At 38.0% G+C, this 236,218-nt stretch overlaps 10 protein-coding genes, 1 long non-coding RNA gene and 2 other non-coding genes across 22 annotated transcripts; 9 read left to right on the top strand and 4 right to left on the bottom strand.

Moving 5' to 3' along the window:
• The first annotated feature begins 18,929 nt into the window (after positions 1–18,929).
• LOC137043505 (uncharacterized) lies at positions 18,930–20,048 on the top strand. The gene is made up of 3 exons (XR_010898501.1): positions 18,930–19,064; positions 19,323–19,435; positions 19,592–20,048. It is a non-coding gene; the product is annotated as an uncharacterized lncRNA (long non-coding RNA).
• Positions 20,049–24,356: 4,308 nt separating this feature from the next.
• c16h15orf39 (chromosome 16 C15orf39 homolog) lies at positions 24,357–36,014 on the top strand. The gene is made up of 4 exons (XM_067420471.1): positions 24,357–24,777; positions 26,443–29,388; positions 31,314–31,350; positions 35,877–36,014. Exons 2-4 carry the CDS (start codon positions 26,481–26,483, stop codon positions 35,926–35,928), a joined length of 2,997 nt encoding a protein of 998 aa, XP_067276572.1. The 5' UTR covers positions 24,357–24,777; positions 26,443–26,480; the 3' UTR covers positions 35,929–36,014.
• Positions 36,015–38,518: 2,504 nt separating this feature from the next.
• On the bottom strand, positions 38,519–58,932 carry arih1 (ariadne ubiquitin-conjugating enzyme E2 binding protein homolog 1 (Drosophila)). Of its 2 annotated transcripts, none has more exons than XM_067420463.1 (14): positions 58,465–58,932; positions 55,546–55,613; positions 55,293–55,437; positions 49,584–49,676; positions 48,141–48,196; positions 47,549–47,615; positions 47,158–47,264; positions 46,809–46,851; positions 43,709–43,780; positions 43,487–43,617; positions 42,650–42,716; positions 42,298–42,558; positions 42,080–42,192; positions 38,519–40,976 (listed from the first exon to the last, which is right to left on the bottom strand). In XM_067420463.1, exons 1-14 carry the CDS (start codon positions 58,747–58,749, stop codon positions 40,892–40,894), a joined length of 1,593 nt encoding a protein of 530 aa, XP_067276564.1. In that variant the 5' UTR covers positions 58,750–58,932; the 3' UTR covers positions 38,519–40,891. The 2 variants fall into 2 exon arrangements, with proteins under 2 accessions (XP_067276564.1, XP_067276565.1); XM_067420464.1 differs by having other exon boundaries at positions 42,659–42,716; positions 58,465–58,931.
• On the top strand, positions 58,864–63,674 carry arl2bp (ADP-ribosylation factor-like 2 binding protein). 2 transcript variants are annotated; one of them, XM_067420465.1, is made up of 8 exons: positions 58,864–58,963; positions 59,715–59,854; positions 60,136–60,205; positions 60,282–60,343; positions 61,062–61,168; positions 61,276–61,361; positions 62,560–62,656; positions 62,907–63,673. In XM_067420465.1, the coding sequence occupies exons 2-8, from the start codon at positions 59,734–59,736 to the stop codon at positions 63,012–63,014; spliced, it is 651 nt and encodes a 216-aa protein (XP_067276566.1). In that variant the 5' UTR covers positions 58,864–58,963; positions 59,715–59,733; the 3' UTR covers positions 63,015–63,673. The 2 variants fall into 2 exon arrangements, with proteins under 2 accessions (XP_067276566.1, XP_067276567.1); XM_067420466.1 differs by lacking the exon at positions 58,864–58,963 and having other exon boundaries at positions 59,818–59,854; positions 62,907–63,674.
• A 271-nt stretch (positions 63,675–63,945) lies between these two features.
• pllp (plasmolipin) lies at positions 63,946–70,263 on the bottom strand. Of its 3 annotated transcripts, none has more exons than XM_067420470.1 (7): positions 70,148–70,263; positions 70,012–70,061; positions 68,375–68,536; positions 67,432–67,619; positions 65,892–66,068; positions 65,688–65,795; positions 63,946–64,530 (listed from the first exon to the last, which is right to left on the bottom strand). In XM_067420470.1, the coding sequence occupies exons 4-7, from the start codon at positions 67,561–67,563 to the stop codon at positions 64,423–64,425; spliced, it is 525 nt and encodes a 174-aa protein (XP_067276571.1). In that variant the 5' UTR covers positions 67,564–67,619; positions 68,375–68,536; positions 70,012–70,061; positions 70,148–70,263; the 3' UTR covers positions 63,946–64,422. The 3 variants fall into 3 exon arrangements, with proteins under 3 accessions (XP_067276571.1, XP_067276569.1, XP_067276570.1); XM_067420468.1 differs by having other exon boundaries at positions 67,432–67,565; XM_067420469.1 differs by having other exon boundaries at positions 67,432–67,592; positions 70,148–70,258.
• Positions 68,564–68,646, bottom strand: trnal-cag (transfer RNA leucine (anticodon CAG)). Its single transcript has one exon. It is a non-coding gene; the product is annotated as a tRNA-Leu (tRNA).
• Positions 70,264–72,604: 2,341 nt separating the features above from the next.
• tgm2l (transglutaminase 2, like) lies at positions 72,605–80,960 on the top strand. The gene is made up of 13 exons (XM_067419788.1): positions 72,605–72,709; positions 73,649–73,825; positions 74,071–74,301; positions 75,064–75,182; positions 75,874–76,002; positions 76,110–76,287; positions 76,873–77,011; positions 78,160–78,263; positions 78,406–78,648; positions 79,357–79,623; positions 79,737–79,897; positions 80,426–80,562; positions 80,676–80,960. Exons 1-13 carry the CDS (start codon positions 72,694–72,696, stop codon positions 80,851–80,853), a joined length of 2,079 nt encoding a protein of 692 aa, XP_067275889.1. The 5' UTR covers positions 72,605–72,693; the 3' UTR covers positions 80,854–80,960.
• A 4,005-nt stretch (positions 80,961–84,965) lies between these two features.
• Positions 84,966–103,883, top strand: LOC137043919 (alanine--tRNA ligase, cytoplasmic-like). 2 transcript variants are annotated; one of them, XM_067420455.1, is made up of 21 exons: positions 84,966–85,060; positions 90,980–91,147; positions 91,230–91,418; positions 94,407–94,552; positions 94,644–94,835; positions 95,170–95,314; positions 95,399–95,544; positions 95,627–95,735; positions 95,877–96,027; positions 98,161–98,285; positions 98,552–98,696; positions 98,787–98,965; positions 99,052–99,165; positions 99,308–99,514; positions 99,735–99,919; positions 100,900–101,008; positions 101,546–101,659; positions 101,758–101,877; positions 101,965–102,051; positions 102,141–102,254; positions 103,018–103,883. In XM_067420455.1, exons 2-21 carry the CDS (start codon positions 91,004–91,006, stop codon positions 103,195–103,197), a joined length of 2,901 nt encoding a protein of 966 aa, XP_067276556.1. In that variant the 5' UTR covers positions 84,966–85,060; positions 90,980–91,003; the 3' UTR covers positions 103,198–103,883. The 2 variants fall into 2 exon arrangements, with proteins under 2 accessions (XP_067276556.1, XP_067276557.1); XM_067420456.1 differs by lacking the exon at positions 84,966–85,060 and adding an exon at positions 85,196–85,358.
• A 4,151-nt stretch (positions 103,884–108,034) lies between these two features.
• st3gal2 (ST3 beta-galactoside alpha-2,3-sialyltransferase 2) lies at positions 108,035–154,497 on the bottom strand. 5 transcript variants are annotated; one of them, XM_067420459.1, is made up of 9 exons: positions 154,161–154,497; positions 138,292–138,423; positions 127,087–127,282; positions 125,371–126,666; positions 123,522–123,715; positions 119,118–119,297; positions 112,403–112,448; positions 112,150–112,269; positions 108,035–111,769 (listed from the first exon to the last, which is right to left on the bottom strand). In XM_067420459.1, exons 4-9 carry the CDS (start codon positions 125,854–125,856, stop codon positions 111,596–111,598), a joined length of 1,200 nt encoding a protein of 399 aa, XP_067276560.1. In that variant the 5' UTR covers positions 125,857–126,666; positions 127,087–127,282; positions 138,292–138,423; positions 154,161–154,497; the 3' UTR covers positions 108,035–111,595. The 5 variants fall into 5 exon arrangements, with proteins under 5 accessions (XP_067276560.1, XP_067276558.1, XP_067276561.1 ...); XM_067420457.1 differs by having other exon boundaries at positions 138,302–138,423; XM_067420460.1 differs by having other exon boundaries at positions 127,142–127,282; positions 138,302–138,423.
• A 2,332-nt stretch (positions 154,498–156,829) lies between these two features.
• Positions 156,830–186,456, top strand: sf3b3 (splicing factor 3b, subunit 3). The gene is made up of 27 exons (XM_067420453.1): positions 156,830–156,961; positions 157,742–157,860; positions 158,181–158,336; positions 158,421–158,591; positions 158,763–158,935; positions 164,252–164,393; positions 165,093–165,205; positions 165,462–165,599; positions 165,989–166,092; positions 166,376–166,541; positions 167,044–167,139; positions 167,332–167,404; positions 168,419–168,570; positions 168,746–168,901; positions 168,992–169,147; positions 170,508–170,651; positions 172,322–172,444; positions 172,538–172,692; positions 173,288–173,462; positions 175,679–175,884; positions 176,110–176,266; positions 176,598–176,723; positions 179,966–180,178; positions 180,450–180,548; positions 181,528–181,671; positions 182,126–182,230; positions 185,653–186,456. The coding sequence occupies exons 2-27, from the start codon at positions 157,791–157,793 to the stop codon at positions 185,791–185,793; spliced, it is 3,654 nt and encodes a 1,217-aa protein (XP_067276554.1). The 5' UTR covers positions 156,830–156,961; positions 157,742–157,790; the 3' UTR covers positions 185,794–186,456.
• On the top strand, positions 164,931–165,008 carry LOC137043996 (small nucleolar RNA SNORD111). Its single transcript, XR_010898604.1, has one exon. It is a non-coding gene; the product is annotated as a small nucleolar RNA SNORD111 (small nucleolar RNA).
• A 2,315-nt stretch (positions 186,457–188,771) lies between the features above and the next one.
• Positions 188,772–198,214, top strand: il34 (interleukin 34). The gene is made up of 7 exons (XM_067420454.1): positions 188,772–189,084; positions 190,529–190,638; positions 193,215–193,321; positions 194,306–194,383; positions 195,375–195,569; positions 195,867–196,029; positions 197,391–198,214. The coding sequence occupies exons 2-7, from the start codon at positions 190,599–190,601 to the stop codon at positions 197,432–197,434; spliced, it is 627 nt and encodes a 208-aa protein (XP_067276555.1). The 5' UTR covers positions 188,772–189,084; positions 190,529–190,598; the 3' UTR covers positions 197,435–198,214.
• Positions 198,215–198,959: 745 nt separating this feature from the next.
• lonp2 (lon peptidase 2, peroxisomal) lies at positions 198,960–234,275 on the top strand. Its single transcript, XM_067420447.1, has 15 exons — positions 198,960–199,308; positions 206,943–207,177; positions 207,462–207,593; positions 207,993–208,115; positions 208,198–208,361; positions 208,616–208,710; positions 211,715–211,973; positions 215,646–215,787; positions 221,458–221,608; positions 221,801–221,927; positions 222,741–222,868; positions 228,527–228,645; positions 231,948–232,155; positions 233,164–233,348; positions 233,440–234,275. Exons 1-15 carry the CDS (start codon positions 199,076–199,078, stop codon positions 233,659–233,661), a joined length of 2,523 nt encoding a protein of 840 aa, XP_067276548.1. The 5' UTR covers positions 198,960–199,075; the 3' UTR covers positions 233,662–234,275.
• The last annotated feature ends 1,943 nt before the right edge of the window (positions 234,276–236,218 follow it).

Raw genomic sequence — 236,218 nt, 5'->3', positions numbered from 1 at the left:
TTATAGACACATTTTGAACATTAGCCTTATACGCGTTTTATCCATGCACAAATCTCTATGTAATTCGAGAAGTACATTTACGAAAGTATCATTTTATAATCAATTTAGGAAAAAAACATTCACAAGCAATTGTGAAAGTTTGTTATTTTGGATTTGTAAATAATGACTTTTACTACTCCACCAGATAGGCATGAGGTTTAGATGATTTTAAATGTGTGACCAAACTCTTCTTTTGACAAACCAACATTTCAAATTATGTAACGAATCGTTTCTTTCAACATCCCACTTGACATTAAAGATTGTGACGTGTCGTCAACTATCATCGACATCTGACCCTGACGTCCGACACATCGGTTGTAATAAACAAGATGTGCTAAAAATTGCATCTGATTTGTTAGCGGGATAATACCGCATCAACATAACCTGTTCCTGTTTTAGGTTATAGGTAAATTCAAGCATAATCTTTATGCAACAATTAGTACGCGTGCACAATTTACCACAAATGTTTACCGCGGATAAGATAAGAGACATTCAGCTACAATGAAATCATAATACAGAAATCCTTTCTTCTGATCTATTGTAAAAGTTTGTAAAGTAGATTTTTCCCTGCCAGTAGAGGACAGTTTTACATTTTGTTTCGAAGACTACACTTTGAGCAGAGTCAAACAGGCATAATACAGCATTAAAAAAATTAAACTATGTTATTTTAGGGGGTCTGTCTGCATAATGCGTCAACATGAATAGCGAGTCTTGATCTTTTTGAAATATTACGCTTACCATCCACAGAACAGGGGTTAGAAGCCGTGACATGATTAATCTCACTGAGTGTGTTAAAGCGGGTGGTGTTTTATGGCTATCGAAAGCACCACATTCTTGTTAGTCACATCAAAGCTACAGCCCCTACCTACATAATTTAGTAGGCCTATTTAAAGAAGTTAGGAAACGGTCTGCAACTCTAGCGTTACAATGACTACTGAAACATCTTTGGTGGGTGTAACACCGACAAGAAGTTCTGTTGAAACGGTAGAAAACCTTCCTTACGCACTACAGAAAAAACAGAGGATCCGCTTGACCAAGTTTCTTCATGAAGATGAAGATTTTGTCAAACAGGAATTTCTGCTAGGTGACGTTTATATCGGGGGGTTTGTTTTTGACAAGACATCACACACGGTCAAACTCTACGCCATGGAATTTTTTGAAGAAGAACTTAGATCGGAGACACCTTGTGTGCTTTTCTCCGCTAAAGACTGGTCATTTTTCTACAACCGTGTTTGGAGCGATCTTAATGGGGTTGCTAGTAAAACCTATTACATAAACGAATGGGATGGAGCGACGCCCAATGTGAGGTACAAGGTGACAAAGGACAGTAAGGAACCAAAGCCTGATGATTACGTACTCGTATCAACCTGCAGGAACAAGACGCTACATGAACAAAACCGCCTTAAGTTGCGTAAATGTTATGAGGAGGCCGAAATTCGAAATTCAAAGTATTGGCTTCAAAGCAGCAGTGATTCCGACTCTGATAATGACTTCCCAATTGCAGAGGACTACCCTTTCGAAAGCTGTACAAAGAGTCTTGTCCTCTTGTGGAGTGACATGCCTATGCTGCACAGCACCTTTTCACTAATAGAAATGTTCTTTAAGCTGAGTTATATGTTGAGCGATACTGAATGATCAATCAATCAATCAATCAATCAATCAATCAGTATTGGCGTATTACATGGTTAAGTCCTTTGTATTGAAAATATTAATACGTTTCAGTAAAACCATGCAGTATTTTAGCAATTACATTGTAATTGTAATGTTCCTTGTTTTGTGTTACTTGACATTATCTTAGTTTTTTTGTTTATTGGAACCAATTTCAATCCCCTCTATGTTACAAACTTAATAATGATTCACTCAAATTGTAGAATATTGTTTAAAATTGTTTGTATTTTTTGAAAAACATTAAAATTATTATTGATGTGTTACATAAAATATGCGCATTGTGTTTTAATTTTTCTTGAGACAAATTAATATGACTATGTCAGTAAAAGTCTTTAACTAAAAATATCATCTTAGCATTATCTTAAAAGTCTGCACAAAAAGAAATTTCAAGACTATCTAATTTCTGTTTTGTTTTGTAAATCATAACTGGACACTTCTCTCTGGTGACATGTAGGACTTTTAACATGCGGGTACTTGTAGGACACAATCTGTAAATCTGTCATTTTCCAAAACTCGAATCACAATTCGCACGACGACCTTCTGTTTTTACCACACATTAACACAATCCATGTTGGTTTCACACAATATCCAGTCATTTAAAATAATTCTAAAATGCATACATTTTCTGTTCACACATGCTTAGCCACTACCAAAAAATCATGGTTTCTTCCGGTCTTATTTACAAATGCTTAAACAGTACGTCACAAATGAAGAGCTAATGGTCCAATCTTTAAATATAGTATAAAGCCTCTACTTCTGCAACAACAGCAGCATCTTGAACGTATTGGAATACCATATAAAAGAAAGACCGAAACAACTGATAAGCATAGTAGATCTCTGAAATATTTTCTTAATTGTATTAAATATTTTAACAGCTTCTATGTTTGAAATCATTTAAGATGATTATTATTTACCTCCTAAAGAATCAGCGTTGCGAGCTGTCTAATACTGTTCGTAACAAGCTCAGACATTGTTCATAAAATAATCACAAATGATTGAACCTTTTATTTTTTAATAAACCGTTTCTGGACCTTGATACACTTAGGCTCTCTCCTAAAGTTGAAGAACAAGCTGCTCAAGCAAGCTCTTTGAAGTTGCTAGACGACACTCGCGGGGAGATTAGATTTGCTGCCGCTAGGGTACGTCTAGATTTTAAGGCTAAAGAAATTCAACAATGATGTATAATTCTTTAGCTTACATTTTTTACAAGATAAAAATATTTCAGAAATATGCTACTTAAAATGTTTAAAAGTCGTTTCAGTCTTTGGTTTATACATTTTTTGTCAATACATTGAGAACACAATAAGTCAAATTTATTCAATTTTTATTTGGCAAGTTTTTGCTCTAATATTTTTTTATGTAAATTTACAGATATGGAAATCTACTGAACTATGCGGAGTAAAATTGACAAAGTAATAATTAAATGTAACTTGTCCTGTTAAGTTATATAAAGTATTTTTTACTTACAAGTCTGATGTAATTAATGTAATTCCTTAAAATAATTTGCTCTTTTAAATACATTTTACTTGTTTTATGATATGCCGGTAATTGTTTTAAATATAATTAAATGTTACTGTTATAATAATGCTTGAAATCAGTTGAAAGGTTTAAACAGCTTGAGTGATGATAAACATCAGCGTTCAATGACATATTAAACAGATATTGGAACTAGCAGTTATATGCATAGATAGTGTAATCTCAGTATCAGAACACTTGGAAAGCCTTTTAAACTAACAAAAACCTGAAATAAAATTCTGAAATGTTTACAATGTAAAAATATTTTTTCAAAAACAGTTATCAAATGATGGCAACCCTCGTTATTAAATAATGTGCAGTACATGCAACTAATAGAAATGTAAGTGTAAAGGTTGCACACAATGAACATTTTAGATGTCACAGGGTAAATAATAATAAAAAAAGCAAGTCAATAAGGCATATAAATGCCTATGAACATTCACAGTACAAAAAAAAAGAAACAAGTCAACCAAGCAGCTTGTTTTTCAAAGAGCTTGCTTGAGCAGCTTGTTCTTCAACTTTAGGAGAGAGCTTAAGTGTATCAAGGTCCAGAAACGGTTTATTAAAAAATAAAAGGTTCAATCATTTGTGATTATTTTATGAACAATGTCTGAGCTTGTTACGAACAGTATTAGACAGCTCGCAACGCTGATTCTTTAGGAGGTAAATAATAATCATCTTAAATGATTTCAAACATAGAAGCTGTTAAAATATTTAATACAATTAAGAAAATATTTCAGAGATCTACTATGCTTATCAGTTGTTTCGGTCTTTCTTTTATATGGTATTCCAATACGTTCAAGATGCTGCTGTTGTTGCAGAAGTAGAGGCTTTATACTATATTTAAAGATTGGACCATTAGCTCTTCATTTGTGACGTACTGTTTAAGCATTTGTAAATAAGACCGGAAGAAACCATGATTTTTTGGTAGTGGCTAAGCATGTGTGAACAGAAAATGTATGCATTTTAGAATTATTTTAAATGACTGGATATTGTGTGAAACCAACATGGATTGTGTTAATGTGTGGTAAAAACAGAAGGTCGTCGTGCGAATTGTGATTCGAGTTTTGGAAAATGACAGATTTACAGATTGTGTCCTACAAGTACCCGCATGTTAAAAGTCCTACATGTCACCAGAGAGAAGTGTCCAGTTATGATTTACAAAACAAAACAGAAATTAGATAGTCTTGAAATTTCTTTTTGTGCAGACTTTTAAGATAATGCTAAGATGATATTTTTAGTTAAAGACTTTTACTGACATAGTCATATTAATTTGTCTCAAGAAAAATTAAAACACAATGCGCATATTTTATGTAACACATCAATAATAATTTTAATGTTTTTCAAAAAATACAAACAATTTTAAACAATATTCTACAATTTGAGTGAATCATTATTAAGTTTGTAACATAGAGGGGATTGAAATTGGTTCCAATAAACAAAAAAACTAAGATAATGTCAAGTAACACAAAACAAGGAACATTACAATTACAATGTAATTGCTAAAATACTGCATGGTTTTACTGAAACGTATTAATATTTTCAATACAAAGGACTTAACCATGTAATACGCCAATACTGATTGATTGATTGATTGATTGATTGATTGATTGATCATTCAGTATCGCTCAACATATAACTCAGCTTAAAGAACATTTCTATTAGTGAAAAGGTGCTGTGCAGCATAGGCATGTCACTCCACAAGAGGACAAGACTCTTTGTACAGCTTTCGAAAGGGTAGTCCTCTGCAATTGGGAAGTCATTATCAGAGTCGGAATCACTGCTGCTTTGAAGCCAATACTTTGAATTTCGAATTTCGGCCTCCTCATAACATTTACGCAACTTAAGGCGGTTTTGTTCATGTAGCGTCTTGTTCCTGCAGGTTGATACGAGTACGTAATCATCAGGCTTTGGTTCCTTACTGTCCTTTGTCACCTTGTACCTCACATTGGGCGTCGCTCCATCCCATTCGTTTATGTAATAGGTTTTACTAGCAACCCCATTAAGATCGCTCCAAACACGGTTGTAGAAAAATGACCAGTCTTTAGCGGAGAAAAGCACACAAGGTGTCTCCGATCTAAGTTCTTCTTCAAAAAATTCCATGGCGTAGAGTTTGACCGTGTGTGATGTCTTGTCAAAAACAAACCCCCCGATATAAACGTCACCTAGCAGAAATTCCTGTTTGACAAAATCTTCATCTTCATGAAGAAACTTGGTCAAGCGGATCCTCTGTTTTTTCTGTAGTGCGTAAGGAAGGTTTTCTACCGTTTCAACAGAACTTCTTGTCGGTGTTACACCCACCAAAGATGTTTCAGTAGTCATTGTAACGCTAGAGTTGCAGACCGTTTCCTAACTTCTTTAAATAGGCCTACTAAATTATGTAGGTAGGGGCTGTAGCTTTGATGTGACTAACAAGAATGTGGTGCTTTCGATAGCCATAAAACACCACCCGCTTTAACACACTCAGTGAGATTAATCATGTCACGGCTTCTAACCCCTGTTCTGTGGATGGTAAGCGTAATATTTCAAAAAGATCAAGACTCGCTATTCATGTTGACGCATTATGCAGACAGACCCCCTAAAATAACATAGTTTAATTTTTTTAATGCTGTATTATGCCTGTTTGACTCTGCTCAAAGTGTAGTCTTCGAAACAAAATGTAAAACTGTCCTCTACTGGCAGGGAAAAATCTACTTTACAAACTTTTACAATAGATCAGAAGAAAGGATTTCTGTATTATGATTTCATTGTAGCTGAATGTCTCTTATCTTATCCGCGGTAAACATTTGTGGTAAATTGTGCACGCGTACTAATTGTTGCATAAAGATTATGCTTGAATTTACCTATAACCTAAAACAGGAACAGGTTATGTTGATGCGGTATTATCCCGCTAACAAATCAGATGCAATTTTTAGCACATCTTGTTTATTACAACCGATGTGTCGGACGTCAGGGTCAGATGTCGATGATAGTTGACGACACGTCACAATCTTTAATGTCAAGTGGGATGTTGAAAGAAACGATTCGTTACATAATTTGAAATGTTGGTTTGTCAAAAGAAGAGTTTGGTCACACATTTAAAATCATCTAAACCTCATGCCTATCTGGTGGAGTAGTAAAAGTCATTATTTACAAATCCAAAATAACAAACTTTCACAATTGCTTGTGAATGTTTTTTTCCTAAATTGATTATAAAATGATACTTTCGTAAATGTACTTCTCGAATTACATAGAGATTTGTGCATGGATAAAACGCGTATAAGGCTAATGTTCAAAATGTGTCTATAACCTTTATAAGAGGAGTCTAACTTTGTTTAACAAGCGCAAACTTTAATGAATGCAACAGGCGTATATGTTTCAGCTGTAGAACAGCAGACTTACTTTTCACGGTGACGGTTCATGTGATTCCTCATCGTAGATGAGACTGAGACTGTAGTGACAGGAAAAGAAATATCACTTTAGTCAAACACTGTCAAATAGAAAGACTGTCGTGTCATTTCTTAATTTTCATTTATTCCTATAATGTTGATGGTGCTCAAAGAAGAGCCTATGCCAAAAAATTTCAACAAACAAAACGGTCATCTGAAATGTAACTAAATATGACAATCACATCATCAACAAACATTGTGATTCTTGGTGTTTTAATATTTTTGTAATTCCTCTAAAATGTCATGATACCTACAAAAAATAGTTAAATAGTCAACATGTGTAAAACGTACTTGTTTGGTATGAACAAAGTTTTGTGTTCTAGGTGAGAAAAATTCACTAAGATTAGGTTTCAGGATTGTTGCAAAACAAAATGTTTTCCCTGTGGTTGTGGAACATTGGAGGTGAATCGTTTGAAATGTAGGTTTGTCAAAAGAAAACAAATAAGTTTAGTCAGACGTTTAGTAAAAATGCTTAAAATGATTTGCACAAACTTGCACTGACAACGACCAGATAGGAATCTTTACCTAAAAACAAATACCGCCGGGCAAATAAAATGTGAACAGTAATCTTGATCATATGACTAAGAATAGGCAATGGGGGGAAAAAATGCGTATCGCAATAAAGCGGACACTTTTTCTTATACAATGTCACTGCTTTCTTACTCTAGGCCTCTTGAATTTACGCAGAGTTTTGTGTCCCACATAATTCCTACAAAGAACATGTTTGGATTGTATCCGTATAGGGAAGAAGCAATGACGATAAGCTTTAATCGATATCGATTCAATTGTGCCAAAAATAATAAAGGAAAAAGACATAAACAGTTGAAATAACGCATAACTTAGCTGGATTGGGATGCGTAAGGCAATAGTAAAGACTATTAAAAATGGTAAGTGTGATAGTAGCGTACAAATATTCACAAGTGAAAGATAAATATAATTGTCTTTGTTTGATAAGAAGCTTCATCTGGATCATTGTACCGCATGATTGTTACATGCCTGATGTTATACTTAAAAAAGACCTAGGCCTATTCCAATATCACAGAGAAAGTATTTTTTTCTAATAGTTTGTCAAAAGAGAAAATAATCTTGTTTAGTTGTATTTTAAAACATTGCTTTTTCTTAAAATCAAATGTATTTGGTAGCGTGATTGTCTTGTTTCACAATGTATTAACTACATTTTTATCAGGCTAGTAAAAGTAGCATGAAACTTTGCAGAAATAGGAAAAGTACATTTTATAAAACAAAACGTACCAATTAACGGCTTTGAGTCAGAACACAACGGATATGTAGATGCATTTGGTAAACTTTTTCTTCAAATTTTAAACTAGTGTCATACAGTGTTTTATTTTGCTATCTTACATATGTAGTGTATCTTACAGTTGTGTGCATTGCAGCAAACATTATCCTCAACTAGGAGTTTAATTGATATTGAAACTTTGTAGAACTAAGAAAAGTAAAATATAGATCCATGGGACATGTACCATCTTTAAATGTAAGTTTAATTGTAAGGTTTTTATGCACAATTTTAAATGTTAAAGATTCACTCTGTGCTGTTTTGGTGAATAACAACTGAAATGAATGACTACCTTGCAGGGCCTGCAAAATCGTTGGGGTCAAAGGGCAATCTCCCTGCTAGCGTCATCCGCTCTCCCAAAGTCTGTTCATGTTGACCAACAGACAAACTGTCTCAACAACATGGTTATATTTTCAAAATTCTACGCATTTTGAGTAGATAACTGATAGTATATTTTATGTAAAGTGTATGTTTCCACACTGATGAAGACCAGTTTGGAAGACGCAAGAAAAGTAAAATCATATGCGACTTACAATCCTAGATCACGGCCACCATAAAATGTTTGACTATTGTAGTAGTAGTATAAGATATGACCGGTTAAGATGCACAGAGTCTCAGCTCTAACCCCTCCCGTTCAGAGAGGGTCTGAAGCATTCGCTTCATAGTGGAGTACTCTGGGAGGATCGGAGGGTGTTTTGGCTTAAACTATTTGCTTTTTATCTTCTTCAACTCTCTAAAAATGAAAGGTATTTTTATATTTATTTATTTTTTATATTTATTATTATACTTAGCTAAAACTATAACTAAAAGTGTTCAAATAATTTTAGTAACATTTGTTTTTATTCATTTAAAATAGAGAAAAGTTAATTTTATAGAACAAAACAGCTTATAAATTATATTAATTAATAAATTTTTTAATTATTTTTTAAAAGATGTGGAAAGTTAGATGCAGACTCTCTAAATATTATGATTATGATATTACTAAATAATATCTCTAGATGATTTTTTTTTAACCCGTTTCATACATTGCGTTGCTTCATAAGCAGTATGTTTTTTCTTCAACTCTATAAACATTTAACGCGTGTCATGACCTGTGAGGCCCTATAGCCCAACTCCCACGGATGAGGTACGTTTCAAAAGTGACGAATAGTGCCATATATTAGGCGAGATCTGTAGCGGATGGCAACAAGGTGTCAGGAATACACACCCACAAACCCCAGCCCATGGTAAGAGAGGATGTCGGGAGACATTCAGGAAATAGGATGCCTGGATGGTATGGGAACTTTGTTTAAAAAAAAGATGTGGAATGTTAGATGCAGACTCTCTAAATATTATGATATTACTAAATAATATCTCTAAATGATTTTTGTTTGAACCGTTTCATACATTGTATTGCTTTATAAGTAGTGTGTTTTTACTTCGACTCTATAAACATTGCTCTATAAATGAGTGCTTTTTTTGTGACTCCATTTTATTTAAAACTGAAATGGTTGGTTCATTATTGTTTTTTATTAAACTATTTTATAAACATTCAACTTTTGCGGGGTAGATTTTCGTTTATATTATTTGAAAAGAAGAGAATGCTTGTGTGAGATACACTTGACAGTTTTTTCACAGTACAGCATGATAAAGAGGAGGAGGAGGGTCCTGATAGCCCGAACTTCAAAGGATAAAACTTTCTGTCACAAATATATATCATACCCTCTTCAAAGGATAAAACCATCTGTCAAAACATCATAAATTACACCGGTAATCCCCATCAACCCCGGAAGGTCAAAGGGCAAGTCATAAATTATACCCCTAATCCCCATGAACCCCCGGAAGGTCAAAAGGTCACGTCATAAATCATACCGGAAACCCCTCCATGACCGTGACCCCGGAAGTTCAATCGGGCAAAAGGTCAAAAGGTCAAAGCCATAAATCTTTTTGTCATAAGCCGCATTATATTACTACTATCACTGTCCCCAATATTGCTGTCATTAACATCTTGCCATTGTTACCACATTATTAGTTTTAGCACATTTTAATGGTCAAATCAGAAACAAATCAATTTTAATGATTTGATGTAGTGCTTTTAATTTTAGGAATAAAAAAATTAAGTGCTCAAAAATGCCTCGATTTGGAGTATTTGTTTAGTCCCCCATAGCATGTACTTTTTTTGGCTCTTGTTCCCTTTACCCACTTTCTCTCCTTCATCCCGATCATTCTTCCTTTGTTCCTCTTTCTGGTCTGGTCTGGTCAATGTCTGGTAAACGTCCCTGTCTGGGGTTTGGAACAAATGGTGTATATGTGTCACTATGGTTTAAAAGGATAGATAACATCCTGCTAATGTGTGTATAGGGATAAACAGCTTATATGCATGTTTATACAATTCTTGAAACGGTTTTTGAGAGACACAAAGTTCAAAAACAACTTTCTCCAGACCAGATTCATGTTGGGTGTTATAATCAGTCCAGAACAGCAGTGTAACCTTTATAAACACTCACCGGCCACTTTATTAGATATAATTGCTAGTACCGGGTTGGACAATATTTTGCCTTCAGAACTGCCTTACTTATTTGTTGTATAACTTCAACAAGGTGCTGGAAACATTCCTCAGAGATTTTGGTCCATTGACATGATAGCATCACATATTTGCTGTAGATTTGTCGGATGCACATTCATGATGTGAATCTCCTGTTCCACAACATCCCAAATGTGCTCTATTAGATTGAAATCTGGTGACTGTGGAGGCTATTTGAGTATAGAGAACTCATTGTCATGTTCAAGAAACCAGTTTGAGATTATCTGAGCTTTGTGACATGGTGTGTTTTCCTGCTGGCGGAAGTAGTCGTCAGAAAATGGGCACACTGTGGTCATTAAGGGATGGACATGGTGGTCAACAACAATAGGTTTCTGTGGCATTTAAATGATGCTCAATTGGTGTTAAGGGTGTGCCAAGAAAATATCCTCCACACTATTACACCACCACCAGCAGCCTGAACCGTTGATACAAGGCAGGCTAGATCCATAATTTTTATGTTTTTATGCCATATTTTGACCCTACCATCTGAATGTTGCAACAGAAATTGAGACTCATCAGACCAGGCAACATTTTCCAATCTTCTGTTGAGCCTGTGCAAATTGTGTCCTCAGTTTCCTGTTCTTATCTAACAGGAGAGGCATCGGGGTGTTCTTCTGCTGCTGTAGCTCATCTGCTTAAGGTTCGACATGTGTGTCCAGAGATGCTCTTTTGCAGACCTCAGTTGTAACGAGTGGTTATTTCAGCTCTCTATCAAGCTCAAACCAGTCTGGCCTTTGTCCTCTGACCTCTGGCATCATCAAAGCATTCTGACCTACAGAACTGCCACTCACTGGATATTTTCCTCTTTTTCTGCCTATTATTTTTAAACCCTAGACATAATTGTGTGAGAAAATTCCAGTAGATCAGCAGTTTCTGAAATAGTCATAGTCACTTAAATCACCTTTCTTCCATATTTTGATGCTCATGTTGAACTTCAGCAGATCGTCATCACCATGACTGAATCTGAAATTGCCCCCTATGCACTCAGATAGAGCATTATTTTAGAGAACAGCCTTTTTTAGTGGTGTTCAAAACCATAGTGGACGTTGTAACAACAATGAGTCTCGGGGAATAATTCATTCAAAAGGAGGGTGTATTTATGAGTCTATGAATATGACTTGCTGGTTGTACATTACAATATTAACTTTATAACGGGACTTTTAATCATGTAAAAGGAACCTTTATCCAAATCGATTTCAGTCATCCAAATTTTCCTCTCGTCTTGTGAGTGGAAAATGAGATTTCTTCATTGAATATCAATCTTACAAACTTGAATAAACATTAATCTTTTTGATCAGGACAAATAATATTCCATAGGTTTGTACAATTTGTATTACTGAAATAGTAACAAGAAAATGAAGCTTGATTTGTAGCTAAGATCTTACGTCATCATTGACTTCGAATCTATGAGCAAAATAATATGGATTCACTTCAAGGAAATTATTGGGTTTAAATAGAACAACTAGGGAAAAATCACACTTAACGAATAATATAAAGTAAAATAGAATGAGAGAGAGGCAGCCTTTGATGTGCAGTCCTTTGAAGAGACCTCAAGTAGGCCTAATCTAATTAATTCCCGTAAACAGGAATGATCGAGACAACCTCAAACGCAGTTTGACTGCGAAATAAAAGACTTGCTTTGAGTTGGCTTTGGGTGTGTGTGTCTGTCTTTTCAGGGCAGTGAAGCTCGAATCGCGTTCTTGGAGGAGTTTTTCGGGCGCAATCGTTGGTCCTCTTCTCTTCTCTCTGGCTGGGTTCCAGGGGGCCCTCTCGCAGTGTACGTGTGGGTCAGAAGTCGAAAGGAAGGGAGTTTGTGGGTGACGTGTTGGGCTGCCTGAGGCCTCAACAACTCCAATGCGCACAATCCCCTCTCACAAAGTATTTCAGATGACAATGTTGGGCCTCATCTGTTAATTGATCATATAGTTGCAATACACAAGGGACCTTGTGTTTAGTATGATCTGATTTAGGGAATCACAGGATGCGTGAGAGGTTCGAGCTCAGGCCATTCGGCCAGATGGTCACACTGCTTATTAAGCCATTGTTGCTACAACGTTATAGAGTGTACTATTCTCCCACATTGCACTGCAATAACTAGTGTACAAGCGATGCCCAAATTCACACACTCTTTTTCATTTACTCCTTCAAGTGAACTGTCTAACATGGGGAAGAGTAATTGAGGGTTTAGGGTCGATTTCAGATTCAGCCCATGTCCATGTTGCTATGACTGATTAGATATTTGCGTTAAGAAGCTGTTTTACAGGCGTACCTAATAAAATGGCTGGTTATGGTATATAACTTTTATAATAGAATTGCCAATGCAATATCTTCATATTTTCTTACATTTTCCATTTTTTACCATTATATTAATCATTTGATGTTTCAATTGTGCAGAAAATGGCTGACTTCCATTTACCTCATGTCCCACCATTTGGGCATATTGTAATTGTTCAATAGTTTTTGTAAAATATAGAAGTTAACATTATTGTCCAACATTGCGTGATGGAAAAGTGCATTTTATCAAAGAATCATTAGTTTTCCTGTTAGTTCAGTCAGGCTGGGAAATGATGCATACACTGGCACATTACATTTTAACATTTAATCAAAACACTTGTTCATCCCTATTTGTTAAGCAAAGCAGCCGAGGTGTTGTAACCAGATGAAGTCAGTGCTGCTTTACACACACAGTCCCCTGTCTGATGCGGTGTCCTCCTGTCATTGGCTGCCAGGTCAGACTTTAAAAACAGGCACCTAGCAGGAGGGGAAACGTTTATCAAGCAGGTATAATGGAAGGGAGTGAAATCAACTGCGCATAATGTGGAGGAGGCTCCAATCTCTTGGCAGGCTGAATGAGATTAAAATATTTTTAGTCACATGTGGATGGCACTGATATGTGTTACTCAAGGTCAGTTCACTAAATGCTTTTTTGTGAAGGGGGTAACAGGAAACGACATTGGAAATCTATTGCGAAACATCAAGAACCAACCCATTGCTCAATTCTTGTGCTCTTATGTTCATACCCCTTTGCTCTTTTGAGGACATAGTAACAATCAACATTTACTGCAGTTTTTGTCGATGTATGAACCTTATGTTTTATCATCAAAAATCTAAAATGCACACACAAAGGACTTGCATGCACACCCGGGGCTCAGGTGTACCCCAGCTGATTGCTTGATGTTGGAGGTGTCACTAAGGTTGAGTAAACACTTGTCACATTTCCTGTGTAGTCCATTGGGGATGTTGACAGGCCCTTGGTGCTGCTTCCCCAGGTAGCTGAAATGTAATACAGACATGGCTGATGTAACTCTACAGCTGAGTGAACTCATAGCTTCTGACTCTAGCGCATGACCTGGCAATGTTTCATCACTTATAAACACATCACGCGTTCAAAGTAAACACATTCGAACAAGCACAATTGTGATGATCCTGCTACTACTGCTAAATAGGTACTGTTGACTATTGCAAATGAACACAGCAGGAAATATTTAAGGAATAAACCCTAACCCAGCGTTGTAGTTAATAAATATACTTTCATAATACATTTAATGATGTCAATGATATGTTAAAATGTAGAAATTAACATAAAACTTATTTAATAAAAGTATTGTTCATTAGTTCAACCAATCAAAAAAAATGTTGGGTTCGTAGATCAGTGGAAATTGCAATACTTTCAAATACAGAATGAAAGATTTACACTCGCTTGTGTCTTACTCTTTTTTTTTATTATGCAACAAAGCACACAGATCAAGATCAAAATGTTTCGGCAGTCATCCTTCTTCAGGGAATCGCCATTACTAGTTCATGACTTAACAAATGTTAAATTGAACCATATTGTAAAGTGCTTGCAATACACAGTACTATTTTTTATATCACATATCAAGCATTGATTTTATTAGAGCTTCTATAATCACAACAGTTGTTAAGATGTGCCTGATAAGCATGGCAATCATTGACTTATCATATTTTCGGTTGTTTTTCTTTCTTATCCACAGATAGTTGTTTGCTAATTTCCAAGACATTTCAATGCGTTCCCTTACTTTATACTGTGGCAGCATGCTTGTTTTATGAGCACATAAAAGTCTCACATTTTAATGTGTTATTTCTGCAAAATAAAAATAGGATTGTGGTGTCAAATGTGACTTCCTAACCAAAGGTCACATGTAGAACTTAAGGGTTTTGTGCATAAGAATTAAAAAACCTCATCTCTCCCCACTCCCTCCCCAGAACTGGTTTAATCTGTCACATCCGTCATGCTAACTAGAAGCATTCGTGCTTCTGCTCCCTTTTTCTTTTATCTATAGCCTAGTTTTTTAATGACCTTTGTTCTCCCTCTCACTAATAATCTCTGATTTCTTGGAATGTTTGAATAAAATGCCAAATGATTATGCTTTCTTTATAGTGAACTCATGAAGCTTCACATATGCAAAAAAAAGTGCTTTCTGTACAATGGTGGACAATAAGAAAGAGCAAAATGCCAGAGTATAGGTGTGAGACAACTGACCTAAATCACATAACAGCTTTGTTTTCATCTTCACTCTTATGGTTTTATATAAAGAACACCTGTTGACATGAAAACTGGAAGTGCACGGTGTTGTTGGAAACTCTGTAGAGACCCTGTTCCTGAGGAAAGGTCACTCTAGGGAACATGCAGTCTTATGGAGGGCATTGACTTGTCGCGACTATAGTCGCAATCTCAACATGTAAACAACTAGACACAGTTGACAGATGTACTGTGTTTAGCAACAAAAATGTAAAATGAAAGCTCAAATTTTTGTTGATTGTCTGTTAACTGCCATGTTCCATTTCTCTTTACAGAAAAACATGTATACTTACAAAAGGACCTTTACTGTAGTGATGAAAGGATGTGTGAGTGTATCTGATTCATTCCCCATATCAGTTATTTTGCAACCGAATTAAACACATGATATATTCTGCCAATAAATGACCTAAATCTGACCTCATGGTCAAACATTAACTCCAGCAAGCTGACAGGGTTCAATAAACCACAGGCATCTCTGCTATCTGTGTTGTGTCAAACTTCAAAGAATCCTCTAGATTAACCCTTCATCACATACCAGTTTTTATTATAGTGGGAAACTAGAGCTGGTATTTCTTGAAGAGATAGTTCACCTAAAAAGTAATTGTTAGTTATCTAAAGTTAACATGAACTAACAATGAGCAACACTACTACAGCACTTATTCATCTCAGTTAGCGTCAGTGTGTACTAATACATTTTTGCGATCAAAAGTATCGTCTGTTTACATTAGTAATTTAACTTTAAACTAATATTAATAGCTTTATTTAACATAAACAAAGGTTTACAAGCTTTAAGAATATATTGCTCATTATAGTTACCTAATATTAACAAATGAAATGTATTGTAAAGTGTTACCAAGTTTTCTTTAATCCATACAATTAAAGTCAGTGGGGTCCAGTTTAGTTCATGGGAAGAATAAGATGCGCAAAATGGTATTCTTCACATTTTCATGTTTATTGAATGCACATGGAATGTACAGTGCCCAGTCAAAAAAAAAAAAAAAAAATTCGCTGTTTGGATTTAATTATAGGCTTAAGAATCAATAAATTGGATCACTATTGTAGTGATTGTTTTATTTATAGCATCTAATATGTTTGGCAACAGTTCTTCCAACCCTAATTGATGGATTGTGTTGCTTTTCATTTCTTAAACAACCATTTCTTAAACAATGGCCATATTCCAGGATGAAAATGTCAAGATTCATCAGCTCATATTGTGAAAGAATATTTAGGAGGGAGCATGAAGAATCATTTTCACATATGAATTGGCACCTCATCTGAGTCCAGCCCTTAAATTCATTGAAAGTCTTTGCAATGGGCTGGGATAGATTTTAGTGTGCTCGACTCGTTGCATTGTCAATACAAGATCTTGATCAAATATTGATGCACCTCCTGATAGAAATAAATGTAATTATTGCAGATGCGCATCCTGCAAAACAAGTGTCTCTCACAGATTCTCTATATATTGAGACATTTGTACCTCTCTTCATAAGAAGAAAGTGACCAATATAAAAGAAGTCAAATAAAGAATATATGTAAAGCGTGATTGTGGTTTTTTAATTATTTTTTAAGCCCTTCTTATTCTTACAATATCCTCCAAAATTGTGAAATTTGTATTTGCTTATTTCAGAAGTTTGTTTTTAAGTGCTCTAGTGAAATGATCATGTGTTGATAATGTGCCTTTTTTATGTGTGTGAGCTAAATTAATTAAAGCAACTTTGTCCTTCCAAGCAATGTTTACTTTTGCTTATCTGGGTCAAATGCTTTTAAGACATCATTCTATGATAACAGAGAGCAATTTTCATAAGGGTATTTATAATTTGAGGAATTACTGACCATTCGTATTTGCACTCAATCATTTTATTATACAGGATGATACAATATATTTGATACTAGCACGCATATTGACAGCAAAGCTCTTGACCTTTGCAAGGACAAGGAGGTAATGGAACATGCTGAGTGAAGGCTAGGAATTTCCCTTCCATGGAAATCACTGCAAATGTAAAAAAATATATATATATTTTTAATAAGTTCTGTACATTAATACATTTTTTAAATAACTGGTATCTTTATGAATAGTGGTGTGTATCGAGTATTTTCAGCAGGTTGGAAATGCACAAACATGTAAAACTCATGCTCCAAAAACCATCAAGAAACCATATCGGTACATTATAAACAAAAACAGTGAACACATTTTTCCAATCTTACTGTGTTCCGTAGAATAAAGAAAGTCACATCAGTTTGAAATGACATGATGAGGGTAAGTATTACATTTTAGTGTAACCCATTGAGAGTTGATTTGTTATATAAATAAGGCTACAAAATATATTTGAATATGTTCCGATATCTCAAAGAAAAATATTTAGGTAAAATATAATTGTGTATTTGAATAATAATATAAGTAGAAATATGAATAACATATATACGTCCTGCCACGGGGGAAAAAGTGGTCGAGGGCTCTCTTGCAGTAAGACACAGTGCTAAAAGAAAAGGTTTAAGTCAAGACAGTGACTGACTTGACAAGGAGATATGTCATCCTTTATACTTATTCAAATCAGATAAACAAGGCCATGTTCCTCTATAACTCAAACAATGTGACCTCATGCAGGAGCCAAATGCAAAATTAGATATAGCAATAGTGGTTTCGAAATGGGGTAAAAGTACAGTTTGTCATATGCCACTAGACCATTCGTGAAGGACAATTGTTGGACTTAGAAAGAGACACGTACCTATGCAAAACAGTATCTAAAAGAAGAGGTTCTTGGCTCTTTGCTCTACAGTGTATATGTTTCCTCTGTAGTCAAGGTGCTTAAAATTATAGCGTAACAACTCTTGCTCACGTCTACAGAAAGAACAGAAGTTCAACAATATACATCAAGAAAACAAAACCACAAAAACAGCCTAAATCCAGTCACCACAAGTAAAAGGCTAAAGGTAGGCTATAAACGAACTCCACCAAGGCCCCACAAATTCAATGTCACCATCACTAAGCTTCCTTATCTCTTTCAGTTTTTCTCAAAACATTTTCCCAGAAAGTTTGAGTTGGAAAGTTTATAAGAGCACAATTATAAGCACAACAAAACTGTAAAAGCAGACTGAGTTTACTTGTTCGGCGTGATGACGTTTAATCTCCTTGACAGCCGCTTGTTAGCAACTGCGTTTTTCAACACACGTATACCAGCTTCAACCAATCACGAGTGGGGTAATACTGATGTATTTTATTTTGGAAAATGAAACGTGAAAGTGCCTTGAGCTTGTATTCACCAGAGACCTTATTTCAGCCATTTAAACTAAATGAAAAACCTTTGACTTCGGGACGATGGAACCAGAAGTTCTAAAATGCTAACTTGCTTACAAGTGGCCTACAAAGTGATTGACATGTTTTTATGTACATCTCAGCATTGACCTTTAAGTAATCACCTTTATTAGCTTTATCATTTCATTCCAGATGACACAAATATAAGTGTGGCCTGCCTTTTCCCCTTTGTCCGTTTCTCTCTCTTTCTTTAAGTGAAACATATTCCTTCCCCATATATGTTTATAGGTTTGTCTGGTGAGAGGGTCTCATGGTCCCTAATCTTAACATTGAAGGGGGGACAGCAGGATGTTCTCCTGGTTGATATAATGATTATCAGATGTGTTATAATGCAAGTACCACCTGCAGCATGTCCCCATGCATGAGATGTATATGTGATGTAATCTTTCTCTCATTGGTTGAATCCATAATACGCCTCTTCTCTTTTTCCTATATTGCATCCTAAAAATAAAACTGGGAGAAGACCTTTTTACCTTTTCCTCAGATCTGAGTCATATGTTTGTTTGCATACCACATGGAGGGCAGGGAGATCACGGCACGTGAACGGGACACTTTGACTAACTCTGTCAGTAATGTCATACCTGCACCAACCTACAGCAAACCACAACAATCCTGTGATCCAATCAATACCCGATGGACACTATCAAGTCCAGCCCTACATTGTTTCTTGTCCGAGAAGCTGAATTCTTCTACCCACATTTTAGGTGAGGATGTCTACTTGATGGATACTTGGATAGCATGGATACTTGAAACCATATAGGGGAAGATTACATGATCAACACTTGGTACTGCTTTTCTTCAGTAAACATTGGTTTGTTTAATGCATGCACACGGCATACCCTTTTGCACAGGCACTTTTTCTTGAGTAAGAATGCTTATTCAATGTCATACTCTAATCAGTCTGGCTCTAGATGAATGTAAACCTTCCCTTTTTTCTCTGGGTGCAACTTCCCGCTCTTCAGTGTAAACACTGAATGGTATTATCATTCCCAAAGGCAATGTTTGGACTACCTATCAACGCTGTTATGAGTCCTAACAGGGGGTGATGGTAACTTTGTGGAGGAGAACATGCGCAGTAAGTCTTAGTAATAAGTTACAACTTCTCTAATTTATGGTGGCCGACACTTAAACCTTTTGGTTGTGTCGGTTTGAAGAACATTCTCTAAGGCATCTTTGTGTCACGGGAGAATCGTGACGCCTGATTTCCTGTTTCATTTTCGTATCTTTTTAGGTCAACGTGATCTATTGTCCTGAAATTGTGTTAGGGTTAGCATGATGACTGGAAACATCTGCGTCTCAGGACAGATAAAGGGAAGTATTTCATTCCTCTAGACAGACACATCAGATGCCAGTGCTCAGAGTAGTATACAGAATGTGTTATCAAAAATTGTTGCATCATTTCCTTTGTTCTGCAACTGATATATTCTTCTGTATTTTCCCTTCTGAATATTGACTTTTGCATCAGCATTAGTTTATTGAGCAAACACAAATCCAGTAGAGCAGATACATTATTAGGTAAATAATGTTAGTCCATTCTATACTAGAGTAAATAAACTGCAACTGTGAATGTAACGAGTGAATGTAACTAATGAGGCGTAGCACACTTTATCAAATAACAGCCTTAAAGGGTTAGTTCACCTAATAACAAAAACTACGACTTTATTCAGCATTGTCTTCTCTTCGTGTTTGTTTTCAGTTCACAAACCAAGATTCGAACGGTTATGAATCAGTGTATTGATTCATGATTCGGATCGTGGGTCAAACTGCTGAAATCACATGACTTTGGCGATCCGAATCATGAATCAATATGCTGATTCATAACCGTTCGAATCTTTGTTTGTGGATAACAAACTCGGAAGAGAATACAATGCTGAATAAGTTAATCGTTTTTGTTATTTTTAGACCAAAATGTATTTTCAATGCTGACACAGAAACAGCCCTGTTAAAAGTTTTGCCACTGGTGATTATGCTGCTCTCATTCTCCTGGATCTCACGGCTGCATTTGACACTGAAGACCATAACTTCCTGATTTCCCATTTGAAGCATTGTATAGGCGTTATAGGTATTGCGTTAGGGTGGTTTAAATCTTATCTGACCGAAAGAAGTTCTACGGTTCAACTTGTGGATTTTGTGTTATCGTCTGCATCTCTCTCGTGTGGAGTCCCTCAGGGTTCCATTCTTGGGTCTGTTCTATTTTCATAAACATATATTACCTAGGGTCTAGCTTAAGGAAATATGGCATCTTGTTTCATTGTTATGCAGATGTTGCAAAACTTCATCTGCCTTTAATACGGAAAGATGCAAACTCCTTAGCACCACTGTTGGACTGCCCTGAGGATGTGGATGGCCTTACATTTTCGAAGTTAAAAAAAAATTACAAAAGGGAAAACAGAAATCATGTTATTTGGACCTATAGCAATGCCTGTGAGCCACCTTTATCTGCATCTGGGAGCTTTAAAATCATATGTGAAGCCCAGTGTTAAAGGTCCCATTCTTCGCGTGTTTTCGAAGCTTTGATTATGTTTACAGTGTGCAATATAACATGAGTTCATGTTTCGCGTGTAAAAAAAACAGTATTTTTCACACAATTTAATTATCTGTAAAGCGCTGTGTCCTAAAAACGGCCTGATGATTTCCTTGTTCTATGAACACGTAACACGTAACGAGTTCTGATTGGGCCAAAGCTTGCCATGTTGTGATTGGACAGCAGCTTAGCACACTTTGCCCGGAACGGTCCCGCCTCTTACCATAACGGGGAGATGAAAGCTGAATGCGCGCTCTTCTCCCATAGACAGTAAAAGAAATGGACTGAGCGATCCCATTGACCTCAACGGCAAAATAATGAAGTCAACCTAGGGGCACTCACTTCCTGATGGCTGAGCGAACTGCGCAGGCTCAGACTAAGCTTGACGACGTAGATGTGACGTGAGCCTCCTGTCTGACAGCTGTAGGTCTTCTAGTAGTTGTGGAAAGTGAAAGCTGAATCACGTTGTTTAAATATTTTCTCCCGTTGCTTTTGGCTCACTATGGGCTTCTCCCCATTCTTCCCCCTTGACTTTATCAGACTTTATGTCTCCACGTCCCCCCGACTGTCTCATAGACAGTAAAAGATTGCCTGCGAGCGTCTCCTCAGGTCTATACGGTAATTTCTCAACTGTGCGACAGAGTCGTGTTGGTTATGACGCAATCGTTAGCCTATTTTTACAAAAACAGCTTCTGCGGGGCGATAGTGTAAGATACAAGGTAACGGAGCCTTTTATGCATTGTCGTGTTTCTTTAGAAATAAACAATGGACAAATGGAGTCTTTAAATGTCTCAGATGTAAAGTTATTCACTGTCAAAGTGACTCAAAAATGAATGGGAGTCAATGGGATGCTAACAGCAGGTGATGGCTTGGTTAGCAATGGCCGCCCCTAGGGGTGGAACGCTTTCCGAGCGCTAGATTACCCCCTTGTCTTCTCCACATGGGAGAGCAAGAAGACCACGCCCCCTATTTTGCGTGTACTTTTGGGCGGAGGGTTAGTCAACAAACGGTTCTAGTGACGTCATTCATGCAGGAAGTGCAGGGGTGTAGTCCAAACCGGCCGTTCGCTGTAGACTTCAAAAGGGAACTTCTGTTAAATAAAATATCTCGCTTGGCATTGAACTTTGAGCTTTATAATTTTACAGGTATTATTTATGCTCTAACAGCAACATTTCACACTAACTAAAGTTTGAAAGATGGAATTGCGAAGAACGGGACCTTTAAAAACCTGGCTGTTATAATGGACAGTGACTTTAAAACCGGATAAACAAATTAATGCAGTAATTAAATACAGATTTTTCTAGTTGAGACGGTTATCCAAAGTCAAGTCTTTTCTGTCATTTAATGATTTTAAAAGGGTCAGAAATACCTTTATCTCAACCTGCCTTAACGTTAATGGACTTTAGGTGTCAATCAGATTCAGAACTCCTCAAACGTTTGCAGATGGTACAGAAAGCTGCTCCTCTATTAACAGGGATGCGCAAGCGAGAACATATTACACTCATACTGGCCTCTCTTCACTGGCTTGTTTAAGAATCAATTTTAAGGTTCTAGTTTTAGTATTTAAGTCATTTGATGGACTAGCATCAAGCTATCTGTCAGATTTAATACAGCCGAATGCTCCATCAAGAGCACTTAGGTCTGCTGACCATTTACTCTTAATTTTCCCTCTAACAAGTCTGAAAAGCAGACTTGCTTTTGCAGACTGTGCTTTTGCAATCGCAGCCACATAACATTGGAATAATTTGCCTCTACATGTTAGGCAGGCCCCAACACTTATAAACGTATTTTACACGCTGCTCTTTAACTCAGTATGAGAGCTGTTTTAAGATTTGGTTATTGCTGTTGTGTTTAAATTGTTTTACACTGATTATGCTTGTACAGCACTTTGGTAAACATTTACCAAAAAGTGCTCTATAAATAAACTTTGAATTGATAACCACTAAGTTCTCAGCTTCACCGCCCGTTGAAGAACTGTGATGGTCAGAGGTGTTTGTCACTTTCTATGTTCATCCGTACAGACTGATCCTTTGACATTTTCTGTGAATGACTTAATGGCATGACGAAACTTGACAAAGAAGCCCAGTCTGTCTAAGCATGCCTACATTTCCATTTTCATTCCTTCTAAGAAAAGCCACTCAGTTAGCTGAGCCAAACAAAAACAGGGTTTTTCTGTTGAGTTTATCTTCCTCATGCCATCTTAAACTGACAGTTAGTGATATTTCCACGCAGAGATGCGTGAATAGACATGTCAAACATCACAAACCACATATAGGCCTGCAGGATATGCGTGTTCTTGCTCATGAGGCACATAACGTCCTATTTTTAATCAGTCTTCTGTTAACACGAATAAGGTGGCAAAACACAACAACTTTGAGGTAATCCGTTAAGAAAATTTAAGAAATTTAAGCAAGCAGAACTAGACTTAGGCTACATTTTTGTACTCGTTGCTCTTAACTTAAAAAATTTGAGTAAGCTAATTAAAATGTAATCTCAACTTAAATATTTTTAGTAATCTCGGCTAGCTTTAAAGGGTTAGTTCGCCAAAAAATGAAATTGATGTCATTAATGACTCACCCTAACGTCGTTCCTCACCCGTAAGACCTCCGTTCATCTTCAGAACACAGTTTAATATATTTTATATTTATATTTTATATCTATGCACACTTTCCTGTCCATGTCCAGAAAGGGAATAAAAACATCATCAAATAGTCCATATGTGACATCAGTTGGTGGATTAGAATCTCTTGAAGCATCGAAAATACATTTTGGTCCAAAAATAACAAAAATGCTGATTTTATTCAGCATCAGTCTTGTCTTCCGCGTTTGTTTTTTTAAACCTCAAATAAAGATTCAAACGGCCATGAATCAGTGATTCGGATCACCAATGTCACGTGATTTCAGCAGTTTGGCTTCAAAAGATTCTAATCAACCAACTGATGTCAAATATGAACTACTTTGATGATGTTTTTATTCCCTTTCTGGACATGGACAGATCCGGTGGATCCTTGTGGATTTTGTTCTTCTTTTCCTGAAACATTTGATCAAATAGTCTTTTACTGTGAAGTTATAAATGTTGGTTTGATACACCTAGCTGGTTGTCAGTAAAAAAAAAAAAAAAAAAAATTTGTTTTTAATTATTTATATCAATAATAGGCATAGGTCTACTTCTATGTGAGGTTAAAATATTTTAGAGCTTAAAAAGCCTCAAAAAAGTTAATAGAAAGTATGAAACTATGTTTTTCTTTGTCAAAACATCTATTATTTATCAAATAAATATTTGTAAACCGCTTTTTTCTTTTCATTTTTTTTGTTGTTGTTGTTGTTTGTTTATTCCTTCTCAATTTCAAACTCTGTGTTTTGTTCCAATGGAAGTGGATTACATTGTTGTTTTTTCCCTGTCTTATGTAAATCAATAAAAAAGAAAGGGGAAAAAATCAGTTTCAGTGCTGCTGTCATTAAAACTAACGAATACCAGACATTCTGCAGTGTGTTGCAGTTAAACTTAGTTTGCACTCAATTGGTTTGGCTGATCATTTACTAAATAAAAAATGGGCAGTAACGGGTTAAGACGTTGCTGTTTTAAGGTGAAATGTTCCATGTTCTTGTAACCATCTAGCCTACCACCACTCGCGCATGATTTAACGGCTGCCTGTGCTTTGAAGTCCCGCCCTCTTTTTTATTGTCGTCGTTCGATTGGCTATACGTGCTGCCACCGACATACTTCGACTGCTTGTGCCAAATAACCTCTCGGAAAATAAGCAGCGACGTTAAAGCATGCGTCTGCTCTCCTGTACAATACTTCATCTGCTCCCAAAACGTTTGGGTTATATTTTGGGGTGTATCGGTTGTCATGGATTTGTTGCAGACGGATAGGAATTTCAGTGCACGAGGTAAGTCTCGCTGTATAAACAAAAGTTGTTTTAGGGGTTATCACAACGTAAACTTGTTGGCGAAGTGTTACGAACATGATCAATATACAGATTAATGTTGATAACTGTGTTTGACACGGGTTTAAAGTTTGTCATTGGACTATGAGACCGCTTTTCAGCTTATTGTGTTGATGACACCAACACTATCAAAATTATCCGACGTAAAAACGGTAACGTTACAGTATGTTAAAAACATAGTATTTACAGTTTCTTTTAAGGAACGTTGAATTACAAATAATCGTCCATATATGGAAGGTTCGGGAGGTTTTGTAGCCTTCGTTTGACCAGTTTATAGAAGTGTCTAATACAACTATTTAGATCATGTAAATGTTGACGGAAGTTTACCAAAACACCCAAACGTGCCCCAAATGGTGTCTCTCTAAATGTGGATTTGCATGAATGAATTTGCATGTTCGCCTCGCGCCCACAATAGAGTATTGTCCTCAATTTGTCAGGGTGCAATACGGTTGTGTACGTTACACAGTATAATTTTGAATGCATACTTCCATATTAACATTTTGTAACTGTTTCGAAGTTGCAGTTCTTCACATAGGTTACACATCTGTTATGTACATGCAGCATATTTGGACATTATGGCCGCGTTCAAAATTCTGCACGCGCTTATGATGCTCACAAGTGCTGACTACGAAGGCAACTCACTAGGTTTTTACACACAGCCACAGCATGCTGAAAGATGTTGGGGTTTATTTCATCACTTTAAAACCTCTGGGTGGCCTCACCTTGGGACTCACTGTCTCCACCACTGATAAACCACTTAAATCCCCCTTCACTGCCACTGTCAAGCCTAGTGTTACCCTCCTGTGAGCATCATTATGCTCTCTTTGCTCATTAGGGAACATCACTGAAAGGAATGAGTGCACCTCCCCTCTATGTGAACACACTTCAAATGGTAGCTATTTGAGTTGTAAAAATATTATAAAAGATTCATTCAAACTTTTTACATTATAAAAATACAAAGGTATATAAAGAAAATATTAATGTATATGAAATCTGTATGAGTATGAAATGTCAAAATGCATAATTCAATTTTCTTTTAAATCATTCATTAGGTACACAACCAAATTATTAATAGTAAAAGTTAAGTAAGAAAAAGTAAGTAAAAATGATTTAAATATGTGTACTGTGTATACATGCATATTTAAATCTTAAATTGTTATTTCCTCTGTCCTAACTGAACTCAAAATGCATGTGACAGTTGGAACATTTGTGCATATTCGCACATAATTAACTTTGATATATTTTCCAAAACTGCAAGATAGTCTTGCATGCAAAGGAAGTAAGGTGCACCCCCTGTGGTGAAGCATAAAAGTGCCTGCTTTTTTTTCTTGTTGTGGTTACCGCTCAAACATTTCTTCCTAATGTTTGGAGGAACCTGTCATGTGACATTTGCCAAAATAGAATTAAGAACTGTACAGCCAGGCAACTATGTTTTTATCAAACCACAGAAAGGAAGTTATTGCTAAATAACTAAATAAGCCAGAGGTGATGCTGCGTGACTGTTTGTATAAATATCTCACTCATGTCAGGGTACTTATTCCAATGATTGTACAACATTGATAATGCTAATTTAACATATTAACTCAAAATGTATTTTTTCTTGTATAGATATGATTTAGCTGGGTGCCAGGATCTGAGAATCTAAGATGAGCAGTAAGCAGGGACGAAGCTGCATCAACCCTCTTGTTCAAAGCAATATGGAAGGTGCTGTGGGCACCATAGCCCCCGTGGGGCCCCCTAAAGCTGACAACCTACCACACTATTCCCATCACAAAGCTCTACCAATCAGCAGGGCTTACTTCCCTTACCCTCTCAGTGGACAAGACACTCTTGACTTTCCTTCTCCATGGGGCAATTCAAAAACCTGTGTGAGAAATGGGCAGAGCCCAGGGATTAATTCATCTGCCACCGAGGGGTCAGTTACGATTCCAGCTGTTTACAGGCCTGATAAAGTGTCTTTCCCTGTGGATGCTGGTGGTGGCCGGTGTGCTCTACCGCAAGAGTTGGCAGCAAAGCAAAGATTGGCCTATTATGCCAGCAGTCCCAGACAGCACAGTCCCAGACCAGCTGGGGTCATCTCACCAGTGGCAGTTCCTAAGGGTCACATTGGAGGGTCAGATGCAGAAAGCTGTGTTGGGCTGGCTATTCCAAAACCGGTATACGGTCATAGCCCCTGCTGCACTGAGCGCGGATGCACCGCAGGGCATAACTACAGCATGGAACATGGGCCTCATAGGATGTCCCCTCACATATATGATGACGAGTGGGCTGCTCATTTCAGCCGTCTTGCATACCTACATAAAAAGGGCCAGGAAGCATTGGCGCAACAGAGGGTTTTGCAGTTAGAGCATGGTGTGGAGGCTATAAAGGATGGGAAGACAGAGGGCTACCATGGTATCAGACCAAACGGACCCGGGAGATCTCTTCCTTTAATTGAGCCGAGCTATACGTACAACACTGCACGTCCATTTATTGGTGCCACACCAGAGTACTGCCAGCGTGCCTCAATTCGTGCACCGATGCACACAGGTCTTCACTATACTTATGACCCAAGGACTATGGCACACCGTGGAGTTTCTTCGAAAGTATATCAGAATCATCCTCACATGTCTAAATACACGCAGATGCCTCCATGTCCCAATGTCTATTACCCTCAGAGTCACCCTGAGGCTTACAGAACTGATCCCAATGTTATTACAGATGAGCATGGTCAACATCATCATATGAATCAGTTTCATTCCCCTCGAGCTGACTTGATGTCGCCGTCCTGCTCTGTTGCCCCCCCACACCGTCCTCTGATCTCTAAATATCAAACTTATCATCCTTATGGAGTACATTTAAATAATAACCAAGCACCCATGCATGCACAGACACATCCCCCTTTCCCAGTGCATCAATCAGAGCGACCACTTGATTTTTCAATACGAAGGGTGCAGACACCTGACTCCCCTCGGGAGCTTTGTAGACAGTCTGGAACTTCTGGGGCTTTCCATCCTTCTCCAGCCCACTACAGACGTCACAGTAACACCACTACCATTGAACACTCAGAGAAGTCTGAAACTGGGATTCTTGTTGGCGGCTCCAAAGAATTTCCCATTAAGTCCTCTGAAGAGGTATTTAAGAACAGGCATCATGTTACAGGTCCACCTGACAAAGATGTATTAGATAAAAGACCCAGAAAGGAATTTGAAACCGACAATTCCAGTAAAAAGCAAAAGATTGACTTAACCCATGAGTTGTCAGATGATGAGCTTCAGTCACCGTCCTCCCCACCAATGCCAGTTATTAATAAAGTTTTTAGCTTGGCTCCTTATAAAGTCTATTTTGAAGCTACAGGCATGTTGTCTTCAGTAGGAGATTCAAAAAGTCCAAAGCCACAGCCTGAGGCGACGCGGCTTAAACAAGAGCCGGAAATTGAAAACTGTGAACCAGAACCAAATTCAGGTGAACGTGACCTCAGGTTAAAACAAGAAACCCTCTTGTCACCAGCTAACAGTGAAGGTCCAGTTGAAATGCCACATACTGTAAAGATAAAAAAAGAAAAATTGGATCCATATGACGTAGCTTATCAGTCGGAAATGAAAGTGAGCATTACTGAGGAGATGAATCATCGGGCTCATGATTCTGTGGTCAAAGAAGAGCAAAGGGAGTCAGACAGAAGTATGCCTGGCTCTCTTCCTTGTCAAGTTGTAGTAAAAAATGACTTTGAAGAAGAAAGCAATCCACCCTTAGTAGAAAAGTCTGAATCTTCTGCCACATCCAAGTTTAAGAATGCTGTGAAAGATGACACATCCCATTTCATTTCAGATGAGTCCATTTCATTTCCTACATTGTCCACAACACCTCCAGAGCCGCCTCCAGTGACTAAATTCTCTCTCACTAAAATCCCACCTCATTGCCTTAAATTGTCAAATTTTAAGATAATCATCCCTCCAGTCCTAAAAGCTCCAACAACACCACCTGTTGAGGTTCCACAGGCTCCGGTGGAGGACAAGCCAATTATGAGCAGCAGCAAACATGCCCGTCATCAGTTTATGGAGCTTCACCAGTCCCTCTGTAGACTCATATACTGCTGTGTTACTCAAAGCCCTTGTGAGGAGCTCAGGGACTGGATATGCAAACTGGACCTTCGAGAGTCGGGCAAAGCTCAGAAAGTGTCTTGTCTCTTAGGGTTGAAAATTAGGGAATTATGGCTGAAAGGAGAGGAAATGGAGCTGTCTCTTCAAAAGGTGGTCTGCCAGCTTCAAAAATACGTCGAAAGCCACGAATGTCCCTTTCCTCATGTCATGAGGGCTGGAGCGGTGTTCATTCCCATGTTGGTGGTCAAAGAGGTGCTGTTTCCTCAGGTTCAAGGCACATTCATAGACCAGGTCCTGCAAGAGCATCGTGTGGAGCTCAGGCCCACCACCCTCTCAGAGGAGAGGCAGCTGACTCAACTCCACAGAAAGGCTTTCTCATCGAAACTCCGGAGACTTCTGTCCCTTAAACATCTGCCAGATATATACCCTGATGTCCTCAACCTTCTCTACCATGCCAATGTCTGCAAGTTCCTTGGTGAGTGCTGGATGGTTGACCACTATTAATAGCATAATACCTCGTAATAAGTGTTGAACTGCAGTGGGAATATGTAGCAATGCACAAAATGTTGGTACTACTATGTCAGTAATTAACAGCCGCTATTAAAGTTTTTTTTCGTTTGTTTTTTCATATCAGTTGATATTGGAAATTTAATTTGCAATTTTTTTTCTATTTTTACATTTGTTATATATTTGTCGTCAAGTAACGCTCTCCTAAAGTTAATTATACAAATATATACAAATATAAATGTACATTTTAAATATAATAAAATGATAAAATTTGATAAAATATCAAAATTATCATAAATGTTTCATACAGCGCATTATACTGTTGTGGTGCTAAATATTTCTGTAGCATTTAAAATGATTGATTATAGCTTTATTATAATATATAGTGCCTTGTGAAAGTAGTTTATTTTTATTAATTTATGTGATGTTTTATTAACAAATTTTGGGAGGAGCATGTTTAGATAATTAAACATGAGTGGAGCACATTAAGTTAATCAGTTTAATCAATGGTAAGAGGTGTATATATAGCAGATTACCTCCTTTTTGTTGAGTTTTTAAGCATCCCTCCACCACCCCATCTCCTCGCTTTGATTTAATAAACTCTTATTAGACGTCAACACAATCCATAATTCAATGCAGTCTAGTTCTAGACTATCTCTATCACTCTGGTTTTGGGCCAAAATTTCAAGCCCGGAGCCCTTCACCAGACAGCATGAAAAATAATTTTTACTCTTTTTTTAAGTTGATGTAAGTGTGAACTTGTGAATATTTTTACATTTAATGTTGCTGCCTTATGTTTTTTTTTCACATCAATCTACATGCACCATATTTAGACAGCCAAAAAAATTATTTGTAATTTGCTAAATCATAAGTATCCGTATCCTTTACTGGACCACTTGAAATTTAGCCCAGGAGCATTCTAATTTCACTTTTAGATGTTACTACACTTCAAGTGGACTTAACCTGTGGCAAATTCAAATTGAATTGGTATGATTTGAAAAGGCAAACAACTCTCAATAAAAGCTGAAAATGCATATCAGAGCAAAAACCAAGCCATGAGGTCAAAAGAGCTGCATGTAGAGCTCAGAGACAGGATTGTGTTGAGACAGATCTGGGTAAGACTACAAAACAATCTGCTGCATTGAAGCTTTACCGAAGCAAAGCTGTAAACAACCCTGGCTGTGTTTGTCTAGAGCATTGTGAGCTAAGTTTATTATAGAGACCAATTGTTCTTTGAGCACTTTGAGATTCTTCAGAATGAAAAGTGCGTTATAAATAAAATCTATTATTATTCTTAAGGATACAAAATACTTATGCAATGTACTTCTTTCAGTTATTCCTTTTTAATAAATTTGATGAATTGTCAAATCTTTTATATATTTTTTTGCTTTTTTAAAAAGGTGTATAAAGTGTAGATTGATGTTAAAAAAAGGTTTAAAGTAGTTTAACATAAGGCAGCCACATAAAATGTGAAAAAATTAAGGGATACAAATGCAAGGTTCTCTGGTGTGGCACTTTTGCAAGGCACTATGTATATAATATATAATTTATTATTATATAATTTTTGTATTTTAATATCAACCATGAAACATTGTAGTGGTCAGAAGTTTAATATTGATGTAACCCTAATAAAACTTGGCATTCTTAATAAAATTTTATTCTGTAAATCATTGTTAATTTTTGGATATGGCGCCATGGTGATGATAGTGCTGTTATCTTCATTGCCTAAAACATACTGCAATCTTATTTTTTAAATGACTTTTTATATTAAGATCATCCTTACATGGCGCATACCTGTGGTGACCTCTATTTTATTGTTCATGCTTTATGATTTATTTTTAATTGTACGTTTTGTTCATACTTTTTTGATTTGATACACATTTGTTCTTGCAGATTCCACTGCTACAGATGGTGTCCAAAAAATGGCCAGGTACCTTCTTATTACTTTGCCCCCCAAAACTTCCTCTCCAGTCACAAACAGATCTTGTTGACAGTTGTAGAGCACACTTTGTAAATCTTTGAACTGCTCATGTTTTTTACTGGTGCAGTTTTGTTGCAGGTGTTTTCTTATCAGATATAGTCTGGAACGGAACAGAGATACAGGATATCTTTCAGTTTCAGATGCATGCACTTCAGGGAAGGAAGTTGGTAGGCTTTTTGAGGAATGCTATGGCGGGTGGGGGATGGAAGGGCGTTTGCCATGTGCACTGGTGTAACATTTCTCACCTGCACTGCCATTACAGACCATTAGGGGTTGACAGCTGTCTGTTATTAGTTACAGCATTCAGATGTTATCTTATAAAGGACAGGATAGCAATCAGATGGTATCTTTATTTCTCTTTAGTTACTGCAGTGTCCTGTTGATTGGTGGATGATTTCCAGGGGGTGTGAGCACAAGCCTTCCACATTGTGGAGGATTTATAGTTTTAACTTCTTTCTTTTTTTGTCACACTAACATACAACCAAGGGAATATTCCAAAAAGCAAGGTTAACTTACCATCACATATACCCCGAACTCCTGGTTGATTAACTCTAACCTTGCATACTCAAGGTATGCTGCTTCCAAAAACGCATCCAGGTGTAAGTTCAGACAACCCAGAGTATGTTCCTGGTAAACACTCAAGACATTCACAACAGAGCGGTGAATTAATGGTTCATCATGGAAACAGACGCTAAGAAAGCTGTCGCCATTCTACTTCCTCTTTTTCTTTTGTTTTAATGGCGATTTACATAACCTACTTAGTGCACATCGCCACCTATTTGGTTGTACAATCATTATGTTTAGTACTCTTTTAGTTTAATAGGTAATCATTATTTACTGAGAATATGGATTATATTGTTTGTTTGATGCTAATTAATTGAATGCAGTTCCATGTGTGAAATGACAACTAAATAAATAATAAATATATTTCAATCAAACTGTTATTTACATATGAATTTAATGATCATTACCTTGTTATAATAGTGCTTTATAATTAATATATAGCACGCGTCTGAATACCTCTTAAAGCTACACTGTGTAACTTTTTTAGTTTATTCTTAGCTAAAAACACTTAGCTACAAAAATGTGCTCATTTATGTATATTTACTTCTTTCAAGTAATAAAGTATTCTCGTCAGTTTATAATATGCCATTGAAAATATGGGTGAGGGGTTCGAATGCTGGTCGCTATGTTGCCCCTTCATCTTGAAATAAATTAGCCAAAGAGGGACATACCCGTAAATTCAAGCTTTGCCTTTTGCATTTTAACACTTGATGGCACCGTGTCGAATGTGAAGAGGGGTATTGCCATGTTAATCTTGGGCTAAATTGGCCACCGTAGGAGTTCAAACAAAATCAAAATTGAGAGGAACAGAAACTATTATTCGCTGGATGGTCATATACCTTTTCACCTCTAGATGGGGGAAAATATCACACAATCTAGCTTTAAGCAAACTAACCCTGGAACATGAGCTGCTTCGGAGCTGGTTATATTCAGAGAGTGAATTTCTATGGCTACTTGTATACCCTGAAAGTTACCACCGTTTTTGGTACCAAAAGTTGAGGATCCCCTTACTTACCCTTAAACATACCCTGATATGTCACATACCCTGCTTTCTGGAATACCCCTCTGATATCATTCCCTTTTCTTTTTTTTGTAGAGCTAGCAACAAAGTGCCATTTTGATGAAGAGACATTTTTTTATTTCTAAGTTATTTATATGTTTATTTTAGGTTCCCCCTTTTTCTGCAGTGTTCTGTCACTTTTAGCCTTTTTTTAATCATTGCTCTGTCAAAATTGCACCTATTGTGTTTAATTAAATGGCTTCTTGTTCTTATTGGCACACTTCCACAAGGCTGGAAAGGGCTACGGGGAAATTGCCAAACAGTTTGGTGAAAAAAAGATCCATTGTTGGAGCAATCATTAGAAAATTGAAGAAGCTAAACTTGACTCTGTCTCTTTATGTGCTTAAACCAGCACATGTCCAGGCCCGTCTCAAGTTTGCCAATGACAATTTGGATGATCCAGAGGAGTCATGGGAGAAAGTCATGTGGTCAGATATGACCAAAATAAAAATTTTTGATCATAATTCCACTAAACGTGTTTGGAGGAAGAAGAATGATGAGTACCATCCCAAGAACACCATCCCTACTGTGAAGTGTGGGGGTGGTAGCATCATGCTTTGGGGGTGTTTTTCTGCACATGGGACAGGGTGACTGCACCGTATTAAGGAGAGGATGACCGGGGCCATGTATTGCGAGATTTTGGAAAACAACCTCCTTCCCTCAGTTAGAGCATTGAAGATGGGTCGAGGCTGGGTCTTCCAACATGAGAATGACCCGAAGCACACACCCAGGATAACCAAGGAGTGGCTCTGTAAGAAGCATGTCAAGGTTCTGGCGTGGCCTAGCCAGTCTCCAGACCTAAATCCAATAGAGAATCTTTGGAGGGAGCTCAAACTCTGTGTTTCTCAGCGACAGGCCAGAAACCTGACTGATCTAGAGAAGATCTATTTGGAGGAGTGGGCCAAAATCCCTCCTGCAGTCTGTGCAAACCTGGTGAAAAACTACAGGAAACGTTTGACCTCTGTAATTGCAAACAAAGGCTACTGCAAAAAATATTTACATTGATTTTCTCAGGTGTTCAAATACTTATTTGCAGCTGTATCGTACAAATAAATTGTTAAAAAAATCCTACATTTAGATTTCTGGATTTTGTTTTTAGATTGTCTCACAGTGGACATGCACCTACAACGACAATTTCATACCCCTCCATGATTTCTAAGAGGGAGAACTTGCAAAATAGCAGGGTGTTCAAATACTTATTTTCCTCACTGTATCTCAGGTGTGTTCACACTGGAGCACCACAGAATGGATCAAAACAGAGTTTTGAGGCGCTTTTTAATTTTTTTATTTTTTACCCAGATTATATATATATTTTTAAATTCCGGTGCAAGGTTTTGTGGCTAATTAAACTTGATCACCGAATAAGAGACAAACCTCTCCTTTTACAAAATAATAAATCATTTATAAAGACGAGTCAACAGTCATACAGTAATTCCAAGAGTGTCCGCAGAGTGTGTTCCTGCAACCAAAACATTTTCTCTCTCTAACCTTCTAACCTCTGCTCTTCGGTTATTTTCCACACATGGTAAAAACATCTCCATATTTCATACTCTTTTACACCTGGACCTTCAGATACAGGTGCATGGTGACCTCTCATGAGGTCATGGGTAAACACCTCTAGGTCTCCCAGTTTACCCCGATTCTCTTTGGCCACATCTGCATCACTTTTCCTGAGGCCCCACCATATCTGACTTTTTTCCTCTCCTAACTTCAAAGCAGTTCCTAGCATATGCTTGCATGCATTCAAATAGGCTCTGTCAAGTTGCATAGACTTTTTTTATTTAGAGAACTAATATATATGTTATCTGCACCTTATGTTTGAGTTTTTGTTTATTTTTCCAATTTTTATCTTTACTAAGATTAATAAATTTACATTTATCATGCAATCTTTGAAAATGCTTATGTTTGGATATTTTTATTACAACTCTTTTATTGTTTACTCCGCTTTGTCATTCTAAATCTGTATTACTTTTATTATATGGAACATAAAAATATATTTGAAAGAATATTGGAACATTCACACATAATTTTTTTATTTACTGAATTTATATTCACATACACTATATTGCCAACATTTTGGGATGCCTGCTTTTGCATGCAAATGAACTTTAATGACATCCCATTAATCCGTAGGGTTTGATATGAATTTGGTCCACCCTTTGCAGCTATAACAGCTTCAACTCTTCTGGGAAGGCTTTCCACAAGGTTTAGGGGTGTTTTTATGGGGATTTTTGACCATTCCTCTAAAAGTGTATATGTGAGGTCAGGCACTGATGTTGGACAAGAAGGCCTGGCCTGTAGTCTCAGCTCAAATTCATCCCAAAGGTGTTCCATCGGTTAAAGTCAGGACTCTGTGCAGGCCAGTTAAGTTTCTCTCTACACCAAACTCTCATCCATGTCTTTATGGAGGTCTGTAGCTATTGACTGCACAAAAATTGTAACTTCTGCGCACTGTGCGCCTCAGCATGCACTGACCCTGCTCTGTGATTTTATGTGGCCCACCACTTCGTGGCTGAGTTGCTGCTGGTCCCAATTGCTTCCAGTTTATAATACCAGTTGAATATTTAGTAGGAAATTTCACGAATTGACTTATTGAACAGGTGGCAACCTATTGCTGTGGGGGGGTGGGGTGGGAGTTGTGTTCTACAGAAGATGGAAAGACATACTATTTTCGAATGACGTGGCTAAGTAGAGGAAAATTTTAATTTTTTTTTGGGGGGGGGGGGTGAACTGTCCCTTTTTTAGTTCAACATATGAGCCAGTATTAACCCATGCTAAGCCTGGTTATTCACATATAATAATATAAAATTATACTGCTGATACTAAATTCCTGTTTGTTTTCTTTCTACAGGAGTAGAAACCAGCTTAACCTTCAAGAGCGAGAGCACGGACAGCTCCGATGAATCGTCCGGCTGTGTGAACGGCACTGAAGGATTTTACCAAGAGTCCTCCAGACCATTTACACTGGAAACCACATGTGTGGATAAATATTGCCTGAAGACACAGAAAAAGAAAGGGAGAGTAAAGAATTCCTCCAAGAGGACGTTTTTAGATGAGATCAGTTCATCACAAGAGGATGAGTTTACTGAGGAACCAGTGAGGTGGAGCGTCGTCAGTTCCTTAGAGAGAGATGAATGGGAAGTGTCTCTTGTGACTTGCAATGACAGACCACATGTGGAAGTAAAGGTTGAAGATGAAACCCAGGAAGATCCTGAGAACTCCACCTGGGCACGACCTTTAACCTCTGATGAGCTCTCCTCCGATAGCACTGATGAAGAGACCAAAAGCACATCATCAATGTCCTTTCAGAGCCGCAGATCCAGCTCAGCAGGATCTGCTCAAGGCTGTTCCAAAGGGCCCTCCAGCATGGTCCTCAAGCTGAGGAAGGTCTTCTACAATGAACGTCAGAGGGGCAAAGTCCCCCACTACCAGAAGGTCACAGATTCTTCTGAGGCTCCAAAAGGGTTCAGACACACAGACAGGGACCATTACAAGAAAAAGAAACACAAATCATCCCAGCAGCACAAAAGGCATCACACAGACAGGGAGTTTTCTTTCAGTTCATACTCTCAAAGCCATCCCTACCTCTCCAAAAAACATGGTTCCAAGCACCGGCGCAGATGGGTCCTGCGCTCCGCTGTGCAGTCTGCCCGCCTGGCCATGGGGAACAAATATCCTGAACTGGTGGGGAAAAGGATATGGCACTTGTATGAGGAAAATGACAAAACAGAAGTGTGGTACAGGGGACTGGTGCTGCGCATCCATGAGCCACATAGCAACCCACTGAAAACTGTGTTTGAGGTCAAATATGATAGTGAGCCTGAGTGGCAGTACTATCTTGAGCTGCTCTTAGACTATAAAAAAGGATGGTTGAAAGTTGAGGACTGAGTCTTGACGGTATTATTGTTTTAATTTCAAACTTGAGAACTGAATTGATTCAAAACTGTGAATATAAGTTAAATTTCATGACCGATGAAGCAGTCAATGATTATTGACTTAAGTTGTGAATGAATTTTGCGTGGTCAGTCATGTGGTATGTAAGCAGTGTGTGTGTGTTCAGTTTCAACTCTTCTTTTGTGTTTCTGGTGTCAGTAATGTTTCAGTACTTGCAGTGAAGTTGTTGGCAAACATTCCCAGCTGCTGACATGTTGGTAATTACGTGTAAGCATTCGGGATGAAAAGGAATGCTTTAAAGGTAGATGTGTAACTGTTTACAGAGTAATTTTTTATATTGTTCGTTTTTATGTTTTTGTACCTGACTTTTTTAAAAAATAAATCTATTTGACTTCCAATTCAATTCCAATTATTTGTATTATTATTAAACATCCTTAAAGCTACACTGTGTAATTTTTTTAGTTTAGTCTTAGCTAAAAACACGTACTTCTTTCAAAAATATGTGCTCATGAATTTATATTTACTTCTTTCAAGTAATAAAGTATTCTCATAAGTTTATAATATGCCATTGAAAATACATACGGGTGAGGGGTTCGAATGCCGGTCGCCATGTTGCTCCTCCTCCATCTTGAAAGTACATTAGCCAAAGAGGGACATACCCATAAATTCAAGCTTCGCCTTACGCGTTTTAACACTCAGTGTAATACTGAAATGTGTAATATTGTTACCATCATTTTTAAAAGTAGATACTGTCTTTTTAAAGTGTAGATGCGTGTAATGAAATTGTGTTATTAAATTACAAAATGAATGTAATTGTTGTATTACCGACTTAAAATATTTAATTAGTTACTAATCATATTAAAAGTAAATTGCTTTGCATTGATAAAGTAATCCAAACCACATTTATAATGGGTCATTTATAACAGTAAGCAATTACATTTCCAAAGTAACCTTCCTAACACTGAATGTATGTGTGATTCAACACATTCTTTCTGTTGTGTGTGTGGAATGTCTTTTAATAGTTATGAATTTAATTCTACTTCGTCATGCCAATTCAAATACATATTTTAAGGATTTTTGATGTTTCGGAAGAACAGTATTTATTTGAAATAAAAATAGTCATTATGCTAGTTTGGATTGGATCTGTTTAAAGCAAAAGAATAAATTCTTTAAAAATAGGTGTCTTGTAGGTTAATTTAAAAAACAAATCGCTCAACATTCTACAAACCTGGTGGTAAATGTTGCTAGCTCATAATGTTTCTCATGGACCATGGCACACAAAGTAGAGGAGAAGGTAGAACCGATTAATCGACTCATACCTGAACAATGAGCAATATCTTCCAGTTCCGGAAGCCATGTTTTACTATCGTCCCATCAGTTAAGCTTTGTCTCCCTCTAGTGGATATTTTCATTGTGTGAACATTGAAATTAAACTCGCAAAAGTATTCCACCTGTGTGAAGTGACGACATCCGTGAGCTTTATTTGTGGACTGCATAATCCGTCGAATGGGATTGTTATGCTTGTGTTAATGGCAAACAGTCAAAGCCAGCAGATACACCAAACAAACTAGCTTGAAATAAAGACAAAAGCACACAAACTAAAGCAATGTCTGCAATATTTTGCACTTTAATATTTGTTTTCTTCAAAACGAACAACTAATTTCTTACACATTTGTACACTATGTATACAAGAAATCAAAACAAAAAAAATTAATCGCATAAAGAAAGGATACATGTAGAAAAGTATTAAAAGTTTTTGGATGTCTCAACAAAATGAGAGTAGCTGCTTTTTGTTACCTTGAATGTTAATTTTGGATGCTCATGAACTACCAGACATGATCGAATAGGCGTAACTGAGAAGCAAACAGGCCGGAAGGAGACACACACACACACACACAAAACTGCATACAGGGTCAGTAAAACCATTCCAAGTTTTTGCAGATCACACCGTGCTTCCCAATGTAATGGAAACTACAGGGACCTACAAAATAAGTAGCCAAACTTGCAAGATTATCCATTTATTATTCTGCAATATGCTTGCATGAAATGTCTAATTCTCAATTAAAAAAGAAATGATATATGTTAATACCTGGAAGACCATCTCAGCACTCAAAACTTAACATGAAAACAAACTGCAATCATTCCCAGCACACAAAGCAAAATGATTAATAGGCAAACACAAGAGAATGATATTACTTTAAATGAAGAATGCATTTTAGGACATTTATTTTTATGGCGCACATTTGAAATATATAAAAAGAAAAGAAAAGCCAATATATGATTCTCACTTCCATCAGAAACAGAGGGAGGGGGAAAAAAAAATCACCAGTTTGAGACTGACACTTTGGTGTTGTCTGAATATGCCAACTTGATCTACAATGACACCGTCCCACCTGTGTCTATCCCGGAACCCCTGTACCCCTGAATAGTGGGTCTCAGTGCTTCAATGATGGTCACGGTGTGTCCCCACACAATTTGTACATTTTTGCATGAAAAAAGTGTACACAAATGCAACATCACAGTACGAAGGTTACATCACATATTCCCTGCAAACTATATCATGACTCAAACGGCCCTTTGGAAAACCATCCCGGGTGCAAACGTGATTATTTTACACTAAATTAAGTAAAGCAGTGTGGAGATAACAGTGGCTTCTGACTAGTTCTGCAGTGTGCAAAAAAATGGAACATGTGGAAAATGCCTAACCCTGTTTGTCAATGGCTCAGTCAGAACACTTGACAACAGAAATGTCAAGAAAGCAGCGCAACAGGCCCATGGGTCCAATTTAATCTACGTGCATGTTGGCCGGACAAAGAACCTCGAGCCGGGGTCAGGGACGAAGAATGAACTTCAGAGAGACAAAAAGAAAAAATATAAAAGGTTATATGAGTGAATGTCACTCAGTTTGGCTCTCAGAAATTATTCATATAACTCTTAAAATCATACGATCCTTAATCTACCTAGGAGGAGAATAACAGCAAAGAAGGCAGAGCAGAGGAAACCACTGTTCTGTTTGAAAAAAATTGAAATCTTGGATAAAGCAGCAAACATTAAACTATCCCCATTTCCTCCAAATGTAAAGCCAGAGGCTCCCACAAGACTTCTAGTCGGCAGAAACGCGCCACCTTGGCATGATCTGCTCGATTTGGCAGAATATAGCCTTGCTCCGTCCCTGTAGAGCAAAGGGGAGGAGCGAAGGGAGACACAAAGACTCCCCATTTACGTCAAGCATGTCAAGTCCAAACCTCTTTAGAGGGGCGATCCAAGATAGGAAAGACACTCAAATCTACACAGCAAATATACAGTTTTTTTTAATATTTGTAAAGATAAATATCTTTTAAAAATGATGCAAACACATGCCACTCTTACTCTTTAACTTCCATGCATATGCATTATTTACAAATTGAAAAATACCGATTTTGTCTTTTTTTTTGGTGTTTTTTTGTGTCCTATTCCACTAACATCTGTATGCCCAAAAGTCAACTCCTTACAATCAACCACTCAACATTCAGCAACCCAAACACAGCTCTCGCCAGACATGGTCAGAATTAAAGCCATTTTGAAAACAAAGTCCATTTTCCACACACAAAAAGATTATATAAAATAAAGTCAAACAGAACACGTCCACAAACATAACTGATAAGAAGGGAAAAGATTTCCGATGGTAAGATCTTACAATGCGAGCAAAAGGAAGATGCCTTTTTGTTGGATTTCTCAGTCTTGCGCTTCACGCTGCTAACAATACTGATGAACATGTAATATTTTTATTTTTAATATTATCTAACTTTCTCATTTAAATATAATTTACTCTTATGCTTTTCATGGAACAAAAATCTGGAAAAAAAAATTATGCAATGCAGGGCGGTTTGCCAGGAAGGAGGCAGCAGAGGTCTGTGCTGCTCTCTTGTCATTGCATCAGCGCTCTAGTGGGTGGAGTTTCTCTCAGAGAGTCTGTGGTGTGGAGGTGTAATCTCAATCCTCAATGTACTCCCACAGGTCCTTGTCATAGCCTTCATGAACGTGTTGCAGCAGCACTCTCCGTCTGCTCTCACAGTATCTGCACACAGGAGCATCAAAACGTGTATCGTTATAAAGGAAGAGTGTGGTAGAGCAGGGCAAAACAACAAGGCCAGAGAACGTGATGAACGCGAGAACCTTGAATGAAAAAGGAAAAAGAAACTGCCTTAGATCAGTGGTTTTTAAACTGGGGTCTAGGGAGTTAGAGGGACTGTGAAAAAAAATATTTTAGGGGTGTCAAAGTTATTACATTTATTAGTGCTATCAGATTGATTGTTTTGTTTTTATATGTGTGTGTGCGTGTGTCTGTGTATACATATACACACATACACCAATCATGCATAGCATTATGGCTATGCTGGTCCCCTTTTTGCTGCCAAAACACCCTGACCCGTCGAATCCACTTGACCCCTGAAGGTGTGCTGAGGTATCTGGTGTTTGTTCAGCACATCCCACAGATGCTCCATTGGATTGAGATCTGGGGAATTTGAAGGCCAAGTCAACACCTCAAACTTGTAGTGCTCGCCAAACCATTTCTGAACCATGTTTGCTTTGTGGCAGAGCGCATTATCCTGCTGAGAGAGGTCACAGCCACCAGGGAATACCATTTCCATGAAAGGGTGTACATGGTCTGCAACAGTGCTTAGGTAGGTGGTACGTGTCAAAGTAACATCCACATGGATGGCAGGACCCAAGGTTTCCCAGCAGAACATTGCCAAAAGCATCACACTGCCTCTGCCGGCATGCCTTCTTCCCATAATGCATCCTGGTGCTATAGTGTTCCCCAGGTAAGCAACCCACGCACGCACCCGGCCATCAGCTTGATGTAAAAGAAAATGTGAATCAGACCAGGTCATCTTCCATTGCTCTGTGGTCCAGCTCTGATGGCTTGCTCTTGTCGGTGGACAGAGGTCAGCGTGAGCCCCTTGACTAGTCTGCGTGCACTGTGTATTCTAACACTATTCTATCAGAACCAGCATTAACTTCTTGAGCAATTTGAGCTACAGTAGCTTGTCTGTTCGATCGGACCACACGGGCCAGGTGACCCAGATCACAATTTGGCTCTTGTCAAACCGGATCTAATCCTTACACTTGCCAATCGTTCCTGGTATATTATATTTATATTTATATTTGTACACTTGCCTGTATTTATCTTGTACTTTCTGCTTAATGTCCTGCAGAGAATCTTGGGAGATGTCTCGTTCCAGATATCCAGACAAAACCTCGGTGGCATTCTCCAGATCTGCCTGGTTATTCTGTGTGCAGGCACATAAACCATCAAACATTTCAAATGACAGATTTTCCACGTTTTTACAACACAATCCAATAAATGATATTACAAATGACTATCTCCAGTTTACCTCGAAGATGATAGACTGGTTGTTCTTCTTGAGGTAGAACGCAAAGACGTAGGTGAACATGAGCGTGGAGCGGCACTGGCACAGCACGTCCACGGCCTTCTTCAGGAACTGCACCTCGATCCATGACATGTTGTGCTGCTGCATCTCCTCCATCTTCTGTTTGACCTGGGCGTACAGCTTGTGCTCGAAGCGCAGGCTCTGCATGTGGTTCATGTAGCGGTTGCAGTAGAACAGGTACCTCTGCAGGGCTGCTCTGGAACGCTGCGCAACACATATAAACATGGGATTGGAAAATCTTTAAAGATTTAAGACCAAAATTTGCATGTTCGAACACTAGCACAAATGGACTGACATTATTTACCTCTTGAGCATCCCGGGCAGCCTTGGCATCGTCCTCGTTATAGCGATTACAGTTGTACCTATGGGTGAGAACACATTCCAAGAATTAGTTCTATCAGCCACTTATGTTTTGCACATCAATAAACAAAAGTAAGATTCAACAAAAACAGTTTACGAACATGTGAAACATTAAATTTCAGAATTTCAGTAGTCGTCAGCTGAATGAGTCACTTGAGCTTTTCCTAAGATGTTTGCAAGTGATTTGTAAACATATGACTGCATGGAACAAGGAGGAGGGGAAAGCTAGTCTTTGAGCTCTCGGGTTTAAGAGGGACCTACTGATCCCAGACGTGCATGTGTAAACGTTGCCTTGGGAAAAGGTAGAAAAGTAGCACTACGGTAAATCTGAGAAAGTGTTCAGGGAGTTGTCACTTTCTTATTATTGGGGTGAAAAAAAGAAATTGAAATTTGTACTATTTAGTGTTTATTTTTTGTCTAAATAATGTGACAAGAATTTCATAACATTAAAAAGCAAACATAATGAAAGACCTTTGCAGTGGATCACCAACACAGAACACATTTTTGGGGGGATCCGGTTACTTTCACCAGTGCAGAGTGAAACATGGAAAACATGGAGTGGAGTGTTCACAGAATCCTTTGAATGCTCATATTTGACCTTAAAGCATACAAGTCCAGTTTGGGAACCATTGCGATCCTTGCTGATATGTTCTTCATACTAACAGCTTAAAGGGTATGAAGTACTATTTTGAAGTCTTTGCAATCTTAAACAACTAAACAAATCTTAAAATTCTAAATTTATTACAAAGAAAAGAAAAATATCTGAACCTACCAAGCAGAGCCATGCGGCTCCCAGGGTCCCAGACAAACCCAGCAGAATTCTGCTTTGCAGTTCTGGTTCCGGCAGACCATGTGGTTGCAGCCACCATCTTTCTCTATGGTGACATGGCATTTCGGACATTCCTGCAACACGACAGCAAAACGGCTGTTACTCATCTGGGTCATCAGATGGCACAGAGAAAAATTCACCACAACACAGTGAGAATCCACTGACCTTTGTATTTGCGGCAATCCAGTTTGATGTCTCACTGTCATCATCACATTTTTTAATCCATTTCCTTAACCACTGGGATCAAGACATAAAATAACATCAGTGGACAATACAAGAATCAATTCACTGCAACAACTAAAATGTGAGGTATTCATGACACAGAATATTGCATACAAACATGTACAAGAGCAGGAAGTTATGAGCTTGAAGGGTTAAATGTTCTCTCTCAATGGAAGATGATTGTAATACCCATATGAGAAGCACAAGGGACTAGAAGATTCCTTTGTTTTTGCCAAGACTACCCCCACGATAACAAGACAAGTCTCTGAAGAGCCTCTTAATGCTGAGAGTAGGAGAGGTGGCAGACTGCTAGCTTTCTTTGTTCAGATAGAAATAACGTGCCATACAAAATTAACATTTTCCCTGATTTCTACACTGTAAATGTCAATGCTGTCCTTTCAGAAAGGATGTCTATTAAAGGTAGGGAAGGCAATGTTTTTCATAAACAACTTACTAGAAACGCAAGCTTTTGCTGCTTTCACACCATAACTACCGTAATTAAGAGATCTCTACTCTGATTCACATCCTTAGATCGGTATTTATTCATTTCTCAAACGCCACAAATATTTTTTGCAAACATTGAACGCAAGATTATTGTAAATGTAATTACTGGTATTCTCCACTAGATGTCACAATCTTATTTGCCTTGACGAGGCGTGCCTGTCTTTCTTATTATTTATTCAGTGATTAAATGGCGGCTTCCGGTGCGTTGCCGATGTTTGTAATGAGGTGAAATGCTGTAGTAATGCTGCCTTCACGTGCTATCGGAAGTTTCATACTTCCCACTTCAGAAGTCATGATTACGAGCTTGTTATGTTCAGGTGCTTTGTTGTCGGAAAGAATGGAGGACGTCAGGTTCATACTTTTGTGCGTCTTGGGAAAATGCTATTTTAACACTATAACCATTTCAGCCATTTCCCCAGAAAATCATAGAATCACTGGCAAACATAGCAGCACAACACGAAATCATGTTATAATCACTTTCACAATAAAGGCATAATGTAGACAAGATAAGGCTGCGTAAAGACTTTAATGGGAATAGTTTTCAGGCATACATCCTATTGTATAGCTACTTTTACCACACTATCTAGATAGTCAGCTTGGTCACTATTCTTGAATGATGGTCAACAACATGCAAAATACACAATATGCTTCAAATGATTATTTATTTATGTAAATATGTACTTTAACAACAAGACAAGACAATGAAACTGTTGCGGAAAAAAACGAATAAAACACCTGCCACTGCAGAAATTTGTCTCCCATCCACCATTTTTAACGGTTATGCCACGTCCATCTCGGGAACTTGGGTATCAAAATTATTTCCGAACTTCCCAGTGGCGTTCATGTGCTATTTTTAGCTCAGAAACTCTTTACGATTATTATTTACGATAATTTCGATAGCACGTGAAGGCGGCATAATACTACAAATCTGCCATCTAGCAAATGGAACCATTTGACGAGACATCACCCAGACATTGCAACACCCCCACAGCCGAGCACACAAATGCTAAAAATAGATCACATACACGTGAATGCTTGCCTCGAATTATGATCAGTATATTAAACTTAGGAGTTCACTTAAGCACATATATTAGCACATATATCAGTGCAGGACCAATAATTAAAACCTAATAGTTTACATTATAAAAAGATTTCCTCAAATAAAATAAAAAAATTATTATAAACATCATAAAAACCACAAAACAAATAAAAGTTAGTCCACATAAGTCAGCACATTAAGGTATTGTTATTTGTCACCATGGCAAATACTTGTGTCCAGATATGAACACACTTCTCGTATATGAAAAGTAACTGCACACAACCAGTGTTGCCAACTATTTTCCAAGGAAAGTAGCTAAAGTCTGCACAAAATGTAGCCGGTGACGACAGGGAGAAAGCAAGACCTCACACTCGCAGGACAGTACTGTGTGGTGACATTTGTAAAGTAGCTGACGTTTGTCCAAAAAGTCGCTAGATTTGTCGCTAGTTGCTTTTTTGAAAAAAAGTCGCTAAATTTAACGACAAGGTCGCTAAGTTGGCAACACTGCACACAACGGGGGGCAAAATGCAAGAAAAGCTTGTTGTGAACTAAAAATTGCTGGAAATCATCCAATATCCTTTCTGTTTTAGAATAAATATATCAAAATATCCATAAAAACTAACTTTTATACAATTGAATACATTTTAACAACAAAACATAAAATATATATATTTTAAATTAAGTTGCATTTTAAGCTAGTCGTGCATTAAAAATGTAACAATTGTATGCATTTGAAATACAGAGATGGGTTCTGTTTTAATGAAACCAAGTGTATAATAATGTAATATACAGGTTTGTGGCTCTTAATTTCTCTCTATTACCCACTTGTAAACGTATGTTCACTGTTCTTTTTTTATAAATATAGTATTTTTAATTAAATGTATGTTCATTGAGTTGAATCGAATCAAATCAAATTGATTTGAGAGCTTGTGAAATGAAATTGGATCGAACTGGAACATCTGAATCGATACCCAGCATTATCATTTACGTTAATTAACATTGTAATGTTATGCATTTTGTGGCATGAGGTCATTGAACGCTGTCTCGTGACGTTTTGCAGACTCCACTCTGATCATGTTTTGGAGGAATTGTGGCTTTGGAGAGCACTCTGAAAGGAAGGGGTGGGTTCTTAGGATTTCAAAGCTAGCTTGCTATTGCTAGCCTCTCCGAAATTGCCTACCCCACCTTCAATGGCAATGCAATTGTGCATTCTACTTATAAAACAATTTTCAGACAGAGTGGGTGTTTTGCACATACAGGCTTTTGGTATTCACATGTAAAAATAAATAAACAATATTTATAGCAATGTACAATCCAGGTTTTTCAGCCAGAAAAAGTAAATGTACTAAACTATGAAAAGAAGCCATTGTCGAATATAAAAAAGCTTGACTCTACATAAAACCATGACTCGATATATTTATATATAAACACTGATAGCATTGCTGTGCAATTCTAGTTGATCTTAAGGTTTAAAAAAAATACAATGTAGCCTCAACATACCTTACACTTCACTGGATCGTGCCAATTTTCTCCACAGTTGAAGCTGCAAATGAATTGAGAGCACATGAGCACTCTCTCATCTAGCACAAACATAAACATAAAAACACAATCTCTTTTAGAAGTGCGTGCGTGTGTGTGTATATATACCACATTTTCCTCTAATGTCTCTAATGAGTCTTTGCTTTGATGGCTGGATAAGATTACCAGTGCCATCTAGGGAACATGTCTCCTGAGTTCTAGTGTCACTGGCTTGATCAGGTCTTCCCTGAGCTGTTGGAAGCCCTAAACCTGATCTGAGGTCAAGTACCAAAAGTATTTGATCTCATTAGCACTTCAGTCAGTGTCTTACCAAAACTGCCGACCACACTTGCACCGAACAGGTTTGGCGTCTGGGTACTGTACTTTGACAACGTGATGACAGTCAGGTGCTGGACACCATTTTAACAGTCTGTTACACTACAGAGAAAGAGACCAAAATAAACAGAATTTACAAATCACAAGTGAAGCAACTTCCATATATGATTTGAGAAATGTCTGGTTTCAATAAAAGCAAGGAAACTTGACCTTTAGTACAAATAGTACACAGTCAATATCACAAGTTTGCTTACATTCAATGGCCAATAATAATTTCTTCAATGTATTTCACATCTTATTTTAAATTAGCCAACATCTTAAAGCTTTTATTTAGGTTTTTTAAAAATTCCACATTACACTATAAATAGAATTGAATGAAATCCCACCTCTACAAAACTATTGGTTATTAAATGCTGGTACTTCAACTTCACTTTCGAATCTGTAATCAGTCGCCTGTTAAAAGAATTGAGATGTATTTAGTTCATACAAAAAAAGACATGCATGCTTCTACATGATATACTTATTATCCACCAAGGGCCACAAGGTGCATATAAAAAGGATCAGACCATTTACCTGCATCACAAAGGCAGCAGGGAGATCATATGTAGGTTAAGACAGCTGTGGGAATCCAAATTAATCTAACCGAATTGACAGGAGGTGCCGTGTTGTGACTCACACCTCCAGCAAAACAGTGTGTCCTACTTCTGACTAGGAATAAACTCTCATATATAAATCAGCTCATCTAGGATAGCCATAATATACTTTAGAACATACAATTAAGAATGAATCCAATGAGGCCTTTATAAATCATGAGCAATGGGGATGTAAGACAAAGGGAGAGGACGTTGTCTATCCTTTGAAAATATTTGTATATTGAGATTAACATATTACTTTTATTTAATGCCTACATAAAGATGATGTTACCAGAGAGAGAAAGGGAAGAGAGAAAAAATACTGCTTTATTTCTCAAACACTTACATGACTGTGTTGTCATCCACCAGAATATCACAGCTATGAGCAGGACAAGAAATGGTCTAGAAAAGAAACAAACAAGCTTGTGTTACAATAGGTCAAAGAAACAGAAAAAAATGTCAGTTGACACAGAAAAAAAAGCTGCTACAGCCATTGTGAATAGCCAAGTAGCTAAAAACAAAACCACTGCAGTATTTACATCAGCCTGTCAAAGTGATGGGCTGCTTTCTCGTGTGTATTTGTGTAAGCGCGAGTGCTCTCTAAAGTCTGCACCTAATGGGAATTTGGCTGCATGCATGAACTGTCTAATGCAGTTCATGGTCAAAATGTCATAAATAAAGTCGGTTATATTCATGAGACACAAACGGTCAAGACAAAAAAACAGTGTGTCAAAACCTTTGATTTGTGCATTAGACAATGTTATATGTTTATAATATTAAGGAAGCAACATTCACATATGGAATATTAATTTTGACTTAATTAAGAAGTACTTGAAGGCTACACTACCATTCAAAAGTCTGGGATCGGTAAGATTTTTCTTTTTAAAGAAATACATTTTTATTCAGCAAGGATTCATTAAATTGATCAAAAGTGCCGGTAAAGACATGTATAATGTTACAAAAAAGAAAATCAAACAAATTCTGTTCTTTTAAAGTTTCTATTCATCAAAGAATCCTGCAAAGAAAAAAAAGTGTGGCTTTTAAAGATATTAAGCAACACAACTGTTTTCAACATTGATATTAATAATAAATGTTTTATGAGCAACAAATCAGGATATTGGAGTGATTTCCGAAATATTATGAAATATATATTTATATACCATTTGAATATAAAACATAAAACATTTAATTAAAATGGAAATTATATTTCACAAAATTACAGTTTTAACTGTATTTTGATCAAATAAATGCATCCTCGATGCAGAAACAAAATACAACAAATCTTACCAACATGAGACTTGTATATATACACAACTGTAATGTATATTATTCATCATCTTCAACTTTTTATGGTTAATTTGCTTTTGCTGCTCCTAAACTTTGAAACACTTTACCTGTAGACCTGGCCATGTTCAAGTCCAGGTTAAAAACGCATTTATTTAGACTGGCCTTTAACACACTGTAGCCCTGTGTTGCTTTGAATTTTTTTGTATTTTGTGTAACTGTCCCTTTGGTTATTGCTTAATGTATTAATATATTATTTATTGAAGATGTTCTTCTGTTTTAAATGTAAAGCACCTTGGTCCTCCTTTTGGTTGTTGGAAGGTGCTATACAAATAAAGTTAAATTGATTGATTGATTGATTGATTATAAATAAAGGTGCTCCTATTAGTTTTGCTGTGGCATTAAGATTCATGAAACTTCACTAGTATTGGTATGAACTACTGACATTTTGGTATCATAACAACCCAATCTAAAGGCAATGTGTACTAAGAGCTGGAATATGTACCTGTCCCATTCCTTCCTCTATGATTTTGGTGGTTAAGTAATCGCCCCAGCACTGCATGCAGAACTTGTGCCCACATTCCAGACCGGTGAAGTACTGCAAAAGAACAGCCGACACCAAATCCACATTTAAAATCCAAAGTTACAAATAACGACAAGTTCTGAGAACAGTGCAATTTTTTAATACAATTTCATTAGGGCTGGGTTAAAAATATAGATTTATCGACATTCTATGTGGTTTTCAGTTGATGAAACAACAAAACATTGTAGCATGCCTCCCATCCAATACATAACAATAAGCATGGTTACTTTTGAAATGAAACAGTCTCAGCTTTTGAATTCTATCAATTTTATTACAAAATTCAAACAATAAATGCCATTTTGGAGCTATTAATGAGGTGTGACAGATTGCATCAGTTCAAATTGCACATGAACTCATGAGTCACAAACATCAGAAGGTATGCTAAAAGATATAGAATGACTTACTGAAATGTATATCATGTCTGATGTAGTCACTCAAACCGTGTTTCAACAGCAGAGACATCAATAACACAGCTGGTATACAATGTCAAGTTACATTACATTTACCTCTGAAAAACCATTCAGTGACCATAAACTCATTAGTCACCTAGAAAAAGGAACTCTAGAGAAGAGCATTTTGATAAATATATGCACTATATTTCATATTCATTGCATTTTTACTTAACCTGTTTGTCAATATATAAAGTAGTCATGTTTTTATGACAGCCACCATTTAAATTATATAAAAAAATGAATAGAAACATAATTATGTCATGAAAAAATATTATAAAAACTTCCCTTTGTAAATAAACTATGTTGCCTATACAAATCAATTATAGCCACATTATGTAATTTTTGCAGCTGGAGGTAACTTATACAAAACAAAGGCATAGCTTGATGACGCCTTGATTTCGCTGAGCTTTTATTATGCACAAGACGACTGTTTCTGCTTCTCCCAGTCATGCATATGTGGGGTAACGCAGTGCTGTTTTAACATATTAGAAACATTTGTGTGTGGTGAGAATTATGTTAAAATGCTACTCTGTGTGTTCGCTCAGCGACTACTAGGAGAAACTTGTTGCACACTGCAGTGCGCAAGATCGATATTAGTCATGGTAAAACATGGTACTCACAGTAAATCAAGAAAACTAGATTTAAACAATAAGACTAACTGTGTTGAGCTATATAACAATGATTAGATTTCTGTTGATGAATGCATCCAAACAGTTTGTAGAGCCCTGCATTTCTGCCCTAGCCAGACGGGCCCTGACTTTTTCTTATGCTCCTAGGGCCGGGCTTCGGGCCTTTTTTAGGCTTCTCCTTCGTTTTATATTTAAGACATTCATTAATTTAAAGAAACTATGAGATGTGCTGCGCTGGTGGAAACAACATGAGACCATGATACTGAGACTGTCAAGACTATCATGTTTAGAGTCTGCGGCCACGGCAGCAGTATCAGCGAGCATTCCTTCAGGTCGCCAATGTCACGTGATTTCAGCAGTTCGGATCGCGTCAAACTGCTGAAATCACGTGACATTGGCGACCCGAATCACACCGTTTGAATCTTTTTGAAGGAACAAGGAAGAGAAGACAATGCTGAATAAAGTCATAGTTTTTTATATTTTTGGACCAAAATGTATTTTCGATGCTTCAAGAGTTCAAGTATTGCATCCTTCATATCTCCGAAAAATCTTTAGTTTTATTATATTTATAAAAGAAAGATAGGCTGTACCGAGTCTTTCCGGAAAAAAACGAGCGCCTAGAGGCGTATCGTGTGGGCGGAGCTAAAGAATGACGAACGCGCAGCTACTGCACGAGAGATTGCTGAAAGCTGTCATCCTCAAGCGTGGAAAAGAAAACGTTACTCTAATAAACTATGGCTAGCAATCAGATTCTACTAATACAGATATGATCCAGAATCAGATCCGGAGGATGAAATAAATTGAACAGGAGAAACAGCAGCAGCAGGACGTCCGTCTCTGTGGTATGTACTGTATTTAGTGGCCTGTCAACATTTGTGTGCGTTTACTCGCAGTTTATGAGGACATGATTTGGTTTATGGACTATTGTATGCGACTAAACCTTAGCAGTAGCAAGCAAAAACGGTTTTGCCTGTCAGATAGTGTATAAAAAACAATGGAGTAACGTTAGCGCATTTGAATAAGGAAGCTTTGTGAGAATGTCCCCTAGCCTAGCTTTATGTTTGGGTGGTTTTACAATAAACAAACTGACAAATTAGTCAGCTAAACAAATGTATTTAAACACACACCATACACCAAACATTTACTGATGTTTACTCACACGACGATAGCCAACAGCATAGACATTTGAAGCAGTTTTACTCAACGCCTGCTTCCAAAGCAGGCCGAACTTTTATCGCTGGGGCCGCTCCGTCAAAAACACACTTCTTGTTGATTTGTTGAAGTCCTGTGACAGCAGTGACCGGTGGAGATCCACTATTGCGACACGACCAAAGCGTGTTGTGATGCTTCTCGTCATTTCTGCGTTCAAATCGGTTCAAATGCAGCGCCGCCTTCCCGGAATGCTGTGCGGGCGCATTAAAGTCGTTTGATGTCACCCATAGGAATAAAGTGGAGTGCGGCGCGCCATAAGTGTTGCACGGACGAGTGAATCTGCACCTTGAGAGCAGTGTTTATGGGCGTGCATTTGCTCTTTCGCCTCAGTCACATGCGCACGCACCCTACCGGGAGAAGAGCCCGTACGACCCATACAAGGACCTTCTGCTCTGTTGACGTCAAGTGGACCCATACCCGAAAAAAACTCTCCGAAACTTGTGAGAAACCGGAAGGAGTATTTTTGACACAGAAATACTCCATCAAACGTCCAACTTAGTGTTTGAAACTTTGTGTATATTTAGGATAGGAATCCAAATCTTTAACAGTGTAAAAAGCTCAGTATGCATGAAACAGCATTTTACCCCCCTTTAACTTAATAAAGAAACTAAACAAAATATAACTACTTTGACAATTAAAATGAAACTGAACTATTTGGGGAGGATAAAAAATAAAAACATGGGCTCCAGTCGGACTTGGGCCGAGAATTTTGATAAGCTGTCGGACACGGGCAGGCTTCAGCGTCTTGGGCCAGGGCTGGGCAAGGACCTAGATTTGAGGCCCGTGCAGGGCTCTATTCCCTTGTGTAATTAAACACACAATATATTAAAGGGATACTCCACCGCTTTTATGATGTCATTTATAGGTGACACACAGATACAGTCCGTGTCCTGGTTAAAATTGCTTATTTCTCTGGATTTAAACATTCTTGGAAACATTTGGGAAGTATATCACAAGTCAACAAAATATATAACATTGTTCTAAAGGTTTTTTTAAAGGATATTTTATTTTTAAAAATCTTACGTACTGTGCCTTTAATTTTAACCTTTAATATTATATTAATGAACCAAATGGGGTTCCCTGCATAGTTTACAAGTTGAGAGATTTATTTTTTCTCTTGAGAAAATTTGCCATACTGTACGATACAAACATATTAAATCGGAATTGGTACTAAATATAAATGGGAGCTTGTGAATCAAATCGAAATTTGTCAATACCTACCCAGCCCTAAATATCATGACATGAATAGCCTAAGAACTGAATGTCATTCTTTATTTTAGGGTGGATCTTGCAACAGAGACTCAATAAGGAACTATAATATACAAGAATACAAATGACAAACACTGCAATACATTAAAGCTAAAAAAACAACAATTAAACAAATCTAACGGCTAGCTATCCAGTGTTGTGTGCACATGAAATACAATGAGCCTTGTTCTCTTCAACAGATCAATACAACAAACAACACTGTTGTTTTGGCTCAGATAAGGATCTTACGGAGCAGTTCTGACTGAACAGGTGACAGAAGAGTCAGCCATAGTGATTATCTACTACTCCTACAAAGTATCCCGTTGTCATGCATTTTATAGTCTCAGGCCCCCTGGTAGTAAATGCCTGGTTCTCTCTCTTGGGACAACAGACAACACAGGCAAGAACAAATCAGCTTAATATTTGTGGTAGGACTGACGCAAGCAGAGTATTGCTTACAACAACATCACAAGTAGTTTAACAGCACTGTGCAGACGGCACTAATGGTATTTAGGGAACATCTCATGGGAGCAGAGTGGTGGCCAGCTTTATGAAGCAACACATAAACATTGAAATCTCAATTTGACTTTGGGTCAAATTAATCATCCCAATAAACTGCTAAACTGCAGAGACCCGCAATCTGATTAAGCTCTTAGTTAAACAGAACTCTCAATATAAAACTGATGATAGTTACATTTCCTAAAGAAGCTAGCTGTATCATGTGACCCCCAACTAATTCTTTACTTCGAGCAGAAAAGCAGTGAGAAGGGAAATGTCAGTGGTTGCTATTCCAGTTAAATAGTCACAATTCAAAGCAATAAACATAACAGTTTCCAAAACCCTACTGTTTAATCCAGAGTTCCTTTCAGACAGCCACTGTCTCTCATGACAAAGCTGATCAAAACAATACATGCATTGCATACATGACACACTTAATCTATCCTTTCTCTGACACACAAGATTTCTCAAGGTTCCCTGTAAATACAAAGACTAGTCCATTCCTCTCCTCGGCTGCTTGCTTTGTATACAATTTGAGTAATCCAGTGAAGAGATTACAGGCAAAAAGAGCTCATTAGAAATCCTTCCTGATGGCTGAGACACTGTAGTGTGTAGCACAGAGTGGCAAACACAAGATGTGTCAAAATAATACTGCATACCACCTTCACACACCCCACAATGCATCCCATCCATGTGGTAAAAACAATCTGTTCACACTGCTAAGCGATTCAACAGATCTACTGAAATAAACAGCCACAGATGGAATCTGCAGACGTTGCATTTTATGCAATGATTTTGGGAGGAAATCTATGGATATAAATCTATTCTTTAGAATGGATTTAAATACAGTAAATACACAACTGTGCAAAAGTTTGAGGTCCAATTTGTTTTTAAATGAAAGTAATTAATACTTTTATTTTAACAAAGACAGTAAACAAAATCTATTTTAAATAAATGCTGTTCTTTTGGACTTTCTATTAAGTTCAAGAGTACCAAATATAAAGAAGCACATTTTTCAACTAATATTAACGAGGATAATGATATCAGTTAAAATTTTATAAGATAAATATATTTTTATTATATTAATTATCATATAATTATCAATAAGAAATGTTTCTAAAGTACCAAATCAGCATATTAGAATGATTTCTGAAGGATCATGTGACACCGAAGACTTGAGTTACGGCTGATGAAAAATCAGCTTTGCCATCAAATTAATAAATTACATTTTAAAATGTATTAAAACAAAGTTTTACATTTTACAAATGTTTTTTAAAAAATTCTGATTTATTTTTAATCAAATAAATGCAGTCTTGATGAGTTTAAGAGACTTCCAAAAAATTCTTTACAGTAGTACATGTTAAATAGAGCTGAGAGTAACACACTTTTTTGACTTAAAGTATAATCAAATTAGCCAAACTGTCCATCAAAAAACATTCCAGGGATAGAGGATGTGCACAACTATGTGAACGATGGCCGATCTATTTGCAGGCACAGATTCTGTGCAAGTCTGCTAATAACTATCAGCACAGCAGCAATGAAAATAGATTAATCAGAGGCAAAGAAAAGGGAACTACGCTGGGCTCACTAACCGAGTTAGGATAGTTGAGATAGCAGATCTGACATGGCATGTCCTGTGCCGACGATCTTGTGTTCATGAGGCGTGTCCGAGACTTCTTACTGGGGTTTATAACATGACACTCTGAAAACAGCTTGTCCAGGTTACCATCAAAGTACCTGCAAAGAGATAAACGTTAGATTTGTTCAGTATTGAATAGAAACAGGTGTTAGCTGACTAATAATCTGGTGGGATAGAATTGAGAGTAGACCATAGAGAACAATTACCTTTCCATCAGCTTTTCTTTGTCCCAGTTGAAATGACTAAGTAATATTCTAGTGATTGTAGCAGGATTCTGTAATGAGACAAAAGCATAAATCATTTTACATACAGCAAGTATGTGTAGACAGATATAGTTATACTATAGTTTATATAAAGTATACAGTTAGTTAAACTTTATTCTTACAGATCAGTTATAATTTTGATGCAAGTCAAAAAATTTAATAAACTACACATTGATTTAATACATTTTAAATCATTAAATCATTGCTAAATTAATCATTTTTCAGGAAAACAACTAATATTGACTATTGACATAGTTATTACTTATAATACTAATTATAACCCAAATAACCGCTAGTAATTTGAATATCCTCTATCTATTATAATGTGTACTATATGTGTATATTGTCTAATATATGTATATATACGCATATAATATTTTAAATATAAATATAAATTTAAAATTTAAATCCCCCACACCATTACACCACCACCACCAGCCTGCACAGTGGTAACAAGGCATGATGGATCCATGTTCGCATTCTGTTTACACCAAATTCTGACTCTACCATTTGAATGTCTCAAAAGAAATTGAGACTCATCTGACCAGGCAACATTTTTCCAGTCTTCAACTGTCCAATTTTGGTGAGCTAGAACACATTGTAGCCTCTTTTTCCTATTTGTAGTGGAGATGAGTGGTGCCCGGTGGAGACTTCTGCTGTTGTAGCCCATCCGCCTTAAGGTAGTGCTTGCTGTAGCTTCACAAATGCTTTACCGCATATCTTGGTAGTAACGAGTGGTTATTTCAGTCAAAGTTGCTCTTCTATCAGCTTTAATCATTCAGCCCATTCTCCTCTGACCTCTGACATCAGCAAGGCATTTTAGCCCACAGGACTGCCTCATACTGGATGTTTTTCCCTTTTCACATCATTCTTTGTAAACCCTAGAAATGGTTGTGCATGAAAATCCCAGTAACTGAGCAGATTGTGAAATACTCAAACTGGCCCATCTGGCACCAACAACCATGCAACGCTCAAAATTGCTTAACTGACCTTTCTTTCTCATTCTGACATTCAGTTTGGAGTTCAGAAGATTGTCTTGACTAGGACCACACCCCTAAATGCATTGAAACAACGGCCATGTGATTGGTTGATTAGATAATTGCATTGATAAGAAACTGAACAGGTGTTCCTAATAATCCTTATATATATGCTTTTTACAAGTCCAAATGGTTTCAAAGCAGCTTCAGTGTTAACAGGAAAATAATGCAACAGTTTGATTCGGCTGTACAGCCGCTCTGGAGAAAGCGGTGGTTATCCAGCTAATTTCAATTATCATGTAGTGCCAATGCGGGCACATATCAGTAACTCTGTAATATAGTTGAAATTTAAGTGTCCCCAACTGAGCAAGCCAAAAGTCAAAGGCAACAGTGGCAAGGAAATAAAACTCCTTCAGGGCCAGAATGGAGAACAAAACTTTGGGAGAACCTTTGCTGTTATATATGTGTACTTAATTACTAATGTCAATCACAGGGCTGAATGCCTACAAAACGCTACAACAAATACTAACCCCTAAACCTACCATTGACCCTAAACTTAACCTGGTTTGGGGGAAAAAACTATATGTATTGGATTTAATCTATTAAGTCATAACGACACAAACTGCGAGGCCATCTTGGAGTTTGTGGCATGAAGGACAATGCTTCAAAGAGCAGCAATGATATGATTTTTAAGACAATAGAGTTCAATACAATACACAAAAAAGTTGATCAAAGTGTATACTGACAGTTCAGAGGGATACGAGGAGACAAAAGCTTAATCTTCAGAATTTCGCAACCACCCCAATTTGACGTTCCTGAACTAAACCAGAATTTTCATTGGATTCAGTTGAGTAGGCTAGCACTGTACTGGGACAAATAAACAGAATAGACTATAATGAGCCACAGCATCAACCACTTCAACCTATCACAATAACAGCATAAAAAGGCGTTTGCTGACTGCATAGGAGGAGCAAATCTGATAAATTAGCGCAAAATCTGTAAATTAACCAGCAAACAAAACAATCAAAACTGCGGTTAGCAGAGTAAAATGTCGAGCTTCACGAGACTCCAAACAGCCTGTGGCTATGATTCTGCAGAAGAAAGAAAACATCAACCATGACTCAAATTCACTTTGATGATCTATTTTTGTGCTGTTTAATCAAACATAACCAGCCATGATGAAGCATCGGCTCCGCCATGTTGTTGTCGGGAGCAACTAAGACTAGGTAACTCACACGCTAACGCCACCTAACCCATATCCCAGCTAAACAGATAATAAAGAGGACACGTCCTTCTTCGGAATATCAATAACCAGCCCTGAATACATATGACACATAAGAAGAAATCGCAATACAGTTTTTGATGTACTTAAACTGGGGCTATTTGCTCGTGGTTAGCTTCCTAAGCTAGTGAGACCAGGAACAAGGGGGGTCTAATAAAATGGAGAGATTTACAACATTATTATTTCCTTGATGTGACTTGGTTTATCATATGCTCAGATGCAAACCTTCTGGCAATACAAATGTTCTTTTGTTTAAACGAAGTACATTAAAGGGAGACATGTCAGCAGGATTTTATATGCAGGTGAATTAGAAGCTAGTTAAGCATCTTATGTCATTACTGGATATGTTAAGGACAGGGAAATGACTGGATTGACGCAAACCTGCTCCCTCATAACGATTATTATGAGCATATATCTATCCTGTTGACGTAACGACACTGTCTTTTCATTCACTTTGGTTTTAAGGACAACTGGTGGCTTTTCATGTCTGTTGTGTTGTCAACGGGGGGCAAAGTTTGCCAGAATGATGTAAAAATCTCCCCTTTTGTTATGACGGGTATTCCAGGACAATTTGAGCCCAGGGGGTGCCCTGAAAACACTTACCTGGATGACCTCGTTGACCTCCCTGATACACTCCACCATATGCTGCAGGATCTGCTCGGCGGTAAGAACTTCAAAGCGGTAGTCTTCCTCATCCTGCCCGGGCCCGAGGCCGCTGCCTCCCGTCTCCCCGCAGTCGTCTCGCTCTCCCCCGGCCACAACGGGATCAACCAACTCCACCTCGCCGAGCTCCAGGGTGTCGTCCGCGGTCTCATCTTCGCCGCTGTCTTCGCTGCATTCCTCTTCCTCGTCGTCGAATTCATAATTGTAACCCTCGTCTGAGTCCATGACTGGGTTGCGGGTTTAACGTAGCGACACGCCAAGTGGGATAAGTTCGATGTGTGTTATTTGGCAGATAAAGCAAACCAAAACGAGAGTACTTATTTAGCTTGCTAGCATTCCAGTTTTTCCAGCAGCAGAGAAAACAACAACAGAGGAGCGACGCTGGCTGCTGGGCCAACAAAGAGACGCAGCGTCACGGGCCGACGCTGAGTGACGTCATGTACGTGACACAAAACAAGGAAAGTCGTTAGGCAGCTGCATTAAAATGTGTATTTGCGATCATACACTGGTTTAAACTACACCAACAAATAAAACTTATTTTGAAGAACAAAATAAGTATCTTTATATATTTTGTCTTACACTGGATATGTCACACATTCACAGTGTGACCATTGTTTCTATTTTATTTTAAATATGACATTTTGTATTGAAAATAAAGATATAGTACAGCCTATAATTATATTCAGTACACAACATGTACATACGAAATGTACCAAATGTCGTACATTTTATAAATTTGGTTGTTGTAGTATTGTATTAATAAAAATAAAAAATAATCTATTGTACATTTTTACATATTTTAAAATAATATTTATATTTATTTATTATAGTATATAAATAATATGCATTGAAAAGTTATGAATGTATTTTTTTTCCACAGTGTGTCGAAATAAGACAAAATGGCTATATCTAATAATTTCGATTATATTTCATGATAGCACAGATAAATAAACATGACTTCATACCTCTCCGCTATAAAGCAGGTCATTATTAAAATTATGACAGATTTGACCTAGTTTCTGAGTGGTGCCTCTTGGTGTGATCCGGTATGATCTTATCAAATTCGTTCAACTTGAAACACTTATCGCCTAACTTACTAAAAGATAATTAACCAGAAAAGGCTGAATTAACCGCAACATCTAAAAGCCTCTGTCATGGTCCGGTAATAGCAGCATCTTTTTTTGTTTTAGGTCAAAGTGGCGGAACTAAATGAAAAGAAAGTTGTTTCTACCGGACACATTTCGAGCAAGTACGCGTTCTCCCGTTGCCGTGGCAGCAGCGACTTCAGGAAGAACGTTCGGGCGATTTATGATGGATTCTCATGAGACAGGTAATTCATTGTTTTAAAATATCCATAAACGTGCCAGTTAAAAAATAGTCGACTGTAGCTCCTATGTCACGAAACCAACCGTTTGACTGGACTACTGTCCTTGCTTCTTTAAAGCTTCAGTGCGTCAGCCATGCACCTGCTGCACTACTACCAGCTAGCTTACTGAAATCTGGCAGAATAATTTCATGATTACGATCATATCTGTCGCGGATATTTAAAATTATTTCTGTACATTTTGTAACGTTATTTACACCTTCTTCTTTTTTATCTCTACCCAAAAGATCTGCTGAGTGGCGACGAGAACATAGTGGAAATGCAGAATTTGGAAGAGGAGGACTTTGCTGTTTCAAAGTGAGTTATAAAGATATAAAAATGCATGAAACTTTATGAAATTTTCACTTTTATCCATAATATTTTGTCTCTCCAGGTCATCAGATGCTGATGCAGAATTTGACATGGTAATTGGGAACATCGAGGATATTATAATGGGTATTCATCTATCTATTATTATTTTAAATCACTTAACTCACTTATGGCCACAACTGTAAATTATGAATATAATCTAGTAGAATTTGTCTTTAACAAGGGTGAATCTACAAAATCTGTCAATGTTTGTGCAAACAATTTACTTAAAGGGATAGTTCACCCAAAAAAGAAAATTACTCCTTTATTTACTCTCCTTCAAGCCATCTTAGATTAACAATCTCAATCAGAGTTATATATATAAAAAAAATGTCCTGGCTCTTTCAAGCTTTATAATGGCAGTGAATGATAGTTTCTGTTTTGAAGTCCATATAAATGCATCTGTCCATCATAAAAGTGCTATTTTTCTTATCCAAATACATCGCTTTGCTTCAGAAGGTCTTTATTAACCTCCTGGAGCCGTGTGGAGCAGTTTTATGATGGATAGATGTTCAAAACAGAAACAGCCATTCATTGCCATTCGAATGCTTGAAAGCATATATATATATTTAAAATATAACTCTGATTGTATTCATCTGAAAAAAGAATGTCATATACACCTAGGATGACATGAGGGTGAGTAAATCATGGGCTAGTTTTCAACACATTTTTAGGTGAACTATTCCTTTAATTAGTTTTAATTTGTTTGTAAAAATGTAATTTTTTTATTTCTTTTTCTTATGGTTTTAGGTGAAATTATGGTTAGGGTGAAATAGTTATTTCTAACACGTCATTTTCTCCACAGAGGATGAATTCCAATATCTTCAGCAGTCTTTCATGGAGAAATATTACCTTGAGTTTGATGACTCTGAGGAGAATAAACTCAGCTATACACCTATATTTAACGAATATGTATGTGATACTTTGAGCTTTTTTGAATCATTTATGATTAAATCATTTATGACCCTTGTTGAGATGGAAATATTTAACTGTCATTTATGATTCTTTTGCAATTTCAGATTGAAATCCTAGAAAAGCATCTGGAGCAACAGTTGGTAGAGCGTATTCCTGGATTCAACATGGATTCCTTCACCCATTTACTTAAGTATGCCAAATTCATCAGCTTTTCTAAACTTGAGTATAGTGGCTGTGACAGTGACTGTCAATACAAGGTATCTCAAAATAGACAATACAGACAATAGCAACCAAGTCTCAGTCAGTCTTAGGCGTTTTCAGTCTTAGGTGCCATGGGCCCCTAAATATGATCATGTAATGTGAGGGATCCTTTGTATAAAGACTTACAGTATACATATATATTTATAGAATTTTTTTTCTCTAAACTAGTACTCCCTTGGGGCCTGGTGTGGGACAAAATATTGATTGGGCAATATATCGATTTCCTTCTATATGCGATATGAGAATTGATACACTGGCGCCGATATTTTAACTAATAGAATAAGGTGCTCTAAATAGATTTCATTGCTCTATCAGCATCGCTACTTCATGGCCCCTCAAAGTGGCACTCAACACATGAATGAGGGAAACGTGAACATTAGTTAACCGGCCTGAAGAAAAACTTTTTTCAATGGGATGGCGGACAGCAGAGTGAGTAAAATTATAGATGCCCAAGCCAGTTTATGCTTTGTCTGGCTATTACAAGACTAAGCTCAATTTAAAATTGAACATTGGTCTGGGGAGTATGCTCTGTATTTTCTACTACACAAGAGACATGATAAACAAGCATTATTTGAATGACTGTACGCAATTGAATAGTCCTTCAACACATCAGACCACAAGAGGCGTGATCAACAGGCAATGACCCATCATCGTGTTAAACCCGCCAATAGCACACCAGGTAGATAAGCCAGTCTGTCATTGGTTCCTGCAAAAGTATAACAGAAGCAGTAGAAATGAATGTACAGGTTTCCAGACTGAGCTGCAGGGCGAAATTAAATCGCCACCAGATCAGGCTGGGTTTACCCAGACTATTTTAAGCCCAAAGTTTGGGGAAATGTAATCGTTTCACAGGTATTTTGTTTTCATAGTTTGAAATATATCGTGATCATTATAGGACCGTCTAGTAATATATTGATTATCGCAGAATTGCTGTATCATGAGCCATGTATCGTATCGTGAGGAACCCTGTGATTCTCACCCCATTGCGATTCCCTGGAACCCGGTTTAAAAAGTCTTCTTACTGTAATACACATATTTTACCACTAGATGGAGGTATTTACATATGTTGACATTTGCATAGAAAATTATTCCATAATGATGACCTTTACTTTTTCCCCCCCAATTAGACAGCACAAAGATGAAGTCTCAGGTGACATACTTGACATGCTGCTCACTTTCACGGACTTTATGGCTTTCAAAGAGATGTTCATTGATTATAGAACAGTAAGTAAAAATCTGTTTATTTCTTTAACCTTAGGATATGATTTATAATGTAAAATAATGTGAATTCAGATTCTTCTAGTTTAGAGAAAAGCTGTTTTGCCTAGTTCAAATGTAATTCTTGGCTATAATAAAATGATCTGAAAAGTAATGACCTACTACAATGAAACATTGGCTACTACCATGAACAAAAGCCATAAATGTGCTAGTAGGCTGTGGCAGAAACTCGTTTTTTCAATCTTCTTTTTTATAGGAAAAGGAGGGTAGAGGATTGGACCTTAGTACCGGACTGGTGGTGAAGTCATTAAATTCTGCTTCAGCTTCACCTCTGACCTCCAGCACAGCCTCAGAATTGAGCTGAATCAAGGAAAATGGGGATTTCATGTAAATGAACTTGAGCGACACAGAGATGACTCCCATTTAAAAAGATGAATATTCATTGAAAATTCCTTTCTGACACTTCCCAAAACAATCATTGTTTATACTAAACTGACAGAAGGGAATCTTTGTTTAGTTTAGGTTAATGTTTAAACGTAAAATTCAGGTTAACAGTCAGCTCATTCTGTATGACTCTTCTAACAGTATTCTCATGATCTGTTATTTAATCCAGACTCAGTCTGGATCAGTTCTTCATATCTTGTTTTGGCCTACAGTGCAGCAGACCTCTATTGCTGTTTCTGACAAGTTGATGTAGAAAGTTGTAATGAGCCTCACCATCTCAAAGCTGCCACTTTATTGCATATTTTCATGCAAGAGCCCTTCCATTTTATATCATTAGATACCAAAATAATTTCACTTGACAATCAAAAAGGGCTTTTTATTAAAAAAGTATTATACAATGTGCCTGATATGACAACAGTTCTGGAAGACCCTTTTTAACAATTCACAAGCCCAGGTAAAATATTACATCATTAAAAAAATATGTTTATACATTTACCAGAAACAATGCAAATAATCTTAAAAGTTTTCAAAATAACTTTTGTTGGTGTATACAGTGCAAATTCCTTTTCTTTCTTTCTTTTTTTTTAACATAGAAATTGTTCTTAATAGATGAATGTTGTGTAATTGTGTATATTTGTTTATTTGTATATATAGACATATTTGAGCCTGCGTATGGAATAAATAAATACAATTGTTCTTTATTAATTTTATCAAAACTAATATTTTATGCTCAAAACACTGAATCAATTATGTTCTTAAGTATAACTTTACAATAATGCAAGACCCTCACCACTTAAATACATATACACAAACTGACTTATAGTCAAAAATAGTACACAATTATTCAAAAGTTTGGGGTTGGTAAGATTTTAATGTTTTTGAAAGAGTCTCTAATGCTTACCAAAAATGCATTTCTTTGATCAAAAATACAATAAAAACAGTAATATATTGAAAAAAAAATAATTTTAAAATGGGATGTATTCTTGTGATGGCAAAGCTATTCTTTGATGAACCGAAAATTCAAAAGAACAGTATTTATTTGGAAAAAATCATAATAAATGTTATCACATTTAATCAATACCTCCGTGATGAAAAAGTATTAACTTCTTTCAGACTCCAAAAAGCTGCACATGCAGGGTGGTGACTCTCAGTACACACAATGTCCATGTTACAAACCACATAGCAATTATGTTGGCACCATTATACAGAAGTGTTGACGGACGCTCCTGAAGAGGATTTTCAGAAATCCCAAATAATCAGAGTAATATCCTCTTGGAAGTGTCTTCACATGAAGTATGACAGGAGTATGGAGTAAATGAGAGGATGGTCTACACAGGCACTGTACTCCCCGCTGCGTTTTGCCCTTCACCTCTCCAGCCAAAATAGGCAAAGTAGGAGCTAGCTGCATATAACAGGGTCACCACTATGGCAAAGAACTGCAAGAAAACACAAAAATTATGATCTTGTACGACATATGCAGTTCACAAAAGAAGATGGTTTTAAAAATTCTCCATACAATGAAAGTTAATGGGGTCCAATGTTGTTTTGAGCCAAAACAGTTCTTCAAAATATCTTATTTTGTGTTCCACAGTAGAAAGAAACATGCAGATTGGAAACACCATTGGTATAAGTAAATGATAACAGAATTTTTAACAGAACAGATTTTTTGTGTGAACTATCCCTTTAAGATCTTTGACTGAACCATAATACAAGCTAACCCCCAGAAAATTATTTCAGGGCACATAACTGTTATATACAAGTATATACGCAGTCATTGTGCAGATATGTATTTTTAAAGATGATGTGATAATTTAAAAACTTAAGCTGTTGACCTTTACACATGCAGGAGGTATACGTTGTGATTACACTCATCCACTGCAGAGCATTATAGGTTTGTCATGCGCTTGCTGTACAATTTAATCTGGACTCTGGCCGATGAGGTTTTTAAAGCCCTATAAATCACACATACATACAACTCTAAAGAGTTTCACATTGTAACTATCTCCTAAAAGCCTTTTATTTGATCTGTGACACTGTATTGCGTATTCCAGTGAGTGATGAAACATGCTTTAATGAAGGCTCTGCTTCAGATTAGATGCTTTGGCATAGCGATTTATATTTTGAAACAAGTCTCTCAGGCTAACCAAGGCTGCATTTATTTGATCAAAGTTAAATCGTAATATTATAAAATATTGTTGCAATATTTTTTTTTAATTAATGTTTTCCATTTTAATATATTTTAAAATGTATTTTATTCCTGTGATGGCAAAGCTGAATTTTCAGCATCATTACTCCTGTCTTCAGTGTCAAATGCTTCAGAAATCATTCTAATATGCTGATTTGGTGCGTAAGAAACATTTCTTGTTATCATGTTATTTTCTGGAAACCAGGAATAAAAAAAATCAGGATTCTTTAATTATTAATTTCTTTAACCAAACTTTTGAACGGTAGTAATTTGTTAGGTGTTGAGAGTGCTGCTGACATCTGAATCACCTGACCTGTTATCAGATCAGCTTTACTTTAGTCAGACACACCTCTTTCAGCTCATAGTATGTGAATGGTTGGAGTGTGTTCAAGAGATGTTTTCACTCACTGCAGAAGTTCCCAGATGACCACGGTAATACATGAATGGAACGGATGCAGCATTAGTAAAAAAGGCAGTTAGGTATAGAACAGCTGCAACTACGTAAAACACCATGAACTACAAGGAAGAAAGGGAGACAGGATTACAAACTTGATTTGACCGGAAAAAAAATTAAATATGTTATCTACTCCATGAGACAAGTGACAGTCTCACCACCAAAGGCCAGGGTATTGAGGGTAGACTTTGATGAATCCTCAGCAATAGCACAACCAACAGGGCGATGCTCAAAAGCCACAGTGTCACACTGACGAAAAGGACCCACCCATAAGCAGCATATAAAGAGGCGTATGGAGTACTGGCTATCAGCGCCCAGACCAGTAATCCAACAACCTAAACAGAGGATGGAGAAGATCATATGTTAAACATCAATGAAAAATACAGTCACTTAAAGGGATAGTCACCCCAAAGATTCATCATTTAAACTTTTAGACAGTTTTTGTCTATACAATCAAAGTCAGTGAAGTCAGAATTGGACCCTAATTGACTTTCCTCGTATGGGCAAAGTTTTTTTTTTTTAAATTAAAATTCTTTTCAAATGATCTTCTTTTGTGCTTTACAGAAAAGAGAAAGCCATAGAGATTTCGAAAGGACATAAGGGGGAGTAAATGATTACAGAATGTTATTTTTGGGGAAATTAATCCTTTAAAGTTGAATTAGTTTAGATGACATATTCTGAAACGCGTGAGCTTTAACATGAAAGTGTAAATCCTCCTGGTGATGTTCAATGGATATCTAATCATATTTTGTATCGGAAATACTGATTTATGTCCTCAGGAATGTTTTCAGTTACACATTTTAGAAGAAATAAAAGTAGAGAAAATAAAGAAATTTTATATGAACAGATTATGTCAGTGGCATCCATTTGTTTTTTTTGTACAATGAATATCAAAAGTTCATAATGTATTATTCATCTGATAAAGGTCTCAGCTTTCAGGCTATGTGTCTGACACAAGATACCTTCAAACAACAACTATGACTTGCTCCACAGAATAAAGACTAAAAACAGACACATCTCCATTCCAATATTCAGTAAAGCTCAATAATATTACATTTACGTATATTTACTGATTCAGCACTGGTTATAAAAGTTATGTACTTGTATTGAGGGGAGAATTTTTAATTAGGGGCACTGACCCAATAACCAATAAGGAGACAGATAAGAGGATCATCTTCAGAAATACTGATATTCAGAAATGTTTATTGTATGATTAGTTTTATTTGTGCTCATTTATGTTTGCTCATATAGTCAGATACAGATTTTTTTCTGCATGTTGTATTGATAGCTGCATGTTCATACATATGGCTAAACAATGTTTCTAAATAACACAGATATAGACTTATACTTGTATGTTGGTATAAGTGTGGAAATACAAGCACCACAATACAAATATTACATCAACATCTAAGCAAACTGTGTAAACATTTAGTCTATGGAAATAAATCTAACAATGGCATAATATCCTAGTTCTATGAAACATTATGACCATAATCCATAATACATGGGCATGGTCAGTTTGTTTTATCAACCAACACCCACACAGTCTCAGTATTTCTCATACCGGCATTCTTTTTGAATAAAGAAACAGCATAGAAAAGTGGCTGTGAGTTTATGATGAAGGAAGAAAGTACGTTTTCAAAAGCAAAAAACACTTCAACATATGATAAAGCATGTGACATTAGTTTTCCAACTTACAATCTCAGCCAAAAGTAGAATACCAGGAATGCTCTTGATAAAGTCCATGTCAACTCTTGATGGGATTCCATAACTTCTTTGAGGTTCTTGTGAGCTGGTCTGAGTGTTGACCTTACCAGGAAAATCTGCCATTTCTTCTCAGTATAAATAGGAAAATGTCACTTTAGAAAAAAATAGAAATCATGAACCTGAGTGGAGACACACCAGAACAGGTAATGCAGGTGTTGTCGCTACCTAGAAACTCAGCCTGAACAAATAGCACGCCTCCAGAGGTTCTCTCTCTCTTTCACGCACACCCTCTCTCTCTCTCTCTCTCTCTCTCTCTCTCTCTCTCTCTCTCTCTCTCTCTCTTTCACGCACCCCCCCCCCTCTCTCTCTCTCTCTCTCTCTCTCTCTCTCTCTCTACATACACCTTTGCACACCTACAATGTATTTAGTTTGATTATGTAGGTTAGGTGGATACATCTGTTTGTCAAAGTAATAAATAACTTCACTAAGCATAATGAAGTGTGAACCCTCTCCCTTCCGCTTAAAAAGGGAAATAGCAGACAATAGAAGTTAAAATTAAGGGTTAAAAACTTTATTGTCAGAATCATTGACAGAAAAGGATGTTACATGTACACAAGTATTACAAGTATAGTTACAGTGTATATGCATAATTATACTGTATATGCCTATGATCTTGTTGGTGGACTTTGAATGTTAAAGCAATGCACACAAAATAGTCCTGTAGCTATTAAACCTTGAAAAACAAGGTTTGTGAAAACACTATTGCTGTAAGTAACGTCTACTTGTAACATTCATAACATTTAAAGTAATTAAATTATAATAAGACTTGATTATATGCTGAATACTCTTCCTGTATGCCATATGTACTGCACTACTTGCTTTGCAACACTGACAATACATAAAAAGTTAAAAAATAAATATATTTCTTACTAACCTGCAGTCATTTTTGTATTGTGCTCGTTGACTCAGTTTATCTTTAGTCCCTTTTCTGCAGCGGAGAGATGTAAAACTTTGCTGTTGCCATTTATTTCTACTGGTATCTACTCTCTGTGAGGTATAAAATGGACTTTGGCCGGTGGAGAACCATCCAGATCACCTTTTGAACAAACAAAAAAAACATTGTTGTCAGAAGTGGGATTCGAACCCACGCCTCCAGAGGAGACTGCGACCTGAACGCAGCGCCTTAGACCGCTCGGCCATCCTGACTCACTGAATAGTGGGTAATTTTTGGCCCTCTAGTGGTCGTGACTTTATTTATTTTTTTGTTATAGCTCTAATTTCCTTAATCTAAGTCAAAATCAACAGTACATACAATTTATATTATACCCAGCGAGGTATATTTTTTAGAATGTATATTATATTATAGAGTTTTAGAAGGATTTTTTTTGTCCTTTGATGTCTAGGGTGGCCATTTCTAAAAAAAACAAAATAGGACATTTTGCAGAATTCTGTGAAGCTAGGATTAAAAACTGAAAAACAATCCCATAACTCTGTGCAGTGACAAAAATAACCTTTTCCTTTTACATTTTTTCTTGTGTGCCTATATTAGATTAACTGCCCCTTAAAATTATTTCCAGGGATATATTTACCTATATAAGGGTAAACATTTCTAACCTTATTAGTAGGCCTATGCTTTTTAAGCTCTTTCGTGCAAATTTTGAAGTTTATTGCAATTAGAATAATAAGGTACTATAGGGCTGATACCAATCACATACATTTCAGTATCAACAAAATTCATCTTTGCACTGCAGAAACGGCACAGCATCTGAAGTGGCATTTAGAAGTGCTTACACAGACTGTTTAATGCTGCAGAGATTAAATAAATGTATTCACACTACATAATAATGTTATGAGATTATTGTTTTAAATGTATCAGTAGCACTTTTGAAGGTGATTATTTGATAATACGTCTCAGTATTTTTAAAATCTTAGTTCATGTTAATTTCAGCATTTACTAATTCATTACTCAAATCAAAAGTTGTATTTGTTAACATTAGTTAATGCACTGTGAACTACTAACATGGACAAACAATGAATAGTTGTATTTTTATTAACTTATTAAACCTGGTGGTAAAGGAGGTGCGGTAGTTGTTGTTGACAACTAAACTGAAGGAAGAAAAAAATACAATTAAATGTAATGTCTTTATTAGAAAATTACAAATTGATACCCATTATTTTGTTGTATTTTTAAGGCAGATGATGGTATATACACTGCATCCTATTTTAGAGAAAGCACAATTTCAATCACCACAAGATGAAGTGTTGTTAGAGGAGTAGAAACAGTAGAAATAATATAGTTCCTTACGTTGGATGTTTTGTTTTTGAACATTCATGCAGTTATCATTGTTTTTGGTTTATTTCACGTAATGGAGTTGTCGGGCCCACATACTAATGCACCTCCACCCTGAGACGAACACAACAGCCCTCAATGTCAACCAATTGAAACAGGTTTAAAATAAAATTTGAGGGGAAAAATGTATGTGAACTTTGTGTTTTTGACAAAACCGTGTGTATTTGACAGTTAAACCGCAATCATACGTGAAAGAGAACAGAGAAGTGTAAAATACTCACAGGACACGTCTTACATCCAGCTTTCTGTGCGCATGCTTCGGGAGTGTGCGCTAAGAAATTATATATCAGAAGTTTAAACCAAAATGGCTATACAACGCATGCAGATAATACACTTTCATGATGGTGCAGAGCTCACCTGAGCATGGCTTGATCATCAAAAACCAAACAGACATTTTGCTAGTTTTTAGTAGAACGTCTGAGGTCAAAGCTCCGCCCTCTTCTGGAAAGCGGGATGGGGAGCCGAGCAGCAGCTCCTTTGCATAAAGATACATGCACAAAAAAAACAATGTTTTTTCTTTCACTCAAACATTTACATGTTTACAGCTATAATAATAAAATATATGTGGGATATTTTGAGCTGAAACTTCACATACACATTCTGGGGACACCTCAGACTTTTGACACATTTTAGCAATTTAAAAAAGTTGTAGGCTATGCCGTTTTTTACACGGCACCCCTGCTTTCGTCAGATGCAGCGGCACATTTGGGAAACACTGCTCTACATTATTGTTGGTCGATATCATAACGCTTTTTAATTAATTTATGCATTTGAAAATATCTCAGTTTTACATAAAATAATGACAGAAATAATAGCCTACTAACCTTTTTGATGAGTCTTTCCTCAGTTGTCCCCACCACCAACCGAAAAAAACAAAGTTGAAAGGAAGTCTCCATTGTCATTGGTCAGTTTTTCGCGGGCATTCCCATCTGCCTACTGTAAATCGATTTACTGTAGAGAATAATTACAATAGTAAACATATATTTTCAGTTATTTATATTACAGTAAATTATTTTAGATTATTTTACATATTACAGTAAAATACTGTTCAAATTACAAAAATCCGTGGGGCATGCAGGCCTATACAGGACTTTTTAGTACTTATGAGTTTGTACATAATACATCACGGGCAACCCTATGCTTTAAAAATATCACCCATTTAGAATTGTAAACTTCAATCCAAATAGGAAAAATAGAAAATTCTGTGCCAATGGCAAAATATAGTAGGCTAATGACATTTACTGTAAAAAAAAAGTGTGACACAGGAAGTAAATCATATTATTTAAAACAAGGTTTTAGCAATAATTTTTATATATATCATTCAATTTATATTTATCACAGTGTCTCACCGTCTTTTCAAAATCGTTCGGATAGGCTTCCTCTTCTCGTCTGACTAATTACACTCGCTAGACTATGCGAGTTGAACCTATGAACTTTCCTCTCACACATTCATTCATTTAGCAGACACTTTTATCCAAAGAGTTTCTAGTATGTTCCTCTCTTGTATGATTGTAACTCTTTGATGAAAAATCAGAGAGTAATGTGAAAGTCAACAAAAATCGGTGTTTATAATCTTTGTGTTGGAAGAGGTGGTGTGGGTCTATTTCCCTTTCCAGCATTCCTCATCTCAGTGTCACATGCACAAATAATGTTTTTCTCCATGTGTAGGTGTGGTATGGTGTTGCTGCATCATCATATAAGCAAGACAGAGACCCCTCTGTGTGCCTGTGCAATCCAAAAGCACTGTAGTAATGTCACAGCAAGGTGAGAAGCCACTGCCGGATAGGTCATTGTTCTTCCAGACAATACAGCAGACATATGATTTTATTTTGGGAAAGAGAATTCTAATGATCTATGTGACTCCCAGATGTTAAAAGTTTAATGCTGTCATAACATCAGTGAGGGAGCTTAATGGAATTTAATTAACTCCACAAATAGTAGGGAAATTTCTTACAAAATTATGTCAGAAGTTTTAGTTGCTTCCACGATGACTCGTTGACCTCCATCTGACATGTCAGACATTTCATGCCATTGCATTAAACTTTAAACATTATATATAATATATGTTAAACTGCTAAATTGTGTTACTCAATGTGTGTTTTATATTCAGTTGTACAGAGAAGGTTTGTGGAGGAAAGACTTTGTTTTGAGTACATTTAGTCTCTGAACATGCTGTTGAACTTGGAAAAAGAACTGAGCAAAAGTCAAATGGCTGGTTTTCATTTTTTTTTTATGCCAGGAAAAAGTGTTGCCTTATTAAATACACAGTTTGAGCCTGAATTCACATTCTTAAATAGCTTATAAGAGAATTTTAAGTCTAATAAAACATTTTTTAAATATAAAATAACTGACTATGAGTCAGGAAAATAGAGGTGGAGTAGATCTATGGAATACTATGGAGGTGTTACCCAACCATCAGAATTTGTCTTTTCAACAAAGGCCCCTGTGTGTGACCCTGGCCCTTATGCGAAAGAGAGTGTTTCCAGCAATGACGTGATTCTAAAAATGACGCGAGTTGTAGTAAATTCCCTAACCTTGATCCTTTTTCCACAGAGGCAGAGGTAGAGCTATACACACAGATCACTCTCTGTACACACTTAGCACTTCTGGCTGCTTGAGGATCTTGGATGTGTGTGTGTAATGTCAGAGGTCATGAAGGCCTCGGAGAGGATGTGTGAGTCAGGGTGTGTCTTATGCAGAAAGAAGGACAGTCAACGATAGAGATGGGGGGTGTCAAGGGGCGTGGGCGGTCTTCGCTATAAAACGGATCCCAAAAAAGCAAAGGTGTTACAGGGAAGACAGTTGCCTTGGACTGGACTCCGGAAATTTACAGAAAACGTCAAGAGCAGGATTTTACAAAGTCTATCTGATCATTTACAAGAAGTGTCAGGCTAAATTCATCAATGGATAGGCATAATGGTAAGAAAGTCACTTTATTGTTCTGTCTCTTAATATTTTATATTATTAAGATCAAAGTCAGAATGAAGTATGATTGAGAGCTATAATAGTGTCCTATTTGTTATAAACACCTGTTACATTTGCATTATTAATATGTTTTGTTTAATTTCTGTAAAGATTGTTTTGTAATGTAATGTGAAGTTTATAAAAAACGCCAAGAGGGCTGGCATGATACTTTTCCATTAGTGGAGGAAACTGCAGGGTTGCACTCCAAAACCACTTTTTAATTTATGTTCCACTAATGTGTTGTTTTACCCTGGTTCAAATTAAAAATATATTACACCTTTTCAATTAAATATTTTATTTCTCAAAAAGCAAAATTATAAGATCCAAGTGAATATTCCAAGTAAAATATTTCTGGAGGCAATACTTCAGCTGGCTGTGTTTCCTGTTATGCAGGTGCGTTAGAAATGCACTGCATTATTAAAATAAAGAAGGAAACGGACCACTGACTTGTTGGCAGACTGTGATATTTTATTTGGTCGAGTATCGAATCTCTTTGTGAGGTCTGAGCTTTAGCCTCATCTTGGAAAGCAAAAAAGAATGTGACATGCTTGTAACATTAAAAGAAAATAGCTTCAAGAAGCAATAAGGAGGATGAACTAACATGAACTAATGATGAACTGCACTTATAAAGCATTTATTCATCTTTGTTAATGTTCATTTCAACATTTACTTATACATTATTAAAATCTTGTTAACATTAGTTAATGCACCGCGAGCTAACATGAACAAACCATGAACAGCTGTATTTTTATTATAGGTTAACAAAGATTAACAATTACAGTAACATACTGTAAGTTCATGTTAGTTAATAAATTAAATTTGTTAACTAATGACCATTATTCTAAAGTGTTACCCATTCTTATTTAAAATATTGGATATTTCTTTTGTGTCCAGCCATGCGGAGTGATATAGATCTGCAGAGTTATGAGAATAACCATGCTCACCGCACAGAGGAGATGGACGTGGAGCGTCTGCTGGTGCGCAGAGGTCAGCCCTTCTCTGTAGTCCTGCAGTGTACTGAGCACATCCCACAGATCCCAGACCACCAGCTCAACCTCATACTTCACCTGGGTAAGTAATTTGATGGCAAGGAAAACAGATTAAGCACAGTGAGAAAGACAAATAGATGGCTTAAAGGTTTTGAACTGTAAACTCTAACCTGTAATAACCTTAGATTGATAGTTGGAGTTGGTCTTTACTGTGTTTTTTTTTTAACCACAGGTCTTTTTATGCTAAAGAAACATGTTTTAAATAATGTATTTTAAGCCATATTTATAATTTATACCAATTTATCTGCATATGTTTGTGTATTACAGGTAAGAATAATGAGGTGGTCTTGAAGGTGTCAGACTCAGAGCAGGATCATGGGAAATGGTGGTTCAGTCAGCGTAATGCTCAGGGTGAGGTGATGCTAACTGTCCACAGCCCAGCTGATGCTCCTGTGGGTCTGTACAGCATGACTGTGGTTTTGCTATCAGCTGATGGGCAGATCCTGGAGCAAACCAAGCATCAGACCTTCTACCTGCTTTTCAATCCCTGGTGCAAAGGTGAGCATTTAAATGGGTCACTCAGGTGACTTTGTTTCTTTTTCCATACAAAGGTCTTGGTTTATTTATCACACAACGCTATTATATAACCCGAAAGAGTTGGAATATGGTGCTAAAATTGCATTGACCCCATTTAATGAAGCTTTACACTGCTTTTTGTTATTTTGGAGTTTGACGGTATATTTTTGGGTACACCCAAGACAGATGACAATTATAATATATATATTGACAGGCAATCAGATGCCACCCGAGCTTGAGCATTTAAAGAGGAAGATGATATTAAACGCTGTTTTGGACTTCCCTATATTCATACAATTAGATTACATTATTAAAATGTACATTATTTATAAGTATATTTCTCATTATAATTATCGACCTTGATGTGTACTGGCCTTAAAATGCACCAGTTCTTTTAAGCCAGGTTGATTCTGATTCTGATAAGGTTTTACTTACAGCAGTTAATATTCTGTGTCAGTCTCCGACACTGTTCACATTGTAAACACAATGCAGTGTTTCCGGGCTCCACGGCGGAACATTAAATCTGTATTTTGCTTAGATTCTTTATGCACTAGCAACACAAATTGGGATTAAAACGGTAATCTGAATGTCATAATGTTTTGTCAAGACTAGAATATTCAAGTGATATTTAAAAAAAAAAGAAAAAGATCACAGCAGTGAGAGTGCTGTTATACCAAATTCAAAAGAATGATACATGGTCATTGTGGCCTAACACACATAGCTCAATTATATTTCTTCCTGTAGATGACTCTGTGTACCTTCCCAGTGAGGAACTGCTGCAGGAGTACATTTTAAATGAAAACGGGATCTTGTACCAGGGCTCATGGGATGATATCACCACCGTGCCCTGGAACTTCGGGCAGGTAACCTATAAATTATTTCACATGTGCTCACCAAAGAAATAAACCCCAAATTTATACAGCCCCTGTATCTGTTTAGACATTCTTATGGTCAGTGCCTTCTCTGAGAAAGTGTCATGGCCTGAGATGACTGACACACAGTCAAGATTTATGGGTGATGTTGCATGGTGGTGGAATTCAGATGAGGCAGGGTGTGAATTGTGGCAGATCGGTGGCAGGAGAACCGCAGAGGGCTTGTCTGCTGAGTTATCACTCGCTGTAGATGTCAAACATTTCGGCAACAATGTCTGTCTCACAAACAAGAGACTGTCAAGAAAGAAAAACTTTATTCACCAGATGTAACTATATATGGGGTAACTAGTTACTTTCTCTGTAAAATAGAGTCAGGCGTATGGACAGCATTTACCACAGTAATCTCAATCATACAAACAAAATGATTTGCTGTTATGTGTAACTGGTCCTACTGGACCCTCTCTGAGCGGGATTCGAAATGGGATCTCCAATATGGGAGGGACGCGTGCTAACAAGGACACTAAAGACCACAGCTGCTAGTGTACCTCTTGTGGCCAGGAGAGTGAGGTTTACATGCACAGCTCTTACTGACCGTTACATCCACCCCCCAAACCTTACTTACTTTTTAGTTTTGCAAGCAAAACAAGATATTCATATCCGTTGCATTCTCTTTTTCAAACAGTTTGAGAAAGATGTGGTGGATATTTGCTTTGAAGTGCTGGACAATTCGCCTGCCGCCCTGAAAAACTCAGAGATGGACATTGTAAACAGAGCGAACCCTGTTTATGTTAGCAGGACTATTACTGCCATGGTAAGGCATTTATTAACATGGTCATTCACTGTCTCCACCTCTTGTTATAATGCTAGACGATCATATTTGCTTAGGCACATGTAAATACACATAATCTGCATTAACAGGTGAATGCTAATGATGACCGGGGGGTGGTATCTGGGCGCTGGGATGGAGAGTACAGTGATGGGGTGGCACCCACACATTGGACTGGCAGTGTGCCCATCCTGAGGCGCTGGAGTGAGGGTGGAGGACAGAAAGTACGTTATGGGCAGTGCTGGGTGTTCACAGGAGTGGCATGCACAGGTGAGGATAAATAAGCTGTTTTATTCCTGCACCAATTTTCATTTTTCAGCCCACATGCAGATACAGAGCAAGGATGATTCATGAACATATGACTCACCAGTTCTTCTTTGTGAATTAAAAATATACAATGCGATATAAGCCTGATTCACGAACAATTGACAATCCGGTTATTCATGAACCAAAAGTGTATAATGCAATCAGGACAGGCCAATTCATGAATAGACTATAAGCTGGTTCTTTATAATAAATCAAATTATACACTACCAGTTCGATTCATTACTGTTATGAGACGGTTATTTTAGGTGAATCAAAACACACACACACACAGCAGTCCAGCAGAACGCAGCAGATTCATGAACAATTGACCTATAAGTCCTTTTAATTAATCAAAAACAGTGCAACACACTGTAGTCTGATTTCTGAATGAATGATTTAGTCCTTTTAATAGATAGTTCAAAAAAATCTTCTCTGAACAGAACTATCAGAGTGGTTACTGAATAATTAGCTAAATTCAGAATAGCGTACTATAATACTTTCATTTCTGTCTATGCCTCACACGTGATCTGTAACGTTGCCTTTTCACAGTTCTCCGCTGTCTTGGCATTCCAACCAGATGCATCACTAATTACTCATCTGCTCATGACACGAATGCAAACATTTCTGTGGATTACCTTTTCAATGATCAACTTGAAAGTGTGTCTGAAGGCAGGAAAGACTCCATCTGGTAAGTTATGATAGCCACATAAAATAACCCTTTCTTTATGACAAGAGTGTTTCATTTCAATCTATTTTTATTTTAGGAGAAGGATATGAGACAAAGTTGATAACTGAGGCAATGAGGCATAAGTTAGAACTCCATTAAAGGTGCACTACCCTAACAAAACAAAAATATACTGCAGTATATTGGAAAATATCATGTAATACATTAGGCAATATATTCACATATATGGGATTTAATATTTATATTCTCCAATATATTGCAATATATGAAAGCGGCAATCATTTGTATATTTTGCAATATATTACAGGAATATATAATATATTGTATAATACCATCAATATATTATTCCATGTATTTACAATATATTATAATATATTTCAAGTAATATATTGGTAAATACATTTTCCTTTTGTAAGGGTAGGCAGTAAAATTTCCAAAAACCACCAGGCCAGTCTTATATATTTTGTTCAGTTGAGTTCTTACAATACCCCAAATGTTTCCAACTATTTATAAATTGTGAGAAAATTGCTATTTTAACCAAGGAGCTGGGACGTCTGAGGATTGCCTGTCAATGAGGGTTGCATCATGTGCGTTACCCTCGGTTTCTGGTTTTACTTGGCAGAAGCACTTTACTCTTAGCAGTGTGAACAAGTGTCATAGCAGCCGCTGAGCAATCGCACAGAGTAACGTCATACCATAATTTTAAACACACTTAAATGTATCTATGACAAATGGAGCTGCATTACCTCATACTCATGACCGCGACTGTGTCCCGTCGTCATAATAAAAGTTCCATTGCTCGCGTGGTGTGTGTTTGCGTAACAGCTCCACAAACTGCCACGCTGCGTAGTGGCATGTCTTGCTCTGCTTCATACTACAGCAGAGGTGGACAAAGTACACAACTCTATTACTTGCACTGCTTCACACTACACTAACGTTAATAACCGCATCTATGAACATGATTTCTGCCTAGACCACATGTCCCAAGATTCTGAGCTCAAACTTGACGTCATCAAACTACGACTTTGTTTTAAATAGAATTCCTCTAGCAGATGAAAAAATTACATAGTGCATATTTAAGTTATAAAAGAATAACTCTGGAGCAAAAACATTCTCTACTGGCTATGATAGGCATCATCCTTTCTTTTTAGGAATTACCACTGTTGGGTTGAGTCCTGGATGAAACGAGATGACCTCCCAGAAGGCTACAATGGATGGCAGGTGCTAGATCCAACACCTCAAGAAAGGAGTGATGGTAATCATTCTTATAAGTAAGCTGTAGAAAAAACAACAAAATCAAGAGAACATTTTATTTCTCCCATCTCCAACTGATCTCCAACAGCATCAAACTGGAATTTTAGCTAGTTTGCCTATCCTCTTCTTCCATGTTCTCACAGGAGTTTTCTGCTGTGGGCCTTGTCCAGTCCGCGCAGTCAAGGAAGGAGATGTGGGGTTGAAGTATGACACCACTTTTGTGTTTTCTGAGGTGAACGCAGATCTGAATTTCTGGATTGTTCATCCAGATGGGGAACGATCTCAAGTGTCCAAAAACAGTAAAATTATTGGACGGAGCATTAGCACTAAGAGTGTGTATGGAGACTTCAGAGAGGACATTACTACTAATTACAAATATCCTGAAGGTAATGTCCAACAAGTCGAATCTACACTTTATTTAAATAGTTTATTATAACCTAAACTCATTTTTGATCTGTGTCATTTTGTTCTGATACTGAATTCTGCATGAAAAGAAAATTGCAATAATTGTTTATTCCCAATTGTGGCATATTTTTCGGCTTCTCGAATAAGAAAAAACGTAGGCCGGGACTTGATTTTTGTCCATCTGGAATTGATTGGAACTTTGAAACCGTGTGGTTGGCTATTACTGTGATGTCATGTGATTGACAGGTTGTCCCACTCTTGCAGCCGTACACATGTCAGAGAAGAGATGTCGCTGCAGAATTTAATTTATTTATGGGGAATTTATTTTGATTTAAGATAACAAGGCACATTATTTAAAAAAACAATCATGTGCATGGATAAATCATAATAAATACTGCAATATTCAATACAAAAACAAGAATTGTCCTTTTTGTTTTCATGATGACTTGTCTCATATTCTATTGTACCTGAAACATTTATTACCTTTTCATTTATATTATACAATGATCGAATTTAAATTATTCCTTAAATAAGATTTCTTGATGATGCTGGCATAAAAAGGAAAGACATTTCACTCTTCACAATAAGACTTATTGTTAAGAAAATAATTGTATTTATTTCTGGGGCAACCGATAATGACATTTTGGCACGTGATATTATTTACATTCAAATGCGTTTCCCCACCACAGGTTCAATGAAGGAGCGAGAGGTTTTTAAAAAGGCAGGAAGACAAGTGGGCCAAAAGAACGAAGGCCCAGGACAGCTTGAGCTTTTCATCAAGCATGCTCCAGCTATCCACGGGACAGACTTTGACGTGATTATAGAGGTGTATAATGCCGGTGGGGAGGACACAGATGCACAACTCACAGTCATGTCGAACGCAATAACCTACAATAGTATCCACCGCGGAGAGTGCCAGAGAAAGACAACCTCTCTCAAAGTACCAGCTCACAAAGGTAAGACTAGCCAACTTAGGTACCCTGAATTATGTTGCACATAGTGGCATCTGCAAACAAGTTTTACCTCACTTTGACAAAAATGACAAAAATATCTTTGCATTATTTTTTAGCTCATAAAGAAGTATTGCGACTTCAGTATGACCATTACGGGGCGTGTGTGTCTGAACATCACATGATAAGGGTCACAGCCCTTCTCCAACCCACTGATCAAGACAACATCATCCTGCAGGAAATCAACATCCCCTTGAAAATGCCAGCACTTCTTATCAAGGTAATTAAAGGTATAGCTTCGTCGTCAGATAAACACAATCAAACATTTTTAGGAAAATAATCCATCTCTGTAAATATAATCCCAGTAAATGGTTTACATTTGATAAACCACACACAAAGATCATGATGGTAATTCATAAGATCTGTTCATAATATAAACATAAGTGCGTTATGAAGGTTGCATGATAGGGAAGCACAGAAGACAGCACTTACATCACGTCCCTTTCATGAACATATGACAGTAGAGCAGAGCAATGATTTATAAATAATATTTCTTACACACACCTATCATTTTGCTTCAGAAGACATTGATTCATCAACTGGGGTCGTAGGTGTGTATGGTTTTTCAAGCGTCAACTGAGACGCAATCATATGGACTCAAACAGATGGATTCTTTTCCTCAAATCGGTTATTTGTGTTTTTCTGAAGAAAGAAAGTTATATACGTTGGGGATGGCATGAGGATAAGTCAATAAGAGAGGCTCTACTGGCCACGTTTACTAATAACCAACATTTGTTCTATATTTCAGATTATTGGAAATGCGATTGTATCACGTAAACTGACAGCACACATCTCCTTCACCAATCCTTTGCCGGTTAGTCTTCAACGAGGCGTGTTTACCGTGGAGGGAGCAGGACTAACAGAGGCCAGAGAAATAAAAACACAGTATGTACTAGTTTTATAAAATACTCAAGAATTCAAGTGCATCAGATATGATCTAGGACATACGAGTTATGCTTGACTGTTAATGTCTATACTGTGTGTCTCTCTATCTCTAGCGGTAAGATTGAACCTGGTCAGGCTGTGACAGTTAAATTCTCCTTTAAACCCACCCGTGCTGGCATGAGGAAACTGCTTGTCGACTTTGACTCAGACAGACTGAGAGATGTCAAGGGAGAAGCCTCTATCATTGTTCGGACAAAAATGCGTAATATGAATGCTGTCCCAGAAATCTAAACAAGCATGTACAATTCAGAGAACCAAAAATCATAGTGTGCTGTAATCATATCGTTAATGGACTACACTTGGCTTGCTGAGAGCAGTTTTGCTAGTTACATTTGACTTGTTATTTGTTTATATAAAGAGCATGAAACATTTCCTTTATAACTACTTTGTGATTATACTATCTTTGTATGCTTTCATACATTGAATATATTTTCTACACTTAAAATGCCCAGAAACATTTGTTTATTGTACATTCTGTATAATGCTGTTATTGTGTCTGAAATAAAATATACCTGCATGTCAAAATGACTCCCAGATATATATTTTATATTTTTCCATCTTGTTGTTTAGCACTGTTTATCACTGTTTATTATTTTAGGTTTGGCTGTATTATAATGTATGCTTAAGAAGTAAATTTGACTTACAAATTTAATTTGTAAATTTGATACGATAATGGCTAAAGAGTAACCTTACCAGCAAGCAGGTGACATTTATTACAGGTACGTTTCTGAGTAAATAATAATGCCATTATTATCATGTAATGATCCACTCTCTCATATGGGATATGACTTAACTCATATCTAAACTATATTGCCAAACGTTTTGGGAAAAGCAACTGGTCTAAACCCTGAAAGGGCAATTCTGAAATCCACTGCCGCTTCAATATACCTGCATATAGTACATATATCCTAATTAACTTCATAATCGAAACCTTAATCAATATTTATCTTCCTATATTATTATAATGATTCTTTCCAGTTATGTTTTTGCTTTATGTTTCTTGTTTTCTAAAGTGTCTTTCATTTAATTGATTATATTTTATTAATTCCTTTTATATTTCCTTTTACTAAAACACTAAGAGTCAAAGACAAATATTGCCTGTACTATTGTGTGTCCCTCTCACTGAAAGAAAGCACGTTATCAGTATGTTTTGGTTAGAACTGGTCAGAACTGGAGCTTAATCAGCTCCAACCGTAAAGAGACTGTGTATCTGTGTGTGTGCAATATTCTAATATTACAGATCAGTGTTGAGAATGGTGTACAATGGGCACCCTAAGATATGGGTGGACTTGTTGTTCTGGGCAAGCTGGCGCCTGCTCCAAATCTGGAAGGTCACTACGGGCCTAATTCCGGGGTGAAAGCGTCAACAAGTGACACGCCTATGGAAACGTGCATCAGATTAAAGGTGCCCTAGAATGAGTTGACACAATATGTTAAAGGTCCCGTTCTTCGCGTGTTTTCGAAGCTTGGATTATGTTTACAGTGTGCAATATAACATGAGTTCATGTTTCGCGTGTAAAAAAACAGTATTTTTCACACAATTTACTGTACAGCGCTGTTTTCTCCGTCCTAAAAACGGCCTGATAATTTCCTTGTTCTATGAAGTCCCTCCTTCAGAAACACGTAATGAGTTCTGATTGGGCCAGTGCTTCCCGTGTTGTGATTGGACAGCAGCTTAGCACACTTTGCCTGGAAAGGTCACGCCTCTTACCATAACGAGGAGATGCAAGCGCTGAATGCGCGCTCTTCTCCACGTGGGAAAGCAACAAGACCACGCCCCCTATTTTGCGTGTACTTGTGGGCGGAGGGTTAGTCAACAAACGGTTCTAGTGACGTCATTCAAGCAAGGAAGTGCAGAGGTGTAGTCCAAACCAGCCGTTCGCTGTAGGCTTTGAAAGGGAACTTCTGTTAAATAAAATATCTCACTTGGCATTGAACTTTGAGCTTTATAATTTTACAGGTATTATTTATGCTCTAACAGCAACATTTCACACTAACTAAAGTTTGAAAGATGGAATCGCGAAGAACAGGACCTTTAAATTGAAAGAGCTTGCGTGCTTGCGGTTGCCAGATTTTAGTAATTTAAACCCCCCAAACAGAGATTTTCTGTGAAAAGAAAACAAATACTCTCTGGTGTTTTACCTAAATATGTCCACTCTGGCAACCATATGCACACAAGCTCTCTCTTGTGCCAACAAAAAAGTAAGCTGCATTTCAGCAGCTGCATTTCATCTCAAGCTGCATTTCATCTCTATTTGAGATGTTCTGCTTAAAGTGTCATTCAGTCTACATTTTAGACTTTTTTCAATTTAACCTTTGTCATTAGACACACTATTTAGTTTTGTATGTTACTTGGAGTTTCCTATTGTTACTGTACTAGCATCTTGCATCATCTAGACAATGCGGTCTCTCTCAGAAACTTTCAATTTTATCAGAAATTGTTCATACAGCTAGTTAATAAGTGGATAAATCACTACTTACTGCTTGCAAGAATACAGTTGCCTCTTTCTTCAGTTTAAGACGCTGAGCGAAGCTAGCTTGAATTGGGCCGAACAAACGAACGATTTTGAAATAAATTGTTGTGGTACCTGATTATAATAAACCTCAACCATGACTGTTGACATATGAAAATTCCTCACGTCTCCTCCACAGCCTGGAACATGACGTGTGTCATGAGAGTTGCCGTTTTTGCTATCCTCAAGTGTAATTTTTACCTGCAGTCCCGATGATTCGGCTCCATCAGTTCCGCCTGACAATGAACATGTTTGGACAGATGCAAAGTTTGGGGGCGTGCATATAAATGATCCCCAACGCTTGCGTCACGGTTGGCCTTATGTTGAGAAGCACTTATTTTTCTGTGGTGTTTTACATGCACGAGATTTATTATAGGGCACCTTTAACTGACACTAGTGGAAATTTACCATGACTGTGCATTGTCTCTGAGCCAATCAGAACCATCCACATTGTACGATAGGGCGAGGCAACGAGACGGTGAGAGAGGGAGTGTTGCCTACGAACTCCTTGTGAGACTTGAAGCTGGCTTCTGCTTTTGAAACTGCAAACTATTATTAAGTAATTATTTATTTATTTATTTATTGCAATCCTGTCTCTTTGTCTTCTTTTCTTCTCTACTGGTCTGAGTCATAAGCTGTTAACCCCTAACAACCCATTTCATGAAGCTCTCTACACAGAGTTTGGAGGTCTGTAGCTATTGACCCTGCAGAAAGATGGCGACTTCTGCTAACTGTGCGCCTCAGCATGCGCTGACCCCGCTCTGTGATTTTACGTGGCCTACCACTTTGTGGCTGAGTTGCTGTTGTTCACAATTGCTTCCACTTAGTTATAATACTACTAACATTTGATGTGGAATATTTAGTAGTGTGAAAATTTGGACTTATTGCACAGGTGGCAACCTATCACGGTACCATTCTTAAAAATCATTGATCTCTTGGGAGCGATCAATTCTTTCACAAATGTTTGAAGTTTGTAGAAGTAGCCTGTATGCCTATAGGTGCTTGATTTTATACACATTTGGCCATGGAAGTGATTGGAACATCTGAATTCAATGATTTGGAGGGGTCCCCAAATTGTTTTACAATATAGTGTATTTCTTCCTACTAATCCTTCCTGGCCCTTTATGAAGGAAGAATATGGAGTTGTGTGTCCAAACAAGATCTTGATCGCCACCTGCTGTGAGGAAATACTTACTGTTCCTCCCAAATACACAATATAAAATACTTTTGGTTTTAACTTAATTATTATTATTATTATTTTATTGCATTATTTACAGCAAACGTTTACCTTGTGAAGGATTGAAGTATGATAGTTTTTTGGCAATTTTTGATCATAGATGATCATAGTTTGAATATTCTACAGCTGCATCTGTTAAAATGCTTGCATAATAATAATAATAATAATAATAATAATAATAATAATAATAATAATAAGAAGAAGAAGAAGAAGAAGAAGAAGAAGAAGAAGAAGAAGAAGAAGAAGAAGAAAAAGAAGAAGAAGAAGAAGTTCCAATTAGATTATCATGATAGATTTAAACATTTAAACATATAAAATGTTGGATTATTTGAGCAATGTTATTGTTTTGAAGAACCTAGCAGAAATTCCTATTAACCAGGAGAAAAAAGCAAATTGTAAATCACGATTGTATGCCAAAATAAATATAATCCGAATGTAAATATCACTGCACTGTTACTTTATCATTGCATCATCCAGTTCCGTCCTTTGCACAGTTGACATATCCAGTCCCGTCTTTGTCTTGATCGAAAGCATCCTAAACCAATAGAAACTACGTACATTGAAACATCACTCTTCCTGAACCAATCATCTATGTTGTGGGGCGGTACTTAGCAGATTCTCCTTTTGGTTTCAACCGGCGTGGGCAGTAGTGTGACTGGCTTCAGAAGCGGTTAAAAGATTATTATTTGTAAGTTTCATTAGCTTTATATTTGTTTCATCACATCATATGTAATTTGTTTTTACTATATGCCTTTATGGACTGTATCATGAGACTATCAATCCAGTTACATGGTGTTTTAGTGGATGACTGGATTGTCAGCAGCTTTGTCTCGTGCTTAGAGGAAGCATGCTATTGTATATGCTAAATAGTTCCGACAGACTTTATTATTCACCGCTTTCTGTATGTTACCTTGACATAATTACTGGGTTACTTGACTCATACAGCATCCCGGTAATGCAAATCATGATGGAGATGTAGATGGTGGGTAAGTCACACTAGCTTGCATCATACTGTGTCTGTAGGGGTTTGGCCTATGTCACCGGACAGGTTAATGCAGTGCAGCAGGAAAAAAAAAAAAACCCTGATTAGTTTTTATTTATAAATGTGTGAAACCTATAATGACATTTGCGTTTATATGGTTCTGTATTCATGGGAATAAGGTTTTGCAGATATTTGCATTGTAGTAAATTGGGTTATACGTTACTTCCTCTAGGATCATAGAGCATCATTATCTATGGCTCTTCATCTCACATTTTTATGTGCCAAAGCTTTCTTCTGTTGTCAGGTGAACCTCACTGTGTGCAAGTCATGGTCTGTTGTTGACTTGTTTTGCTCACTAATGTTTGTCACATCATGTTATGTGCCTGTTTTAATGTCCTTCACAAAGCATTGTCAGATGCATTTTACACTGTATTGTTTAATTTGTTTAAATCCAGGACTCAACAATAAGGATGTCCCACAGGGACAGTAATTTCTTCTGAAATTAAAGTTGTTGTTGTTTTGCTGCACCCTTTGCTAGGTCTTTCCTTTAAAATACATTTAATCGCTGTAAGGTTTTTATTAGTTTATTAATAAAAGGCTACTTAATATGTTCCACTTCACAGCCCTGTGCTTTGTGCTGTGTCACTACAACATTTACATCAATTAGTTCAGCTGACATGGACACTCCTATTCAAAAGTATTGTTGTTGTTATAGTTATTATAGTTTACATTCATTCATTTTGCAGAATAAGCTTTTATTCAAATTGGTATATAGATTGGAAAATATAACAAAAGTGATTCATAATAGGGCTGGGCGATATGGCCAAAATTTCATATCCCGATATAGCTCATTTGATATCCCGATAACGATATACATAACGATATAGCAATTTTTCTGTTAATTCAGTTTATGAATAGTCTATACAAAATTGCAATGTGGAAATGCAGTTTGAAATGATATACAAAACAAATAAAGGTAGTATGGACTACATTTTTAATTTATGTGGAACCTTTTTTTAAAGCAAGACTGTTGGTAAAGTTAACACCTGCCTAGGGATGTTAACCGATGACCGTTTGACCGATGGCTGACCGTATCAACGTTAACCGATCAAAGTTGTCGGTTAAAATAAATAAAAAAGTGATCTCTAAATTAGGCTATTATAGACAGTGGACTAAACGCTACTACAGGTGGCCGTCTCATTCCAAAATCTTTTTGTGTGATTGAACATATCCCTCGCACTCAATTTTTCATAACTCGCCTGTTTGTACTTAATAAACCAATAAAAACATTTGGCGCGAGGTCACAGCGTTTGGGTTTGCGCGCTCACAAGGTTTGCAAAAAGTAAACACTGGAGGTTAGAGCCAGGGCAGACGACCGTATGAAGCGTCATTCCGCATAAGATGGGCTTACATTTGGAAATATATTACATCTTCATTTCAGTAGTAACACATAAGGTGTTGATCGTCTTTCTTTATTATTGTTAGCACTACCTCGAACTAAAGCAGCCTCTTCGGAGCTGTCATTTTCTTAAATGAGCCGCGGCAATGTTTCATATGAGCTTCTAACGCTGGACAAACGCATTTATTTACAACGCGATCACCTTGTACCCAAACCATTTCGAAACTAAGGAGCCATTTGTCCTCTGATTACAAGCTCCTCTGCGGCGCGTTTGCGGGACTCGTGTTTCGCGCTGTGGGGGATTTTAAAAAAGTGACGTGAGTGGAAGGGAGGCGGCAGCGTGTGTGTGTGTGTGTGTGAGTGAGAGAGAGCGAGAGAGAGACAGAGGGAGCGCGGCTCGCGGCTGTTATTTCAAATAGCGCAGCATATTTTAAACTAATCGGTTAACCGGTTTCAACCGGCTAATGAGGCTCGGTGGTCGGTCAAGAAAATGTTTAGTTTTCGCCATCCCTACACCTGCCATTAAAATATTTCAATATATGGTGTGCCACGCGTAAAAGCCCGTTGCAGCGTCTGTGTCAGAAGTTTGTTTTGAGCGCTTATACCACTATTCTGGCATAATTACTCTGAGAATTACCCTGGTCTGAACCGCGTCTACTACCGTCTTCCTCCATGTTTGTTTATGTATTGCAGCGTGCACGGGCATGCCGTGGCGTGAGGTGCATCTTGACGTAAAATTCTGCCATAAACGCCTTATCGTGGCGTAAGCGATAGAGCCTTATATAAAACGATAGACATTTTCTATCGTCCAGACGATATATTTCGTCATATCGCCCAGCCCTAATTCATAAAGTAACAAGCTTTACTACATCTTACATTTGTTGATTGTCCATGCATGGCTTTATTTTTGTTGATGAATTATGGTATTCAAGGAAATTTTATACATTGTTATAGTCTTGGAAGCATAATTTAGAGAGAAGTTTATTTAAAAAATATAAATATCCCTATCCCCAATAAGTGTTTATCAGAATCTACAGCTTAAGTTTTATTTATTATTATTTTGTGAAGAAAACTTAATTAAAATATATATTCTGACAAAATATATATTCTGAATTTTTGCATTGTGTCCATTACAAACATTGACAGGACAAGTGAAAATATGTTCCTTATTGTTGAGCACTTGTATTGATTGTAAATCAAGTTCAGCTATATTTTAAAATAACTTTTTAAGTACACCTTATTATAGCTAGGAAATTCTGCTTCTCAGCGTACAGATGTTGAAGCAGTTTATTGTTCACAATGTACGTGGTTTCTGGCAGCATGGCTGGAGGGATTATGTAATTGTCATTTGGAAAAAGAAGTCTTTTATGTTTTGGATGAGTTGTTATGGTAGTGGTTCTGTCATTATTTCAGGGATTTCTGTTGTTTGCTGCATACTGGCTCCACCTGCTGAGGAGCTTCCTTTAATATTCCTGTGGGGAAGATTCAAGTCCACTATCTTGACATTCACATGCAGTTGTCACATTTGGTAGTTGCACAGAATTTTAAAATTGGTTATGAAACAGCCGTTACCATCCATGGTACAATACCATCACCATTGTTAAAATAAATTATTTTGAATTAAAATAATGAATGTGATGTATACACTATATTGCCAAAATTATTGGGACACCCCTACAAATCATTGAATCATTTAGGTGTTCCAATCACTTCCATGGTCACAATGTGTATAAAATCAAGCACCTAGACATGCAGACTGCTTCTAAAAAAGTATGAAAGGATTGGTCGCTCTCAGGAGCTCAGTGAATTCAAGCTTGGTACTGTGATAGGTTGCACCTGTGCAAATGTCCAACTGTAAAATTTCCTCACTACTAAATTTTCCACATCTACTGTTAGTAGTATTGTAACAAAGTAGAAGAAATTGGGAACTACAGCAACTCAGCCACGAAGTGGTGGGCCACATAAAATCACACTGCAGGGTAGGCATGTGCCGATATCAATTTTTCATGTTGCAATTAATTGCTGAAGTTTTTTCACGATATACGATATTATCACGATATTGAAATAAGTTGCAAAAATAAGTGTTGCCATAGCATAACAGCTTTAAGAACTATTTTTGTAATAACAAAAATAACTGAATGTTTAAATACAATAATGCACCAAAAATGTATACAGCTCTGGAAAAAAAAATTAAGAGACCACTTAACATTGAGAAATCATGTTGTAAAAGTACAATTTTCAAACAGATTAATTATTTTGATTTTGATTTTAATGTTATTAAACATTAACTAAGAAATTAACATTACTTAGAATGATTCATTCTTTATAAGTATTTTTTATTGTCAGTTTGGTAATAATGAATTAACATGTTAACTAATGAAGTCGTATGTGTCAAAGTTTTACTGAACAATAACAAATAATTAGAACAGTTCTAATCATTAGGGCATGTTGTAGTCCAGATTAAAGCATAAAAATGTTTAAGTTTGAAAATAAATAGCCTATTAGTAAATAATAAAATAATTAATAATATAAAATAAAATAATAATAATAAATAGCCTAGTCTTTAAGTATTAAGTATTTGGTGCTGTGATGAACAACATATAGATTACAAAAAACGAATGGCTGTTTTAAAACTACAGGCGGTTTCTTTTGTTTGCAGGGTTTCCGGGGTAATCGCTGCATTCTGCAGTTAATCAGCGCCCTTTGCTGTCACTGAAAGCGCGCTTCATTCAGTCTCCTTCTCTCATTTACACCTGAGCGTGTGTCCCTTTGAAGCAGAATACAGCGGTGTTGAGCATTTATACGGTTGATGGGCAAAGTATTCTTGAGTGCATTATAAAAAAATTACTAATTGTTAATAAATTATTATTTACGATATTTTAAAGTGCCCAGGATAACAATATCGTGCATATTCATTATCATGATAAATCTCATTGTCGAAAATCTGCACATGTCTACTGTGGGGTCAGCGCATGCTGAGGCACACAGTGCGCACGCAGAAGTTGCCAAAGTTCTGCAGAGTCAATAGCTACAGACCTCCAAACATTGTGTGGCCTTCAGATTAGCTCAAGAACAGTGTGTAGAGACTGAGAGCATAATGGAATGGGTTTTCATGGCCGAGCAGCCACTTCACCAAGTGCAATGCAAAGTGTCAGATGCAGTGGTGTAAAGAATGCCACCACTGGAGTCTAGAGAAGTGGAGACATGTTCTCTGAAGTGACCAATCATGCTTCTTTGTCTGGCAATCTGATGGACGATTCTGGGTTTGGAGGTTGCCAGGAAAACGCTACTTGCCTGACTGCATTGTGCCAAATGTAAAATATGGTGGAGGGGGGATTATGGTGTGGGGTGGTTTTTCAGAGGTTAGGCTTGTCGCCTTAGTTCCAGTGAAAGGAATTTTTAATGCTTTAGCATACTTAGACATTTCAGACAATTTCATGCTCCCAACTTTGTGGGAACAGTTTAGGGATGGCCCCTTCCTGTTCCAATATGACTGCGCACCACACCAGTGCACAAAGCAAGGTCCATAAAGACATTTTTATAGACTTGACTTGCCTGCACCTGACTTGAGTCCTGACCTTAACCCTATTCTTTTGAGATAAATTAGAGCAGAGACTGCAGGCCAGACCTTTTCGTCCTCTCATCGTATATCAGTGCCTGATATCACAAATGCGCTTCTAGAAGAATGGTCAAAATTCCCATAAACGCACTCCTAAACCTTGTGGAAAGCCTTCCAAAAAAAGAGCTGAAGCGATTATAGCTGCAAAGGGTGGGCCAACTCCATATTAAACCCTACAGCTAAAGAATGGGATGTCATTACAGTTCATGTGCATGTAAAGGCAGGCACCCCAAAACTTTTGGAAATATAGAGTATATTCACAGATTACCACAATACATCTGAAAGAAAACATTTCTAGGGTTTATCAACATAATAATTATGAAATATTATTTAAAGGCAACTTCAGGTATGTGTTTTCTACTGGCATAATATCTCTGCATGTCTTTGCCTAGCAGAGAGGATTTTGGTTTGCAAGCTTTGCATCCTCATGAACTGGGTTTATCTTTTGAATGTCCCGGTATGAATGCGGTGACTGTGAGGTGTGCAGATGTCCATAACAGAATCTTGATTGTTAACGGTTAACAGCACTACAGAGGAGCTGCATGTTTACTCCACCCACTGTTTTGTAAAACTGGTTTCTGATATAATATATATATATACTCCCTAGTCCCCTGAGAAAAACACAACCAGCATGGACTCTTCACTGACTGCTGCTCAGATCCGTGAGAAGTTCATTGACTTCTTCCGCCGCCATGAGCACCAGTATGTCCACTCATCAGCCACCATTCCGCTAGATGACCCCACTTTGCTCTTTGCCAATGCCGGGATGAACCAGGTAAGGAGATTTTAACCTGGCTACATAAATGTGTGTCTAATTTGTTATAGAAAATGAATTGTTACTTACATCTTCTTAATAGTTCAAGCCCATCTTCCTGAACACCATTGACCCGTCCCACCCTATGGCCAGACTTCGGCGTGCTGCAAACACACAGAAGTGCATTCGTGCTGGTGGCAAACACAATGATCTTGATGATGTTGGCAAAGATGTGTACCATCACACTTTCTTTGAGATGTTGGGCTCTTGGTCCTTTGGAGATTATTTCAAAGTAAGAGATTGAGAGAAAGGTGTTATGTATTGACAGGGCCGGCGCGTGCCTATAGGCGAACTAGGCAGCCGCCTAGGGCGGCGGCTCAGCCAGGGCGGCAAGAGAGAGAGTGTAGTTGTGTAAGCGAGAGAGAGAATTAAAAAAAATATGTATTTGTTAGTTTTACATTAGGTAGGTTACAATTATGGCACTTATATCAACAACATTTTTCCCACTCCATTAGTATAAATTTAAAAATAAAAATTTCCGCCCGGCCGCGCCCCCACCTCACTTAGAGCGGCATCGATTAGTAGGCTATATGCGTGCAAAATACGCTCGACTGTGCCATCCGTTCCGTGGAAGAGCGCTTTTCGCTGCATCGAGACCATGGGCGCGTATTTGGGTTTTTATATGACATCACATCTCTCAAAGAAAAGGAGAATAGCCTACAATATTTCTTCAGGATTGCTTAAGACTGGAAAAGGCCCTGACTCATGGAGACTCACGGGATGTTGATAGGCATAAATAGTTTGAAGAGCTGACTGCTTTGGGTAGACGCCTGGTTGCTGGATCTAAACCACTGGATGCGATTAAATTCATCTATGAAAAAGGGATGGAATAAATTTTTCTGAGCCCGATCTCACGAAAATGCATAGCCTATAAATAGTTTGCAATCTCGTGGAATGTATACGCCAAAATGAGTTTTGGCATGCATATGGTAGGCTACGTGGTTTTTCGCGTGCATATGATACGCACTTTATGGCGTATTATAGGCTACATATGAACCGTATTATTAGGGTTATGGCGTATTATACATACGCATAAAGTGCGTATCATATGCACGCAAAAAAGATTTTACACTCTTAGTATTTATACGCATGACCATGAGATTGTGTTGATTTTTCCCAATGTTTTTATAGCATTGAGAGTGCTTCTCACTCTCCCCGTCACTGTGAGCTCAGTTTCACAAAGCTTAAACTGATTAAAAATTATCTCCGACGTACAATGACACAAGACAGACTCAATGGACTAGCAACAATTGCAATTGAGCACGAACTAGCTGAAAAAGTTAAACTCGAGGACGCAATCAAAGCCCTTTGCCGCTGCGAAAGCCCGACGAGCACGCTTCTGAAATGTAGGCTATTATGTGAATGTGTGTTTGTGTGTATCAGTCAAGAAAAAAATCGAAACCTCCAATGAGCTAAATATTTGTTTGCATATTGCATATGTTTAGAGATGTTCTGCTGGTGGAAACAACAGGAGACCATAATAGCTAACGCGACTGTCAAGATATGGCTCGCACAGTGTTCAGAGCATAAGTTCAGAGTCCGCAACAGCAGCAGCAGCGCGCGTTTCTTGTAAGCGTGGCGTTTATGTTGCGTGTCGTCCATGGGGCGTCTGCTGCTATTAATGTACAGGGAAGCCCTATACTTCATGTTAAATATAGCCTAAATATATTGCCGATTGATACAGCAAAGACAACGCCGGCAGTAGCCGGCCCATACCATATCCATGGTATTGACGGCAAAAGGCTACAGAATATTTCGTTCTGTATTGACTGGTTTAATATTTCAAAATCGATAATTATATTGTTTATTATTATTACAATTCGGCCTATATCTGCATTTATGTACAGACTTTCAAACATGAAAATGTCATTTTTATTAATATGTATTCGTGTCAAAATGGCATATACACATCTTTTCCTATTATATTTCGCCTGGAAACGCTTCCAACACGCTCGCGTGTCGCGTGAAAATAGGCGTAGGCTTATCTTCTATTTGAAGCATGCACGTATTTTCCGCGCGGCTCGGACCGACGTAGGCAGTATGCAAGCTCTAACCGGTTAACATGGGAGCCGAAATAAAAACGGACACGCCACGCAGCCGAGATGCTCACGACACGCTTGCAGTGTGCCCGGCGTTATGGCCTTTTCACAACTGGTTCCTTCATTCGTTATTTATAACAGGTATTTATCTGATTGCGAAATGACTAAATTATCGTGCGCTTAGGTCGCTCTCTCTTATGTGGTCTTTGAATTTGAAATGCTGCTGAATAAAATGCATCTAATCTTATGCGTAGGTGTAAGGTAGGCTATAAGACAACCTGCATGTTCTTTTTTTATTTTTATTTGTTTAGCTCCGTTTGCGAGAGCCGCGAGCAGAATCAGCCTGCCTCAGCTCGTCAAAAATGCCCTTTACTGTGGTGGTAATAGTAGGCGAAATTAACTAACATTGTGATGCTTGAAGTGTTTTATATCTATGGATTTTATTATAGGCAAGACAAGCCAAGAGTTGATTTGAGAGACTAAATCGATTAAATATGCGGTTAACTCACTGTCGGCCGCTGGCCGCTTGGTCGTCACTTAAAAAAAATAAAACTTTAATTTAACAAACAAAAAAATGCTCTAAACATTTTTCTAAATTAACTTAATAAATAAACGAAACGAAATATATCTACTTTGACATTAAAAACAAAACAGAACTATTTTAATGGCTGCAACAATGTAAAAAAAACAAACAAACAAAAAAAAAACCCCGGCCTCCAGTCGGACTCGGGCCGAGAATTTTGATAAGCCTAGATTTGAGGCCCGTGCAGGGCTCTAGTTTTATTCTGTACACTGTCTATTATAAAACAGAAATGATATGCAGCTTTAGCACTGTGTACTTTTTTCACGTTGCAGAATGAAAAATAAAATCTGAAAACATGCCTGCACGTTTTTATTTTAGTGTCATTTTATAGATAAAGAACATATTAATTTGTATGTACATGCATCTTAAGGATACCTAATTGTGAGTGTGAGGTGGGGGCGGCACGATTGTGCTCTGCCTAGAGCGGCATTTGAGCTAGCGCCGGCCCTGTGTATTGTAAAACCATGGTATATTTTGTCATAGTACCGATGCTCTTTTTTATTATTTATTATGTGCTGCATAAATGATATATGAAAAACAAATTTTGTCCTTTTCTCTTTGCATCCCTTTATTTCTTTTTGACTCATTCTATGTCTAGCACCTGGCCTGCAAGATGGCACTGGAGCTGCTGACGCAGGAGTTTGGCATACCTATTGAGCGCCTCTATGTGACTTATTTTGGTGGTCATGCTGATGCTGGCCTGGAGCCTGACCTGGAGTGCAAGCAGATCTGGTTGGACTTGGGGTGAGTAAAAAATAGTACAAGGTGCAAAAACTATCAAGGTTTTTAATGTGAAATGGTAAGATATTTATCATTTGTCTCCACTCTGTCCCAGAATGGAGGAGAGCCGTATTTTGCCTGGCAGTATGAAAGATAATTTCTGGGAGATGGGGGACACTGGTCCATGTGGACCGTGCAGTGAGATCCACTATGATCGCATTGGAGGCAGAGATGCCGCCCACTTGGTCAACATGGATGACCCAAATGTGCTTGAAATCTGGAACCTGGTGTTCATACAATTTAACAGGTAAACTACTGCTCCTTTTACCAACTAACAATGGTAAACAATTTCTTAAAAGATTCATACATACTAGATATTATTTTTAGAGACACTTCTTATGTAATGAACTATTGCACCATTTACACATTTTATTTATCAGTATCAGCCTATATTGGATATTTAATTTTAAGTATATTAATTAATAAAAAAATCTAAAAAAAATGTTTTATTCTTTGAATGAATGGATGTTAAATGATTGTTTTTGTTTGAATTGTATCCATTTTATTGGTTCTCTTATACACAAAGATACTGTAAGGAATCACATATTGTTTTGAACACATGGCTTGGCCTTTCCATGAAGGGAATCGGAGACAGTGCTAAAGCCTCTGCCCAAGAAGAGTATTGACACAGGGATGGGACTGGAGCGCTTGGTGTCTGTACTGCAAAACAAGATGTCCAACTACGACACTGACCTGTTCATCCCTTACTTTGAAGCCATTCAGAAGGTACAATCATAGGAATGCATATTAAGCATTACCAAACTCTCTCTTTGCATGTAATTGAAAGAAGAAAAAAAAATTGGTTCTCAGGGCACAGGTGCCAGGGCATACACAGGAAAGGTTGGCGCAGAAGACATAGATGGTATTGACATGGCATACCGTGTCCTGGCTGATCATGCCCGAACCATCACTATTGCCTTGTCTGATGGTGGCAGACCTGACAACACAGGCAGAGGGTAAGATGCTGGTGTTATTGTTTGCCATGTACTTGATGTATACTCAATGCGTGTATATGTGACCCTGTTTTTGTGTTTGCAGCTATGTGCTGAGGAGAATTCTACGTCGTGCAGTGCGATACTCTCACGAGAAGCTGGGTGCACAGAGGGGCTTCTTCGCCTCCTTAGTAGATGTAGTGGTTGAGTCCCTGGTAAGGCCTCTACCCTCATAACCCGTTTGCTACTTAGACAGTTATTATTAGTGGCAGCTGATGCACTACTGAAATGCACTTTCATTAAATACAGTTTCAGTTCTATTTTAATGGCATTTAATGGTTCATGGCTCTCTACAGGGTGATGCTTTCCCAGAGTTGAGGAAAGATCCTGAAATGGTAAAGGACATTATCAATGAGGAAGAGGCACAGTTCCTCAAAACCCTTAGCAGAGGACGCCGTATCCTGGACCGCAAGATCCAGAGTCTTGGAGACAGCAAGACTATACCAGGTAAAGCACATACTACCATAAAGATTTTTTCTTAGAGTATTTTCAGACTTGTAGATCATTTGCTTTGTTCCGAGTAGAGATGTTCTGATACCCTTTTTCCCTTCCCGATACCGATTCTGATACCTGGGCTCAGGGTATCAGCCAATACCGAGTACTGATCTGATACCTGTGTGTATATCTGTATTTACAGCTGTATATACTACTAGCCCTGTATGAATAGCTAGAATTATTTTATGGTGTGCTTCATACTTATCCCTTAATAAAACATGAACAAATACAGACTAACTACTGTATTTTTACAGTATTTTATTATCTGACATGCATTTGAAAGTAATATTATTTATTTTTCTTAAGCAAAAAAGAACTTCAAATGCAGCCACAAATCTAACACCGCAAACTGAAAAGGGTATTTTAGTTTTACATTACTGTATATAAAAAAACTGCAACAAATAAATCTAGGAATATAAAAAAATATATTAATCAGAAAATAATTTCTAAACAAAACAAGTAAAAAAAAAAAAGCAACCATATAGGCATAATTATAATTTTTATTACATAGAGACGCTATATCTACTGTAGGCTACAGCAGTAACCTAAAATATTCGGTCAATTTCTTCACGTTAAACCAAACTTTTATTTTGACGGGTTGCCGTGAAAACGTTTGAGTGTCTGAGCGTCACGAGTGCCCGTGCATCCACACAGAGATGCAGAACATGCAGGAGTAATATTTAAAATAATATTTTAATCCAGACTCTAGTGTGTGTGTATATATATATATATATATATATATATATATATATATATATATATATCATATATTTGGCTACAGTCTGGAGCCCTAGGCTTAGATAAACATGGAAGTGACTGAACGCAGCTGTTGGTAACTTACTACAAAATTACTGTTATCATAACATTAAAAAAAATGTAGTACTGAATTTCCAGTCTGAAATACTGCTAAACCGCGGACATACTGCTAACGAGTTTTAATTTCTTCTTTGCTGCTCTAACAGTGGTTGCTTGTGTCAACACAGCACAACTTTGTGATTCTGAGCAGGAAAGAAGAACCGTGCAGTGGTTAGGCAAAGCTAGCAGTCATCATAACTAACGTTAGGTCTTGTTTAAGAATTATGGCATTGGATCGGGTATTTTTCGATACTGATGCCAGAATTTGTTGTTATACGAGTATCGGAACTGGAACAACTCTAGTTCTGAGACAGGGACTCAATTTTTTACAATATAACTTTATTCTTCTTGGTTCAGTTCGCTTTTCAAAGCATACCAAAATACGTTCATGTCAGTGTGAGTAAAATGGTCAGATGACTTTTGTTGGTCGGATATTCTTATTGGCCCTCTTAAAGTTTCCTCTGTGCTATCTTTCAAGATGGATTGACAAGTTTGCTCCACAAGCTTATTGTGGTTTTATACTGCTTTAATAAAACACATTTTGGGTTATGATGTTATGATACCACTTGATTCATTGGTCCTTTGGGTCAACTTGCTTTCTCACCTCAACCCGAACAGCCCCAGGGTTTGTTTTCAATCAGGAGGAGACCTCATTCAAGTGATATTGGAGCAATCGTTTTTATGCGGATCCGAGTGTGATTGCCGTGTTAGTACATGTCTAAACAGACCAAAGTGAGGAAATGCACCACATTCCGAAACACATACTTCAGATGAGTCAAGTGCAGAGCCAAACACCTTTAGATGAGGTGCAGGGATGTCACTTTTTGGTAAAAGTCAGTTTTAAATCAAGAATAGGTAATTTAAGGGCAAGACTTTGGGTTAAAAAGTGCATTTATAAAGCGCCACACTCACTGACCATAATTCTCATAACAGTGTTGGGAATAGTTATACATTTTTTGTCAACAGAAAAGAGACTTTAGGGTTTGTTTGTTTTTTCTGCATGTGGCCTGAGACTGAATTAGAGGGTTTTTCTTTTACACTTAAACTATATGGAGTCTAGGATATTGTGTGTTTGTGTGTGTTTGTGTGTGTTTGTGTGTGTTTGTGTGTGTTTGTGTGTGTGTGTGTGTGTGTGTGTGTGTGTCCCATGTCCTCATGCTAAATCAACTTAATCCACATTCTTTAGCTGATATTTTAATTTCTTCATATTAATGTCATTGTTTTGTGTAGGTGACACAGCCTGGCTGCTGTACGACACGTATGGGTTTCCTCTGGACCTCACGGCCCTGATTGCTGAGGAAAGGGGAATGGGGGTGGACAGGCAGGCCTTTGAGGAGGAGAAGAAAGCTGCTCAGGTGAAAATGAGTTTATGCAGTGCAATTTCCATTAAGCACAGAAATATTTCATAGTCATAAAACAAAGAGGACTGAAAATACATGTTTTATACTTTCAATTGTAATTTTTTTGTGTGTGGAAATTCGCTTTAGTATTTGATTGGTTTTTATTTTCACTGTATTTTATTCATAATGACAGCAATTCTAATCTAAATGTAAAATAAGCAAAAATGAGCATTCAGAATAAAAAATCCTGTATCAGCCCAAAAAAATCTATGTGTACACAGTTGAAGTCTCAGGGCAAAGGCTCTGGGGACGAGGACCACATAATGCTGGACATCTACGCCATCGAAGAGCTCAGAAACAAAGGTGTCGCTGCCACTGACGACAGCCCCAAGTACAAGTACACTTCAAATGAGAATGGCCACTATGGTATGAATTACACCATAGCTATTTCTGTTAGGTTTTAAGGTTTGGTTATGCGTTGGTTTTCATGCCTGTGACATTGTGTGTCTCTCTCAGAGTTTGAACAGGCAGTGGGCACAGTGTTGGCTCTCAGGAGGGAGCGTGCGTTTTTCGATGAAGTGACCACAGGTCAAGAGTGCGGTGTGCTGCTCGACAAGACCTCTTTCTACGCTGAGCAGGGTGGGCAGAGCTTTGATGAAGGTTACATGCTCCGAGAAAACGACTCTGCTGAGGATGTAAGAAACTAAGCACTGTTGTAGAAAGAAGCTGAACTGTTTATTTATGCTTAATTTTACTGTCATTATTTATTTTGCTGCTTCAGAGGATGGAGTTCACTGTGAAGAACACTCAGGTGCGTGGAGGATATGTGCTGCATATCGGTACAGTATACGGCACACTGAAGGTTGGAGACCGCCTAACTCTCCATGTGGATGAGGTATGTAAAAATGTTTTTACTGCATTTGGTTCAGACAAAAAAAGAGATGGATAGAATGTTTTATTAACATTAATTGGCAAAGATGGAACGTAATTAGAATTGAGTGAGCACAGAATGCAACTGTTCTTTTTTTCTTTCTCAGGCTCGTCGTAGGCCCATCATGAGTAACCATACCGCCACACACATCCTTAACTTTGCTTTGCGTACAGTTTTGGGAGAGGCAGATCAGCGAGGCTCTTTGGTTGCTCCAGACAGACTGCGCTTTGACTTCACAGCTAAAGGTGCAATGAGCACAGATGAAGTGCGCCGCACAGAAGAGATCGCCTCCAACATGATTCGCGACGCTAAGGTCAGGGTCATTCAACAGACATTCAAAGACACTTTTCATTTAAACATTCATATTCATACGGCTTGAAACTTTCTCCACATGTATTCACTGTCTGGAAACAAAACGATTACCTATTGTAAATTATCCTGTTGAAAGCAGAAATATAGTTTATGTGTTCCTGAGAACACTTGTATTCTTTCATATTTTCTCTCACAATTTGAAATACTCTCTCTTTCCTCAGGTGGTCTACGCTCTGGATGCTCCCCTTGCAGCAGCTAAAGCCATCCAGGGTCTGCGGGCAGTATTTGATGAGACGTACCCTGATCCTGTTAGAGTGGTGTCTATTGGTGTCCCAGTGGAGGAGCTGCTGGCTGATCCTAACAGCCCTGCAGGCTCACTAAGCTCCATCGAGTTCTGCGGTGGAACGTATGAACATCAGAATTTAATATTATAATCTTCAAATATTGCAGAAGTGGTCCCACTCAGCTCCTCGCTTTCATTTATGTGCAGCACATCTAAGCTGTGTTTCCACTGCAAGTCTTAATTCACACATCAGATATTGACCATATCCGGAAAAAAAAGAATTAATATAATTCATGTTGCGTGGCCATGATTATTTGCCAGCACAGACAAGATAACAGCTGTCATTGATGTTTGGCAAATTTTGCTTGTTTTTAGATCTACAATTCGGAAGTGAAAAAAGTTGTGCTGTAAAATTATACATTTTTTGTTGTTGAATAAACTAGAGAGAGATAGAGAGTTTGAGTAGCCTAATAGTGAAGCTTATTGGTTTAATTGTTGGTTTAAAAGTTATCATCTCATTGGTGAGAAATATGATATATAGCAAAGCTGTTTTATTTATAAAACTCACGTGGCAGAGGTTAAAAACCAGCTCAAATGTTTCTGTGTGTGTGCAATTTCTTTCATAAAGTTACCACCTCAATAAAAAAGCTGCGAGTAAGCGCATACAGGCACATCTGCTTCATAATACAACTTTAAAAAGCTGTCATTGTGGGCAAACTTGTCGCCCTCGCTTTTTGGTGGCTTGGAATTCCACGGGAAATCAGATATTCATGTTTAGACATAAGTCGGATGTCCGGAAATCGTGTGTATATGAAAACCACATTTGGAAGTGGCTCAGATCAGATTTTTGTGTTTACATGTGTGAAACCTATTCTGATCTGTGTCAGATGTGAGTTAAAAATCAGATTTTTAGTGTAAACTTCCTTAGATTTGTGAATATGAACAAAAAGGATCACTTTTATATGCAATATTCTGTATTTTATCCTGGCTGTCATGAAAATGACTGACTAGTAATAAAAAATGTCGTAATGTTTTTATTAATGCAATCAAAATGTGTTAGAATGGCTACTCATAGTTTTCTTATTGATCATTTTTACCCATAGGCACCTGCAGAACTCTAGTCATGCTGCTCCATTTGTGATTGTGTCAGAGGAGGCCATCGCTAAAGGAATCAGGAGGATTGTGGCAGTGACTGGAGCAGAGGCTCAGAAGGTATAAGAAGATGTGGCCAACATGATTATGCATACACACTTTTTGACTGATACTTTGTGTTATGTGATATAGGGTAGGGGAAATCTAGAACTGGTTCTTGCTTGTTTGATTTGAATGTGATATCAAAGGAAATCCTGAAATAATTATAGGGTTAAATGTTCCTATTTTCCTGTTCTAGCGGTTTGTACGCACAGTATGATCTGATAGTGTAGTCTGATTAAAAAAAGAAGCTTTTGAGCCAGTTGTTAAATCGACAAGACTTAGTCAATATAATTACTGATTAATAATTCATATCGCAATGTATAAATACACATTCAGATCAGTAATTTGTAAAAACATTACCAAAAATGTATATCTTTTTCTTTCTTTTTTTTAAACATTTTAATACTTTAAGTACAGTAGATTTCAGTAAATGCTTTATATGCAATATACATGATCAATTATTGGTGGGTGGATCATTTAGAAAGCAGAATAATTAATTTCCTTATGATTCCCATTCCTAATAGTTCCTGACTGGTGGATGTTTGTGTTTGTCAGGCCCAGAGGAAAGCCGATGCCCTGAAGCTGGGTTTAGATGCCTTGGCAGAGAAAGTGAAAGCTCAGACTTCCCCTAATAAAGACGTTCAGAAGGAGATTGCTGATATGACAGAGGTGAGTTCAACTCAAACATGTTCTGCTCTTGCTTGTCTGGTATAAACTTTTCTTATTTTTAAAGTGTACTGAATCTGTGTATGAATATATATATTCAGTCCCTGGGCACTGCAGTGATCTCTCAGTGGCAGAAGGATGAGATGAGGGATTCCCTGAAGGGTCTCAAAAAGATCATGGATGACCTGGACCGTGCCAGCAAGGCTGATGTACAGAAGAGGGTAAGGAGATATGATTCAGATGTTTGATAGTCACAGAGATGATTGGAAAGTCAAAGGCGAGCTGTAAACACATGGTTTTAATTTTAGGTCCTGGAAAAGACAAAGGAGATCATCGATAGCAACCCTAACCAACCTCTAATTGTGATGGAGATGGAGAGTGGAGCATCTGCAAAGGTAAATGCCTCAAATTAGGACTATAGTTGAAATGCAGTTTTTAAATGGTCTTCAGTGAAAGTCTAAATGATTCCTCTGTGCTTCCACAGGCTTTGAATGAGTCTTTGAAGTTACTGAAGACAAATTCACCACAGACTGCTGCTATGCTTTTTGCTGTGGACAATGATGCAGGAAAAATTATCTGCTTGTGCCAAGTGCCTCAGGTAAACGGGTCAGAGATGGCTTCTGTAAGATGGCTGAGGTCTCTTTAAATATTTAACACAATCTACTTTAAAGCTTAGGATTTCTATTTGTTTTGAAAGAAATTTATATTTTTATTCAGCATTGACACATGAAATTGAACAGAAGTTACAATTCTGTTGTAACTTCTGTTCAAAAAGACTTTTACATACTTACTAATGTTTTTAATTTGAAATAAAGGCTGTTCTTTTGAACTTTTCATCAGTCTTGAAAGAGTCGAGCAACACAAGAGCTATCAACATTATTAATATTGATAATAATAGGAAAATAATTTTTGAGCACTAAATCAGCATAATAGAATGATTTCTGAAGGATCATGTGACACTCAATAATTTATATTTTACTATATATATATATATATATATATATATATATATATATATATATATATATATAAGTTATTTGAAATTGTAATATTTCACAATATTACTGATTTTATGTTTTTTTTTTTTTTTATTAAATAACTACCTCCTTGGTTAGACTTTTCAAAAGCATGAAAAAACTTGAATGGTAGTATATTTTTTTTAATACACATTTCTAATTGTGAATGATTCATCAGTGCACATCAGGTTCAGTGAAAGGTAACCGCTTACTTTTCTGCCGACCTCAGAAGTAAAATGGGTTTAAAATTATATTTTGTGTTCACTTTGACGTTTAATGCTGGTTAAATATTACTTTGACTAGCATGGTAATAGAGTATGTAATTTGCTCTTGTCGTGTTTGCAGGATGTTGCAAACCAGGGCCTGAAGGCCAACGAGTGGGTTCAGGAAGTGTGCCCTCTGCTGGATGGAAAAGGAGGCGGTAAAGACATGTCTGCCCAGGCCACGGGTAGAAACACACACTGCATACAGGAGGCTCTGCAGCTGGCCAATGAGTTTGCCCGCCTCAAATTGGGTGAAAATTAAGGACAAAGAGAGAGAGATTGTTTTGTAGGTGGGGTTTAATCTGGAAAAAGGTCCTAATTTTGGTCTTAACTCTTCCTGTCCTGTTCCATCTATGCCTGCTGAATTAACAAACTGGACATTCCAGGCTGGTAAATGTAAAAACTGTACAGAAATGTGTCATTTGTCAATTATGGATAGGAAGGGAAATAATTAGCGCCCTCTCTGAGTTAACTAGGTCAATGCAGGACCACATGAGTATATTAACTGATCCATCAAACTGTCCTGACTCTGATGGAAAGCACATGGGGCTGTGCATGTTTTCTGATTGGATGATTACATTTAGATTTACAAATTAATGTTGCTAGCTAAAATCATCAAAAAATCGCTAAAAATGTGTCATTATTATTCTATTAGCAGGTATCTTTTTATCATAAGATTTTCATTACATTTGTAGAATTGTTGGTCTGTCTCTTGATCAAGGTGGATGTCATAATATTTAAGTTCATGTCAACACTCTTAACCTTTCACTAGCTTGTATAGCATCTGTTTTGGGGAACTGAGCCATTTATCACCTTTCACATGAAATGTATCATTTGTTAACGGTAATAAAAAAAACAATGATTTCAAAATGCATAAATTACTTTTCGTTGTCCTTTAGAGTGTGTATATTTTAATGTGATTGTGATTAAAGCTACTGAATATAATTATTTCAGAACACTTACTCCCCTTTGTCCCTAGTGGGAAATAAAGCATCAACTATTTGCCCATGTTGTTTTAGGTCACCCTTGTTTTCTTTTGCAAGGTGGTGTCCATCTCAGAGCAGTCTTTGGGATTTGAGCCTAGTCCATTCTGAGAATTTGTCAAAGCCATCGGATGCGATTATACTAGATCTCCATTTGTTCCCTGTACAGTTCTTCATTGGTGATTTTCATAGGTCAGGCTGATTTTCTTGCTGATGAGGCTTCTTGGGTAAAACTGTTGACACATTCCAATGGTTCATTGTTGACATTGATTGGTGAGTTATGGATGGAATTAGTGCACATAACTGGGCTTGGAAGGACTGATGCATGATTGAGCAATATAGTCTCGTTCTTCTTTTTTGTGTGGAGATTTTGTACCACAGCAAGGTCGTTGGCAAAGTCGGCATCTTTAAGCTGTGTAAAGGGGGTTGATTCAGCTCTGCCACACATCAGATTTTACTGGGAACTATTCTGACACTGTATTCCTGTATAAAAGAACGCTACAGATGACTTTTAATGGGACTGAGAGCAATTTTATACCACAGAGAAACAAGAACAATACAAAAATTCTTGAGAATCAATTATGGAGTCACCATTATGGAGATCAGTATTTGCTTTATTTGGGCTCTTGACCCTTTATTTTTATTTTTATGTTTTTACAAAAACAAAAGAAAAACAGACAGACAGACCAAGGGACATCAGACACACTTATCATAGATTAACAGAAGTGTTCAACATCATATAAAACAGAAGAGGGGAAAAAAGAAAAAAGGGGGGGAAATTTTAAATAAATGAAAATAAATTAACAAAGGCATATCCATCTCAATTTGTACTCAGATAAAATATCTATTTTTCACAGTTTGCTTCACATTTCTTTCGGGCATGTCTTAGAGAAAGTCAAATGTTCCATAACATAAATTTCCTGAACCATTTCTATCCATTCATCAATTGTCGGGGAATCTTTGCTTAGCCATTTCCTAGTTATTGCTTTCTTGCTACCTGCAGTATTTGTAACAGATATCTATCTGTCTTTCTCAGTCCTGTTGGTAGATTTCCTAAATACACTCCTGAACAAAATCTTAAGACCAGGGGATTCATTGCAAGTTTTTACACATTTCGCACTTGTGGATCATAACCGGGTTGTAAGTGCTGATTCAAAATGCCAAAAGAAGAAACAGGAACAAAAAATAGAGAGTAGGCAATTTATTGAAAACTGCATTTAAACTGAAACAGGCCGTTCATCAGCTGATCAAAAGTTTAAGACCATAGCCCAAAAATAAACGCACAACAGTACTAAAAGTGTCAAAAAAGGACTCAGTAGTGAGTAGCCCCACCGTTCTTGTTGATCACTTCAAAAACTTGTTTCAGCATGCTTGATGTGACTGTTTCCAGGAGGCTGGTGGGAATGTTGCTCCATGTGGTGAAGATGGCTTCACGAAGGGCATCCACGGTCTGGAACTGACGTCCATTTTTGTAAACTTCCCTTGCCATCCATCCCCAAATGTTCTCATTGGGATTTAGATCAGGGGAACACGCAGGATGGTCCAAAAGAGCAACGTTCTTCTCCTGGAAGAAGTCCTTCGTCAGGCGGGCTTTGTGAATTGCAGCGTTGTCCTGTTGAAAGACCCAGTCATTACCGCACAGACGGGGGCCCTCGGTCAAGAGAGATGCCCGCTGCAACAGATCCACATAGCCAGTCGCCGTTTGACGCCCCTGCACAACCCGGAAAACATCTCAGGTAGGATCTCCTTGTCATGCCAGTAAAGTTGGCAGCCATCGGGACCGTCCAGGTTAAATTTTTTCTCGTCAGAGAATAAAACTTTCTTCCACTTTTCAATGTCCCATGTTTGGTGCTCCCTTGAAAATTCTAAACGGGCAAGTTTTTGTCGTGTGAGGAGACGCGGCCTTTGAAGACGTTTTTCGTTCTTGAAGCCCTTTTCTAGCAGATGACGTCTTATGGTTATTGGGCTGCAGTCAGCATCAGTAAGAGCCTTAATTTGGGTTGAGGATCGACCTGTGTCGATTCGTGTTGTGAATGTATGCCGCGAGTGTAGTCGCGATTACCTCAGCTCTCAACACGAGAGCTCATCAGCTCATTTATCTGACTCCTGCAGTTAGTGCTCAGTGCTGTGATACTCACGCGGTGACTCACTCATTATATTGAACAGACACGTTCAGTTTTTAATTGTAGTGTCTTCTTCAACTCAAAGTAATCAAGTTGATGGCTTTGGGAATGGCCTCACAGGGCAGCGAAGCATTCTGGGAATTGTAGTCTTTCATCCCCATGAGACAAAAATACATTTTCTGTCTTTTCTCAGTCTTGAAAGCACCAAATTCAAAAATAATTTCACATTTCTACTACATTGATGACCTAGTTTAAATACAGATTCATCTTCCCAGTGCTGAAGTACCCCTTTAACAAGCAGAATCACTGAAAGAAAGATTCACCATTTTATTCCCCATTATGGTGGTTAGTGTTTGCTGTAGTTGGGCTCTTGATCCTTGACTTTTTTTTAAAATATATTATTTTTTGGCTCGTGTGACTGTGTTTTGTATGGCATGTTTATGGTAAAGAAACCAGGGAAAATGTGATCAGGTGTTGATTATATTTGATGGCAACAATCAACTGTGTAGTGGCCTGAATCAATGATTTCATTCACAGTCTGTTTATATTGGTAATGTGTCAAATTTACATTATTGATTAAAGCAGCCTTGTGACTTTACAGCATGAGTCTTTGCACAAAAAGGTACTGAACTATTTCAATCATCATTCAGAACACATCAAGAATCAGCATATGAATCTCAACAATGTTGGTCAATCATCCCTCAATCACTTAATTATCTCATTTCAGTGGGCCTTTAAAACTGCTTCTTGAGTGTGTGCTCAAATAAACTCAATAAACTAATTTAACACTTGGGTATTTTGCTGTGTAGTGAATCTGAAGGTGTGTTTATTTAGGGTTGGAGCTAAACTCTGTAGGACAGTGGGCCTCCAGAAGCAGGTTTGGCTTTACAAGATTTCAAACATGGTCTGTTTTGTTGTGTTACGAGATCTTGATGGTCAGTTTTGCTACGTTTGGTCACCATTGTGGAGATCAGTGTTTGCTTTAGTTGGGCTCTTAATTTTGCCTTGACTTGTTAACTTTCTGGTTGCTGTTCTTGTTATGGCAAAAATAAAATAAAGTGCAACAAAAGTTTGATTATCAGGGGGGAATATTTAGACTGGTCCCACAAAACATTACAGAATTCAATAAATCCATTGTTCAATACTGATGTTTGTGCTGTTTTTAATCGAGGCACATCCTTGTAGGCTGCAAACTGAGTCTTTCTAAAGGCCGCTACACCTAGAGGCACAATAAGGTCCTGAGACAACTGCCGATTATCCTGAAAGGAAGGAAAACCATCACCAATGCCCTCCCTTCTCCAAAACATGTATGCTCAAAATCCACTGCCTTCATATGAGCAGGACGACTACTACCAATGAAGCCTTTAGCCAACCACAAAAGTGGTATCAACCCTGCTGGACGCTGCCCGGGACACAAAAATGCATGTTGATCTAGACCGAAAGCTCAGCTTTCCTCCTAAGATAATTACAACTAATCTCAGACTGGACCTGATCATGTGGTCAACCTCGCAAAAGTCCCTGTTCATAGTGGAACTGTCTGTGCCATGGGAGGCTACAGTTGGTGGAGTGAATGAATGCAAAAGCCTGAAGTACTCAGACCAAGCAGCCGAAGTAGTACAATCCCAGTAGAGGTTGGTTGCAGAGGTTTTGTAGCCACAACAATTAGGTTATTGAAGGGGTTGGGTTTCAGAGGACAAGCCTTCCAACAAGATGTTAGGTTGCTGTCAGAGGCTGTTGAGCAAATCAGCAACTGGTTGTGGTTGAAAAGGAATGACTCCAAATGGAGGTGTCGTGGGCCTATCAATGAAACACAAAGAAAGGAGGGTGCCCACCTCATAACCATGAAATGATTACCCCTACCCACTCAAAATGTTAAGAAAGAGCTGATTATTCAAAGAGTACTATCAAGTCCTATATGCTCAAAAGTATTACAAAGGAATAACAGGATGACGAATAGTTGACTTGTAAAATGCCCAAGCACACAAGAGACAAATCATTTTTAAATGTGTTTATTTCTTACAGTAGCATAAAGATTAAAAACAGTCCATAATTACACAAAGACTGTGGCTGTGAAAGGAAAGAAAAAGCACCGACCAATAGTCACTATATCAACACTAATGAGAAGTTAATGAAAACAAACACAGTGAGGATATGTACAGTCTGTGTTGAAAGATTCAGAACGTTTCCTTCAAATGAAGAACAGGATTCAACATTATTTAAGTAGCTTTATTATTCGATAAATGTCCATTATTCAAATGGACATATCTAAATACTGTAGCCTCATTTTCAAAATTATCTCAGCTGCTGCCATTTTTAAAAAGTATTATTTCAAATCGAAAGGGCAATCTACCATAAAGACTTTTTTTTAAAAAAGATAAAGAAAACAAAATTGCATTTACTCAACACTATCCTGGAGGCACAATCATGGGTTTGACTGTGGAAGGCTCAGCAAAAACAACAACAAAAAAAGATGAAAAGTGAAGGAGTCAAGTCTTTACAGGCTATGTAATGTTCATCGCATTCAGTACTTTACAGTCTTACAACTTTGCATCCTTGCAAACAATTAAGCAAAAGACAACAGAGTCCTATGAAGCTCTCTCAATTTGACAAGGATCCACAAAGACCAATAATTTAGTGCTAAGAACATTGGCAACAGCATAAAGACAACAAGCCAATTTGGAATTGATCTCGTCATGCAATTTGGCCACAGAACATTTCAAATGGAGAGAACAGAGAAGAAGGACATAATGTAGTCTTTCATAAATAGTTTGAGTAGGTTTGTCTAAATATCATATATCATTCAGCAGGCTACGATCCTCCTGTGGCACAAAAACATGAGGAGAAACATCCTTCATAGCCAACTAATACAATCTAGGATAATAGAATACTGTTAAGAACAATACAAGAACTTCAAGAGCCAAATTTTCTGAACAATACATAAACATAAAAAAAAAAATAGGATTAGTAATTGGATGAAAGTCTTTGGTGACCAACTGCACGTCTCAATATGCTACCTATGAGATGGCAGCCATCCTACATGTCCTTGATATTAGAATTTCACTGTGAAACGCCTAATAATAATCCCTCAGAATAGGTCAAATATAATAAAGCCACTGCAGCACTGTGCATTTAATATTCCCCGGTATATAACCGTCAAAAGACAATTACGCTTTGACAATGTATAAAAGCACTTGTGTGCCACAAGTCTAGATTTTCGGGAGACTTTTCTGAAGTGACAGCGAATGCAGGTAGGTAGCTCTTAAAAATCAAGGGGGAGAACGTTTTCAGGTGAGAGAGCTTTTCCCACCCTGATCCCGAAGGCACGGCACTCAGGTTAAAAGTAAAAGTAGAACAGACAAGAGGATGAGATGGTGGCGCACAGGAGAAGCCGTGAATCGTGTGGGTGGAGGACAGCTGGTGGGTAGATCCGTGCCCTATTTTAGAGCCCAGATTTGTGCACGCGCGCAAATGTGTGTCAATAAATACTCTGTAAGAAGACTAAAGGAACAATAACATGTGTTTATGCGTCTTATAATGAGGTTAGCGGTGCTCTGGAGAGAGGATGTGTCCAGAAGCGAGGACAAGGCACCCAAGCATGTAGCATATGTGCATTTGCACACAGAAATCGCTGATATGTCTACATTTTGAAAAAGAACTACAGCACCAAAAAGTCAAAAATTGGACTAGGCCAGAACAGAAAGCTACGGACTCCCAAAAGGGAAATGGTGCTGAAAAAAATGTGAGAGGGGAAGCAAAATATATCATATTTCGGTGCTTTTGCGTTCTCTTGGAAATGTTTTGAGTTCCTCTGAGAAGCATGCTTGCAAAGTATCACTCGCAAAACCTCTGCAACCCAGAGAAGCTTTGTGTTTGCTCACAAAGAGCTAAAACGTTTCTTAGGAGAACCAAACATTTCGCAAACTAACGAACATTTCTCGGAACGCAAACATTTCGCAAGCTACCGCAAAATTTCTTGGAGACAGTCAAACATTTCCAAGCCAATTTTTTGAGGCGGACGCAATACATTTGTGAGAGATGATAAAAGCATCAAAACAATTATCCTCCCACCTCACCTCCGCTGAAAACACTTGGCGTTCACACGGATCTTTCTTGTTATCCTTTGTGCGGTCTTAAAACTTTATAGTGCAATAAATTATACAAGAAAAACTATACAAATAAAAAAATCACCTATTTTTGACGGTAACTGAACAGCAGCAAAGAAGTGTCTACATGCTTTCAAGAAAACATTTATCAATGATTCTTTATCAATCTTAATTGTATCGTAATACATCAGGCTTCATAAATGAAAACTTATATTCTGTACCTCTCAATCTAACGCTTTTTGCATTTGCTCTCCATCATATAACACTATTACAGTAGGTGCGATTTAAGAGAGAAGGGTGCTGTAGATCAACAACAAAGCTCTGTTCACAGTGCATCTCTAGAACAATCACCACAGCTGTATTAGTGTTTGGTTCTAAATGTACTCCACATATGTTTAATATATTGTTTATATGAATTCATATTGGACTGCGTCAGTGGTTTCAGCTCCTGTTAGAGTATCTGTCCATCCTCCTCAGAATGGAGGAACGAACCGTACTCAAACGCAATTAGCAATAACAAACAAAGCAAAAAGACAAAGTTGTTCAGATTGATGCAAGCACACAGTGATAACAAACTGTTAGCAGGAACATTTCAGCCACAAACTATGAAATAAAATATCTTAAGACGTAGTAAAGCTTGGTTTACGCCTGGTGACGCGCGGAGTAGTGAAACGACCTGCCACTATGTCCAAGCTTTTAGTTAAAAGGATAGAAATTAAAATTCCGTAATATACTCGCCCTTGTGTCATTCCGAACCTGCAACTTTTTCTACTGTGAAACACAAAATATAATGTCTCGGTGCTATTTTTTCAATTAAATGATATTCAAAGGTGCAAAACAACTTTGTTTTCATCAGCATTTTTCAAAACATCTTTTGTGTTTTGCAGAAGAAAGTAAATCATACCGGTTTGGAATGACATGAAGGTGAGTAAATGAGGACACATTTTTTAGTGGTGAACTGTCCCTTCACTGAATCACAGAGAACTACTAGAGTACGATACACTATGGTGATACTATGGTGTTGTCCTAACTCATCTATCTGGCCTCGGCGCGACCACGCATAAGAGATAGGCGGGAAAGAGTTCTCGTATCATCACTATTTAACAAAAGTCATAAATATGAGTTAATTCCATTCCCAGCACATATACCTAACATGCTGTTTAGTTGTGAGATATTAGTGTTCCTTGCCAAGTCAAGTTCCTTGTCCTAGTTGAGGTAGGCTTGCAAGGAAAAGCACATTTACTAGCATCTCCTCTCAAAACCACCACATCACGGGGGATACTGCCCAGAATCCTGACCACTCAGGACAGCACAGAATGGTAATAAGATCATGAAACATTACTTCTTGATCATGTTTAACAGGCACACTAAGTGTGTCAAGTGGATAATGGGTGGTTCTGTTAAATGGTAGTCCATCAGTTAGTCCATTTCTTTGCACCTGGTGCCCAGATTCACTTTCCAGGAAACACTGAGATCTTGCCAGCCTTGGCCAGCTTGTCGATGATCTGGGCCTCGTAGTCTGCATCATGGACACCTGTTTTACGAAACTCTCCAGAATAGCGGTTCTGCTCCCAATAGTGGTGCCAGTTTCCCCGACTGTCCGCCCCAAAACCAAATACATTCACCTATGGAGTCAGAGGCAGATTTTTAAAATGTATTTACATATAAAATACTTCAAATGCATTCCTTAAAAACATACACTGTTCAAAAAAATGAAGGGAACACTTAATCATCATAGCATAACACCAAGTCAATAAACCTTCAGGGATATCAATCTGTCCAATTAGGAAGCATAAGTGATTGTCAATCAGTTTCAACTGCTTGGTTCAAATGAAAGTGACGACATGTGCACTGGACAGCCAACGGCAAGACAACTACCAAAAAGGAATGATTGTGCAGGATGAAAGATTAACGCAGTTCTGAAGGCAAAAGGCGGCCCAACCCAGTACTAGCAAGGTGTTCTTAATAAAGTATGTGTGTATATCATGCCACCTTAAGGTCTTACCTCATCACATACATGTAGAGCGAAGAACAGGACGAGCATGCCAGTGGAGGGATAGCGCCCATGATGATGTGTCCAGCGGTCATGGATGTATTTAAAGAAAGCTGGGTTGAAGATCTGAACCTAGAGGACATTATTTGATACATATGCAGATTTATAGCAGCACAGATAATACAGATAAAGACAGGGTCAGGGTCTAAAGTGTGTCTTAATTCAGAGAATATATATCTTTTGGAGACAGGATGGCATACATTACCTTGTCTTTATCCACACGCAGAAACTGCTTCACTGGAGCGTAAGTACTGAGAGAGAGAGAGAGAGAGAGAGAGAGAGAGAGAGAGAGAGAGAGAGAGAGAGAGAGAGAGAGAGAGAGAGAGAGAGAGAGAGAGAGAGAGGAGAGAGAGAGAGAGAGAGGAGAGAGAGAGAGAGAGAGAGAGAGAGAGGGGAGAGAGGGAGAGAGGGAGAGAGAGGGAAGAGGGAGAGAGGGAGAGAGAGAGAGAGGAGAGAAGAGAGAGAGAAGAGGGAGAGAGAGAGAGAGAGAGAGAGAGAGAGAGAGAGAGAAGAGAGAGAGAGAGAGAGAGAGAGAGAGAGAGAGAGGAGGAGAGAGAGAGAGTTTGGAAAGATAAAGTTATAAGTCTTCCCACTTCTGACATCTCTTCATCTTTTCATAAAAACCCGAGTTGAACTGCTGCTAACTTTCTAGTGTTTTTCAGTGAAGCAGAGAATATTGTTGATAAAGTGCTATGATGTGTGGCTGCGTGTGTGCTTTGAATGACACATTTCTGGGTACCGAACACTGCAGTGTGTTCATAGACAGAATATAATCACGGTCGTAGCTTTTACAGCAGGAACTCTACAACTAATTTTAAATGCAACTCAAAATGCAGGAACTGACAACCAATTTTTCTTGTGTCTGTAAACTGAAATACTAATTTATTGATGATGTCACACTCTTATGACTTTTTTTTTTTTTAAAGACCACATTATAGGGTTAGTTTCAGTATGGGAAAATCCTGTCATTAACCCTCATGTCGTTCGACACCCGTAAAACCTTTGTTCTTCTTCGGAACACAAATGAAGATATTTTTATTGAAATCCGATGGCTCAGAAATGCCTCCATTGGCAGCAATGACATTTCCTCTCTCAGGACCCATACAAGATAAAAAAGACGTTGTTAAAAAGTTAATCTCACTACAGTGGCTCTAAAATAATTTTATGAAGCGACGAGAATAGTTTTTGTGTGCAATTCTTTTTTCTAAATAACGATTATTTAACAAGTTCTTATCTTCCGCCTGGGCCTCTGGCGTGAACTCGTGAAGCACCACGACATGCGCGAGAATACGACCCGAAAGCGAATAACTTTGTTTACAAGCAGAGGAAGACTGAGAGTACTTCTGAGAGTACTTCGACTTGGCGGAGTAAAAAGGACATTTTACTGCGCCGAGCCGGAGTACTCTCAGAAGTGCTCTTCCGCCATACATTATAGTTCCATTTTAACCCGCTTAGAAAAGCGCCACGTTTTATTTTATGCCACCATACTAGGTCGTTCAACTATTAGTGTAACTGTATTTAAATAGGGAAAACGTGGAGGTGTTTGGTTGCTTCTAACTTAATCTCTGTTTGGTACCATAGTGAATGAACTGGGCTTAGTGGGCTAAGCTAAATGCTATCAGATCATCACCGCACATCAGAGCGATTAAGTGCAAGCACTGAGACGAGAGAGGTATGTATCCACTCGTTTTAGTTAAGGGAATAACTGTCAGGGTTCTGCCCTGGCAGCTCTGTCTGTTTTGTCTTTGTTTAATGTTTCTATGTTTGTTTTGTGTCTTAGTACTTGGATCTGTCTCTCTCTGTGTTTGTCATGTGTTCCTCTTGTCCTACCTCCTTGTTTGCCGTTACCACGCCCCCTTGTTTAGTCTGGTCTAGTCCTCGTTTCACTAATTGTGCTCACCTGTTCCTCATGTGCTCTGGTCCCTTTATATTGTGCTACCTTCCCTCATGTCTTTGCTGGTTCGTTGTGTATGTTTGTGAGCGTTTGCTTGTGCGTACCTGTCTCTAGCTCCTTGTCTAGCTTAGTCTAGCCTTTTCTAGTTTTAGTGTCTCCTGTTTTTCTAGCTTTGCATTTATTTTCAGTTTTTTCTTTGTTCCTGAGTTTTTGAGTCTAGTGTAGTTTCTGTCTTTATTTTGCTCATTTTCTCCAGGTTTTATTTTGGCATTTCTCTTTAGCCTTATTGTTTAGTTTTCTTGGTTTACATTTTTATTTTTCCTGTATTCCACTTTTATTTCTCAGTCCAGTCTCTTTATAGAGATTGGTTTTGTTTTAATTTGCTTTGTTTTCTAGCTCCAGTTATTATTTTAGTTTTTGTTTAATTTAGTCATAGTTCTTAGTTTGTCTGTTGTTTCTTGTTGTCTTGTGTGTGTGTGTGTCCTGTGTTTTCTGTCCTAAGTTTTTCCCTGGCCGCTGTCTCCACTGCCTCTCAGCCAAGAAGGGAGCTGATTCTGGGAGACCATCAAGCCCCTGGTTCCTGCCTGGATTGGTCCACCATCGGCCCTGCCTGGTGTTGCCTCACGAGCTGTCGTCAAGTTCATTGGCTGCCTGGACTGGTCTCAGTGGTCATCCTCCCCTGCCTGTCGTCGTGGTGTCTTTCCCCTGCCCTGGTGTTTGGACTGTCACTCATCCACTACCCCATTGTGTCTGTTGATCTGTCTTGTTAATAAATCGTCATTGTTGTTCACTCTGCATCTGGGTCCTCCACTTCCTGATCCCTGACAGAACGAACCAGCCAAGACAGGACCCAGCAGAATGAGCTTCCGTATTGTTCCTCCTGCGACTGCTCAAGAGAGGTTGGCACTCCAGCAGGGTGTGGCATCCCTTCGCCAACAGGGCCGGGAAGTGCGGTCCTTCGCCCAGTTCTTCTGGACAATGGCTAAGGGCCTTGAGTATGATGATGCAGCCCTCAAGGATGCGTTCAACATCTGTCTGGATGACCCCCTACCACAGTGGGAAATGGAACAACTTAGGATCCTGGATTTCTGGAACTTCTCCAATTACTTGCATCACCGCAGGGATTGGCAGATCCTGACACCACCCGAGCCAGTTGAGCCCACACCTGTCAGTCCAGAGCCAGTCGAGCCCGCACCTGTCAGTCCAGAGCCCGCAGCGGCCAGTCCAGAGCCAGTCGAGCCCGCAGCGGCCAGTCCAGAGCCAGTCGAGCCCGCAGCGGCCAGTCCAGAGCCAGTCGAGCCCGCAGCGGCCAGTCCAGAGCCAGTCGAGCCCGCAGCGGCCAGTCCAGAGCCAGTCGAGCCCGCAGCGGCCAGTCCAGAGCCAGTCGAGCCCGCAGCGGCCAGTCCAGAGCCAGTCGAGCCCGCAGCGGCCAGTCCAGAGCCAGTCGAGCCCGCAGCGGCCAGTCCAGAGCCAGTCGAGCCCGCAGCGGCCAGTCCAGAGCCAGTCGAGCCCGCAGCGGCCAGTCCAGAGCCAGTCGAGCCCGCAGCGGCCAGTCCAGAGCCAGTCGACTACAAACTGTCATGCCCTCGAAAGCGGAAGAAGAGGAGAGCCCATGCCTGCAAGTCAGCTGCCATTCTAGATGCCCCTCATCTGTTGGTCCAGGAGGGCCGGAATCAAGCGGCTCCAGCCCCTGAGCGCAGTCCAGTGTCGGCTCCAGCCCCTGAGCGCAGTCCAGTGTCGGCTCCAGCCCCTGAGCGCAGTCCAGTGTCGGCTCCAGCCCCTGAGCGCAGTCCAGTGTCGGCTCCAGCCCCTGAGCGCAGTCCAGTGTCGGCTCCAGCCCCTGAGCGCAGTCCAGTGTCGGCTCCAGCCCCTGAGCGCAGTCCAGTGTCGGCTCCAGCCCCTGAGCGCAGTCCAGTGTCGGCTCCAGCCCCTGAGCGCAGTCCAGTGTCGGCTCCAGCCCCTGAGCGCAGTCCAGTGTCGGCTCCAGCCCCTGAGCGCAGTCCAGTGTCGGCTCCAGCCCCTGAGCGCAGTCCAGTGTCGGCTCCAGCCCCTGAGCGCAGTCCCGTGTCGGCTCCAGCCCCAGAGCGGAGTCCAGTGGCTCCATCTCCTGTTCCTAACCCAGTGAGGGTTTCACCTTCTGTCCCAGGGCACACTTCAAGGCTGGCCGTCCCAAGAGCCCGCTTCAGAGGAGGCCGTCCCAGAGCCCGCTTCAGAGGAGGCCGTCCCAGAGCCCGCTTCAGAGGAGGCCGTCCCAGAGCCCGCTTCAGAGGAGGCCGTCCCAGAGCCCGCTTCAGAGGAGGCCGTCCCAGAGCCCGCTTCAGAGGAGGCCGTCCCAGAGCCCGCTTCAGAGGAGACCGTCCCAGAGCCCGCTTCAGAGGAGGCCGTCCCAGAGCCCGCTTCAGAGGAGGCCGTCCAGAGCCCACCAGTCAAGCCCAGGAAGGTGTCCCCGAGTCAGTCCCTGAGCCCGCCAGTCAAGCCCAGGAGGGCGCTCCCGAGTCAGTCCCTGAGCCCGCCAGTCAAGCCCAGGAGGGCGCTCCCGAGTCAGTCCCTGAGCCCGCCAGTCAAGCCCAGGAGGGCGCTCCCGAGTCAGTCCCTGAGCACGCCAGTCAAGCCCAGGAGGGCGCTCCCGAGTCAGTCCCTGAGCACGCCCGTCAAGCCCAGGAGGGCGCTCCCGAGTCAGTCCCTGAGCACGCCCGTCAAGCCCAGGAGGGCGCTCCCGAGTCAGTCCCTGAGCACGCCAGTCAAGCCCAGGAGGGCGCTCCCGAGTCAAGTCCAGTATCTGTCCCTGAACTTCTGGAGGATATCTCTGCAGTTCCAGAAGGTGTCTCTAAGTCTGTCCCAGTAATCATGTCCAGTCAGAGGTCCCCACCATTGAAAAGGCCCCATGCCTTTGTTGGTCGTGTGCCTAATACCCCTCCCATCCCACCCTCCCTGTTTCCTGGTCCTTGTGGGTTCCCTAGGTCGGCACCCCCCTGGGCAGCCCCTAACCACTCCCCTAGATTATTTTCCTCCCCAGTTCTGCCTCCCATGTTTCCTGTCTGCCCTGGTACTCCTAGTTTTGTTCCCCGCCCACCCTCCCAAGTGTTACCGCCTTTGTTTCCCTTGCCTAGTTTGGACGCCAGGGGGCGTCCATTGGGGGGAGGGTACTGTCAGGGTTCTGCCCTGGCAGCTCTGTCTGTTTTGTCTTTGTTTAATGTTTCTATGTTTGTTTTGTGTCTTAGTACTTGGATCTGTCTCTCTCTGTGTTTGTCATGTGTTCCTCTTGTCCTACCTCCTTGTTTGCCGTTACCACGCCCCCTTGTTTAGTCTGGTCTAGTCCTCGTTTCACTAATTGTGCTCACCTGTTCCTCATGTGCTCTGGTCCCTTTATATTGTGCTACCTTCCCTCATGTCTTTGCTGGTTCGTTGTGTATGTTTGTGAGCGTTTGCTTGTGCGTACCTGTCTCTAGCTCCTTGTCTAGCTTAGTCTAGCCTTTTCTAGTTTTAGTGTCTCCTGTTTTTCTAGCTTTGCATTTATTTTCAGTTTTTTCTTTGTTCCTGAGTTTTTGAGTCTAGTGTAGTTTCTGTCTTTATTTTGCTCATTTTCTCCAGGTTTTATTTTGGCATTTCTCTTTAGCCTTATTGTTTAGTTTTCTTGGTTTACATTTTTATTTTTCCTGTATTCCACTTTTATTTCTCAGTTCAGTCTCTTTATAGAGATTGGTTTTGTTTTAATTTGCTTTGTTTTCTAGCTCCAGTTATTATTTTAGTTTTTGTTTAATTTAGTCATAGTTCTTAGTTTGTCTGTTGTTTCTTGTTGTCTTGTGTGTGTGTGTGTGTGTGTGTGTGTGTGTGTGTGTCCTGTGTTTTCTGTCCTAAGTTTTTCCCTGGCCGCTGTCTCCACTGCCTCTCAGCCAAGAAGGGAGCTGATTCTGGGAGACCATCAAGCCCCTGGTTCCTGCCTGGATTGGTCCACCATCGCCCTGCCTGGTGTTGCCTCACGAGCTGTCGTCAAGTTCATTGGCTGCCTGGACTGGTCTCAGTGGTCATCCTCCCCTGCCTGTCGTCGTGGTGTCTTTCCCCTGCCCTGGTGTTTGGACTGTCACTCATCCACTACCCCATTGTGTCTGTTGATCTGTCTTGTTAATAAACTGTCCTTGTTCACTCTGCATCTGGGTCCTCCACTTCCTGATCCCTGACAATAACATAGTTTAATATGAAAAAGTAGTGAAGTATCCCTTTAAGTCGAAATTAAAAAATATTTCCTGAAAAAATGCTCTCCCTGAAAAAAAACATTTATTTATATAAGATAAAGATATATATATATATTTACAAAGGGAAATGTCTAAAATAGTAACTCACATTGACTTGGTTAAGTTACTTGGCCCCACTTTATATTAGGTGGCCTTAAGTACTATGTACTTACATCAAAAAATAAGTAAAATGTACTTACTGTGTTCAAATTGTGTTCAAAAAAGGTATTTTTTTAAATGTAAGTACAATGTAAAAACATGTAAGTACACAATAAGTGCATTGTATCAAATGATTAATTAAAATGTTAGTGCATAATAGTTAAGGCCACCTAATATAAAGTGGGTCCAGTTACTTTAATCTGATTACTGGTTTGGAAATAGTAACCCGTTAAGATTACTCGTCACTGGAAAAAAGTAGTCAGATTAGGGTAACGTGTAACGCGTTAGTGGCATCACTGGTCGTGTTGGTCTGTGAGTTCTATCAGAGGCCCAGATGGAAGACAAGAACTTGTTGAATAGTTGTTATTTAGGTTTTTTTGCCCACTTAACTATTCTCGTTGCTTCATAAAATGATTGTAGAACCACTTTAGTGAGATGGGTTTTTAATGACATATTTAGTACCTTTTATGGGTCTTGAGAGAGGAAATTACATTGCTGCCAATGGAGGTCTTTTTGAGCCATCAGATTTCATCAAAAATATCTTAATTTGTGTTCCGAAGATGAAAAAATGTAAATAAAATAATGCAGCTATCTAGCTTTTTTCTTAATCTTTGTGTCTGTGTTGTTGTCCTCACAAGCGAATCTGGCCGGTGGAGAGGGCACTTGTGATCCACAACAAGTCGAGAGTCTTGAAGGGCACCAGCACAAAGCTCACGTTGGCCGCCAGGTTTTTGGCACTCTCTGGGTACATGAAGTGGTGTGTGGTGCGGCTGCCGGCATCCTCTTCGTACCCTACAGTGGGGGCCAGGTTCATCCTGGAACACACAGATCCAATTGAATTAGACCGTGAAAACCCTCTCTCACTTTCACTGAAACAAGCCGCATTTACTTTGGCATTTAATTATATTCCCCATGATAGAGTACAATGAACAGAACAGAAAGAGCATTCAGGTTGACAGCTAGCGGCAAAAAAAGCAGACAGCAGAAAACCCTCGCCACTCATTGTAATTGCATAGAAATGTGTAACCATGACAATATTCAAAATTCTTTTTTTTGTGTTCCACAGAAGATTTCTCTCTGATTCTCTTAATTTCTCTCTGATTATTTTAATTAAACAGGCTGGAGCACATATTTCACTTCAAAACAGGGTAAGAGCATTTTTTTCCGATATATGCATAAGTGCTGAAACTGGTCCATGTACTACTATATGAATCCATATGAATTAGAGATCAATTAATATTGGATTTTTCTTAATACTAAGATGCATTTAAAAAGATTTTTGCAGTTACAAAAATCTGTAAACTGAATTCAGTGTTGAAATTTTAAATGCCAGATACAGTTTAATGTGCCATTGAAATACCTACAAAACAACTAAAAATTATTAATAACAGAAACTATTTTATGCATGATGCAAGACTTTTAATTAATTGAAAATACAACAAGATTCTTATTTTGAAATTCAAAAAGATGTGAGAGATAAAATATGCATTCAACAACATTGCATCTCAATGTCAATCTACAACATAAATACCATATATGGACAAATATGGAATATATACCATATATGGAAATAGCAATAGTGTTGACTGTTGAGTTATGAATTTGAACATGTTGGTCTTAAAGCATGTTAAAAACACCACATAAACAACATTAAAAACTTGATTTTCACTACAGGGGGACATTTTAAGACCCTACAAACCGCGGAGACCCTGTATGAGGATGTATAAAACGACAATTTCGATTTTTGGGTGAGCTATTCCTTTAAGAGAAACAGACTGCAAGATACTCGCAAGATGATGGAGAGAGGGTGGATCAGACAGGAACGCAGACAGGGTCTGTGTCTATTCAAGAGGCATGTCTGTTGTGCCGATGGATTTCAGAGCTTCCATTTCACAGATCATGTCCTCTCAACACTCTGCTCTGATTAGAAAAAAAACCCTTCTTGCAACCATTCCTCATTCTCTGTCTGTATCCTAAATGTATTCACTCAAATTCTGAGAACTTCCATACATCACCAAGATTTTGTAACATGTAGAATCTCAAGCCTGTATTTAGGCAGTAGGAATTAAAAAAGCTTTAGCTGTAATAGTCCTGGAGATTTTAATACAAAACAACAAATGTACATGTTCGCCTGTTTCTCTCTTTATCTTCTTAAGACTTAAAGCTTGTCTCAAAGCCAGGGAAATGATTTACCAATCAAATCTCAAGGTTTTTTTTTCTTTTTTCTTTCTTATATAATATACTAAACACAGGCCAAAGAACAAGGCTTAAATGGGAAACCACAATACTTATTTAAAATGAAGATTTTTTTAATGAAACCACGAGGAAGGTTTATTGTTCTACAGTTTGTTGTATTTATTACCAGTACTGTTAGTGATTTTATTTTTATTATTATAAAATTAAGTAAAAAATAACTATACCGAAAATTCACACCAGTACGTAATATAGTATATACATAAAATGTGTGATACAAAGACGCTAACTGATTTCAAGCAAAGTACCATTAAAAAAACCTATCAGACAATAGAAACTTATATGAGCCAATAAACAACAACAGCAAACTCATTCGACTAGGGAAAAAAGCCCATATCATCTGTTAAACCATCTCTTAAACAGTGTCAAAATGAGAACAGACAGCAGTTAAACAAATAAAGAGACACGGAGACAGCTGCTGTAGGGCAGAAGAAAGAGATGGATTCAGAGGATGGGATTAATTTCAGACTTCACCGAAATAGCACCTCAATTTATACCTCCGTCTCTTTCAGCCTCTCCGTCTCTCTGATCTCCGGTAAACATACACTCTTCTGTCTCCCCCAGGCCATTATTTTACTCTTTTCTCAAAGCAGCAACACTTACATTCTGCCCTTTTCTATGTTCATTCGACTGAAACCTGCAATTGCAAATGTCAATCCACCATATCTGGCTGTGATCAGTATCCTGGAAAACAGGACTATTATGGCATACTAAAACTAAGGCGAATAAAACTATACATACAGCTCCGGAAAAAAATAAGAGACCACTGGTCTCTTTATTTTTGCCATAGCTGTATATTATACGCTGAACTTGTCACTTGTCACTAGCTCAACGGCTCTGGCAGAGCTGTGATATATAAATGAAAGGCTATTGCCAATTTTAAAAGGTGAGGAGCTGTTCCGCCCTGCATCCTGTTTCAGTGGAAATTGTCAACATATTAAATAATGCTGCGCATTAAAGGGTTAGTTCACCCAAAAATTGATAGCCCATGATTTACTCACCCTCAAGCCATCCTAGGTGTATATGATATTCTTCTTTCAGACGAATACAATCAGTTATATTAAAAAAGTCCTGGCTAATCCAAGCTTTATAATGGCAGGTATTGTTGCTCTGTTTTTGAAATCCATAAAAATGCATCTGTCCGTCAAACAAAACAGAGAAGTGTTGAAAGTGCCTTCTTGGAGTTCAAGATGCGTACACAGCGTCTGAAGAGCGCAACTGGTCGTGTAAGCCTTTGAACTGCAGAGGCACTTTCAACACTTTTTCCATAAACTGAATACGCAACATGACATCATGACTTTGCGTTAACAAACACGGCACTTTCTAAAGCCAAGTGGCGTGTTATCTGTGTGCATTTTGAGCTATCCGCTATGTCTACACCGTGTGATTCCGCGTGTATGTCTACGCCGAAATGAACCATCATCTCTGCGTGTATATCTATGCCATGTGATTCCACCAACCTGATCTCACAAAATGAATATTTATAGCCTAATTTTATATTTTGGAGCAACACACTCCACTCCTACCCTAAACCTACCCACTCTCCACAATATAAAACACGCAAGTTCACAGGCAAATAAATGTACAGTCACATGCATTTCTTGCAAAAACTGACCAAAAAAACTGTATAAAAGTATTAACTCATGTTGCATTCCAAGTCTTCTGAAGTCATACGATATCTTCATGTATAGAACAGAGTTGATCTTAATGTTTTAGTCGTTGAAATGATAATCGTGCCACACGCACACGAAATGGTGAGAACACACACGCACTCGTTCATATTTCTTCTCATTCTCATCTCAAGGGCAGTGTAAAGGGATAGAATGGAACGGCGTTGATAAACACACTAAAAAGCGATTATGCGTCTTGATAGCACGCCAAAATGGCATACGAATTGGCATGTCATATATACCGCATTTCATGAGATCAGTCTGGAATACGGAAGGTGATCGGCCGAAAAGTTACTTTAAAAAGTTTTAAATATGGATATTTTTCTTACAAAAATTCATCAATTCACTTCTAAAGGCATTTATTCCTCCCAGAGCCGTGTGGAGCACGGTATTTGATGGACAGATGCATTTTCATGGACTTCAAAAATAGAGCAACAATTACTACCATTATAAAGCTTGGCTTTAGCCAGGACTTTTTTAATATAACTCAACTTTAATTCATCTGAAAGGAGAATGTCATATACACCTAGGATGACTTGAGGGTGAGTAAATAAAAATAAAAAAAGCTAATTTTCATTTTTGGGTGAACTATCCCTTTAAGGCACTTCAGTGGGCCTTTAAAAGGTGATGTAAAATTATTATAATTAATCCTCTATAGTGAGTAGTAATTTATTTGTAGGTTTATGTCTCTTGAAAATGTAAACACTGTGGAAATGTGCTTATAAAATATTGCTTTGTTTGTTTGTATATCCTGAAGTCAGCCAGACGCTCTCAACCAAAGTTCTAAATTTGCAATGGGACTATCGAATTGATCAACCAATGGAAGATGATGGGGATGCTAAGGAAAAAGATATAATTTTTACTAGAAATAGAGAAATTACATATTTCACCTTTCATTATAATTGGGGAGAAAAAAAGAAAAAAGAAAACATACAAAGCTATAACAACCTTGCTTGATAAACTCATTCTGAATACAAGGGCACAACTTATATTTGTATATCTCTTTTCAAAACCCGGTCCCTATCATAATCTTGAATATGTATTTAAAATCCATTTTTCGAAAGACAAATGTTTGCTTTCCCTACTTTCTTTTCCCAGTGGCATTTCAAGACTCACCTCATGATGAAGTCGTGGCCATCAATCATTGGACCGTAACCTGCCCCGCGGAGGTTGCCTGAATTCCCCACCACGGCACAGCGCAGACAGCGGGCAGGGTCCCATGAACCGTATGGGGAACGGCCTGGAATGACCTGGAACAGCCTCTGTAGAACTTGCTGGATGTTGTGGGGTTTGAATTGAGGCTGCAACATCTGTACAGGGCCCAGAGGGAAGAGAAGGGAGGGAAAGAGGAAGCAAGAAAGAAACTGACATAAGGTTGGGAAGTTATCTTTTTACTTCAAGCCATCTGCACACCTGTCTGTGCACACATGCATACTAAAATAAACATCCAGGCAGCCAATTAGCCGCTGAAGCCCTCTGCAGTGATGGGGGTGGGGGGACGCATTCAAGACCAGACCTAAAATCTTTCCTTTTGTATTTTACTGACATCCCTTCATGACAAGGCTTCCTTCCAAGCAGCCCCCTTCTGTCTCTTTCCCCGTTTCTCTCCCTCCTTTCTCCTCCTCACTGTCCCTGCTGCCGATAGTTGGCAGAGTTTATCAGGTCTCCATTGCACCTAATAATTCTTGGCAGATGTTCTCTGGGTACAGATGCCAGATGCTGATTTTACTCTGTGGCCATCCACATGATGGGAGCCATTGTGTTTAATATGAGACTCAATAGATTTTTTACTGTATTTTTGATCAAATAAATGCATCGTTTGTGTGTAATAAAGACTTTTTTCCAAAAACAAATCTTAGGAACCCCAACATTTTTACCAGTAGTGTATATATTCATTTAAGTTATATGTGCATTTTAAAATGTATAGCAGGTATAGGTAAACATCTGATTTTAAATTTAAAAATTAATTTTATTTGAATTAGTCTCACACCACAGGATGCAGAATTGAATTGGAATAGCAGGAAGAGGACATAAGTACGTTTTGAGTAATTATGCCCATTGTATCCTAGTTTTAAAACCTATACCAAAATGTATTTAAAAAATCCATTAACATATTTATTAACAATCACATTCACTTTTATCACTTACTGATATACATTTTATAATTAAACTTTTTTTTGGAGTACTTCTTTATTGCACAATGCACATAATATTAAGCATAAAAGGTGTTTCAATATCACTATTAATAAGGATAGTATAATGACTGTATAATATCAATGCAATCTTTAAATGCAAGATATTTAAAGTGGACCTAAAGTATACTTGAAATAGTTGAATTTAAGCTAAATCAAATATACAAAATTACAAAATTAGTTGTTCCAAATTAGCAGATTTTAAGTATATCAATTTACTATAATAAAAGTACTATTGCAGGGTATTTATATTAAGTACATACATTTTTTGACCAGTAAGCAAACACCTACAACAATATTGTGACAGCATGTTTTTGACATGCAAAATTCAGTATTTTTCCTGAAGCGTTTTCCCAACCCCCATCCCCAAATCTTTATGCTTCTTTTACTTAATGCAGTTCAGCACCCTCCCTGCTTTTAATATACCCAAGTATTACAGACTAACATTTTTAGCTGACACACTTTTTTTCAGACGTTACTCATGTTCTCTTGGCTTTGTGTCGCTTAAACATGATGCATAAGCACAATTGCAGAGCACTAACATCTCTCATTTGAAGGAAAGAAGCACAATAAAATGAGGTCTCTTAATTAAGGACAGTGGAATTGTTTTACATGCAACATTTTTATAGTCATTTAATTTTGTTTTCCCCATTTAGCAAATGCATGAGGTCAAAAGCATTTCACAAACTAGAACCACAACAAAGTGTAGCCACCTCAAGGGAATGGATTCATAATGCTAAAAGCAGCAAATGAGTAAATGTAAGATCACTTACCACCCACCAGTAGTACACGTCTGAAGGCAGCTGGATGTTGTCCCGAATCCACACAGGCGAGATGTCCGGGTCATAGTTCTCGTCAAACCAGTCAGAAACGCCTGGGTCGCCCACGCACCGAGAGCAGGCACATGTCTTCTGCTGAGTACTCTCAGCTGGGATCACCCGGTGGGAACCAGCATAGCTGGGCACTAGCTTAACCCTGTGCGACTCTTCCCATCCCGGGGGTTCCAAGTAAGGCAGGCCGGTTCCTCCTCTCAGGGAGAAGGAGAAGAAGAGCGAGGTGAGGAACAGGAGGGCCAGGGATCCCAAGACCACGCAGAAGCGCAGAGAGCATCGCATTCCCCCGCGTTCTCCAGCCGCCACAGCTCCGACGGGCGCCCAGGGCCTCAGCTCGCCCGTCCTCTGAGTTCGTGCCCATGCGGCCCATCCCCAACCCCAGCCCAAGCCCAAGCGTCCCTCTCGCTGCGGAGGCACAGACGGCATGCGCCCGCCCCACTGCCATGAACCAGCCCCTGCCACCGTGCCAAACCTGGACTCGGTACTACTCGGCGTACTGAGCGACACAGGCTTTAAACCCAAAAGTCTGTGAATCTCACAAAACTGTTTGCCTGTGAACTACCGCTGCTGATCTCCCGTCTGTCAGTCTTCTCTTTCAATGTGTCACTGCTGCCGGGGAGCCTTTTACCGCTCTTTATTTTCGCTCTCTTCCCCCTACACTATAGGATCTCCTCCAGGTCTCTCTTTCACGCTTCTGAACTGCCACGGTTCAAACACACACCAGTCTTTCGCCTCTAAAAATCAGTCTGCTTGTAGGCGTGTGTGTGATCTGCTCTATTCTCCTTGCAATGACAGCTGGAAGAATAGCCCACTCTGTGGTTTTGACATCTCAGTGCCAGACAAGCTAGGCTGTCATCCGTGTCTGTTCCATTACAGTCCTCTATGAGTCCAGGTTTGTCACTGTAATCCGGTTTGTCCGCGTCCGTACACGTCTACCGAGCCACCGCGCTGAACTTCACAACCAGAGGAGGAAACGGGTGGAGTTTTCTCACAGACTTGTAATGAAGCTCTTTTGCAGACATCTTGGATAGCTTTATATTATACAACACTCTCTAAACTCTTTCCGTCTCATTCATTTGGCTGTAGTTGCGTATCCTGCGAGTTATTTTAAGTGCAGAGACATGCCACCCCACTTGTCTCCTTGGTCTTAATGGTGTCTTCAATGAAAGCAGCTTGAAGATTTAACTAGAAGGAACTCATCTCTCTGCTGCTCTCCAGTCCCAATGGTTCCGCTGTCTGGAAAATAGCAATGGGGTTTAAACATTTCAGTTTAGCACTTAAGGACATTCATCATCATAGTTTGATAAGATGAGCGCTTTGACTCGCTCCAGGTCAGTGGATAACAAAAAAGAACGAAATAAAAGGAGGAAAAGTTGGCAACAAAGATGATTCAAATAATCTTAACGGTTTAAGCACAAAAAAAGGGATTTGAGTGCCAAGGAGCTGGATTATAGAAAAATGCAAACAAATAATGGCATTACTCCATCAGATTTTCTTATAGCACTGCATTTGTTTAGCAGCTAGAGGATGTGAGCAGTTGCTTGCATGCGAATGTGTGTTGTGTCGCAGGACGCGCCTGCCAATTTCACAATGACAGCTCTTAACAGAATTGGTGAGGTGGAGAACTCGGATTTCAACAAGGCAATGTGCCCTGACCTGCTGTTGTACTGTAATCTCCAAATCTATAATCTCTGGGATGCTGCTGGCCCACCTGTGTGAGCTCTCTTTCTCTCTGCCAGTTTGCTGCAGAGAAAACCTGTCAGTTTGAGCGGGAGCAGTGCATCGGGATCATAGTGGAATCCAGCTGCTGGTGTCTTCAGCTGCTCTTCTTAATTCAGGGTGACCTTCCACACTACAGGGAAACGGACAGATGGACAAGTCCAGATTTACTTACTACCATATCAAGACATGGATGCAATAATATTATTACAGCCATGTATATTTTTCTTTTAGTTGCACAAATTATAAGACAGATTTTAATTGTTTTAATTGTCTAAGACAGTTTTCAAATTGTCAGAAAACTGCCACAAAAAAAAACAAAAAAAAACCATTATAAATTATTGGCAAGCATAGTTAAATAAAAATATATATTTAACAGTTACATGCCAAAATGTGTTTTCGCTCCAGAGACATTTCTTCCATATTTAATACAAATTCAATAGTCTATGACCTTGAAATATACACAGAAAAATAAAGCAGTGTGTGTTATGGTGTTTTAGCATAACACAATTACAAATGTACAGGCAGGGCCGCATCAAGACTATAAGGGGCCCCTGGGCTTTTACCTCTTGAGGGGCCCTTCATCCATTGGAACTGCATAATTAATCGTTAAAAGTTATGGTCCCACCCCTTTTACCCCACCAGGTGGCAACAAGTGACTGTTAAATATGCATTTGTCATTGAATCATTTTCAATTTTACTCAATCTTTTTAATCACAAAGCCTTTTATTTTACGGGAATAAATGTTATTTAAAAACATCCAAATCTATAGGTCTGTTATATAAAATACACAAATATAAGTGAAAAAAGTGCACTTCCAGGTACTTAAAGACACCATGAATAGGAACTAAAATGTGCTTTTAATACATTTTATTTTTTTTAAAATATAGAGATAGTATGTTAAAAACACATTTTAGTTCCTATTCATGGCATCTCAAAATGTTCTTAAGATTATCGTCGAAACGTATGATAAGGCCTATTTAATTATATGCAGCCTATGCAGAATTTTTTGTATCAAATTTTTTATTACAACTTTTTGTATCAGCTTTTCCACAGCTCTAGTGTGGTGGTGGCTAGCTAACTACTGGGAGCTTAACTAAGTTGTTAAGTTTAAAAGGAGTTAATTATTTTGACAGACTATCATCTAGCTATCTGCTGCTAGCCTACTGTATCACAACCTACCGGTACATGCTGGTGATTCCTTTTCCCCTTCACCATCAGTGTTCTGATGTTCTACTTTATCTTGCGCTGTTTTTCTGTTTTGCGCACTACTTTTATATTACGGGACATTGCTGTCACACAGTGGCGGAGCAAGGATTTTTTTTTTAGGGGTGGCCGGGCAGGGGCCAGCAACCATTCTGCGGTGGCACAGAAATCTTTGTTATTTCAACATAAAAATTAGTTTGACTATTATATGCTGGACTGTTTTAGTGCATACAACACAAATGAATACAGTTCATCTGTACTTAATTGTAATTGAGATAGTATAGTGAATTAGATCATGGAATACTGAGTGAATTTGACAATTTCTTAGTGCTATTCCCCACCTCCAGGCAAGGGGCTTACATTATAGCTAAAGTTTAACCTGCTCAGTCAGCTTGGTTCTGGTTCTCAAAAACCCAATAGCTTGTTCTCCATTGTTGCATCTTTCATGGATGAGACATGCAGATAACTACGTAGCCTAAATTATTCAATCTTCTTTGAATTTTATATAATCAATTAACTCTTCAACAGTTCTGAGTTAGTCTGTAAGGACTGTTTCTAAACCTTGCAACTGAGAAAGTAAAGACTGAATGTTAGTAAAGACTTTCTATATTAGTTGTCAAAAAAATAATTGCAACAGTTCTGTCAAAAATTAAACTCAGTAAAAGAAAAAAGTGTGTTCTCTATTGAATCCCTAAGAATATTAATTTATTTAAATGATATAATCAGGACAGAAGTCAACATTTTATTTGATGCATTTAAATAATTTGTTGTTTGTGTTGGCTACTTTACAAGTTAAAGCAAAATAAGCGCCTATATTTCAGTAAATGCAGAGTGCTCACATTTATTTGAGCATTAAAAAAAAACGTTTTATCAGCTTATGCCTTCGGCTATATTGCTATATTGCATGGTGGAATATTTTAGAAAAGTTTTGATGCAACTTTAAACACGTTTTGTTTTATTATTTTATACCATAATAGATTACTGAAATACGATTTTGCATGTTGGTAGTTTCTTTTGTGCTTTATTTCAAGTGATATAGCCTATAGCGCGGCTGAGCGCGCCCCATTTCCGCGTGATATTCAAGAGTGCGCTTCTCTTGGAATCTAACAGAAGTGTCACCAGTTTTCACATACGTCTTTTGAGCGAACATAGTTTTACCGGTGAGGGATCATGATGATTGCGTATTATTGAGCGGAGTCACACCGGTCCGCTACGCTCATTACAGGCTCGATCTTTCTCTTCAGAACGCCCTTGTATTGACAAATGGTTGGGTTTAAATCGGGCTCATAATTACTGTTAATGTGTCGGGCAGGGCCAGGCTCGGACAAAATAAGGGGCTCGGTATAGAGTCGGGCTTGATTTTTTGAGCTCTAAGCTCCAACTGTGACTGATGATTGCAGGGTTCATTGAGTGAGAGGGTTTGACTGACATTTCTCGAGCAGGACTTGCAAAGCCCGCATGTGCATTCAACGCGATAAAGTGTAATTTTAAAGGGACAGCCAACATATTATAAAATCCGGTTACAAAATTTTCCGGCATCATCGGGGCCCTCCCCCAGCCCGGGGCCCTGGGCTTAAGCCCAGGTAAGCCCGTGCATTAATGCGGCCCAGTGTACAGGGGATTCGAAAGCCCAAGACTTTTTTTATTATTATTTTTTTAAATGTGGACCACTAGTCCTAAGGTCACCAATCGAATAAGCTAATTTCTGACCATATGAAGTGAAAACGTTTAATGTTTCCATTGAATCACAAGATTAAAGCCATGGGCGTCAGCTATTACCAGTAGTTTTAGGGGGGCTTCAGCCCCCCTAAACTTATGCCTCAGCCCCCCTAAAAAATATGCGATTAACCTTTAAAACATATGAAACTGGCGGCAGGAATAGGCTTCGTCCCGTCTTTTAGTCTGTCTGTGTGTTGAGTTCTTCAATTCGCTGCCGTAGCCGCGACGAGCAGAAGGCACGTCAGAAGCAGAGGTGTGTGTGTGTGTGTGTGTGTGTGTGTGTGTATAAATCTGAGCCTCATTGGTCTGTCACCGCTCGTCAATGTCAAAATATTTGAGAAAACCAATCAAATCAGAGTAGGCGGGCTTTATGTTCACACCATACACTGTAAAAAACATAAAGAAACTGCTGAGGCCATGAGCGCGAATTTTAGCAGCGCAACTCGACAACGTTAAGTGAGAGAAACGTGCAGTTGAAATAAACATTTATGTTTGACAGATGCTGCTTCAAGTTAGAAATTTTAAACGATAGACAAAAATATTCAGGCAAATTAATAATCATTTGTTTAATTTCGTCATTTTGAGTTGAAAATATGCCTATATGATTCATAATAGGCCTAATTAAAGAAACAAGAAATATTAACAAAGCCATTTTCATCAGATTAGGCATATTGATAATGAATGTGTTTATATTGTAAATTAATATAATTCCAGTTGTAACCTTCAGTTGCCTAAATTAAAAAAAATCTAAGTTTTTTTTCAGTAGGCTATTGGGCATATTATAGTAATGAAGGTGTTTATATAGTGAATTAATTCAATAAACTTAAACTTTAATAAACAGTACCTAAATTAACATGTCTAAGAAAATTATGCATAAAACATATAAATATCAGTATATTAATATGTAAAGCATATTTTTACTTTCTTCACTGACGAAAATGGAAAAACTAGTCTATAACAGTCAAAGCTCAGCGTTATTAGGGGAAGTGACAGGACAAGATAAAAACAGAGAAAAAGAGATGTGGAGATAAGAGACAAATAATCTAGCCTACTGCTCAATGACATGGTTTTCAAGCTATTGTTATCTAATTTTTTGGCCTTCAGAACATCTTAAAATGCACATATGTAGATCATAGTATTTAAATATTCTTGGGTGACCATGCCCCTGAACCCCCCTAAAATTTGGGATCTTGGTGATTATAAACCTGCCAACATTATTGGGTATGATTAATGCATGTATGCTACATATGGCTATGCAATAAGGTATTAATATTAGCTTTATACGTAATAATTAACAGCCAATATTGTATGGGTTTGCATGTTAGTAAGCTACTAGTTAATAGGACAATTTGGACCCCAAACTAAAGTGTGATTTTTTTTTTCCATAGGCTACCCTCAATGGGGGCTAAACCCCCCGAAAATGAAAATCCTAAAAACGCCCCTGATCAAAGCAAAAGCTGCTGTCATTAAAGCAAAAGACAAACCAAATACTAAGAAATTAATTCTTAATTTATGTTCATTTTTCTATCCAGCGTCACTATTTTTAAAGGGGGGGTGAAATGCTGTTTCATGCATACTGATCTTTTTACACTGTTAAAGACATGGAATCCCATACTAAACATGGACAAAGTTTCAAAAGTTAAGGTGGACGTTTGATGGGAGTATTTCTTTGTCAAAAATACTACTTCCGGTTAGTCATAAGTTTCGGCAAGTTTTTTGAGATCATGCGTCCCCTTTGACGTTAATGGGGGCGGAATTTCCTTGTATGGGCCTTACGGACAATTCTACCGGAAGAGCGTGAGAGAGAGAGAGGGAGAGAGCGAAAGTAACAGCCTACGCCCATCAAAGCACTGGCTCGTAGGCTGCGCTGCACAGGTGATGTGCACAATTAACAATGACATCAAAAAGTGCGTTTTTGGTTGCCAGACCAAGACAGTCCTGCACAGATTCCCCAAAAACCCCGCGGTAAGGCAACAGTGGATGGAATTTGCTTTTCCGGATCAGCAACTGAGTTGCGCGAATGTTTATATCTGTTCGCTGCATTTCGGTGCCGACTGTTTCATAAACAAGGCCCAGCTCGACGCCGGATTTTCCAATCGCCTAATGCTGAAGGATGGAGCAGTCCCAACGATAAAGGTCCCAACGTTAGAACCGCGGGCGGTGAGTTAGACTGCTTCAAATGTCTGTGTTTTTGCCTATGCTCATCAAGTAGCCCAAACATGATCACGTATAGTTACTATATATATATTACTATATATAGAAATTGATCAATGGAGCATGCGATGTGTAGTGCGTGTACATTTGTTTAGCTGGCCACTATATGTGTAACTTTATGTTTGTGTATTGTAAAAGCACTCCAAACAACAATACACAAAGAGTGGGGAAATTTGTTGAACTAAATAAGCACGCTTCTTCATTCAAATGCGCTACTATTCCGTGTCTTTCTATGTAAACACTAACTTAGCCTGCCGTGCAAAACCAGTCCGCTTACTAACAATTGTCTACACAAACCACGCGTAAACACACACACACACGTGCACAACTGCACTTCTCACATGTACACCTTCAAAGACAAAAATACGACGATATAATTCAAGTATAAATATGTAAATAACACAAGCCGCTAAGCATATTATATAGTTAGTGTATAACTTGTACCACATAGAGACGTCCTGCTCTAGTCGTTTTTGCTGCTGCTCCTGTTCAACTGCAGCCTCTGGGTCTGATTCCGGATCATAGATGTATGGCTGTATCTGATTAAAAGACATATTTTTATTTTGAATAAAGTTTTTCCCGCTGTTAGGGATGACACAGCTTTACGACGCACTCGACTCAACATAGCAGCAGCGAGCACACGTCATTATTTAGCTCCGCTCACACGACACGCCCCCACCCGCTCGGCTTTTTTCGGAAAGACTCGGAACAGCGCATCTTTCTTATATAATTATTAAAAAAATAAAGACTTTTCGGAGATATGCAGGATGCAATGCTACTCTATAGGTACTCAAGATTGACATGACACTGACTGAAACTGAGTGTTTCACCCCCCCTTTAATATTCTGATCAAATAATTGGCAAAGATGAATATTGCATCAGATTAGAAAATAATACAAAAAAAGGCATTTTCACTAGTGGTCTCAGAGAAGTTTTATGCCACAATGGGTAAAATAAAAATGTATATATATATATATATATATATATATATATATATATATATAGAGAGAGAGAGAGAGAGAGAGAGAGAGAGAGAGAGAGAGAGAGAGAGAGAGAGAGAGAGAGAGAGAGAGAGAGAGAGATGGCAATATATACATAGCCATTAGCTGTCCTGATGCATCAAAAGCCGCTGTTCTTTTAATATTTGAGATATCCATATCCTATTTTACAATCCTTCTTTGCCCCACTCTTGTTCACTGACTTTTCATTTTCATCATCTTCACTGATATCTGTCCCTCACACACATTTTGTGAAGGGACCACAGTTGAAGTGTTTCTATCTTTGGGGCTCTCTTGTGACCGTTGATTTCTGTTGAATATTCTCTGTAGAACATCTGCTGAGCTAAATTACCAGAGCTGAATATGTGGAGCACAGACACCAGTTCAGGCACCACAGAAGGACATGAACTTCACTGCGATCACACAAACGCAACACTTCAATCGTGGATTTAAAAGAATATATTGACAAATATCAAACAAACAGGTGGCTCGTGCTGCTTTCACTGTGGCTGCAGATTAAATCACGTGACTGTGATTGCATGCGTGGGCGAGCCGCTCGAGATCACATAATGCTCTCCCCTTCCACTCCAATTAGAAAAATGAATATCGGATTTAATTTCTCCGGCAGCAGTAAATGACTACTTCTTTGATCGAGACGTTCTCATCCTTAAACCCGACACTTCTTTTTAGGCGCCCACAGTAGGTTACGAAGAGAAAAACAGCGAGGTGACATGCACATTAATTTAGAACTGCAGGGATTTCAGTTGAATAATGTTTATTTCTGCTACAGCCTTCAAGCTGTTGATTACTTACCAGTTATCAGGTGATATGACAGAGAGCACGGTTAGGTTTGATGTTCTGAAAGGCGTGAACGCACCCAAGTTTCGACTTTTATTATGTGAGCTTCACACGTTTTTTTTTCCATTTATCTTTTCGATTTTGAACTCCTAGTTTATGTACAATGTAGTCGCTAGTGAATAGCATTAATGACATTTAACTTTTTTTTAAATCATTCTGTCAGCAATGTTTTGGCTGTGCACGTTTGAGTAAAACAAAACAAATTAGGCCTAGCTAACGATTTTTTAAAATACATAATATTTATTTCTCCTACAACATTCATGCTGCTGACTAGGCATTGCCACAGTAATCAGATGATGCCGACGGCAGCGTGAACATAACGTTAGGCCTATCGGTTCTACCTTAAACCCGCCCAAGTTTTGACTTTTATGTGCGCTCACACAGATGTTTTGTAGCCTATCTTTTCGTTTACATACGTATCTTTAGTTTATGTACAAATAAGCTCAAATTAAAATGTAGTTGCCAGTGAGTTGATGAGTGTTGTCTGCAATTATTCATTGACATTCAACGTTTTCTAAATCATTTTGTCAATGTTCTGGGGTTTGTGTTGTGTTAACTAAACGAATTATAACGATTTTAAAATATAGTTTGGATATGTGAATGTGTCATAAAATGACACCACTTTTGTGGTTCTGAAAATTTTCAGTAAATCTATAGCTACACTGTAAAAAATTATTGCTGTTTTTTGTTGGTTTAACTTAAAAAAGTAAGTAACCTGGTTGCCTTCAAATTTTGAGTTGATACAATGAAGGAAATTTGTTTAATAAATAGAAACTCAAAACTTTTTGTATCTGAACCACATAAAACATTTGATAAATCATGAAAATAGCACTATTTGGCATGTTTCACTGTGTCATCAGGTATAAAACACACACAATTCCCCAATATGCTTACAAAATCTTTTAATAATATTTTAATAAAGGTTGTCGAATCTCAAAAAAAATTCATTGTATTAACTCAAAATTTTAATTTCAATGAACTCAAAATTTTAAGGCAACCAGGTAACTTTTTTTCTAAATAATTTTTTACAGTGTAATGATAATTGGCTAATGGTTTATTTATAATTTCAGATTTTCATTAATCATTTAATTTGTCTATATTGATCTGATACTTTCAGGTAAAAAACGGGGTGAGTTTTATCACCAGCAAATAAATGTGATGCACTTCTATAGCACTAAAAAAGTATGAAAGTCAGTACACTATACAAGTCCTTCTAAAACAATTAGCATATTGTGATAAAGTTCATTATTTTCCATGATGTAATGATAAAAATTAAACTTTAATATATTTTAGATTCATTGCACACCAACTGAAATATTTCAGGTCTTTAATTGTTTTAATACTGATTTTGGCATACAGCTCATGAAAACCCAAAATTCTTATCTCAAACAAATTAGCATATTTCATCCGACCAATAAAAGAAAAGTGTTTTTAATACAAAAAAAGTCAACCTTTAAATAATTATGTTCAGTTATGCACTCAATACTTGTTCGGGAATGCTTTTGCAGAAATGACTCCTTCAATGCGGCGTGGCATGGAGGCGATCAGCCTGTGGCACTGCCATAGACAGTAAAAGAAATGGACCGAGCTATCCCATTGCCTTCTACGGCGTTAAGTGATGTCAGTATAGGAGCACTCACTTCCTGATGGCTGAGAGAACTGCGCAGGCTCAGACTGAGCTTGACGACGTAGATGTGACGTGAGCCTCCTGTCGGACAGCTGTATGTCTTCTAGTAGATGTGGAAAGTGAAAGCTGAATCACGTTGTTTAAATATTTTCTCCCGTTGCTTTTGGCTCACTGTGGGCTTCTCCCCATTCTTCCCCCTTGACTTTATCAGACTCTATGTCTCCACGTCCCCCCGACTGTCTCATAGAAAGTAAAAGATTGCCTGCGAGCGTCTCCTCAGGTCTATACGGTAATTTCTCAACTGTGCGACAGAGTCGCGTTGGTTATGACGCTTTCAAAAGCTTGTCTTCATGGAACTGTTATTCCGGTTCAAATAGATATGGTTCAGGATCTGCACCAAAGTAAATATCTTCTGAAATGTCTCTCACAAATGTCTCCATGGTTACAACGCATGCTCTCTGAGCAAGCAGATCATCATGCTGTTTATGTTGACAGAAGAAGGCGCTGTGTTATATCATTGCACCGCTACACCCATGACAGCCGCAAAGTTCCTACGCTGGAATGAGAAAGTAGTTCCTAGCTATAACGGTCTAAAAAAATAGAAACTTTTCATTTTTCGTTGGTCTTAGTACACGATGTAACTATAGAAGAGTCAAGTTTTAAATAGGAAAAATATTGAAAGTCTTTGGTCATTTTGATCACTGATGCTAATGGACCTATATGATTCAATGATGTATGCTAAGCTATGCTAAAAGTGCTACCGCCAGATACAGAGATCGGCTGAATGGATTCAAAAAGTGTAAAACTCAACTGTTTAACTCTAAGGGACTTGGAAAATGAGTCTATTTTCAAAAAAAGTGGAGTGTTCCTTTAAGCTCATCCAGAGTGTTGGGTCTTGCGTCTCAATATTCTCTTCACAATATCCCACAGATTCTCTATGGGGTTTAGGTCAGGAGAGTTGGCAGGCCAATTGAGCACAGTAATACCATGGTCAGTAAACCATTTACCAGTGGTTTTGGCACTGAGATACAGGTGCCAGGTCGTGCTGAAAAACGAAATCTTCATCTCCATAAAGCTTTTCAGCAGATGGAAGCATGAAGTGCTCTAAAATCTCCTGATAGCTAGCTGCATTGACCCTGCCCTTGATAAAACACAGTAGATCAACACCAGCAGCTGACATGGCACCCCAGACCATCACTGACTGTGGGTACTTGACACTGGACTTCAGGCATTTTGGCATTTCCTTCTCCCCAGTCTTCCTCCAGACTCTGGCACTTTGATTTCTGAATGACATGCAAAATTTGCTTTCATCCGAAAAAGTACTTTGGACCACTGAGCAACAGTCCAATGCTGCTTCTCTTTAGCCCAAAAGTGGCTTGACCTTGGGGAATGCGGCACCTGTAGCCCATTTCTTGCACACGCCTGTGCACAGTGGCTCTGGATGTTTCTCCTCCAGACTCAATCCACTGCTTCCGCAGGTCCCCCAAGGTCTGGAATCGGTCCTTCTCCACAATCTTCCTCGGGGTCCGGTCACCTCTTCTCGTTGTACAGCGTTTTTGCCACACTTTTTCCTTCCCACAGACCTTCCCACAGGTGCCTTGATACAGCACTCTGGGAACAGCCTATTCAGAAATTTCTTTCTGTGTCTTACCCTCTCGCTTGAGGGTGTCAATGATGGCCTTCTGGACAGGGTCGGGTCGGCAGGCTTACGCATGATTGTGATTTTGAGTAATGAACCAGGCTGGGAGTTTTTAAAAGCCTCAGGAATCTTTTGCAGGTGTTTAGAGTTAATTAGTTGATTCAGATGATTAGGTTAATAGCTCGTTTAGAGAACCTTTTCATGATTATGCACATTTTTTGTGGGTTTTCATGAGCTGTATGTCAAAATCATCAGTATTAAAACAATAAAAGACCTGAAATATTTCAGTTAGAGTGCAATAAATCTAAAATATATGAAAGTTTAATTTTTATCATTATATTATGGAATATAATGAACTTTATCAAAATATGCTTATTTTTTGAGAAGGACCTGTATAGCCTAGGATATAACATCTCAAATAAGGCAAAATCCTCCTGAAGTAGAATTATGCTCCCAGTTCCAGTCTATTCAATTCATGCTTCATTTTCTCATCAAGCATCACATCCTCTTTACCCCCATCCAATATCTCAAAATGACAGTCTTCTCATTTATAAAGCCATCAGCACACATTGCTAGACACACAACAGACTCAAAAACCGACAGCTGAGATGTCTAACCATTATGTTTCTCTTTTGGTCAGCAGACTCAGCACATCTAAACATGAACAGCTACAGGTAGGCTAATAAGGCTATTGTTTTCACAGTTGTGCTCAACATATTAACACACATATCCTTGACTCCACACATACAGGCAACTGACACATGCTTGTAATACGTTCTCAAGGATAAATTCGGGCAGAGAACACAAAATATCAAATTTTCCATTTATCCCTTTTAAGCCTTACAGGTATTACACAGAATACACACAAAACATCAACTGACCTTAGCTTACCCTCTCTTTTGTTGTTTAGTCGCTTTTAGTGAGTCTTGACCAATGTGCCTGATCAGCAAGGGTGAGCCGAACACTGTAGAGTGGGTGTCTGAGTTGCCTTGGCAACGAAACCTCACAGCTGGCTGCAATGGAAATGTAATTGAAAGAGAAGAGCAGACATTCACTTACTGGGTGGGTTTGCATTCTCTCTGACTCACTGCTGGACAGGTTATTCTCACATATTCAAATTGTCAACGCTCCAATTTTGTGCTATCTATGACCTGATTGGAAGCAGCGAGGAAAAACGATGCCTGTGTGCCCAGTGACTCTAGGGTTAACGTACTGACAAAACATGCACTCTCTCCCGGCTGAGGATTAATCTAATCATAAAATAGTAATTTTCAACGGCTTGGCCCTAAGGCTTAATCTAATTTCATGTTTAATGGATTAAACCCTTTTAAAGCTGGATACATTATTGCTTGTTAGACCTCTCTTGGGAAGAAAGTATGATTATCGTGTCTTTTTTTTTTCCATTAAAAAATGTAGTCTAAATTTATGATTTAGCAATTTCAATCAACGTTTTCTACCAGGGTGATCTGGTGTCAGTGGATTGTGTGTTCAGAAGCATTTGTTCAGTCGACATTTTGAAACTCTATAACTGCAAAACGAATAGCATTTAATTCCTGGGAATGTGGACTAATAAAAAATGGAGACGTCATGCTGTTAGTGCCAGTGTATGTCAGTCACAAAGAAATTTTCAGATAAATAATCAAAACTGAGGCCATGATAGTAATTTACTGAGTTCACAATACTGGACTTAACTCGAAGATGTGTTTTTAAAATGAAACTGAAAATGCAAAGTGCCAAGTTTGCATCACAGTCATACTAATCACAAAAAACCTATCACTTCAAGGCAGTGTATGGGATTTGTTCCAGAAACATTTTTTTATTATGCTGGTTGAAATCTCTTCACATTCTAATAGCAATCACTAAGTTAAGAGGTCTAAATGTATTTATATGTATACACTCACCTAAAGGATTATTAGGAACACCTGTTGAATTTCTCATTAATGCAATGATCTAATCAACCAATCACATGGCAGTTGCTTCAATGCATTTAGTGGTGTGGTCCTGGTCAAGACAATCTCCTGAACTCCAAACTGAATGTCAGAATGGGAAAGAAAGGTGATTTAAGCAACTTTGAGCGTGGCATGGTTGTTGGTGCCAGACAGGCCAGTCTGAGTATTTCACAATCTGCTCAGTTACTGGGATTTTCACGCACAACCATTTCTAGGGTTTACAAACAATGGTGTGAAAAGGGAAAAACATCCAGTATGAGGCAGTCCTGTGGGCTAAAATGCCTTGTTGATTCTAGAGGTCAGAGGAAATGGGCTGACTGATCCAAGCTGATAGAAAAGCAGCATGCAGCAAAGCATTTGTGAAGCCACAACATGCACAACCTTAAGGCGGATGGGCTACAACAGCAGAAGACCCCACCGGGTACTACTAATCTCCAAATAGGAAAAAGAGGCTACAATTTGCACAAGCAAACCAAAATTGGACAGTTGAAGACTGGAAAAATGTTGCCTGGTCTGATGAGTTTCGATTTCTGTTGAGACATTCAGATGGTAGAGTCAGAATTAATAAAACATAAACCGAATGAGAACATGGATCCATCATGCCTTGTTACCACTGTGCGGGCTGGTGGTTGTGGTGTAATGGTGTGGGGATGTTTTCTTGGCACACTTTAGCTCCCTTAGTGCTAATTGGGCATCGTTTAAATGCCACTGCCTACCTGAGCATTGTTTCTGACCATGTCCATCCCTTTATGACCACCATGTACCCATCCTCTGATGGCTACTTCCAGCAGGATAATGCACCATGTCACAAAGCTTGAATCTTTTCAAATTGGTTTCTTGAACATGACAATGGGTTTACTGTACTAAAATGGCCCCCACAGTCACCAGATCTCAACCCAAAGAGCATCTTTGGGATGTGGTGGAACGGGAGCTTCGTGCCCTGGATGTGCATCCCACAAATCTCCATCAACTGCAAGATGCTATCCTATCAACATGGGCCAACATTTCTAAAGAATGCTTTCAGCACCTTGTTGAATCAATGCCACATAGAATTAAGTTCTGAAGCTGAAAAGGGGTCAAACACAGTATTAGTATGGTGTTCCTAATAATCCTTTAGGTGAGTGTATATTATCTGTGGAAAGGGGTAGGACCATAAAATGTTCATCCAATCATTGCATTCGGTCCTAATGCAGTGATACCATGTCCTTCCTGCCTGTTAACTTATGTATTTTCATACCTACATGCACCCTGCTTGCGCAGACATCACACATCACTGAGCACCAAAACCTCCAAAGCCACCTTTTACAGTTCCTCGTGAAACAAAACAGTTTGCTTCATGCCATAAATACTTTAATTTGGAAGAGATGGAAACCTGTGACGTTAAACAAGGAGAGGTCAGTTCATGATTCAAGTTTCAATGGCAACACTATCAACACCGAAGTGATCTGCAGCAGTCAGGTGGTACAGGTCAGAGCTCTTTAAGTTGTTTATGTTCATTATTATTGTGATGTTATGTGCTTTGAGACATGAGGTAGTTTAACGCTGTCTCTCCTGGTGCTTTCAATTGCTCCCTGCTGTACGCGTTCATGTGTTTTGAAGGATGCGTGGCTTTGGAGATTCTCTGAAGGGAGGGTCGGATCTTATGTTTTCAAAGCTAGTTCGCTAGTTCAAAGGTATTGCTAGCCTCTCTATTTAACCCAAAGCCTTAAAGGGATAGTTCACCCAAAAATGAAAATTCTGTCATCATTCAGTCACGCTCAAGTTGTTCCAAACCTGTATACATTTCTTTGTTCAGCTGAATACAAAAAAAAAAAAAAGATATTTGGAAGAATGCTTGTAACCAAGATAGTCAATGGCTGCCGAGATCTGTTTGGTTATAAACATTCTTCCAAATGTCTTCCTTTGTGTTTAGCAGAACAAACTAATTCAGAAAGGTTTGGAACAACTTGAGAGTGAGTAAATTATGATAGAATTTAATTTTCTTTGGTTGAACTATACCTTAAAGGGGGGGTGAAACACTCAGTTTCAGTCAGTGTCATGTCAATCTTGAGTACCTATAGAGTAGCATTGCATCCTGCATATCTCCGAAAAGTCTTTATTTTTTTAATAATTATATAAGAAAGATGCGCTGTTCCGAGTCTTTCCGAAAAAAGCCGAGCGGGTGGGGGCGTGTCGTGTGAGCGGAGCTAAATAATGAAGTGTGCTCGCTGCTGCTATGTTGAGTCGAGTGCGTCGTAAAGCTGTGTCAACAGCGGGAAAAAAACTTTATTCAAAATAAAAATATGTCTTTTAATCAGATACAGCCATACATCTATGATCCGGAATCAGACCCAGAGGCTGCAGTTGAACAGGAGCAGCAGCAAAAACGACTAGAGCAGGACGTCTGTATGTGGTACAAGTTATACACTAACTATATAATATGCTTAGCGGCTTGTGTTATTTACATATTTATACTTGAATTATATCGTCGTATTTTTGTCTTTGAAGGTGTACATGTGGGAAGTGCAGTTGTGCACGTGTGTTTGTGTGTTTACGCGTGGTTTGTGTAGACAGTAAGCGGACTAAAAAAAACACAGACATTTGAAGCAGTCTCACTCACCCTTCTAACGTTGGGACTGCTCCATCATTCAGCATTAGGCGATTGGGAAAATCCTGTGTCGAGCTGGGCCTTGTTTATGAAACAGTCGGCACCGAAATGCAGCGAACAGATATAAACATTCGCGCAACTCAGTTGCTCATCCGGAAAAGCAAATTACATCCACTGTTGCCTTAACGCGGGGTTTTTGGGGGAATCTGTGCAGGACTGTCTTGGTCTGGCAACCAAAAACGCACTTTTTTGGTGACATTGTTATGTGCACATCACCTGTCCAGCATCCTGGAAATTCTGCCCCCATTAACGTCAAAGGGGACGCATGATCTCAAAAAACTTGCCGAAACTTATGACTAACCGGAAGTAGTATTTTTGACAAAGAAATACTCCCATCAAACGTCCACCTTAACTTTTGAAACTTTGTCTATGTTTAGTATGGGATTCCAAGTCTTTAACAGTGTAAAAAGATCAGTATGCATGAAACAGCATTTCACCCCCTCTTTAAATAAGGGGTGTCCAAATGGGAGGGCCACTGTCCAGTTTAGCTCCAACTTGCCTCAATACATCAGCCTGGAATTTTCTCGTATGCCAAGTAAGACCAACAAGTAAAAGATGCCAACATCTCTAATCAAATTCAAGTCTCAATTAAATTTTATGTAGCCTTCAGGTTCAATCGTGTTTATTTCCCATTCTGCCTCTCAGAATATACTGGCTCTTGTTTTTATTTGACTCTTTTTCAATTTCATCTTATTTTATACCCTCTCAAGGGAAAATTTATTTTGCCTTGTGTGCCAAACATGAAAGAAGAACTATATAACCGTAGGTGCTATTTTGACTCATCTAAACAAGATTCTGCCTGATTAACTTAATGTCACAATTATCTTGGGCATAAATGAAAATGGTTAAGTTCTCATCTAAAAAACATCCTTACGCATCAAATTAATTATAAGACCTACATAAACAAAAAAATATTTCATGCCATCTCTTTTAACTTAAATTAAATATCCCTAGCAAACACTTTCTTTCTTTTAACTCTGAGAATATATTTCATATCCATGCTAAATGGGACATTGCACTGAGGAGGCACGGGATTATCTAACAGCATCCAGCAAAGCAATCCGTACCCATGAATTGTGTTTGTGCCCAGAGCAATGAGTTAACATGCCCCCTAGAGTCACATTCTCCTGGAGCGACTGTTAACCCTACATCCTGCCTCTCTTTACAAACCCGACTACAGCTATCCACAGGGGATGCCACCAGTCAGGTCCTCCGCGTCCAGCCCGCAAAAGCTGTTCTATTATGATTATGATCAACCATGATAAGCTACACTGCTGTATAAAACAGTCCTCATAGATCTCAAAGGCCGTGGAGTTATACTGTAGTTCTCAATACCATCTCAATCAGTCTCAAAGAAGAAGAAACAGATTATAGGATTTCAAAATGGTTGAACAGGACAGATCAGTTTGTCACAGCAGCAATGGATGGTACAGTCATTAGCCTATGTCTTATTCTCGCATAAACTGCCTCACCAGAAATTTGTGTTTGTGTGCCATGGGAGCTCTTAACAGCTGCAGCTGCCCAAGTGTCTGACTCAGCACCCCATCCCTGCTTCAGGCTCTAAAACGCAGTATGTGTGAAAGTTAGCTCCTACTCAGGAACATTGACTTTGATTATAATATACACAGCTCTGGAAAAGATTAAGAGACCACTTATTGTGGTATATATACTGTGCAATGCTGCTTGAAAGTTGTGAACCCCTTGCAGAATCTGAAAATATTTAACAAGAGGTATCATACAAAATGTTATTTTTAATTTAGTACTGTTCTGTATAAGTTATTTTACATAAAAGATGTTTACATATAGTTTACAAGACAATTCTTTTAAAAATGTATAAAAAATGACCCTTTTTAAAAGTTTCTGTACCCTTGAGTTTTACTATGTCCTTACCTGGATGATTCACAGACTGGCTGTTGAGTGTGAAAAGATGGATCTCAAAATCATACAGTCACTGCTGGAGAGGGTTCAAATATGCAAGAGATGCTGGAGGATTTTTCAGACGAACATTGGGCAGTTTCACTGCTCAGGACAAACAAGGGACTCAAGAACAGCCATCACAAAAAGACAAAAACAGCCGTGGCTCATCCAGGCAACAGCACACAGCAGCCTATTAAGGATACATACACGTTTAAATGCAGTCTTTTTTTGTAAATTCTTTTTTTGTCTTGTTGACTAAATGTAAACATCTTTAAAGAAAAATATCTTATTCATGACAGTACTAAATAAAAAAATAACATGCATCTTGTATGATCCTTTTTATTTTGTTAAAATTGTTCACAGAGATTCTGCAAGGGGTTCGCAAACTTTCATATAACTGTCATTTAAACATCACTGTAAACTAGGGGGATTTATCAGGTAGGTCTACTTTAGGTTTATTTAACAACATAATTAAATATATAGAGCTACAACTAGGGTTGGGAATCGTGAGAAATTTTCCGGTTCCGGTTCCGGTTCCGATTCCGCCTAACGATTCCGGTTCCGATTCCGGTTCCATTAAAATTATTAAACAAATAGTGGTAAAGGAAAAAGGCACAATACGCAACTTTAAACAATCCTTTTTTATGTTTATTACTTGCTCTCAAATGAATTTACAGGTTGGCAATGTCAAAAAAAGTCCTGTACTATACATATATTACAGGATTAATCGAGCCATATGGAATTTATGGAGATTAAAATAAACATGTTCAAATTTACACCTCTGAAATTGTCTTATTACATTTTCTCTCTCTGTTTTAGGGATGTTAACCGATGACCGTTTGACCCATGGTTGACCGTATCAACGTTAACTGATCAAAGTTGTCGGTTAAAAAAAAAAAAGTGATCTCTAAATTAGGCTATTATAGACAGTGGACGCTACTACAGTTAGCCGTCTCATTATAAAATCTTTTTGTGTGAAGTGAACATATCCCTCGCACTCAATTTTTCATAACTCTCCTGTTTGTACTTAATAAACCAATAAAAACATTTGGGGCGAGGTCGCAGCGTTTGCGCGCTCACAAGGTTTGCAGAAAGTATACAGGCTAAAACACTCGAGGTTAGAGCCAGAGCAGACGACAGTATGAAGCGTCATTCCGCATAAGATGGGCTTACATTTGGAAATATAATATCTACATTTCAGTGGTACCGTAACACATAAGGTGTTGATCGTCTTTCTTTATTATTGTTAGCACTAACTTACCTCGAACTAAAGCGGCGTCTCTTCAGAGCTGTCATTTTCTTAAATGAGCCGCGGCAATGTTTCAAATGAGCTCATAACGCTAGACAAACGCCTTTATTTTCAACGCGATCACCTTGTACCCAAACCATTTCGAAACTAATGAGCCATGGTCCTCGGATTACAAACAAGCTCCTCGGCGCCGCGTTTGCGGGACTCGCGCTGTGGGGGATTTTAAAAAAGTGACGTGAGGGGAAGGGAGGCGGCAGCGCTAAGACAGTGTGTGTGTGTGTGTGTGTGTGTGTGTGTGTGTGTGTGTGTGCGCGCGTGTGTGAGAGAGAGAGAGAGAGAGAGAGAGAGCGGGAGTGCGGCTCGCGGCTATGCTCACAGCGCTTCGCACACACATTGCTCCAGAACCGTTTTCGGAACCGACACTCAGGAATTTCGCGCGGTTCCGGTATTTTTCAAAAATCAGTATCGGTTCTGCATAAGAACCGGTTCTCGGTTCCCAACCCTAGCTACAACAGTCAGAGCAGTGAGGGATTTTCTTTTGTTTGATTAACATTAAGCACAGACAGAAGCAGGTTTATTAGGCAGCTGCCACTTTAAGAGCTGCACGGATCCAATAAATTGTTACCCAAGCACTTTTTTTCTCAACTGATTCTTCCCTTAAGACAGAACTGCTACGTGAATACTCACCAAGAGGGCATTTTGACTTAATTTTGTGAGTATTTGGCCATTACGAAACTCAGTATAGGTCATCACCACAATGCCTTGAAGGAGCCTGAGTTTCGAAACAGTACCACCTGGTGGAGATTTTTTTCAAATGCTTATAACTTTGGGTGTGGTTGACTTATTTTCATGGGAGTAACTTTTTTGTGTCCTGAATCCTTGCCAAGTCCAATGATACCATACTTGCCAGGTTTCGGCATATGGTTTGTGCAGCATTGTAATTACAGTAAAACCGCTAGTCGGATCGAGACAAAACCAGATCAGAAGTTCGGAAACATAGGTTGATAGCTGAACGCTAGTGCTCAAATGCCAAAATATTGATAGTAAGGGGTAGTCAAATCCAATTAAAGTCAGGTGTCAGTCATTATTTACGTGTTTTTTCATATAAATATCTAAAACTGCATGTTATTTTCACCAAAATTGGCACACATGTATGGGCTCACTCCAACATTGTGCCTGTTGGTGGTGCTATAATTAAACAAAACATGAAATAGGTTCTATACAAGTCAATCTATTAATGCAGGGTTTCAAAATTTTTGCTTAAAATTGTCTCCATATGTCTTTATTAATTTTTGCAATTGGTCTGCTACTAGCTTCCTTGTTTTCTTCTGTTGCGCTTGGCCCCAGTATTGCTGCTTGCAGCTATAAATGCTGGGTTAAAAACAACCCAAGTTGGGTGTAAAATGGACAAACCCAGAAATTGGGTTGTTTGAATAGGTCCATTTACTGGGTTCAAACTACACAATTTCTGGATTTGTCCATTTTCAACCCAACTTAGGTTGTTTTTAACCCAGCATTTTTTGCATTAACCCAGCATTAACCCAGTGTCACAAAATGTAGTTTAAAGACTTTTTCAGGTGAGAATGTAATTTTTTAAAGCTTAAATCTATGGTTTATTTATAAAGATAGTTCCTATTTAAACTTTTGATCTGCTTTTTTAAGGTTGTGAGATCCAATCGATCAGCGGGCGCTCAGCGCTCGTTAACCCCGCCGAGAGCAGCCTTTCCTTGGCTAGTCCTTTTGACGTCTGCCGCTGGCTCTGATGTCTCTGTGGTTAAACATGAGATATAATTTGTCTTGTGTTTATCTAACGGGCGATCTTTGGTCTCATGAATCTATAATTTGTTCCCTTGCTATTCGTTTTTGGCTGAGGGCAAAGTGAAGTTTCATTTATTTCTTTGATCGGACATTAAACAAAAAGACACTGGGTTGTGTTTTGTCATATTTTTAATTTTATTACACTGAAGATAATCATACATACATCACATACTAATATGTTTAATATTTTTTTTAAAGTAGTTAAACCAAAAAAGGCAGTGTTGTTTTATATTTTGTTTTGTTATAGGCTAAATATGCATAGTGAAGATAATCAGTGTGCGCGTTGCCTGAACTACATTTGTGTGGCTATTAATATGTTTAAGATTTGTCTCCGTTGCTCTTTTGAAATCTCCTCACTGTTCCTCTGTAACATATGCATGAATTATCCATGCATTTGTGGATATCTACTTCTCCATCTACAGTATCTCTTTCGATTTGGCAAGTACAGAAAAAGATGCGCTTTCAACCTGTGTGCCTTTCTACGGCCTAACTCTCTATTCTCTCACTCATTCTTTCTATGCCATCCTCTTATGACTATTTTCCTACCTTTCTCTGCATGACAAAGTGTTTCTTCTCCTGTGCTCAGAAATGTCTCTCTCTCTCCCTCACTCATCCAGTAGAGATCCTCTCAGGCCACCTAGACTGGGGCCAGATGCCAAGGCCTGTCGCAGAGCCCATCGATCTAGAGGAAAACCAGGGGCAACGCTGGCTTCAGAATACCACAGTAGAAGCCCTCATTGCTGGCACAGTTAACCCTTATCTCATCTCCTCACTGGATGTTGCTCACATATTCTGAAGTCATGAAAGTGCTGCAACGATAGACTGTAAATTTTTGTACCAATTATACCATTCCGTAATCTGTCAATTAGATATTTACAACTCTTTCAACTGGATGTTAAACAACTGATTTACATGGTGAGCTCCAAAATTAAAATAAACCCGTGATCGAATTTGTTAACATGTCATTTGGATTAATTTACAATTAGTAAATGAGGTAAGCTACAGTTCGGTGTGCTTGTTTAATGTCACACTGCAATAATCAATCTAATGTTTTTAAATAGAGAGAGCTGAGAAGATATTTTTATGGAATCTTCTTTCCGCCAGAAAAAATATATAAAAAGCTAATTGCAACTTTTTGTCTTATATTTCCTTTTTTTTTTGCACAATTGAAAGTTTATTTCTTACAATTCAGATTTTATCACTTGCATTTTTGAGTTTACGATTTCAGAGGGGAAAAAGTAATTATTGTGAGTTATAAAATGGGAAATGCGAGGTCAGAATTGTGAGATATAAACAATTTTATATCTGAAAGCCGAAATTATCTTTTTATTTTTTATTCTGGCAGAAACAAGCTTTCATACACTGTAAAAAAAAAATCAGGTCTCCAATTGAAAATTTTCAAGTGACTGATCACATCTAAATTTTTCAGTTGGCCGAATTTAATTTCTGTTAATTAAATTGCATCAATTCATAGAATTTCAATTCGGCCAACTGAAAAATTGAAATATGATCAGTAACTAGAAAATTTTCAATTGGAGACATTTTTTTTTTACCGTGTATATTTGGGACTTTTTCCATGTGTAAACCCCAATGCTCAAAATAATGAATTAGACAGCTCAAATTAAACAAATGAGTTCAAACTAATTAACTTTTATGAGTATTAAGAACTTTCCTTTTCTTTCGAGTTCTCAAAACTGACACATTTTAAGTATTTTGAATTGTTTCATTGTTTTAAGTTTTATGAACTTGTTTCTTTTAATTTAGACAAACTTTAACCAAAACTGCTCGGATTTCTACTTCCCAGCATGCTTTGCCATGATATTCAAAAGGGACAGCAGATGCCGACATTGTTATATTATGTTTTTGTGCAAGATTAATGTTCAGTGGGAGATGTAGTTTTATGCTAGTTTAGAATTGTTTTTGTTTTTTTTGTAGGGTTACACCATCGTGGTGATGATTGGAGCATGAGCTTAGTTTGAGAACAGATATATGTTGAATGTATTATGTTGCTTGCTGTTCTTAATCAGCAAGTGCCATGCTATGCTAATACTTCAAACACATTGTGTAACCAATTAGCAAGGTGGCATTTATTGAATTGACTGAAGTTAAAGCCAGTCAAGTTTCCACTACTAAATATTTTTAAGTTACATGTATGGATTAGCTTACTTAAATATTTCAATTTCAGGTGTATGGTTACAAAATAAAAATCTGCAGGTTCTGCATACTTAAACTTGATTCTCTTAAATTTTTAGGGTTTTGCCAACTCATTCAGGTTAACGGTGAAAAAAAATTACATTTTCAGTGATCTGCTATGATAAGCATCTGAAAGAAAAGTCTTCCATCTGTTGGGTTTGGGAGCAGGTCTCTCAGGGAAAGAAACCCAGAGAACTCATGCATGCACAAACACGCGCACATACAAATATACGGATACTATGTGTTCAGCAGCAAGTGCCCTATTTGTTATTTTCTGTACATGTGGTCTCCAAAAGGAGAAGTGCAAACATAACTAAAATATTGCAATTCTATATGTTGAGTTGAGCTATATTTAAGTTGATATAGCTGGATTTCAGGTAACCCTGCTGTCACAGCACTGTGAAGAGGTTTCCTAGAGTAACCTATTTAAAAGCTCTCATATTTGACTCATTGACAGTGTCCTTGCTCTGTACACGGTGTTAACCTAGTTAAGGCTAAGTCAGCAGGACTTTTGCTGGCTCCTAAAATTCCCCAGGTACTATGTTAGCCTAGTTACAAAAGATGATGAACATCTGTCAGATGGAAGTTGTTCAAAAAAGACAAGTTTCCAGTCTATCATGTAGGATTGAAAATAATTAAAGATTTTTGAAAATGAACAGACATGTGCTTTACTGTTTCAACCCCCATCTTTCGTACCACAAGGGCCATTTGGAATTAAGACAAAAAAATACTGACGGGCTTGTAGGCCAAAATGTGTCATAACTTTACAATGGGGTAAGTTGTAATGATCTGACTGGTCAGTTTGAATGTCTCAGATTTGGGTTTCAGTCACATTGTCAAGGAAGGGATAAAAGAATTTTGCAACTGTTTCTCTTTCTCCCTCTCTCTTCTTGGGGTCTGCTCTTTGGCTCTATTTGTTTGTCTCTTTCTCAGGCAACAATATATACATGCTATGTATGATTAATGGTATACGTTTTTCATACCTCATACATTTTGTATTAATTTAAAGGTGCATGCAGCTTTCCGTCCACTGGAGTGCGCCTATTCTAAACAAAGGCGTATCTTGCAACAAGATCAAGAACATATCTAAACAAAGGCGACATGTGGTCTTCACCTCACAGCCGGTGGAAAATAGGACTCAGGCAGAAATCATGTTCATGGATGCAGTTATTACCATTACTGTAGTGTAAAGCAAAGCAGGACCTAGTGTTGTGGAGCTGAGCACGGCCGCTGGAGCGATTGTTAAACAAACACACGGCTCGCGAGTACCGGGACTTTTATTATGACTGGATGGGACACAGTCGCCGGGCGCCTGCACTTCTGCTTTTTCCGCTCATGATTATAAGGTAAAGCAGCTCTGTTTATCATATTAGATACATTCAAATTATGTTGTGACGTTACTCTGTGCTTTCACTCGGCACTGCTGTGACATGTTCACACTGCTAAAAGAAATGCGCTTCTGCAGAATAAAACCGAGGGTAACGCAGATATGACGCGATTGACAGGCGACCCTCAGACGCTGCTGAAACGTCCCGGTCCTTGGTTAAAATAGCAATTTTCTCACAATTTACAAATAGTTGGAAACATTTGGGATATTGTAAGTACTCAACTGAACAAAATATACAACAATGGCCTAGTGGTTTTTGGATATTTTACTGCAAAAATACTACATAGTGCACCTTTAAGTGTAAACATAACTACATTTTTTTCATTAAATTATTTCTATTACAAATATTTTGCTAACTAGTTTTGATTTGGTATTGACTTTGAAGTGCTACCTATTGCAGCAATACAATATCGTCATACTATAGCAACGGTCTCCCACATATATTGTTATTGTAACTGCACTTATTTCTGTCGTTGGTATAAGTTGCAGTGGGTGGTAATAGATGAGAAATGTACAGTTTTCTATCATGATAACGTTTCTTTAGTCATTCGGCAACCCTGCTGCCTGAACCACCCTTAAAAAGTTCTCTTTTTTGTATCCTCTCTTTTATACCTTAATAAAATCTTAATAACTGCAATTGATGGCACAAGAGACTCACAACACCATTTCCAAAAAACATTTTATGCGTTTTGGCAAAGACTTCATGAATAGGAGAAAGGGCAATTCCCAATATGGCATATAAGCCCCGCCTTCTAAATGAAAGAGCCAATCGCTGATTGGTAAAGTCATCAGCTGCAGCTGCCATTAGAATCTCTGTATATATATATATATATATATATATATACATACATACATACATACATACACATACACACACACACACACACACACACACACACACAAGGGAGGATAATCAACAGAACATTGAACAGGTATGTAATCAGATACTAATAAGGAACACAGGCCACAACAATAAAACAGAACAGAGCATAACCATTATACTCATCAGGTGATTAAAATATTGAATGCTTTGATTTATTCATTATAGTTTCAGCTCTGAGTCACTTTGCATATTGCAGAAGATTTAATAATAAATAGATGGACCTCCATTATGCCTTGGGAAGCATTACTCTGGATGCCTACAACTCGTCAAGCTAAATTCAGCATGGCCATTTTCTTTCAGGACTGTTATGTACGGTGAGCTGCAAAACAGATTTATTTTGACTGCATATGTCTATGACACTGTAAAAAACTAAAAATATTGGTTACACTTTACAATAAGGTTTCAGATAAAGTCAGGAAGGGTGAGTTGTTCTTGAGTTTGAGTTATGCTTGTTGAAGGTCTCTTCACATCCTAAAGGAGATCACTAAGTTTGGTCTAAATATATATATAATCTGTGGATGGTGTAGGACCATAAAATGTTCGTCCAATCATTGCATTTAGTCTGAAAGCACCATTACAATGTCCTACCTGACTATGTATTTCCATACTTCCACACACCCTACTCGCGTGTTTCATGCTATATGCAGAGTTAGACAGACGTCAGTCACCGAGCACCACAACCGAAACAGCAGCCACACAATAACCAAGCTTATGCTGCATTCATCCAATAATAAATATTGTCATTTGGGAGAGATGGAAAAATCTGACATTATACTCAGAGCGGTTCGTGACTGGAATGTATGGTATGCTGTTCGATGGAAACACTCAATGCCGAAATGAATGTGCAGCAGTCAGGTCAGGTGGTACAGGTCAGTGCTCTTTAAGACAGGAGGAACTTTAACGCCATCTCTTGTCTTGTGGCGCTTTGCAAACTCTGCTGTGTGTGTTGTTTTGAAGGAGATGTGGCTTAGGAGACGCTCTGAAGTAAGGGTGGGATCTTATGCTTTCAAAGCTAGCTCGCTATTGCTAGCCTCTCCTAGAATTGCCTACACTACCTTTAGTATATTAGTTAACATGTAGTTAATGCTAATATCTACATGTACTAATACATTTGTAAAATCAAAAGTAGCACTGTGAACTAACATGACCATTTTATTAACAAAGGTTTATAAATGCTGAAAGAATATATTGTTCATTTTTAGTTCATGGTAATGAACTTTTAACAAATTAAATTTTATTGTAAAGTGTTACCAAACAAATTTTCTTAGTTGTATTTTTTTAGTATGTCTAGAATGTATAGAAAATACTATTTTTAAATGTCACCTTTAAGTCAATGTGTCATTTGCCATTTCCTAATTATTTGAGATTAACAAGCAATTTCTGAGTGAAAATTATTTTAGAATAAATCTTATACACCAAATGTTTTTGCAGTATGCAATGACATTTCTTCAAATAAACTCTAAAAGAGAGCCTTATAACCACAGTCACATAATTAACCCAAACAGTAACTGTCCTCTCAAATTCTGTCTCTAAAAGGGACCAATTAGCAAAGGGCAAACTGAATGTCATGACAGAATCAGATATTAATGTATATTGTTGCAGCAAAGGCAGTGTTTACTGTTTTTACAGTGAGATATTGCATTTAAAGCACCTTAATTAGTCTGAAACTAATTTTAAAAATTCTAATTTCTAGTCTACATAAAATTAAAATACTAATAAAAAAATATACTTAATCAGTTAAGCACAATACCTGGGTATAAATCGGGCATTTAATTAATGTTATTATTAATATGTAATATGTGATTAATTATTATATAATTTGTGCAAATCATTATTGTCAGAACAGATTTTTTACATATAAATACAACTATGCCATTTCTTGAAAATCTATATATCAAAATATTAAAACAGCAATGTTGTTTCAGTTTTTTTTCCAATGTAAAAAAATCTAGTTTAATAACCACCAATGTATATGTAATAACTGCTAAATGCACAATTCTTTGGGAATAAGGGCATGGAAAATGCTGGTCTGCTAAAATCTACGAAACCTATGAAAATATTTAAAGCACAGAGTTTATTAATGCACAAGTGATGTTGAAATTCCAATACAGTCATGAGTTGGATGTTGAGGTGATTCTACTTGTCTGTAAAGAATGGAAGGAAATCTTGCACTTTTCCCATAAGTTTCCCTTAGAAAAGAAAATGGATCTGTTAACGGCTCTTTAATATATTTTTGTTGTCGTTCTGGACAACATACTGCGTATTTTATTTCACTTTATTGAGTTTACATTCACATTTATGAAGTTAATTTTTGTGTACTTTGAACAGCATAAGGATGAGACAAAGACTTGATTAGGTCACTCTGTCACATCAACCCCAAGAAAATCCTTACTACCCTTCTTTCTTTCCTGTATCTAAGCAACGCTGGCAGATCGGTAAGGGTGGGTTCAGGGTGGAATGAGACCCTCACATAAATGAGATGGGTTCGGGCACAAAGGGGCAAGCCACCGGTCCCTCTTGAGTGCCTCTATGCATGATGCGGGTCAGGGACCAATCTAGCTACACAATCTGGGACTATTTGTTTTAAAAATAAGAAACGATGGATGATACATTAATGGGTTGAAAACCACAGAAGCATTGACCACAACAGGTTATCTCACACAATGGATACAAATACCAAATGCAATGGTGCTCATGCTTTCCTTACCTTACAATGCCTCTTAAGATGCATAACCCCTCATCATGATGTATTCTTAAAACTGGGGCAGTTTTTGGATGTAAAGACACTCACTTCTTCTCTCTGGAATGTAAATTTCTGCAGACTGTTGTAAATGTTGCACTAAATGAACAGCATTCAGCTTCCATATAATTATTCACATGAATTCTCTGTCGGTGGTCGTTGCAGCGTCCACATTGTATGCTGATGCAGATGTGCACTAAGATGTTGTCCTGCTGTTCGTTTTTTTAGCGTCTCTAAGCCCTTGGATAATGTGCAACAATGTAATTATCACAACGCTGCGCGTAGTCCGTGTGTGTTGCCCCCCCTCAACAAGACACCCTTACCCCACATTCTCCAATCTTTTTACAGTCTGCTGGGATATGTAGTTCTTTAAATGATTTATCACTAAACTGTGAACCGTTATTTTGCTCATGCAGTTAGTCAAGTGACTTGCCCAATATATTACGTTTTATGTATGTATATACACAACACCTAAAAAGTGGTGTAAGGTGGTGGCAGGTGTTGCGTGCGAGTCCTGTGCCTTTTTGTACTGCATTTCCCAAAATGCATTTGGAACAGATGGAATTCACAGCAGACCGCTAAGTGCTGTGATTGAGGATGCTCGGAGAATATCTTTAAATTCAATTTGTCCACAACATATAACTTATATAGCCCATTCCCTCTATCTTTCTCTCTCCATATAAGCTATATACATTTGATCGTATGTTTATATGTTGTTAAATGTAGTAATCACTATACAGAAGAAAAAAAGTTTTTACACAATTAACCAAAACATACACAAATTATCCTTTTTATGATCTTGAGACGCGGTATCAGAAGTGCACAAAATTTGGGCTGTTATTTTACCCCGTGTATCATCAATACGTGCCATTATATCGCCTATGGATTTAATTCACAATGTGCAGTCCAAACAAGTCCCAGTTGATGCACTGCTGCCGCCTTGTGGAAATGCTTCTTGCCTACTTGCACTAGCCTACATTGGTTGCAGCACTAAAAAGTGTAAACTTTCGAACATCACACACTTATTAAACTCTTCTTTTAGTTATAAATGACAGAAAAATTCCATAGAATGTGAAATGTTTAGGCTACATACATTCTAAAACATATAGAAATCTTATGTAAATGTCTAGATGCAAAACACCATAACAGAAAAAAAAGTCTTCCAAATCTAAACACGCAAATCAAATCTGGGGATAGCCTACATTATGAATCAATTATACAGCTGTAACGGGAATAGCTTTTTAAATCTGCGCGAATTGGGAGTCACCAATAGGCTATATCGAACAGTTAGGCTACTACGGTAGCTACCCTATTGGCATGATTGTTTTACAAAGGCTAATATTGCCAATGCATTAATAAAACAATGCAATGGCTGGGAAATAGGTGTAATAATAATAATAATAATAATAATAATAATAATAATAATAATAATAATAATAATAATAATAATAATAGGCTACATGTAAATAAATAGAATAAAATAATATATAAATAAAATAAACAATAAACTTAAAACATAAGTCATATTTATTACGCCTGTTACATATCATATGTTGCTGTAAATAGTTTTTAAAAAGGGTCTGATCTATTCAAACGCATTGACATTGTTTTTTTGTTTTGTTTTGTTTTGTTGTATTTTTTCACATTGGCATGCAATTTATGAGTAGTACTGATATAAATTTGGTAATGGTTTTATACTGTAATGGAAAGAATGAAACGTTTTTCCTTTAACAGTGTGTGGTTATTTTCTGGGATTTCCACGAAGCACAGTGTGAACCTTTCTCTCACGCACACGCACAAAAAGAGAGAGGGAGTTAAAACATCGCTGACCTCGGAGCACATTTTTGTACTTTATTATCAACCCAATGATTTACAATGGCTCCCAGTTTCAGTTATTTATATATATATATATATATATATATATATATATATATATATATATATATATATATATATATATATATATATATATATATATATATACATACATACATACATACATACATACATACATACATATACACACACACACACACACACACACACACACACACACACACACACACACACACACACACACACACACACACACACACAAGCAAGGATAATCAACAGAACATTGAACAGGTATGTAATCAGATACTAATAAGGAACACAGGCCACAACAATAAAACAGAACAGAGCATAACCGTTATACTCATCAGGTGATTTCTCATCAGTTATATATATATATAATCAACAGAACATTGAACAGGTATGTAATCAGATACTAATAAGGAACACAGGCCACAACAATAAAACAGAACAGAGCATAACCGTTATACTCATCAGGTGATTTCTCATCAGTTATATATATATATATATATATATATATATATATATATATATATATATATATATATATATATATATATATATATATATATATATATATATATATATTATTTGCCTAATACATACAATTATTAATACAATTATTAAAATAATTTTCGCCTAATACATTAAATAAAACCTGATTCAATTATTAAAATAACATACCATAAAATGTTAAATATATACCGGTATGTATGTTTTATAACGTTTCTACCAAATATTTTTTGAGGTCGATCTTTCCTCTCAGGCATGTACTCGGACAGCACTTCTATGCGCCACTGAAGAAGGAGGCCCTCTGTCGTTCCAGCGCCGTTTGAAATAACGAGCGACCAGGCCAATGAAAAATATAAGTTTGTCATCTGATTGAAATCTACAACATCCTGGTTGCTATTTCGGTAAATATTTTACATACAATTCCCAAATAACCCATATTGTTTAACCATACTAAAATATGTGTTCATTATTTATAATTATAGCCTTTATTTTCACAATAAAGTTTGTTAGCCGACAGGCTAATGCTGAATGGACTGACGCTTGCAATTTCAAGTGGCGTTAGCAGAAGAGTTGTTACATGAAGTGCAATTACAAGAACACTTATTTAGCGAATTGTTTTGTAAAGGGAAATTCTGAAACTTCTTTTAACTGTGTAGGTTTCATTTTGTTTTCTATACATTTGGTATGACTTAACGTTAGTTCTACTAATATAAATACGAAATGTTGACCCTAAACTTTGTTTGAATGCCGTCAGATATAATTTAGGCACACCAGCACATTTATATACAATGATGATGTGCGAGAATTAAACTAAAGGCAATAACTGGAACGTATTTGTAGTTAATGCAGTGGTCTAAGCCAGGGGTCCCCAATCTCGGTCCTGGAGGGCCACTGCCCTGCAGAATTTAGCTCCAACCCCAATCAAACACACCTGAAACAGCTAATCAATGCCTTTAAATGCATTTATTAGCGTCGATTAGCTGTTTTAGGTGTGTTTGATTGGGGTTGGAGCTAAACTGCAGGGCAGTGGCCCTCCAGGACCGAGATTGGGGACCCCTGCTCTAAACTCAGTTTATGAAATACACTTTTTTTGTCTTTCAACCTGTGGGTTTGCTGTCCTTAACTTCACTTACTTTTTTTTACTTTGGTATTTATACATTCTCTTTGGGAATTGCTTGTAGGTGCTGGTTTAGCTCTTTGTCCTGAGCATCAGGTCCAGTGACAGCAGCCATGTTTCTGTACAACCTGACCCTGCAGCGGGCCACTGGCATCTCCCATGCCATCCATGGCAACTTCTCAGGTATATCACAGAGCAACAACACAGAGTCATGGGTAGTTTCTTAAAAACAGTGTGCTTCACTTATATTTTGAAGATTGAAGTAGTGCTTTGTTCTCTATAGTGATGTACCGTATATCCGAGTGAAATTACTTCTCAAATAAGAAAAAATGTTGGACTTGATTTTGTTAATTATTAACCTTTTAGAACGTGAAGCTAAAAAGGGGCGTTTCAGTATTAGAGAAATCCTTTATAATAAATAGTGCAATAACCAATTCAATGTTTCATGTTGACTTTTAAGCATAAAATAAAATTTAAAAAAAGTGGTGTTTCTCTCTTACTAGGAACTAAGCAGCAGGAGATCGTTGTTTCCCGTGGGAAAATCCTGGAACTGCTGCGTCCTGATGCCAACACAGGGAAGGTCCACACCCTGCTTACAATGGAGGTGTTTGGTGTTGTCCGATCCCTCATGGCCTTCAGGTTGACAGGTGGAACTAAAGGTGAGCATCCTGGTTACAATTGTAGTTTTGCATGGTTCATATGTAGAGACTTTAATTTATATGGGTTTCATTCTGTTATTTTAGACTATGTGGTGGTGGGGAGTGACTCTGGCCGTATTGTGATCCTGGAGTACCATCCCTCCAAGAACATGTTTGAAAAAATACACCAGGAGACGTTTGGCAAGAGTGGCTGCAGACGTATCGTACCAGGGCAGTTCCTCGCTGTCGACCCAAAGGGCAGAGCTGTCATGATAGGTATAACTATAGAGGCTCTTTGTAGTAAAGGCTACAAGGTTGTAAATGCCTGTTTGAGATGCATTATGAAAGCTGATAATCAAAATATGCAGTGAAAAGCAATGCAGCAAAGCAGTATTATCATATGTAACCCATTTTCACATTTTAACTATCCACTTTTTATTCTCCCAGGTGCTATAGAAAAGCAGAAGTTGGTATACATCCTGAACAGAGATGCAGCTGCCCGCCTTACCATCTCCTCCCCTCTAGAGGCCCATAAGGCTAATACACTCGTTTACCATGTGGTTGGTGTGGATGTTGGCTTTGAGAACCCCATGTTTGCCTGTCTGGAGATGGACTATGAGGTCAGTCATTTTTGAAAGATCTTTTGGTGCAGGGGATCTCAACACTGATCTTCAAGGTCCACTTTTCTGTAGAGTTTAGCTTCAACCTTGACTAACTCCCCTACCTGTATCTCAATTGATTATCCATTGATTAGCTTGTTCAGGTGTTTGATTTTAAGGTTGACACCAAAGGTGCATTCACACATTCAATTACGAGTAGGGCTGAACTATTAAATGCATTTTCGATCTGATAAAATACGCTAAAAAACAAACAAACAAAAAAACGCCAGGGCTACGATTACATACTGGTCACGTAAAGCGAGAGTAAAGCAGTCTGCAGTAGATGTATCAACGTGGTCTTGTTGCTCTCCCACGTGGAGAAAAGCATGCAATCAGCGCTTGCACCCCCCCCGTTATGGTAAGAGACGGGACCTTTCCGGGCAAAGTGCGCTAAGCTGCTGTCCAATCAGAACTCGTTATGTTTTTCTGAAGGAGTTACTTCATAGAACAAGGAAATCATCAGGCCGTTTTTAGAACAGAGGAAACAGCGCTGTACAGATGTAAATTGTGTGAAAAATACTGTTTTTTTGTTTTGTTTTTTTTTTACACTCGAAACATGAACTCATGTTACATTGCACACTGTAAACATAATCAAAGCTCCGAAAACACGCCACGAACGGGACCTTTTAAAACACCCGTATTCAGTTTGCTTCTATTTCCCCTCTCACGCGCACACCACTTGATCTCGAACATAAAATATTTCATTAAGTTCAGTAAGTTTGATGTAAATCATAATGACATTTGCGGACTTCCTTGCACAGGTTGTGCGTGCAGAAATGTGCACTTTGCTTGATGTTACACTTACAGTGCATGTTCTGATTAGACCCTATTGACATGCATTATATAAACAATGGTTGGAGTTAAAAATCTTCATTTGTGTTCTACTGAAGAAACAAACATGCCTACATCTTGGATGCTCTGGGGGTGAGCAGATAAACATAAAATCTTCATTTTTGGGTGAACTTCCTCTTTAACAAAAACGATCTGTACATCATTCTAAATGCAGGTCTTCCACTGTCTATGTCATCATTCAGATATTCATAAATATGAAAATATTCAAATAAATATATGTAAAACATTTTTTAACATATTTCAAACAATTGCACAAATGCAATGGAATTAAATTATACGGGTGTGATGAGATCTCGTGCCAAAAAGGTACATATACGTTTGAGTGTGTTATGTAGGCTATGCAAGCTTTGGGACATACTACTTTGTCATCTTGAACAGACACTGTTGCTTAGCTGCATGCATCCCATCACCATTTAAACTGCCCTTTCAATTAGGGATGCACCGATATTAAAAATTCTGAGTATCGGTTGATATCGATACTAAACCGATCCGATACCAATGCAGTTTTGTTTTAAATATTCTATGTAGAATTTCTGAACCCTTAGTGTGTTGAATTGAAAATCACTCTTTTGTGAGTTAAACACAATCAACTAAATACAGTTTTCATTATAAAGAAAAACAACAAATAAAAAAAAATATAAAATCATAATATATGAAAAAAATAGCCTACTACTATAGATGGTGAATAAATTAGATTAGTGAATAATTCCGCAGTCAAACAACAATAATAGAGAAGTTAAAGGTGCCCTAGAATGATTTGAAACAATGTTAAATTGTTCTGATATCTACATAGAGGGTATGTGGTTTATTTAAGCTGAAAAAATTGTCCAGATACAGTTTTACAGGTCCATTTACAACCCTACAAATTGTCCCTAGGATGTAATGCTGTGTTTTTGTTTTATTTGGAAGGGTCATGAATATTAATGTTGAGCTCTGCTCTGATTGGCTTATTTCAGCAGCTCATTGCAGTTCAGTGAATCGGCTCGTGAGTCCTGACCGTCATGACACAACACAGACCGACTAAATGAAACTAAGCAAAACATCTCAAATGGAGATTGATAAAATGCAGCTTACTTGTTTATTTGGTGTTTTCAGATCATCTGTGTGCGAGAAAGAGCTCACGTTCGTGCAGTTGCCAGATTTCAGTAATTAAGTCCCCCAAACAGCCTTTCTGTAAAAAGAAACCCGTATACACTCCCGTTTTTACCTAAACGTCCAATCTGGCAACCATATGCACACGAGCTCTTTCGCGCACGGACGATCTGAAAACGCCCATAAACAAGTAAGCTGCATTTTATCAATCTCTATTTGAGATGTTCTGCTTAAAGTGTGTCATTCAGCCTACATTTTAGACTCGTCTTTTTTCGTCAACGATTTTGCATGTTTATCACAATGTAGGCTAACGTTACGCAGTGATTGTGGTGTAGCCTAATCTGAAATACAAATAGGCAAAAACATCATAGGAAACCATACTTCAGTTCTCAAAAATATAAAAATATAACTTATATTTTTACAAAATGAATAGCCTTGTCAAATGACTATCGTTTTAACTTATATGGTGGAAAAGGTGACGTTTACTAGAATGATCGACTGAACGATCTAAGCAAAGTATCTATGGTTGTATTTTGTAATACAAAATAATATTACCCTTTGTCATTAGACACACTAGTTTTGTATGGTACTTGGTGTTTCCTATTGTTACTGTAAGCATCTTGCGTTCTCTCTAAGAAACTTTCAATTTAATCAGAAATTGTTTAAAGTGGATAAAATCGCTACTGCTTGCAGGAATATAGTGGCCAGTTTCTTCAGTTTAAGACGCTGAGCGAAGCTTGCTTGAAATGGGCCGAACAAACGAACGATCTTGAATTAAATTGTTGTGGTTATAAACGTCACCCATGACTGTTGACATTTTCATCTGTGGGAAGGATATGTAAAGTCCTCAGGTCTCCTGAACAGCCTGGAACATGAAGTGTGTCCATGCGAGAATTAAATTTTCATTCTAAGGCACCTTTAATACTGCTTTTTACTGCATTTCTAAATTCGGTAATATTCTTTAAAATTAGATACTAGTAGTAACGCATTACTGCCATGGATGTTCTGTATCAAAGTATCTAAGCTGGAAAAATGCTGTCCTTGCAAAGCTCTTTCAAGCGCCACCAGCTGGCCGTTTTCAGAAGAGCACCAGGTGTTAATGGCTAAAACATGCTTTGGTGGACACATATTTAATATTTATTGCTAGTCATATGGCCAATTAGTTTCTTCAACATTCATGCAAAATCCTGGAGCCAAACCTGAGAAAGAAGTCCAGAAGAGTCCACAGCATTCCTGGTCAAGTCATTTGCTGTTGTAACTCATGGGCGGGGATTATGTTAATTATGAATGAGCGCGGACACGCTTCCTATTTACGCATGTTTGGAATTCACTAATATACACACGTTTAACTAACGAATCCGTGGTATAAAAAGCCTTTGTGAATCTGGAGAAGAGTTTTCATAAAGGTCCATTTTACATGCAAATTACTCAGAATTTGCTCATATATATTTACGAAAGAGTCATGAATGAGGCCCATTAAATTGATAAAATTGCTACATACTCCTTGCAGGAATATAATTGTAATTGCCACTTCAGTTTAAGACGCTGAGCGAAGCTTGCTTGAAATGGGCTGAACAAACGAATGATCTTGAATTAAAATGTTTGTTGTATCTGATTATAAACATCTGCGGGAAGGGTAGAAAAGTCCTCACGTCCTCTGCGCAGCCTGGAACATGACGTGTCATGGGAGCTGCCGTTTTTGCTATCCTCGAGTGTCTTGCTTACCTGCAGTCCTGATGATTCGGCTCCATCGATCACTGCTGACAAGGAACATGTTCGGACAGATGCAAATGTTGGGGGGCATACATACAAATGATCCCCAATGATTGTGTCACGGTTGGCGTTATGTTGAGAATCACTTTTTTCTGTGGTGTTTTTGATTCACGAGATTTACATAAAAAGGAGGAAGCAATGATGTTTGAGACTCACAGTATGTGATGTCCATGTACTGAACTCTTATTTTTTCACTAGGGCAAGGTTAATTAAATTTTTCGTTCTAGGGCACCTTTAATGCTTACAATGAGGCGTGTAACGGATCGCAGTTGATCCGTGATCTAAACTATCATGGTTCGGCATGCACGTGAGCCGAGGATTTACTGCACTTTTAAAAAAAAAAATTATTTACTTGCAGATGAATCTTAATTGTTCACAGATCGCAGAGTAAAATACAGTTTAATTTACAGATAATGCTTTAGTAATTTTGTTCCTTTAACCTCAATGCTGAGTTTCAGTAAAACTACATACAGTAGTTGTTCACGTGAACAAGGCATAATCAGTCAACAATTACTAGCAGAGGAGCAGAAGAACTTGAAAAGCCTCCCGCATCGGTCAGATTGCATGTATTAGAGCATTTTGGCTTCCCTGTAAAATATAATCATGGAAGAAGGGTGGTGGACAACTTTAACCGTATGTAGGTAACGTTACTGTGGCATGAGAAAGCCGTATGAAAGTGGCTGAAGCGAAACCAGCTGACGCCCGTTTCACACACTGTTTGCGCAGCGTGGTTTTTTCCATACCCATGTTAACAGATTAGGCTACAGTTTTCACACTGCACACAGTTTCGGCCGTCCGTGCGAAGTGCAGCGATCATTTCCACACCAAGTCTATTTTTTGCTGTGCTGGATGCGCTGAATTACAGTGACAGTGCGTTGTCTGCAATAAAACAAAAATGTATTGATGTGAAAATCAATGCTTCGATAAATGCATAAATCGAAAGTGTACTCTGTTTCAAAGTCAACACATGGCTTTTTGCCTAGGGTAATGCAAGGAAAATATAGTTTAGCATTAGGTAAACAAGTGAAATAATGTAGAGCACCCCGTTCTTGGAAGTTCTTTATGACCTGCAGGATTTCTTTTAAAAAGATTTTTAAAAAATGAAAGGAAAAAAAGAGTTGGCTGTTTTTGTCTGTTTTCATTTAAAATGTTTGTCATTTTAACATAGTCTATAGCCTGTTTCTAAAGTAGGTACTAGGCTGTATAAATATAAAGTAATGAATTTAATAAAACATTGTTTAACCTGTTAGGGTTATGTTGAGAATCACTTTTTTTTTCCCCCGTGGTGTTTTTCATGCACAAGATTTACATAAGAAGAAGGAGGCAATGGTGTTTGAGACTCACTGTATGTGATGTCCATGCACTGAACTTTTATTTCACTATGGCAAGGTTAATTCAATTTTTCATTCTAGGGCACCTTTAATTAAAAAATGTTGAGGTGTATTTGCATGGTGCCAATGTCCATGCTAAATAATTCGATCTTAGTTTTTCTTGGTTTTATAAATACCAGTGAGTTGGGTGGCTCATGTCTCTAACCAATAGTGTTTAATGGTTTTGCAGGAGGCAGATAATGATCCCACTGGAGAAGCTGCAGCAAACACACAACAGACTCTGACTTTCTATGAGTTGGACTTGGGCCTCAACCATGTCGTGCGCAAGTACAGCGAGGCACTGGAGGAACACGGCAACTTCCTCATCACAGGTTCTGACCTTTCAGAATGTCAAGATAGATTTACTTGCTAGATATGGAAAAACAAAATGTTGCAATCCCTTTAGCAGTTACACTTATCTAACACTTGTTGAAAATGTGTTGCAGTACATTTAGATTTACTACAGTAATACATTTTTAATGATCAAGGAAATTGCTTTTATTTAGAAGAAAGATGTAATATTAAATTGATCAAAATTAACAATAAAGACATTTTTATTTTACATGACAATTTCCAATTGTTTAATAATTTTCAAATTTTTTGAACTTCCTATTAATCAAATAATCCTAGACAACGCGTTTCCACAAAAAATAAAGCAGTTCACGTTTTCAACCTTAAATGTTTCTTGATATCAGCTTGGTTTTTTTATGATTTCTGAATGAAGGAACTTATTTGAAATCGTGATATATTTCATAATATTAATGTTTTACTGTATTTATTGTATTTGATCAGAATATTTTTAAAGATATTTTTAAGATTCAAAAATAAACAGTTTTGTAGATTAAAAAAGTAATGTTCTCCAGTCTGTTGTGTCAGAAATGATGAATATCTTCATGTCTCTTCTCTGACTGTTTGATGAAGAGAATGCTTTGATATCTGATCTTCATGGACTTAACATGGATCTTCTGATCTTTCAGAGGAGAAAAGTCTAGTTTTTGTGCTAATCTGATCTTTTCTACTGTCTGTCTTAGTTCCTGGAGGTTCGGATGGTCCCAGCGGTGTGCTCATTTGCTCTGAGAACTATATCACCTACAAAAACTTTGGTGACCAGCCGGATATCCGTTGCCCAATCCCACGCAGGAGGGTGAGTTTGTGATGTCTAGGATAATGCACTAAACATCAACTTGAGGTGTCTAAACAGCATCTTGATGGCTATTAGTATCGAAATGATGAGCTTTTCATGTCTCTTCTCTGACTATATATCTGGAGACACATAAAGACTTCTGATCACAATATTCATTTTGGACCTCATCTGGTTGTTTAGTTCTTAGTCATTGTTTACAGAATAGATTAAACGCAGATGTGACCACATTGCCTTTATTTTTCTCTGCATATTTTAGAATGACCTGGATGATCCTGAGAGAGGCATGATCTTTGTCTGCTCTGCCACCCACAAGACCAAATCCATGTTTTTCTTTCTAGCCCAGACAGAACAAGGCGACATCTTTAAGGTGACGCTGGAAACTGATGAGGAGATGGTGAGCACATAGAACTAAATACCCCGACTCTGTCATTGGTTTCTTTACCTTATGAACATTTAGAGTTGCAGCACTAGATTTATACAATAATAGAACCATTTGTACTGCAGAGAAAGGTGTGGAAACCACCGGGGGGGACAGGGCTCTGCTTAAAATTGCTTGCCTTTAAAGCAAATCCCATATGTGACATTGAATTGAATGCAGCATTGCAGGTTTATTAAAGAAACTGACAAGTAACTCAAGTGAAGTGAATGCTGTAATATAACATTAAAGTTTTTCCAATGAACTGAAGAGAGTATTCTGGTCTCTGAATCAATACACGAGAGGTTGAAATGCTGAAAAGTCATATGCCATGTATTTGGATTACATATTATCTGTTCATATTTTAGGTGACTGAGATCAGGATGAAGTATTTTGATACCATCCCAGTGGCCACAGCCATGTGTGTTTTAAAGACTGGCTTTTTATTTGTTTCTTCAGAGTTTGGAAACCAGTAAGTCACTATTCTATCTTTCACATTTTCTTTCACCTAATAATAAATGAATACTTCTGTTTCGGTGGCATTTCACCAAGTTTCAGTTGAATAACTAGATTACAGAAGCTGATGATAAGAGGGTGGAATGTGGGGCAGTAGTTTGTTACCTGAAACCTATGTGGTTTGAATGTAACCATACTTCTAATTTTTGGTTTAATCTGAAGCTTTTCATTAACCTGCATCGTTGGAAGCGTTGTGTTTCTTGGGAGTCTGAATCTAAAGCGTTGTTGTTGTTTTTTAGCTACCTATATCAGATTGCCCACTTGGGTGATGATGACGAGGAACCTGAGTTTTCTTCTGCCATGCCCCTGGAGGAGGGAGACACATTCTTTTTCCAACCTCGTCCCCTTAAGAACCTTGTGCTGGTGGATGAGCAAGAAAATCTTTCCCCCATCATGTCCTGCCAGGTGTGTGATTTATGTATTTTGCAATGAATTGTAATAAATTTGAAATCTGATGTTTATACTCAAGCTGGAAATTACTGATGGGAAGTGGGATTACAAGTTGGCATGAGAACAGATGTTTGGGAATGAGCGACCGCTTGGATAGCTGCCATATTGAACTTCTTTTTTTTTTTTCAGATTGCTAAGTGTTTAGTCAGATATCAAATTTATTTTTAATTTTATGGCCACCTGATATTACTCGATATTTAATTGAGCATGTGATAAATATTACTCAATATTTAATTGAGCAATATTTTTTATTACGCAATATTGAGTAATCTTTAATATTTCTCAATATTTAATTGAAATATTTAATAAATATTACTCAATATTTAATTGAGCATGTGAATGCTTCAGATTTTTTTTTTCTTTGTTGTTTTACATCAGTTTTCTTATGCAATGATGGAAACTGATGCCTATTTAGGAGGTGTTCAACCCATAGACAGTTTATTTATATTGTTTGCAGATTGCTGATTTGGCTAATGAAGACACCCCGCAGCTGTACGTGGCGTGTGGCAGAGGACCCCGATCTACACTGAGAGTTTTGAGACATGGACTGGAGGTTTGTGACGCTAGGAGTCACAATTCTGTGGCAGCTTTCGCAAGATAGTTGCAAAATGGAAATTTGACACCCAGTGCATCAAAGACAACCTACGCAACTTATGTGGTTTTGCAGTTCAGATTCTAAGTTTTTCCAGAGACTATTAATGTTTCAATGTGTTAAAGTGCTTTTTTCTTTTTTCTTTTTCTTCAGGTGTCAGAAATGGCTGTTTCTGAACTGCCTGGTAACCCCAATGCTGTGTGGACTGTCAGGAGACATGTAGAAGGTAAAGTATCTGCTCACATAGAGCATGTGTGCTTGCTCATGAACTCTGTTTCTCTGGGGGGGAGGGGGGTGATTTAGACATGTCACTTCCTTAGCAGGAAGGAAATCTAGGAATGCATTTAAACCCTTTAACATTTTGACTGTTTACAACAAGAAAAGTAATAGTGGCATATTGGCTTCTCAGAGTCCTGCAGGGCCACATAATGATTCCTATGTGCTCAGTTCTTATTGTAAGGGCTTGCATGCATAGACAAGTACATTCTAGGTTCTCCCCTTGAAACTAAGTTTTTCAGCATGCTCTCACTTGTAAGTTTTTTTTATACAGTCATATTCTGCTGGGTGTATCAACAATTACAAGGAGATTTGCTTGGCATGAATAATGGGCCTTCAGCTGTCGCTGTCTGCCAGATATTTCTCTGAAATCATGTGATTGCTATTAGAATTGTTTTTGGCTTGTGCGTGCATCTTGAGCTCTGCAAGGTTTATTCTGTGGTCTGTGTATTTGAGTGTTTGAGGGAATAAGTTTCATTTTGACTACAGTCTTGTGAGAGGCAAGCAAGTAGTGCACAATGGTTTCATTATCAATAGGGCCTCGTTCACTTCAGATTGTTTATATACGCTACAAAAAGAGATTTTAACATAAAAATTTACATTTTCATTTGCTCACACATGAACGAATGATTTATTGAATTGGAAAGTCAAGATTTATTACATCCCTTATGGGCAATTTAAATGCAGCACAAATCAATACAACTGACACATACAGTACATCTTAAAAGCAATAATAATGTAGAATATACAAAAGTATATTAAATAAAAATTACCTAAGAAATTCCTTTAGGACTGTTTAACAATCAAATTGCACAGTATTTTGCATCTTTGGTAAGCTATAACGACAATGACAACTATTTTGTCACCTTGTTATATTGGTTTGCATTTATGGTTAGTTTGCCCATATGTGGCTGAAGTTTCCAACCAAAGAATTGTTTGAATATTGTGGGTTTCCTGTTCACAGATGAGTTTGATGCCTACATCATTGTGTCATTCGTTAACGCCACCCTGGTGCTTTCGATTGGAGAGACTGTGGAAGAAGTGACAGACTCTGGCTTCTTGGGCACAACACCCACCCTGTCCTGCTCATTGCTTGGGGAAGATGCACTTGTGCAAGTGAGCAATGTCTCCCTGACCCATATGCATTCACAATATATACCACTGAACCTTGTTTGTTTGTTAAATTATACTCTGATCTCTGTGTTTTTGCCAACAAGTAGAGGCAATTATGCTTATAAAATGTTCCCTTATTTTCTTGTTTGAATGGATTTTTTTCATTTGTTGGGTAAAGGTCTATCCCGATGGGATCCGTCACATCCGTGCAGATAAGAGAGTAAATGAATGGAAGACTCCAGGGAAGAAGACAATTGTCCGATGTGCTGTCAATCAGAGGCAGGTGGTCATTGCTTTGACTGGAGGAGAACTGGTCTACTTTGAGATGGACCCGGTATGTTGATGGTCATTTATTTATCTTGCGTTGTCACCTGAATTCTCTTCAGTTTGATTTCTTTCCACTAATTATTTTCTCTCTTTACAGTCTGGACAGTTGAATGAATACACTGAAAGGAAGGAGATGTCTGCAGATGTGGTGTGCATGAGTTTGGCAAATGTGCCCCCTGGTGAACAGCGCTCTCGTTTCCTTGCTGTCGGATTGGTGGACAATACTGTCCGTATCATCTCCCTGGATCCATCCGTAAGCTACTATTTGTTCATCCATTGTCAGCTGATTTGGGCATCAAACAAAGATTCCTGTCACTGGCCCTCACGGGCGTACATGTTGGCGCAAGATTATGCTTCCACTCCTCTCACCGCCTGATTTATGAAGCTGTGTGCACCTCTGCAATCCAGGTGTACGCAATACCTGCCCTTGATAAATGCCGCGGCTGAAATCGATCGTCATTAGAATAGCACGCCCCTATATATTCAAGTCTCCACCTCCCCCACGCCCTCATTTTACGCCATGGACACACGGAAGACGGCAAAGAAGCGAAAAAAATTTAGACGTGGAGATCGGGTGCGTCTCAATCATCTTACTAGTCCACTAGTCAGGGCACTGCTTAGGACATAAGTCAATGGGCTGACTCCCTGATTAGTGCCCTGACTACTGAACTAGGGAGATGATTGACCATCACCAGGGAAGTGGAAAAAAACGAAATTGTTTTATTTGGGAGTTTAAAGAGTGGGATTAAAAGCACTCACAAAAACAAAATATGGACCCAAATTACGAGTAGGCCTACTGTTAATAGTGTGGGGGTTCAGAAGCGCACTCCAGCAGTTTAAATAGCTGTTTGGATGAGAAAATTATCACAATGCATTATTTTACAGCACGTGTTTTGAAACGATTAGCATTTAATTTCGTATCACGGCCCATCTATTGGGGTGTACAATAGTGATGATGTGATGTGGAGTAGCCTACCATTAATTCACATTAATTATTTCATGACAATTTGTAAGATTCTTTTTATTATTATTATGATTTTTATTATTAATGATGCTTATTGTTATTTAGAAGAATGTCGTTATTATTTCATTATTATTATTATTAATATTTAAAAGAAGAAGAATGTAATTTGTATTATTTTGTCAGTCTGAATTATTCAGTCCCAGTCTGTGCGCAGCTGCCGCACAGGCTCGCAACTGGAGGAATACATCAAATGCTTTGGTAGCCTATAGTCACACACATTAAACATTGAAGTCTACGTTGCACAAAAATAAACACTGAAGTTTATAATTACTATGTTGTTGTTGTTTTTTTTACAGTGGGTCATAATATAGCATATCTTTGTCAATGCGTTTTGTTGTTAGGAATTGTTTTTCTGCGCATTTTCGCACTAACTCCAAACATGCGTACACCACCTCCTGAGCTGGCGTAGGATTTGAGCGTGCCCAATGTCCATATTGATAAATCTCAAAGTCACCGTGGGTTTGGGTGTACGCAAGGTGTACGCTGGAAATTTGGTGTACACACTTTTGATAAATGAGGGCCACTGTGCCCACTGAGCGATTGCTTTAACCATCCATTTTGTAAAGTGTGGGATGTCTTTGTTGCACAGGACTGTCTGCAGCCATTGAGTATGCAGGCTCTTCCGGCCCAGCCAGAGTCTCTTTGTATTGTTGAGATGGGTGGCGTGGAAAAACAAGATGAACTTGGAGAAAAAGGCACCATTGGCTTCCTATACCTTAACATTGGCCTGCAGGTAAGAATCTCTTTGGGTTGATAACACAGGTTTTAGGTCTATTTCTCACTAGTGTCAAAACAGGAAATGCATCACTTTTCTTTTGTGTATTTGAGCAAGGGATGCAACCCTTTGCTTTGCCCTATTTGTTTTTCACTCACAATCCTTCTTATAATGCATAATAAAGTAATAACTTGTATTTGATCTGTGAAGTTCAGCAATTTTACAGTTTAGAATGTTACAGTAGACTTTCCAATTCAGATTTTTTCCCCTCTATCTGGAGGCATATTCAAAACTCCAGTCATTTAGTCTGCTTAAACCCCACCCTTTTCTTACAATTACATCTCTCATTAAGATCTGCTTGCATCCAATCAACAGAAATATATAAAAGTACTATATTTCAAATGTGATTTGTAATAATGCATGGTCCCATGGCATGACATTTTTATTTTGAGATTTTTCAACATTAATATGAATTTCCCTAGCCTGAATATTGTCCCCAAGTGGCTAGGAATTTTGATCGGTGTAAACAGAGTTCAGGCTGTCTTTCTCTGCCTTTGAGAAAATGAGAGCTCAGACGAGCCGATCTTGAATTCTCCTGTTATGAAGTCATACCAGAAAAGGTTTCCTCCCCTTCCTCTGCTTTGCCCGCCCAGAGAATTGGTAGAGAATGGATTTAGTTTATCAGTCGTGATGTTGGCACAGGCTTTACCATATGGTTTCGATAGCACTGCCACAAACAGTGAGTAAGTTGTGCCTGTGTTCATTAATGCCTGATCTGTGTTCATTAATGTGTTCATTAATGCCTGATCTGGGATCAGTGAGTTCTGATGTGTAGCTAAATTATTCATGTTCACACAGACTTTCTTTCTAAATCGTTTAATACTGTCAGTCCCGTTGATGACCGCCTTGATGCATCAGTGAATCAAGCCAGTGACTAAAACAATCAACTTCACATTGTTTCTGTTAGTAGCATGAAACAAATCTGTTATTTAAATTATTAAACTACAGAAAGCGTTCAAAGAACACTCTTTATAATGCTCGGATATGTCAATCACATATATCTGCAGTGCATACTTGTCCAAACTGCGGTTTGAATGACGCTGTGCTCAACAGAAGCTCTTACTGTATTCATGTTGTGTGTTTGCTGTTAGCTGTGGTGTTAGCTCGCGCCGGACTAAACTACGCCTCCTATGCATGTAATCTCATTTCAAATGCAAAGATGTCAGCCAATCACAACTGTGGGTGTTTTCACTGAAGTCTCACAGCAGACACGCCCCTTGAAACAGAGCATTCCAGCCAGAGGGCTTATATCAGTATAGAAAAAATGCCTTTTATTTCTAAATTGAATTTTTTTTTAATGTAAAAACCATACTAACAATATAAGTACACCTCAGGAAACATTATAAAATAATAAAAAAAGCCATGCCTGGGACCTTTAATGGAAGGTACACTATTGTGAGCACTCCTATAACCTTAAAAGGCATGTGGGGGTGTTAAAAGGCCTATGTTCTTGTGCCTTATCTTTCCTCACCATACACATCACAAGATCACTTTAAGCATGCCATTAGGAACAGAGCCTTTGAAAAGAAACGACAACAAAACTGCAATGTGACTCCCTTTCCTGTTACTTGATGAAAACTTTCCTGGACATTCCATTACTTCTTACTATAATCAGACCTTTGTTTTAGAACGGAGTATTACTGCGTACTGTTTTGGATCCAGTGACCGGGGACCTGTCTGATACTCGAACTCGGTATCTTGGCTCTCGTCCCGTCAAGCTTTTCAGAGTCCGGATGCAGGGCCAAGAAGCTGTGAGTCACATCTGCGTTTTATGTCTTTTGCTGTGTCGCAGAGCTTACCTATTTGCTGACTGTCATGTGATTATTATTTTTTTAACTGCACAGGTTCTGGCCATGTCCAGTCGTTCCTGGCTGAGTTACTCATACCAGTCTCGTTTCCACCTGACCCCACTGTCATATGAAACCTTAGAGTATGCTTCAGGGTTTGCTTCTGAACAGTGTCCTGAGGGTATTGTTGCCATTTCCACCAACACACTGAGGTAAATGCATGCACTCATACTGTGTATACAGTACATTATCTGCACATTGTAAAACTTCAGATTTATGAGACTATTAATGTCAAGCATATTGTGGTTGGTTTTCATAGATATCAGTTCCAGTTGTTGGTCCTTTTAATGTGTGAATACTAATTTCCCAGTGCTCTGATACTGATTTAGAAGTAAATGTTTAAATTAAACTAATGTTGGTCATAAAAGTTCTGTCCTTCTGCCTATTCCTGTTTGTTACATTTTGGGGGTAAAATATGACTGAGATTTAAATGTTTGCTTTAGTTGTAATTTAGGAAAAGCTTTATCACTGTAAAATCGGTGAACATTTCCTGTTTGTATTGGAGGTCTGTACGAGTTGCCCTTTTTAGCTAGATGACCTTTTATATCTAAATGTTTTGAGATTTATCACTATGTCAGCTGCTGTTTTATCAGTAGAGGTCTGATTCTGCCAAATTACAGCCAGGAAACGGGAGTTTCCCCCCCCCCCCCCCCCCAAATTAAATACTTTAACGGTTTTATTATTATTATAATAGCTCTTCCTTTAAATTAACTGCATGCCTGTCTTGCCTTCTCATCCCTCCCTCAGAATTTTGGCTCTTGAGAAACTGGGTGCCGTCTTCAACCAGGTGGCATTCCCACTGCAGTACACTCCTCGCAAGTTTGTCATCCACCCTGAAACTAACAACCTAATCCTGATCGAGACAGACCACAATGCCTACACTGAAGCCACCAAAGCCCAGCGCAAGCAGCAGATGGCTGAGGTTAGTTAACCTGACCTTCACAGGGCAACATTGAAGGGATAGTTCACCAAAAAATTGCTATCAAGTTGTTCCAAACCTGTTTGAATTGTAAGGCCGCCCAAATCGTCCCAATTGAGGCTAACGATTGGTGGGTGACGGTTGCTGCGCGTTCGATCTTTTCAGCTGGGAAAAGGGATTTTATTCCAATTCCTCATTATCTGACTCCATTTAATCATAATTTAGAATTTAGGTTAGAATGCCAATTGGTTATTTGGTCATATATTTAATAGTTTAACTAGGCTACACATTTAATTATTCCGTTTAACCCTTTGTTGAAATTATGCCCGTTCGTAACCTGAATAATTCCAGAGCAAGTCAGAATCAATCAAAGTGTAACAATTTATTAGCAGTCAGGTAAATGTATAATGCCAATTACATAATCAATTCAAAGGTAGCCTAATCCATATAACATCAAATACTCTGAAGTAAAGAATGTAATATGTACCTGACTTCTGAAAATTACATAATGCTGGCTATCTTGAAATGTTCAGCATTATGGGCTGCTCTGACTACAGATTCGAGCCATGAGCTCTTTGTAACATTGCCATAAATACCCAGACCAAATGCAAAAACTCTTTCAAATGGAAACAAGTTCACAATGGGAATTTGCATTAGTCAAGTCCTATAGATTTGTGTTGATGAGAGGCCAAATGGCTGAAAACCAAGGCAAGATATCTTAAAACTCTTCAAACATTTATGGTGTTCTAGTTTACTTCTGTGGAGTTGCGATATTTGTACCTGTCGCATTTCAAATGATATCAAACGCATATAATATTTTATTGTGAGGTTTGACATTGTAACTAAGAGATTTAAGGTGCATTTCAGGTGATCTCAATATGAGGGGAAGCAGGAGTTTGGGGGAAGTTTCATGTGAAAAAAAAGGGCATGTAAATTAGTGACATTCAAAGATGGTTCACTCAGTGTGATGTCGTCAACGACGGAGACACTAACTGTATGAATGAGTTCAGATGCTAATTTCCTTTTTCTCAGAGTCCTTGTTCCTTGATTAGACATTTCGGCATCCGCTAGTTTTTTCAGCCTTACAGAATTTTACTAGATGTTTTGAAGAATATGGGTAATCAAACAGTTGATGCGCCCCACTGACTTCCAAAAAAATACTATTGAAGTCAACGGGGCCCATCAAACCTTTGGTTACCAGTTTTCTTCAAAAGATAATCTGTTGTGTTCAGCAGAAAAAATAAATTATGGTTTTGAACAACTTGTGGGTGTGAGTAAATGATGAGAGAATTGTCATTTTTGGGTGGACTATCCCTTTAAGAATCAAAGCTTCTTTTAATCTCCTCTGGAATTTTTTTCCCATATCTCCATGTATCGTTCTGTTATTTTCTGTCTGACTCATACACTCATTTTCCCAATCTTTTCACTTGTCGGAAGTTGTCAGTCATGTCTATTTTGCGGCGACCTCATCATGACGTGTGTTTGCAAGGGTAATTCCACGTTGCTGAGCCGTAAAAGTGACAAGTGCTGTAAAATGTGCAAACCCTGGTTACTGTGGTGGTCCCTCGATTAATCATATTTAAGCAGTCCTGCCGGTGTTTGCCTATCTTGTAAGAATATACAGTCCGCAATTGTGGTGTAAAATGACTGCTTCTGAATGTATTGCTTAACATTAAGTTCTCCTTGTTTATCTGTACATTTTCTTAAAAAGATTGTTATATACACTGTTGCCAAACGTTTGTGGATGGCCTCTTATAATTAAGGGGTTTGGTTTGGCTCTTTAATTTCAGTGGAGATGAATTGTAATGCTACTACATAGACAAGTGCCCTCCATGAACTGTTGCCACAACGTTGGAAGCACAAAATTCTCTAGTATTTAATTCTATTTCAGCATGACAATGCCTCTGTGCACAAAATAATTGAGTGGTTTTTGTGTGTAAGAACTTAACTGGCCTCCTCAAGCCCAGACCTGAACCCCACAGACCTCCTTTGGGATGAATTTAAACTTGGTGACCTACACCAGAGCCTGAGCTCTCTGGTGTTCACGTCTGAATGGGAGCAAATGCTTACATCCATTTTCCAACTTGGTGATATGCCTGTTAGGGGCTAATTAATGCCAGTTGTTTGAAAATTAGGTGATGAACCAGGATTTAAAGGGTGTACACTTATTTTTAGCCGTATAATGTGTCATACATTTTTTTTCTTCTTCTGCTCTACAGGAGATGGTGGAGGCAGCGGGGGAGGATGAAAGAGAGCTGGCTGCAGAAATGGCAGCTGCATTTTTGAATGAGAACCTCCCAGAAGCCATCTTTGGGGCACCTAAAGCAGGTTCTGGGCAGTGGGCCTCACTAGTACGCATGATCAACCCCATCCAGGGCAACACACTGGACCTAGTGCAGCTGGAGCAGAATGAGGCAGCTTTCAGGTAAGGAAGCTGAATTATGGATTAAAGGGGAAATGTTGGACAAACCGTATAACATGGACTTGAAAGCAGACTCGCACTTAGGTTTTCACTGCAAAATTCCTTTGCAATTCTATTATTTGATCATAATTTATAAATTGCGATGATCACAAGTGACCAGCATTAAGCTAGTTTTTTCCATGTTCCATCCATTTCTCTGATCTTAGTCCCTCTTTGTGTCTTTGTCAGTGTGGCTGTATGTCGCTTTTCCGGTGGAGGCGATGACTGGTATGTATTGGTGGGGGTTGCCAGAGATATGATACTAAATCCGCGCTCCGTTGGTGGAGGATATATTTATACCTATCGCCTAGTTGGAGGTGGAGACAAACTGGAGTTTTTGCACAAGGTGAGTGGAACAGGAAATTACTTTGTATGAAACTACTGATTGGTCTCATGTGTTAGCTAGGGCTCAAGAATGTGGAATTCCCCACAAATCATTAAATGTGCCTTAGAACTCCATTTAAGCTTAGCAAATCACAAAATCGAGCTTTATGGTGTAGATGTTAAGTCCACTGCCCAAAGCCATGTTTTTACTGTTTATGGTCTAGTTAAATGTTTAATGATTCTTTAATCAAGCTGCATACCAAAACCATACGTTAAAAGGTCTAGGCTTTTCTGATCAGCTTTCTTTAAAACAAGATTTGAAATTGTATTAAGACATGGGTTCTGATTGACAGACACCTGTGGAGGACGTTCCCCTGGCTATCGCTCCCTTTCAGGGACGAGTGTTGGTTGGAGTAGGCAAGCTCTTGCGTATTTATGATTTGGGAAAGAAGAAACTTCTCCGCAAGTGTGAAAACAAGGTGAGGAATCACAGAATCACAGAAACTCAAACACTGAATAATATAAAAAATAATGTAAAGGACTTACTACTCTTGCAAGCATAACCACATGAAAAACATTGAAACAAGTTTATACCACAAAGTTTGACAGTCATTATATAGGGTGTAGAGTTCTTCACTGCAGTGTTCATTAGTTCACTTCCAAATGAATATTTCCTGATCACATACAGTATCTCACAAAAGTGAGTACACCCCTCACATTTCAGCAGCCATTTTAGTATCTCTTCTCAAGGGACAATAAAATATATATCCAAGTTTCATTTCTGTAGTAGAGTTGTCAGTGCTCTGCTTGTATAGCAGTATAGATTTACTGTACTCTGAGTTCACCCTAAGTGATCATGGTTCTACGTTGATTAACTATGCAAAGCCATGTCCTACTCATCACGTTCATGTTTTTGTCGTATTGATAAGGCCATACAAATTAGTGTATCTTGCATTAGAGCAGTTAAAATGAGGTGTTTTGAGTACAATTCTCTCATACTGACCACTGAGTGTTTGACATTGAACGTCATGGAAAAGAACTCTGAGGATTTTAAATAGAATTGTTGCTCTCTCCACAAAGATAGCCTAGGCTATAAGAAGATGGGTAACACCCAGAATCTCAGTTGCAGTACTTGGGTCATAGAGGTTTTCTACGACCTTGCAAGGGTCGATCAGAAAAATTGAGCCCTCTTGCCAGGTGAGTCAGGTGCAGAAGCTTGTTTTAAAAAACAGACGCATGAGTGCTTTAGAAGTTGCAGGAGCTGAAGGTCCGCTTGTCAGTGCTCAGATCATACGCCACACTGCAACAAGTTGGTTTGGTTGACTGTCGTCCCAAAAGGAAGCCTCTTCTGAAGCCAGCTCACAAGAGGACCTGCAAACAAGACATCCTGTCCAAGAGCATGTATTACTGGTATCATGCCCTGTGGTCTGATGAGATTGAGCACCTGTTAAGCATCCTCAAGGGGAAGCATGTGTCTAATATACAGCAGCTCCATGATGTCATTATGGACAAGTCGAAGAGGATCCCAGCAACAACCTGTGCAGCTCTGGTGTATTTCACGCCCAGGTGGATTAAAGCAGTGCTAGATAACAATGGTGCTTACAAAAAATATTGACACTTTGGACACAGTTTTGACATGTTCATTTAGGGTGTGTAATTTTATTCCCAGCTATTTTAACAATAATGACTATGTTACAGTAAATCTATACTGCTATACAAGTAGCACAATGACTGCTCTAAAGTATATCTAAGTTTAATTTCTATAGTATTGTCCCATGAGAAGATACACCGAGGGGGTTGCTGAAATGTAAGGGATGTACTCACTTTTGTGAGATCTGTCTGTCCGTGTGTGCCCAAATGGAAGAATAAATAAAGTTTACATTACCTCCACAGTGGTTGCACCCGTCCTCGACCACGGAATGGCATTTTTCTTCAACCGGCCCCGCTGTGTTGTCTGTATGAGTTAGTCAAGTGTTTGCTGCAAATTTTCACATTCTGTTGCCACAATTCGGAAAGGCACTAGGGATTGCACCCACTAATTGAACTTAATACTCTGTCATGATGCTTTAAGCTTGATGGCGACTAGTCGCTGGCCTATAGAGGGCGCAACAGGATAAACAATTTCCTGACACGCAGGCTCAGTTTTGAACAGTTAAAAATGACAAATTAATGCATACTCCGAGAGCTCTCCACAAGACATGTTTCATTACCATCTGGATGCTCAAAATTGATCGGGAGAATGCACGCTTATTGTACACGTAAGTAAATCATCGCGCTAAACTTCGTGCTGCATTGCAACGCACACATATAGCCGATTGCACATCATGCAGAGATTGCGCGCCTCATACAACCATTCAGTAGCACAGAAATGTATCAACACTGTTCTGTGATTTATCAATAAAATAGCTTAGAAACTGAAAAGTTCTAGCATGTATTTCTTGATAACTAAAACTCACAGCTTCACTATTAATAGAGAGATGCACGCTGCCAGGTAGAATTAATTTATACACAATCACTTTCTAATGCATTCATATACATGTAATCTTTAATGTGCTACTTTATCTGTATCTTATTCAGAACAAGCAGAAATCTGTGAGAAATATAACGACCATAAGACAAAACAACTGATACAAAAGCTTTTATGTAGGAGCAATAACCTAATGGGCAGTGTGTCATATGCTATAGCTGTCCTGTGCACAAGAAGACCCTGTTCGTGTCTCAGCTCAAGGTTCAGGCTTATTTGTTCATTAATGACGTCATCAGCGACTAGTTGACGTCGACTCGACTTTCATCACATAAATGTAGACTTTAAAAAAATGGAAGTCGTTCAACCCCTAAAAGGCACAAATGTGAACTATTTCTTCTTCGCTTGTGAGCCTGATCGGAACATCACTCTAGTGATGTCCGGTTCATGAACAAATCATTCTTTTTAGTGAACCGGACAAACCAGTTCACCAAATAGGACTGAATCGTTCAAAACGGTTTGTCTCAAATCGGCGCTGATCACAAGTTACTTTAGTTACTTACTTTCTGACATGAGTGACAGTCCCTCCGAATAGAAACTAATAAATACTCACGAGCAGCTAATATTGAGTATGTGTGTGTAACTGAACGTGCAGCGGTTCTTTGATCAGCAGTACAGAATTGAAAACCGGTTTCTTTCGGACATGTTCAATACTGAGAACCGACAAGCCAATGAGCAGAGCCTCTTCATACACACAACGCTATATCACTATATAAAGCAGTTTAGTTTTTTTGCGCACAAAAACTATTCTTGTCCAATCATAAAATTAGTGTAGAGCCACTGTATTGAGATGGGCTTTGTAACTACGTCTTTAGTGCTTTTTATGGGTCTTGAGAGAGGAAATGACATTGGTGTCAATGAAGGCCTTTCTGAGCCATTGGCTTTCAACAAAAATATCTTCATTTGTGTTCCGAAAATGAACGGAGGTCTTACAGGTGTCGAACAACATGAGGGTAAGTAATTAATTAATGACAGAATTTTCATTTTGGGGTAAACTAAACCTTTAAATGCATTTCCATGTGTCACACTTCACAGTTCCTGGTAGTTCATGTAGTAAATGGCTGATTCAGGTGTCTGACATAAATAATTGTTAGTGACAGACCTATTAGAAACTTTTCATTTATTATATTTTATTTGCATGTCTTTGTCAGAAGTTTTTCAGGGGTACAACGTTCTAAACTCCTTTTCTTCTTGCAGCATGTTCCTAACTTGGTGACAGGTATTCACACCATTGGGCAGCGTGTGATTGTGTCTGACGTTCAAGAGAGTTTATTCTGGGTGCGCTATAGACGCAACGAGAACCAGCTCATCATCTTTGCAGATGATACATATCCTCGCTGGGTCACAACAGCCTGCCTGCTCGATTATGACACCATGGCTGCTGCGGATAAGTTTGGAAATATCTGCGTTGTGAGTTATCATTGGTTTACTTTTTGAGAACTTTGAGACCAGGAGCACAGATGTACCAGATACTGTTTGCAAAGTCAATGTAAACAACCTTTCATTTCAGTGAATATTTTAGTATAGTTTTATTTTTATTTGATATCTAATATATTGAAAAATTGTATTAGCAGTTGCAATGGGGGAATAAAATGCATGTGTAAACTCAGGAAAAAAGATAAATTGAGGTGTCATCTGTATATATTTGCAACAAGTAAACTGCATAATAATTTTTTTTCAGGTCCGTCTGCCCCCCAACACCAGCGATGATGTTGATGAGGACCCCACAGGGAACAAGGCATTGTGGGACAGAGGCTTGCTCAACGGAGCATCACAAAAGGTAGAAGTTTCTGCTACATTCGTTACTCAATACCTCATGTCCCACAGGTCCCGGAAATTGTTCGCAAGACCTCTGGCACTGAGCTGTCCTAACCACTTGTTTCTCATTGTTTTTGTCTGTCTGGTTGGTTTTGCGGTTGCTGTTCTCCTTGCACACACACAGACCTGCACCCCAAAACATTTGGCTGGTGTCCATGCCCTGCTCTGGTTCTAAAACCTCAGCAGCAAATCTTGTCCTCTCGCCAGAGATCATTATGTGCAGATTAGTAGCATGGAAATGTTTAGGTGGACACAAGGGAAAGTCCCTGTTTGCACACCAATGACTTGCGTCTAGCTTTGACGGACATACCTAAAGTATGTGTAATCAGGACTCGGTGGATTGATGTAAACATATTATTGTGGAATTTTTCTTTGAATGTGCGATATATAATGACCATATCGGTTATAAGCTGATATTAGTATTTCCTGTCGTTTTAATTGTATTGGTCATATTAGCTTTTTTTTTTATATATTGGGCAATGCTGGATATTTCCACCTGTTTAACATTAGATACAATTTTGCTGTAATCTAGTGCTATGGATACTAATTATTGATTTATGGCTTGTGGTTCATAGATTAAGATTTAACCTTTAAGAGTGCTATTACTTTAACAGCATATCTTTTAACAGATCTGTTTTGGTGTTATGATAGGAAATCCTGTATGTGTTTAGACATTAATCATAGTCAAGGAAATCTGATGTGTAACATTTTTATAGATCTGTGCACTTATGTTTTATTAAAATTAACCTGCTGCAATTAATGTTATTCAAGCAACAAAAGGGTGAAACACCCAGTGATTGTTGCCCTCTGAATCGTAATCATTTGTGAAGCAAATGAATCTCCACACCTTTAATATGTATGCAAGTGAATTGCTTGCCTGTGACGCCAAACATTCTTCTTAAGACCCATTTAATCCATACCTGTTTTTTTTTCTTTCACAGGCTGAGGTGATTATTAACTATCACATAGGAGAGACTGTGCTGTCCCTCCAGAAGACCACCCTCATCCCTGGAGGGTCGGAGTCCCTGGTGTACACCACGCTATCAGGAGGCATTGGCATCCTGGTGCCATTCACCTCTCATGAGGTACAATTCCTTAAAGTGCGAATAACCAGTAATTACATAAGAGGGATGCTGATGTGCAATGGTCTTTCACAAGTCTAAAACCACTGAAGCAGAAGAGGTGAAGGCCTCTGATCCAGGCACTTGTATTTAGGCCAACAGAGTAGAGATGTTTTTAAAAAACATGTTTTTCTGTATCACCATTGCCTGAATCACCACGGTACACCTATAATAAGTGTTTATATTCATATTTTAGACCGTCTGGTCAGCACCGCTGCAGCCCAGTACCTTCGTGACTCATCATAGACATAGAGAGAGAAGTAGCTCCGGCTACAATGTTCTTTTGCAAGACTTTAGAGCGTCAAAAGTTATATCCTGCAGCTTTAAATAAATGATGGAATAAAGGTTGGCCGTAATTTAATCATGATTGAAAATTTTTTATTTGTGAAAATAAAATGTATGTCTCATCTGTCTTTAGGATCATGACTTCTTCCAACATTTGGAGATGCACATGCGCTCTGAGTTTCCCCCTCTTTGTGGTCGTGATCACCTCAGCTTCCGCTCATATTATTTCCCAGTGAAGGTAAGGATGCAGTTAATACATTACACAGGTTTGGTATTAACTAGGGATGACTCGATTCCTCTTTTTATCACCGATACTGCAACCTTGAGTTTTCTGCTATCGTAAGGGGTGTAACATTTCTGAGATGTGCTTAAAGCGGTTAACCAATCATAACACGCTGATCCAGCCAACCAATCAGATTATGTTCTGCTTTTTGGAAGGAGGGGCTTCATAGAGAACTAAACAGTGTCACAGACAGACTAGGAAGAACGTTGCTGCAATGTTTAAATTGTGTTTCAAGCATGGAAAATTATTCTAGTAGACCCCAAATTCAAGACTTTGAAAAAGGGTATAATAGGTGATCTTTAAGGTTACAGTAGGGGTGGACAATATAGCATGAATTATATCACGATATTTAAATATTTTTTGCGTTAACAATATTTATGACGATACAGTAAAAAATATATGGAACAAAGTTTTATTGGTTAATGCAGCTGGTAGGCAGAAGCATTTATAAGTGCAAACAAAATGAAGGGCATTGTCCATCCTTTTCCAATGAGTTACTGTCATTGATTACAGAATATTTAATTCAAAGTGTAAATCTATTGTTATAAGGTAGCAGCAGCAGCTTTATAGTCTCACACAGCACGAGTCGAGAAATGAAAGTAATGTAACCTTGGTACAAGTTAGTGTTTTCACTGGAAATCTTAAGTAAAATTTTTGTTTAATAATGACTAAAGTAATTTATGCCATAGTCTGTCTAAATATTTGATTCTGATTGGCTGGAAGCTGTGCAATAAAATCGTTGAATGCATAGGTTCCTCCAAGCACGAATCTATATAAATAACTATATAGATCAGATGAGTCGTCTTCTACACATACCTAAATTATTATTAGGAACACCTGTTCAATTTCTCATTAATGCAATGATCTAATCAACCAATCACATGGCAGTTGCTTCAATGCATTTAGTGGTGTGGTCCTGGTATTTGAACTCCAAACTGAATGTCAGATTGGGAACGAAAGGTGATTTTTTTTTTTTTTTTTTTTTTTTTTAAGCAATTTTGCGCGTGGCATGTTTGTTGGTGCCAGACCGGCCAGTCTGAGTATTTCACAATCTGCTCAGTTACTGGGATTTTCACAAAACCATTTCTTTGGTTTACAAAGAATGGCGTGAAAAGGGAAAAACATCCCGTCTGTGGCAGTCCTGTGGGCGAAAATGCCTTGCTGATGCCAGAGGTCAGAGGAGAATGGGCTGACTGATTCAAGCTGATAGAAGAGCAACTTTGACTGAAATAACCACTCGTTACAACCGAGGTATGCAGCAAAGCATTTGTGAAGCCACAACAGGCACAACCTTGAGGCGGATGGGCTACAACAGCAGAAGACCCCAACGGGTACAACTCATCTCCACTACAAATAGGAAAAGAGGCTACAATTTGCACGATCATACCAAAATTGGACAATTGAAGAATGGAAAAATGTTGCCTGGTCTGATGAGTCTTGATTTTTTTTGTTGAGACATTCAGATGGTTGAGTCAGAATTAGGCGTAAACAGAATGAGAACATGGATCCATCATGCCTTGTTACCAATGTGCAGGCTGGTGGTGGTGGTGTAATGGTGTGGGAAATGTTTTCTTGGCACACTTTAGGCCCCTTAGTGCCAATTGTGTATTGTTTAAATGCCACTGCCTACCTGAGCATGATTTCTGACCATGTCCATCCCTTTATGACCACCATGTACCCATCCTCTGATGGCTACTTCCAGCAGGATAATGCACCATGTCACAAAGGTCGAATCATTTCAAATTGGTTTCTTGAACATGACAATGAGTTCAATGTACTAAAATGGCCACCACAGTAACCAGATCTAAACCCAAAGAGCATCTTTGGGATGTGGTGGAACAGAAGCTTTGTGCCCTGGATGTGCATCTTATAAATCTCCATCAACTGCAAGATGCTATCCCCTCAATATGGGCCAACATTTCTAAAGAATGCTTTCAACACCTTGCTGGATCAATGCCACGTAGAATTAAGCAGTTCTGATGGCGAAAGGGGGTCAAACAGTATTAGTATGGTGTTTCTAATAATCCTTTAGGTGAATGTATATTATTGCGCTGGTTTTGTTATGAAGAGTACACGCACGCGTCTTTCGCATAGAGAGCGGAGATCATGCTGCATATTCAGGAGCTCAGAAACTTATCAACACCGCCCCGTGACTTTTAGCAATAAAATAGCTAAGCTACTGGTTCACTACATTATATTTCTCTGCAACAATGGGGTTACAGCACTATTTTTAAGTAATAAATGCACATCTTCATTGTTAAAGGGATACTTCACCGCCTTTTCATATTAAAACATGTTATTCGCTTAATTAAAACGAATTGATGCATACCTCTCTCGTCTGAGTGTGTGCACTTAATCGCTCTAATGCGCGGTGACAACCTGATAGCATTTAGCTTAGCCCACTGAGCCCAGTTCATTCACTATGGTACCAAAACATAGATCAAGTTAGGGAAAACGTGGAGGTGTTTGGTTGCTTCTATTTAAATACAGTTACACTAATAGTTGAACGACCTAGTATGGTGACAAAATAAAACGTGGCGCTTTTCTTAGCGGATTAAAAAGGAGAACTATCATGTATGGTAGAATAGCACTTCTGAGAGTACTTCGACTCGGCGCAGTAAAGTCCCGGCTGAAAAATCCTCCCTCACATCTGATGACACGAGAACACCTATGCAAGAGAGGATTTTTCAGCCGCGACTTTTTACTGCGCTGAGTTGAAGTACTCTAAGAAGTGCTATTCCGCCATACATTATAGTTCTCAATTTTATATGACGGATGGATAGATAGATAGCTTGTGTGAATGACAAGTTTCACTGTTTGCTACTCCAGTACTCATCGAACAGACACCCAGTAGAGCGTACCACAGCATTCAGAATCACCAAAAAAACAAGAAAATACAGTCTTCCTAAACAACCATAGATGTCTGTTTGAAAAATGTATAATAATGGGAATATTGAGTCACAGTATAACCTCAAAGATGTTACAATATTTCTATCAACAAATTTTACACCCTAAATATACTGTCTGCTCTACAAATAAAGCTATGAATGCCTTTAAAAGACCTGAAATACAGTGCATAAAAGTTTTTGCTATAGTACTTTTTCTTTTTTTTTTAGCTTAACTGTAAGAATCATTTTGACAGTATTGGATTTGGATTGGTATTGGACCGATACCCATTCCAACAGAAAGTTTGTATCCATATATTGACTTTCGGTTCAGTGCATCCCTAGTATTAAACAGGAGTTTAGTTCTTTCTTAACTATCCACTTGTACTTTAAATGTAGTATCTTAAGAGATAGTAACCAACATACCATTATTTAGACTATTTAAGTCCCTTAATAGTCATTTTCTCATTGACTTTGCTTGAATGCTTCTAGAATGTGATCGATGGAGACCTGTGTGAGCAGTTTAACTCCATGGACCCCCATAAGCAGAAGAGTGTCTCGGAGGAGTTGGACCGCACACCTCCAGAGGTGTCCAAGAAACTGGAAGACATCAGAACACGCTATGCCTTCTAGTGTCTTTACATCTGGCAGGAGCACCATGAGAAAATCAATTGTTTTTCCAGGCTTTCCATGTCTGTGGTCACAACTTTCCTACCACAAGTATAGCAACATTTTGTGACAGCTAAAGGAAGTTCCCTGTTTAACCGGTGCCAGCTGGGAGCCGTCACAGTCCCAGTGGTCAATGACCTTGTCTTGCATGAAATGACTGTTGGTACTGTACTCAGCACAAAGCATCTCAGTTTTTATTTCTTACTGCGTGGTTGCATAGAAGAAGGAATAAATATTTTTGGAGAAATGTTTTCATGCATAAGACTATATCAGCCTGTATACAAGTGTGGCTTTTACATGTAGAGACTTGGGAAAAGTCTTACTGATTTTGTAGCTACTGTAAATTTAATCCACATTTTATTATATGAATCAGTCTGCATAAAACATTCCATCGTTCACAGCTTGAGTATTTAAATTGTGTATGTTTTGAAGGTTAAAAATCTGTTCCCACTCTTGTAAAAACAGTGAAATTGTAAAATAGCTTTAGTCTCTGTGGAAGCAGCAAATCTGTTTTGGTTTTAACTTTTTCTTTTTTCTTTTTCTTTTTGAAGAGACTAAATCATCCAACCCCATAAAAGAAATGGTTTGTCATGTGTGAGAATTTGTAAATAAACTTTTTTTACTTTCTCACATGTTTCCATGTTTGTCACAAGATTTGTCGTTAACTGAGCCCTCAGGCAAAGCAGGTTTTCTTAAGCTGTCTTTTTCCTTTTGCAATCTTATGCATTTTTTCACATGACATTTGAGTCATTGTGTTTTCCTTAAAATCACTTAAATGAGTCGGGCTTCATTTCCTTAACTTTACCAGTCATGTAAATCTTTGAGACATTTTTCATAGGTTGCTCTGATTGCATTTGACCTGACACCATACTTAAAATGTTGATTTGAAACCGTTATAGCATATTAAGATGACTGACCAACTCTTGCAGTGCGGGATGTTGCATCATTCTATTTAGTAATGCTTTAACTTATTGTTTCACTTTTTACTGACTACTGCTTTGAGCTGAAGTCACAGCTGACTTAATAACCAAATATGTTGATTGTTAATCAGAATATGCCATTTCTGCACTGTCATGGCTATATTATTTGTGTCTGGAGCTGAAGTTCATTATCATAGTACTTAAGACATGGTGCAGACCTTTTTTTTTTTGCAAAATTATTTCTGTGACTCAATCGTGTGTCATTTTCTTATTTTAATTGCTTGGTCAGTGGAGCCTGAAGTGATAACACCACAAAACTCCTATGAATTTCATCAGAGTGAGTAATATACTGATCACACTAAAACCAACCAAATGATTGAGTCCTCCAGGTTCTACCACCCTCCACCTTCAGTCTAGATATAACTAATTTCACCCTTAAAATAAGTTGTGAATAGAGATGAGATGGCTTGCTTTGAAGGTACAGAAATGAGAAATATGAGGAAGGCCATAATGTTTTCAAGTGCGTTTAAGTTTAATGCTGTGAGATTGTTCCAGTCTAGTGTGTATAAACAATTGTTTTATGGTCTCTTCGAAGTAACATTGTACTATTGCAGTACCCTTAAACTGCTGCTGACTGTGCCAACTTTGCTTGTGATTGCGGTTATCTTGATTATTGTCATTTGTAATCTGAATCCTGGTTTCTGAAGCCACCAAATTCAGGCTGGATGTGTTTTTAATGCACCCCCCAGAATTTCGGGGACTAGAAAGATTCTCTTGGGGTCTGTGATGATGGGCCTACCTATAAAAACGTCTGGGCTCTGTTAAGAATTAAAGAAAATGGGAAAAAAAATATAATTTCAGGTCATAAAAGTAGGTTGAGATATTGTCTAAGGTGTTTATAACCTAGTGCTATTTAGAGGCACATTTAGAAATTTTCTTTCACTCTTTCTCCTTTGGGGGGTTTCCATATTGGTGTGATGTAATCTGTGTTGACAGATGGTGTTTTGGCTACTTTTTTAAGGGTTGGGTGGGGGACTCGGAATGCCCCTCTCATTGGGTCTTGAGCGGCTTTGGGCTTTGTTAGGACAGCAAAGATGGCTCTATCGACAAGTGATTATTCCCCTTAAGAAAGATTATGGTACTACAAAACAAGGGGGCCATTGTGGCAATTGACAAAGCAATCGTACGACAAAGCAAATGTCTTCTGAGCGTTGGTTGCCCATATGCCCATTGTCCATTGTGTTGCGAGACGAAGCGCTTCAGAATCCGAAAAAGACGTTTTGTCATGAAATTCCTAAAAGTGTACAACTGTGCCAAGCCTGCCACCACAGAACCACAGTAAATGTAGGGAATAAATTAGTAATGTGCGTGGGTGAATGAGGTTTACAGGGAGATTGGGCAAAAAAGACACTTGAACGATGCTTGTTTCTTGTGTAGCCTACCAAAGGTGTTGATAGGCCAATATTCTAGGTGACCAATTTTTTGGATGGTGGCAAAAAAAAAAAAAAAAAATTCCAGTACATTCTTGGGCACAGTTTTGTCTTCTCCATGTAACCTTAACTCTATTAAATAATATTTTGAAATGTTTAAATACATAGTAACTCGATAAATAATGGCATGACACGCCATGTTTCAATAAATGCACCACTTTACAAGGTTGTAGCCTATTAGTTATTATTATGTATTAGTTGGCACGAACGAACTAACACCTCTGTTCAGCATTTGTTAATCTTTGTTAACGTTATAAAAATGCAGCTGTTCGTGTTAGTTCATAGAGCTAACAAGATTTAAACGATGGATTAGTAAATGTTAAAATTAACATTAATAAATGCTTTAAAAGGTGCAGTTCATTATTAGTTAATGTTAACAAATGTAGCTAATGAGCCGTATTGTAAAGTGTTAGGTTCCTTCACGTTAGCCTACGTCACGAAGGCTTCAGATTTTAATACACATTGTTGGTCACATCCAGACACTGACGAGTTAATAATTTAAGACTCAAAAGTGAAAGTAACAATCTCATCTACTGTCGCTCTTTACTCAGCGTGCTCTTCTCGAGGAGGCTACTTTCGCACGGAGAAGGAGGGTGTGTGTGTTTGTGTGTGTATGTATATATCTAACGACTGAACATAAAGACGGGACATAAAGAAAAGGGAGTTTCCGAGTCATTTGGGTGGACGTTGCATTGAAAAAGGGGCGAATTTACTACTTGTGTCAGTATTCTGCACCCCTGGAATTGTCAGCGGTCATACCTAGGGATAAGCAAACAATTGCTGTTTATTGAAAGTGCACTACAGATGACTTCCCTGTGAGACAGCCTGGGTCATCGAATCGAAAGGTTTGTGGTTTATTTGTATTTGCTGTGCTGTTGAATTGTGCTGCGTGTTAATGCTTCTTATTTGGGAATTAGGCGCAAAGAGGCGTATAGGCTCAAGATCCAACGCGGTCCACATACTAGCCTACAGGTGAATTTACTAGATTTTTCTGAGAAAAACATTGGATCGATACATCAACACTTTTATGATGTTCAGTCGATGGCACGCATGTGAATACACATATTATAATGTAGCTATGTTTATTAACTGTAATTGTATTCATGATAGGCCCACTTTCTTATTGTAATAGCCTATATGTCTAAGTCATTTATTGCGAAGAAAATCCCGATTTTAATCAGAATGAATCATATAATAATTAAGCATTCTATAAATGTATTAACTTGATTAATTATGTATTAACTTAATTGTATTAACTTGATTAAAAAATGTAGGCTATTAGCCATAATTTATGCCACTACTCAATTATCTAGACTAAATCTGAATGAGGCAGTTGGCACATGGATGTAGCATAATAATCAGAATTTTGAGTCTTAACTGTTCGGAATTCCAAACATTTATTTCTGTGCATGTCTAAACAAAGGTAATCCTAGGAGTTTAGCACAAGAAGACATTATGCTGTTGTAAATAAATAAAAAATCAAAATAAAGAGCATGACCCACATCTTGCAATTAAAATGTTGTGTGCTGTAAAAATAAATAAATAAAAAATAATACATATATTATTATTATAAAGGCATAACCAGAATATTGGCCCTATTTGGCAAATGTGCACTATTTGGAAAACAAGTTAAAAGTTAGACCTCTGCGATGTCTTTTTCTCAGTAGATGTAGTCAAAATCTGCTTTATATTAGGAAAATCAAACAGATAGTGCTGGGAAAATGGATTGCAAAATAGAAAGAAATGTACAATAGATCATTATGTCAGGTAAAAGAAATTTCTGATAAAGCTACAAAAAATGTTGATTCAAAAAAATCGACATTCTACTCTACATGTTCATCACATGGATATGAGTCAGAAACTTGCTGTTATGTCAAGCCGTTCTTAAATTCCCATTAGGATTACAAGGAATTTTAATTTTTCCGTTCGAAAGAAGCAAAAAGAGACAGCATCTGGATTTGTTTTACACAGCTGCACAGGCTTTGTAGAAGAAAAAAAACAGTGGAACATTATGATCGAGATCCAGCCCTTTAGATGAGCAACGATCCCCTTTCCTGCGTCACTTTGATTTTTTACAACTTTTTTGGCCATTAAAATCATATGTGCCAGATCAGTCTTTTTTGATATTTAAAAATTTTACCATCCAGAAGGAGAGTAAATGAATTCAGATGTGTCATCCCTGGTTCTCTTTGTCCAACATACATTTAGAAGTGCACATAAAGTCATGCAACGGCATTCAATCTAGTGAGGCATTTGTTCTGACTGTATTCTGTCTTCTTTTTTTAATAGACCAAGTGGACATAAGAATTTTCTGGAATCCAGATCCATATTACAGCGTAGGCATAGAATAATCAGAACCATGATCCAGTTTGAATGCCGGCTCCTCAGGGGGCTGCTGGGTAAGTAAAGTCCAGTAATTATTTGTACAATGCTAGCCAGTATAAAAAATGACCTTTGAAGATCTTCAGTTGTGTGGGAAATTTGTGTGTGACAGTACTATAAATATTTCAGCTGTGGTACTTCAAAAACATTTAAAGTGATTGGTTACTTCCTCTGCTAACTGGAGAGAGTACAAACGCCACTTATTTGTCCAAATGAGAAGAATTTATCTGGCTGATTGAGTGAGCTAGCTTAGGCAACAGTTTACAAAGAATATGGTTTTAACATCTGCATACAGGGTCACTTGTTTCTTCTGAAATGAGTGGCAAGTTGAACATATGTTTGAAGAGAGCTACTGCATATTATGCTTCCACTGAAGGACTGAAGTGACTGTTAATGTCACCACATCCTGTTCAGGACAGAGAAAGAGAGACAGACAGATGCATAAGGTAAAAGAGAGGGCAAGGAGGGGGATACCAGGCCAAAAAAGCCAGAATAACTTTGACAGGAGATGGGGGTTGAGTGGTCAGACACCAGTAAATAGCCCAGGTTCTGCGGCATAACAAATTCCTCTGGCCCTCGGAAGTCTGTTTCATGGCTCGGAGACTTTGCTGACTGTCAGTCTCTGGGTAACTGCCCTGTAGTGCTGCTCAACCACAGAGGCCAACCGCAATGTGATCCATAGCAAAGTGACAGATGAATGCCGGTTGCCCTGTCTTTAAGCCCAAGGCTAGCCAGTCAGAATCACTTATCTCTGACAATAAAAGCTCCAAAATAGATACAGGATCGGCCTCACAGTTCATCTGCTTGAGTTAGACTTTATCTTCTTGAAAAACGCTCCTGTGCGATCTTCTCATGCATATTATGCTTTTGTGGATTGCAGAAGCTCTTCTGTTGTGGCATTATGGCTTGTTTTTTATGCAGCAGCACCTTTTTCTATGTAATTCAGTTGTGGTTTGAGGTTTGTGACTTGTCACGGTTTCAGCGTTTGTCAATATATTTATGCAACTATATGCGTCATTGCCTTCACACCGGTGTCTATGTGACATTCAGCAAAACATAAAGTGAAAACTGATGCAGTTAATAGTTATCATCAGTCAATTGAAATATATTTTATTTATTTATTTATTTTTAAAACAGGAAAGGATTAAGGACAATCGGGCCTGGCTCAGTATACAACTGATTTTATACACTCATCTAAAGGATTATTAGGAACACCTGTTGATCTAATCAACCAATCACATGGCAGTTGCTTCAATGCATTTAGGGGTGTGGTCCTGGTCAAGACAATCTCCTGAACTCCAAACTGAATGTCAGAATGGGAATGAAAGGTGATTTAAGCAATTTTGAGTGTGGCATGGTTGTTGGTGCCAGATGGGCTGGTCTGAGTATTTCACAATCTGCTCAGTTACTGCGATTTTCACGCACAACCATTTCTTGGGTTTACAAAGAATGGCGTGAAAAGGGAAAAACATCCAGTATGAGGCAGTCCTGTTGGCAAAAATGCCTTGTTGATGCTAGAGGTCAGAGGAGAATGGGCCGACTGATTTAAGCTGATAGAAGAGCAACTTTGACTGAAATAACCACTCGTTACAACCGAGGTATGCAGCAAAGCATTTGTGAAGCCACAACACGCACAACCTTGAGGCGGATGGGCTACAACAGCAGAAGACCCCACAGGGTACTCCACTACAAATAGGAAAAAGAGGCTACAATTTGCACAAGCAAACCAAAATTGTACAGTTAAAGACTGGAAAAATGTTGCCTGAGACATTCAGATGGTTGAGTCAGAATTAGGCGTAAACAGAATGAGAGCATGGATCCATCATGCCTTGTTACCACTGTGCAGGCTGGTGGTGGTGTAACGGTGTGGGAAATGTTTTCTTGGCACACTTTAGGCCCCTTAGTGCCAATTGTGTATTGTTTAAATGCCACGGCCTACCTGAGCATTGTTTTTGACCATGTCCATCCCTTTATGACCACCATGTACCCATCCTCTGATGGCTACTTCCAGCAGGATAATGCACCATGTCACAAAGCTTGAATCATTTCAAATTGGTTCCTTGAACATGATGCTTAGTTCACTGTACTAAAATGGCCCACACAGTAACCAGATCTCAACCCAATAGACCATCTTTGGGATGTGGAGGAACGGGAGCTTCGTGCCCTGGATGTGCATCTTATAAATCTCCATCAACTGCAAGATGCTATCCTATCAATATGGGCCAACATTTCTAAAGAATGCTTTCAGCACCTTGTTGAATCAATGCCACGTAGAATTAAGGCAGTTCTGAGGGCAAAAGGGGGTCAAATTCAGTATTAGTATGGTGTTCCTAATAATCATTTAGGTGAGTGTATACTTCATCTTCAAAATGTTTTTAAATAAATTAATCATGAAGATTTGTATTGATATTAAACATAAAGGTACATGCCTTTAAATTACATATAAACTGATTGTTCTAAATTATCGAATGTGAATTAGCTGCATGTTTTGATGTAAAGTTTAAGAACAAAACAGCGATCATATCATGATGTTTTCATGATAGGCAATGGCATTATGTTAAAACCCGTTATTTTTCTTCTTCTGTCCCTCTAGGTTTTATTTGTCTATTACTAATGTGCATGAGTGCAGCACCAGATCTCTGTGGTCCTCTTAGAACAGTACAGGACAGCCTAAACTCAAGCCTAAGGAGACGTTATATGGTAAATAAATGCATAATACTTTAACTATAGTGTTATATTCGGAACAATTATGGAAAGATGATATTGAGAACAGACATAAAAAGAAGAAAATATGTGACATTGGACCACAAAAACAGTCATAAGTCACGCGGGTATATTTGTGGCAATAGCCAACAATATTTTTCTTTTATGCCAAAAATCATTAGGATATTAAGTAAAGATCATGTTCCATGAATACATTTTGTAAATGTTCTACCGTACATTAAAAAAAAAATATTATAATTAGTAATATGCATGGCTAAGGACTTTGTTTGGATAACTTTATAGGTGCTTTTCTCAATATTTAGTTTTTTTTTTTGGCACCCTCAGATTCCAGATCTCGGCCAAATATTGTTCTATCCAGAGGTGGACAGTAAATAAAGTTAATTTACTTGAGTACTGTACTTAAGTACACTTTTTGAGTATCTGTACTTTACTTCAGTTTTTTTTCTTCTGGAAACGTATTACTTTATCTTCATTACTTTTATACAAGTATTTAAATTAGTTTAAGTTAGTCGTATGCTAGTATGACTGGCTTAAACCATCATGATGGCATAGTGTGCATTTATACAAAAATAATAAAATAATGCGTTAACATAAAAAAGGAAATTACTTTTGATACTTAAGTACTTTTGAAAACAAATACTCCTTTTCAACTTCCACTTGTAACAGAGTAATATTTGACCAGTACTACTGTTACTTTTACTCAAGTAATCAATTAATGTGTAATTTGTCCACCTCTGGTTCTATCATACATCAGTGAAAAGTGTAATAATTCAGATGATGTATAAATCTCAATTTTAAAAAAAATACCCCTTTGACTGGTTTGTGGTCCAGGGTCACATATACAATTTAAAAAAAGTGAATGTTGTATAAATGTCTACCATGAGGCAGAATGGCATGCCAATAAAAGGTTTTACATGTATTTATTTATTTATTTATTTATTTATTTATTTATTTTTACAGAAAATGAACTTTCCTATTAACTATACTGTTCAAGTGCATTATGAGGAGGTTTTCAGACTACGTAACATCAGCAGACTGGTAAGTTTTTATCCAACCATGCCTCTGACTCACTTTCCATCATGGCTTAAAGCCACATGCTCCACAACTTCCCACACCAATTAGCTCATTTTTCCTGTTTGTTGCCTATCACCAGAGGTTTATTACGCGTGACTTACACAAAGGGTCAGATTGGAGTCACAGTTTTAGGGTTTCTGAGGGCTTTGACTCAGCATTTGAAAATAACACAGGGGTGAATCAATGCATAACACTGTAAATCTGTGTATTATAGTATTAAATACAAATATTTTTTTACTGTAACATTTTTTAACACAAGCATAAACCAAAACATGCATAAACCACGATGCATAAATATTTTACAATTTAAATAAGATTTATATTTTATTTTAATGAAGAAATTAAATTAAGAATAAATGTTATCTTATGTCAAAATTACATTTACAATAACATTAAATTAAGAAGCCACCTGGTTGAAGAATAGACAGATATTTTAAACAGTATATATGCGATGGAAATTTTTATTTAACAATCAAGAATTTATTAAATGATAAAAAGCCTTCAAGATAGTTTTCTTAAGCATTATAACTTATTATAAGTTATATTGTATATAGATGCTATAAAAAGGGGGAAATATAAAACATTTGGATAATAAAATAATTTTACTTCCAGAATTGAGAGCTATCTGGTGTTTGGTAATAAACATATTAATAATAATGTTCCTGTTTTATTGTAGAAATAATCTTGGTCATCGTATTTTTTTTTTTTTTCTTTTTTAAAAGGAAAAATATATTATAACATAATATGGTGTGTAACGTAAGACAATCAATTCTGATCTTTGAACTGACCTGGCATAAACCACGTGAAAACCTTTAAAACTATTTTTTTTAACACTGAGATTTTGACACTATAAAAGAATACATGCCTGTAAATCACAACCATTCTAATATAACTGAACTTTTCCCTCATTATAGTTCTGCCTTATCTTGTTCTTCTCTCACTCTCTGTTTTCTAGAATACGAGTAATGAAGATGAACCTGAACCAGTGCAGAATAAAGATCTACAGGATTTGTGGCTTTTGGTTAGTCAGCAGGGCATAAAGAGGGTTTTAAGGGTGCTGCCAGAGAGACATCCTACGCGGTGTAAATACCTCTCCCATCTGGAGGATCTCTTCAGAGATGTTGAGGCTGTTTTTCCCAGAGATGAAGAGGTTAGAACAAAGATGTAATTTCTGCTTTCTCAACAGCATCACGTTATAAATCATTCTGGCTGTCACTGCCAATTTTTTCCTGCTTTTAAATACAAACATTAATTTTAATTAAATATTTGAAACAAAATTAAATAAAATCATATTGTTTTCTTGGCTGGGTAAAACTGAACTTTTGACCTCTTGAATCTGTCCAGTCTATTACTAATGCTATTTATGCAAGCATTATTTCTAGTGTTTAAATTCATCATAATGTAAAAACGTATGTGTGTGTGTGTCTTTGTACCTGTTTCAAAAAAGAGAGATCGTCCAGAAAGCATACAAAAGATCTTTGATCGACTGGAAGACCCATATTACCAGGGATGGAAGTCTGTTACACCCAAGTCAATACTGGATAACAGTTATCGGACCATGCTTTGCCTGTTCAAAGAGTGCTTCTCAAAAGAGGACGACCAATATAATTGTAAGTTAATGGAACTTGCCTTTTTTCTTTCTTTCTTTCCTTTTTTTTTTTCAATTGCTGGACTAAAATATTGACCTGATTCATTGATTAAAAGACCACTAAATCAATTCAAGAAACTCTACTTTTTTTGGTGGATTTTTTTTTATGGGGGGAATGATGGTACTGACTTACTCATTGGAGTTTTGAGGGTTTGAGGCAAGACAGTTGAGGTCCATCTAATGATTGCCACCACTTGGAATGGTTTGGGGAATTTTGGAGTCCAACCGCAAGAAGGGTTCTTCCACCAGTCCACCAACTTTTTGTTGATAATCTTATGCAACCCTAAAATGTATTCACACAGTAGCAAAAAAAAGGGCACTTTAGCTGTTTGTTGATGCATGTCTGTGGTTAGAAATCAGCCTTTGTGAATGAGAAATTTTTTTTTTGGGGGGGGGCTGTTCTAGGGGATTGAATCAGCATCTTTATCCCCTCCACGATGAATGAGACAGTGGCATGATTCAGGCTTTGAGGTTGTCTGAAGGATCTTAAAGGGATAGTTCACTTTGAAATTAAATTTTGATATGTTTTAGCTTACCTCATGGGCATCCGAGATGTAGGAGTATTTGTTTCCCCAGTAGTTTCAATTTTGATAATTTTAGGTCAAACCGATCTTGTCTGTGTCTCACATAATGCAGGTCTATGGTCACCACCTCAAAGAGCATACACAGAGAAGTCCAAATTAAACAATCCCCCATCGTAAGATGGTCTAAGACACAAAAAGGATGGTTTGTGTGAGAAAACGAACAGTATTTATATCGTTTTTACCTCTTGTACACCACTACGTCTTACTGATCCGAGGGCGCGTGTGCGTGTTTCCTGTGGTGTACAAGAGGTAAAAACGATATAAATACTGTTCGTTTTCTCACACAAACCGCTCGTTTTGTGTCTTAGGCCATAAATGTGTACTTACGATGGGGGATTGTTTAATTTGGATTTCTCTGTGTATGCTCTTTGAGGTGGTGACCATAGACCTGCATTATGTGAGGCACAGACAAGAACGGTTTGACCTAAAATGATCAAAATTTAAACTACTGGGGAAACAAATACTCCTGCATCTCAGATGCCCATGAGGTAAGCTAAAACATATCAAAATTTAATGTCAAAGTGAACTATCCCTTTAAGAAACCCACATGCTTTGCTAGCCTGAACATGCCTGGTCTTTACTTTCTACCAATTCTTTGTAAAAATGATAAGCATGACCATTAACACAATTTTTTACATGATTCTTTTGTTATCGTAACGATTTCATTCTAATACACAAGTCTAAATGTGACACCAAATTGTAACCACTTATCTGTACTCATTCTATTTTTCCATTCTAGATTGTGAAATCCTCAACAGGAGGAAAGGGAAGAAAACAACATAGCAGCAGCTCTAAGCAGATCTAATGCTGTCTTCATTTTGCTGGTGTTGGTGTAAAAGGGTGTTTCCCGGTTTATGTAGTGACACGCAGCGTGCTTGTGTGCCTCTAGTCCTAGTGAAGTTACTGACTGCTCCACCGGTGTTACCCATATGAAAAAATGCCGTCACACCACTTGGAAGACACTGTAGCCTACTGACCCTGCAGCTGTTGCTCTCCATCATTCTGAACATTCATACCTCCGTCCACCCGCCCGCAGACTTGCATATTGATGTGGTATTTTGCTAATAAAGGATCACATGTGATCGTTTGCTCTGTGGAGGAGAGAAGCTTTGACTCTTCGCTGTAGCATTTTCTATTGGTAATTGCAAAAAAAAAAAAAATGTCTTTGCCACTGTAACTTATATTTCTGAGAAACGTAAATATTTCGTCATTGATGAATGCCAAAACAGTATATTTTCATTGCCACGTTGTAAATGTTTTTTGGTAAGACGTATAAGTAACATGGAGCTTCTTTTGTACACATATCATTTGCATACAAATGTTGTGCCGACTGCTGGCTTAGTCGGTACTGTTGCTTTTACCCATTTGTGCTTTACTGCTGTTTTAATGTTGAAAGAAAGCACCAAAGTACTCCAAAAAAGTTTTTTTAAGGTGACCAGGAGGGTTTGATATCAGGTTTGCATATGTTTTATACACAGATTTTAATCTAGGTTATTTATTTGGACTCCTGCCACAGAATGTTCTGGTAACTGTTGTAACATGGCTTGGAAATAAATCTCCCACTATCACCTTCATGTGTTCACATGTATCATTTGTTTAAAGCTATGGGTTTGTTTTCTTTCCAAACACACCTTTCACACACATACAATATAAGGGATAAATATCACAAGACACAATTTTATATGGAGGTGATGACATTTACTGAATTATTTTATATCATCTATATAAGTTTATAGTATCTAATTATAAACACTTTAGACTTTTAAAACTCTAAAAGAAAACTTTTGCCTTTTTATAATAATAATAAACTAAAATAAGTTTTAACTAATCAGCAATAAATATTTAATTACAAAATATATAAAAGCACATACAATAAAATGTAAACTAAAAAACATAAATAAAAGCTAGGATAATTCAAAATATAAAAAAATAGTTTAAAAATAATATAGAAATTTCGCTGTGAACCGCAGAACTTCAAGGTCCTCTATGAAGGAGGATTATCTACCGTTTTGTGACCATATTTAATCAATTACATCTATTTTTTCCTCTAGAAAATAGAGCAAACCCCGTCCGCCTCGTTGGTCATTAGACCAAGGGAGCGGCTATTTCTAAAGATTCTAACCCTTCCACGTGAATTTTAGCTCTGCTTCAAATGGTTCAAGTTCTTTACTGATATTACTAACTCGACCCCGAAGTATAGCTAAGTAAACACACGAGGAGTGAGTACACAGTGTACATTTGGACGCAATCCGCGTGGTTTCACAAAAGTAGGCGTTTCCGTTTGCACTCCAAAGATTGTTCTAGTGTACCTGCCGTAGTTCCAACTTCCTGTTTTCATTCGTCCCAGTTTATCATACGATGAAGGCGTTCCTTAAACCCTAGTTCACTGCGAAAGTTTTAAACTTGTCTTACAGCTTTTGCACAATGCCATCCAACAGTGGTATTCAAATCCCCAGCCGGCTGCCTTTGTTGTGTACTCACGATGGAGTACTGTTACCCGGTTCGACCATGAGAATCAGCGTCGATACGGCGAGAAATATGCAGTTAGTGAAGAGCAGACTGCTGAAGGGGACCTCGCTCAAAAGCACCATCATAGGGATTATTCCCAACACCAGAGACCCCGAGCACGACAGCGATGAGCTCCCGTCCTTGCACAGGTGGGTCTTGGCTGTCAAGACTGTCAAACCCGCTGCAGATTCAGTGTGATGCAATTGTCATTGAGTTTCGTTTTGAAACTATTTGAAGGAGGACCCATGGTCATCTATTATGATTTTATAATACAAAAGGTTACTTTTCATACAATTATAAACTTTAGTTTATAATGTGTTATGTGTAACTTTGATATTTTGCGGGAAACCTATGGTCACACTCACCATGGTAACAGTTAATGTTTGTAAGGGTGATGTTGACTCGCATTGCGACACTATGTTTTTAGTTTAATAATATTCAAACATTAACCCACATGCCTGTTTACTATGCTTATTACATGCTAGTAGTAGCAGCAGCAGAGTTTGATTTCTAGATTAATCGTTTGAGCAGCAGATGGACTTTAACCTTGCGAGTCTCTGCTCTGTCAGAGATCAATGGTTATGTATCAAATCATTGCGGCCTGCCTAGACAGGGTTAAGGTGCACTATGTAGTATTTTTGCAGTAAAATATCCAAAAACCACTAGGCCAGTGTTATATATTCTGTTCAGTTGAGTACTTAAAATATCCCAAATGTTTCCAACTATTTGTAAATTGTGAGAAAATTGCTATTTTATCCAAGGAGCCGGAACGCGATAAGGAAGTTACCACCTTTTTCGTCTATGATTGGCTATAAGGGCTCTCCTCCGATTGGTTATACATCTCATGTCATGCTGTAAACTAGTCTGTTTTCTCTGTTTTGATCATCTTCACAATAGAAGTAAACGAAGTCAATCCAACATAGCCTACACACATACAAGTTTGTTTTTGTGACATATGGGGACATTCCTAGGCGTATTGATTTTTATACTGTAAAAAACGTATTTTCCATCCCCTTACACTGTCCCTACTCCTAAACCTACCCATCACAGGAAACATTCTGCATTTTTACTTTCTAAAAAAAATGAATCCTGTATGATTTATAAGCCTTTTGAAAAGTGTAATACCTGTCATACCCATGTCATTATACACATTTGTGTCCTCATATGTCACAAAACATGCCCCCCCCCCCACACACACAATTACTAGTATGTTTAACATGCACTAAAATTGTACTAGCAAGTTTATGCAATGTTAGGATCACATCACAATAAAAGAAATATGTCATATTTGAATCAAACTGTGGTGTCTCTTCTATGAAATTGGCTATAAAATTGTGAACTTTAAATATAAATCTGAAGACACAGACATATAGCTCTTTTCTTAGTATTTTGGATTGACTTAGTTTACGGTACTTATGTTGACGATCAAAACAAACTAGCTGACAGAGCCTGCCATGAACGTGAGATATATAACCAATCGGAGGAGAGCCCTTCTAGCAAATCATAGAAGAAAAAGGCGGTACCTTTCCCTACCATACTGGGGGGGAAAATAACGCAGCCAGGACGTCTGAGCATAGCGTCGCATGTCATGCATCATATCTGCGTTATCCTCAGTTTCCGGTTTTGTTTGGCAGAAACGCTTTACTCTTAGCAGTGTGAATAAGTCTCACAGCAGCATAACAATTTTAAACACACTCAAATGTATCTAATATGATAAACAGAGCTGTGTTACCTCCTCGTGACCGGAAAAGCAGAAATAGTGCTGTATCCCGTCATAATAAAAGTCCCGCTGCTCGCGAGGCGTGTTTGTTTATCATCTCATTAACAATCGCTCCAGCGGCCTTGCACAGCTACACAACACTCTATCCTGGTCTGTTTCATACTACAGTAACGTTAATAACCACATCCATCGGTTGTGAGGTAAAGACCACATGTTCCAACCAAGATGCTGCGCTCAAACTTGGCGTCATCAAACTAGGCATTTGTTTTGAATAGGCGACCTCTAGCTGACAGAAATTTGTGTTGCTCTATTGGATGGAGCCATTTAAGTATAGTAAACTTATTGCCATTTTCAAGAAACCATTTGGTGTTAAGGGTGTGCCAAGAAAATATCCTCCACACCATTACACCACCACCAGCAGCCTAAACCATTGATAGAAGGCAGGATGGATCCATGCTTTCATGTTTTTACACAAAATTCTGACCCTACCATCTGAATGTTGCAGCCGAAATCAAGACTTTTCCAATAATCTATTGTCCAGTTTTGGTGAGCCCGTGTGAATTGTGTCCTCAATTTCCTGTTCTTATCTAACAGGAGAGGCACCGGTGTGTTCTTCTGCTGCTGTAGCTCATCTGCTTCAGTGTTTGATGTGTTGTGCGTTCAGAGATGCTCTTCTGCAGACCTCGGTTGTAACGAGTGGTTATTTGAGTTACTGTTGCCTCTATCGGCCTGAACCAGTCTGGCCATTGTCCTCTGACTTCTGGCATCAACAAGGCATTTTCAACAACAAAACTGTCACTCACTGGATATTTTCTCTTTTTGGTTCATTCTCTGTAAACCCTAGAGATGGTTGTGTGTGAAAATCTCAGTAGATCAGCAGTTTCTGAAATACTCAGAACACTTCATCTGACACAAACAACCATGTCACGTCCAAAGTCACTTAAATTACCTTTCTTCCCCATTCTGATGCTCAGTTCGAACTCATGACTATGACGTCATGACCATGTCTACATGCCTAAATGTTGGCAGTTGCTGCCATGTGATTGCAATATAGTGATAGTACATTTATTTTGTGTTAATCTGCATATAGGTTGACATAGCCGAATTTCCAAGCCAGACTGTGAATCCTAAAAATTCGGTCTTAGTTGGCTATGGAGCTAGAAATATGACAAAATGATCTGAATTTGAATTGTATAAATCTGAATGATTGAAAAGTGTAATCTAACAAAATTGAATATTATGTTGCATTTTACACAGTACTGAATTTGAATTTTTTCAAATGTTGAATATAGAACCTTTGAAATTGAACACATCTGAAATGTTTTTATGTCGAAATTGTATAGACATGTATTTTCAAACAGCAGATATTTTGTTCTGAATTAATAGACTGTAAATATTCAGTTTTTGAAAATACAGATTCAAGATTTCAGATGAAGAAGAAATTCAGATCATCAAATTCAATATTCTAAAATTCAGATCATCAAATTCAATATTCTAAAATTCAGATCATCAAATTCAATATTCTAAAATTCAGATCATCAAATTCAATATTCTAAAATTCAGATCATCAAATTCAATATTCTAAAATTCAGATCATCAAATTCAATATTCTAAAATTCAGATCGCAGAAATTCTGATCATACAGAAAGTAGGCCAGAGGTCATCATCAGGGAAGAGTAAAGGATGTCAGAAAAGTCGAACGGATCACCATCTGATCATTTAAAGGGGGGGTGAAACACTCAGTTTCAGTCAGTGTCATGTCAATCTTGAGTACCTATAGAGTAGCATTGCATCCTGCATATCTCCGAAAAGTCTTTATTTTTTTTATAATTATATAAGAAAGATGCGCTGTTCCGAGTCTTTCCGAAAAAAGCCGAGCGGGTGGGGGCGTGTCGTGTGAGCGGAGCTAAATAATGACGTGTGCAGCAGCGCGCTGCTGCTATTGTGTTGAGTCGAGTGCGTCGTAAAGCTGTGTCATCCCTAACAGCGGGAAAAAAACTTTATTCAAAATAAAAATATGTCTTTTAATCAGATACAGCCATACATCTATGATCCGGAATCAGACCCAGAGGCTGCAGTTGAACAGGAGCAGCAGCAAAAACGACTAGAGCAGGACGTCTCTATGTGGTACAAGTTATACACTAACTATATAATATGCTTAGCGGCTTGTGTTATTTACATATTTATACTTGAATTATATCGTCATATTTTTGTCTTTGAAGGTGTACATGTGGGAAGTGCAGTTGTGCACGTGTGTTTGTGTGTTTACGCGTGGTTTGTGTAGACAGTAAGCGGACTGGTTTTGCACGGCAGGCTAAGTTAGTGTTTACATAGAAAGAGACGGAATAGTAGCGCATTTGAATGAAGAAGCGCGCTTATTTAGTTCAACATATTTCCCCACTCTTTGTGTATTGTTGTTTGGAGTGCTTTTACAATACACAAACATAAAGTTACACATATAGTGGCCAGCTAAACAAATGTACACGCACTACACATCGCATGCTCCATTGATCAATTAACTATACGTGATCATGTTTGGGCTACTTGATGAGCATAGGCAAAAACACAGACATTTGAAGCAGTCTCACTCACCGCCTGCGGTTCTAACGTTGGGACCTTTATCGTTGGGACTGCTCCATCCTTCAGCATTAGGTGATCGGGAAAATCCGGCGTCGAGCTGGGCCTTGTTTATGAAACAGTCGGCACCGAAATGCAGCGAACAGATATAAACATTCGCGCAACTCAGTTGCTGATCCGGAAAAGCAAATTACATCCACTGTTGCCTTAACGCGGGGTTTTTGGGGAATCTGTGCAGGACTGTCTTGGTCTGGCAACCAAAAACGCACTTTTTTGGTGACATTGTTATGTGCACATCACCTGTCCAGCATCCTACAAGCCAGCGCTTTGATGGGCGTAGCCTGTTACTTTCGCTCTCTCCCTCGCTCTCTCTCACGCGCTTCCGGTAGAATTGTCCGTAAGGCCCATACAAGGAAATTCCGCCCCCATTAACGTCAAAGGGGACGCATGATCTCAAAAAACTTGCCGAAACTTATGACTAACCGGAAGTTACGAAATACTCCCATCAAACGTCCACCTTAACTTTTGAAACTTTGTCTATGTTTAGTATGGGATTCCAAGTCTTTAACAGTGTAAAAAGATCAGTATGCATGAAACAGCATTTCACCCCCCCCTTTAATTTCCTATTTGTAATGGAATAAAGAGAAAAGATCAAACAGCCTTTTTATACTATTTTGTTTATTTCAGATTAATGCACGGAAAGAGATTTTGGCTAGATTCCTCATTTTTCGTGCGTGATTTACAAATCGCTGATTAGTGAATAAAATATAAGCATTTGACGTCATCTGTCGTTCTCCAGGGCTGAATCCAAAATCACCCCCTAAACCCTCACTATTCCCTACTTTAGTCCACTAGTACAGTTACCTTGAAGGGGTGAATGAATGTACATCCGATGAGTTTTCTTTCGGGGGTGGGGGTTGAAGTTGTTAACTATAATAATGGGAAATGCTCTAATGTGGCGATACCTATTTTTTAACAGTCTATGGGCATGACATTCACAGATCACTGTTCAAGCGAAGTTCAAGCGAACGGCGGTGCTCACGACATGAACCAATCAGCTCCGCTTTACGGCACGAGAGAAATCATGAATGAACACACAGGGCTCTCTGTAAGGGCTCCACATTATCTTTGTCTCGGACAAATCAAAGAGGGTTTTACTTTCCCGACAGGACAAATAAAACATTAAAATAACCAGATCATAATTTATTTATTATTATATTCAATGTAAACAGCGACTGATAATGGAGTGTAGCCTATCTCTGGTAACAAAGTCGCGTTGAGGCTGAGGCTGACGCTGCCTGTCTCTTTTTGAGAGACATTCGTGGAGAAATCAAAACAAGTAAGCAGCAATATAAACGGAGCTGTTTTGCTGAACATTATCACGATTTCAAATACATTGCAATCGTGAATTGTGTAGCATAATTCATTATTAGGTACATACATTTTAGACTCAAAAAACCTTTTTTGTTCTATTTCAACTACGATTTCACCGATGAAAACAGTTCCAAAGGAACAACACTCAGCATCCAGTTTTGTATTGAATGATTCAGCGTTTTGAATGAATCATTTGAATGAACGACTCAATGACTCACTAATTAAGACGATCACTTGCTGCCACCTATTGGCGGTTTAGTTTCATGTTTAAAAGTATCATTGCATTTTTTTATTTGTATATTCAAACATTTAGAACATCAATCTCATAACATTATTTATTGCTGTTTTATTTTTGCAGTTTAAGTTAATTAATTTGATTGGTAAATGTCCTAGTGTCTTACTATTATAACTGCATTTATTAATCAAATGTAAGAATTTAACATGAAATGCATACATTTAATAAGATTTAAAAAATCGCCTTCATAAAATGACATAACGCCCTGGGGTAAATATCACAAATATGCAGATTTAAGTAGGCCTATGTAAAAGCTGACAGAACACTGATGAGATTATTGCTTCAAAATCAATATATTTATACCACCAAAAATCCCCCCAATACACTGTACAGTACATACAATTTGCTCTGCACTCTACCTGATAGGCCGGAAGTTAATCAATATCAAATCAAATTTTGAAACTTGTGACAATGCCCAGTGCTATAGTGTAAATGTTTTTTACTAGAAGCAAATGCTACCTTTACCTTTATTTTCTTGTCAGAGTGCACCAAAATACTTTGTTTACATATTAAAAACTACTGGGAGGCAATGCCCCAGAGAGCCCCCTAAATATATTTAATTCGGAAACATGTCACCTTTTTCACCACTTGTCAGTTTGCAGGTGTGTATTTGAGGGTATAGTGGGCGATTTCAGATTCAGCCCAGGTCTGTTCAACAAAATAGTAGTCTTATAGCAGTAGAAGACTACCGCTTCTTAAACTGTACAGGGCAGGTCCTAGATCAGGCAACTTTTCGGTGCAACTTAACGCGTTTCACAGAAAAAAATGTTTATCTGATATATAAAATATTAATCAGCACCGGGCCTGTCTTAATTAATTGTGTGGTAAACCACACGAAAAATGAGGAATCTAGCCGAAATCTTTTTCCGTGCATTAATCTAAAATAAACAAAAATGTATAAAAGGGCCGTTTGATCTTTTCTCTTTATTCCATTACAAATAGGAAATTAAATGATCAGATGGTGATCCGTTGGATTTTTCTGACATCCTTTACTTATCCCTGATGATGACCTCTGGCCTACTTTCTGTATGATCAGAATTTCTGCGATCTGAATTTTAGAATATTGAATTTGATGATCTGAATTTTAGAATATTGAATTTGATGATCTGAATTTTAGAATATTGAATTTGATGATCTGAATTTTAGAATATTGAATTTGATGATCTGAATTTTAGAATATTGAATTTGATGATCTGAATTTCTTCTTCATCTGAAATCTTGAATCTGTATTTTCAAAAACTGAATATTTACAGTCTATTAATTCAGAACAAAATATCTGCTGTTTGAAAATACATGTCTATACAATTTCGACATAAAAACATTTCAGATGTGTTCAATTTCAAAGGTTCTATATTCAACATTTGAAAAAATTCAAATTCAGTACTGTGTAAAATGCAACATAATATTCAATTTTGTTAGATTACACTTTTCAATCATTCAGATTTATACAATTCAAATTCAGATCATTTTGTCATATTTCTAGCTCCATAGTTGGCAGCTCACAAGGTTTTAACCAAGCCAATATTTCTATGAAACCTTGACTCCATGCAGCAGCACATGTACATTAACTCAGTTACATTTTAGCTTCTTTAATAGATTATTTCAACAGCTAGTATTTTTTTATGAAAATGACAGAGAACTAGTATCAATAAAGTTATTTATAATCAGTATTAAATTAGTATGCTTCATTATGTTTGTGTGCCTCTGTTAGATGTCATGACTGACATAAAATTTATACTGACATCACAAATTAGATTTGACAGAAAGCAAAACTTAGACCTCAATGGTTAGTTTAATCTATACTTCTGTCTTCTCAGTATTGGCACAGCAGGACTGGCAGTGCAGGTCGTGGGCAGCAACTGGCCGAAACCGCACTACACACTGCTCATTACGGGCTTGTGTCGCTTTCGTGTGACCCAGCTACTGAGAGAGAGACCCTTCCCTGTGACAGAGGTGGAACAGCTAGACAAACTGGAGCAGTACACAGAGGGAGATCCGGCTGATGGAGAGCTGGGAGAGCTGTCACAAAGGTTCTATCAGGCCGCTGTACAGGTCAGGAGTGTTCGTGTATTTATGCTATGATACATTTTTTGACATGTAAAAAAATAACATGTAAATAAACAAAACAAAGTGAAGACTTTTTTTCATGACTAAAGAAAAGATGAATGTGATTGTGAGTTTTTTTTTCTCATTTGGCACCAGTCATCTATACAATGAGTCATCATTTAAACAAACTGAATCAATAGAAAGGCTTTATTCTTTGCCAAATACTACAGAATGATTCATTGCATGTAGGCTTTTCATCAGTGTATTAACAGTGCCCTCTCTTTGTCCAGCTGGTCGGGATGTTGGACATGTCTGTGCCTGTGGTGGCTAAACTCCGGCGTCTGTTGGACAATCTGCCTAAAGAAACCCTACCGGACGTCCTGGCCTCCATGATCCGCACTTCCAACAAAGAGAAACTGCAGGTGCAACATAATAAGGGTTATTGTGCATGGCTCTGGAGTCAGTATGACTTACCTGTTGTGAACATGCACTATGGAGGCCCGATTCTGGCACTAAATAAAAAAAAATTGTAATTGCAACTTTTTATCTCAATTGAGTGATATAAAGTGATATATAGTTTTTATCTCAGAATTGTGACTTTATAACTCACAATTCTGAGATTATATCTCAGAATTGTGACGTTTGAACTCGCAATTGCGAGTTTATATCTCATAATTGTGAGATAAAAAGTCACAATTACTCTTTTATTATTTTTATTTAGTGCTGGAAATGGGCTTCCATAATGCACCATGTTTTCCTAAACTAAATTTTGTACTTTTTTTTGTAAAAATAAAATAAAATTCTGAATGTGCTTTTGTCAGGTGCTGGATGCAGTAGACTTGGAGGAACGGTTTAAGAAGGCCCTTCCTCTGCTCACCAGACAAATTGAGGGGCTCAAGTTGCTGCAAAAGACTCGTAAGCTCAGACCTGATGATGACAAAAGGGTAGGCCAACGTTTGTTTCTCTTTCTGCAGAATTACCTTTCTCCACAACTTCCTGCTCTGTCAGTTCTTTCCTTTCCCCTAGGTGCTGGCCATCCGTAAAGGTGGTGTTTTCCCAGGTCGTCAGTTCTCGCTGGATGAGGAAGTGGAGGATGAAGATGGTGATGACATGGCTTTGCTGGAGAAGAAGGTGAAGGCAGCAGCTATGCCTGAGGCGGCGCTACGTGTGTGTCTCAAGGAGCTCAGACGGTATGTGCTGGATTCACAGATGGCTACATGCTAGACAGCAAGGGAGTTTTCACTGAACAATGCCTGCATTCCTGCAGTTGTTTTTAGAAGGATTAAAACGAAATTGTTATATAAATTGTTTAATCATTATTTTAATTAATAATGGCACATGCATGACTCCCCCTGCTGAGCTGCTTCTTCCCTGGATTTCTTCCTCATCTACCCAATATCTTTGAAGGAGTTTTTTGTTTAGTTTAGTTTTTTTCCTCTCACAGATTAAAAAAGATGCCACAGTCCATGCCAGAGTATGCCCTCACCCGGAACTATCTGGAGATGATGGTAGAGCTGCCTTGGAGCAAGAGCACTACAGGTCAGAAAGCTTTATAAACTAAAATTAATTCAAATGTTTTTGGACATTGTTAACATTTTTCTATATATGCCGATTTTTTTTTGGAGTGAAGTTTCCAAACACTGTTAATCACTAATTATTTATTATTACAATAATTTATATAAAACCTCAAATTGGTATTATAGTATGCTTTATATAATTCTGAATAAAATAAAATATGTAGTTACCAGTGCATTTAAAATGCTGCTTGTCATTAATCGATTTGACACGATAAATAATGCTACACTCTGGCTTCATTAAATAATCACATCTAACATAAATATTTTTGTTTATCTAATATGTGTGTGTATATTATTATATTTATATTATACATAATACATATATAATATATTTTTATGATATTTTATTTTATTACACATATATATTTTATATACACTGATCAGGCATAACATTATGACAGCATATCCCACAGATTCTTGATTGGGTTGCCCCATATGCAACAAACTGTGATTAACTGTGTATTCTAACACTATTTTAACAGAAGCAGCATTAACTTCTTAAACAATTTGAGCTACAGTAGTTTGTCTGTTTGATCGGACCACACGGGCCAGCCTTTGCTCCTCACGTGCATCAATGAGCCTTGGCCGTCCATGACCCTGTCACCCCACAAGAGCTGCAGTTTTGGAGATGCTCTTACCCAGTCGTCCAGCCATCACAATTTGGCTTTTGTCAAACTCACTCAAAGCCCTTATGCTTGTCCATTTTTCCATTTTTTAAGGATAAAATTTTGACTTGCTGCCTAATATATCCCATCCACTAACATGTGCCGTGATGATCAAATAATCAGTGTTATTCACTTCACCTGTCATAATGTTATGCCTGATCGGTGAATATATGTCTGTGTATCCTGTTTATATACACACACACCTGTGTGTGTATATATATATATATATATATATATATATATATATATATATATATATATATATATATATATATATAATATACACAATATCATACATATTATGTAAACAAACCTTTGTGTTAGATGCGATTAATCGATTTTACCACACTATTTATTTTAGTATTTCTGTATGTTAATTATTACATCCATACATAACTGTTTAAATTAAATAAACATTTGTTTAGGATTCTGTAATAGGTATATTGTATATTTCTGAATGACCTATGCTAATTTTACCAGTGTTTTGTACACTACCGTTCAAAAGTGTGCGGTTTCTACGATTTTTAAATGTTTGTATAAGAAATCTCTTATGCTCACAAAGGCTGCATTTATTTGATCAAATATACAGTAAAACTAATTTTATTAAAATTAAGAAAAAGTGTATTTTTGTAAACTCTTCCTAATATGGTAAAGCTGAATTTTCAGCATCCTTACTCCAGTCTTCAGTGTCACGTGTTCCTTCAGAAATCATTCTAATATGCTGAACTGCTGCTCAAGAAACATTTATTATAATGTCTATCAATGTTGAAACGGTTGTGCTGCTTAATATTTTTTAAATATGAAGCTTTTTTTTCAGGATGCATAGATCAATAGAAAGTTCAAAAGAACTTTGTAACATAAATATTACAACTGTCACTTTTAATTTAATTTATTGTTTATTAGTGAATAAAAGTATTAGTATATATTCATTGAAACATTTACCCTAATTTTTAAATACAAATATACAGTGTATATATATATATACTATATATACTATACTAAATGTATATATACTATATATACTAATGTATAATACACTTTTTTGAAAATGTATTTAAATAAATTTTAATAGTTTAATTTAATTTTCAGATAAAAAAGTCTAATTTAATCCAATAACAGTTATCTTGAGATTTCATCTATAGTTAACTTAAATAATTTTCAAAATCAATAAGAGTTTACTTAGACTTTTTAACCATCAGTAGAGGGAGTCTTTTACCACATTTTGTGAATGAATGGCTCTCAGTCTAGTGCTGGAGAAAGATCTGAGCTGTTACACGTGTTATTCTTGTCATGTTCTTCATGGCCACATGGGGGACTCTGAGAACTCCATTACAGTAAATAATCTTGCCAAGCATAGCTAGAGTGTTTGACCATATGTTGAGAAACTTAAACATACGCACATTTGTTTTTAGCATTTTCTATTATTATTTCATGAGCAGGATTGAAACTATTTCTTTTTGTTTTAACAATTCACTGGCACATTCAAGGCATGTACAAAAGTTTATGCATTACCTATTATCCTAAGGTGATAGCCTGCCTTGAAATAGGATCTCGGACACGAAGAGCTCAAACAAACATGCGCATGTGATTGAACGCCATACATACCTCTGAATTTCCCTTGCTAGATGTGTAACAGACCTTGTGGCTGGAATTCTGCTGGGAAAGTCTCATGTACATGAAGTGCATTTCACAGTTTTTTAAGCTCAGCTCTCAAGGATGGGACAGCATTAGAGGAAAACTGATTTAGTGGTTTTGATCGGGACTTGAAAGCTGGGAATAGAGAGGTCTGCCCTTACAGGAATGTTCTCCTGTAAATGCAGAATTAGACAATCCATGATTTGTGAGAACCATAAAGAGAATTCTGTGCCCAGTTTAAGTTTACTTTATGAGACAGCTGCATGTATGTCTGTATCTTATTACATGAGGTAGTGGAGATGCATATGTCTTTGATAAAATACTCACATTCCTTTCCGAATTTTCACATCATGCATGCAATCAAGGGCTACAATTTCAGGTCTATAAGATGTTTGTGAAAGAATGTCTTGTATGATCGCCAAGGCTGCATTAATTTGCTAAAAAACTAATATTTTGTTAAATATTATTACAATTTAAAATAATAATATTTTTTGTATATTTGAATATAATCTATTCCTTTAATGGCAAAGCAGATTTTTCAGCAGCTATTACTCCAGTCTTCAGTGTCACATGATCCTTCAGAAATCATATATTCATTTCTTTCAAATAAATCTTTTTATACTCATTAATTTAACTCTATAACATGTTTCATTTTTATCTAATTAGATTGCCTGGACATCCGTGCTGCACGGGTGCTCTTGGACAATGATCACTACGCCATGGAAAAGCTGAAGAGGAGGGTGCTGGAGTATCTGGCTGTGCGGCAGCTCAAGAGTACCCTTAAGGGACCCATACTGTGTTTTGTGGGACCTCCCGGTGTGGGAAAAACCAGCGTTGGGCGTTCCATCGCTCGCACACTGGGTCGAGAGTTCCACCGCATCGCCTTGGGTGGAGTCTGTGATCAGTCTGACATCCGTGGCCACAGGTAAGAGGTCATCAAAAAGGTTGGAGACTCAAAGTCTGATCTTCAAACAGGCATGCTACATGATACGTATAGTCTCGGTGTCACACGGCTTTGAGGAAGAAACTGTAGTTGGTCATTATACATGCAGATCAGATGGATTCTTTTGTTGACTGTTCTTGGCCAGAATAAGCTGTGTGGGCCAAACTTCATGCTGATAGTCAAAAGTCTGCCTGCACAAGGATATACACTGCCGTGCAAAAGTTTGAGGTTGGTCACATTTTTCAAAGTATCACCTAGGCTGCATTTATTTGATTAAAAAATACAAAAATGAAATGGCAATATTGTGAAAAAATAATTGCATTTTAAAAACAACTAATCCTGCGATGGCAAAACCTGCATTTTCAGCAGCCATTACTCTAATCTTTAGTGTCACATAATCCTTCAGAGTTTTTGATGCTCATAAATATTTTTCCTCCGGTTTCACAGGCGAGGCTTAAAGAAAGGGGTCTAATGCTATTCTGACTAATTTACACTGTTAAAGAGTTGGATTATCATGCTAACCATGGCCACATTTTCAAAAAAAACGTGTTGGATGAATGACAGAGTATTTTTGTGCCAAATACACTATTTCAGGATTCAAATAAGTTTCTAAAAAGTTTTTTCCCCAAGTTTTTTATGGACCTGTATGACTTCATAAAGGGTCATCTCCCAGTAGAGTGCATGCAAAAAGCACACATCAACCAGAGAATGTTTAAGAGCACACCTATCATCAAGCTTCGTTAGGGTTTTGGAATCCGTCGGCAGCGCTGTCATTTTGTTTTTAGACCACAAAATCAACAATGTCTCTAAAGAAGTGTGTTTTTGGTTGTGAGGGAAAGATAACCTTGCTCAGCTTCCCAAAGAACCCAGTGTTAAGGAAACAGTGGATGCAGTTTGTGTTTCCAGAGCAGCAATGGAGTTGTAATGCAAATGTCTGTTTTGTTGGCAATCGGCGCCTAAGTGCATATCATGTAAACACAAATGTATAGTGAATCAAAGGTTATCCAGGGATAATGCCATGATTTATTTATTGCATGTCTCTCATAGCTGTGTGTGCTCATGGCTCTTTAGCTCTGCTTACTGCTGCACGCCTTCACATGTTTGACTGTTTTCGGAAAGAATTTGGTACAGCGTATCTATCTTTTATAAATATGATAAAAGTAAAACTAAAGACTCTTCAGAGATATGAAGGATGCAATGCAACTCTATAAGAACTCAAGATCAGCAGAAACTGTGTTATCTACCCTTTAAGCCTAGTCCCAGACTAAAATGCATATTTGAGCTGTTTTAACTGAAAGCAGTTGCACTGACTTATCTTAAAATATGACTCTGCCATTGTTTCAATTTACTCCAGTACATTTTTTTTCTCTGAGGGATGTTTATAAAAGCTTAAAGGTCCCATGGCATGGATTTTTATTATTTTATAATGTTTCCTGAGGTGTACTTACATTTTTAGTATGGTTTTTATATAATTTTTTTTCATAATTTTTAGAAATAAAAGGCTTTTTATTCGAATATTTCTAAATAAAAGGCATTATATAATATTTTGATATAAAAGGCATTTTTTTCTTTACCGATATTAGCCCTCTGGCTTGAATGCTCTGTTTAAAGGGGCGTGTCTGCTGTGAGACTTCAGTGAAAAAACCCTGTTGTGATTGGCTGACAACTTTTCTTTGAAATTAGTATTAGATTATGTGGGGCGGACGGCATGGTATAGTGAGGCGCAAGCAGCATTGCCTGTCCAGAGAGAGACGGAGATCTGGGGAAAGATTGCTGAGAAAGTGTTATTGTACCGAGTTGTTGAGAGCGTGAGTTTATTTTGTTTGTATCTGAGAACTCTGACAAGACAGTTTGGACAAGTGTGCACTGCAGATATACGTGTGATTGACAGATCCGAACATTAAAAAGAGTGTTCTTTGATCGCTCTCTGTAGTTTAATCATTTAAATAACATCTGTTATTTTATGTTGATATGATTCGTATTATATTGCTCTATATGTGTTTCTTACTATTTTTATCTACCATGGTACATTTGGTCCCTCTTAATGGCTTTAAAAATGCCAAATAAATAAAATGAGTAGAGTTGAGTTTTGTTTCATGCTACTAACAGAAACAACGTGAAGTTGATCGTTTTAGTCACTGGCTTGATTCACTGATGCATCAAGGCGGTCATCAACGGGACTGACAGTATTAAACGATGTAGAAAGAAAGTCTGTGTGAACATGAATAATTAGCTACACATCAGAACTCACTGATCCCAGATCAGGCATTAATGAACACTATTACTCACTGATTGTGGCAGTGCTGTTGAATCCATATGGTAAAGCCTGTGCTGACATCACGACTGATAAACTGAATCCATTCTCTACTAATTCTCTGGGCGGCCAAAGCAGAGGAAGGGGAGGAAACCTTTCCTGGTATGACTTCATAACAGGAGAATTCAAGATCGGCTCGTCTGAGCTCTCAGTTTCTCAAAGGCAGAGAAAGACAGCCAGAACTCTGTTTACAACGATCAAAATTTTTAGCCACTTGGGGTCAATATTCAGTAATATTTTTCAATATATTCAATATTTTTTTTCTTTGGTGAATAGTACAGTGTTTATTTAACAGACTTTTTTTTGTAACAATGTAAAAGTCTTCACTGTTACTGGATCAATTTAATGCATCCTTGCTAAATAAAAGTATTAATTTCTTACACAAAAAAAAACACTACACTACTCACACTACAAGGACATATATACATACTACAGTAGTGTATACTATACAAACATCAACCAGTTTTAAGATTATTGTAAATAAATATCATTTTAAAAAAGCATTGCTAAAACCCTGTGACCCAACCTCATGTTACTGTGATTAACCTGGGTGTAACATTACCAATCCAAGATCCATCAGACGTTTGAAACTAAAGCCATTCAGTCAAGTTTTGCAATCAAGTGGTGAGTCATAATAACCAACATGTAAAGCATCCGGCGATGTAGATTTGTCAGATCTAGGCGTCAGGCTGTGATGAACCCACCAAAGAGACATGACGTAGTGACCTTTCATTGACGAGAGAAACTTTAAACCTCGACCTGCTCTGTGATTTCTTTTGATGTACCCTTTGATCTCACTATAGAAACTAGAAGGTGATAACATCATGACGCCCTGCAGGCCAGGACGAGCCTCTGTGTTTTCTGATTGGTTAAGGTCTAACTTCACAAGTAATGAAGTAATGAACTCTAATGCAAGAGTCTGCATTAGTTTACTACAGTAGGGTGTATAACGTTTAATGAGAGTCTAAGAGACCCTAATGACTATAATTAGGACACAACTCCATCCTGTCTTTCTTCGTATCCTGCCTCTTTGGTAGTTCAGCAGGACGAAATGCTACAGTTGAAATGTTTTTGACCTCATCAGATGCACTCAGCTAAGCAGCCCAACAAGTATGCTCCAGGAGCAGAAACGCCTACTGGCAAGCAACATTACAGCGACCTGAATAGAACGGCATCAAAACAGTTGCAAGATTGTGATCGTTTTGTTTTGGTTTGCACACTTGAGCCCTGATACAGATCTTTTTTTTTACTCCTCTCATCATGTTGTCCGTCATATTTACCTCTCCCTCTTGCTACTTTCTTCCCACCCACACTTTATCTCCATGTGTCTCCGTCCTCAGACGCACGTACGTCGGTAGCATGCCTGGCCGCATTATAAATGGACTGAAGACTGTTGGTGTAAACAATCCTGTCTTTTTATTGGACGAGGTGGACAAACTGGGGAAGAGCCTGCAGGGTGATCCTGCTGCCGCCCTGCTGGAGGTGAGAGAAACTACATGTAGGTTACAGTACTGCTATTTGCCTTGACCACAGTCTCACACGACATCTTAACAAATGTTTTTGTCCTGACAAAGACTTAAAGCAAAAGACAAAACAAGTTTGTCTGGATGGAAGGTTTGATGGATGGATTGATTAAGGGATGGATGAAAATAAGGATGGATGGCTGGATAGATATATGTGGATATATGATTAAGTTAAAGTGATAGTTTACCCCAAAAATGAAAATTTTATGTTTATCTGTTTACCCCCAGAGCATCCAAGATGTAGTTGTTTGTTTCTTCAGTAGAACACAAATGAAGATTTTGAACTCCAACCATTGCTCGTATGATGCATGTCAATGCTGTGTTTTTCTATTATAGTCATTATGAGAGTAAAAAAAACACATAGACATACGAATCCATATTAAACCTTGTGGCTCGTGGCGACACATTGATGTCTTAAGACACAAAACAATCGGTTTCTGCAAAAACTTTTTTTATGTTTTTTTTTTTTTTACCTCATAGCAGACAAATCTTATCTAATATTACCAATGCCATTACCTACGCCAAAGAAGGTGTGTATATATATATACACACACACAAGGTTTACAGGACACATGCTTTAATATGGATTCGTATGTCTATGTGTTTTTTACTCTCATGGTGACTCTCATAGAGAAACACCCCATTGACATGCATTATACGAGCAATGGTTGTTGTTAAAGGTGCCCTAGAATGATTTGAAACAATATGTTAAATTGTTCTCTGATATCTACATAGAGGGTATGTGGCTTATTTAAAGGAAAAAATGTCCAGATACAGTTTTTACAGGTCCATTTACAACCCTATAAATCAGTGTTTCTCAACCAGTGGGTCGTGGATCATTCTATGCTTTCTCCCATTTTCGAATTTCGTCTGTCGAATCATTATTGCCGTAACTTTCTAACTCTGATTCTAAACTGTCCTATCACATTAATCTATCATTGCTGCGAACGGCTCTTATTGGACAAGGTCCTACTCTCCTTATGCAAGCGTTTTACGCCGTTTCTTGGTAACGACAGAGCGTCGAGATGCCAGACCTATACTGTACGCAGCCACGGCCTGTTAGCTTGAGACCTGAATCCTTCAGGGTTCAAACCAGACACGAATATCCAGAACTCACAGATCGCGCAACGAAATTTCTCTTGGCATTCAGCATCAGCTATCTTTGTGAGTCGGGATTTTCAACAGTGACTGCAATGAAAACAGGAAACAGGAATAGACTGACAACAGCTAGTTTGAGTGCAACACTACGAGTGGCCCTTTCCCCAATTCCACCGCATCTGGATATCATCGTTTCAGAGCGGCAGTCTCAAATGTCACATTAATGTGAGTTAAAATAAATAAATCAGTTTGCCTCATAGTCTGCCTAATTATTGAAAAAAAAATGAATGGTAAAACTTTACAATATGGTTCATTAGTTAACATGAACTAATAATGAACTGCACTTTCAATATTTACTAATATATTATTAAAATCTTGTTAACATTAGTTAATGCACTGTGAACTTACATGAACAAACCATGAATAGCTGGATTTTTATGAACTAGCCTAGGTCTAAAATGTATCTTATTTATTTCCAGCCTTAGTGGGTAGTATGACTGGCAAACAAAAAAAAGTGGGTCGCAGTAGGCAAAAGGTTGAGAAACCCTGCTAGAAAATATCCCTAGGATGTAATGCTCTGTTTTTGCCTTATTTGGAAGGGTCATGAATATTAATGTTGAGCTCTGCTCTGATTGGCTTATTTCAGCAGCTCATTGCAGTTCAGTGAAGCAGCTCGTGAGTCTGCTTAAAGTGTGTCATTCAGCCTACATTTTAGACTCGTCTTTTTTCATCAATGATATTGCATGTTTATATAACGTTAGTCACAATGTAGGCTAACGTTACGCAGTGACTGTGATGTAGCCTAATCTGAAATACAAATAGGCAAAACATCATAGGAAACCATACTTCAGTTCTCAGAAATATAAATATATAACTTATATTTTTACAAAATGAATAGCCCTGTCAAATGACTATCGTTTTAACTTATATGGTGGAAAAGGTGACGTTTGCTAGAATGATCGACTGAACGATCTAAGCAAAGTATCTATGGTTGTATTTTGTAATACAAAATAATATTACCCTTTGTCATTAGACACACTAGTTTTGTATGGTACTTGGTGTTTCCTATTGTTACTGTAAGCATCTTGCGTCATCTAGACAATGCGGTCTCTCTAAGAAACTTTCAATTTAATCAGAAATTGTTTAAACAGTCAATAATTGGATAAATCGCTACTTACTGCTTGCAGGAATATAGTGGCCAGTTTCTTCAGTTTAAGACGCTGAGCAAAGCTAGCTTGAAATGGGAGTTTTGGATTCACGAGATTTACATAAGAAGTAGGAGGCAATGATGTTTGAGACTCACAGTATGTGATGTCCTTGTACTAAACTTATTATTTCACCATGGCAAGGTTAATTCAATTTTTCATTCTAAGGCACCTTTAAAAATCTTCATTTGTGTTCTACTGAAGAAACAAACACAACTACATATTGGATACCCTGGGGGTAAGCAGATAAACATCACATTTTCATTTTTGGGTGAACTATCCCTTTAAAAAGGGGTTCAAAGGCAATATTTGTCTTTATATAAGTGGCCAGATTTAATGTACTGTTATTTGCTTTCAAATTAAAAAACTGGAGATGGAGTATTTGTTGTGCTTTCTGTACACAACATCACATAAATATCACAATTTGCATACATTTGATTGCACATGAGCCAGTTTGTTTCCATTGAGATAAGTATCCAAATATCGGCCCATGCATGCTCTGAAAATCTGTATATCTGATTGTAATCCTGTTATCTGTTGGCATGACGTACTTTAACAGTAATTCCGAAGGAGAGAAAAGCATCTTACAATTTCACCAGAGATCAGCAGTCTGCATCGTGTAATCGGAAGATCGCCACTCAAAAATCATCCAGGGAGTGACGTTCATCTCCTACTGTAAAGCACGTGAGCCCTTCCATTGTGCTCCAGATAGGATCTGGAGATAGGGAAGTTCATCACAGGGTGGACATGACCTGACAAAAAGCTCAGCAGAAAGCTCTGGGATTTAGTTTGTCAGAGGCTAAGAGTATACAGGCTTTATTTGGCGAAGCATTTTAAAATAGATTTTTTATAGCTATAGCGAACTTGTTTTAAACCCTTAACCCTGAGTATAAACTGTCACATAACTCATATCATACCTCATGGTGAATCTTAGAGAGGTGTGTTCTTTTCTAAAGGGATACTTCACCGCTTTTTCATATTAAACTATGTTATTCCCTTAACTAAAAGTGGATTCATACCTCTCTCGTCTCAGTACATGCACTTAATCTCTCTGATGTGCGGTAACGATCTGATAGCGTTTAGCTTAGCCCACTAAGCTCAGTTCATTCACTATGGTACCAAACAGAGATTACGTTAGAAGCGACCAAACACCTCCACGTTTTCCCTATTTAAATACAGTTACGCGAATAGTTGAACGATCAAGTATGGTGACACAAAATAAAATGTGGCGCTTTTCTACGCGGATTAAAAAGGAGAACTATAATGTATGGCGGAATAGCACTTCTGAGAGTACTTTGATTTGGCGCAGTAAAAAGTCCCGGCTGAAAAAGCCTCCCTCACCCCTATTGACAGAAATGAGAGAGGGAGGGGGAGATGTGTCTTTGGAAAGGAATCTACTTTGGAAAAACTTTCACCCTCAAACGAAATCCCTGCTTTTGCTGAGCACTATTGAAATGCTTGTGAGTCAGCAGTGAGCATTCAAATATTAATTTTCCAAGAAATAGATACATGATTCCAGCTGTGCTTTCTCGCCCTCTCATCTCTCTGACAGCGAGTTGACACACAAACCCTCCTCCTCTCACTCGTTTCATTTTCTCTGGATAAATATTGTTGGTGTTACAGGGCTTGGTATTTGGCGTAGGATTGCATGTGTTGCGAATATAAAAAAAAATTAATTAAAAAAATCTTGACGAGTATTCACATAAACACAGTCATGTTTTAAGTAAACGTAAACAGTTCAAAAAAGAAAACGTGTAACAGTATAATGGATCTGTGTGTCAGTTCTTAAATTGACAGCAGCCTAATATACCTTCTGCTAAATTATGAAATAATAATAAAAATATCTATATTGTTTTACAGTTTCATACAGCCTGACGTGGTCATACTCAATTCTAGTCAGAATATGAGTCTGAAACTGCTCCATTGGGCTGTGATTATGGGGCGTGTTTTAACCGAACCAGGAAAGACATCAAACAGACCTACAACCAATCAGAGCAACGAAGCGACGCATTGTCAAAAGTCAACAGAGCTCAACTGCTCTGTGTTGCCAAGTCCGCGTTTTTTTCCCCCACGGGTTGTTTTCCATGTCCGCGGGTTGAAGCGACTATTATGTGATATAGACCCATGAGTGTGAATTTTATCAGACAACCTTGCCAAAATAACACACATTTTACCCCTCAGACGCCATTTTCCCCCCGGAGAACCCCCGAGAAGCTATTGTTTAGGGCTAGTAGTTTGCGGGTTTTGTTGTAAAAACTTGGCAACCCTGTCTGCACGTGCGCTAGTATCAGGCTGGAATACACGATCTTTGCCGGTGTTGTAAAAAAATAACATAATTTAATGATACACAGAGTACTTACCCAACATGATCATCATTTCTGAGAGAAATTGTGAAGGTGAATGCATATAGAAACAAGTTCTCCGTTTAGGATTCGAAAAAATATAATCCAAGCCCCTTTGATGACGTGCATGATTACGTTACTGTTGATCATCTGTCCGTCATCGTCTAAAGCCCGCCCTGATGATTTCATTGGTCCGAACAGTTTCTGTTCGGGGATAATTACTCCTCTATGGAGCGAGGCCAGACTGAACTGCCCGACCTAAACAATTTGTGGGCGGGGCTAAGTTCGGCTGGCATCCAGGCTAGTTTTCCCCATGGTATCGGTCAAAATTGTGGCCAGTGAATGTGCCTAGTAACTTTGGGAAACCACTAGTCACAGTGGCTGATGAAACAAAAAAGTGAATGTTAAGCCTTTCAGACATCCCCTTCCAGGGTAAATGGAACATTTTTTAAACATTTAATAATTCTCTGCAGCTAGCAAAAAAAGTCGCATTTCACATTTAGTGTGGAATAGACACTCTGCTGGGTCCCATAGCAAACAATTGATAAAAGACAGCTTAAGACAAATGCTTTGGTGAACACTCATCCATTCCTGAATGTTGGTATGACAACACGCAATTTAAAGAATAATAACGGCATTGTAAAAAAAATTATTCAATATGGTTTAATTAAGTTGGTTATTGTTTAGCATATTTATAATCGGGCGTAAGGCAAAACTTTGTTTGGAACTGTATGATGATACATCCCTAATAAAATAATGACTGTTTGTTTTGTCGATGCACCATCCAGTGCTGATTCTAACAGAAGGGCCTGTAGCCTGTTGCTATGGTTACCTCCTCAGTCCAGAGCAGTCATAATCATGAGAAACATGATGGAATCATCAGCAGTTCATGATAATGAGATATTTGATGTGTGGTAAACTGCACACTTTAACTTTAAATCTAACTTTTGTGTTAATACCTAATTTTACGGTGGTCATTATTAGGTTCTGGACCCGGAGCAGAACCACAGCTTCACCGACCATTACCTAAACGTGCCATTTGACCTCTCGCAAGTGCTCTTCATTGCCACCGCAAACACCACGGCCACCATCCCCCCTGCCTTGCTGGACAGAATGGAGGTCCTCCAGGTGCCAGGTCAGAGTTCAATATCAGACAAAAAAGACAGCAGGAGGTAGCATTGATGTGACATTTTTAGTGATTAATTCCTGACTATTTTAACTCGAACATAATTAACTCTATCCTACAGCTGGGCAGATGCTTTTTTAGTTGAATACTTGATTAGTTTATTGTAATTTGTGTTCTGAATATTAGCATGTGTCTCATTAGGGTACATTCAGGAGGAGAAGGTAGAAATCGCCCATCGGCACCTGATCCCTCATCAGCTGGAGCAGCACGGGCTGACCCCGCAACAGCTCCAGATCCCACAGGACACCACACAGGAGATCATCAGCAAGTATGCACACACACACACACACACACACACACACACACAGACACACACACAGCACACAGACAGACACACACAGACACACACACAGGGTCTATGGGCAGGTAAATGTATGGGATTTTTCAGATCCTTCAATCTATTGGACAAAATAAGCTCGGCAGTTTACTGTGAATGCACCCGGGGCGACAGAAAAACATGCTCTGGTAGTGTGTGTGAGAAATCAGGAATGGTGAGAGAACATTATGCTTGGTAAATTTGACATCTTCAAACTAAACAGCCAACAAAGTTTAAATCCCGTCCGGCTAGCACACTTCCCATAATGTTTATGTGTTAAGTCAGTAGGCAAAAAGTAGGCGGACTTTTATGGCTGCTCGACTATGTGTTTTCGACTGCCTGTAGAAGTGGTTGAAAGTGGACAAGCTCAAAGCGTTTTAGACCTCGTTTACACCTGTATTTAGCACCATCCTCCTGTGATCCGATCAACCCAAACGCAACTCAATACCAGGTGTAAACAGGGCCTAAGAGAGATTATCAGGTGAAACAGAGGAACAGTGGGCCAGTTTGGGTCACAGCTGGGTTTCCTCTTGTGAACTTTTCTTTAAAACCGTATCTTAAGACAGGCTGCCAAACTTCTCTTCAAAAAGTCTGTAGTCCACCAGGGATCGTCAATTAGAGACATTTGCACAGTAAACTAATTAATTACCTTAGAGGTTCCTAATTTGGGGATGATTATCTTCTAAAAAGCAATCAATACATGGCCACGGCCCAGCAGTGCCAGCAGTAAATGACAGAGTGATTTGTGTGTGAATGTGTTTGTAGGTACACACGGGAGGCGGGCGTGCGCTCTTTGGAGAGGAAGATCGGGGCCATCTGTCGAGCGGTGGCCGTGAAGGTCGCTGAAGGTCATAAGGTCTCTAGAGAAGAGTCCCTCACTGAGCAGCATGCAGGTAAATGTGTTTTTTTTATTTTTATTTTTTAAAATCTCACACATAATTGTAGTTTATGGCTGGAATTACTCCAGCTCCCCCAGGCTCTGCTTCAGTCATTGACTCAGGATTGATGGTAGTAGCCTTTGGGCAAAGATAAAATAATGCATCCCAGTGTGTTCTTGTCTTTGTTGCATCCCGATGGCTATCTCCACCAACAGTGAAGTTTCATTGAATTCAAATTCTGCACCATAATAGCTCATATTACACGTTAAATGTGTTCTGATCGGCTACGATGACACTGTGTGCAGTAGTTTAGTTTCATTGAGAACAGGAAAAGCTACATGTTACTGGAAACATGTTGCATTACGCCTGGTTTATACGCACTGCAACTGTGAAAATCTATAGATCTTATTCAGAGCAGTGCCATGACAGGTATGAAAGTAAGGCTGTGAGGGATAGATTTAATGTATTTTCAATGGTATCTGCGGTAAAAAGCTCCTGGATCACTTATAATTTTCCACAGCTCATACTGTTTTTTTGTTTTTGTTTTTTTGTCTACAGTGTTTTGTCAGCAGAACAATCCAAAAATATGTTAAATAACAGTACAACCCACTGAAAAGATGTATGTATCTCTCTCACATCCTTTAATTCCTGTTAAAAATCAAATATGGCGCTGCTGTGAATAAGGTTTATTCAAAAACATTAAATTACAAAACTATTAGGAGTCAAAAAATCTTATCTATTTTGATCTTATTTGCCCATTTACTGGTAGTAGTAGTTTCCCTTGTACACACACACGCACGCGCTCACACACAGTACAGGCTAAAAGTTTGGACACATTATATTATATATTGGACATATTTGTAATGTTTTTGAAAGAAGTTTCTGCTGCTCATCAAGCCTGCAGTTATTTAATCAAAAATACAGAAAAAAATTCAATATTGTGATACATTATTACAATATAAAATAATTGGTTTTCAATTTATTATACTTTAAATTATCATTTATTTCTGTGATGCAAAGATGAATTTTCAGGATCATTCCTCCAATCTTCAGTGTCACATGATCCTTCAGAAATCATTCTAATATGAGGATTCATTTTCAAAGTTGGAAACAGTTCTGCTGCTTAATATTATTTCATAACCTGTGATGCTTTTTTTTTTTTATAATACTTTGATGAATAAAAAGAAAAAAAAGAATTAAAAATAGAAATCTTTTGTAACACCAATATACACTACTGGTCAGTAATTTGGGGTCATTAAATGTCCTTTCTTTTTTTTAAATAAATCAATAATTAATTTCAGCAATCATGTGTTAAATTGAGAAAAATTGAGGAAAAAAAAACAGTTTGAAAAAATTTGAAAATGTTTTTATTTTGAATAAATGCAGTTCTTTTGAACCTTTTATTCATAAATATATTAAGCAGTTTACTGCCTACAGTTAAACTGTTTCCAATACTCATAATAAATCAGAATATTAGAATGATTTCTGAAGGATCATGTGATAGACTGGATGTCACATGTGACACTGAAGACTGGATCACAATATTTAAAAAACTGTTCTGTATTTTTGATCAAATGCAGGCTTGATGAGCAGAAGAAACTTCTTTCAAAAACATTACAGATAGTAATGAGTCCAGACTTTTGCATATATATATATATATATAATGTATGTATGTATGTATGTATGTATGTATGTATGTATATATATATGGACCACTAGTCTCGCAGCTGGTAAGACACTTTGTAAGGATGTATTTGATTCAAGAAACATTTCTGTATGTGTATTGTACTTCGCTCCAGGACAGCAGTGGCTCAGGAAAGGTTTAGCATTCCCTGCCACATTCAGACGCTGACTTCAGCACAATCCATAACACATACTTACCCTTGCTATGCCACACAGACAGAATCAAGTACACACTAACTCTAGATGTGTGTTCAGACTGAAGAGCGTGGGTAGGCAACCCATGCTGAGAAAATGTCTAACGTACAGTCAGAAAAACTAGTCTCACACATTATGAGAACCTCAGCACACACATGCACATATCGGTCATCAATCTCTCTAAGCACGGGCCCCCTGAGGGGTGGAGGAGGGTAAAGCGTGCTAACAGACGGCCTTAGAACCCCCCCTTCACGTCCCACTGCAGCTGCTCCTCTGTAACAGAAGTAATAGCCCAGCCAGTTAACGCTCTGTTTCGATTCTGATTTACCCCAACTCTGTATCTCAATCCTCTCCTGCATGGCTTATGTGTGAGATGAGATTTAGAGAGACGAGGGTCAGGGGTTCTTTTTTGCTTTGCTTTATTTTGTATTCAGTCTCTCAGGCTCTATCTGCCGCTCGCTGTAGCAGGTGTTGTTCGTAGTCTTAACATCATGACAGCTGTCGCATGTGCTTCCTGCTGTTATATCAACTCTCTCAGTACATTCAGTACATTTCAGTCCTCTTATGGGTCAGAGTCTGCATTGACCTCCTAAGTTACAGGGAAATCAGTTTGTCAGGTAGCCGATTCCTCATAAAGGAGCAGGAGTCTGATGCTCTTTATAAATGCACTTTCTGTTTGTTGCACTGACTGATATAGTGTAAACTGTGGCTTTAGGCAGTATCAGGCAAAAGTTTTCAGCCACTAATGCCATCCAATAATAGTTTGCATAAATAAAGCAAGCAGACTTTGGCTGGGCGTGTGACCAACATGCCTATCCTCATGAAGTATCTCGCTCCATTTGATATAAAACGGCTGCATTATTTTTAACATAAAAAAGCGCTTAATTTTTTTATAATCAGAATTAAAAAATAAAAGAAAAATTAATATATAATACCATACTTATTTCCTTATTATAAAATAATAATAAATATAATTTGTTGTGCTTTTTTATTGAATAAAAAGTGCAGCACTGAAATTGGTATAAAACAGAAGTTGTGACCAGCTTTTGACAGATTTCCGAGTGAAACAAATAATAAAAAAATATATGCAGGTTCACATTTAGACTAGTCACTTGCAATAATAAAATAAATATGATCAATTCTAATTCCATGGCAGCATGAAATTCTTTCAAATTAAAGGGGTGGTTCCCTGTAGAGGTCTTCACGGGTCCAAAAATTCGCACCCGAACCCGAAGAGACCCGCAATGTTCAACACAGACCCGACCCGGACCCGTCCATTATTTCAAAAACTGGACCCGGACCCGTGCAGATCCGAAAAATGCCAAAAATATATTACCCGGAACCGACATGGACCCGTCTATTATTTGATAGCTGGAACCGAACCCGCCGGGAAGACACAGACGCTACTGGACCCGATTGTCTCATATTACACAATATAACGTTACTGCTGTTAACAAGTTAATGAACAAGCTGCGCAAAATAACTTTGTCTCAGTCAGCCTACCTAACGATATAGCCGTTGTCTCCCTTGTACCTTGATTATGTATTACAATATTCCTCATTAATTGTTCCAAGCATGCTTAATTCACTCATTTCAGCTGTGAAAGTCAATTTTATTTCACAGTGACGGATTTATGAGTTAATTCGCATAATAACTTTGACTGTTTGCCCTTTTGAACTAATAACTATTGCTCGTTTAGTGCCATGGCCGCTTGCGTTACCATTATTTATTTGCCATAATCTCTCTGAGTCTGACTAGCAGAACTTTAAGATTAAACAAGACGGTTCATTCATATTATTTTTAAAGTCATTACAGTCACTGCGGTCTGCGGAAGCTCGGGTCGCCATAGAAACATGACACGCGCTTGAGACTGCACTCGCGCTCAGCTGGAGCAACCTGAAATATGAACCTTTTTTTACGCAATTAACGCATCACAGAAAACATTTATGTGACAGTTCACCTGAGGTCTTGTTGCTGATTTGAAATATATTCTTGAGTACATTATTACCGCGCGCATGCATTAAATCTGCCCGCTTTCTAAAAGGCTGAGAGAGCGCGCGCGAGAGAGAGAGCGCTTGTGTTTTTGTTGTTGTTGTGTATTTCTAAACCTCATTTCCCGGCTCACACTTTTCTTATCCTAATTTAGCAATTTGTAAGTTACACAAAACACACAAGCCGCGCTGACTCTCACGGCCAGGTGTTCTCCGAGTCCGATTGACGTATTACATAGGCTACAACATTAACAGACCCGGGAACCGAAGTAATAGATTAGGACCCGACCCGGACCCGGCTGACCATTTAAAAAATAGACCCGAACCCGTACGGGTCCCGGGTCGGATCCCAGGTCCACGGGTCTCGGGTGCCCCGTGAAGACCTCTAGTTCCCTGCGATTTCACTTTTTTTTAACTTGAGTTAGTGTGTAATTTTGCTGCTTGAGCATAAACAGTGTCTGCAAAGTTACAGCGCTGAAAGTTCAATGCAAACGGAGATATTGTCTTTTAAAGTTATGGCAGTTTATTGCCTACAAAAATGGCCGGTTTGGACTACAACGAGCTTCTTCCCGGGTTGGTGACATCATAAACCCTTGCTAGTCACCGCAGATGTGACTTCTGCCCGTAATGGTAAGGGCCGTGGCGTTTCCGGACGACCTGTGCTTGGCACTTCAGCCAATAAAAATACATCAAACTACATTTGGCCATCTAACCAATCTAAGACCATTGTGTTTTTTGGAGGGAGGGGCTTCATAGAAGCAGGAAGTAAACGAGCCGTTCAAAGGACAGTGGAGACAGCGGTGTGGAATAAAGGGAGAATAGAAGAAAAATACGGCGTTTAAAAAAAAAAAGAAGTATTAAGACATGTTATACTGCGCTCCATAAACACAATCAAGCCTAGAAGTAAAAACTCTGAACCACCCCTTTAAGCATTTCTGAGTGAAAAGATATAGTTCAAAATAATGCTGGGCTTAATTTTGGACTTATTTTTATCCATCGTAACATGATAGGTTCAGGAAAAGTGAGCGATATTATTTGTATTGATTATATTATTAGAAAATAATGTGGTTTGTAGGTAAAAAGTTTTGATATTTTTTTATGAAAGCAATGTGCACTGATCAATCATGCACAATAAAATCTTAAAAAACATTTTAATCATGTCTTTACTCAGAATGGCATATGCCCTTTTCTTCTTTGTTCTTCAGAACATGATTCTATTTTGCATGTCATTAACAGTCTAGTCACATGACTTGTGGGCAGCAAGGGGCATGTACATAATTATGTGTCTTGCCAAGCAAGAGCTAATACACAACACTCGCGTTTAGAAAAATAGACTCATAAACGTACTCTCTGTAAGTAAGTACACCCTGAAGCTGCTTTCTTTATTATGTATTATATTAAAGCCTGTAATACCTTATTGTTTCCTCCCAAAAATTAAGATGAGCACCTGCTCTCCCCCTTAGCTGGACCCCTGTGGCATTTTTCTACAGCCTATAATTCTCCATTATTTCAGACAGCTCTCTTTCTCGCTTTTTCTTTTCACTTTCCCCCCTCTGGCCTCAATGTCTGTCACCTTTCTTAATGAAAAGCCTCAAATAGACATGATAATGAAAGTGCTTGTGCGCTAAAAAAGTTTTACGCTTTTTCCCCCTCTTGTAATTCACTTTTCTAAATATGCTTTTATCTCTGCTTAAATGGAGTTTACTTTAAGTTCATGAAATGCCAATCATCCACCTCTTTTACATTGATCAGTTTTAAAGTTTTAAATTGACAAAAACATTTTCTCTTTGTCTATATATTTCAGACCAGAATACAGAGGACAAGGTGGAGGATTCTGGGATAGCGGCGCCTCCAGAGATGCCGATTGTTATTGACCACATTGCCCTTAAGGATATTCTTGGACCGCCACTCTATGAAATGGAGGTTAGTATATAAAGCTCTGTAGTGTTAAATGAGCACTATACACAATGTGCTCTACTTTGTAGTGTATGAACTTTATACGGGTATTTTGTCATTCAGCATCAGAGTCTGATAAATGCAGTCACCAAAAGTAAAAAGCTAAAGGTAGGCTATAAACGGACTCAACCGCGGTCCTGCGATTTTAGCGTCACCATCACTAAGTTTCCATAAACTCTGTTTTTATCTCAAAAACATTTTGAGTTAGAATAGTCTATAAGAGCACCATTACAGTCCCTCCAGTTTTTCGCATTTCCGCAATCGCTGAATACAACGCAAAATCACATTTTTTTGTGATCCTGCATAATTTGATTCACCAAAATACCAAACAAATTAGATAAAATAATTTTCACTATTTTACCATTTTCACGCAAAATAATCACAAAAAATTATTTTAAATCACAAAAAAATTATGAATATTATCTATTTATTTCAAGCTGTGATGCATTGTTTTCATGAGGATATGACTTTGTGGTGCATGCGTAGTGTGTGGTCTTTGTGAAAGCGGAAGCGGCTCTTTCTCGCCTGCCGCCTCGCATAAGTGTCAAGGACCGGGCAAATTGATTACTCAAGATGGATGAATGACCAAATAAAAGTATGATATTCCCGATAACAGCATAAAAGAGTTCATAAAAGTGCTGTATGCCACAAACTTAATTCGCTACTGACACACGAGCGGATGTCAGGCTGGCCGAGGATTCTGTGCACGTGTTTGCTGCCTGTCAGCGTTCGCTAGTATACAGAAATAGGTTATTTTATAGGCTTAATGCGCTTGAACAATCAAAATAAAATACACACACGATTGTGCCTAAATGTCCGTCTTGAGTGAATAAGTTTGGGACAGTATTGGGTGTGTGCATTACTGTAGGCAGTAATCTTTCAAGTAAAGGAACCTAAAATAGCCTAAACCCATCAAGCAACATCTGGAAAAAAACAAACAGTAACTACTTAAAGAAACCGATACAAACAGTGCTTTACATTTATGTTGTATTTATTTGTCCTCCTATTATTTGGTTATTACTTCTTATTTTATTACTGACTGTTTACTTGATTAATTATTTGAGCTTGAACTTTTTGTCCCCAGAATTTTCATTTTTTCCCCCAAGTGATCATGTTATTAAAGCTAGCCTTTTTTAAATAAGATACCAAAATATACCACATTTGAGCATTTTGTTTGTTCTATTGTCGTGTATGACTATTATGCATCTAACATAATACGGTAAATTTGGTATCCTGATTATTAAAAATCCGGGAGGGACTGCCATTATGAGCATAATCTTCTTTTTCTTTTGGCTGTTCCCTTTAGGGGTCTCCACAGCGAATCATCTGCCTCCATCTAGTCCTAAATGCCATTATGAGCATAATAAGGTTGTAAAAGCGGACTGAGTTTGCTCTGCGTGATGATGTTTAATCTCCTCGACAGCCTCTGTAGTCCCATTTGACGTTCAACAGTTCTTAAGCAGCAAATCAGCATATTAGAATGATTTCTGAAGGATCATGTGACACTGAAGACTGAAGTAATGATGCTGATAATTCAGCTTTGCATCACAGAATTAAATGATATTACTCGCATATTATTCTTCATTTGTCCACAAACCTCTCGGACAGTTCGCGCCCTGTGTGTGTGTTTCTCAGAGAACTGATCTCTCTTCTCAGTAATGGAGAGGCTGCATTCCTGCCATGCCTATGGGGACGGGACAGGGAAAGACCAGAGGCAGTCAGAGAACAGCCAAAGTCAGCCTGTTTCAGTTCTGCTGAACTATCACACACATTTTATCCTTCAAACCCTTGCGTTAGCATTCCGCTTTCTGCAGTTAGGGGTTAGTTAGCCCGTTCAGACCGAGGGAAATAACTATAAAGATAACAATAATGATACAGTTTAAAAATCGTTCTCAACATTAAAGAATAGCAGAGTTCACACCACAGCTATAACGATAAGCATTCAAAAGCGACAGACAAGCATCTGCTGGTGTGGACTCTTAATATAGTTATCTTTATAGTTATCGTTCTTGGTGTGAACTGGCCGTTAATGAGGCAAATTCTCAATCTAAATTTGGTGGGAATAAAAATCAGATGGGCTTGCTGTTCTTTTCTGCACTTAAAGACGTGCTCATAAGTTTACATCAGCTCAATGGAATTTGTAAAATGTGAAACACTTTATTAATGCTGCTCTGAAGAAGATGCATAACATTTAAAGGGGTACTTCAGCGCTGGGAAGATGAATCTGTATTTAAACTAGTTCATCAATGTAGTGGAAATGTGAAATTATTTTTGAATTTGGTGCTTTCTAGACTGAGAAAAGACAGAAAATGTATTTTTGTCTCATGGGGATGAAAGACTACAATTCCCAGAATGCTTCGCTGCCCTGTGAGGCCATTCCCAAAGCCACCAACTTGATTACTGTGACTGAGTTGAAGAAGACACTACAATTAAAAACTGAACGTGTCTGTTAATACCAGTTAATTTAAATGAATTATATTTCACACTATTACTGTTTTTGATTAAATAAATGAGCCTGTGAGATTTAAGAGAAAACTTTCAAAAACATTAAAAAACCTTAAAGGGATAGTTCATTGAAAAAAATTTCCTTGCACTCAATCTGTTCCAAACCTGTATGAATTTCTTTCTTCTGCTGAACACAAGAAATTTTGAAGAATATGAGTTAGCGGTTGATGAACTTTGGAAGCCCGTTTATGCCACTAAAAATAAAAATAAAAAGAGTAATTGCGACTTTTTTCCCCTCACAATTGCGAGTTGTAAAGTCACCATTCTGACTGAGAAATAAAGTCAGAATTGTGACTTTATATCACGCAATTATGATAAAAAGTCAGAATTTTGACTATATCACGAAATTGCAAGTTTATATCACAGAATTCTGACTATAACTCACAATGCTGAAAAAAAGTCAGAATTCTGAGATTAAAATTCACAATTACTCTCTTTTTTTAGTGGCGGAAACAGGCTTCCATAATGAACCCCATTGACTTTCATAGTAGGAAAAAAAAATACTATGAAGTCGATGGGGTCCATCAACTGTTTGCATTCTGACATTCTTCAAAATGTCTTCTTTTGGGTTCAGCAAAAAGAAAGAAACTCATACAGGTTTGGAACAACATTAGGGTGAGGAAATGTTATTTTAAGCTGAACTATTCCTTTAATATTTCCAAACTGTTGCCCAGTATTGTATCTTTGTTGTGTTTTTACATTGTTTGACATGTACATCCACATAAGCATGTTAAGCATGTAACCAGAGCTGTACATGTTTGTAGGTCTCAGAGCGACTGACCCTACCAGGTGTGGCAATTGGGCTGGCCTGGACTCCTATGGGAGGAGAGATCATGTTTGTGGAGGCCAGTCGAATGGAAGGAGAAGGTCAGTTGACCCTGACGGGACAGCTGGGGGATGTCATGAAGGAATCTGCCCATCTAGCGATCAGCTGGCTTCGCAGCAATGCCAAGACGTACCTCCTCTCTAACGGTAAGTAATAGACATTGACTATCCGTACATAAGTTCACCACCGGTCAAAAGTTTGGGTTGCATTTATTGGATCAAAAGTACAGTAAAAAGATATTGCAAAACTATTACATTTTAAAATGTTTTCTATTTGAATATATTTTAAAATATAATTTATTCCTGTGATGGTAAAGCTGAATTTTGAGCTAGGCGGTTGCCTAGGGCAACAATTGTGTTAGGGGCGCGAGCGCGCTCTAGTGCCGCCCATTACGTCCCATTAAGCATAGAATGGGAACAAACGAAATACAACATAATGTTTATTAAACATGATCATTATAGGGTGCCCCCTCAGCCACACGTTTAATTACTTATCAACCTGATTATTAGATTGAATTGGTGGTGATTATTGATTATTAGTTCAGGCGTTAGGTCAGACCAGTGCTCATCTTACGCGTTCATGAAAAATGAGGGGTCTTGCACTGGGACGTAAAAAGAGAAAAGAAGAAAGGAAGCAAATCGAAAGAAAGCCCAGTATAGAGGTTAGTCTTCTTATCTCAGCCAATAAGTTGTCAAACAAAATAATAATTATCAATAATATCAACTAATATTAATTTTATTAATATTGTCACTAAGCTATCACTTGCTAGTTTTCTACGAATTACTACGTATTGCAAACATAACTTCACTGACAATAAGGGTGCGCAAACCTCATCTGGCCTAGGGCAACCAAAGAGCTAGAGCCGGCCCTGGTGCTGCGTAATATTTTGTGTAAACTGTAAAACAATAAAATAATGTCAGGATTCTTCGATGAATGGAACATTCCACTACTGCCACTTTTAATCAATTTAATCCATCCTTGCTGAATAAAACGATTGATTTCTTTCAGAATAAGAGATTACTGACACCAAACTTTAATGGTACTGTACTTACAGTAGTCATGTTTTGGCTCTTAGTTCCACCACATTTCATATGTTCATAGTTGACTGAGCGAGACTGATTTATCACAGTGTTTGTGTTTGAATGATGACTTAGGCAGCGCTGATCCTCTGGAGGGTACCGATATCCACTTGCACTTCCCGGCAGGTGCCGTCACTAAGGACGGACCCTCCGCTGGGGTTACCATAGTAACGTGCCTGGCCTCACTGTTGAGTGGGCGTCTGGTGCGCTCTGATGTGGCCATGACCGGAGAGATCACTCTGAGAGGACTGGTTCTGCCGGTGAGGAACCTAAAGGCAATCTCTCACAGACCGTTCATCATCAGAGATGTTACCTGTCTGAGCTCACAGGATGTATCTCTTCTCTCTACAGGTGGGAGGTATAAAGGATAAAGTCTTGGCAGCTCATCGGGCCAATCTGAAACGCATTATCATCCCCAAGCGCAACGAGAAAGATTTGGAGGAGATACCAGCCCATGTGCGAGCTGACCTGGATTTTGTTTTCGCCAGCACTTTGGATGAAGTCCTGAATGCGGCCTTTGATGGCGGCTTTCCCTCAGCTGCCAGTCATCCACAAGTTGTTAGTAAACTCTGAGACTGTAATTGCTAGACATGAAATCAAGAAACTTTTTTCTCACAGAGGAAGTTCAACACGCAGCACTTAGTGTGTCATCTTTGAGCACCGATCAGCTTTAAGCGCTTACTCATGTAACTCATTGATTTAATAACCTCTGATTTAAGAATAGAGGACTGTTGTTGTCTCGGTGTAACTGAATATAATTGTGTTCCTCTAGAACTGATCTGACAACTTTGAGCTGCTTATACTGTAGATCAGGGGTGTCCAACCCTGGTCCTGGAGAGTTACCATCCTGTAGATTCCAGTTCCAGCACTGCTCCCACACACCTGTCTGTAATTATCTAGCACCCTGATTACCATGCTTAGCTGGTTCAGGTGTGTTTGATTCAGACTGGAACTAAAATCTGCAGGAAGGTAGCTCTCCATGACCAGGGTTGGACACCGCTGCTGTAGATAATTATACTTTTTCTTTCTTCTAAATTATGAATTAACGAACATATTTAGTTATCCTCATAAAATGAACTACTCTTAATGATTGTCAAAGTTCTTAAATATGAAGACTGGAAAATGCTAACTTCGTATGGTGCCAACTTAGTACAGTTTAAAGGAATAAATCTGCTCTTTGAAATTTAGGTTAGCATTAAATAATTGCCTGAAAACAGTGTCTGTACAGGAAAAGTGTCTAGAATTGGTTGCACCTCCTAACCATAATTGTTGTTGTTGTACTAAGTCACAAGCAGTTTTACAGCCACCATTGATGATCGTAGAATAGCATACTAGTAATCTAGGCTGACCATTTATATTTACTAGTTAGATCAGCACTCTGGGACAGCACGCCAAATAGCCTTGTTTTACTCTACTTGATTATAAGTGGGAACTCATGAATTTATCAGTTATCAGGCATCATTTTCTTTTGGTGTTTTTGCCTTTTTATTTTGATAGGACTGCGAGTAGACCGAATTGGAAAAGAGAAAGCGGGGATGAGATCATCCAAGGCTCCATCACCTATCGCATCAATGGTGTAATGTCTTTGGGCGGCAGCCATTAGGATTGTTGTCTTATTGATTTAAGAGTCCTCTTGACTACCCCTAACTTTTCACAGATTTAGGAGCTGAAGTCCTAAAATTAGGATTGTTTTTAAGTTTCTCCTAAATCGGCAAATTAGGAGCTACTTTTGGTCTTAAGATGTTTTGTGAACATGACCCGATTAATGAATATAATTTCATAGTTTTACATTTATAATAGATGGCCTTAACTACTTGTACTTATTTTTTAACGCAAGTACATATGTACTTATTGTGTTCATATTGTATTGCAAAACACTGATATTGAGGTGGGATACAGGTAAAGTTAGGGACCGGTGTGTGGGTATTTTAAGTATAGGGTTAGGTATAAGGGAAGAGTAATTATAAATGTAACTAAAGAAATGTATTACAGTTGTAATTACAATGCAGCTAATTTTAAAAATGTAAGTATAATGTAAAGCTGTGCATGTACACAATATGGCCACCTAATATAAAGTGGGTCCGTAGTAGCAGTGCACTTTGTCTGATATACCAGGACTGCTGAAATGCTGTAGATATGACTCACCTTGACAACTAAAACATGTATTGTTGTATTGCAAATGTTGCAAGTCATGCATATGATAATTTGATATGCTATACTGCATACAAAAAATTTGACCTGCTTATGGGGGTTATAAACAGTCAATGCATTCTTGTTCTCGGTGACTGTTATACCTGCATGACAGCTCTGGCCTGAAGACAGAAGGCATGTTTGGAAATGTCATAAGATGCAGACTAACCACCTTCACTGAAGTCTGTCAGTTCCACAAAGGGTAAAGATTTGTGAGAAGCCCTATTTTCCACACTTTAGTTTCCAAACTGTTTGTTATAAGAGCAAATTGTGTACACACCACTATTGGCTACTTGTAGGTTGTTCTCCCCAAAATGAACAAAATGCTGCATCCTGACCAGCAACATTTTCCCACCAATCGCATTAGTTTGGGGTTTGACTATGTGTGCCCAACCAATGGAAGACAGAGGAATGTTGCACAACTCCATTTGATGATATTAGCGAGACAGACGTTACCAATTTCAGCATTCAACGTTGAGGGAAAATACTCCCAGGATGTCATTACCAAAACATCTAAAGCAAGAGCACAAAACATGTTATTAATTCTGATCTTAGTAGAACCATAAGAGGAAATATAGAGTACAACAATAACTGCCCAGTTTGTCAGCAGTCCTGGTTCCGTTTTACCTATTCAGTTTCTCTAATAAGATTTCAAAATACTCCTAAAAGTTCATATTAATGAACCCACTAGAGTAGATTAATCACAACTTTGAAATGAATCAAAAAAGGTTTTGAAATATCAAATAAAAACAAAGGTGCATTAAGCAGACTGAGCACCACAACACACGTAGCCAATCAGCAGTAAGTAACTATTTATAATGAGGGTGTGAGCAAGATAGAGTTGAAGAAAGACTGTAGAAAGGGAGATCGCTGAGAGACATTACAAAAGAGAAAAGGTCAGAGGAATGTCGTTGTTTCTGTTCCAAACCTGAGCAACATT

This window comes from Pseudorasbora parva, chromosome 16, assembly GCF_024679245.1.
Source record: "Pseudorasbora parva isolate DD20220531a chromosome 16, ASM2467924v1, whole genome shotgun sequence".
In the NCBI taxonomy this organism is placed as follows: Eukaryota; Metazoa; Chordata; class Actinopteri; order Cypriniformes; family Gobionidae; genus Pseudorasbora; species Pseudorasbora parva.
This window is presented reverse-complemented; position numbering and strand designations above follow the sequence as displayed.

Excerpts from the sequence above, each read along its gene's own strand:
- tgm2l (XM_067419788.1), top strand. Across the intron at positions 75,183-75,873 it reads TGCCCTGGAACTTCGGGCAG|TTTGAGAAAGATGTGGTGGA; the intron begins GTAACCTATAAA and ends TTTTTCAAACAG. Across the intron at positions 80,563-80,675 it reads GCCAGAGAAATAAAAACACA|CGGTAAGATTGAACCTGGTC; the intron begins GTATGTACTAGT and ends CTCTATCTCTAG.
- arih1 (XM_067420463.1), bottom strand. The coding sequence starts at position 58,749 with ATGGACTCAGACGAGGGTTACAATTATGAATTCGACGACGAGGAAGAG. Across the intron at positions 47,265-47,548 it reads TAACCAATAGTTTTGTAGAG|TGTAACAGACTGTTAAAATG; the intron begins GTGGGATTTCAT and ends CTTTCTCTGTAG. Across the intron at positions 40,977-42,079 it reads AAAGTACAAGATAAATACAG|ATACTGTGAGAGCAGACGGA; the intron begins GCAAGTGTACAA and ends TCCTGTGTGCAG.
- LOC137043919 (XM_067420455.1), top strand. The coding sequence starts at position 91,004 with ATGGACTCTTCACTGACTGCTGCTCAGATCCGTGAGAAGTTCATTGAC. Across the intron at positions 102,052-102,140 it reads AGAGTGGAGCATCTGCAAAG|GCTTTGAATGAGTCTTTGAA; the intron begins GTAAATGCCTCA and ends GTGCTTCCACAG. Across the intron at positions 102,255-103,017 it reads GCTTGTGCCAAGTGCCTCAG|GATGTTGCAAACCAGGGCCT; the intron begins GTAAACGGGTCA and ends TCGTGTTTGCAG.
- c16h15orf39 (XM_067420471.1), top strand. The coding sequence starts at position 26,481 with ATGAGCAGTAAGCAGGGACGAAGCTGCATCAACCCTCTTGTTCAAAGC. Across the intron at positions 29,389-31,313 it reads CAATGTCTGCAAGTTCCTTG|ATTCCACTGCTACAGATGGT; the intron begins GTGAGTGCTGGA and ends TTGTTCTTGCAG. Across the intron at positions 31,351-35,876 it reads GGTGTCCAAAAAATGGCCAG|GAGTAGAAACCAGCTTAACC; the intron begins GTACCTTCTTAT and ends TTCTTTCTACAG.
- st3gal2 (XM_067420459.1), bottom strand. The coding sequence starts at position 125,856 with ATGCCGTCTGTGCCTCCGCAGCGAGAGGGACGCTTGGGCTTGGGCTGG. Across the intron at positions 123,716-125,370 it reads ACGTGTACTACTGGTGGGTG|ATGTTGCAGCCTCAATTCAA; the intron begins GTAAGTGATCTT and ends GGCCCTGTACAG. Across the intron at positions 119,298-123,521 it reads GGCCACGACTTCATCATGAG|GATGAACCTGGCCCCCACTG; the intron begins GTGAGTCTTGAA and ends TGTGTGTTCCAG.
- il34 (XM_067420454.1), top strand. The coding sequence starts at position 190,599 with ATGATCCAGTTTGAATGCCGGCTCCTCAGGGGGCTGCTGG. Across the intron at positions 193,322-194,305 it reads GCCTAAGGAGACGTTATATG|AAAATGAACTTTCCTATTAA; the intron begins GTAAATAAATGC and ends TTATTTTTACAG. Across the intron at positions 194,384-195,374 it reads TACGTAACATCAGCAGACTG|AATACGAGTAATGAAGATGA; the intron begins GTAAGTTTTTAT and ends TCTGTTTTCTAG.
- arl2bp (XM_067420465.1), top strand. The coding sequence starts at position 59,734 with ATGAAAAGAAAGTTGTTTCTACCGGACACATTTCGAGCAAGTACGCGT. Across the intron at positions 61,169-61,275 it reads CACCTATATTTAACGAATAT|ATTGAAATCCTAGAAAAGCA; the intron begins GTATGTGATACT and ends TTGCAATTTCAG. Across the intron at positions 61,362-62,559 it reads TCCTTCACCCATTTACTTAA|ACAGCACAAAGATGAAGTCT; the intron begins GTATGCCAAATT and ends CCCCCCAATTAG.
- sf3b3 (XM_067420453.1), top strand. The coding sequence starts at position 157,791 with ATGTTTCTGTACAACCTGACCCTGCAGCGGGCCACTGGCATCTCCCAT. Across the intron at positions 165,206-165,461 it reads GCCCAATCCCACGCAGGAGG|AATGACCTGGATGATCCTGA; the intron begins GTGAGTTTGTGA and ends TGCATATTTTAG. Across the intron at positions 172,445-172,537 it reads GGATGCAGGGCCAAGAAGCT|GTTCTGGCCATGTCCAGTCG; the intron begins GTGAGTCACATC and ends TTAACTGCACAG.
- pllp (XM_067420468.1), bottom strand. Across the intron at positions 66,069-67,431 it reads TTCTACTTTTGGCTGAGATT|GTTGTTGGATTACTGGTCTG; the intron begins GTAAGTTGGAAA and ends TCCTCTGTTTAG. Across the intron at positions 64,531-65,687 it reads GTCATCTGGGAACTTCTGCA|TTCTTTGCCATAGTGGTGAC; the intron begins GTGAGTGAAAAC and ends GTTTTCTTGCAG.
- lonp2 (XM_067420447.1), top strand. The coding sequence starts at position 199,076 with ATGCCATCCAACAGTGGTATTCAAATCCCCAGCCGGCTGCCTTTGTTG. Across the intron at positions 211,974-215,645 it reads TCTGACATCCGTGGCCACAG|ACGCACGTACGTCGGTAGCA; the intron begins GTAAGAGGTCAT and ends CTCCGTCCTCAG. Across the intron at positions 232,156-233,163 it reads GACGTACCTCCTCTCTAACG|GCAGCGCTGATCCTCTGGAG; the intron begins GTAAGTAATAGA and ends ATGATGACTTAG.